The following is a 288,358-nucleotide window of genomic DNA, read 5'->3' as shown; positions in this document are numbered from 1 at the left end:
CAGGACGCGTCTTTTTCAAGATGCCCTTCCGCCCCGGTGTCGTTCCTGGATGCGGTAGAAGCCTCTCTGCTTCAGACGGCCACAGGCGCTGTCTCGTGTGTTTGGGCCGCGATCACACCGAGGCGGCGTTTGTGGATGGTTCATGTTCTCACTGCGAGAACATGACCATGAACATGTTGCGGTCGAGGCTTGCTTTCAACAGAAGGCAAGCCACCCCAGCCGCACCCCGCATTGCTCCTTCTTCCCACGGGATTGAGGACGATGCGGTTGGCGCTGGGGGCGATTAGGGGGCGGCAGCGGGTGCGGTTTCGCCGGGTAGCCCCCCGCGAACCTCCCGTTCCCCGACACGCTCGCTGGTCCCCGTCCAAGCTCGCGGCGATAGCGGCTCGCCTCACGGCCTGGCCATCTATCCTCCTGAGTCCGAAGCAGATGAGCTCGCCGCTGCATCGGAGAGTGCGGTGTCTGATGCCGAGGACTCCCCTGGACTGCCGCCTTCGGGCCAGCAGGCCCAGGCTGAGGCCGACACTCAGATGTCCGACATGCTTTCCCGGGCCGCCGCGAGCGTGGGGTTGGACTGGAACCCTCCATTCTCCCCACAGCCTTCGCGGTTGGATGATTGGTTCCTGGGGACAGCGCCGTTCGCGGCCTCGCATCCCCCCGGTCCCGTTTTTCCCGGAGGTGCATGATGAGCTGACGTCTACATGGAGAGCCCCGCTCTCCGCTCGTCTAGGTGCCACCCGCTCCACTCTCTCCACCCTCGACGGCGGAGAGCGCCACGGATACGGCGCGATTCCCCAGGTCGATAGGGCAGTTGCGTACCATCTATGCCCCGGTAGCCCTACCTCCTGGCGTGGTCGCCCCGTACTCCCATCCAAGCCCTGTAGGACAACATCCTCGCTCAACACGAAGGCCTACAGTGCGGCTGGACGCGCTGCCTCCGCCCTGCATGCGATGGCCCTCCTGCAAGTCCACCAGGCCAAAGCTCTCAGAAACATGCACGGGGGTGGACCTGATCCTGATGTGCTGCAGGAACTGCGCTCAGCGACCGACCTCGCCCTGAGAGCGACGAAGGCCACTGCGCAGGCACTCGGACAGACGATGGCCACCCTAGTGGTCCAGGAACGCCATCTTTGGCTCAACCTGGTCGAGATGCGTGAGGCTGATAAGAACCGCTTCCTGGACGCACCTGTCTCCCAGATTGGCCTTTTCGGCGACACCGTCGAGGACTTCGCCCAACAGTTCTCCGCGGTGAAGAAGCAGACGGAGGCCATCAGTCACATCATGCCCCGCCGCAGACCTGCTGCTACGGGCCCCGCCCCGTCTGCCCGCCGAGGGCGTCCCCCTGTGAAGAAACCAGCTCCTGCTCCGCCTCAACCCGGGCCCAGCTCTCAGCCCCAGCGTCGAGCACCCCGCAGGCGGCGCACGCCCCCTGTCTCACGAATCCCCTCTAGGACCCGGAAGGCTCCCAAGCATTCCTGAGACAGCCGACCCAGAGCCGAAGACGTTAGCTCCGGAGGTGATAAGACCGCTCTGTCCCCCGGTGGAGGGCCGGGAGGAGAATCCTTCTTTTTTCATTACCCACATTCTCAATAAAAGAGCTATTTCCTTTGCCTCTGGGTCACCTGGCCCGCAAATGCCGTTCTCACGGCAATCTGCTTTCAGATTACGACAGTCCCGGTACACCGGACGCGACGATCCCGCCTTCCGCCTGCCCACGACTGTCCCCCGGCCGGCCGGTTCAGACGAGTCCAGAGGACGCCAGCATCAGACCTCCTCCTCAGTCACGAACCCGCCCCCTGCCAGGTGTGCGGAGCAAGGTAAGTGCTTTGAGTCTATTCTCAGCATCTCAGCCTCAGGCCGCAACGAAGCCGCCCGACGCTGCACTACCTGTTCCCCCCGCTGCGAAGCCCCGCCGGGTACGTCCAAAATACTCGTCCCTTTGGTGCCCCTAGCGCAGAGCTGGGAAGCGTGGCTTTCGCTTCCCAACGCATCACGCTGGCTGCACCGGACCATTCGACTCGGTTACGCAATTCAGTTTGCCCGGCTCCCGCCCCCCCTTCAGGGGCGTCCGCTTTTCCGCAGTACACGGCGAGCATGCCAGTTCCCTGCGCACGGAAATCGCGACCCTCTTAGCCAAGGGCGCGGTGGAGCCCGTCCCTCCAACCGAAATGAGGAAGGGTTTCTACAGCCCTTACTTCATTGTACCCAAGAAAGGCGGTGGCTTACGACCAATCCTGGACCTGCGAGTTTTCAATCGGGCCTTGTTAAAACTCCCGTTCAAAATGCTCACGCAGAGAAATATTCTGGCTGGCGTTCAGCATCTACATTGTTTCGCAGCGGTAGACCTGAAGGATGCGTACTTACACGTCTCAATTCTGCCACGACACCGACCCTTCTTACGGTTCGCGTTTGACGGCCAGGCGTTTCAGTACAAAGTCCTCCCCTTCGGCCTGTCTCTGTCCCCTCGCGTCTTCACGAAGGTCGCAGAGGTGGCCCTTGCCCCGCTACGAGTAGCCGGCATCCGCATTCTCAACTACCTCGACGACTGGCTCATCCTAGCACACTCTCGAGAGTTACTATGCACACACAGAGACCAGGTGCTCTAGCACCTCAGCCGCTTGGGGCTTCAGGTCAACTGGGAAAAGAGCAAGCTCACTCTGGTTCAGAGCATCTCTTTTCTCGAGTTGGAGTTAGACTCAGTCTCAATGACAGCACGTCTCACGAGCGAGCGTGCTCAGTCGGTGCTGGACTGCCTCGCTTCCTTCAAGCCAGGCACAGTGGTCCCTCTAAAACTTTTCCAGAGGCTCCTGGGGCATATGGCATCCTCCGCGGCGGTCGCGCCGCTGGGGTTGATGCATATGAGACCACTCCAGCACTGGCTCCAGACTCGAGTCCCGAGACAAGCATGGCACCACGGCACGCATCGGGTAAGGATCACCCCCGCCTGACTCAAAACACTCCGACCCTGGACAGACCTCTGTTTTTTACGGGCAGGAGTGCCCCTGCAGCAGGTGTCCCGACGCGTTCTGGTCACAACCGACGCCTCCCGGTCCGGGTGGGGTGCCGTGTGCAGCGGGAAGAGCTAGCCGGCTTACCGGCGACCATTGTGAATACAATCAACCAAGCCAGAGCCCCCTCTACCAGGCACCTTTACGCCCTAAAGTGCCGCTTGTTCGCAGATTGGTGTTCTTCCCGAACGGAAGACCCGCAGAGATGCACGATCAAGTCAGTGCTCCTGTTCCTACAGGAGAGGCTGGACAGGAGGCTGTCCCCGTCCATCCTCAAGGTGTATGTTGCCGCCATTGCCGCCCACCACGATCCTGTAGACGGCAAGTCTTTGGGTAAGCACGACCTGATCCTCAGGTTCCTGAGAGGCACCCGGAGGTTGAATCCCTCCCGGCCAGGCCTAGTTCCCTCCTGGGATCTCTCGGTAGTCTTGGCAGGACTCCAGAGACCTCCCTTCGAGCCGCTTGAATCAATTGGACTCAGGGCCCTCTCTCTTAAGAGGCGCTCGCATCAGGGTACACTGCGGGTACCCTGATGGCTACCCTGTACTGGTATAGGTGCTCCACAGGTAAGGCCTCCTGCACGGACTCCCCCGTGTGTAATTCCACGGTTCTGTCCCCTTACGAGCGGACCCCCGTGTCTCCCTTAGGCAGTTACAGCTACCCCGGGCGCCGTGCTGTAGCAACTCCCCCCTTTCGAGGCTGGATCTACCACCGCACCATACTTTCCACACGAGCCCTAAGACGGCCGTGTGACGTGTCTACCACTTTTCCTCCCCGAGAATAAGGGCAGGTGTGGTCTCCGCAGGGTCTGGGTAAGACCCCCTTCCCTATATGCGTGTAAGGGCCCCGGCCGTGATTGCTCTATGCGAGAAACATAGAGAGAAAAGAGGCCCAGCCAGGCTGGCCCGTTCCCATGTTGGCAAACATTGCCTTGTTCCCCCCCTAGGGTAACTAGAAGGATTCCGATGTTCTTATGGGGCATTGGGGAAGGGAACATGCAGCCAGGTACAGACGATGCACGGCACTGGATGAAATCCCTGCCCGCCTCTGTATCGGCGGTTCACGTACACGGTTCAGTGCATGGCAAGATTGGAATGGGCCCCTAGTGTCGCTTCTCCGACACAACGTGGAGAGAGCGACAGAAGGGGAACGTTTGGTTACGTATGTAACCTCCATTCCCCGAGGGAGGGAACGACACGTTGTGTCTTTCCTCCGCCATGTCGCTGAACCGAGCCACTGTTGTGGCCGGACCATTTCCGGCTCCTCAGAAAAATCCTGACTAAACTTCCGTATTTGCCCCGCTTAAATACCCGTATGCGGGGGCGGGGTATGCAAATACTGACTGCCAACTCTCATTGGTCCTTTTCAATAGGTCAGAGGTGAATATCGGTGCTCAGGAGAGACCCCTAGTGTCGCTTCTCCGACACAACGTGTCGTTCCCTCCCTCGGGGAACGGAGGATACATACGTAACCAAACGTTTTAAGGCATTAAGCTTAGATATGAAAATGAAATGGAAATCATACTTACATTTAAATAAAAATGGGTTGATAAATTATTTTCAAAGACTCGCTATTCTTTGTAGTAAGTACAATGAACACAGTAAGGTGGGATACTTAAGTTTATGTATTTCATATTTATTTCTGGAGATCTTTAGCTATCAAAAGTGGTACTGTGAAGTAAATGAGAAATCAGTAGAAAGTGTTCCACTTTGCCGGTATGCACAATTCTGTGTTGTTATGTTGTTCCTAGTGGTATGGATCTGATCTGCTTGGCACTTGTTTAGGACATTTTAAATTTTTTTACTCTTTGCCTCCTAAACAGCTCTTCTATACTTGTTGACCTTTCACCTAAGGACAACTGGGACTTTGGCAGCTATGTTCAGAGAATAAGAAAACACGATCCAAGAAAAACAATGAGAATGGGGATAACACAACACAGACTGTAAACTGAAGGTTAAATGTTAGGTTGAGAGGGGGGCTCACTATCTAAAGCCTTATATAACTGTGAAATTGATTCAAGCCATCCAACTAAGGACACAATTGTCAGGATTATTTGCTTTAAAATGCAGGAACAATATATGTATAACCAGTGTAAGGCCCACTCTAGTGTAGTACAGCTGCCTGCTTTAGACTAGACTACCACAACACATCCCATATGGAGAGAGTTAGGTATATATTGTCTGTCATGCCCAGTCTTTCCTCTGTGTGTCATTCTGTCCATCACCCCCTTCAGCTTAAAAACACGCGCTCACGCATGCACACGCTTACACACGCGTGCACACGCTTACACAAGCTCTCCCTCTCACACACACACACACACACACACACACACACAAATTCTCCATTCTGCAGTGGGCATTACATCAGCTGTTAGGAGTCTGTTGAGTCAGCTTTAACTCAAACCCAAGTCAGTGAGAGTAAGAGAGAGTTGTTTGTTGTACTCCGTTCCCATTTAGGCTACTTTACCCATACAGACTATTCTATTCTATTCTATTCATTGCTGTATCCTATCATTTCTTGTATCATATTTATTTTCCGTTAGTTTCTATTGTATTCCATTCTATGCAGTTTTCCATCTTTTCTTGACCATATTTTATTTTAGAAGTGTACCGATACCAATTTTTGAAGGCTGATACAAATACAAAGTATGTAGATATTGGTATTGGCCGATACCGAGCAACGATATGAGTAGTATTGTGTTTGTAAACCGAGAGGACAGTGCAGCTTTACTATTGATTGACTGTTCTCTGATTATTGCATTGAGCCTGACTTGACGTCTGTTAGATTTCTTTATACAGTGTTGTTATTGGGCTGAAGTAAAGTGACAGACAGAAACTCCACTTCGTGTTAACACATAACATATAATTTTTGGAGGTGCAGTGTTTTTGACAACAATGACCAACTGGCGTGAGCAGCGACCCTCTGAAAGGTGAGCCTACAAGGTTAGCTGGTGAGGAGACAAGAGGCCGTTCTTTGTATGTGATTCTAAATGAGAACGCCCCAATAGTTGTTGACCGGGGGATTGCCGCCACAAGATGCCGCCATGGGCGACTGCCCATGTCGCCCATGCCTGAATCCGCCACTGAGCAAGTCAGTCCACTGTTGGCCATCTTTGGAACGCTCTCGGGAGGCTATTTCCAGTCATGCCAGTGCAGCTCCTATCTGCTTGAATGGAGAAACATCAAAATTTTAAAAATGGTTGGTCAAGATTACGATCAAAGAACATGTTTCAAATCAGCAATCAAATCTGACAATACTGGTATCATAAAATTGTGATTCTTTACCTCATAATACGTTAAAAAACCTGAAATATTCCCGTTTTTTATAGCTAATGCGCATACGTATTCTAGATGTGATTGACAGGTGATGTCTGTATCTAAAAGTTGATTGGCTCTTTTAACTGTAAGGTGGGACTTCCTTTCTACATCTGTTGAGCGCTCGGAGCTCAGTGGTTGAGCATTCCAATTTCTCCCATTCATTTTAATAGAAGTTTCCCATCTCTGCTAAATAGTCTCTGCCATTACTAGTTGTTGCGCTCTATTCTATTATAAAACTGCAATGGTTGTTATCTCTGTAATAGAATATCGTTAGTTTTAAACAATTTCTTAACTTTCTTTCTGTCTTTTATCTATCAAAATGACATTTGGAATTATCCATTAAAATAATCCTGGATAACTGGCAAGTGCTTGGGAATGCAAGCTCACACGCCACACATGGGAGGGAGAGAGAGAGAGAAGGTGTGTGCACGTTAGAGAATCCACATATATCAGGTAAATATGGATTAAAATGTTTCTCATGTTTTCAAACTGCTCTTAGAAGCACTATGCGTATATGAAATTATTCGTACTTGGAAATATGAAATGATGACACTGATACCGGATACAAGTATATACCCCCCAGTATCGTCTCAATACAAGTACTACCAAGTAGTATCGGTGCGCCTCTATTTTATTTCCTCTAGTTTCTATTCTATTCTATTCCTTGCTGTATCCCATCCTTTCTTGTAACATATTTAGTTCCCTTCAGTTACTTTTCTATTCTATTCTAGTCTTTGATGTATCCAATCTTTTCTTGTACCATATATTGTTTACTTTCTATTCTATTCCATTCTATTCTTTGCTGTATCCAATCTTTTCTAATTCCATATCTAGTTTCCTCTAGTTTCTCTTCTATTCTTTTCTGTATTCCATTTTTTTCTTGTACCATATCTTGTTTACTTCAGTTTCTGTTCTATTTTATTCTATTCTATACTTTTCTGTATCCAATTTTTTCTTATACCATATCTAGTTTCCTTTAGTTTCTATTCTATTCTATTCCTTGCTTTATCCCATCTTTAGTTGTACCATATTTAGATCCCTTTATTTTCTATTCCAATCAATTTTTTGCATACAAGTTAATCAGATGGTGTAAACAACATCTGGCAGAGATGGATGAAAAATAAATGGAGGAAGACAGAGAAGGGTATACGTTTAAATGTGTTATATTTTTTTGCATCAGGATTTAACTTCTGTCAGGCATTTAGGATATGAGAGACTCCTGCAAGCCAGAGGAAACACCCACAACCCCACCTACTGCCCCGCCCAGCCCTCTGTGGCAGCAGTCTTACAGGAAGCAGCATTCTGGGCTAAATTCCCTCTGTAGCCACGTCTCGCTTGGCTGCAGCCCAAGCTTACAGACTGCGGACAATAGCAGGTTTCAACCACAAAGCGTTACCGTTTACAGTTCCTTTTCCTCCTCTGTAACAGGACCTGGAATTCTGATTCTCCAAATCTCAGTAGGTACTTCACCTAGAATAGGACTGTACAGTCCTGTAGCATACATAATTATAGGTAGTTTCTTTCTATGAGTGCATCAACCGCTTTCTTAAATATTTTTCTCTCCCTCTATTTTCAAAGCACATCTGTTTGTGCTTAGTGCTTCGTTGCCAAGGCGATCCTCCAGTGCTGAAGAATGAAATAAATCTCATCCTTTTTGTGCCGCCACATGTGAGAGCAAGGCAGAAGGCATGATGGAAGAGGGCTATCAGATGTTTAGTGTATTTACTGTGTGGGGGAAAATTAAGAGGGAAAAGGAAGCGATGGGTGGGATTTGCAAGGGAGGGTCACAGTTCATACCCTTGAAGGTCAACATGGGCAGCTGCTATAGTGGCCTGGGTGGCTTCTTGGCCTTAAAATGTGCAGAGACACCATCCCATAATATACAAGTGAATTTTACCTTGGAGGAAAGATTAAATGTATTCAAACATTATTTCATAAATTAATGGTGCATTATAGTGATACTGGTTTCCATAATTCTAACTTGCTTATCTTTTATAACTCTGGTCCAGAATTAGTCTTAACTTTAACTACCCTTCTGAAAAGACCAGCAAGGTCCAGCGTCAATTTCCTCACTTGTCCAGCCTGGTTTTTGCCAGTTTGTGCTATTGTGATGCTGGTCTAGCCGGTCAGCAGGCTGATGAAGCTGATCGACCAGTATGGTCTTTCTCGTGATGCTGGTTGTATAAGGAAGTCTTAACTGAAATTTATTAAAAACTTATTTGGAAAAAATTACGTTATAAATCCATGACTCTAAAACCAACTAAAATAACATAAAATTGACCACAAATTAAAATAAAATTTTCAAGTTTTTGATGCACAGTTTATTCTTAAAAGGGTCATGAAATGCCCCTTTTTTATTTTTTTTTAATTTTTTTTATAGTTTTATTATCTTCCCTTAGGTCCACTGATAATGTTAGTAATGTTTTTTATTTTGCATTAAAACATCATAATTCCAACATAAGTCATAATTTAGTAATATATGATCATTTTGTCTCTGGCCCTCTGTCTGAAATGCTTGGTTTTGGCATAATGCCTCCTTCAAACTTCATTGTAAATGTCAACTGTTATGATTGGCTAACATCATGCAGCCCCTCAAATACAGCCATTTTTTAAACTCAATCGGAAAATAAAATAAGCACCAAAACATTATAAAACTAAATTTAAGGGTTTACACATAACGCACATTCAACTGTTTATCTCAAGCACAACCGTTAACACTCACTGTCTGCTCCGGACGAGAGAGTTGCGTCAAAAGCAATAGAACCCATTATAATCAACCATGGAAGTGTCCGTTGCATCGTGTCATGTTGCGCCAACAGTAAACAGATGATCCGTTCCATTTTGTGCATTTTCCGCTACTACTGCCAACAACACAAGTCAATGGTTTAGAAATTCTGTGTCGATGCGCCTGGTGTAAAAAATCTCAAGACGTTGCGTCACGTTGTGTCACGTTGTGTCATGTCAACGGACACGCCTGACGTAAACAGGGTGTCAGCACCATAAACTATCAAACAGTCATGGCATATGAAATAATCATTAATTAAATGGTGATTGGGTTTTTAACTGCCCCATTCTTACAGATAGAACAGTTCCTTTGCAAAGCTTAAATTGTATTATAACTGGTATGTTATGAGCCGAACATACAATCAGCTATCAAATAAAAACAGCATGAGATATGTATCAAGCAATCAAAGATGTCTGTCTAGTGCAGGGGTATTCAATTAAAGTTCCAAGAGGTCCAGTCTTTAGATTTCCTTTCCAGCAAAGGTCGGGACAATAACTTACACAGTGTTAGTAGTCAGTATAGCTATGAAATGACGTAATGAATGCTAATTTTTTAATAGTAGGCCTAATTGTAAATGTACAAATTGCCAGTAATAGTACTTTGTAAAAGAAGAAAAAAACATCAAAATCAAAACAGTCTCTTTAAAACTGGGAAAAAGCCGAAGTAGTGGGGTTTGGGGGATCTTCTATCAAAGATTAAAATATTTCAGTGAGTTCATTGAGAGCACTTTGTTATAAATATTAAAAGGTAAAATCAACTGTTCTTTTTGAAGCTGAATGATAGCAGTCCAGTATTTGTGTTTAAATATTTTTAGATATTCAAGGGGCATAGGAAGCCTTGTGACTATTAAGGAAATATATTGTTTGAGGGTTCAGGGGTGTCCCCTAGGAGACAATCTACCAACATAAATGTACAGCATTATAGTGATTAATAAAAATACTGTTAGCTAATTAGGCCCATTAATGGTCAGACTATCAAATAATTGAAACGTTCTCATGAGAACTCCACTATGCTACAAGTAAAATCACATTTTTGGTTTTCCTTGCCATTTATGTGCGATGATCTTTGATTAATTTTCACCAAAAATCATTTTTTTATAGTCTCAAAACATTCCGATTAATAAAGCTAATTGGAAAAGTGTTATAGTTCAAAGGCACTCTGGAAGCACATTGTCCTGTAACAAACCTGGTTTAGCTGAGATGTGGCAGCAAATGTCAAGATGTCTTATAGTCCGGATGGAACCTAGCCGAGGTCCGGACCTGGACCGCTAATTGATATAAACCAAAAATACAATCCATGCTAAAATACGCTTAAGACACATCCACATCCATTTTCCAGTATCATTCCATCATGTTTTCATACACCAACCACTAAAAATAGTGCAGATCGGTGAAAGAATGCATCCACAACGTGTTTGTGCCAAAAAAACAAAACAAACGGCAGCAGCTAAATGCAAGAGAATTGCTTCTCACGTTCAGAGTTGTAACTTAACACTGCACCTTTTAAAAGTGGCATTAGATATGTATCAAGCGGTCTAAGATGTCTGTCTAGTACATTAATATATTAAAAAATAATCAAAAATAATCCAGATGGGTCCGCTTTGGTGTTATGTTTGGAAAAGTTAGACACAAGGCCTGCACTCTTGACTTGAACGGCGTGCCAGTGGGTGGGGCCCCAGGGTGCGATGACGCATGTTGAAGAATGTCTAAAAATAAATTAGCAGTGTTTCGTGACATCAAGAACACACAGATTTCAAAACGAGACATTTCGGCAACTATAAATGCTCTTTTTAGACTGGGGAGGAAGTTTTGAGTTCTGAAATTTACAGTATGTTTTTATAGTACAGTTACCTCTTATATGTCTAAATATCAAGCAAAATGTGATTCATGAAATGGAGAGTTCGTAACCTTTACAACCCACCTTAATTGTACATGAAAATGCCACAAGACAATGATAACATTAGAAGCTACAAGCTATTCAACATTAAACTACATCAGTTAAAGCATTAACTTTGGCAGCCCAAAAATACTGAAATATAATACTAAATTGAAAAACCTAAACTTTAAATCAATGAGTGAAAACTAATGTAAAAGAAACAACTGACATAAAATAAATAAAAATTAAAAACTATAATGACCCTGTAATTGAGTAAAAGTGAGGGAAACCAGATCGAAGGTCAGTGTCTCACTCTGGAGGAGCATTCTACCCCTGAGGGCTGTGAAATTCAGACTGTGATGCAGATGTTTTCTTCATAAGAGTAAAGCTCCTCCTTTCATGGGACATGACCCTACACATGGCATACATGCAATCAAGGTTTTAACACTAACATACCAGAGCTTACACTGGCAAAATGGCACAAAGTGGTCACTCTTGAATGCAACACCATAAGACTTGCTTTTATTCTTTATATGCCCTGATTAAAGACCAAGCATTTTTGGTCTACGCCCTTAAAATTAGTTTTAGCTGAAACTAGTGTGCTAATTATATACTAAGGCAATCTAAGTGAAAGCTGAACAAAATTGTTTTTTTTATGTTTGGAAAATGTATTTTGTGCACTAATTTTTATATATCACTCTACCATTTAAAGGTTTGGATACACTTGACTGAATTTATGGTTTTAATGATTTAACCTTATGATCTAAAAGTTTTTTTTTTGTGTGTGACAAATATACATTTGTGCCTAGGTATGAATGTCATTGACATTTTTATGTAAATGTAATTATTTTTGTAGCAAGGGAAAAGAAACCAACAAGTGGATAAAATACATGGGAACTCCTTTAATACTATTTTTTAAAGCATATCACCTGTGGGTGGCACCTTATGAAGTTAGTCCAAAAAGGCCAAGAGTTTGCAAGGCTGTAATCTAGGTAAAGGGTGGGTACTTTAAAAAGGCAAAAATATTTGACCTGAATACAAGATCTAATATGATAAAAAAATTGGTCTCTACACAATTCCCTACATAAAATGTATTCTAAATAATTTAGAAAAACATTTCCAAATGCAATCTTAATTTTGTCACTGTAACAACTCTAGAAAGAATTGCTGCAATACTTTACAAGCATGAAATATATTGATGTGCTAAATACATAATGTGCATGTAGACAGATGACTGTTTGGAGCTTGATGGAGTTTTGAAAATATTTCCAAACCTATTCCAAGGTCCTGGTATTGTGTGGCCAAAAGTGCAGTGATTTGGGTAATGGAAGATATTACCACTTGCTCTGGGTCACGTGTTGGCTGCATTATGGAACTCTGTAGTTCAACTGTGGTTTCTGCTTTTTGCAGCCCTGACCGGCAATCATGAATAAACAGTCTCGGCCCATTACACACCAAACTGAGAGTGGGAGCCATGAGATAAAAAGAAAAAAGTGAGTTTTCATAAAAAAGAAAAAGAATAATTTATGCAAAAAAAGGTTCCACTTCAGTTTTTAACATTACATCTTAAGTGGGGGGACCTTCAACTCAAGCATACCACAAATATGTATGGAATGCCTTGTTCCTTTAGAATTGTCATTCTCCCTGCCACCACTTTTTCTCTCCCTGTTACTTTTTCCAATGCCAAATGCGACTTATACTACCAGTCAAAATTTTGGACACACCTACTCATACTTTGTAATTACGCTTTTTCACATTTGAGAATAATAATAAAGTCTGCACTCTCTGTTCATTCTCCCAAACTCATGAGGTGCCAACTGGGATGCTTTTTAAAAAGTATTGAAGAAGTTCCCATGTACTGTATGCTGGACATTTGTTGGTTTCTTTTCCTTCACTATCTGGTCCTGTTCATCCATTTGACATTTTCGTGTTTCCCGTCCTCCGCCCTGTCACATTCCTCCCTTGTTCTCTCAGGCCGGGGAGCCCCCGGCATGACGTATACCCCCCTCCCCCCCTTTTCCCTGGGGAGGGTGTGCCCTAAGCCCCGTCTGCCGGCATGTCATCCCCGCCTTCCTGAATCTGGGAGGGGACAGGGGGAGGGAAACAAAAATAATTAAAATATGGTGTGGGGGGGTACTTCCTGTAACAGTGTAGTACCCCCAAAAAAACACTGTAAAGAGAGGAGAGAGAAATGAAAAAAACACTTACTCGCCGGTTTTCCGATACGCCGTAGCTTGGTCCTCGGCCACTCCTCCACCCTCTAGTGGATGACAGCCGCGCCTCGCCGGGCGGATCGGAGGCAGTCCTCCAGCCCTTGGCAGACGGAACGTCCCGCCGTGTTCTTGGGGAACAGAAGGAGTCTCCCCCGCCCCTTCCAGCAGTTCTCCCGCTCCAGGCGGTCGGCAGTGAGCCCCTCCCCTCTCACGGTTGGCGGTCTCAGACTCCAGGCGGTAGGCTAGGAGCCCCTTCTCCCCTTGCAGTCGGCAAACAATTCCTCCACTTCCAGGCGGCCGAACTCCTCCGACCCCCGAAGACGGCCGCGATTGCTCCGTTGGGGTGGATGGTAGCAGCGAGAACTCCACTACGGTGTATCCCTCCTCCTTCCTGGATTTTTGGCACCAGTGTAAAGGGATTCAATGGAAAGGAGGAAGTGAGAACTGGCTTGACAATAAAATAATATTTTCATGTAAAACTGAAACCAAAAGACACAAACATAAACACACGACAGTCAGCTGCCCGTAAACTATCTCTCTCTCTCGCACCACCATCGGCAGTCGGCCCTTATCCCTCTCAAAGGCTTAATTAGCCTGATAAGGGACTGGGTGTGTAAAATCACGACCCGGCCCCGCCCTCCGCCCTGTCACACACACCTTCTTTCAAAGTAATTCAAATTTAGTTAGAAAACGCTTTGATTTCACTACGTTTATGCCTCAAATGAAAGTGGATTCACTGTAAATAATAATTGTTCAGTCAACTTAAGCTAGTTGTCTTTTTGCTTTGACTCATTCAAGTTACATTAACAAAAAATATCAAATTCTTTCTTTTTGTCTTTTAGGTTTGTCGAGAAAACAAAATAATCCATTGACAAAACTGTTTATTTTTAGTAATCTGGATTTAACAGGTTTTATTCTAATAACTTTAATATTATGAAACAAAAGGCTGCCCAGGACGCACTACAGCACCTAAAGTCTTAGTTGTTTCGTGTTCTGATAAAAGAACTTTAGGCCATTTAGTTTAAACCGGAGTCACAGAGTTTTCAATACAAAGCTCAGTAATGGTGACACTCAACAAACAACATTAAATAAAATATAAGCTCTTAACATCACCACACAACTATTAATTAACAATAATGACAAAAGCAGCACAAATAAAGTCTGTATTAAAAATTAAGTTTTAAAAAATCCTACATAACCTCATTATTTATTTATGCTGCTTTGCATGCTCAGAGCTAGGAAATCTTTGCTTTTTCAGTCAACTTTGTTAAGTGTGTTGAAATGGCAAAAACGATTGTTAATCCAATTTAAGTACAAATTGATAAAACCAAATTTTAACTCAAAAAAGCTTATTGATACAACTTAACCTCAAAATCTGATTTTTACCTTGGTGTGGATGTGTAATTCATCAAATAATGATCAAATGATGGAGAACAGTGTTATAACCTGACATATATTCAGATGCTCACTCAAGACAAGTGCACTTTCATTTGCATGTAAAAGAGATCATTCAGGAGTCTGGATCACAGTAGTGGAGTGATGCTGTATTTACACTGTATACAGGTGCTGGTCATATAATTAGAATATCATCAAAAAGTTGATTTATTTCAGGAATTCCATTCAAAAAGTGAAACTTGGATATTATATTCATTCATTACACACAGACTGATATATTTCAAAAGTTTATTTCATTTAATTGTGATGATTAAAACTGACAACTAATGAAAATCCCAAATTCAGTATCTCCGAAAATTAGAATATTACTTAAGACCAATACACAATTTTTTTTTTTTAGAAATGTTGGCCAACTGAAAAGTATGAACATGAAAAGTATGAGCATGTACAGCACTCAATACTTAGTTGGGGCTCCTTCTGCCTGAATTACTGCAGCAATGCGGCGTGGCATGGAGTCGATCAGTCTGTGGCACTGCTCGGGTTTTATGAGAGCCCAGGTTGCTCTGATAGTGGCCTTCAGCTCTTCTGCATTGTTAGGTCTGGCGTATCGCATCTTCCTCTTCACAATACCCCATAGATTTTCTATAGGGTTAAGGTCAGGCGAGTTTGCTGGCAATTAAGAACAGGGATACCATGGTCCTTAAACCAGGTACTGGTAGCTTTGGCACTGTGTGCAGGTGCCAAGTCCTGTTGGAAAATAAAATCTGCCTCTCCATAAAGTTGGTCAGCAGCAGGAAGCATGAAATGCTCTAAAACTTCCTGGTAGACGGCTGTGTTGACCTTGGACCTCAGAAAACACAGTGGACCAACACCAGCAGATGACATGGCACCCCAAACCATCACTGACTGTGGAAACTTTACACTGGACTTCAAGCAACGTGGATTATGTGCCTCTCCTTTCTTCCTCCAGACTCTGGGACCTTGATTTCCAAAGGAAATGCAAAATTTACTTTCATCAGAGAACATAACTTTGGACCACTCTGCAGCAGTCCAGTCCTTTTTGTCTTTAGCCCAGGCGAGACGCTTCTGACGCTGTGTCTTGTTCAAGAGTGGCTTGACACAAGGAATGCGACAGCTGAAACCCATTTCTTGCATACGTCTGCGTGGTGGTTCTTGAAGCACTGACTCCAGCTGCAGTCCACTCTTTGTGAATCTCCCCCACATTTTTGAATGGGTTTTGATTCACAATCCTCTCCAGGGTGCGGTTATCTCTATTGCTTGTACACTTTTTTTCTACCACATCTTTTCCTTCCCTTCGTCTCTCTATTAATGTGCTTGGACACAGAGCTCTGTGAACAGCCAGCCTCTTTAGCAATGACCTTTTGTGTCTTGCCCTTCTTGTGCAATGTGCCAATGGTCGTCTTTTGGACAGCTGTCAAGTCAGCAGTCTTCCCCATGATTGTGTAGCCTACAGAACTAGACTGAGAGACCATTTAAAGGCCTTTGCAGGTGTTTTGAGTTAATTAGCTGATTAGAGTGTGGCACCCGGTGTCTTCAATACTGAACCTTTTCACAATATTCTAATTTTCTGAGATACTGATTTTGGGGTTTTTCATTAGTTGTCAGTTATAATCATCAACATGAAAAGGAATGAACACTTGAAATATTTCAGTCTGTGTGGAATGAATGTATACATTATCCAAGTTTCACTTTTTGAATGGAATTACTGAAATAAATCAACTTTCTGATGATATTCTAATTATATGACCAGCACCTGTATATACATTTTATTCAGCATAGATTTTGAAGGATGTGTTTGCACCATCGCCTGATCTGCACAATTCCTGAAGTAAATCTGTGAATAAATGCTGCTTTTACTGGGGACAATGAATTCTAAGTGAATTCCCCCCATATATTTTAAATAAATTCATATACAGGCACAATTTATAGTTATCTAAAGAACTAAAGTCAAGCATTTATGCATAAGCCTATAAATCAAAATGTTATTAAAATAATAACAAATGTAAATTCAAGTGTCACGAATTCAAAGTCAGGACAAAAATAAAAACGTAGTGTATTAAGTTAAACAAAGATAAATGGAACTTATGCAAATACACTCAATGCACTTTATTCAGAACACCATAGTCCTAATAAAGTGCCTGATATGGTCTTCTGCTGTTTTAGACCATCTGCCTCAAGGTTTGACATGTTGTGCATTCTGAGATGCTATTCTGATCACTACAATTGTACAGAGGGGTTACCTGAGCTACCATAGCCTTTCTATCAGCTCGAACCAGTCTAGCATTTCTGTCTGCAGAACTGCTGCCCACTGGACGTATTTTAGTTTTTGGAACCATTTGATGCAACCTTTAGAGACTCTTGTGCATGAAAATCCCAGGAGATCAGTGGTTACAGAAATACTCAAACCAGCACGCCTGGCACCAACAATCATGCTACGGTCTAAATCACTGACCCGTATCTGCATGATTGTATGCACTGCACTGCTGCCAAACGATTGGCTGATTAGATAATCACATGAATAAGTAGGTGTACAGGTGTTCCTAATAAAGCGCTCAGTACGTGTATATGGCCAAAGGATGTGGTGTTTAGTCTATTAACCTATTATTAGTGAAGAAAATACTGAGAGTATGGGGTGAAATGAGCATTGGCTCTGAGCTCTACAGGCCATGATTCCTCCAAATGGTAAGAATTTGATCAGACCAACATTTCATGGCCATATTCAGTTTGTTTTCCCAAGAGCAGATTCTGAGCAATGGAAGCAATTCAGAAACAAAGGAACAACGTCAGAAAACAGAAATCGACTTTGTGATAACGTGGCAGTGTTACATATGGAGACTTGAGGAAAATCCACACTGTTAAAGATAAAAATATAGACAATGTTAGAGAGTGATAGAGAGAGAGAGAGAGAGAGAGAGAGAGAGAGAGAGAGAGAGACATGAAGACAAAAACAGCAACCGTTATACAAAGCAAAGTAAAAATTGTATTTCATCTTCTCCAGTATAAGAGTGAAAAAGAGAGATGAAGGAAAAGTTCAGTGTCACTTTAGACACATATTGCTTGAATTAAACTGTAGAAAAAGGGAGGGGGAAGAGACTCAAAATTCTTTTCCGTTGAGATCAGCTCTTTACTGCCTCTCTGACCAGTCTGAGAAAGAAATCTTTTCTGTCAGGCAGCTCCCATCCAGAAACAGTGCTGCAGAAGAATTCAAGTAAAAAGGATCGTCTTGAGTCAATCCACTGATGCGAGAAAAGCGTCGCTCATTGAGAAGTCTCAGAGGGTTTCGAGACATGTCAAATCCTTTTCTTGATTCACTAATTAAATCAATTAGTGATTTGTTGTATGTCAGCTCTGAAACTCCAACTTCTGTATTGTGATTTGAATCTCGCTAAAGCTATTAAATATGTTATCACGGTTTCAGTTTTTTGGTACAGAACTGATTTTCTCCTTACAGCAATTATTTCTATGTGACTGTATTGAGTCATTTGTAACAATGCAAAAGCTGAATCATGAGTGTCTCAGTGGTCTGTTTCATGAGTCATCATGGGCCACAACACTCTTTTTAAACTGAGGAGGTAAATTCACTAAAACATATTTTTCAGCCCAAAAAACTTGCATTTTCTTTGTGCTAACCATCCACAATACAGTTTTACCAGGTGCCAAATACAATGAAATAGCGCTGTGTTATATCCCGCACTCCAGTGGCACATACCATTGTACTATTATAATCAGAGGGAGAGGGGGAATCATTTACACACAATTTATTCCAGGGGTTTTTTCAGCATTCTGAAACATCATATAAATGAGGACGCTGATTTCCTTACACCACTTAAAGGATTAAGGGAAAGTGGTTTAACACACCTAGGTTCCTCCTGGAGAATGGCACTTATGTGATCATGTAAACGCATAAGTGGTGTTCTGATGGGTATTTGAAGAGTACGCATGTGCATGAACAGACAAGATAACAAGCCCAACAACAAGTCAACACAGAGGAAAGAATTCAACATTTCTGGGAGTATAGTTGCAAAGCACATACACTTTAAACTATACCCATTTATACACACCAGTGTAAAATATCGACAGTCCCACATGTTCGCATATGTGCGCTCATATATTGGGTGAATCCCAGAGTTTTACGTAAGAGGGAAAACCCACTATTGCAGCGCAATTCCGCTGCAGGTCGCGATGCAAAGTAAAAAAAACAAAACAGTTCCTCGGATGCCATGTTTGTTATTTACATATCCGTTGTGGGGAAATTGATCGAACTGCCTGTATAATGGGAGTAAATAGTACACCGTTTATACAGTGCATGTGGGAACACTGGTTTCTCTAAATAACCCACTTTCTCACAATAAGCCACTTTCTGGTGTAAATATTTAAAATAAAATAAATATTTATTGTATATCCCCGCAACCCTGTACACAGGATAAGCGGTTGACGATGGATGGATTTATTGTATATGCCTTTTGTTTACTATTCAAATCGATAAATGGTCTAAGTTTATCCTCTAATATCTACATTTCCAGTAGTTTCTGCTGGTAGTTCAAAGCTGTGTGATGATTACATAGCTCTTAATTCCTTGTTGAGAGAACAGTGAATAACTAAAGAACTAAATTGGCCCATGATAACCAGCTGAACAGCTGAAGCCCATTAGTGCAGATTTCAGAACAGTTTATAATGTGCTCTGGGGGCAATACATTTAATGAATATTATAACATACTGTACTGAATGTAAAATTTGTCATTCATCAAGTATATTCAGTAATTTTATTCTTCATCCAAGGGCATTTGTTTTTAGCTTTATTGGGCTTGCCAATCAAATCTAGTTCCTCTTTAAATGCTTCAGAGATCTTGAGTAGAGGACTAAGAGTGATCTGTAAGCATATATAAAATAAAAATACGAGACCAATGACATCACAAAGCATTCAGCTGATGAAACAGTGGCTCTTGACAAAAACTAGTGAGCTGACTTGGTTTACACAGACAGCAACCTTACTTACATGGAATCACATAGGTGGCTTATCTTAACTTAAAGACCGAATGAAATGGCTTGACAAGTGCAGTTTGCTGTCCTGTGTTGACACAATATTTCATACTGAATCAGACATAAGAGGTGGGACATATAGACAGCCTGATCTCATAAAAATGTTGTGACTATGGTGACATATTTGCAAAATTATATTATGTGGTTCATTACAAGTATCGCAGCAGTTCCGAGGTGAAATGTCCACTGTGTGGTGCTAAAAGCGAGTTTAATATTCACCCTAACAGATGAGGTTTTTAAGGTTTTAAAATCAACAAAACCAACCTCCCTTTCCTAAACCTTAAACCTTAACCTAACCACATAATGATGTGGTGCTTCTATGACACTTTTGGCTCAGGTGATTTTCAGGACTCGACGTTCCTTGACGTTGCAAGGGAAATGCTCTATCAGTTGAGTTACCATGCAACTTGATCGCACCCGAATAAGCTTGTAAATGTAGTGGGTTATGTAACAAAAACATTAAAATCTATCGCCTTACAATTTGCTCAACCTCATGCCATCCTAGTTGTGTATGAAGACAAATTAAGATTTTTAGAAGAATTTCTCAGCTCTGTTGGTCCTTACAATGCAAGTGAATGAGTACCAAAACTTTTAATGTACAAAAGTGTATAAAAGCAGCATAAAAGTAATTCTATAGTCTCCAGTGGTTAAATCAATATCTACAGAAGTGATATGAGAAGTGTGGGCTAGAAACAGATCAATGTTTCAATATAAAGTTCAATCTCCACTTTCACATTTATATTCTTCTTTATTTCTTAAGGATTCATTTATTCTGTGTTTATGTGCTTTTTGGAGCATCAATGGTTTGGTCACCAATCAGTTGCATTGTATGGACCTAGAGGTCTGAGATATTCTTCTAAAATCTTCACTTGAATTCAGCTGTAGAAAAAAAGTCATACACATCTGGGATGTCTTGAGAGTTAATGATGAGAGAATTTTCATTTTTGGGTGAACTATTGCTTTAAACCATGAGTAAAATTATTACATTTTTAAACATGGTTTTAGATATCATTTTTGGAACAATTTTGGATTTTACCTGGTTTTGTTTTAAGCAGTGAATAAATGGTGAAAAGGCCTTGCTGATGTGGTGATGTATGTCATGGATATTCATGTGGTTGAAGGGTGGACTTTGATAATGGAGGACTGCAGTTTTAGTTGTTTGGACTTGCTATTTTGGGGATCAGGAACTTGAGCTGAAATCCCAGCGCTCTACTTTTCTGTGTCTCAGACTAGCACCTCAATCCTTATGTAAACACAGGCAGACGTCTGGGAATATTCACACAAACACAAACCACACCCCACCTCTTTAAATCCTTGACATCACTACGACTCCCCCTACAACCCCACGACACTCTTTCTCAAGCTCATACAAACATACATTCACACTTTTTTCCATAATACCCCCCACCACACACACATTTGTCTCTCCCTTCAGTTTTGACCAATACCATACCATACACCACACACACACACTCTCTTCCTCTATCTTTCATTTCCCACCTACACACACTGTCCAGCTCTCGGAATCTTGCTCTATCTGTTCCTTTCCAGATGTTAATTTCTCTGTCTATCCTTTGTGTAGTCAGTATGAAGCACTCTTCTCTGCAGTCTGCATTAGATCGCTTGTCCTGTTTACAATGACTAAAGCAGTGGTATACTTTCAGTTCCAAATGGACTGTGTGAATCCAAACAGTACAATGTTAGGGGCATGCTCTTTGAAAACTGTTATTTTTCAGTAAAATGCTACTGTCTTGTATTTGTGTCTGACTGGTCGAGGGAGCAGTCTCAACACTGTTTTGGTTATTGAACTAAATTATAACTCTGGAAAATCTGCAGACAAACTGAATGACTTTTAACGTGGTGTTCTTTTCTTTCTTTTTTTTTTTTTTTAAGTATTAAAGAAGTTCTGTTTTTGGTACGTGATTTGCTGTGGTGCAGCAATTCCATGAATCATCAGCCAAAATTCAGACTCACTGGAGACCAAAGATAGCTTGAGAACTATCAAGTTTCAACCAGGAATTTTTAAAAAATAGGAGGCTGCAGAGATATTAAAACTATTTCCTCTCTGTTTTGTATCTCCCTTTATACAGCATTAGAATTCAACAGCTCTGCTCTTTGTCACTAAAAGTGTCTAAAATGTGTTCTTATATTTCCCAAAGATATTAATTTCTTCTTTATACTTCATTTTTACACAATTCTCCCAACCAACAACACACAACATACACATATACACTCACATCCTTATCTCTGTTTATTTGTCAGGGTGTGCAAGGGAAAGGGCATTGAGTGTAGATCTTGTTTACATGAGGAAGTGATGAAGTATTGCTTTCTGGCCTTCCTTAGACACCAATTAAACACACTAAAGGCTTTTAGATTATCTGGACGAATGGATTAGCTCTAAAAAGAACTAAACCAAGATGGTTATAGACTAAAACTTCACTGTAAATCCTGTTGTTTTTACAAAAAAAAAAAAGACAAACTACAGTAAAAATGTAAACAACTTTACAGAACAACCTGTACAGAGCCCCTGTTTCAGAGGCTCCTGGGTCATATGGCATCCTCAGCGGTGGGAACACCACTTGAGTTGATGCATATGAGGACCGCTTCAGCACTGGCTCCAGACTCGAGTCCCAAGATGGGCACAGCGCCACAGGACACATCGCGTGGCTATCATGACGGTCGCATTTCTACGGGCAGGTATTCCTCTAGAACAGGTCTCCAGGTGTGTCGTGGTTACGACCGACGCCTCCAAGACGGGCTCCTCGTGTCAGCCCCCCCCCCCCTGTCAATTTCCCCTGAGGAAGGACCTTCTTTCTCAGGAATGGGGCACCATCTGGCACCCGTGACCAGATCTCTGGAATCTCCACGTCTGGCCCCTGGACAGGATGTGGAAGACCTAAGTGGCCAACCACCATGGTAGACATGAACACTCAGGCTAGGGCTCCCGCTATGAGGCGCCTGTATGCCTTGAAGTGGCGTCTGTTCGCTAAGTGCTGTTCTTCCCAACGCAAAGACCCCCAGTGATGCGCAGTTGGATCGGTGCTTTCCTTCCTGCAGGAGAGGTTGGAGGGACGACTGTCCCCCTCCACCTTGAAGGTTTATGTTGCCGCTATAGCAGCACACCACGACACAGTGGACGTTAAGTCCTTAGGGCAGCACAACCTGATCATCAGGTTCCTGAGAGGCGTCAGGAGGTTGAATCCCTCCAAACCACGCCTCGTTCCCTCATGGGACCTCTCTGTAGGCACCCCTACGGGAGCCCCCTTTGAGCCCATAGAGTCAGCTGAGCTTAAGGCACTCTCTTTAAAGACTTCCCTCCTGACAGCGCTCACCTCCATCAAGAGGGTAGGTGACCTGCAAGCATTCTCTGTCAGCGAAAGTAGCCTGGAGTTCGGTCCAGGCTACTCTCATGTGATTCTGAGAAGTCTCTGAGCAGCTGTTTGTCTGCTTTGGTAGACAGCGGAAAGGATGCACTGTCTCAAAGCAGAGGATCGCCCACTGGATCATTGACGCCATAGCTATGTCATACCACACCCTGCACGTGCCGCCTCCCGCATGGCTACGAGCCCATACTACCAGGAGTGTGGCAGCCTCCTGGGCCCTGACCAGTAGTGCCTCTCTTGCAGACATTTGCAGAACGGTGGGCTGGGTAACACCCAACACCTTTGGGAGGTTCTACAATCTCTGGGAACGAACAGGTAGGTCCAGGACAGTTGGCCGGGTGTATCGCTTGCGCATAGCGCCTTTCACCTCCACTGAGCTGAAGACATGCGCTGTTGACTCCCAGTAGTGTTCACAAGATGTGTTCACTGGATGACTTCCTCCTAGCCCTGTGGCAGACGAGTTTGCGGTGAAACAAACAAACTAAGCCCTGTATTGGGGTAGGTGCTCCACATGTGCTGGTTCCCTGTAGGTAACCCCATGCGATGTATATCTTCCTCTAAATAATATCCCTGTTGGTAAACTGCGTCTTCCTTGGGCATAGGCCCCTCAGCCAAAGCTACCATGTTTGTAGAAACTCCTCCCCCGTTGGGTAGGAACTACCATGGGACTTTCATTTCCACTCAAAATACCCCCTCTCTCAAAACCTGAATGAGCGGTTCGCATGGCAGCTCCTTTATACCCGTATGCCTGTGAGAGTGGCATGCATATACCACTCGCCAATTCTCATTGGCCTTTTATCAAAGATCAGAGGCATCTCAGGCTCCCAAGAGTGACCCCTAGTGTCACTTCATCGACACAACTCATTCCCTCCATAAGCGAACAGAGGTTACGGAAGTAACCAGGACGTTTTTACTTTACGTATTTTATAGCATCTCGTGACCAAACATCATGTTACAAGTACCAATGATGTTTGATGTTATCGATGTAGCCACCATATTGGATTTTAGCTCTATTTGTGGACTTTATTAATGATTGGATTTGATTTGAGAGTGAGTAAAAAATTTAATTACGGTATGTTCATCATATATAGTGTTGTATGCATTCAGAAGTCTTGGTATATGACTGTGGCAGGGCGGAGGGTGGGGCCGGGTCGTGATCCTACACACCCGGTCCCATATTAAGCTAATTAAGCCTCCGTAAGGGATAAAGGTCAACTGCAGAGGATTGTGCGGGAGAGAGAGATCGTTAACGGACATGTCCGTCGTGTGTGTTTATGTTGTCTTTTAAGTTTATCATTAAAATTATTATTTATATTGTCAAGCCGGTTCTCGCCTCCTCCTTTCCATTGATCTCTTTATAATGACGCTTAAGTCATATGGACTTATTTTAATGGCACTTTTGGGTGCTTTATTAGGCGTTAAAATTAGTCACTATACTGTATACTACCATTGTATTGAATTCAGCCAAATGGACATTCATTAAATTATTTCCATTTGTGTTCTTCAGAAGAAAGACATCAGGCGTTCCAAGGTTTGGAACGACACGAGGATGAGTAAATGACAGAATATCATTTTTTTGTGAACTTATCCTTAAACTATGTGACAAATATTTGTGTGCAAATACACTGTGCACATTCCATATCACTGATGCAAATCTAAATAGACATGGTCATTTACAGTAGTTCCATTCAAATTTTACAGTATGTTAGAATCTCATAGATATTATGGAAGGCAATTTTCCATTTGAAAAGAACCGTAAAGCAATTTCTACTGTTGTTAAACAACTTGGAAACAGTCACGTCTGGTTTTTAGACAAAATGTGACATTTAAGGCATTCAAACATTTTATAAGCAAACACCTATATTGGAACCCTGTCATTTCCCTGAAGAGCAGACGGTCTCTGATAATTACAGCTTTAGGAAAGAGGGAAGAGATGCTTGTACAGATGGAGATCACTGTGGATTCAGATGTTATGAGACAGTATATCACTCTTACAAGTTCAAGTAATATGGAAACACAAAGTCAAACTTGACTACAAGCATTATACAACATATTTCACGTTTTAAGACCTTATCCATGTGATCTAGTCATTAGAATTTTAGGGACGTTTGTGGAAACCCTGGTATAAGTGGAATAATTGATGAAAAATAATGAACACCCGGGGTGTAATGGTATATTTTTAATATATATCATTTTGTATTCATTTTGTATTCATTGTTGTTAATAATTACAGTGAATAACAAGTCTAAAAGAATGTTTTTCTGCCAAATTGTTCCAGCACAATTATTACAGTATATAATAGTAGTATTTTTGTTATCCAGTTTACACATTTACAGACATTTAACCTTTAATCAGATTAATCATATACATGTATATACAATCTCTGAGTACTTTATTAGGTACACTTGTACACCTACTTATTAATGCGATTTTCTAATCAGCCAATCATGTGGCAGCAGTGCAATGGATAAAATCATGCAGATATGGGTCAGGAGCTTCAGTTCACATCAATCATTAGAATTAAAAAAAATGTGGTCTAGTCTTTTTGGCATGATTGTTGGTGCCAAACAGGCTGGTTTGCACAGTACGCTCACTGGGAAACACATATTTGCGCAGTCCAGGGGGCCAGATGTGTGCAAGTGCGTCTACACCGAGTGATGCCTCAGTCAGGCTCCTGGGATTTTCACACAACAGTCTCTAGAGCATGGTTCCCCAATTAGTTTTCACCAATGGTCAAATTCTGTCAACAATACAAAGTCAAGGGCCACGGCCATCGATGTAATGAAAACTATTATTATTATTGTAAATAATAAACATCCTCACTATGCAACATATTTCACAAGTGACTAAAACTTTTGCACAATACTGTATATATATATATAGTAAAAAAGAAACAGCAATAAAAGCCATCCTAAAAATACTACATCAAGGGTTTGAAGGAATTATCTTCGAATTCCAGAACACTTTTCTTTCTTTCCTGTTAAAACAAGGAAGTGGAAATCTCAAATAGTGAAAATGTGAACTAGGCAGATCTAACTTCTGTGTGCTTTGGATGAATGAACTCTTGATTTTTGCACAAAAAAAAAACTAAACTGTATGCCTCGTAGCCAGCGCACCAGGCCGACACGTAACCTTCCCCGGTGCTGTTATGAGCGTCGAACGGCCCTTCGGGGACAAGTCCACTGCCCAAAGAAAGAATAGGGCCAGGCTAGCCCAGTCATGCCTTTTCCCTCTTTTTTTGTTTTTCTCCTTTTCACAATACAACACTATCCAAATTTCACTGTTTGAAGATTGCCATTTTGAACAGCCTCTGTAACAGTTGTAATTGTGTTGTTTGCTTACACATCTCTGTACATGTAATTCAGTTAGTGACATTCATTTTTATTTCCTGTTCTATATTGACATCCAATCAGCAAAAAGGTTATTGCTGTAAAAGCTCTATGGATCCTGTCACTCTGAAAAGTTACCTGGTGTTGATGCTGCTGAAATGCATTCAGAACATTCCTTTCTTAAATGAGGGTTGGGGTTTGAGATGAGGATCTCTCCAATTCTTTACAACCGCACACCTGGACCGTGACCCAAAGGTGGTGATTACAGCCCTCTAAACATCTCTACCTGGGTATCAGGTGTACACCAGAGGCCTTACTGTTTTGATGGCTCCATAACTCTCTACAGATATCCCTCCATTATGGCATACTTTAATACAAGGATCGCTCAGTCGATAGCATTTGAGGAATAACGTTGATTACCACAAAACAATTATTTCGTGCCTCTTTTTATTTAAAAAAAGCAAAAATGGAAGTTACATTGAAGCATTTACAATGGAAGCGAATGGGGCCAATTTTTGGAGAGTATAAAGGCAGAAATATGAAGCTTATAATTTTATTCTGTTAAAACTCATGTATTATTTGTGCTGTAAGGTTGTTTAAAATCATAATTTGTACTGTCGGTTTGGGTTTTAGTGTTTACGGCATTAAGTCGTCATGGCAATGAAGTAGTAAACTTGGCTATAACTTTACACAGAAAAGGTTAGTAAGCAACTTTATCACACTAAAACCATGTTAAAATGCATATTGTCTATGTTTTGTGGCTATAACTTTGAAAAAGTTAGTATTTTAACATTTATGGATTGGACCCATTCACCTCCATTGCAAGTGCCTCACTCACTAGATTTTTGCTTTAAGAGAAGTTTAAATACATTTTTGTGGTAATCAACATATGCTACAAATGCTTTCAATTGAGCTTAACTTATATCAAATCTTGCATACTCCTTAAAGGTTGTACTCAAGTCAAGCCAGGAACTCTTCAATACCCTTAAGGACTAATACAGATTCTGCTTCTGACAAAAGTATGCTGTAATTTAAGCAAAAGCACCTAAATCAGCCAAGGGTTTTTGGAGATTTATGGTTATGAATTTCACACGCAAAACGTTATATTTGTGGTGGAAAAGTATGAATGTTACATATACTGCACTCTAAAAACTTGGTTATGCCATTTTGGAATTTAAATTACTGAGGTGTTATTGTCATTGTGCTGTATAGTTCAAAGGGATGTGTGTACTTATGACACCAAACGCAACGGAAAAAATTATGACTGCTTTCAGTCAGGTTTCCCAAACAGTCCTCCTTCCATTGGTCAGATAAACAAATATGCTGTGTCCACACTCACTTACAGTCAGAGAACTTACTACATTTGATTAACGATGCACTTCTTGGCTGTATGTTTTGATGTTATGCACTTGAGGTATGCTGGCGAGTAGTATGAATAGATTCCAGACAGACTTTATCCTGGAACATGGGCATTGTTCCGTGACCCAAATATATGACATAATAACAACAACCGCGAAAATAAGCACAAGGAACAACTTTCATTGTATACTGTTTACAGCACTGTGGAGACGAGGGCATGGTCGAGCGTTCATCTGGGAAAGGAAGAAAGTGGTAAGGGTTCTCACCTGAGATGAATTGCTGGTAATTGCTTGTTTCTGTGTTTGCAGTAAGTGATAGGGAAAATAAAAAGTGTGTTGGCCACTGACATCTGTTTGTTGAGTGAAATTGAAGCTTCACCGTTACGCTTGATGCAAATGTATTTTATTTTGTGTTGAATAAAAAGTGACATTCTTGAGTTGGTATTGCCAACTCCCACTTCCTCATTTCATTGAACCTGTTACAAGCACTTTCAGTTGAAAAGAGCCATCCAACTCGCAGTTTTCCGCCTATTTTTTAATCCAACATTTTGAACGTGATGTCTCCTCAGCTCCCATGGGTCTATGGGATAGTAAATTGTCTAGACAATGCGCACTTCAGAATCTCAACGGAAAAAGTAGGTAATCCGGTATTTCTTACTTACTGTTTTATGACTACTGAAGATTCTGAAACAACTCTCCTTTGGCATATTGTTTTTAGTATAGTGTATAGTAGGGAATGATGCATATTCGTAAGCAGCGATAGTCCTGTCCTAAACTCATGCCATTGGTTGAGCCAATGTTTCAAACAGTGTTTCAAACAAACAGTGTTTGCACTATCACTATCAAACAAAGGTCAACCTAACAATAGCCACGTTTTCACTATCAGGCCAGTGCAAGCCATGGTTATCAACTGGTCAGCCATGGCAAATAACCGTGGACATCTAGGCACAAGAACAAAATCGGTCTGCATTCCCACTATAGGGCCAATAGCCCTAATGCCCGCCCTTAATACACCACCCTGGTACCAACGTCACATGCCCCATTGTGCCCATTTTACAAGCAAGAGGGAAGCTCATGCTGAGGTATCTGAATCTGGAGACTAGCTAGCCCTCTAAATGAACATGGTGGAGAATGAAGCTGCCTTTTTTTACTGTTTGTTTGCTTATTTTGTTATTTGTTTTTTGGAAAGCGAGACCTAACTCAGCCTTAAGATTTAAGATTTGGTTCAGATAAAAAAAAATCAGATATGTTTAGTATTATACACATAATCAGTATTATGTTTAGTAATATATTTATTAGTGACTGAATTTATTTGAGTTGTCTGGAACACACTGAAAAGCTGTTTAGCTTTAGACACCATTTTGTATGTGCTTGTCCCCTAAATTTAGATTACAAATCAAAAATCTAAAACACATTAATCTCTTACTGTATGAAAATAGAGCTTTTGATGTTGACTGACTCAAGTAGCCAACTGCCAAATGTCCTGGGATGGAAATGAGCACATAGTAATTGTTGAGTGCTTGTCTTTGCCTTGGTAGAGGGAAACTCTGTCCAATAAAGGCACGAAAATAAACCATAAATGAAAGGCTGCACAGACGTGGCTGGACCTTGTAGCCCAATGCAGATTAGAGCCTACAGACAGCCCTGAACAACCAGACTACTAGAGTCCGCTGTGCACTCTCATTTAACTCTCTCAGTCTCTTAAGCTGATTTTCTCATTTTTGCTCTCTTACAGTTTCTCTCCTTCAGTCTCCACTAGTATTTCTCTTTCTGATGATTATTATTTTTTTGCCAGGTAATAAACATGAACCTGGATATGTGAGTTTAGAAAGCCAGAGAGGGTTAAGGAAATCAAAGAGATGATGGTAAAGCCCCATTCACACTGCCAGCGCCTTTGTCTCTTGGTGTCACTAGACTCTGCGATTTGTGTAGCAAGTAGGCGTTTCCACTGTTTGTCGCTGTAATGTTATTGGATGACTGTGCAGAGGCCATCGTTTTTGAAAATTTTAACACGGATGAGACCTAACACTGGTGAAATTAAGATAACATTACAATTTGACAAGGAATCAGTTCTCTTGTCTCTAAAACTGTTAATTTTGCAGTGTAGAGTGTTTTATAAAACGTGCAGCAGTATTCAGCGCATTAAATCATTAACAAGATGCTCAATCTATCAATATAAATCATTAACAAGACAATCAATCAATCTATCATGAATGAATGAATCAAACTCACTAGGAATGCAGACAGTTTCTGATACGCTTTTCCACGCATCGTTATTTTATTATATCCATGCTTGTTAAGTAAAAATACCTCACAAAGCTGAAACTTCTCCTCTGTCTTGCCTGTGCTTGTCTCCATTCTGCCAGGAGACATATGACGTGTCTTCACTCACATTGGTAGTCGCTCGTGAATGTCGCTCATCGTTTGCATAAAGTTGAAATTTTATCGACATATCGCTCTCCACAGCGATCTCGGTCACAACAGGCAACGACAGTTCGTACGGTTGTGCTCTCAGTTAAAATGAATGGGATGGTGTTGCTGTCTCGCACGATGTTGCTGGCGGTGTGAACTGGGCTTGAGGGAAACATGCTTGTTGACAATTCACAGGGGACAGGTAAAAACGTAACTTAAACAGGAGTGCAAATAGTAATATTATAACATGATATTGTACAGTATACTTACCATCCTTCTATAAAGACCAACTTAAACCAAAATGAATTTCCATGCTGGTCACAAACAGATACCCTTTGACTTACCGACTGAAAAGACTGCCAACACCCTCATCCAATCTCCCAATATCCATCTGTTCTACAATAGGTAGGCCTCTTTAGCATAAATGCGAGCTGAAAATCTGAACACCCTGCAAATCCCTCAAACCTAACAACAACAGACACTCCAGCTTCACAAATCTTGCAGAGTGTAAAGACAGATCTCATATGTCTGCAATGCCAGGTAGACCTGCAACATGTCACCTCAAGTTAAAAAGAGTAAGTTGTCACCAGTCCTGGGCTAGCTGTCTGTTGGAGCAGTTGTAGTGAAAGTGTAAAATATAAATCTTCAAAAAGCACAATAGTATGAATTTTCAACTTCACTTTAGGAGGACTCCAGAAATGTTGGAACCTTTGAAAGGTAGAGGCAGAGAAATATGCCTCCATCATCCAAATACGGCATGTTTTGCATCCTGATGGAAAATGTCTTCTAAGAGTAATTGCTTTTGGATAATGAAACTAAAAGATATTTTAGTGTCTGATGCAACCATATATATATATATATAAAATGCATTTCTAAATGTAGCAAAGAGTTGTACCACACATATTTTTGACAACAACAACAAAGTATTTTTTATTATTAAACTTGTGTTGCGTTTGCAATTGTTTGATATCCATTAGAGGATAGATGTTTTTGTGAATATTTTGAATGAAAGATCAAAAGGATAAACAATAAATACATATTTTTTTACAGCCTTGTTTTCTCTTATTTACCAAGGGTAAATATGCTAGCTGCTTGTCTTATTTTAAGCTCTGTAAAACATTCAAGCTTTTTTTTTTTAGGCCAGGCTTTGTCAAGTCAATATCAATGTCTGGCCATATCCAATCTGAGACCCTGTCTATACTGGACGTGAGTGTCACAATGCATCACATCAAAAGCAAATCGCTCCCATTATAACCACAGATGCTGTCTACACTGTATGCGTCTGTCACATCGCACCTCATCCACACTAGAAAACACTTTCTTTCACCAAAAACGGAGAATTTAGTAAACCATTACCCCATCATGTGATATTAGGAAACTAAAAATTTATACGTTTCGATGTGGCATTTGTCTCGATAAACTTTGCCCATCTAGTTCTAATTACTGAATATGCCCACTGATATAACTCACTCAAAACTCTTGGGTGATTGTCCAGTAGGTTGTGTGCCCAATGCAATTCTAAGAAATCTTCATCAACAGAAAATTATTTGTTGCTAAACACTTTACCATTCTTGCTTGTGGGATAGTTGGACATCATGGAGAAAGAGAAAGATCAAAGTCAAGGTTAAATGTAAAAGTTAATGAGTTTCTTGTCTCATGATGCATCACACATACTTATAGGCACATGGATTGGAGCCACAGGTGAGGTCTCTGTGTGATGGATGCTTATTCAGGAAGCAGCAGGATATTTGGACCAAACCTGCTGAATTTTATGACAAACAGCCCTTTCTACAAACCTGAGGATCAAGGCCATATGGGACGAGGTGTGCTTGGTCCCCTGGTGTGTTAATGGTGGATTGGGGTCTTGGGTCTGGTTTGATGAGGTTCCAGGCAGCAGCAGGGGGCTTTACTGTAAAATGGGTTGGGGGACTTTGAGAGCCCTAGGGAAGAGGTGATATGAGCCCATCATGGGGAACAAAATCCCTAGACGATGTGGAAAAGATGGTACAGAGTATGATTTCTGGTAAAGTTAGAAATTCTGACCTTCTTGGCTACTTGTGCCAATGAAAATGGGGCCAGCTTGTGTTGAATTTCCATGCAAACAGTTGCGCTCTTTATTTAAATACTTAATTGATTATCATGCAATAGGCTACAATTAAGGAATGTTTGTAAGGTGACCTACAGTTTGAGTAAATCTAGATTTCTTTGGATGTCTAACAATAAACTCTGTTTAAAAAACAGCATAGCTGGTCATTAGCATAAGCTGTGTATTGGTTGCTGGTCTCCAGCATGGGACACTAGTGTGCTGGTGTACAGGGCTTCTTAACTATCTTAACCAGCAAGACATCCTTGGTCAACCTGCTCTCCAAAAAGGCAATGCTGCAATAACATTTTCTTCTGAACATCATAGCTATCCTTGCCCACCAAGACCAGCACCAAACCAGCACTAACAAGAATAAACCAGCCTGGACAATCATGTTAGACTGAGCTTGTCTTTTCAGCAGGGAACATACTCAATAGATCACAAAGTTACAGACAGCAAACTTTATAAAGGGCCCTAAAAGTTTGAGACAATCTAGTTTTTCATGGATATTCCACTATAAGATTTAAACAGTACGTGACAACTCAGCTAGTTCCAGTATGCACTAAACTTGCATGGTATACCTCTAACATCACATAAATCAGCACTTCCAGCTACATCATTCCCTCTTCTGATCCAGTATGTCCACATTAACCAGTAACTAGCACCCTCTTCTCAAGCTAAGTAGCATTGGGCACATCAGAGGCTGCCAATGCCTTCTAGGCTGGCAGGAAATTGTTTGACCTCCAGCCGTGGTACCCTCTTTGCATTTTAAACTGAAGCTTTCATTAACTCACCAAAGAGAAGGCCCTCATTAGGACCAGGGAGCACGGTGATATCCTTTGCCAAAGGCCCTTTGCAGGCAGCTGGAGACTTCAAAGATCCCTATGGACCCCTCTGTGTCTCCAGAGCCTGGCTCCCTGTAAACCCCCTCACTAAAGCCTGGTGTGATAATAGGCAGCAGAAGGCAGGTAAAATGATAAAGATGGTGCAGCAGCTTTATGTTTTATGGCTTTCAAAGCTGGTTGCTTTAAAGGTTTGGGATTGCACCACCAACAGGGTGGAAACACAAAGGGGGCTCCCTGTTAAAAAACCCATAAAGAACCAGCAACTCCTATCTGATGACCCAGCCAACGTGGCACACGAGAGCTGCTACCACAACCTGCCCTAATGAGGGTAATTGTGCACAATGGAGGATTAGGATTAGGCATTCACATAGACTATTGATGTCACCAACATCAGAACATTGAAACAAGTTGAACTTTCTCTTTGGAACACAAAAGGAGAGAATGTTAGCCTCCATCACCATTCACTATCACTGTACAAATATATATATAAAGATTGTAAAGATTATATAAAAAGATTATTTAAAAAGATTGCAATTTTTTTATTTGGTATTTGAAATCATTGGATGTCTAACAGGCTGTTGAGGACGCACTTTCAAACACATAACAGGCACTTCTAAAGTATGAAAAATCTTCCATTTACAATAAAAAAATAACCACAGCTGACATGTAATATGCATCTTTACTGCTTAAATACACATTATTCTATAATGTGAAAAAAAAAAAAAAAAAGGAACCCTAAACTTTTGAACGGTGGTGCATCTGCTGGTTTGGATTACACTAATTACTTAATATATTCAAAATAAATTTGATGTATTTAATCTATAAAGCAGGATTATTAATTAAACATCCATTCTAAAAAGATGAGACTCACTGCAACGGTTGTGAGACTGGATCTGGTTCATCCTGTTCACCAATTGATAATTAATGATCTTGCATGTGGCCTAGTTGCGCTTTAAACCATAAAATCTGCAGTTTGCGACATCAGTGTGATGCCTTAGTGAGATGCAAATCCACTATCACAATGGATGGCAATAAAGTTTTATTAGAGAACAAGATTGTTTGTTTGTAAACAGCTATTTCAGCTATAGGAAATACATTTTGAACTTGATATTAAATGTAATAATAACCTATCAGTGGTGTAACTGTTTTTATTCAGTCAGTTTGCAGATTGCTGGAAAAATGCGGAACACAGTTCAAGTTGTTTTGGAAGAATATCTCAGCCCTGTGGGTCCAGACAATGGAAAAATGGATGAAAAAAACAAGGTAATCCATTTGACTCCAGTGGTTTAATCCATGTTTTCTAAAGCGACCTAAAAGATTTTGGGTGAAAACAGACCAAAATGTACCCTTCTCACTGTACATCTTGCCATTGCAGTCTCTAGGCACAATCATGATTTCAAGCTTGATTACAATGCCTATGGCTTAACGCCTAGATGTTGCTAGGAAGTGTAATCAAGCTTGGAATCATGATTGCCATGGAGACTGCAGATGTCAAGATTTATAGTGAAAAACAAGTTATATTTGTATCTATTTTCACCCAAAAATTATTGGAAATCTTCAGAACACATGGATTTAGCTACTTGAGTCGTATGGATTACCTTTATGTTGCCTTTAAGTGCTTTTTAGAGGTACAAAGGTTTGGTCACCATTCACTTGCATTGTATAGACCTACAGAGCTGAGATCTTCATCTAAAAATCTTTGTTTGTGTTCAGCAAACGAAAGGCATGAGGGTGAGTAAATGATGAGAGAATTTTCATTTTTGGATAAACTACCCTTTAAGGGGTTGAATGCACTTTGGTCTTACAGGAAGGAGTTTAGGACTTACTCTTTGTTACTCTGGAACAACGCCTCCTAGGTGTGTGCAAGCAATAATGTATCTGTAGACCAGTTTATGCCAGTATGCACGTGCAGAGTGTGTTTCTTTAGAGAGAAGTTGGAAAGAATGCAACGGCCTTACTTATAATGCAGTTTAATGACCATAATTGTCTGATACATTTATTTTTTTACCTGTGCATGAACTAAAAACTTCCTTAATGGATGATGCTAGGTATTTTTAAAGGTATGTGCCTCCCAAAATAGATTTCAGAGTCTGTCAGAGTGTTTGTCCACTCTCCCATGGACCAATTAAATAGGTAACTATCTGTCTCCCCTTCTACTTGTTGTGTTTGTTTATCTATATTTTGACCGATTTTTGCACATAAGGGATTTTTCAACTGAAAACTGGCCTTTTTTGTTTTTCACCCTCCCCCTAACCTACTCTCAGTCGGTCTCTCACTCTCTGTCTCTTTTTTTCCATGACTCATGAAACTACTTTGACGAATTACAGAGGTCTCAACAGATGGAAAATCTGCTGTTACGACTGACCACAAAAGCTGACCTGAAATCAGCTGTAGGATCGTTTTACACGTGATGTAGTCACCTCAAGCTGATCTAAAATCAGAAATACATGCTCTGTTTCTTCCCCAATGTAGTTTTGTCTGGAGCTTGAGTAAGAAAGTGGACGTGGAAAGGAGGAGGAGAGTACATCAGAGTGAATTGTTACTGGGGAGGAGGGATAGAGCGTATATCCCAGATTTGTCCCCCTGGTGGTGTTGATGCACACAACAATACCTCAAACTGTACCTTTTAAAACAACAACAAAACAATGCAAATAAATAAAAAAAGATAAATAAAGATAAGTACAGAGAATGCAAGATGAAGAAAAAAATATGCAACAGTAAGACAATGCAAACCTCCATTTAAGGGAATGTGTTTGGGGATACCACCTTTAGACAGACATACTTCAGGGATGGGTGGGGCAGTATCTATAATGCAGCTTTCTTATTGGTCACTATTTGACACCTACTACTGCTTCCTCTGTAATGTGTCTTTTGCCCCCCCCCCCCCTCCCTTTATATATAATACTTTATAAAAAGTCTGTGTACATTAACACAATAGTTCACTAACAATAAATAATACTTTACAGCATTTGTTAATCTTGGTTAATGTTCATTTCTACATATCCTAATAGATTTTCAACATTAGTTAACACGTTATGAATCTATATGAACAATTGAAAATAGTATATTTACAAATGAACATTAACCAAAAAAAAATGATGTAAAAATGGTTGTTTCTTGTTAGTAAATGATACCTAACGCATTTACTGATGTCAACATATAGAACAGTATTGAAAATTGTGGCTAGAATTTATTTCGGAAAATTATTTAGGGGTTTTATGAAACTTTAAAAAGGCTTTAAATGTCTCTTTTTAAAAAGAGCTCTTTAGATGGCACTTAGCAGTTTTGTTTATTACTGAGGAAGAAGCAAACATTTATTACAACTAGAGATGATTATAACAACTTCTTTACCTTATGTCTACATTGCAGTGTTTGTAGAATCTGATGTATATTTCTATCTCTCTACCCTTTATCCCTCTCTCTCTCTCTCTCTCTCTCTCTCTCTCTCTCTGTGTGTGTGTGTGTGTGTGTGTGTGTGTGGCTTCATCTCTTCTTCTTTCACTGTTGCTAAACTTCTGCCACATCAACACAAGCAGCTTGCCGGAGTATGAGGGAAGACAGTAACGAAGGAAAAAAAGAAAACTGTCCTGAAGTCAAACTCAGAGGCGGAGTGAAGAGTTGACGTGGAGTTCGCTCCAGATAGAAGTCAGAAAAACAAGGACAGAGTTAGAGCAAAGAGAAGAAAGGAAGGAATTAAGAGGGCATACAGTATTTTAAAGCAAATAAGCATTGGTGCAATTACAAATGTCCACCTGTTCTTACCGCCACAGATAATATCCATGAAAATCGTGTTTTTTTCTGATGGCATTCAGGGCTCAAACTGCTCTTTGTTCTCCGAGCAAAATATGTATATGAATAAATACACTGAATTCACTGAATATTTTTCTAATATATATTAGAGAAATATTCAGTGAGTTCAGTGTTCAGGGAGAAATGTGTTAGTAATAATAAAGCATAAATTCTTAAGCAACAATAGCCCATGACAAAATATGATTAAAACATATAGTATTTTCATTTAAAGCATTACAGACAATGGTAAAGTAATTTTGCCTATGTATATTGACTTGTACATATCTTCTATGTAAAATCATGTTTACTTGCACCTACATTTTAAACTGTTTTTTCCAAATGATCAGATAAAATGAATATTCTGGCAGCTATTATCTTTGTACTTTGATGCTGGCAAAACTGACTATAATACACAAGATACGTTTAAGGAATAAAATAAGGAATAAATCAAATTGGAGGAGTTTTATTTTTACTTTGTTAATGTATTGCAACAATGTTCTTTCAGGTGCGTTAAAGACAACTACTCAAACTCAGACTGGGGTTCTTACAGATGTGCCATTTTGTGAGCCCCTGAAAAAGGACAATCTCAGAAACAATCAGGAGAGGGGGATAGAGATTAACACCACAGACAGACATCACGTAAACAATTCCACACAAGCCAAAGAGAGCAGGAAGAAAAAAAGAGAGGAAGAGATAGTAAGGAAAAGAGAAAGTAGACAGGAATGAATGAGGCACCTATAAATATTAGGATTTAGAAAAATGGAAAACAAATAAAAATGTAAATGAAAAAGAAATATTTAAATTCCTGCACTACTTCTAGACTACTATTGTGACACTGGCATGAACAGAAGGTCTAAATTACTTGCCTCCATTAAAGTACACACATGCTATATGGATCATGCATCAGCAAAATTTTCACTAATTTGTGGAGTCAAGTACACGCAATCATTGAAGGATTGGTTTGTGACAATAGATTTGTGGGATATGGGATTGCAACTTTAAAAGTTCCCTTTCACTGCACTTATGTCTCTGTCTTTCTCTCTAATCCTGCTTACGTGCCTCTGCATGCAGCATAACTTAAGTTCCTACATTTCTCTCTCTGTTGAACACATGCACTAAAGACCCTGTGTTGAGTTTACAGCATGCTTACCCCAAATTACTTCCAATCAATTCTGGAGATTAGTTCATTATCAATTTATTCCATCAAGATGTATTTCTTCAAGGATCTATTCAAGAATAAGGCACGTTTTGTGTTTTGACATTTTTAGACAATTTAAACTCAACATTTGCATTATGAATGGTTACAAATGGCAAAAAAAAAAAAAAGAAAAAAAGAAGAATGGATGGATGGATGACAAACCAAAAGTATCATTGATCTCTATTATCAACACTGTAAATCTGGTTAAAATATCTATGTAAAGGTATATGGAAAGGAGGAGGCGAGAACCGGCTTTTCAATATAAATAATATTTTAATGAGAAACTTAAAAGACAACATAAACACACACGACGGACATGTCTGCTAACGATCTCTCTCTCCCGCACGACACCCTGCAGTCGACCTTTATACCTCGGAGGCTTGATTAGCCTAATACGGGACCGGGTGCGTAGGATCACGACTCGGCCCCGCCCTCCGCCCTGCCACAATCTACCACAGCAAATTAATCTAGATAGAATGATTGATGTTGATTAGTGGATTCCACTCAAAATACTTTTTTAACAGAAACAAAAGACTTCAGAAATCATTTTATGTATTTATTGTTGTAATTTTTTATGCTTATATAAAAAGTCTCTCTCTAAAAAGGGCTCTAAGAACAATTCTAACTAAATAAAGGTTTAATTACTAATAACTAAAAAAATACTGTGAGGAGTGGGTGAGGATAAAACACATTTCTAAAGAATATTTAATAGAGAAAATGCCACAAAGGCACTATAATGGTCTTAGTTACTGTCGTAACCTCCGTTCCCTGATGGAGGGAATGAGACATTGCCACAACGCTGTACTACATGCAGAAATGTCCGGGACCTTGTCTCGGCTCCTCAGCACACAACCTGACTGAATGATGCATTCCAGCTCCTTTTATACCCGTATGTCCGAGGGAGTGGCATGTAAATTCCACTCGCCAATTCTCATTGACCTATCCTCAAAGATCTGAGGTGTTTTGGGGCTCCCAAAAGCGACCCCTAGTGTCACTACATCGACAAAACATCTCGTTCCCTCCATCATGGAACGAGATGTTCCCCTCCTGTCACTCACTCGACGTTGTGTCAATGTAGTGACACTAGGGGTCCCTATAGAAAAACACCACAACAGCTGAACCGTGTTACGTGAACTGCCGATGCAGATGCGAGCATGCTTTTGCATGCGTAACAGCAGGTGCACGAGTCTGCATGTGGCCTCCCCCAACGCCCCACAAGACATCATCCTGATGGGGGGAAGCAACGCAACTAGCATGGGATTTGGGAGCTAGCATGGCAGTATTAGATTCGGCTGCGGCCATCTAACGCTATTATACACACAGGGGAATGTGTTCTTTTTTCTTTCCTATTCTTTCAGGGGGAAAATACCCCATGGAGGCTACATCCTGCCTGAAGGGGAGGAACATGTGGCAATACGTCACGTAGGCTCACCAGCTGCAGAAGGAAGAGGTAAGGTGGTAGTTCCTGCCTCGAAGGCGTGGAGCTCTACAAAAGAAGCGACAAGGGAGACGCGGGTCTGCCGACAGGAGACCATACCATGGAAAATACATCACAGGGGATTGCTGGAGTAACCGGCACCTGTGGAGCACCTATCCCAGTACAGGGCATATTAGCAGCCATGGTGGGTGTGGCTGCGAATTCCTCTGCGAAATTCGCGAGACACAGGGATAGGGAGGAAGAACATCCAGGGTTCACATGTTTGTGAACTCGCATGGAAGAAGCAGCGCACGTCTTTGCCTCATGGAGGGAAAGGCACTGTATGCAAGCGGTATACCCGGCCAGCTGTCCCGTAACCTTACCTGTTCATACCTGAAAATGCACGGGACGAAACCGGCTCAACCCGGAGATCATAAAGTCTCGACGGGATCGGGTGTTGCCCAGCGGGCTGCTCTGCAGATGTCTGCTAGAGAGATTGGCCAGTGCCCACAAGGATGCCAGACTCCTCGTAGAGTGTGCTCATATTCCCGAAGCGGCGGGCACAGCTTGGGCCTGGTATGCCAGCACGATGGCATTTATTATCCAGAGGGCAAGCCTCTGTTTGGAGACTGTGTTTCCTTTCCGCTGTCCACAAAAGCAGGCAAAGAGCTGCTCAAATGATCTAGAGCTCTGCATGCGAGCCAAATAGATGCGCAAAGCACGCACCGGACACAACAACAATAAGTCCCGGGGCAGCATCTCTTGCAGGCTCACCACCTAAATGGGTCTTGGAAACCTTGGGCACATAGCCTGGTCAGGATCTCAGGATCATGAAAGAGTTTACCGGACCGACCCCACCCTCTTGATGGAGGTGAGTGCAATCAGGAGGGCCATTTTCAAGGAGAGGGCTTTCAGTTCGACTGACTCTAACGGCTAAAACGGGGCTCTCCGAAGGCCCAGGAAGATCATGAAGAGATCTCATGAGGAGATGGTGGATGAGTTGTGGCATGTGACTTGGACGCAAGCCACCTTGGTGGTCTTATATACACCTCTGTCACAGTATTTCCAGTTGGACCAACACACGCTTGCCCTGGATCACTGACAAAATCCTCCGCAGGGCGAGAAGTACCATCAACAACAGGAGGCTGTTGATACGCTAGCCGTGGAACCAGTGGCTGCGTGCCCATTTCACAAGACACCCAAGCCTAGCTTGGAGGCATCTGTCGTGCCTGGATGCATGCTGTAAGGGAACCCCTGCCCATAGAATGCAAGGTCTGTCCAAGGGCTAAAGAAGTGGCGGCAGATCGGCATGATGGACAAGCAATGTGTGCCACCCATCTTGTTACTCGAGTCTGAAGCCGGTGCTGGAGCGGTCTCATATGCATCAACCTGAGTAGCGCGGCCGTCGCTGAGGTTGTCATATGCCCCTGGAGCCTCTGAAACCCTTTCAGTGGGAACGCCGTACTCCGCCTGAGCAAGAATCAGCTGTTGTCGTTTGCCCACTACCCTTAACGGGGGCAAGAGCTGCCTCTGCGACCTTCGTGAGGACGCAAGGGAAGGACCTTGTACTGATACACCCGGCTGTCAAAAGCAAAGCATAGGAAGGGTCTGTGTTGAGGTAAAGCCGAGACATGAAAGTACGCATCCTTCAGGTCTACCACAGCGAACAAATCTTGATGCTGGACACACGCCAAAATGCTTTTCTGCATCAGCATCTTGAACGGGTGTATGCCAGTTCAGAACTCGCAGGTCCAAGATTGGCCACAATCTACTGCCTTTCTTTGGCACCATGAAGTAAGGGCTCTTTAAAACCCTTAGCTCATTTCGGCTGGAGGGACAGGCTCTATCGCGCCCTTGCGCAGAAGGGTCATGATCTCCGTACGCAGGGTGGTGGCATTCTCACCCTGCACCGAGGTGAAGCGGACGCTGCTGAATCGGGGTGGGCGCCTGACGAACTGAATTGCGTAGCCGAGTCGGATGGTCCTTGCCAGCCACTGTGACAGGTTGGAAAGTGTTAACCAAATGTCCAAGCTCCAGACAAGGGGCACTAAGGTGACAATCGCGTCTGACATACTTAGGGGTGGGGCCTCACGGCGATGGGAGCAGAAAACACCAAATCGAGGAGCCTTGCTTCATCCTGAGGTGGCTGCGCTGAGGGAAACCTCAAAGCACTTACCTCCCTCCATATACCCGGCATTGACGGTGTTAGTGTGGTGTGGCCAGGCGCACCAAGGTGGGGGGCCCTTGTTCGTGGTGTCAAGGATGATGATCTTCCCACCATCCAGAAAGAAAGAAAGAAAGAAAGAAAGAAAAAAGAAAAAAAGATAATACACAGACAGAAAAAAGAAAGTAAAAAGAAAGAAGAGAAAGAAAATAGACAGAAAAAGACAGACAGAAAGACAAAAACATTTAGAGAAAAGAGACAGACAGACAGAAAGAAAGAAAGAAGGAAAGAAAGAAGAAAGGAAAAAGAGAAAAAGAGAGACAGACAGAAAGAAAGAAAGAAAGAAAGAAAGAAAGTGTTGGGTCTGGTGTCTGGAGACAAGGAAAGAACAAACAGATGGAATCTCACTTATATGGAAAGTGAGTGTCATAGAGGAAGAGAGAGCCACATGAGGCTGGTGTTAGCTCAACAATAGCCTTCATTTTACCAGAATCCCACATTATACTTTTGCAGTACAATTTCTTTTTAAATAAAATAATAATAAAAATTAAAAATGTTTAATACATAATCAAAAGAGGCAGAATTGCTGATATATGTGGCATTTACTGTTCACAGGTCTGGTTCAATATAACAGCTGCTGCTACTGTCAATCAGATCAGTGTATCAAATTAAATGGATCCCACACACCCTCAGCCACACCCATCCATCTCATACATTCACACATACAGTATTTACGCCCTGCAGGCATCACATGTGCTGGCGGAGTGGATAAAGACTTGTGGTAAGGTGAATGAGTCAAAATACAAAGTGTGTTAGTGTATGTAATTGTAACAAACTTTCCGAAAGCTGATTTATTTAGCAATTTTAAGTTTATTCATGGAATGATTTCCACTCTGAGGCTCACACATACAAAAGGTTTAAAGAGATGGTTTACCTAAAAATAAAGCACACTCTTCCAAACCCATATACCATTCACATTCACCAACAAACACAGGACACAACCTCCTATTGAGACAACCAACACAATTTTAAATAATTTTTCTCAATGGGAGTAAATGTCCACTCATACTGTATATATCTGGAATTCTGGATGAGCGGCCACTCAGACAAATACAATCTTGCCATAAAAACATTAGATGCAGGTGTCTCGAGATGCATTTTTTAAAAATGTATTGTTCTTTTTAACTTGACATGGCATCTAAAAAAACTTCTATGTTTTGCGCTTCTATATAAAACGCTAAAAATAAAATAAAAAAACAGCGAGATGCAGTACAGTGGTAAAAGACATCAGTCTAGCCAGAAAGATCTCACAGTGAAATCAGAAACAGTAGGTTGACTTTTCTTTAGCTAAAATCAGTCTGTGCTTACCGAAATACAAATCACTGCCCCCAGTGGCCAAAACGTTAAGTTTCTTTGAGCATATGGGCATGATAAAGCTCCATTATCCAATCAGGGGACCAAATGTGAGTTACGAAGCTAATTGTTTTCAGTTGTACAGGATGTAATATAGTACAGTAAAGTGGAATGCATATTTTAGTGGAATGCAATTAGTTGGTCACGTTCATAAATTAGAAAGAATACATCAATATACTCTGAATATTTTATCTCTGTGTACAATGCTCAGCATCGTCCAGCAAGCATCACCCACCCACAGGGCACCGCGTGTGTCATGCTAGTCTGACATATCCGGTGCAGACTGCAGGATGAAGAACTCTGTGTTTCTCAAGATTTTCTAGAAATAACAAACCAACCCTTCCCCCCTCACAGCTTCTCTGGTTTCCATTGCTGCTTTGGACACTTTCTGTGTGTTTCAAAGACACTAGACCTACTTGAAGATTTGTATTAAAAGATGAACAAATATTTAAAAGGTAATAGCTATACTGTTTGAAATGTTTTTACTTGATCTTTAAAACTAAAATACTTGCCATACCGTTCACGATTCTCAGCAATATTATGAGTATGAAAATAGTCGTTTACAGCGTTTCTAATAGCAGAAAAAGCAGAAGACTTTTATGGAGACTTACACTTGACTAGCAATCCAGATCTGAGTAACTTACATAGTATTACCATGATAATAGCCATGCTTTATCTCCTTTTTAAAGAGAGTGTAGATTTGAATGGGGACAGTTTGAGAAGATCCTGCCAGACCATAGGAAACGTCACAGGCCTGTATTTCTCTCCTTCTGTGTCCTGATAAACATTTGCCCTAATTTATAGGTCTAGACCTCTTTGCTCAGGAGGGAGAATTGCTCTCAGCTGAGATTTGTTGATACTTGCTTCTACACTCTCAAAGATAAGACACGCATGCATGCATTAATGCACATATACACTCACCGGCCATTTTATTAGGTACATCTGTACACCTACTTATTCATGCATATCAGCCAATTTTGTAGCAGCAGTGTAATGTATAAAATCATGCATATATGTCAGGAGATTCAGTTAATGTTCACATCTACCATCAGAATAAGGGAAAAATAATTGTTGGTGCCTGACGGGTTGGTTTGAGTATTTCTGTAACTGCTAATCTCCTGATTTTCACACACAATAGTCTCTTGAGGGTAAAGAGAATGGTGCGAAAAACAAAACAGAATAAAAAAAAAATTAAGATATGAATAATCAAAATATTTAAGTGAATCGAATGAACCAATTCAGAGAATGAAAAATAAAGAAAATAATATAGGCCTAAAGGCTCAAGTGCACACACATTCATTCTGACTGTCTGTTCAGACTAACAGCCTCACCTGTTGTTTCTGTCAATCAGACACACAGTGTCAACCAATGAACCAAAGATGCACCAGGGAAGGCGGAGCCAACTTATTATTTTGTATTCTTTAGAATTGTTACATTTATATGCATTTTGTTTATATACATTAAAAAAGTTATGCCCATGTGTAACAGCATCTTCTTTTTGCAAATTGTTATTTATTTTTCTTTGATATAGTGCAATATTCTATTATGCTATTCAGATTGTATTCATTTTGAATGGTTAGATTTATATGCACTTTGTTTCAATACAATAAAAAGTTAAACTTTAAATGCAAATGTTTAATAGCATTCTTTTTCATAACAAACCCATGCATTTTTAAATACATTGTGGTTAAGGTGGATTATGATTTAATTTAATAATTTACTTAGAATTGTTTTAACACCAATTATAGTCAAAATAATCGCAAACTGTTTGACTTGAAAAAATACAAAACATATATTTTTTTAAAGAGCCGTTTGGGAGCCAAAAGAGCCGGCTCACTGAAAAGAGCCGGAATGCCCGTCACTAATCAGCAGACCCTGACATCTACAGAAAAATAGTTTGATCAATAAATAAGTACCTAAGACACTCTAATAAATTGCTTAGTGGTATCAGTGAAGTCCTAGTATTCTTTAGTTACCTATCCCCACTGTAGCAGCACACAGATTGGAAACAGCTGTGGCCCTTCCTGGCTGCCATACAGCTGGAAGTCTTGTCAGAGTGCTGAAACAGCCAATAAGAAGGGCCACGGGAGATCCACATCTGGAGAAGGGAGAATGAGTGGAAAAGGATCCCAGACACATGCTAGTTCACACACACACACACACACACACACACACACACACACACACACACACACACACACACACACACACACACACACACACACACACACACTCATTGGGTGAAAGGGAGGAAAATTCCATTTCTGTTACAGAAATCATGCCTGAAAATTGCATTGTGGGAGCTGAGCTTTCACACGTGGTCCCTCCTCTACTTTCTCACATTACATTTGCTGATGTTTTTGTTAAATTATTCAGCAGTCCTCTGTAGGTCTCTAAATAAAAGGGAGGACTATTATTCATCATCTCCTTAATCTTCAACAACATGACTCGAGGCACCAAAACTACTGGATCAGAGCGAGCCACACATGGCTGTTATTACAAAAGCCTTCCAACAATAAGATGTTCCCTTTTCACCAGTTCTGCTTGGATTGTTTCATTTAAATAGCCTACAAAGAGAGAGAGGAAAAAAGGATGCTTGTTGTCAGTGTATCCTTACACCATAATTATATAACATCTTATAATATAATCTTCTTAAAGATATTGTTCACCCCAAAATGATAATTCTCACATCATTTACTCACCTTTATGTTACCTCAAACTCGTATGACTATCTTTCTTCCGTGGAACACAAAAAAAAAATATTTTCATGGAGATATGAAACCTGTTTGTCCCATACAATGCATGTGTGACCAAATTTTCAAGCACCAAAAAGGACATAAATGTATAAGACTCCAGTGGTTAAATCCATGTCTTCTGAAGCGATCTAATCACTTTTGGGTGAGAACAGATCCAAATAAAACTCCTTTTTCACAATAAATCTCTTTGGCAAAAATGATCTCATACTCGAATGCACTTCCTAGCACCATCTAGAGCTCTGCGCACGCGTCATGCGCTAGGAAGTGTAATCAAGCTTGAAATCATGATCGTGTCTAGAGACTGCAATGGCAAGATATACAATGAAAAAGGAGTTATATTTTGGCCTGTTCTTACCCAAAACGATTGGATTGAAATTAAATTATGAGAGAATTATTACTTTTGGGTGAACTATTTCTTTAAGACTTGGTAACTGTTGGATTATATATGCAGAAGAATTTAAATGACATGATTTGATTCTAGGATTTACCCAATCTTAATCCTGGAATTCCACAACGTCATAAATTAGACGGCCCAGGCATCAACATTGCTCAGAAAGGCCCCTCAGCACGACCTCCTGAACTGAGATAAAGCAGACTTCTCTTTGAAAGGTTTCCAAAAACCATCAGATTTGCATGACTCAAACACACATTTCATCTTAATAAAGGAACATTCTACACAAAGTCACAGTACTTTACCGATTTAACCTTCTAAAATGTACAGAATGCATTTAAATCCATGATTTATACAATACCTAGGCTTGCTAGGAAAATTCAGAAAATTGCTTTGAACTGTGGTAACTTGTGTAACTTACAAATTAATGATTATAGCCTGATGTACCTCTTTAAAATGTGTAATATTTTATCCATGTTGTATAACCAAGGAATTAACCAGTATGATTTGTAACCAGGGATTTTCATGTTTTGTTACCTACACGTACAAATATTAATGAAAGAAGGTCATATTTGGTAAGCAAACGCTCACTTAGTTACATGGAGGAAGCTGATGACAATGAATATCATGTTACCATTCTCAAGATATAAATGTTCATGATTAAATATGCACTATTTATGAGCGGGAGATTTGTATGAATTTGAAGCCCAGTTGACCATGTGATTCTAAAAAGTCACTGCTGGTGCTGGTGTATTTGCTAAATACATTGGGTAATCCGATAGCAAATCAATATAGACTTAAAGAAGGGTAAATGTTTCTTAAGGCATTGTCAACAGACTCCATAAAGTTCATTTTCAAAGTATTGATCATTTATTTCACATTCTGTCACTCTTCTCACCAACCTGTCTTATGTATATATGTGTTAGATTAGATTTAAGTTTAGAATAGTAATAAAGTTTGTCTGTATTCAAAGATGAATGACTGTGGTATATTTTGATAAATAATCTCATCCCAGTTTTGAAAAGATTTAGCTAAAAAGCTAAATACATGCGTGTAAAGGGATCAATGGAAAGGAGGCGGCGAGAACTGGCTTGACGGTGTAAATAATATTTTAATGAGAAACTTAAAAGACACAAACACACACACATGACGGACATGTCCGTAAACGATCTCTCTCTCCCGCACGATCCTCTGCAGTCGACCTTTATCCCTCTCAGAAACTTAATTAGCCTAATACGGGACCGGGTGTGTAGGATCATGACCCCGGCCCCGCCCTCCGCCCTGCCACAGTGGGATATTATTTTCAATAAGCCATGAGAATAACATCACTCCAATGATTGAATTAATCATAATTCACTTATTAAAGCTAATTCCTTACAGTAGAATTGTGAGCGGATACAAGAAGATGTTGTATTACGATTTGAATGGTGGAGAATTTATTCAAACAAATAATCTAGTTATTTGTAATTTATCTAATTTATAATGGTTATCGAACACGACTAAATTTCATTACCTAATAATGTACAATAAGGACAGTTTAATTTAGTTCATAGCTCACATATTTCGAGACCCTAAATTCCCTTCCAAATTTAGCATACCAAATTCCCTTACATATATTGGTGTTAGAAGATGGGCACGTTAATGGTTCACGTCTAAATTAATCTGTACAAAATTCCCTTACACATAATGGTGTGAGAATATGGGCACGTTAACAGTTCCCATATAAATTCACCCCCTAAATACTTTACAGTAACTATTCAGCACTGCTAAGAACAATGGGTGGCCTAGAATTCTTTTAGAACTTAAAGGTAAATACATTTTCTGCACTATTAGCACCAACCAGTCAAACTGCAAAAATAATGACTGATCAAGCAGGACTCCTAAACACTCCCTACATTTTCCATTGTAAGCTGGAATAGGAGTATTTTAACATTGAAAAAATTACTCCCATCACATGTAATACTATTAATACAGATGTTGCTGCATCTACAATGCTCTACAACAATGTTTCTAAACAAGTGTGTCGCAACCTAAAAATGGGTTTCAGGTCTGTTAGGGTCAAGGATAGCACAGAAAAAAAAAACAATTCTAAGTGTAAATAATAAAATACAACTTACCATAAATTTGTGCACAGTTACTGTATGATAAAATAGATGCAAAATAAATAGGCTTATTAACTTATCAATGTATTTAAGGGGAGGGACAAAAACTTTCCAAAGGTTGTGCCTCCTATCAAATTCTACTGTATCTTGCTGCAAATATATCTGTCACTAGGTACACTCAAAAAAGGGATTTTTGCAGGTTGTTCAGTTCACTTAATTAAAATGAACAAAAGCAACACAATTCAATAACTTCATTCCATTCTATCCCATTAAATTTGTGAAATTTAAGTTTACTTAATCCATTTTTGTTTGAACTATGTGGATACTTTGGATACTAAATTTTACTTTGAAAAAACTCTCAAATTCAATTAAGTTATGGTAAAACCACAACGTGTTTTGTGGGGTAAATAATTGGCTCCCTTGAGCATGAAACCATCAAGAATTTCATTTTGTATGATAAAAAATTCTTGTACTATGTTGGGTCGCCACTTGTTCCTGAGGCAAAACCAGATGAGAACCACTGCTCTCAAACATGCTTTATCTATGAAGTCTTTTGAAAACTCAAAGTGCTTCACTATTTCTTAACTGAAAACACTCTCAGAAAGATTCCCTCCCTCTGAATCAGTATTTTTACTACGAGAGCATGAATTATAGCAAGCCACGGCAGGCTATAAATATCCTGTCAGTGCTTCACAAAGACTGGCTAATTATGTATTGCGTTGGGTTTGACAAGACAATCCAGAGAAACCTCCCAAACGCCAAACTGCTCACCACCAACCGCGCTCTATTTCTGAGCATGCTCAGTAAGTTTGCCTCAAAACAGCAAGTCTGGACCAATAGTTGGTTAGTCACACAGAAGTTCAAATACTCAATATTATAATAGGAAATGCAAAATGGAGTGGCAAATAAGAAAATGAGTCAAATTCATCTGATTGCATTCATTTAGTGTTGGGAAATGTTCAAGAAGCAGTTTATAGTTCAGTTGCAAATACATTTTCCTTGACTTTGATATTCCCTTAGAATAGTGAGGTGGTGCGGAGCATTTAAGTTGCATTCCCATTGTACAATTAGAAAGGATAATGAATTTGAATATCTAAGCAAAGATCTAAAGCAGCAGGAACACTTTTAAACCACTAAGAGTCAAGCACTCTGAGGGCCAAGCACACTCAAGACAATTTTAGACAGCTTAAATACATCCTCTAACCCTCATAGTGTTTTCCCCATTCTCTTTCTATTTCAAACATCTACTGAGCTCCTGAGGTCACAGTATTTTTGGGGCCAATTTTTCAACCATGAGAAGCCTTCTGCCTTCTGATAGTTAAAGGTATAGTTCACCCCAAAAATGAAATTTCTGATGTAATTTACTCACTCTAATGTTGTTCCAAAACCATACAACTTTCTTTATTCCATGGAACACAAAAGATGTTATGCCTTTTGAGTCAGCGACTGGTCTGGTATTTCTTTCCTTTACAAACTAGCGCAAATACGCATAAAAAGGGGAGCGAGCCGATCCTTTGTGTTTATTGAAAGAGGAGACCAAGGTGCTTGGTAGCATGAGACAATTTTTAAATTAAATAAAATCTCACTCACATCTCTCTACTTGCTGTTTTTATTATTATCAGCTGTTTTTATTATTTTGTTCCTTTGCAAATGGTGCCAATAAGTGCAAAAACGGCCAAGAGCTGTTCTTCCGTGTTTTTTGACATGCTATCAAGAATAAACTGTGCAATTTTGCTAATGAATTTCATTATCTTAATTTTACGATGCATTTTTGGTGATCCGTTTGAAACAGGATGACACTAAGGTCAGCTGAAATGGCTGGTTTTTCACCAGTTCTGTTTGGATTTAAAACGAAATAAGCACATGCACAACAGGGAAACAGAAATGAGCAGCACACACACACTAGACACTCAGTTACTGGTACTGCACTAAAATAACTCAGAATTCAGTAAAACACAGACATAATGATTGATGTATGCCCTCATGAAATCAGAGACTCTCTCCTCGAAATCCGAACACAAGTGGTCAGAAGAGACGGCCAGGTATAACAATGATGTTTCTCGCTTGTACATTTGTGATCAGATCACCCAAAATTCATCTTAATACCAAGTGTACACATGGTCTCAGTCGGGGAGTTATTCTCAGTGTACCTTCACTTTGTGTACCACTGACAAAAGAAAGTCCTATGGGGTTGGAACAATATGAGCATGAACCTGAACATTTATCCCTTTAGTGTTTATTTACCTTATACTGGTCCTAAAACACACATGCAATAAATAAACATACAGCACATAAACACATAGATATGTTTGAAAGCTGTATGCTACTGTAGGTGTAGTAGGAGTCGAAAACTATTATATTAGAATATAATAGAGTGAGAGAGTCATGGAGAGAGGGGAGAGGATTGGAGCTCTGTCTCTCACAAAGGTTTCATTCATCTCATCTCAGGCAAATATTATACACGTTTCCCAAGGAAATGTTCACTTAGTCCTCGAGAGTAAAGGCTCACCACCAAACATTTGCTTTCAGGCCTTGTCCAAATACCCACCGGAAGATTTAAAAGGATAACACAATCGCAGTGAGTGTAAGTGGCAGGTCCTGTGGGGCCCAGGTAAATAAACTTACAAGCCAAAGACAAATTGGTTTTCAAAAGGTTTCAGAGACCTCAATTGCTGTTTTCTCTCCAAACTGATACATATTTCTAGCCAAAACATTTCCCCCCTCATGTTCTTAATAAATGTGACCAGTAAAAATCGTTTTTACGTTTTAACACATTTTACTTACACATTAGATCTTACACATTTTGTTGACGCTGTACAGGCCTGCCTTAGATGTCCATTAGAACTGAATTTGTCTACTTAGACTGCAGATGGCGCTGTAGAGCTATTATCCAACCACGTTGTGAGTGTTGCCAGTAATCCAAAGCTTGCTTTCTTGATTTTCTTTTTAAATTGATTATACAAAAAAATTTGAAGCCCAGGAACTGGTTTTCTTATCTAGGAAATTATGCTCACTGAGATATTAACACCGCCCCAGGAGTGTGTCTCTTTTACATTAATTATTAATAATTTGCATAGCTTGTAATAATGTACTTATGATGCCAATAACAAAAACTACATGGTTTATTAAATGCCATATGATTATGTTAATTATTTGCATTTCATCTATATTTTGTTTCAGGAGTGGATTATGACTAGCAAGGGCCCTGGGGACAATTATCATTTCATATCAAAAAGATGAATGCACCACAATGTGAAGGTAGCCATTTTGGAAAATCTATTACTAGGCCTTCTACTTCCTGAAGAGCATTGAAACTTTCACCAAGAGGCAGTAAACATCAAGTACACAGCATACAACAATTTTTAATCACATTGATGATGTAGAGGCTCTACAAAGTCATGTATAAAATATGATACAAGTGGCATTATTGTGTTAAAGAGTGGCTAAAATGTTTTATAAGAAACAGGCAGGCAAAAGGGTTCTATAAGAGGACTGAAGGCCCTCAGAGTCACATGGGTCTATTGAGGGGTTCTTGTATAAGCGGTGAGGCCCACATATTCAAGCATTTTCAATATTTGTTTTCAAAGTAGATGGGTCACGAGACCTTGCCGCCCAGGGCCCTCCCGGAACCCCGGTAGTCAAGGGCCCCTGGCCCCAATTTACCAATGTTTTGTTTACATTTGAAAGTGTCTCTTCACCTGCCGCATTCACCACAAACAGGCTGATTACGCAAGAAAGTGATACGGAAGGCCAATTGGTTTTAAATGTTTACTCTGATTTACTATTAATATGGAAGGAGGCAGATTTAATTTGTCTTCTGTTTGGCCTTTTTCAGCTATATTTTGGTTTGATTGGTCTGTTTAATAAATAAAGAGATTTTATGCTTTCAGCTTCCTCTGGTGTTGTTAATGCAATTATTTAAACATGCGAGGGCCACCACAAGAAACAACAACAAGAACAAACAAAATATATTTTTATGTATCTGAGTTAGTAGGGTTTTTTTTTTTTTTTACATAAATTATCCTCCCTGTCCAGTAGGTGACAATTTGCACAAAGAATGCTAGTCACCAAAAACAAAAGAAGAAGAATGTGAATGTAAAAGTGGAGATTGATAGTAAAAAATGACTTACTGTAAAAATGTATCTGTTTCTCACACATGTCATTTCACTTCTGAAGATATGGATTTAACTACTGGAGTGATATGGATAACTTTTATGCAGTCTTTATATGCTTTTGTAGTTTCAAAATGTTGGTATTGCATTGTATAGACCAAAAGAGCAGATAAATGCTTCTAAAAATCTTTTTTTGTGTTCAGCAGAAGATAGATAGTCCTACACATCTGGAAAGTTATGAGGGTGATTAAATGTTGGAGCATTTGACTGTGTTGTGTTATGTTTCAATGGTTTTCAGCATCTCTGGCCTTAAAAGCTTGATTGTAAGGACACTGTGTTGAGTTAAATGAAATTTGAAACTTTTAAAACATGTTGTCTATGAACTTTTCTCTGTCCAGCTGCCTGTTGCATGTCTAGCTGGCGCTGCCCTTTAATGACTAAGACTCGCAAAAAACATGGAAGCGGACCTTCAAGCATGAATTGTTCTGCTGGAAGGAAAATTCCTTATTGGTGTGATAATGCATGGGTGTTTTGCTAAACATTATTACATACTCAGGTCTTTAGATATCCAACACATGCATCTATCACAAACAAATCTACAAAATCCCCAGATAGTGTAAAATAAAAAATACAAAATTCAAGACAATTAGAAAATAATAGAATAGAAAATATTCTGATCACTTATGTGCACAGACCGGGGACTACAGGAGCACAAGACCCTACCCCTTTCGTTCAAAAATCTAAAGGTGCCCTTTTAAGCAGAGGCCCTTTCATGTATTAAACCATGCGTTCAGACCAGAGGCGTCGAGAGCGTCAAATCGACCAGAAGTCATTCATTTTCGATGACAGCCAGCGTCTCTCGGCTGCGAGAAGCGGTGCGCCGAGTCTTGGGCGGTGTGGGCGTCAGAGGAAAGTTCAAGGGGATATAAATAAAATAAAAAAACGATGAGTGGACAAAGGTGTCTGAAATTGTTAGTGTACCAGGTGAGTTGATGAAGTGGATATTATGGTTTATATAATATTATATAATAATATATTAAAATATTTCATGAGGATATATGCTACTTGTGATATGTCGTAAAAAAGATACCGGTCGACATGTCTGGATGTTTTGTGGCCCCTTTAAATATAGTTCACAAAACCAAGCATTCTCAACGAACGTTGCCACCTATTTAAAATAAGTCAGAGCGTCCACGAATCTTCGATAGCGTTGTTGGCAGGGCAACCAGAGCTAAATTTGTTGCTCTCGCCGCCTCTGGTCTGAACGCATGGAAAGAGATGATGCAACAAATCTACAACTGGATTAATTTCTTCCACACTGAAATTTCATATTGTTCATATTGAGCTTCACATAACACAATCTACACATAAACTACACATATGTATTTCCTCAGACACTTTTTTTATTTTGTTGCAGTTGTTATACTTTACTTCCACTCTGCTTCCAATGTCCAGTGATGGAGGTGAGGACATTGGTTCAGAACCCCGATGCACCACAGTTCACCCCTGATCAAGCTGGGATGTGCCGCTTACCTGTGAGTATTAAGGGGCGTACATACCAGGCCTTGGTGGATTCGGGTTGCACCCAAACCTCCATCCATCAATACCTTGTTCAAAACAAGGCTTTGCTAGTCACAAGGTGAAGGTAAGGTGTGAGCTTGGGAATATCCACGACTATCCTCTAGTGACTGTTACGATTCAGTTTTGAGTTGAGGCTGCGGTTAGTTCCTGCCTCACCCATCCGCTAATTTTGGGCATAAATTGGCCGGCGCTTTCCACTTCATTAAGGGAAGTTTGTGCGGATGGGTCCTGTAACAGAGTGTCTTGGTGTGGGATTTGTGATGCGCTGGCTGGTGAGGCAGAGCCGGGGCCGTCTACGTCAGCTCAGCATCAGGATGATACTGAAGAGTTGTCTGAAAATTTACAATTCATATAAGGGCTTTCAAGCATTTTAAATAAGAGATCAACCCCTTAATTTGATCTGTTTTTACTCTTATTTAATATGCTTGAAAGCCCTTTTAAGGGTACTAAGAGTTTGTTCTCAAAGTGTTTCAGACTTGGTTTTGCTTGCAATAATTTTTTACTTCAAAAGTCTTTTAGTACTTAATGCACTTGAGATAATTCTTAAAGAAATGATGGGCAAGTTTTCTCTGTCCCTCAGTTTCTTCCTGAGTCCTGTATTTATCATATTCGTCATGTGCTTGATGTGTCTGGTGGCCAATGGAGAGGTTTTTACAGGTGGCAACCATCAGCTGTCCGAGCCCATCAATGAAGAACTCTAAAGACCAAAAGAGGAGGAGGGTAAGAAATCAAAGGAGGCACATGGAAATGAGGGATGGAGAAGATGAGAAGAATGGTTAGAAAAAGGGTGCAAATTTTAGTTTGAAAAACATACTTCAGTAATTTTTATGAATTCTGGACATTTTAGATAGTACCGACCCAAACCCTTTCCATTGGCCAATGTTCCTGTGTCTGGCTGATCAGAATGCTCATATAACTGAACTATGTTTTGATTATGCCACAGAACCACAGTGTTTAATCAGAATCACCCTATGAATTTGTAGTGAAGGTGCAGTGGTTGAGGCTCTGGGTTACTGACCAGAAGGTCTGGGGTTCAACCCTCTCTGAAATAAGTTATGGATCTATCAAGAAACCAGAACCACTCTTTGGGATTTCACTGTAACAATATTTGGTAAACTCACCGGTGTGGCCGACTCTTTTCAGAAAAGGGTCGAAGCCAACTCTTCTCACTGCATCAGTCCTAGCCAAGAAATAATTAGTGACTCCATCTACGATAAAGCATCCATCAAAGCGTGAAAGAGGCTGATGATAGCTTCCTATAAAGCGTCTTAGACATCCACCTTCCTCATCGTCTTCGACATACTCAAATTTGAAATAGAATTGTTCACCTGACACCTCACCTCCAAGCTGTTGACGGCAAAAGAGAAAAAGAGAGATATTATTCTTGGACCATTTTCTAAAGCATTTAAAATATCTGTTTTGTTTCCTAAAATGCATATGCTATGGAAATCAATAAGACATTTCTATATCTCCACCCTTCCCCCAGTCCCATGCAATTGGAATGCCTTTACTCACAGAATACTGTATATACCACTACAAGAAACATTAAAAACCCCACATTATTTTAACGGGCTCCAACATTTCTCCCTCCCAAGATGACCGCCTTTTAAAACTTACTACATCAAGTTCTGGAATCGCTTCCATAATCTCCACAAAGCTCTCGATCCGTGTTTTGTTCAAAAAGACAAAGTCATCATCTACCCACAGAAAGTATTTGGTGGTGACTTGTGATACAAGTAGGTTTCTTCCTGCGAACCAGCCCTGAGAAACAAAATAATCATCAGCAAATCCGTGATTAGTCACGAGAGCTCCTGGACAAATTTCTTGACAATTCCTCTGGAAAAAAATATTTGGTGTATCATTGACAAAAATGCCAATGAAATTCAAAACTGCTCTTACATAATGAGTTCCTGTTTTTTTATTATGCAGGTGCATGGTGTCACACAAACATGTCGGCACCTGGTCAGATACAGTCAGGTCCATAAATATTGGGACATCGACACAATTCTAATCTTTTTGGCTCTATACACCACCACAATGGATTTTAAATGAAACAAACAAGATGTGCTTTAACTGCAGACTTTCAGCTTTAATTTGAGGATATTTACATCCAAATCAGGTGAACAGTGTAGGAATTACAACAGTTTGTATATGTGCCTCCCACTTTTTAAGGGACCAAAAGTAATGGGACAGATTAACAATCATAAATCAAACTTTCACTTTTTAATACTTGGTTGCAAATCCTTTGCAGTCAATTACAGCCTGAAGTCTGGAACGCATAGACATCATCAGACGCTGGGTTTCATCCCTGGTGATGCTCTGCCAGGCCTCTACTGCAACTGTCTTCAGTTCCTGCATGTTCTTGGGGCATTTTCCCTTCAGTTTTGTCTTTAGCAAGTGAAATGCATGCTCAGTCGGATTCAGGTCAGGTGATTGACTTCCACTTCTTTCCCTTAAAAAACTCTTTGGTTGCTTTCGCAGTATGCTTCGGGTCATTGTCCATCTGTACTGTGAAGCGCCGTCCAATGAGTTCTGAAGCATTTGGCTGAATATGAGCAGATAATATTGCCCGAAACACTTCAGAATTCATCCTGCTGCTTTTGTCAGCAGTCACATCATCAATAAATACAAGAGAACCAGTTCCATTGGCAGCCGTACATGCCCACGCCATGACACTACCACCACCATGCTTCACTGATGAGGTGGTATGCTTTGGATCATGAGCAGTTCCTTTCCTTCTCCATACTCTTCTCTTCCCATCACTCTGGTACAAGTTGATCTTTGTCTCATCTGTCCATAGGATGTTGTTCCAGAACTGTGAAGGCTTTTTTAGATGTTGTTTGGCAAACTCTAATCTGGCCTTCCTGTTTTTGAGGCTCACCAATGGTTTACATCTTGTGGTGAACCCTCTGTATTCACTCTGGTGAAGTCTTCTCTTGATTGTTGACTTTGACACACATACACCTACCTCCTGGAGAGTGTTCTTGATCTGGCCAACTGTTGTGAAGGGTGTTTTCCTCACCAGGGAAAGAATTCTTCGGTCATTCACCACAGTTGTTTTCCGTGGTCTTCCGGGTCTTTTGGTGTTTCTGAGCTCTCCGGTGTGTTCTTTCTTTTGAAGAATGTTCCAAACAGTTGATTTGGCCACACCTAATGTTTTTGCCATCTCTCTGATGGGTTTGTTTTGATTTTTCAGCCTAATGATGGCTTGCTTCACTGATAGTGACAGCTCTTTGGATCTCATATTGAGAGTTGACAGCAACAGATTCCAAATGCAAATAGCACACTTGAAATGAACTCTGGACCTTTTATCTGCTCCTTGTAAATGGGATAATGAGGGAATAACACACACCTGGCCATGGAACAGCTGAGCAGCCAATTGTCCCATTAATTTTGGTCCCTTAAAAAGTGGGAGGCACATATACAAACTGTTGTAATTCCTACACCGTTCACCTGATTTGGATGTAAATACCCTCAAATTAAAGCTGAAAGTCTGCAGTTCATTTCAATTGTGTTCAGTTCATTGTGGTGGTGTATAGAGCCAAAGAGATTAGAATTGTGTCGATGTCCCAATATTTATGGACCTGACTGTATGCAAAGTAAGTGATAAACATTCACTTTTATTAAATAATATCAATAAATCAGTCAAGGTGCCTACATTGCATGATATTAAAGCTTGTTTATTGAAACGTTTGCAGAGACAGGTTTTCAAAACATGGTCAATTATACTCTCTTTTGATTATCGAACACTTGTAGCACAAATGCTAGCTTTGCTGCATTGTTTATCAATTGGGTTGCTAGGAGATGCCTGTGGTGAAAGTGGAAGGCCAATGGGAGTGTTACAGTTTTGTTTTCATCTTCCGAGCATCTGGCAATGGAATGCATTTATTAAGTTAAGCTCAATCAACTTCATTTGTGTCGTAATGTTGATTACAAAGGAAAATAATTTCAAATTGTCTCTTGTTTATTAAAAAAAATACAAATAAATTGCAGTTACAGTAATGCACATTGGAAACGAATGTGGCCAGTCCATAAATCTTAAAATGCACACTGTTTCAAAACAGTGTTAACATAATTTTAGTGTGATATATTACATCATTTGAATCAATGCATTCTTGATTAAAATGCCTTCTTGTAAATTCAAACCCAGAATGTTTCGAAGTGGCACACAAAGTACAAGCAGAAAGCCGTTGATGAAAAAATTTGTACCTTTGCAGGGGGCATGATGTAGTGCTCTATGTTGTTCCCTGAAACACTTTCTGGCTGAACACTGTCATCTGCAATAATGATTTTGATGTTGGGGTACAACTTTCGGATGCTCTTGATGAGTACTTTTAACTCCTTATATCTTAGAAAGGTCTTGGTTGCAATGGTTACACGCGAGTTGATATCTAAATTATGAGAGAGAGAGAGAGAGAGAGAGAGAGAGAGAGAGATGCATTTATACATGATTGACAGACATTTATGACAACAAGCTAATTTGGTTACAATTATATATTTTTATATAATTGTAAAATAATTCTCTTATTTTCTTTGTCTATTTTAAAATTATCTTTTAGTCGTCTTTTAGACACAGAACACAATGGTGTTTGTGCCATTGTTGTATAAATTTTAACAAGGGGACCTCTTAGCGGCCAAGAACATCAAGAATGGCCTGTCCTCTTGTAGGCTTCAATACAAATATTGTTCAGATTCGCTCATATTTAACTGATTTCTTCCATAACACTTTCTGTAGGTTAAATCATTACATCAGTAGGTGGCAATCATTGTGTGTCTACAGTATTATTTGATCATTAATAGTCATTGTATCATTCACTCGTTTACAACTGAAACAAGTTATTATGGACATGTTATATCCTTATTAAAATGTGCATGTCTACAAGGGACTGGTGTTTTAGTGTTTTCTTTTTCACAAATGACAACAAAGTGGCCAATATCAATTTTCCCCCTCCATTTTGTGAACATATGGGCTTGACGTTTATCAAAATATAGAAAGAAGTAAAGCCTAAATAAATGAATTATACGTTTCAGTAACTTAAACAGTGTTGGGAAAGCTATTTGAATTGGCTAATGTATTGCACTGTACACCAAAGAACTACAACAGTATGCTACATATAATTCAATATAATTTTCTATTTTTGAGAAATGGTCTGTAATGCGAGAAAGTGAGAAACCATTGAAAATGTAATAGCATTTAATCTAAGCTCAAGCATGACGTTTATAGTAGAATGCTTAGCTATTTAAGTGCAGTAACCTTCCTGTGCTAATGTGTAAACAGGGCCTGAAGTGAAAATCTCACTGCTGGAGCCATGTCATGCTGTAAGTGGTGGCATTAGAAGAATATCCATGTCTTTATGCTTTTGTGCATTTTATTAGACCATTTGTGGTACTGTCACGATCCCTTGTTGTCTGCCCCGTGTTTTCTGTTTTACTTATCACATTCCATGTCACGTTTTCCTTGTTGTCCGCCCCGTGTTTTCACTAGTCCTTGTCAAAGAAACTACACTTCCCATGTTTCCCGGCCCTCATCACTACCTGCACTGTGTATTGTCCACACCTGTTTGTTATTTTGTCACCATCGTGTCTGTCTATTTAAACCCTGTTGTTCCTCCTCTCATTTGTCGATCGTTGACGTTTCATGTCGTTGTTCATGTCAGTGTATACTCTCATTGTTCATGTGCACTGCTGTTAGTTCGTTCGAGTATTACCCAGCCCTTTGTGGATGTTTGCTGCCTGTACACTCTTGTATATTATCTCGTGTTTTAGATCTTTCTTTTGTTCCTGTGTTTGTGTTATTTTTGACTGCTTGTTAATAAAGAACCGCACTTAGATCCAAACCTCCCGTCTGCCTTCTCCTGCATTCCATACAATCATAACAGGTACCCTGCAATGCCAGCTTGTCCTGACCATTGTAAAGAACAATTTGGCTGCTATTTTCATTTAGGAAGACATGACTCAACAGCCAATTCTTTCTGCCCTTATGTATAATTGATAAGTCTTCTATGGTTTCCCAAATTTGGGGTCCAGTGTGGTCTGTGTCTCACACTTTTCCTTCAGAAAAACTAGGTAACCGTTATGTTGTGGTCTTACCGTTTCCTGGGTCAAACAGAACAGGAATTGAGGGTCTTCTTATCATGATGGGAAACATCACCTTATATTCCTCAAAAGAGAATTGAACTATGGAGAAAAGACATTTAATTGCACATGTCATAGTAATTATATCTTAAACAATTAACTAATTTATTAAACCATTAAATAAGTTTCCCTATAATCAAGGCACTAGTTTGATTGCTGTTGCATGTAATCTTTAAAAAGTAATTTAGGAGAAAACATACAGATATACCCTTAGAAAGCCCTTACCCAGTTCTGATGTTCTTATGTGGTAGATGGTGCTGGTATACATCACTCTTCCCAGAAGATCATTTAGAAGTGAAAGGTTGGAAGATGAGATGCTTAATTCAGTCTGATCCTGTCCATCCACCTGCTCTCCATCTAAAACATCATCCACTGAGAGCACTCCATTCTTCACACTCAGGGACACCTGTGGACGTCATGGTGTTTAATGTAGCTTATATGAACCAAGTTCTGTTGTGTATATTTTAAATACTGACCCAAGTCCATCCATCCATCCATCTTCAACCGCTTATCCGAAGTCGGGTCGCGGGGGCAGCTGCTCCAGCAGGGGGCCCCAAACTTCCCTATCCTGAGCCACATTAACCAACTCTGACTGGGGGACCCCGAGGCGTTCCCAGGCCAGTGTGGAGATGTAATCTCTCCACCTAGTCCTGGGTCTTCCCCAAGGCCTCCTCCCAGCTGGACGTGCCTGAAACACCTCCCTGGTTTGGGCATCCTTACCAGATGCCCAAACCACCTCAACTGACTCCTTTCAACGCAAAGGAGCAGCGGCTCTACTCCGAGCTCCTCACGGATGACTGAGCTCCTCACCCTATCTCTAAGGGAGAAACCCGCCACCCTTCTGAGGAAGCCCATTTCGGCCGCTTGTACTCGCAACCTAGTTCTTTCGGTCATGACCAAACCTTCATGACCATAGGTGAGTGTAGGAACAAAAATTGACCGGTAGATCGAGAGCTTTGCCTTTCGGCTCAGCTCTCTTTTCGTGACAACTGACCCAAGTATAATTTAAATTCCCTAAACTAACTAACTAACGTTGGTCTCCTAGTTTCCCAGCCTGTTACGACACAGGAGTCCACTGTTGGCAGCTTCCTGCCATGCAGTCGATACTCACACAAAACAGAGAACCTTGTATCCTGCTATAACACACTACCTATTTCACCATAATACTCATCTCACAGATATCTAGAGACTTATGCTGCAGATCTCTTTTCAGTAGAGCATCTACCAAACAAAAGAATTAAGAAGCTTTTAAACATTATTGCATACGTAACTCCTTAATACTTAAGCCTATTTCAAAAGTAGAAAATCGCTGTCTAAGTAGATAAAGTAAACAGTTCCTGTCTTTGTTAGTCAAATGTCAATGTATAAAAACAGCTACAAATCCAGTCATATTGCCAGACATACAGCTTTTCTTTTTCTGCTTTCATATTGTAACAGACTCAAGCCTGTATTCAGGCGTTAATACTATTTCACACCGCTAGGGGTGCTAGAGTGCCATAAAGTTTGTATAAAGCTAGGTGTGGCGTAGATTAAGTTAGCATGGCTAGAATTGTAGAAGCATGTTTCACCCAGAGCCATATAGAGAGAGAGTTGTGACAACGGAAGTTCTAAATGCTTGATCGTCACGTGATTCACGTAGACTTCAGATAGTTCCAGGAAGTGCTTTGTCGGGCATTTCAAACTGTTAGAGCAGAGTGACAGAACTGCGATTTCTGGTAATTAGTAGTCAATAAATGCATTTATTTTATATATTTATGTAACACACCGACATATGTATGTAGCATGAGTATGTTGTTACAGCGATGTTGTTTTTTTAAAGATCAAATCAGCTAATATTTGAGGATTAGTGTTCGCTTACCGTTATTTGCCTCAACTTATTTCAGGCTAGGGTTTCTGTTGCCTTTTTATGTTACCTCATGTTCATTGTTTTCACTAATCTCATGGTAACTAATGTCATATTTATGACTTTTCAGATAGTACAGAGACAGGCTGGTGACAGGTGATTTCCAGCTCGCACCGCACAATTGGTCAATGAACTATTAACAGCAGCAGTTACGTAAATGTACAATTTTGTGAAATGAAGTGAAATGTACAGTAAAACAAAATACACATGTTAAAAATACATTCTCTGAAAAACTAAAACTAAATATATTATGCAGTGTTGTTTCTAAAACAAGATAAATCAAATTAATCTTGTTTTAAGGATTATTAGAAATTTTTACAGGAAAACTATACAAAAATGATCAAGAATACAACTTTGTCCTATTATCAAAGGTCTTACGAGAAAAAAAGAAATTGTGATCCAAAGTGAATTTTCTTGATAAACAAATATATGTGTCTGGTAACGTGCATGAAAAATGGCTAGAAATAGTATTTTAGCTTTGTGTAAAGCTGACATTTACACAAGGTTTATTTCTATTTCTTCTGCTCCAAACTTACTTCAAACTTACTTCTCTGTCTGCTTGTATGAATGTAACGCATGATAAAAAAGTGTTTCACCACTGTTCAGATGCACTTTGGATTGCATCATTGATATGTATAAATGTTTTCCATCTGAAAGGACTAAATATTAAATGAAACAAATTACAATAAAATGCAGTAGCTGTAGTGGAATAGTTACTTATATTTAGTATTTTAAATACGTATACCCATTACATGTATTCTGTTACTCCCCAAACCTGTTGCTGGATCTGCTAATCACAGATAAGATACTCGCCAAATTTTCACCTTCTTGCCCTCTTCCAAACAAGGTAGAACTTTGTTTGAAAAGACTGATTGGTTCACCTCGGCAATTCGATTGCATCTTAACTCCTATGTTATTCAAGTTTTCTGTGTTTGCCATAGATGAATGTTAAGTTTTGTGTTAGAATTTTAGTTTATATAAAATCATAGAAAGTATTTGTTGCTGCATTGGTTCTTAATTGGTTTTAAACATATGTTGATGGTAGTTACTCTCCCTAAATACAGGTAGCTGGTGTGTAGTCAAAAGCATACTTGAAACACACAAACCTATTACAGTTCAGATTCAGAACTGAAATCTAAAACCATTTGTATGATCCATTTTTCATAATAACTGTTGCCACCACAACCGCTTGCCAAGACTTTCAAAGATAAAAGATGAGTATAAATAAAACCCTTGAATTAAAGTAAACAAAAAATCTAGCAAAACATGAATTTAAAGGATATAAAATTTTAAAGAATATTCTGTGTGACAGTATTTGTGGCACAATGTTGAATGTCATTTTGTCTCGTCCCTCATTTAAAAAAAATAAAAAATTGAGATTACAGTATCTGCATTAATATTGGGCCAAATGAGGGTGTGCTAGTGAGTACCAGGGCCAGTTGCATTCCCACTGTCACTTTTGGGGTTTCATTGTGCCTCCTTCAGGCTTTCTCGGGGCCAGTGGCATTTGGCCCACCGATGACCCTTGAGCCAAACAAGGCCAACTGTGGTTTGAGGCGTAGTCAATATCAAAAGTGGAGTTTTGACGAACAGGTTCTGTATCCAGTGCACCATAGTACAGATTCAGGAAACATTATAAAATTGTGGGTACATTACATACCATTAAAGGGCACATTGGACAAAGCAATGACCAAAGTAATAACTTTCCATGGTTCAAGATCATGAATAGTGTGCTGGTACATCTAGTGTAGAGACCACTCGGGACACCATATTAATTAGTCAACAATGAGTTGTCAACACTAACTTATCTTGCCATCTAATGTTTACAAATGATATAAACTTGATATGCTAGATAACATGATACCAAAGATTGAGCTTCCCTCTTGCTTATGAACCAGAGCGGGGTGTTAAAGGTGGTTTATAGAGCAATGCTACGGGGCTATTGGCCTGATGGTGGGGACAGAATGATTTTGGTCTCACGGCTCGTGATCTGAGGCTTTTGGTCCCGGCTGGCCAGTTGATAGCCCTGGCTCACACTAGCCCTATAGTGGAAAAGCGGCTAGTGAGGCACTTACAATGGAAGTGAATGGGGGCACTTTCTGGAAGGTTTAAAGGCAGGAATGTGAAGCTCATAAGCACTTACATTCATTCTTCTGTTAAAAATCATCATTTTTGCTGTATTTTTATGGGTTGTGGACATTGTCGTCATGGTAAAATCATCTATAACTTTACACAGAAAAGGCTATTTATTTTTTATTTTTATCATGCTAAAATAATGTTAACATGCATATAGGCTATAATTTTGAAACGGTAGGTAATTTATCTTTATGCCTTGTAAAGTCCATTGTAAGTGCCTCACTGTAACCAGACTTCTTTTTAAAGAAAAGGAGGGACAAGTCAAAATAATGCTTTCAGGTAGTCAGTATTATGCCACAAATGTTGTCCATTGAGCTTAACTTGTATTGAATCTGGAATATTCCTTTTAAAACTTTACAATAAACAATTTAATGGTGAAAATGGTATTGTAAAGTAAATGCATAGCCTATATATAGTGCATAAATTTTTTTTTTTGTAAAAGCAAAGGGTTGTGTTTGCTGTAAACCAACCTTGTACAACTTCCTCTTTTGTGTTTGAAGTGCAAGACCTGAAACAATGATATTTAAAAAATATTATTTTCATAATCAATGGGGGGGGGAAAAAATCTAAAACCGAGTTTTTAAAGTGGTAAATGAAGGAACTGTTCAGAAGTGGTACATGAAGTATCTGTTCAGAACCACATATGGTGAAGCTACAGTCAGTAAAACAACACTTTTAAACAGGATTTACAGAAAGATACAGCATGCTTACCTGGTATCACACTTTTTTTCATAGGAGCTACCGTGAAACCTCTGAATGGGTATTGGAGAGGACAGTTGGGTAGTGCAAGTAGAATATCAGAGTTTGTCCTTGTCCTGTTAAAGATTCATAAATAAATTACCATAATGTTGGAAAAAACTATTTCTGATCAAAAAGGCACATATGGCCCCCTAAAGTAATATGTAATCAAATAATTATTGTTCCTGCACCCCTGGGTACAGTGTGATGTGGTAAGTCTGTCCTCTACCATAGAGCAACTTCATGCTGAAGCATGGCCTAAAAATGTAATGAATGCATTTAAATCATTTTTATAAATGGAACACCATGATGCTGTGCTTCAGAACTGTGAGAAATCAAGTAAAACCTCAGTTTGTGTTGCCTGTACTCCTTTGCTCTGCGTTTGAGGATGTCATCCAGTTTTTCTTGTGGTACAAATTCCCTGGTGCTTGTAGCTTCCTCACAGGAACATGTTGGAAGATTCAAACTGTGTAATGGTACAATGATGAATATTTGAATCAAAGCATAAAAGAAACATGAGAAGATCAGAGGTCTTACATTTATGCATTTGGCAGACACTTTTATCCAAAGCAACTTACAGTGCAATTATTACAGGGACGAGCAACTTGGAGTTAAGTGCCTTGCTCAAGAACACAATGGTGGTGGCTGTGGGGTTCAAACCAGCGACCTTGCTGATTAACCTTGCTGATTAACAGACCTGTGCTTTAGCCACTACGCCACCACCACTATTGTCTTGCAAAGAGATGCTCCGAATATAATCATGGTTTTAATCAAGGAAATTTTATGCAGGCTCAAACTAACATTTAACAAACTGGTTTATTCGCAATTCCTTACCTTGTTTTGTGGAAGACTCTGTCCTGTTTAGGACTGGCACTGCAGAAAAAGTTAAAGTTTTATTATCAATTACTCAATCCCATGTCAGTCCAACCATACACGGATCAGCCACAACTTTAAAACCACCTGCCTAATATTGTGTAGGTTCCCCTTGTGCTCCAAAACAGTGCCAACCTGCATCTCAGTATAGCATTCTGATAATATATTATTCTCACCACAATTGTACAGAGCGGTTATCTGAGTTACTGTAGACTTTGTCCATTTGAAACAGTCTGGCCATTCTTTGACCTCTCATCAACAAGGCATTTCTGCCCCTCACTGGATTTTTTTTGTTTTTTTGTTTTTGGCACCATTCAGAGAAAATTCTAGAAGTGTGTGTGTGTGTGTGAGAGAGAGAGAAAATTCCAGGAGATCAGCAGTTACAGAAATACTCAAACCAGCCTGTCTGGCACCCACAATCATCCATGCAATTATCAATCAGCCAAACGTGTGCCTGCAGTGCATAAAATCATGCATATACGGGTCAGGAGCTTCGGTTAATGTTCACATCAACCATCAGAATGGGGGAAATTGTGATCTCAGTGATTTGGAGCATGACATACAGTTTATAGTGCTGATCTTCTGGGATTTTCACACACACCAGTCTCTAGAAGTTACACTGAATGGTGCCTGAAGCAATGAACATCCAGTGAGCGGCATTTCTGAATGCCTTGTTGATGAGAGAGTGTTCAACAGAGAATGACCAGACATGTTCGTACTGACAGAGTCTTCAGTAATTCATAACCACTCTGTAAAATAGCATATTCTAAGATGCGGGTTGGTGCTGTTTTGGCGGTGTGTGTGTGTGTGTGTGTGTGTGTGACAGAAAATTAGTTACGCAGTATATCCAAGGTCGTTTTCCATACAACGAAAGTTGATGTAGTATGATCTTAGTGTGACAACAGACAGAAATTTAAGTCATTCCCTGATAATCTTCTCTGAAGCTCTCAAATCCCATTTGAAGTCACATTTTTAAATGTGTTGAGATCAGTCAATTGGCACACAAGAATCAATGGCGTTTGCTGTCAGTGATGTCCAAACTGGTGTACTAAAAAGCAGCATTTTGTAACTGAACAGCACAAATTTATTAATTTTTGTCTGTTCCCCACACTGGTTTATGCTGGCTAGTGCTGGTTTGGTGCTCTCTAGCTGGTGGACAAAAATAACCATGTAGCTCAACAGCAAAACTCACCTGGTATGGCTGGTTGACAAGTTATTTTCTGGTATCTGATTAACCTAGGACACTTTGCTGGTTAAAATTGTCAAAAAGCCTTGTTGGAACACCAGCATCCCATGTTGTGGACCAGCATTCAAAACACAACATGTAAGCCAAGTCTATTGAATGGTTTAAGAAAACATTTTTGTGGGTGCTGGGTAGTTCAGCTAGTAAAGATGCTGACTGCCACCCCTGGAGTCACAAGTTTGAATCCAGGGCATGATGAGTGACTCCAGCTAGGTCTCCTAAGTAACCAAATTGGCCTGGTTGCTAGGGAGGGTAGAGTCACACGGGGTAACCTCCTCGTGGTTGCTATAATATGGTTCTCTCTCTCAATGGGGCACGTGGTGAGTTGTGCATGGATGAGGTGAGTCACTTCACCACCACAAGGACTTGGAGTGCATTGGGAATTTTTTGACATATCGAACATAGACCACTTTTTTGGAGCTTGGCAGTAAAGAGCAGCTCAAAAATTCTGCCTATTTGAAACACCAGACTAATCTCTTATACTGCATCCGATTATCCATACTTCCTTACTATATAGTATGTCAAAAACATTATGCCAATGGAGTAGGATGTCTGAATCCAATATATTCATGAAGCAGTGAGAGAGAAATAACCAGATAACCTACTATATCCTGCAAGATTTTGAAGAGCAGATTGTCCGAATTTCGATCCCATAATCCCTTGGGAGCTGAGGCGATGTCATGTTCAAAACCCCTATGCTGTATAAAATGTTACTTTCATGCCATTAAAACTCTTGGTGTAAGACACACACAACCAGTAAAACAGTGTAAATCTGATATTTATACTCAAGTGGCTGTGGACAGCTTGGCGGTTTTGGGGTAAGAAGTGCATGCGTTTTTCACTCAGTATAAACCATATGTCTGCATGAACACAGCATCTGATATGCTGCTTATGTTTTTGTAATTTTTGTAGATATATATCATGCAGATATAGGTCAGTAGCTTCAGTTAATGTTCACATCAAACATCAGAATAGGGGAAAATGTGATCTCAGTGTTTTCGACCGTGGAATGATTGTTAGAGCATTTCTTTAACTGCTGTTCTCCTGGGATTTTCATGATTAACAGACTCTAGAGTTTCCTCAGAATGGTGCTAAAAACAAAAAACATCCAGCGAGCCGGAGTTCTGTGGACAGAAATGTCTTGTTGATGAGAGAGGTCAAGGGAGAATAGCCAGACTGGTTTGAGCAGGGAGAAAGGCTATGGTAACTCAGGTCAACAGAATATACAACACGTCGAATCTTGTGGCGGATGGGCTACCACAGCGGAAGAACACATCAGGCACTTTATTAGGACTGTAATGTTCATAATAAAGTGCTTAATGAGTGTATATATACCAAGATAATTGTTGTTTGGGCTTAAATTGTGAACAAAACCAGAGCATTTCTTTCTTGCATCATATATTCAGGCTAAAAGACAATGCCCATATCCCTGGATAAAGTAGGTCCAAAATCTATTCATAATACTTGCATGCATACCTAAAAGTTTTGCTGGCATAATAAGTGTGGTCTTCATCAAATACAGTACATACTGTGGCAGTATGTGGTTTTGGATACAGATAGTGTGAATTCAACAACAACAAGTCAAAAACTCTTCAGTTGAAATTAGTCTCTGCGTACCTTAAGTCAAATCACTGCCCTCAGTGTCTGAAACTGGAAGTTTTTTTACATTTATGGGCATGTGTGAGCTCCAGTTTCTGGGTGAAATGTCCACAGGGTGAAAGTCAAAAGTCGGTTTTTGCTTGAAATGATGTAATACGCTCAACATGAATGCATATTTTATTAATCATAGGTCCTAACCCAAACCCTAAACCTAACCATCAGTAGCGTAATATGTAATCTTGGAAGGAAAATGCAACCTCCAAATCTCAAGAAGAAACCATCTTTCAAAGGCTGCTCACGAAATGCCCTTAGCGCCACAGGAAAATACGTTGGAATTGATGCAAAGATGTCAGATAACATCCCAGGAGCATACCGGGCGGAGCCCGCCCCCACCTCGGCTACTCAGACCACATCTCTGTTATGTTAATTCCAGCATACAGACCGCTCGTCAGACGCACAAAACCGCTTCAGAAGCAGGTGAAAACCTGGCCAGCAGGAGCCATCTCTGCTCTTCAGGACTGTTTTGAGTGTACTGACTGGCACAGGTTCAGGGACGCTGCAACATATGGCGATTCTACCAACTTGGAGGAATACACAGCATCAGTGACCAGCTACATCAGCAAGTGAATTGATGATGTCACTTTCTCCAAGACCATCACCACACGCTCCAACCAGAAGCCGTGGATGACTGCGGAGGTGCGCACGCTGCTGAGGTCCCGAGACTCCGCCTTCAGAGCAGGCGATAAGGCAGCCCTAAGAACAGCTAGGGCCAAACTGTCACGGGCAATCAGAGAGGCAAAGCGCGCACACAGGGCATCCAAGCGCGCAGGGCATCCAGGCCATCACCAACTACAGGACAACATCAGTTGCCTGTGACAAAGATGCCTCCCTTCCAGATGCGCTGAACGACTTCTACGCTCGGTTTGAAGTGCAGAATGACGTGGTGGCGAGGAAGACCACCCCTCCTCCCAACGACCAGGTGCTCTGTCTTACCACGGCAGATGTGAGGAAAACTCTATGTAGAGTCAACCCACGGAAGGCTGCTGGACCAGACAACATTCCTGGCAGAGTGCTCAGAGGATGTGCAGACCAGCTAGCAGATGTTCTTACCGACATCTTCAACATCTCTCTGAGCAGCGCCGTCGTTCCAACGTGCTTCAAGGCCACCACCATCATCCCCATGCCAAAGAAGTCTTCAGTGTCCTGCCTCAACGACTACCGTCCCGTCGCACTTACACCCATCATCATGAAGTGCTTCGAGAGGCTCGTCATGAGGCACATTAAGACCCAGCTGCCCCCCTCACTAGACCCACTACAGTTTGTGTATCGTCCAAACCGTTCAACGGACGATGCCATCGCCACAACCCTCCATCTGGCCCTCACCCACCTAGACAATAAGGACTCATACGTTCGAATGCTGTTCATAGATTTCAGCTCAGCATTCAACAGAATCATTCCCCAGCACCTGATTGGAAAGCTGAACCTGCTGGGCCTGGACACCTCCCTCTGCAACTGGATCCTGGACTTCCTGACTGGAAGACCTCAGTCAGTCCGGATCGGGAACAGCATCTCCACCACCACCACACTGAGCACTGGGGCCCCCCAGGGCTGTGTGCTCAGTGCACTGCTGTTCACTCTGCTGACTCACGACTGTGCAGCAATGCACAGCTCGAACCACATCGTCAAGTTTGCAGATGACACGACCGTGGTGGGTCTCATCAGCAAGAATGACGAGTCAGCATACAGAGAGGAGGTGCAGCGGCTGACGAACTGGTGTAGAGCCAACAACCTGTCCCTGAATGTCGACAAAACAAAAGAGATGGTTGTTGACTTTAGGAGAGCAAAAGGTGAACACACTCCGCTGAACATCGACGGCTCCTCTGTGGAGATCGTCAAGAGCACCAAATTCCTTGGTGTTCACCTGGCGGAGAACCTCACCTGGTCCCTCAACACCGGCTCTATCACCAAGAAAGCCCAGCAGCGTCTCTACTTTCTTCGAAGGCTGAGGAAAGCACATCTCCCACGCCCCATCTTCACTACATTCTATAGAGGGACTATTGAGAGCATCCTGAGCAGCTGCATCACAGCCTGGTTTGGGACTTGCACCGTTTCGGACCGCAAAGCCCTGCAGAGGATAGTGAGGACAGCTGAGAAGATCATTGGGGTCTCTCTTCCCTCCATCAAAGACATTTACAAAAAACACTGTATCCGCAAAGCAGCCAGCATTGTGGACGACCCCTCACACAAACTCTTTACCCTCCTGCCGTCTGGCAAGAGGTACCGAAGCATTCGGGCCCTCACGGCCAGACTGTGTAACAGCTTCTTCCCCCAAGCCATCAGACTCCTCAATACTCAGAGACTGGTTTGACACACACACACACGTGTCCTGAGTTGCACTTTAATTACTGTCACTTTATAACTGTCTGCTACCTCAATAACTGCTATGTGCATAGAACACTATCTCATAGTATGTTATGTTTACATTTTTAGAAACTGTCATCTTTTTGCACTACTGAGTACTGGTCGGCGCTGCACTGTGTCTATTGTCCTGTTCATTGTCAGTAATTTGTTGTACTGTCCATGTACTTTGCACATGTTTGCACGTGCACTTTATATAGGTATATATAGGTATTTTATATAGGTATTTTATTTCGTTGTGTTGTCTCATGTGGTCCTGTGTTGGTCCTTTGTTGTTTTTATGTAGCACCATGGTCCTGGAGGAACGTTGTCTCGTTTTGCTGTGTACTGTACTAACTGTATATGGTTGAAACGACAATAAAAATCACTTGACTTGACTTGACTTGACTTGACTTGATGGGAGATGACACTTGTCAGTAAATGGGCAGAATAGGGTCAATATCAGTATACCAGAACATTTGGTAGTAACATGTTGAGTTTTCAAATGATCATGTTGGAAACACCATTTTGTTAAACATTTGTTGACTTAAGGTTGAGTAAATAACACTGAATGTGTCTTGTAAATGTCCAGAATTCAAGACAGACTGAGAGAGAAAAAGTGAAAGAGTGACCTAATGCCCTTACCAAAATGTTACTTTGTTCATGACATTCCAGACTCCACGTGGCATTACATAAATCCCCAGTGCAGTCATAGCAAACAAAATCAGGAAATATTTAAGGAAGTGGTGGGTGCTCATCATTATGTTAGATGATCTGAAAGGACAAAGAGTTACACATGTAAGCTCCAGGTTCTTTAATCAGTTTTACAAGCATACGTGTTTTACTGAATCAGTCTTCACCTTCAACATAACAGCATTTACAATAAGTGAACAATGCATAAAGGAAAGTAGGACGACACACACAGCCTAATCAATTTACTCCCCTCAGGCTGTAGAGACAGATCACTTACCTAATCTTACCTTACCTGAATTTGATTTTCTTTTTAATCTTTTATTAACTTTCATTCTATGTTGATATTGTATTGACACTTGTTTTATGTTTGTATGCACTGACAACTTTTACACATGATGTTCCCAACGGAAGAATAAAGTTCCCCTTCTGTCACTCACTCGATGTTGTGTCGATGTAGTGACACTAGGGGTCACTCTTGAGAGCCAGAACCTGTACAAGGTCAGGGAGAATGAGGAACCAGTCACCCTCGTGGCCCCATATTTGCCCACCCAGACTTGGTTCTTAGACCTCACACTCCTCACAACAGCACCTACCTGGCAGATTCCCCTGAGAAAGGACCTTTTTTCTCAGGGTCGGGGCACCATCTGGCATCTGTGCCCAAACCCTGGAACCTTCATGCAGAAGATCTAAGTGTACCACCAGCAGTCATAGACATGATCACTCAAGCCAGAGCTCTCTCTACCAGGCAGCTTTATGCCCTGAAGTGGCGTTTGTTTGTGAATTGGTGTTCTTCCCGAGCCGAAGACCCCCAGAGATGCGCAGTCAGGTCAGTGCTTTTCTTTCTGCTGGAGAGGCTGGAGGGGATCGCTTTATACAGTCTGAGCAGCTCTTTGTCTGCTTTGGTGGACAGCGGAAAGGGAACGATGTCTCCAAACAGAGGCTGGATCGTGGATGCCATTGCTCTGGCATACCAGGCTCAGGCTGTACACGGCCCTTTGAGAATTCTAGCACACTACTAGGAGTGTGGCATCCTAGCTGACATTTAAAGAGAAGTGGGCTGGGCTACACCCAACACCTTTGCAAGATTTTACAATCTCCGGGTTGAGCTGGTTTCATCCCATGTTTTGTGAGGTACAAACAGGTAAAGTTTGGTAATATGGAACAGCTGGCTGGGTATATCACTTGCGTATAGTGCCTTTCCTCTCCCCTGAGGTGAAAACGTGCACTTTTACCCCAGTTGAGTTCACAAAGTCATGGAACATGAATATCCTTCCTCCCTAGCCCTGTGGCTCGCGAATTCGGTAGAGGAGTTCACAACCAGGCACACTACAGGTACTAATATGCCCTGTACTGGGATAGGTGCTCCACAGGTGCTGATTACTACGGTAACCCCCTGTGATGTATTTTCCATGGTACAGTCTCCCTGTCAGCAGACCCGTGTCTCCCTTGGGCAGAGCTCTCAGCTCTCTCGCTGTGTTTGTATAGCCCCCCTTTCGTGGTGGGACCCACCACCGCACCTCTTCCATGTGCAACTCTTGAGCTCACATGACGTATCGCCACATGTTAACCTCCCCTCTGGGCAGGGTGTGACCTCTGTGGGGTCTTTTCCCCTTGAAAGAATAGGAAAGGATAAGAACACCTTCCCCGGCACATACAATAGCATTATCTGGAATAGCTGGACATTGACCAACGTCAAGTGAGTGACAGAAGGGAAACGTCATGATTACTGTCGTAACCTCCATTCCCTGATAGAGGAAACGAGACATCGTGTCCCTCTTGCCACAACACTGTACTAGCCTCTGAAATGGCCGGACCGTGTCTCAGCCCTCAGCACAAAACTTGAATGGAGTGGGCATTCCTCCTTTTATACCCGTATGTCTAGGGGAGTGGCATGCAAATTCCACTCGCAAATTCTCATTTGCCTTTTTTTCAAAGAATGGGAGGTGTTCGGGTCTCTCAAAAGTGACCCCTAGTGTCACTACATCGACACAATGTCTAGTTCCCTCCATCAGGGAATGGAGGCTATGACAGTAACCATGATGTTCTTGAAACTTGAAATTTAAATTAATGGCAGTAACACAGGACCTCTGACAAATACACCAAATAGAAAGTTTGGAACTTCAGCTAAATTCAAAATGTATGTCCTCACTGTGGACTGTAGGCAATTAATTGGCTTCTGTTCAATGATATGGAAATAAACCAAGCCACGAATGAATTCTAAAGCCACTTTTTGTATTGTCTAATCTATGCTTTATTGAATTAGCTGATATTATTATTATTATTATTAAAAATTAATAATTATATGTAATTATTTGCAATTCATTTTATTGGTAACACTTTACAGTACGGTTCCATTATTTTAAAATTAGTTATCAATATTAGTTAAAATGAAATAACAATCAACAATAATTTTACTGCATTTAATAATTTTGGCTTTTTTTTTATTATATAAATATAGTAATACATTTTAAACTAACAATGGACAATTGTATTTGACTAACATAAGCAAAGATTAATAAATGCAGTTAAAATATGCCTAATGCATAAACTAATGTTAACAAATGGAACCTTATTGTAAAGTGTAACCATTTTATTAATTGGCATATCATGTAATAAATTTGATTTAAAACATTTTATTAGTTGTAAGAACTAAAGGTTCATGCAATTTATTTTGAATTTTTAAACAATACTTTAAATTAGGCCTGGTTCCAGATCAAAATCACTAAAGGTGCTTCTGAAAACATTGGTGGTGCTTTGCATACAACAAAGTGGTAGCTCATTCAAATCATCACTTGATCACATGATCTGCTTCAAACGGTAGCTGCTCTTTAATTTCTTTCATAGGTTCAATGCCATAAACTTTGCAAATCAAATGTTTTAAACTAGTTTTTCTGAGGTGCTCATTGTAGCAGCCTAGTAACCTTTAAACAAAACTTTGTTACTGGTGAACAGATAAAAATCTGCACACCTGTCTCACAAGAGTTGCCTAAAGTACGTCAACCAGTCCGAATTGATTTTCTTGCCAGTTGTGCTGCAATATGTATCAATGAGCATTCTATGTGCATGCTGTATAAGACTAATTTAACCCTGAGCATTGAGAAAATGTAAATCTCCTTGAAACTTCCTTGTCTTAATTTTAAAGTATAAAGTTTTACAAATATAGCAATTACAACATACAGGAGAGCAAAATAAATGATCAAACACCTTTAAATTAAACCCATATCCATGACAATTTATCTTTTTTTCATTGATATTTCATTTTTAATCACATTTACATGTACAACATTGCTTACATCTTATATTCCCACCACAACCCTCCCCACCACCCTTTATGCCACAATACCTAAATAAATAAATACATCCTATTACAGAAATCTAAGAAATACGTAATTAAATCCTTACAAACACACATACATAAATTATGAAAACACAAATGCCCAAATGTTTAGCAGTATTATTCCTTGAAATAGCAAACATTGTAATTACTTCCTCACATATCAATAGGAAGACATTTAAGACCATCAATATACAAAATGACATGGCTCAATTTGGCCCAAAACAGATAAAAAAAAGATCTTATAATTGAATATTTATTTTTTCCAAGCTCAAAAAAAAACATAAGTTCACTATACCATGAGGATATTCTTTAGGTGGATTAAGAGGTAACTTGGGATCACTATGAGGAATAACCCAAAAAATGTCAGTTAATGCATTAGGAGGTAGAGTTATACTGAATGCTTTAGACAATATACAAATTATGGTCCAATAATGTTTTAATACAGTACATGACCAAAACATGTCATGTACTCACAAAGTTAAGGTTAGCAGGAGTTCTGTGACATCTGTCACGTGTATTATTCACTTTAGAATACATTTGGGAAAGTCTTGCTTTGTATATACGGACACGGTGCAGCACTTTAAGCTGCACCACTCCCAAACGGGCGTAAGACGAACTACTATTTACACGATCCAAAGCATCCTGCCATAACTCACCTTTTATACTCCCTCCCAGCTCTCTTTCCCAATCTGCCTTTATTTTGGTTAATGACACATCTTTGAATGTTCTTATGGTTTCCATAATCCTAGATAAGACCTTTTAGTACAGGCACTACATCTAGAATAATATCTACTCCAGAACGCCATTGCATATTGGGAAAATGTGAACTTTATTATGAATTAATTGGCGACATTGAAAATAAAAAAAAATAAGGTAGAGCCAATTATGCTTGTGTTCAGTATCCTAATTATGGCCTGTATTTCTGTCAATGTTTAAGTTGAGAGGCTTAATTGCAAGGGCATTTGATTGGATTGATCCAAGATGGCGGCGCGGTAGCACGCAGCGGCCACTCCGGATCCACAATGGTGCTATTTTTGTTAAAAAAGCCCGACTTTTGCAACACATGGACATCGGAGCAACCGGTGTTCGTGTCTACAATCGCCAGACACTACTGAAATATAAGACTCATGCAAAAACCAAGCTGCATGATGACCTGCAGGAGGCGCTACGCGTACTCGGCTTGCTGCGGAGACCAGGCCTCCAGCCCCCGGCGTCGCCTGATGCCGGTGGAGAGGACGTCGTAAGCGGTGTGCGAGAAAGCGGAAGCGCGGAAAGAGGGCGGGGGGTCCATGCTAGGCTAAAAACAAACCCTAGCCGGCCGGCTCTCCCGTCTATCCTGCTCTCAAATGTTTGCTCCCTGGACAATAAACTGGACTATATCCGACTCCAGCAGGCTATGCAGCGTGAGTTTAGAGACTGCTGCGTCTTTGTTTTCACGGAGACGTGGCTCAGCGACAGAGTTCCAGATGCCGCCATTCAGCTAGACAGGCTCGCCTCGTTTCGTGCCGACAGAAATACAGCTCTCTGCGGTAAGACTTGCGGTGGTGGCTTGTGTGTTTACATCAACACGGAATGGTGCAAGAACTCTATGCTAGTCTCTAGTTACTGTTCATCGCTGTTGGAGCTTGTGACTGTTAGATGCAGACCTTTTTATCTACCACGGGAATTCAACACTGTTTGCATAACCGAGTTTACATTCCCCAGCGCTAACGCTAAGGAAGCGCTCTGTGAACTGTATGGGGCTATGAGCGAACTGCAGAACGCTCACCCCGACGGACTGTTTATTGTCGCCGGAGATTTCAAACATGCAAATCTCAAGACAGTGCTCCCTAAATTCCATCAGTATGTGGACTTTGCAACGAGAGGGGCGAACGCGTTTGATCTTGTTTACACAAACATCCCAGGTGCATACCGGGTGGAGCCCCGCCCCCACCTCGGCTACTCAGACCACATCTCTGTTATGTTAATTCCAGCATACAGACCGCTCGTCAGATGCACAAAACCGCTTCAGAAGCAGGTGAAAACCTGGCCAGCAGGAGCCATCTCTGCTCTTCAGGACTGTTTTGAGTGTACTGACTGGCACATGTTCAGGGAGGCTGCAACATATGGCGATTCTACCAACTTGGAGGAATACACAGCATCAGTGACCAGCTACATCAGCAAGTGCATTGATGATGTCACTTTCTCAAGACCATCACCACACGCTCCAACCAGAAGCCGTGGATGACTGCGGAGGTGCGCACGCTGCTGAGGTCCCGAGACTCCGCCTTCAGAGCAGGCGATAAGGCAGCCCTAAGAACAGCTAGGGGCAAACTGTCACGGGCAATCAGAGAGGCAAAGCGTGCACACGCCCAGAGAATCCACAGTCACTTCCAGGACAGCGGTGACACGCGGCGCATGTGGCAGGGCATCCAGGCCATCGCCAACTACAGGACAACATCAGTTGCCTGTGACAAAGATGCCTCCCTTCCAGATGCGCTGAACGACTTCTACGCTCGGTTTGAAGTGCAGAACGACGTGATGGCGAGGAAGTCCACCCCTCCTCCCAACGACCAGGTGCTCTGTCTTACCACGGCAGATGTGAGGAAAACTCTACGTAGAGTCAACCCACGGAAGGCTGCTGGACCAGACAACATTCCTGGCAGAGTGCTCAGAGGATGTGCAGACCAGCTAGCAGATGTTCTTACCGACATCTTCAACATCTCTCGACATCTTGTTCCAACGTGCTTCAAGGCCACCACCATCATCCCCATGCCAAAGAAGTCTTCAGTGTCCTGCCTCAACGACTACCGTCCCGTCGCACTTACACCCATCATCATGAAGTGCTTCGAGAGGCTCGTCATGAGGCAGATTAAGACCCAGCTGCCCCCCTCACTAGACCCACTGCAGTTTGCGTATCGTTCAAACCGTTCAACGGACGATGCCATCACCACAACCCTCCATCTGGCCCTCACCCACCTAGACAATAAGGACTCATACGTTCGAATGCTGTTCATAGATTTCAGCTCAGCATTCAACACAATCATTCCCCAGCACCTGATTGGAAAGCTGAACCTGCTGGGCCTGGACACCTCCCTCTGCAACTGGATCCTGGACTTCCTGACTGGGAGACCTCAGTCAGTCCGGATCGGGAACAGCATCTCCACCACCACCACACTGAGCACTGGGGCCCCCCAGGGCTGTATGCTCAGTCCACTGCTGTTCACTCTGCTGACTCACGACTGTGCAGCAATGCACAGCTTGAATCACATCAACAAGTTCGCCGATGACACGACCGTGGTGGGTCTCATCAGCAAGAACAATGAGTCAGCATACAGAGAGGAGGTGCAGCGGCTGACAAACTGGTGTAGAGCCAACAACCTGTCCCTGAATGTCGACTAAAACAAAAGAGATGGTTGTTGACTTTAGGAGAGCACAAGGTGAACACACTCTGCTGAACATCGACGGCTCCTCTGTGGAGATCGTCAAAAGCACCAAATTCCTTGGCGTTCACTTGGCGGAGAACCTCACCTGGTCCCTCAACACCGGCTCTATCACCAAGAAAGCCCAGCAGCGTCTCTACTTTCTTCGAAGGCTGAGGAAAGCACATCTCCCAACCCCCATCCTCACTACATTCTATAGAGGGACTATTGAGAGCATCCTGAGCAGCTGCATCACTGCCTGGTTTGGGACTTGCACCGTTTCGGACCGCAAAGCCCTGCAGAGGATAGTGAGGACAGCTGAGAAGATCATTGGGGTCTCTCTTCCCTCCATCAAAGACATTTACAAAAAACACTGTATCCGCAAAGCAACCAGCATTGTGGTCGACCCCACACACCCCTCACACAAACTCTTTACCCTCCTCCCGTCTGGCAAGAGGTACCGAAGCATTCGGGCCCTCACGGCCAGACTGTGTAACAGCTTCTTCCCCAAGCCATCAGACTCCTCAATACTCAGAGACTGGTTTGACACACACGTGTCCTGAGTTGCACTTTAATTACTGTCACTTTATAACTGTCTGCTACCTCAATAACTGCTATGTGCATAGAACATTATCTCATAGTATGTTATGTTTACATTTTTAGAAACTGTCATCTTTTTGCACTACTGAGTACTGGTCGGCGCTGCACTGTCTATTGTCCTGTTCATTGTCAGTAATTTGTTGTACTGTCCTGTACTTTTTGCACATGTTTGCACGTGCACTTTATATAGGTAGTTTATACAGGTATTTTATTTCGTTGTGTAGTCTCATGTGGTCCTATGTTGGTCCTTTGTTGTTTTTATGTAGCACCATGGTCCTGGAGGAACGTTGTCTCGTTTTGCTGTGTACTGTACTAACTGTATATGGTTGAAACGACAATAAAAACCACTTGACTTGACTTGACTTAGCATCTATGCATTTGAATAGTTTTGCTGATTGGATTAGGATTGGTAACACTCTAGAGTCTAGGGCGGGTTCCTAACCTCTATACTTCATTTGCATGCTTTGTTTAAGGTCGTCACCTAGGTGATTTGTTTCCATTTCTAAGCACTGACCTCTAAATGTATATAAACTACAACGTAAAGTTCCCTTGGTCAGAATTGATGACTGCAGCTACCGACAGCTGGTGTTCTCAATAAAGAATCCTGCTGAAGATACAACCAGGTCTCCTGGTCTTCGCTGCTGTTTCCAACAGTAGCCTCTGTGAGGTATCTAGGTTATGTTCCGAGATCTAGTGATTCTTTGTACTTGATTCTTCATGGAGAATTGGAGCTAGTTTGGATGATTTTTTTTTTTATTAAACTCAATTGGGTAACCATCAGGTCCGGGGGCTTTGCCATATTACATTGACATAATTGATCAGATAATCTCTTCTAACTGCAAGGGGTTATCAGACTGCTCTCTATGGTGTTCCGTAAATTTTGGTAAGTGAAGAATTCTATAGAAATAAAACATGGGTGCCAAGTTTTTAGGTAACTCTGATTAATGCAATTCTGAATAGCAGTACTTTTAAATGTCAATTTCCATGGTGTCAGTTGTAAAATCCTGGGAACTATTTTTAACTGAATACATGTAACGGGATTACGTTTTAAAATACTAAATATAAGTAACTGTATTCCACTACAGATACAATTTAAATAATTGGTAATTAGAAAACAGTTACATTCAAAAAGTATTTTTATTACTGAAGAGATTACTTTTCATTTTATTATACAGAGAATTGTGAAATACGATTTCTTACATATAAGATTTTTGGTCTTATGTTAAATTAATGTTCCTATGCAAGTAATGTCAACTTGTTATATTAAACTTAATAGTACATTTCTAGTAAACTTAATTTTTGTTTGTTAATTTACTATAAATTAATTAGTAACCTTACTCTGTCAATTAACTTAAAATTAATACAATTCGTTCATTTTACATCTGAAATACCACTAATCTCAACATGAGTTTACTGTATCACCACTTAAAAATACTACGTGCAATCGGTTTCCACATCTGAAATACCACTAATCTCAACATGAGTTTACTGTATCACCACTTAAAAATACTACGTGCAATCGGTTTCCACATTCTTTAAGTAAACTGAACATAATTTTTCTAGTTCAAATAACTTAACAAGTTTGAAATTCTCAACTGTTTATTTGTGTAATAAACAGCTGAAACTCTAAGAACAACACAATAAAAAAATAAAAAAATGCCTATAAAACAATCTGTTCTCAAGACTTAGACCTCTTGCAGCACTCTGCTGCATGACAACATAATATCTGGACCTAAAACAAGGTATAGAGCATTTGCAGATCAGGCACTGTGCAAACTCCAAAAAAGTATTTATTTAAAATTTGGAAAAACCTGCATGTGTCATTGGAAAGACTCTTAAACTGAACTGCAATTACAGCAAAATATGCCAGAAACAAGTTCATCTTAAAAGACAATTTTTAAGAGTTTGGAGTTTGGGTTCGAGATTCTTTCCTCCCAAAGACAGAAATACCCGCTGAATAAAATCAAATGTGTTTCTTGTTGTCTTTGGATGGTCTAAATTTAGAGCATAGATCAAAGCAAAGTGGAGACATGCAGAATGTGGCAAATTTGAGACATCATCCATGACAATTCTTCCTTCCATTGCATCCATCTTGAGGGCATGTGGATATTTGGCAGGCTTGCCTTCAGGTAAAACTGTGAGCAGTCCAACATCCAATTCACTGAAGCCTGCATTTACATCTGAATACTATAAGAGAATGAAAAATAGGAAGTGTGAATTTCTGTTCTGTGCTGGATATATTCTAGTGACCAGGGGATGCTCATTAACCAAAAAAAATATTTTTGATAACCACAGCAGGTGTACAGTGATCAATGCAAACATCAAGCACAAGGAAATGTAATCAAGCTTTAAATCATTAGAGAGATGACAAGATTTACAGAGTTACAAAACAGAACATATTGTTTTAGAAGACATGGATTAAATCACTCAGCCTAATGGTGAATTATAATATTTGGGTGAACTATTCCTTTAAACTTCGTTTTCTAGTTTACTGTATCATATTGCATGTCTTCAGAAGACTTGGAAAATCACAAGTTCAATGGAATACTTTATTGTACTTTTACATTATTCTGAATTATTAAAGGGTTAGTTAACCCAAAAATTAATATTATTCCATAATTTATTCACCCTCAAGCCATCCTACGTGTATATGACTTTCTTCTTTCAGCCAAACACAATCGGAGTTATATTAAAAAATATCCTGGGTCTTCCAAGCGTTATAATGGGAGTGAATGGTAACTTAGATTTTGAAGCCCAAAAAAGCGCATCCATCCAGGGCCTAGAAGGCCTTTATTAACCCCCTGGAGCCGTATGGATGACTTTTTTGATGGATGGATGTGGTTTTTTGGGCTTCAAAATCAAAGGTACCATTCACTCCCATTATAAAGCTTGGAAGAGATGGTGTTTGTGTTTGGCTGAAAGAAGAAAGTCATATACACCTAGGATGGCTTGAGGTGGAGTAAATTATGGGATAATTTTCCTTTTTGGATGAACTTACCCCTTAAGAACACAGAACTGAATTTACAGTATATTTTATTGCATCAACTTAAGGAATTTAAAATCACCAATGTATTTTTTCACAAGAGACAAATACAGTATCGACTGTAAAAGTACACCCAGAACTTTTTCATAACCTAATCTATAATATCATGTAATAAAACAAATTGACAATTTAAAAAAGTATAAACAGCGATAAAAAATACTTACGAAGCTCATCCTGAAAAATTCCTCCGAGTCACCCCCCCAGTAGGATTGGAAGACCTTGAAGTACTGCATTGTGAACATAAGTTACATCAGATGACTACCAAAAAGTAGATACAGGTAGACGTGAGGGTAACAATCATAGCCAAACCATGATTTAAAGATGACAATAATCATAAAGGAATACCTTGAGTCAACATGATAAATAATTTAATCAAGTGTTCTTCCTTGAATGCCTCGAAAAGTTTCATTCAAACGTGCAGAATGCGTGTCCAATGCTGCATCGAACGCAGATCTCAGATTTTCCCCAGATATGCGATTGAATTCTGCAAAAACCTAAGCAAAAATATGGAGTTGGTTAACATTAAAATAAACAATTCATAGAAAAAAGTAACTGGGATTTGAGGGAAAAAACCTGGCTTTCTGTGAAAAGTGCTGGCCACTTCTTCAAGATTTCACAGACATGTCAATGTCATGCAAAATAACGTGGAGTGTCATCGCCATGGCAAACTAAAATTACAAAACAAAGAAAAAAGGATATTATAAGCTGCCAAAGGGAAGGGGGTCATTTATTAGAGAAGGCTGAACAACTTGCAGTGAATGTAACCTGACAACTCATAAAAGAGCAAATGCTCAAACATGCAGTCTGTGGTTTGCAGAGGAACATTGTCAGTGTTGATTGCCAAGATTTTCTCAATCCTCATGAACTTGGGCACACCTTAACAACATCCAACTGAAACCACCTTGTCTGGGCAGTACTTAATACCATCAATGTAAACACTGGATGAAACGAGTGTGGTACTACAAGTAGGACTCCACAGCTGTAGATATTCCTGAACATTGTCAGGAAAGGCTGTGGCAAGTGAACTACACACTCTGTCCTTTGTACATCTGAAAAGAGGGCACAACTTCTTAAGCACTAACACATATTCTCGAATTGTTTCAATACCATGTCTCCATTCCGAGAGTCCACGTCATTGATGCTTATTGGCCAGCATTAGGGGGACATTTTTGAAATTTTGTGCATCACGGATCGCTTTCTTGAAGAACTTAAGAGTTTCCCCTCAAATCAAATTGTCCATAGATTTTTCAACGCCCCATACATTCCTCAAGTTTTGGTTGGAAATTGATTTTTTATAAATGTACTTTTAATACATAGAATGACATGGACACTCGGAATGGAGTCATGGTATTGAAACAATTCGAGAATATGTGATAGTGCTTAAGAAGCTGTGCCCTCTTTTCAGATGTATAAGTACAGAACTTACATTTCCACTGCATAGTCGGTCATCATCTGGTACTCTACAAATAATAATAATAATAATAATAGTTAATCCATCACTCAAAAGTAAAAGAAACAAAATCAGATGCATATGTTTCTTCAAATTGTGGGCCACTTACAATGCTGGACAATGACTAAAATGGAAACAGGTATTAAAACCAAAGCCTTTTGAAGTTTCTGTGCTTATTTATATTTAAATAAGATACACATAGCCTAATACTAATAATGATAATAATACTCTACTTGAAGAGGTGGCGGTAATGGTGTCTGCTAAAGACTCGCTGATAAACTCAATTGAAAAGTACCTCAGAATAATCCTCTTTTTTTTTTTTTTTTTTTTTTTGGTGCCTGCGTACATATTTTTGCATGTTTTGTCCAACATACCTGCAGACTACCGTAATAATCATAATAAGCAATCATATTATTTTCGCCGCAACCGGCTTGACTGGAGTTCACCACACATCGCATAGAAACGTCGCGAATCAAATTAAAAAGAGTTACTTTAATTAAAAGAACCAGGCTCAAGATGTCGAGGTCTGTGACATCCAGTATGATTACATCATGTCAGTCTGCGCTGCCTCATTCTAATGACCAGTCTTCAGTTCAAACTACTCCAGTAGTCGTGCCCATCAAAAACATACATTTCAAAATTATTTAATATGCGACCATTCAGCTAATTTTACAGATACGAAGCGGGCAAAGACTAGTTTTAACAGAAATGCCTTCAAATAACGCGTAGTGAATTAACGTGTTTTTTGTTCAAGTTCTTAACATGAGCTACTACGTCACACAAAACAGCATGAAAACAACAAAGTACAAAAAACTAGAATCAAAATATATTACCTTGCATTTCCAGAAGAAGAATGTCGAATCCTCGGTCCATGTGCTTCTGTGCTGTGTGTGGGAGGGCAAATTGCCGTCCGGTGCGCATGCCTAACAGCACTCTTGAACATTTTGAGTTGTTAGTTAGTTATGGGAGCCGTGTTCGAAAATGTCAGCAACAATTAAAATAGTCAAAAACTCAACATTTTGGTTAAATTCAAGTAAACATACAAATATTTTTAAGTAAGTTATACTATTACATTTTACAGTGTACTGAAGGCTGAATTTCTTGGGGGACTTTTTTAACCAATGCTGCACTTGTTTTCAAGACCATTACGATAAATAACATATAGGCTACAAACTTCAATAATAAAGAGTGTTTATTTAAATCTCACATGGTTTTATAATTGTAAAACATAAAACATAACAAAATGTATCAACTGTAGCTCCTTCCAATGACAGACATGACGCACGAAGTCATGGTTAAAAGCCCTCATAGGCTGCCTGTCTCTTATGAGGGGCTAAATCTTCCTTTATTTTTCTCTTCGTCTTCTTTCTTCTAGGTTTGTCTGCTTGCATGTTTATTACTTAGTGTAACTGTCGCTAATTTATTTTAAAAAAGAACGCTGAAAGAAAGAAAGAAACAAAATAATATACATTTTTGGAACAGCGGCCATACACGAACTACGCATTGTTATTTTTTCTTGCTGAAATGCTCATTGTTACACATGCGCCTGATGGCCACTCGCATAAAATATATTTTTAAAAAATTAACAGAATTTTCACTTCAAGTATATTTATCTAAAATATATTTTTAGATAATATACTATAGTACAATTATTTTAAAGTGTGTTAAATTGGTGAAAGCATGATGCTAATATACTTTAAATATATTTAAAGATAGTACAATTTTGGTTAGTCTATTTGCAATATACAATTGAAAAAAATAATATATTTAAAATACCATAAAGTATACTTTTTTCACTAGGGTTTTCTTGAAAATGTGAATTCAAAATTGGATGAAGTATTGTACTTCATAATCGTGAATATTTAATTAACAATTTGATTGACAGCATTGGTTCTGGAGGAAAAGTTGTTCAGTATGAGGAGTTCTAACAAATTATATGAATTATAGCAGCATCCCAGTTCAGAGGCTGTATCCTTCAAGGGTCTCATTCGAAGGCCGTTTGCGTCACTGCTATGCGACAAAGACTGTCCCAATTCAAAGGCTCATTCAAATGAAACGTTACATGACAAGAACAGTCCTCCGTAGGCTAGACAGTCCCAATTAACAATGCTCAGTATGACCTTCGTAGCCTTTGAAGGTGTGGCATTTGAAGTCTAAGTCCTTCGAAGGATGCAGCCTTTGAATTGGGACACAGCCATTGTGTGTATGTGTGTATGTGTGAAACACCACGTGATTACAGAGGTGTAAAACACATTAGCGCCATCTATTGGCTGATTTCTTTCAAATTTCTCACAGAACTCTAGGGCCAGGAGTCGAACAGGCCCACCGAATTTTGTGCTGAGCGGCCTCCGTTAACCTTGTCTAAGTGCTCAAAATTCATTGGCCGATGGCAGCCATGTTTTTTGAGATACGCCATTGTCTTCATAGACAGCCATGGCACCTTGGACAAAGACACTGCATACCGATTTTTAACTCAGTCAGACTAAGGGTTGCATTTTTCCTGTTATAGCACCAACAAGTGGCCAAACTTTTTTATTGTGACCTCAGATTGAGCTCATACTCATGTGTATTTTAGTAAAAATGGCCTGCCCTTTTCGAACTTTTTGGAATCCTTCGACCGTGAGTCGAAATTTCAACTTATTTTTTATAATTATTGATAATCAGACTGCACAGTATATTTCTGCACTGGTTTGTTTCCGATTGGGTGACAAACCTAGGACTAGTTTGCAAAAGTAGGTTTTCAACAATATCTGAAATATTTACCGAACGGTTTGACGGACACCAATGCTTCTTGATGCAAAGTTGTTTAAATGAGAAGAGCTGTCAGGTGATATATATTACTTGTGCTTTTTCACAGCACTGCATTATATACAACCAATAACACCTAAAAAAATAACGATAACACCACCTTGTGGACGATTTTTAAAAACTTTCCACAACCCTCTCAGACCAAGAGTCAAATAGGTCCACCAAGTTTCATTATAATTGGTCATTGTTAACCTTTTGTAATAGATAATGAAATTTGATTGGCCGATGGTGGCCATGTTTTTCTATATGAATGTCCATATAGAAAATTATGGCAGCTAAGAAAAGACAATGTATTCACATTTTGAAGTCAATACGATTAACGGTTTCATAGTTACAGCCAATTTCATGTTTTTTTGGTATTATAGCACCACCATGTGGTAAAACCATGCCAACTTTTCTGGGCGACCAAAGATTGACCTCTTACATAAGCATGCCAAGTTTGGTGAAGATATATCATTTCCTTCAAGATTTATAGCCATTTACGTAAAATTGGCCACTCCTACTTCCGATGTTTCGCATACCATACGCTAGCTCGAGTCGAAAGTAAAAAAAAATTATATTGAGGCTCCATAGAATCGTTTTTCACTGGTTTGGTCCCGATCGGGCGAAAAACCTAGGACTAGTTCGCAAAAGAATGTTTTATGAAAAATCCAAGATGGCGGAAAATTTTCAATGACTGAAATGAAATCGGAGATATAAGTTTTGTTTGGACTGAGTCAAGGATTCCAATGTTATAAAGTTGATTCTACGACAAACGGTCTAGGAGTTAAGAGCAGTTTTGCATTTTTGATCGCTGTAGTGTCCCCTATTAACCGATTTGGCCAAGTCCGTGTTTCTGATTGTCGAGCAGTACTACTACCATCTGACCAAGTTTCAAGTCTCAAGTCTCCAGTACCTTACGGTACACTCTGCTCGATCAGTTTTATGGTGGAATAATTATAAATATCGCTGCAAGCAGCAACTAATGGGGTTCAAGCAGTTTAAGGCCTTTAATCACATGCATAAAAAGGTATTATGTTATCAGTTTTATGGCAGAATAATAATAATAATAATCTTAACAATTACAATAGGGTTTAAGCACCAAGCGCTTGAACCCCTAGTAATACTAATAAACATCTTAACAATTACAATAAGGTTTCAAAGGTTATAAGGTTAAATTAGCACTTAACACCTAATAATACAAATCCTAACAAAAATAATTGGTTTCTAGCCCTTTGGGCATGAACCCCTAAAAATCCTAACAAAAACAATAGGTTTCTAGCCCTTTGGGCTTGAACCCCTAAAAATCCTAACAAAAACAATATGTTTCTAGCCCTTCGGGCTTGAACCCCTAATAATAATAATAATAATAACAATCTTAACAATTACAATAGGGTTTCAGCACTAGGGGTTGAACCCCTGAAAATTATAACAAAAACAATAGGTTTCTAGCCCTTTGGGCTTGAACCCCTAAAAATCCTAATAAAAACTATATGTTTCTAGTCCTTCAGGCTTGAACCCTTAATAATAAAAATCATAACAAAAACAATAGGTTTCTAGCCCTTTGGGCTTGAACCCCTAAAAATCCTAACAAAAACTATATGTTTCTAGTCCTTCAGGCTTGAACCCTTAATAATAAAAATCCTAACAAAAACTATAGGTTTCTAGCCCTTTGGGCTTGAACCCCCTAATAATAATACAAATCCTAACAAAAACAATAGGTTTCTAGCCCTTCGAGCTTGAACCCCTATTAATAATAATAATAATAATCGTAACAATTACAATAGGGTTTCAGTGCTAAGAGCTTGAACTCCTAATAATAATAATAATCCTAACAAAAACAATAGGTTTCTAGCCCTTCAGCCTAGAACCCATCCAAAACCAAATATAACACCTAAGTTCTTCGCTGTTTAACATGATGTAACAGTTCATTCTTTGAGAGTCAAATTATATTTTAGCGGCTTGTTTTTAGAGGTTTTTGGTCCAATAATTAGTACCACTGTTTTGTCGGAATTTAGTAGAAGGAAATTTCTGTCCATCCAATCTTTTATTTAATTGATACACTGCTAATTTCATCAGGTTTTGAAGAAATATTAAGTTGTTTATCATCAGCATAACAGTGGAAACTTATTCCATGATTCCTGATAAAACCTCCCAGAGGAAGCATATACAAGGAGAAAAGCACAGGCCCTTAATCTGATCCCTGTGCACTCCATACTTTTGTTTGGTTTGACAATTCCTCATTTCAAGGTGGTAGTGGTCTGATAAATAGGACCTAAACCATGCTAATGCAAGTACACAAATGCCAACATAATTCTCTAGCCTATTCAAGAGAATGTCGTGATCTATCGTGTTGAATGCAGCACTAAGATCTAAAAGCACTAGAAGTGAAATGCAGCTGTGATCAGATGATATGAGCAAGTCATTCGTAACTCTGATAAGTGCAGCCTCTGTACTGTGATGGGGCATAAATCCTGACTTAAATTGTGCACATATACTATTTATCTATAGAAATGAATATAGTTGGGAGTATACTACCTTTACTAGTATTTTTGACATAAATGAGAGATTTGAAAATAGTCTATAATTAGCCAGTTCTCCAGGATCAAGTTGTGGCTTCTTAATAAACAGTTTGATAACTGCCATTTTAAAGTTTCTTGGGACATGTCCTAAGGATAGCAAGAAGTTAATAATATTAAGAAGAGGCTCTGAGATTACAGGGAATATGCTCTTCATGACCTATGACAGCGAAGGTTTGAAGGTGCACATGAGGAACATTATGAGACACTGTTTTCTGATGTACGGTGACAGATGATTGCATTATTCCAATTTTATTTCTGATTATTTCAATTTTATCTGTAAAGAAATTCATGAAGTTATTACTCTTGTGTTGCAACAGAATATCTGGTTCAGTTGAGGGTTTGTTCCTAACCAATTTAGCCACATTGTTGTGGTTATTTTCTATGAGTTTGCTAAAATACGTTGACCAGGCAGCTTTTAGTGCCTGTCTGTAGCTACAGACACTATCCTTTCATTCACAGCAAAATACCTCTAATTTTGTATTCTTCCACTTGTGTGCCATTTTCCGAGCTGCTTTCTTAAGAGCATGAGTGTGATCATTGTACCATGGTGCAGGGCTTTTTCTCTAATTTTCTTTAAGTGAAGGGGGTGACATTATCAAGAGTGCTAGAGAAGACTGTATTTATATTTCATCAAGTTCTTCTAGGCTTTGGGCCTTACTGAGTGTATGAGATAGCTTCACTAATAATCTTCCAAATCTATCTTTACTGGTCGAAAGAATAGTTCTACCTGAACAATGGCATGGTGTAGATTGAGTAACATTTAGCTGACTGCAGCAAACAAGAGACAAGGTAATGATCTGACTAGGGTTGCAACAGTATGAGATTTTCACAGTATGATAACCGTATCAGAAAAGATCACGGTATACAGTATTACACAATCAGTATTATCAGTGAAAACAGAAGGGTTGTTTATTTATTTTGAGCAAACACTTTATTATAGTTGAAACCATTTATTTTATTGAAGTGTGTAAAGAATAAGAAAACTAACATAATTATAATAATAAACCCAATTATAAACATGATAACAAATAGCATGTAACTATTTGTTGTGCACCTACAGTATATGTTAACAGGACATTTCTTAAAAAGCTCACATAGCTGATGTTATTATTAATTTAACATGCTCACATGCTTTAGTTATATAACTGTAACGATGTGTAGGACCCAAGTGCAGATTTATACCCAAAACGATGATGATGATACAAGAAACCCTATCTATACACGTGAACATGAACTAAAGTAGACAAACTTGAAACAGGAACTTGAAACTAGACTATTAACGGGACATGACAAGAGCTGTGTTACACAAACTAATATCAATACTAGACAAGAAACAATGGCAAACATGAGGGCTTAAATACATGGATAATATTTTTTGTTAGGATATATGGGGAAACATAGGCCAATGAACAAACAGAACTCTAAACAAGATAAAAGCAATGAACTAAAACTAATGACAAACTAGAACTGTAATCAACAATGAACCAATGTAAACAAGACACATGAACACGGAGGGAAAACAGGACATCACATGACTGGGAAACAGGAACTTAACAAGAATTTCAACATAAAAGTACACAAAAGACAACAGGGAATGTGACAGGAGCGCGCCCCCCCCAATAAAAAAATAAAGGCAAATTGTCCATGTAGCGTAGGGTAAAAGATGTGGATCAGGGGGGCACAAGTGGCAAACAGGCAGTTCAAGGGGTAACAAGAAGAGCAGAGGAACCAGGCAAGATCAGGGAGACCAGAGCAGATCAGGCGGGTGGCCAGGAGACCAGGCGGACAGTTAGGAGGCCAGAACAGATCAGGTGAGCAGCCAGGAGACCAAGGGAACCAGAGCAGACCAGATGGGCAGCCAGAAGACCAAGGGAACCAGAGCCGATCAGGCGGGAAGCCAGGAGACCAAGGGAACCAGAGCAGACCAGATGGGTAGCCAGGAGACCAAGGGGATGACCTCAAGGTGGGGACAGAGTCGGGAGGCGGCAGTAGAACAGGGTCTGGGTCAGGAGGCCAGGGAGGTGGCCGCAGGACAGTCTGTAGGGGAGCGGGCGGAGTCGCGTGAGGAATGGTCTCTTGGGGAGCGGGTGGAGCCACGTGAAGAATGTTCTCTGGGGGACCGGGCGGAGTCGCATGAGGAATGGTCTCTGGGGGAGGAGCCGTGGAAGGTGGAGCCATGGAAGACGGAGCCGTGGAGGACTTCCGGGGGCGGAGCAGGGAAGGCTCCGGAGACAGGGTCATGGAAAGCTCAGGAGACAGGGCCATGGAAGGCTCAGGAGACAGGGCCATGGAAGGCTCAGGAGACGTGGAAGGCGGAGCCATGAGGACTCCGGGGGTGGAGCCATGGAAGGCGGATCCATGGAGGACTTCCGGGGCAGAGCCGGGGAAGGCTCCGGAAACATGGCCATGGAAGGCTCTGGAAACAGGGCCATGGAAGGCGGAGCTGTGGAAGGCTCAGGAGAAGGCGGAGCCGTGGAAGGCTCAGGAGAAGGCGGAGCCGTGGAAGGCTCTGGGGATGGAACCTGGGGAGCAGAATCCTTTTTCTTATCCTCCTCTGGACGGATGAGGCTGGCAACGCTGGCTCTGGGATGGACGAGACTTCCAGCTCGTTGGCTGTGGCAGGCGTGGGCGTTGGCTCATTGGCTGTGGCAGCTACCATTGACTGTGGCAATGAATCGACCACCAGAACAGGTTGAGGCCCCCCAAAAAAAAGCTATTTAGGGGAGTTGAACCGCGTGGAGTTACCTTGGAGCCGGGGGCCATGACGTGGAACTCTGGTTTAGCAGCGGCTATGTCGTTGAACTCTGGTTTGGTGGCGGCTATGTCATGGAACCCTGGCTCTGTATCCGCCTTCCCCACAGTGAAGGTGGAACCAGAGATCTTTAGGGCGAGGTCGATATATTGAGCCAGGCTGAGGTGACTGCGACTGTTAGGCATCAAGGAAGAGGTTGACTCAATTAGTCCATAACAAAAAGTGTCTTGAGGGCAACCTCATTGAAGTTCACCTGGCATACCAGAGCACAAAAATCCTCCACATAATCTTCCAGGGGTTGATTGTCCTGACGAAGATGCAAGAGCCGAACCACTGGGTCCATAATGGGTGGTCTAGTATTCTGTAACAATGTGTAGGACCCAAGTGCAGATTTATTAGTAAAACGACGATGATGATGATACAAGAAATCCCATTTATGCACGAGAACATGAACTAAACTAGACATAAACTTGAAACAGGAACTTGAAACTAGACTATTACCAGGACATGACTAGAGCTATGTTACACAAACTAACATCAATACTAGACAAGAAACAATGGCAAATATGAGGGCTTAAATACATGGACATGGGGAAACATAAGCCAATGAACAAACAGAACTCTAAACAAGATAACAAGGCAATTAACTAAAACCAATGACAAACTAGAACTGATAACAAAGTAATCAAACAATGAACCAATGAAAGCAAGACACATAACACGGAGGGAAAACAGGACATCACATGACTGGGAAACAGGAACTTAACAAGAATTTCAACATAAAATTACACAAACAAAAGACAACAGGGTATGTGAAAATAACATGTTATTGTTACATGCTATTTGTTGTCATGTTTACAATTCGGTTTATTATAATAATTATGTTAGCTTTCTTATTTATTCTATTTATTTTATTTTCAAAAGGGAGACCTTTTTTACACATACTTTACACATAAATAAATGGTTTCAAGTTTCAATTATAAAGTGTTTGCTCAAAAATAAATAAATAAACAACCCTTCTGTTTTCACTGATAATACTAATTGTGTAATACTGTATACTGTGAAACCATGATATTTTCTGATACGGTTATCATACCGTGAAAATCTCATACCGTTGCAACCCTAGTCAGGGCTGCTACTGTTGAGAGGTTGGAATTTACAATCTCCGTAACACTTTAAACTAGAAGTCTCACTAGAATTGAAATTGGGCACATTAGTTTTGATGTCTGCGCTCCGCACTATCGAGGGAAGCCAGTTGTTGCACTCACGCGCCAGAGAGAAGAGCAGATCATTAGCGTGAGCTCGTTACACTCGCAGATGAGAAGTCTTTAGCTGTTTGCGAGATTATCATTAAATCTGCCTCGGCAGTCCTAAATAGTCAATCACTTTGGGGGCAGCTGAAATATTTTCAATGGGAGAACCTTATAATTGTTCTTTCCCTGCTGTCTGCGACCCAGTCCGAATAAACCAGTTGAGAAACACTGCTTTAACTCACACACACACTCACTTATGTCAGACCCTTTCGCCTTGCTTCTCTCTGACATTTTCTCTGCTGCATGTTTGTGTGTGTGATGCAAGTTGATGAGTCTGACAGACAGTCAAGAAGGAAAGGAGATGTGCACGCGCATGTGAGATTCTCCATCCGGTTGCATTTTTTTCTCATTACCGTAGATAAGCAAATGTACATGGTATGATTACCGTCAATTTTCAAACCGTGGTATACCGTGAAACTGGTATACCGCTGCAACCCTAGATCTGAGATGTCATCGCTCTGCAGTAGAATTTCTATAACATCAAATCCATATGACAATTTGATTATGGTGATGAGTTGGTCCTGTCAGATTTTGTTTGTTTCACATATTCCCTGTTGTCTTTTGTTTTTGTGCTTTTATGTTGGGGTTCTTGTTTAGTTCCTGTTTCCTGTTAGGTTTTTGTAGTTCTTTGTAGTTTCATTTTATGATTGGTTTTCCCCTGATTGTTACTCATTCCCTGATTGTTGCCCCAGGTGTTCCATGTTTTCCCTTGTGTATTTAAGCCCTTGTTTCCCCCAGTTTATTTGTCAGTTCTTGCATGTTTTGTTATGCTCTGTGCTAGGTTTCCTGTGTTTTTCTTTACTCTGAGTTTTCTCGTTAATTTAAATAAAGCTGCACTTAGATCATCATTCTTTGCCTGCCTCATCACAGTTTGATTCCAAGAGAGTTGAGAATATTGGTAAATGCTAATCCCAATGTGTCATGTGAATGTTGAAGTCACCAACTATTAAATCTCTATCTACAGTAACTACAATATCTGAAAAAAATCTGCAAATTCACCAAGGAAATCAGAATAAGGCCTGGGATTTTTTATTTATATCATACGGTGTCACATTAAGCATTATTAGTTCAAAAGACTTAAACTTATATCCTGTCCTCTGAGTAACACCAAAAACTTCACTGTAAATTGTAGCAACACCTCCTCCTCGACCCTGTAGACAAGGCTCATTTTTATAACAATAACCTGGGGGAGTAGATTCATTTAAACTAATATATTCATCTGGTTTAAGCTAGGTTTCTGTCTAACAGAGCACATCCAAACTATGAACTGTAATAATTTAATTTACAATTAATGCTTTGGTAGACAGAGATCTGATGTTTAGTAGCCCTACCTTCATATGATGTTTTTTGTTTTGTTCAAGTTTGACCTTAATAAAAAAAATTCTAAATTATTTAGTGAGAGTTTTGTGATTTGGTAGTTTGGGGAACAGACACAGTCTCTATATGATATCTAGATGATACTGTCTCTTGTGTTGTAGTGTTGTAGTTTATGTGACTTGTGTGGCGTCTCAAGGCAGCTAGCAGACATTCGGATTAACCAGTTTGTCTGCTTCCTGGCCTGGGCCCCAGTTAGTCAAATACTGTCATTATTAAGAATAAGAGACAAATTACTAGAGAGGAGAGTGGCACCTTCCCTGGAGGGATGGAGTACGTCTCTCTTTAGCAGGTCAGGTCTAACCCAAAAACTCCAATTCTCTATAAATTCTATGCTATTCTTCAGACACCACTCAGACATCCAGACATTCAGTGACACTAATGTACTATAAACCTCATCACCACGATGAGCAGGGAGGGGGCCAGAGCATATTACAGTGTCTGACATTGTTTTTGCAATTTCACACATCTCTTTAACATTATCTCTAATGATTTCCGATTGGCAAAACCGGACATCATTAGTCTCGACATGAATACAAATATTTGAAAATCTACACTTGGCATTAGTCAGCACCTGTAAATTTTATCTGACGTCAGACACTCTGGCACCCGAAATGCATATAACAATAGTGGCTGGAGTCAATATTTCCACATTGCTTACAATAGAATCAACAATTAATAGGGCTCTTTCAACATGATACCCGATGCATCACTGAGTGGGGAGAATCGATTGGAAATCCTAACAGGACCGGGAGAGTGGTGTTAATTTGCTGAGCGAGTTTGCCGCAAAGATGTCACACAAATGCCCTGCTGCTGGGGCTCTAGAGCCAGAACCAAAGTATGTGTGTTGCTCGCTGTTCTACGCACATTCAAAAAAGTATCTACCAGCTTCTCTCTCTCTAACTGACCTCCACTAGCGTTCTCTAACTCATTAACCTTCTCCGTCAGCCTGACTAATTCCTTACATTTATCATATGTGAATCCCTCACTGCTAACAAAAGCTAATGTAAACGTGTGACATGCAGTGTAGGAAGAAATAACGAGCAGATGCCATGACTTATCACAATTGATTGTTGTTGTTGTTGTTGTTGTTGGTTGTTCCTGAGCTGTGAGAGTTTGAGATCGATGTGAATCCCTCACGCAATTGTTTGATGTTTTGTTTGTTCTTGATAAGCTGTGCTTTGAGATCGATGCAGTAATCTATGTAACACAGAGAAGAAAAACGGCTGTGCGCTGTAAAATGCATGCAATTTAATCGCGATAAAAATAGAAAACGGATGCACCTGGAAAATGCACACAGTTGAATAATGCGGGGGGGTGGGTTTGGGAACTTGATGCAGGCTGAAAAATGGCAGATGTTAAGTATTAAAAGCTGAAAACAGATAGATAAGGGATGCTAAAAAAAAGCTGTCAGGCTACAAACACTAGGCCCTATGCTAGGTGCCAGCATCATCAGGTAAAATACACACAGATGAAACTGTAAAAAAGCAGAAAAACCCGAAACGTGCTGTAAAATGACAAAGAATAAAACAATGAATATATGCGAATAAGAAAAAGCAATGCTAAGCAGGCTAGCAGGCTACACAACACTCATGCAGCATGCCGTTAGGAACGGGAAGTCCAGTGTCTCGAGACATGTTAAATAAAGCGGCTTCTAAAAATGCAGCGCTTTCGTGGGAGATCCTAAAAACTCAGTGAAACATGACGCAGTTGTCAAAAGACAAGTTTACATGTCTAGTGAATGTTTACATGAAAATTATTGAAAAACAGCGTGAGCTTTTACCTCTCAAATAGACAGCCTTTTGCCTCAGTTGATTGTATGTCATTTTCCACTGTATTCAGTGCTATTTGTTCTCTGTTTGTAAATATCCTAATGCTGTTTTACTGTGCGAGAAACCGCTCCAAATGATTCCGTGAGCGAGCGATCCGAATGAATTGTGCTGACTCACAAATTGATCCAGACAGTTTTATAAGCCCGTTTTGCCAGTTCACTGAAAAGATCCGACTCAAAAGAATTATTAATTCGCAAATTGGTCATTGCTAGTTCTTTTAAACTGCCACGGGACACACTTCATGACTGATTAAATATTCTGTGAGTAAATATTTCTCAGGTCAGTCAGAACGCTCATGGTCCGCACAGTGTGTATGGCCGGACAGCTGTAGGCACCACTGAATCACTCTGCAATCATGTTCACGCCAAACCTACGCCCTTGCTAAACATCATCAAATAAACATATTTCTGTGTTCACCAATGATCATCTGCTTACATACTATCTGTAAATTGCAAACACTTAGTTAGTGTCCAATTTTAAAATACTTTAAACCAAGACCAGGAAAGGCTTATTTATTTCAATGAAAAATAAGGGAAAAGGAAAACAGTTAAACATGTTAAACTATAATATTAATGTTAGTGAACACACATTATACATATTAGACTTCAAACGATGAAATGGTTGGGTCTTTTGAAAGAAAGTATTGAAGAGCCCTGTTCTAAAAGATAGCTTTCAGATAAGCTTAACACATTATTCTGAGGTTGATATGTAATCTGCAATAGCTACATTTTTAAATAGTATGCTCATCATGGAGAGTGTTTATGTGTAATCTAAAAATATACCAGAACTGCAGCAATTATCATTATAGGAAAGGGAAAAAATGATATAACCAGTTCCTTATATAAACAATGCATAACATTTCAGGAGTTCAATAACAGTTCAAAATCTAAGCATGAAAGAACTTAGACAAATCATCCTACATAGGTGCACACAACGCTTGCAGTAATCAACACCCAACCACCAACAAAGAAAGATCTCCATTATCTTTCCTGTCCACACTGAGGCACAGCCTCTCTTGTCTTATCCACATGAGTTAACAAAAAAGTGAGATAAATGAAAATCTCAAAAAGTGAGATGCACCTACCAGTATGAAAAAACTATCCTTTCTTGCGTGTTTGTCCCTGCCAGGAAGAAGTCCACATGAATATGTCTGATGTAGCCATCCTTGTCTACTTCCTCCTTGTGCTGAAATGGAACTGATCAAATTGCATTGCATTAGCTATAGAGATAGAAAGTGAGTATCACATGTCTTTAACCTTGTAGTGTTCAAAATTAAGTTTAAGTTTAATGCATTCAGGAAGTAAAGGAGTGCGGACTATGGAGAGTAATGGAAAACGGTCAATGTTTATGAGCAGAAGAACTTGCAAGTGGCATCTTTGTCTTTTGCTTCAATCTGTGTATTGTTCTTGAAAATTATTCAAATTCTTCCTTTGAGAGGCATTTACAGTATTTCAATGTGCTTCATATACAGTGCATGCATTGTTATGAAGAATGCATGTAAATCCAACCAATGTGAGAGGAACATAATCATCTTATTTTTTGGAAGCCTGTGTAGCATGTACTGTATCAGGGTAGTTGATATGAAATCAGATAGTAACTCAATTGTCCTGCAGTGTGACATGCTAGACTCTAAAAGTGTATAACACTATTCTCAAACTAAACTGAACTGACAACCAGTTTACATAGCTGTACTATTTATCTCGTGCTTCATTCATTTAAATAATCTCTTTTACTTATTTATTTGGTAAGTAGCCGTGCAATAAGCAGGATAATATAATGTTGCAAAAGAAACCCATTAAGTGATACACGTCCTAATCACCCATTCAGGGTTTATTTTGGGATAATAAATGACTGACAGTAAAGTATCCCTAAAATATTAATTTAAGGACTACATGGCATATTTGTTCTTTTAAGTGAACTGCAAAAAAAGTTTATTAAAAATGTTGAGAAACCATGAATTCTCCTCCTTGCCTATAAAGTGGTAATATGCACAAAGAATGCAAATTAAAAAAAAGAAGAAGGTGAAAGTGGAGATCTATGGTAAAAAACAAAACAAAAAGAAAGTAAGTGCTTAAATATTGATCTGTTTTTCACTGTCACTTCATATTGCTTCTGAAGAAATGGATTTAACCACTGGAGTCATGTTGCACCCCACAAGTCCAACAACAGTATAGCTGTAGGCAGAGCTCCAAAAAGGGGCAGGAGCTCTAAACTGCCAGCAAAATAGGCAGCCCCTTTCCTAAACCTTACCATATGTGGAAGAGATGCCACCTTTTAAGTAACCCTGCCCCCTTATGGAGTAAGTTCCTAAAATTAAGAGATGCATACCTGACTTTTATATTAAGACATGGTGTTGTGTGTTTATAACACACAACACCATGGGGTTAATCTGGCTACAGAATTCTGCTGAGCCTCTTGCATATTCCCCTTAAAGAGGTCATGAATTGGAAAATAATAGAGTGAGAAAAAAAAATTAATAAAGAGTGGCTGATGTTTATTTTAATGAATATTTGCTACGATAATGATAAACGCGAGTCCGACCATCACATCTGGTGAGACAAATCCATGACTCGTCGGGGAAGAGCACTTTTTGCCAGTCCTGTCTGGTCCAGCGAAGGTGGTTTTGTGCCCATAGGCGATGTTGTTGCCGGTGATGTCTGGTAAGGACCTGCCTTACAACAGGCCTACAAGCCCTCAGTCCAGCCTCTCTCAGCCTATGTCTGAGCACTGATGGAGGAATTGTGTATTCCTGGTGTAACTCGGCAGTTGTTGTTGCCATCCTGTACCTGTCCTGCAGGTGTGATATTCGGATGTACGATCCTGTGCAGGTGTTGTTACAAATGGTCTGCTACTTCGAGGATGATCAGCTGTCCTTCCTGTCTCCCTGTAGCGCTGTCTTAGAAAGGAATGGTGGTGGCGTAGTGGCTAAAGCACAGGGCTGTTAATCAAAAGGTTGCTGGTTCAAACCCCATGGCCACCACCATTGTGCCCTTGAGCAAGGCACTTAACTCCAGGTTGCTCCGGGGGGATTGTTCCTGTAATAATTGCACTGCCAAAAATGCGTCTGCCAAATGCATAAATGTAAATGTAATGTCTCAGGCATCTCATAGTACAGACATTGCAATTTATTGCCCTGGCCACATCTGCAGTCCTCATGCAGCATGCCTAAGGCACGTTCACGTAGATGAGCAGGGACCCTGGGCATCTTTCTTTTGGTGTTTTAACTATCTGAGTCAGTAGAAAGGTCTCTTTAGTGTCCTAAGTTTTTGTGACTTTAATTGCCTACAGTCTGTAAGCTGTTAGTGTCTGAACCACCTGTCCACAGGTGCATGTTCATTACTTGTTTATGGTTAATTGAACAAGCATGGAAAACATATACCCTTCACAATAAAGATCTGTAAAGTTATTTGGATTTGTAAAAAAAAAAAAAAAGTGTCCTGAATAAGGGACCTTTCGTTTTTTGCTGAGTTTATATTGGACCTGACAACAAACAAGGCTGAGTATCCATGTTAATTGTTTTGCTTCGTATGTTACAGACTGTTAGATGTGTACTGAGTAATTGATTTGATCCTAGTGATTTTAGATGCTCGTGTATTAGTTTTAATGCACAGGGATCTCTAAGCAGGATATATTTTCTTGCTCTGTTGGCAAGATGGCACAAGATGTACATAAAGAGCATTGATATCAATATATTTAGACAATTTCTTTCCTTTTTTGAATGAAAACATGACTCATTGTAATGAACAATGTATGCCTTTGTCACTAAACTGAATATATGAGGAAAGATGATTATATGACAAACGGCAGTGCGACAAACACCTGTGAATGTATCCTGTATACGATTACATGTTGCACAATAAGTGTATCCTTTCACAGTTATAAATGTGATCACACCATGTATTTACACTTTATTTGGTACTGTCATGCTTTACTCAGCATTTGTAAAACACAGAAATTATTCACCATTGGAAAATGCTCCAACTATGTAACAAGATACACACCGTTGTGTCACGTCTTGGTTTAAACAAGAATAAAAGTAAAACATATTACACAAATATACAAGGAATAAACATAAATTAGAGTGATTACTTACCACGTTCTCACAGACTGCAGAATCCAGGGCGTTTGTGGAGGGGTTAATATTCTTCAAATTCAAAGTATGGATGAATTCCTCCTATTGTCATATTTTAACCATACAAAGTTTTCCACATACGTGCAATGGTGGGGACGTTTACACTTATCCACAAGCAAAGATGTTACCCGATCTCAGCAGTGAGCATTTACACTGATGTCTTAAAAAAACACACCCCAAAAAACAGAGCATTTGAATCGGAGGCACAAAAAGTGGATAGAAAATGACCAATTATTCCTAGATTATGAGTACTTTTAATAAAAAAACATTCACACTAACATTTAAAGTGGACCTCAATGAACATTATAAAATTAAATAAAAATCTAATTTCTGACACCTTTAAGTACCCAGACCAGAATAAACATAATTGGCAAATGGTAGACAATAGGAATATAGACTGTATAAAATTCAATGACTCAGGAGGTTTTAGGTCCTAAAAGTACATTGAAAACCCTTGGAAGACACAACCCAAAAACGGAGACATAATTTATCTAAATACAACATTTTTATTATAACTAAGTCGGCTGCTGTGGGAAGTGAGAACATCGCACCAATTACACTGAGACCTTTTAAATTATACCAAACATGTATAGTCAGATTTGTTGTGTAAATACAAAAAAGTGGTTTTCACAAGTAAGAATTAGGCGAGTTTGGGATGATTCTGAACTATAAAAGGAGAGGAGGGGGAGAAGGGGAGAGGGTAAGGAGAAACAGATGTGGAATAACAATGAGGCAATTCTCAGTCAGTGGTGTGTTCTTGAGGTAGAGATGTTGTTTTTGGAGAAAGTTTGTATGTCCATTTTCTCAGATATGAGAGAGATTATATGTTGGTTGTCCTAAGCGTTCTTTGTTTTCTAGGACCTAGGACCTCTATCAGTTTTTACATACACAAACTAGCAGAATATACTCTATTATTTAAACAACAGTAATGCAGACACAGTGACGCTGTTTGTTTTAACAGAGGTCAGAATGCACTTTCAAACCAACATCTCATTACTAATGGAACAGAAAAGACTTAATATTGACAGGCTGCTGATTGTATTTTCTTCCATACTTGCAGAAATATTTGCTGTGCCAACTTATTACTGAATAGAGCCTACACTAATGACTAATTCTGGATTCTTACTGTTTAATTCTTTATTATTATTATTCATGCTTGTGTGACATCAAAGAGAAAATATAGTTTGCAAGAAATCTTTTGTATAAAAAAGTAAAACTGCTGTAAAAACGGTACAGTACATATCAGCCCTCATCCTGGGCTTGGCTTGTGCAATGTCTTATAAGAAATATTCTTAACTACAAACTGTGAGGATGACTTTCACTAATCAGAATATTATTTTAGCAGTTAGGAATATAGCAGTTAGTAATATTCATTTAAAAATAAGGCTGGTAACCTCTACATTTTTTAAACAACATTTCCTAAGCATTTTGTAAATGAGAGTAGGAGATTGTTAAGAGTAGACAAAAGACTTTCAGTAGGACAGAAGACAAAGGAGGGGACAAAAGGCCTTCAGTACTTGATATATTTCAGATAGTTCTTGAAGAAATGATGATTAAGTTTATTCCTTCCATCAGATTTCTTCTGAGTCCTGTAGGAATAATATTTCCCCCGTGCCCGATGTTTCTGGTGGCCAATGGAGAGGCCTTGACAGGAGGCAACCATCAACTGTCCAAGTCCATCCATGAAGAACTCTGAAGATCAAGGCACAGGTAAGAATGCAGATGAGAGACATGAAAAGGAAAAAAAGATTATGTCATGAAACACTGAGAAGTATGTCGTCCATACATGTTCAGTGATTTTATGTGAAAATTGTTGTCTAGGGACTAAATAACTAAACAATTTAAGAATTTTTCTGGGCATGTCAGTGGAAACACAGAGGTTCTGAGAGAGTTTCACAGATGCCCTGGCTGAGAACTATGCTGGCCAGGGCCGTAGCAAGGAATTCTGGGCCCCCTGACTGTAAATTGCTCTGGGCCCCTTACCAATTAAAAAATACAGTTTCTAACTTGTTTTGGGTCCCCCTGTACCTTTGGGCCCCTAGAATCATTACCACCTTTCACCCCACCAGTTACAGCCCTAATGCCAGCACATGAAACCTGCACCATTATAGTTTTAAATGGGTATATACTATTTTCTGGGAAAACAGGCTTCTTTTAATTCGCCTAAAAAATATGTCTAAATGCACTAACATATTTGCTCTACTAAGGTGTTTGTTAGTACTGGGGTTTTCGAACTGGGGTTAAAGGGGGGGGGGGGTTATGCTAGATGGCAGTGGCAGGCTAAATACATGCAAATTGCGCCATTGTGATTTAATGTTGAGTAACGTCATTTTTCCCACCATGTCTGCTATTAAAATCAGTGCAACACTTTCCAAAGGGCGTGGGCATTGTCGATATGACTTCGAGATTTGAAATGAAATTCTTCCCTCCAGCTGTTGTTCAATTTATGTGTAGGCTATATTTAGTTTTTTCGCCGGAGCACCAGCCGACTCTTGTCCCATCTACCAGTGATGCTTGATTCAACTTCCCGCGTCTGGGTTGTAGGTTGCCATGTTAAGGTCACAAATGGGTTGAAATTTGTATGATGTGTCGATTGTGTGAGTAGGATGCGTTTCATACAAGATATGGCAACTGGACAACCTTGGAATAATATATTGATGTGATTATTTATATAACGGGGATTGGGCCGTACCAATTACGGGAGTTTCCCGGGATAAATAACAAAACGGGAGAGGGTCGGGGGATGGGTGTGAAATACGGGAGACTCCAGGGAAAAACGGGAGTGTTGACAGGTATGACAGTGATTATTTCTATTGACAGCCATAGTTTTAAATGGTAAGAAATAAAAACAAACCTGCGTAGAATTTAATATATTATGAAAAAATATTTCGGTACTTCATTAACCTCTTTTAAGCTGCTTTTCACAATATTTATTGTGAAAATGCCCATACAAATTAATACAATTTTAATTGAAAATGTTTCTCTCGGTTTAAACATCTTGCATTACTATGGTAGAATAAAGACACACTTATTGAAAAGTAAATGTCCTTATAAAATGGCACTAATAAAAGCCAATTATTTACTTTTGCAAACAACGTGTCTTTATAATATCAGGTTTAATGTTTTTCTCAAATAAGGAAAAGGGTCTGCTTGCGTCCAGCAAGACTAGTACAAGGCATGCCCACCACAAGTTACATCCCCACCACAAGTTACATCCCCTTTGACTAACCAGTGAACTGCTTTAAGGCTGATTCGAATCTACAGAGTTTGCTCCGCGTAGTGGCCATTGCGTTGGTTTGCATTTATAGTTCTGCGCTGGTGTTTGCGTTATTCTGCGATTACACAGCGAAAATGCTTGTTATACATTTATAAATAAACAAAAGCAATATGATTAATGGATTCTAAAATATGTATTAAAATATTGTTGCATTAAAAACAAGTTCTAAGTAAGTGAACATGTTGACATTTAGGCAACATATTATTTATCATACATTTTGCCTGTATTGCAGGGAGCAAATCAATGAGAAAAATAATTTATGCTTGCTCTTGAGTTGCAAAAATAATAATAAATACATATTTTGTCATACTATTTGAATTTCCATGCTGAAAAAAAAAATCAAATTAATTAATAATTACACCTCGCTTGGCGAACACTCAATGGGTGCCGTTTTAAAGACTTACAATGCATATAGGCAATATAACCAACTCTTACCAGGTGCGTATTTATTGGCTGGCAAATTAAGTGTTCCATTTCCATAACATAAGATATATGATTAGTCACTGTACTGTCAAACATATGTATGGTCAAATCTGCATGCAGATAGGAAAGTTCACGAGTAGAGTACAACACATATTATTTCACTCTCATGTGTAATTAATATGAAGTAAAAGCCATGAGGAAAAAAGTTGCGTCATTTTCCCATCGACTTGCTGGGTAAAGATGCTGATGTAACCACAGATAAGTCTGTGTAGCACATGATCATCGAGTGAGAACGTTCCGCTCTACCTGTCTTCAGTTTATTAATATGATGTGACAAAGCCTATAATTTAAATAATAATTAATACACAGTTAAGATACCATGAATGAAATAGCGATTGCAATAGTTATTTTATCCAATAGAATCGCTTTATTATCGGGGGTTGTCGTGAAGTGGGTGTTCCTTGTCGTCACACTGGACGCAGACAGATATACTTGCAAAGAGAGAGTCCCTCGCAAGGTGATCATTATATTTAGGGGTTCTTGGCAGCAACAAGTTTGAAAACCACTGAGTTAGTACACATTAGTAAAAAGTAGGTAGGCTTCTACGTTTCTAGAAATAAGACTCTACAGGTCCTCACTCTGAATTGAGCTACAAATTAAAGAGGAATACTTGAATGATCAACTCGTATGATTGTGTTGGGATAATGTTTTTACACTCACCAGAGTGAGCCACCCGTTTCAGGAAAGGGTCAAAGCCAACCCTTCTCACTGCATCCGTCCGAGCCAAGAAATAATTGACAACTCCATCAACCAAAAAGCAGCCATCAAAGCCTGCAAGTGGCTGATGATACCCATTCTTGATGCGCTTTAGGCAGCCGCCATCCTGTTCATCTCCCTCGTCATACTCAAATTTGAAATAATACTGATTACCTGATACCGCACCACCAACCTAAACAGAAAGAGGGGGGAAAAATATAATTAGCTCATTACCTGAAGCAGTTCAAATATATGGCTCATTAAAGCTGCACTATGCAAGATTCTTTGGGGAAGTTTTGGCTGTTCACTCATTCATTCAGGACAGCAGTGACAAGACATCAGTCTCCGGATGGCTGTTTATGTGTATGTTGCGAAGTTGTTTACTTACTAAAATTCTTGGAAATGTTTTCTGGTAGGTAGGCTTGTTTAACATTACTCATGTGTTTACCATTGGTGCTATGTTTGCCGGTGAAGTTACTGTGGCATGCTTACCAATTTTGGTGACTTGTTCTGAGTATTTTATAACATTGCTGCAGTTTTGAGACACCTGTTTGTGTGTCCCTATGTGTTTGTGTGTCACTGTTTTCTTATTTCTTTTACCCCAGTCGTAATGCACAAGTTGATGTGTCACTTTCCTTTTAACAGATAATGTTTAAACAGAGTAGACTATTTAAATTACATCTAAAAGCCACCATAGGTAGAAAGGTCATTCCCCATGAATGTATGCTCATCTCAAGTTATTTATAACGTGCCGAGTTCATAGCACAGTAATCTACATATTAATTTATTTAGCGTGTAAACAACTCTCTATTATATCTTTCAAAGAAACGATTAAAGAAAATTATTGGAATTGTTTTATTGCATATTTTTCCATATTAGTTTTATGTTTAAGTATATTTCATCCCCATTATTATAGAATTCTCGTTATGTGTTTTATATCACAGTCTTATTGTTTACAGCACATGGACACACTATTGTAGTATTACTGTCAGTGTTGGGAGGGTTACTTTTGTAATGCATTCCACTACAGATTACAGAATACATTCTGTAAAATTTCTCAAGGTCAGCAACTTATTCTAAATACTTTGGATTACTTCTTCAGCACTGGTAGATCGCATAATTTATATGTATAGATGTTTTCCATCTGATAGGACTAAATATTAAATGAAATAAATAACAATAAAAGCAAAGTAATCTCGTCAGTAATCAAAATACTGTTTTAATGTAACTGTATTCTAAATGCCAATTATATAAATTGTAAGTGTAATGGAATACAGTTACTTATATTTTGTACTTTAAATACATAATCATGTTATATGTATTTTGTTTCTCCCAACCCTGATTACGGTTCACTTGCATTGTCCATTGAGGCTGTAAACTGTCCACTGAGGCTGTAAATTGTAATTTAAAAATCAAGTTCTGTAGTAAAGCTTTAAAAGGAGATTTTTAAGATATGGAGCTTTAAGCAAGATTTTACTAAATATTATTTTGTAAATGCTTTAACTCACAATAGATCAAATTTACTAAAAACATGCAAATACATGAATAAATACAATTCTTAAAATGCTCCAATGCTTACAATATCAAGTTCTGGAATCGCTTCCATAATCTCCACAAAGCTCTCGATCCGTGTCTTATTCAGGAATAGAAAGTCATCGTCCACCCACAAGAAGTATTTGGTGCTGACTTGTGATACAGCCAGATTCCTGCCCGCAAACCAGCCCTGGGGACCCAAATAATCATCAGCAGAGCAGTGAATAGTCATCAACAGTCATGTATCAACTAACAGCATTGGACTGAATGTGGACCACTTTTACTATTTGATCCAGAGCCATACAGAAATACATTCTTAGTCATACAACAACTGCTTATAAATCAACTGCATATAATTTTTTTTTTTGAAAACATACTCTAAATCCAGAATACAGTATTTTGAAATGGTACATAAAGTAGAAAGCTGGTGGAGAAAAGTGTTTACCTGTGCAGGAGGCATTATGTATTGTTCTATGTTTTCACCAATCACACTTTTTGGCTTCAGGCTGTCGTCTGCAATGATGATCTTGATTTTTGGGTAAAACTTCCGAATGCTGTCAATGAGGACTTGCAACTCCACATACCTCAGAAAGGTCTTGGTTGTTATGGTAACTTTTGAGTTAACATCTGTATTGAAATAGTGAAAGAGATGGAAGTTTTATTTCTTTTGCGAGCTTTAAAAAATAATAATACAATTATCAAAACTGTTTTTCTCTGAATAATAATTTTTTTTTCATTGTACTTGCAAAAATACAGACATTTATACAACAGGATATTTGATTCCTTAATAGATGCTGATATGTAGCGTTTTTAAATGTCTTGATGTCTCTTACCTGTTCCTGGGTCGTACAGAACAGGGACTGTAGGTCTCCTAATCATGATAGGAAATGTGGCCTCATAGTTCTCAAAAGAGAAATGAACTAGGGAGAAAAGGCATTTAATACAACTTAGATGCACATCAGACTTTGATAAATATAGTAGGTAAATTATTGAACAATTCTAAACAGCATAATTTATTGCCATAATATTTACAGCCATTATGTACAGCATTAAATACAAAACAATCTATTTATCCCTACAATCACAGTACTTGAATTTCTGTACGGATAATACATATTTTTGCTCTAATGAAATCTTGCAAAAAGGGACAAAAATGTTCTTACACAAACACATGATTGCAATGCAGCATTTACTGTATTTTAATTGGTTAAAAAAATTCATTAGTCTTATTCTTGAATACATGCCATAAATGCTGTCGATTGAGCTTCACTTGTATTGAACCCAAAACATTCCATTAAGCAAATTGTAATGATAGGATCCTGCATAGATAAAAAGGCATAACAACAGAGCTGAAATTTTGCTATAAATAAAAGAGATTGAGGGATATTGTTTTTATTACCAATAACAATTGTTTTATTTTTAAGTGTCTGATAATCAAGATTTTGCATACTAATTTTTTAATAATGTTTCATTTATGCCTTTTTACCCAATAATACCTAAATAATCAATACAACAATCAATACAATATAATAAAAAAATAAAACCATAATACAGTATGAACATTTAAATAATAATAAAAACATATATATATATATATATATATATATATATATATATATTTTGTAAAAGAATACAATACATACAGTGTAATGTAACATCCCGTGTTTGTTTTGTTCATTGTTGCTGTTGTGCTTTGTTCTATGGGCTGAAATATGTGCCACCAGAAACTGAATTTGAACCATTTATATTTGAATTTGAATGGCTAAACTTGAATAATTGCATTGAAAATCTGAATTTGAATCACATCATTTGAAATTGTATTGTTTAATTAAAATTGAATTTATTCAAAAACTGAATCTGAATTGTATCATTTGAAATTGAATTTATTCGTTTGGAACTGAAGTCCAATAAAATTTGATCCTCACTGAAAATTAAACTCTCTATATATCTTCACATTCACTTCTCACTATTCAGATTCAGTTCTCAAATTCAATTTCAAGTTACTGAGACAGACATCCGGGTAGTTGGAGGATGAAGGAAGAGCAATCGAGCGCAGATCGATAGATAGCGTTCATTGGCGACAGGACTCCTCTTGGGCCAATCAGCACCAATGTTTTGGAGCACAGTACGTTACCCGCCATGAAACTATGGAATTACGATTGTGTCAATAATAATGAATGTAACTTTATAAAACTGAACGTAACTTTTTCAGAAACTATCAAAAATATTCCATTACAAAAGAAGAAAAACACAATTAAAATGAAAAAATGAACTCAGTCGCATCGAATTTAACAGGCTCTTCAAATATGCTTCATTTTTTGTTAATGTTTTTCAAAGATTCGTTTTCGCAAATTGTGGATTCTGAATACATTGCCACAGATTTCGCTTACGCTTCGCAGTTTTTCGTTTGCTGTTTTGAGACAAACCTCTCGTGGGGGTGGGCTTGACAGTGATCTACTCTGATTGGATAGTGAGCTTTTGATGGACAGGTGCTCTCTGACCCGGATGTACAGACGTCACTCAGTGGTGCGCATATTGGAAAGCTCTCGCGGTGATTTGTTGTATTACTTACTAACAATATGTAAATAATATTTGACCTATAATTATATAATTTTATATTATACGAGACCTTCGATCGTCTAATAATCGTCTTCGATCAGTCTGTAAAGATGAGCTCTCAGGAGAGACACGGAGCGGCATCATCTTCCTCCTCCTTTTGTCCTTCAAGGCAGCTTGAAGTAAGTTCGTGTTACTGAAGTAACCAATAACATCGATAAAAGTTTTATTCATGTAACGTTACAGTGTGCAACAGTTCTGGCTTTATTTTGCAAATTTATTGTTGTATTGTAAATGCATGCTAAATAAAATGTTGCTGTTTTGTCATTGTCATGACTGCAAAACTGAAACCTGGCCATATCTTGGTCCACTGTTTGACTCTGCCCCGACTGCTGAACGGACTGCTGCTGACCCTGCCTTGTGCTGGTATTCCCGAACGACTGGTTAAGAATTTCAAGGATGTTATGTACAGCTGCAGATGCAGCATCTGCACCAAGATTTCTGCCTTGCTGTAGAATGAAGACCAGTTTGATATCTGCACTGTCTACATTGACACGTCCTTGAATATAATAACTGTGCAAAAGAGCAAACAATCAAACTACATAACATCATAACATGACATCAGTGCATTGCAAACTTGTGAATGACAATAAAAAAATTATTAAAAATATGATATTTTATATGTGTTTATCAAAACATTGTGAATAAATATAATAAAATATATGCAATATTCCACCACTGTGTTGAAATTTAGAGTGTTTTCTGTAAAATTAGACAATTTCTGTCCATTTACTCCAATGTATGTGGGCAGGACGCTCTTTTAAATTCAGATATGCCTAATTCTCTAAAATATCCTGCAGAGCTGAAGTGGTTAAACAATAAATTTGCAAAATAAAGCCAGAACTGTTGCACACTGTAACGTTACATGAATAAAACTTTTATCGATGTTATTGGTTACTTCAGTAACACGAACTTACTTCAAGCTGCCTTGAGGACAAGAGGAGGAGGAGTGGAGCATTTGTTTAATAAGCAAGGTCTTTTATTCAGATATTCAGAATTTCTTTCTGAATACCAAATACCAGTAACCCCAAAAGAATTTGCTACAGTAATGGGTGCTATTCCCTCTGGTTTATGTATGCTTTTTGCATCCTTTCCTAAACCTTGTGATACTTCTGTTGGTCAAATCTGTTTTTCAGAGTCGAAAGCTAAAAACTATAAGATCTTTATTTTTTAAGGATTTGATTTCTGTTCCACCTGTTATTTCCTTTTGGAATAATTTGTTTGGTAACCTTAATTGGAAAAAAAATCTGGTCTTTACAGCAGAAATTCATTCTCACAAATAAAGTGAAAGAAATTTCCTTTAAGTTGATACACAGGTTCTATCATGTTAAGAAATGTATACAAAGATTTAAATCTGACATTGAGCTAACATGCTCTTTTTGTGTGAATTCTGATGAAACAGTGGTTCATTTATTTTGGTCGTGTCATTACACTCAGAAGCTCTGGAATGATATTGATGTTTTTATCAAGTGTAAGATTTTGCCAGGCTTCTCAATACATATGAGAAACATTATATTTGGGTATTTTGATTCAGACCCCACAAACGAAAATGTCTGTTTTGTTATTAATTTAATTATTTTCCTAAGCAAATTCTATATTCACAAATGCAAATTTTTAAACTGTAAACCTATCTTCTCTGTCTTCTTAAAAGAAATAGAAAATTATCTAAATTTGATTTCAGTATCTACTAATAAGAAAGCCATAAGGACTGTTAGAATCTGCACTGCATTTGATCTCTTCATGTGAACATTTTTGTGTGATGTAATGGCCCTACCTCTTCTTTTATTGTTATATACATTATTATTATTATCTTTTTTTTTTTAATTATTTTTTTTTTTTTCTATTTATTTTTGTCTTCTTTATTGTTTTGGTTGATATTATGTGATGTACGTATGCTTTCTCTTTTGTATGTTCCTGTTCTTTGCATTAAAAAAAAAAAAAAAAACAAGAGGAGGAGGAAGATGATGCCGCTCCGTGTCTCTCCTGAGAGCTCATCTTTACAGACTGATCGAAGACGATTATTAGACGATCGAAGGTCTCATATAATATAAAATTATATAATTATAGGTCAAATATTATTTACATATTGTTAGTAAGTAATACAACAAATCACCGCGAGAGCTTTCCAATATGCGCGCCACTGAGTGACGTCTGTACATCCGGGTCAGAGAGCACCTGTCCATCAAAAGTTCACTATCCAATCAGAGTAGATCACTGTTAAGCCCACCCCCACGAGAGGTTTGTCTCAAAACAGCAAACGATAAACTGCGAAGCGTAAGCAAAATCTGTGGCAATGTATTCAGAATCCACGATTTGCTAAAACGAATCTTTGAAAAACATTAACAAAAAATGAAGCATATTTGAAGAGCCTGTTAAATTCGTGCGACTGAGTTCATTTTTTTCATTTTAATTGTGTTTTTCTTCTTTTGTAATGGAATATTTTTGATAGTTTCTGAAAAAGTTACGTTCAGTTTTATAAAGTTACATTCATTATTATTGACACAATCGTAATTCCATAGTTTCATGGCGGGTCACGTACTGTGCTCCAAAACATTGGTGCTGATTGGCCCAAGAGGAGTCCTGTGCGCCAATGAACGCTATCTATCGATCTGCGCTCGATTGCTCTTCCTTCATCCTCCAACTACCCGGATGTCTGTCTCAGTAACTTGAAATTGAATTTGAGAACTGAATCTGAATAGTGAGAAGTGAATGTGAAGATATATAGAGAGTTTAATTTTCAGTGAGGATCAAATTTTATTAGACTTCAGTTCCAAACGAATAAATTCAATTTCAAATGATACAATTCAGATTCAGTTTTTGAATAAATTCAATTTTAATTAAACAATACAATTTCAAATTATGTGATTCAAATTCAGATTTTCAATGCAATTATTCAAGTTTAGCCATTCAAATTCAAATATAAATGGTTCAAATTCAGTTTCTGGTGGCACATATTTCAGCCCATATTGTTCTCTCTGTGTCTCTGTGTGTGAGTGTACTTGGTCTGTCTTTTCCAGCTGATTTGCCAATCATTTGCTCCACCTTTATGATGGTGGTTCACTGTTCCTGAGTGTGTGCTTATAAAATCTCTGTGCTATATGTTCAAACACCAGCTGTTTATTATTGGGAATGCAAAAAATGTTAAGAGTTGTATAAATGTAAGTGCATATACATAAAATTCCTTGACAATAGATACAAAATATGAAAAAGACACAAAAAAAGTTTTGAGAACTGTGATTTTGTTTGTTTGAATATGTTTTTTTTTTTTTTTTTGCAGTTAGGTTTGTAGGAATGACCTGACCTGTTTATTTGATAGTTTGTTCTGGTTTTGTTAGTGAAATTACGTTAGCTTACTTGTATTTTTTTTTTCCTTTTTCAGGTTGGTTAATTATTTTTATTATATTTTTTTTTTTTCTAGATTGGTTTATTTTGGGCCAGGTATTTATTACCAATAAAACAAATGATTGGATCCACGATTGTTATTTTCTTGGGTTTTTGGTCTGGCGGTGGTGCGGGGAGCATATCTCGCTTTACTTGTGTTGTGTCCTACCCCTAGGGGATGTAACAGTAAACCCTTATAAGTTAGCAGAACTCAAAAATTGAAGCAATCAGTTACATATTTTTGTATTGTTGTTGTTTTGTTAATAAACTCCCAAGTTTAAGTTAATAGAACTTTCAGATTTTAATTTTGTACTACACGTGCATGCTAATTACTCTTAAATATTGAGTAAGCTAAATTGTACATTTTATGGTACTTAACTTTTAACTGATCTATTTGGCTGACCTTAAAATTAACAGGTAATATCATCTTCAATACTTCAAGTAGAGGAAAACTAGCTAAAGGTACTTGCTAGAATTAGCTAGCACAATGAATGCTTGCATGCTGAACGATGCCAGATGGAAACACCATACTTTGATTATCATAGCACTAATTCAACATGTAAAGCAATATACTGTAGAACAATCTTAAACTGTACCTGTCCTCAACCTAAGCTCAAGCTCAACTGTTCACCATAATGGTAACCCCCAAAACTCCAACATAACAGAAACTCTTCTAAATAACACAAAAAATAAAAAAACTAACAAGTCTCCCCATTTACATTCATCTTGCACAAAGACCCCGTTTAAACCTGGTTTTGCAATGCATCTCAGGCGATCCAATCACATGTGGTCAGATGAGACACCAGTGTTTACACCTGGTCACTTTAATGCATCTCCTGTGACCACTTGTGTTCAGATGTTGAGGGGAGGGTCGGGTCTCTATTTCATGATGACATACATCAATCACTATGACTGTGTTACTGCATGATAATTAAGCGCAACAAAGTCAGAAAAGATGAAGCGTGAAAAAAGGGCAACAAATGCAAAATATCAAGCAGATTAATCCATTATTTTAGTGGACCACCTGTATTAAAGGAGCTTTAAGTGTTTGTGCTTGTCATCTGTGTTGATATCAGATGCACTAAAGAAGATCCGTGAAGCTCTTGTGATTGTGTATGTATCCGCTTTTTAAAATGTTCAGATCGGATGGTTATTTCCTTTTAAAGCCACTTAAAAGTTGAACCTTGTGTTTGAGCACTGCAGTTGATTGACAGGAGAGGGGAGGTGCTTCACTGATGCCGGGACGCATACAGGATGGATTAGCGTTTATATCTCAAATGCGTTGTGGTCACATGTGTTTTTGACAATATGGAGCACATGGAGGAAACACATGTGAACACGAGGAGAACATGCAAACGCAACACAGAAAGGCCTTGAGTTAGCCAGGACTTAAACCGGTGACATTCTAGCTGTTAGGCGACAGTGCTACCCACTGAGTCACTGTGCCGCCCACGTCAATCATGTGTCTTATGTAAACACTATTCGTGTTGGACTCCACTGCTAAGTGTTGCTGAATGATGATGACTAAATGCAGCCGGTGCCAGCCAAACATCCCTTCAGTCTATTATGATGGGCTTCAGAGGATTAACTGATGCCAACCTTAACCAAAAAACATGGGATACGTCATATGCCATTGTCTGAACCTTGGATTTAGGATGGACCACACCGAATCTCACCGAAATTACAGGTTGAACTGTGATCCACCTCACTGATCTCTGCCTACATCACCTTGGTCTATTGATGGACAACAATCTTGAAATGGAATACATAGACTAACAATTGCCAACAAAACCCTTCATCAGCCAATTAACAAGGACAATTGCATCTATGTGAACTTCTGCAGTTAATCCAGGATGAAATTACACAATGATGATTTATCGACATTATGGACATTACAGTTTTATCGTCTTTTAAAGCCTGATCTTTTGTAAAGCTGCTTTGAAACTATGTGTGTTGTGAAAGGCACTATACAAATAAAACTGACTTGACTTGACTATTTACAACTATACAATTTTGATACATTGGGCAATGACAAAGCTTTCTCTCACAGTTGCCCTTCCAGTCTATCTAGCTGTTCAACAGGTTACACCAGTTTTGTGAACTGAACTGTTATCCTGTTCAATCATTACTTTCCTGAATTTCCTTACCCAGGTCTGATGATCTGATGTGGTAAGTAGTGCCAGTGTAGGTCACTCTGCTCAGAAGATAATTGATGCGTGAGAGACTGGTGGCTGAGATATTCAATTCACTCTGACCCTGTCCTTCCACCTTGTCATCATCTAGATTGTTCTCCACGGAGAGCACTCCTCCATTCACATGCAGGAACACCTGTTGACATGATGGCATCTAATGTATATGAAGTGTATCCTGCATGAGAAACTCAATTTCAACAAGGGCTATTTTCGGTGCAATATTGCAAAAAACACCCACAAACACCAAGGCTTTAAAAGTTGAAGAGTAAAACCCTTTGAAGCGAAAGCAAAGGTAATTCAAGCAGACACAAGGTTATGCTAATAATCACCAGTTTAACACTATAGTTTTTGAAAGTAAATGAAGTGTGAATAGATGTCATACTAGTCCCTTCACCACAATTTAGCAGCACAGAAGAAACATTTTCCCCCCTCTTAACAAACCTGATACTCCTTCCTCTTTTGTGCATGAAGAGCAAGACCTTAAACAATGGTGGTTTAGAAATATTATAAATACTTCACTTATAATCATAACAAAGACCAACAATAATATTATTTACTTTTGTAACAGGCTTTATAATGCTACATAATGAGATTCTGGGATTTTAAGTAGATTACAGAGGAGCAAGTTACTGCTAACATGGGCCGCATCTCTTTATGATTGTAAATAACATTCCTAAACAGATGTTCACTAACAGATATACTGACCTGGTATCACAGATTTTGTGAGAGGAGATACAGTAAAACCTGTGGTTGGATATTGGAGAGGAGAGTTGGCTGGTGCAACAATAAGACTGTTAAAGGATGTTCTCGTCCTGAAAAAGACACATGAAGAATTGGGGAATAAATCTCCTAGAAAACCTTTAAAAATTTGGTCGTCAATCAGAGAGAGATATCGAAACAAGAAAGGTATGCTGATAAAGGTATGACCTAAATATTTCACACATGTAAGATAACCAGGTATATGATAAGACAAAGGAAAGGTAAAACTCAATAATGTAGTGGTGCATATACCTGAGCTGGTGTTGCCTGTACTCCTCTGCTCTTCTTTTAAGAATGCCATCCAGCTGACTTTGTGGTACATGTCTTTTAGTAGGTGCACCGTCTTTCCTTGGACACGATGAACGATTTGTACTGAGAAATGGTTTGATGCTGAAAAATGGAGTCAAACCATTAGCATTTAGCATGTAAATAGCATTTACATATGTAGATGCTCAGTTGCAGTAAGACTAATTGATGTTAGTTTCAATAAATTGTCTTTTTGGACTGGGGAGGGAAGTTCTGATAAGGTTTTAACTCAACAGTTTAAGGAAAATTGTATTTCTTATCATGCAATCCCATTAAGACCATTCACTGATGCTGCTATACAAATTAACTTACTTTGGTGTATGGAAAACTATGTCTGGGTCAGGGCTGAACCTGTTGAACAAATAACAAAGTCAATCATCAAAATAACAACAAAAAAATCAATCAGATTTAATTTGATTAATACTTTTTAATCATAAGAATAACAATGATGTTATATTTGAAAGAATATTCCAGATTCAATACAGGTTTAGCTCAATCTATAGCATTTGAGCCATAATACTGATTACCATAAATCATATTTTCCCCTCCCCACATCACCCATGCCTGAGGGCACCCACCCCGCCCCGCCCCGCCCCTGACTGACTAGAGAGTCAAAATGCCTCACCATCTACCCAATTAAAAAATAAACATCGCAATTGTCCTGCCATGTAGGCAGTAGGGATGTAACTGTTTCAAGGTTTCACTATATACATCGGTTTTAAAATGGATGGTTATTATACCGTTGAAATATTCTCATTCACGGTATTGCATAAAGATAAAGGCAGATTTTTTTCAGAACTTTTCTAAAATCCTAATCAGTTTAATTAAGACAGAATCTGCGACATTCACACATCATCATATAAACTTGGCTAGATAAAATAAATTTGACTGTCACTCAATTTTAAAGGCATCACGAGCACATCAGAAGTCCAGCACGAGCGCAACATATACAAACATCTCCGGGCGAGCCTGAACCTTTATTTCAGCTGTCTCTTATTACTTGGCTATGTAAAAGACCCACGAAGCACCATTAATGTTTGCTGCAAAAATTATCGGCTCAGGCGGGAAACACTTCAAACCTCAAGCACAATCTTCGTGAGCAACCCCACTGAATTTGCGGAGATGAATGTATGAAAATGTGTTATTTTGCAGTTATTAAGTGCAGCGCAACAGCAGGCCAATGTGTTTGATAATACTAATAATATGTTTTATTTGTAAGACAGTGTAGCCTACTAAATAGGGTTTACAAAATGGATGGCTTATTGACCATATGAATGCAAGAAAAAACTGTGAAACTGTGGCAGAATGCCAAAAAAATAAACTGCACATGAAGAATAGGCCTACATTTTCAGTATGTATTGTAGAATTGAACTAAATCACAAATGCAACAAATTACTGAATGCATGCAAATGCATATTTAAAGTGTTAACCTGTCATTAGATATGATTACAATTCAATTAAATAAATAATAAAAATCTGACTACTGTACATGCTTCTTTTTCTTTCTTTTTTAACCTTTTAACAGAGTGTCCTGATGTTCAAGATCAAAAGTTAAAGGATTAAAGTTGAAGAAATCCAAAATAAAGTTCAAGAATTGGTTATAACCGAAATATGTATCTGTGTGTTTATCAGAAATAGCCTATTTTATAATCAAATATCGAACTGCTTTTAATATTATTAATGCACCTAAATACAGGGAAACCGTAATATCGTGGTAATTTTTGTGACAGTTATCATACCATTATACCCCTATTAGGCAGCAATGATGGTGACTGGTCCACCTGCACTTGACCCATGTGTGCGCAGTTTGATTGACATCAAACACAGCCCCTTGATGACAGCCTTCCCTGCTTTCTTATTTTATTGACATTTTAGATTTGTTTCCAGTGAGATGTTGAGTTTATATAATGACTTTGCTGTTGTAAACATTGCTCTAGAAACAACATTTTAGCAATATATTTTCAGCAATTACTTAGTAAAATTTGTTTTAAAAAACATTAAGACGTTCTTTATTAGAATATTTGTTTTTTTGTATCCAGGTTGGCAATGAGCACATACAAGCATTCCGCACAGTTTAACGCCCAATTTGGAAAATGTTGTCCTCCTGTCCATACATCCTGATGGTGGTTACAAACAGAAGTACAGTCTTGGGCATAATGCACACCAATCTTTCTTAGGATTTTGTGTATGCCCGCCTAAATTAAGTAATGTTAGTGTGGCCGTCAGAACAATGAATCGGCTTTTGACTTGGAACTTTTAATCTACTAACCCGATGTGAATTGTGGGTTTGTTTGTTGTTTGAAAGTGTATACTGCCCTACAAAGGCAAAACGCCGTAACATCATGTTTGGTCAAAAATGAGTTAATGTCATTTTTGGGGTATTCAAGACCTCCTTTATCATGTGAATAAATATCGTGAGTCAATTTGATTGTTTTAACAAGAAATTAAAGGGCTATGACAACCGTAACATCCAAAACCATACGAGAAACCACAGCAGAACGCCGTAACAGTTGTTACGGCTCTTAGCCTTTGTTCCGGCACGCTTAAGTTGAGTTTAAGGTGTTCTGACTTTGTTTCAGCCTGGCATCAAGAGAGATGTTACGGTGCCGCTGTGATGTTACTGTACTCTGGCTTTGTCATACTGTCAAAGATTACCGCTCTTTATTGTCACCAAACCGCGTAACATACACACGACACATCTTTGAAATAAAGTGTAGACTGCTGACTGCTTGTTTGTATTATTACTCTGTGATAGCGATGTGATAGGGCGATGGTTCAGATCTGTCAATGTCAGTGACAGCCCGAGCTAGCTAAATTTAATCGGTGTCACGTAAATTAGCGCTAACGTTGACGCTGACACTCGCCTCACATCAGATGCTGAAAACCAAATATTAAATACAGAGGCATCCTACCTTTCCATGCAATCCGATATAATCCATAGAAGATATAATCCATAGCAATGCACGTCATCTGCTGTATCCACAACAATCCATACGTGTTTGAGCCATATTTCCTTCTTGCAGGTGTTCACGTCAGATTTTACAGTTGGTTACCGCTAACGTCCGTACAAAGTAGGCTAACCTAAATAGTAAAAGTAATTCCAACTTTTTTTCGGTATACTCTGTCTATATTATCTCAGAATTAAAAAGTAGTAATCCAAGTCAAGTTCGTTGACTGACCATCTTGAGCAGTTTGGACTTCAAAGTTTAACCCTTTAACTGTCACCCCTCCCCCGTTTTTCGCATAGACATGAAAATCACTATCCAAACTTAAATGGTTGTATTTCAAGAATGCTTTGTCATATATACCTATGGACAAGTTGTGTTCCAAATTTTAGGTTGATATCTCAAAAATTAGCTTTCAGTAAGATTTTATTTGGAGCAGTAAAAAACTTGGAATGAGCAGTCTCTAATCTCTAATGTATTGGTCCAATGTTTAATTAATTATTACTCTATATCTTGCATTTAAATACATATACCTTTGTATTCAATTATAATTAAATTATCTTTATTGTGAAAATATGTATTGTATTTATTCATACTGTACATACTGTACTGCAAAGTAACTTATCTGTTATACTGTTTAACTGTGTTAGTGTTGCCGCACTATCCTGATCATTATAGCACTAAATAGGAACAACCAAAGGTCTTCTATATAATTTAAAACAAATACCATGATGACTAGACCTTGGTTAGGTGTTCTTATAATGGATGTAAGTATAGTGAACAGCAAGTAAATATTGATTATATGTCAGTTACGGCCTTTTGCCTTTGCATGACTCCTGATTTTTGGCACATGATACAAAGGCAGAGTACATTAACTGCCAAACAAGGGTCAAAGGTCAATTGTGAGCTCAAGATTTTTTTCATACAAACATTTCTTCTGTATAGCAACTAGTTGTGAAATTTTGGGAGTCCTACCTATAATACTTTTGTCTGGACAAAACAGAAACTTTAAAGTCATTTTTCTCAGTTTCACACTCTAGTGAGTTAAGGTCTTTTGCTTTTGCAGGGCAGTATAGACTAGAGCTTTTCTCTAAATGCACACAGAGCCGAGGAAGCGCAACTGATTGCACTGAAAAAATACATGATTGGATATTTGCTAATCAATCATATTTTCCTTTTCAGTAAGGGTCTATTGCTGATGCACAAGCATCCCTGGAGTAACCATAATTTTTATTTTTATTGAATATAGCGCCTACTGAACCCAGAATATTCCATTAATAACTTCAAAAGTCAAAGGAATGAAAACTCAAAAATAAATAAAACCAAATAAACGGTTATAAGACTGTAAATCCCAATGAATTAAGGTGTCTACTAGACCTTTAGGATATATAATGAGAAAAAAAAAAAAAAAGAATTGACTGCACTCCCTTACCGTGATTCTAGTAAACTTTTCATGCTTTTCAACACTCCATTTTGCATAAAGCAAATGCTCAGTGCGGCAATACCAAGCAAAATCAGGAAAATATTAAGCAGGAGGTGGCGGGTGCAGACCATTGTAGGAGATTATCTGAAAAGAAACAATTTTTACACACATCAATGGCTGCAACACTTATCCTAAACACTGACAAATTGGCTAAAGCAAAGAACCAAAAGATCTGGACAAGCCTATAGGCTAAATTGAATCACGAGACACCATTTAGTTTTATGTGTCTTCATGTTTACACTTCACAGTTTAGGGTAGGCTACTCTTAAAAAAAAAAAAATATTTGTATTTTTTAATTAAAAGAAAAAAAAGAAAGAAAGACATAGCCTACTGGACCCTTTAAATTCTGCAATTCGCTCAATACTGTTATTTTAATTGACGGGTTTTACAGAGGGATACATTAGCCTATGCACAAATATAGCCTATTATATATTTATAAACAGAAAACCTACCTTTCGGTCATCAAAATGGGCTAATCAATTCCTCTTCGTTCTTTTCCGTATTTGTCTTCTCCTATGAAAAAAGGTCGTCCTGTTTCTCTATCTAATGTTGTATGTTTCGAGTACATTGAATGAAAACCCATAAAACACTCGTTTCATCGTTTAAAAAGAGTTGCATACAAACATTCCGAGAACAACCACACAAGAGCCGTTAATAAATATGTTGGGTAGAATATACCCTGACCCTATATGTAGCCTATTGTTCACACACACATATATATATATATATCATTGTTCAAGTACTGAGCAGAGATTCAGAAAGCGCGATATCCAGCCGTAACAGAGATGTCACCTGTTGCCCCAACACGAAACAAACGAAAGAAAATGCGTTTCAGGAGCGGGTGAAAAGATTGTATCGCAGACTCAAGCTTTTCACTTGAAATCCGTGAACCAAAAAAATCCTTTATGGAAAGAAACGCCTATCATTTTTGTGTGTAGAGGATGCGAGGGAGACAGTTTTACGCTGTATTTTGAAAATCACGTTTTTCCGGTTGGTTGAGTGAATATTTTCCTGTGAGGTAAAGGTTGCCGCGTAATTGATTTTAAAGACATTTTGGCCGTAAGAATAGTTAGTTAAGAGCAATTCCAAAAACATGTGAAGAATGGAAATGACACAGAGGTATTTTACGATGGAAATTTTTCTAAAGGATATAGTTAAATTGCCATGAAATGTGATTGGTGAGACAAAGCGGACCAACAGGATATTTCTAATGTAACACAATGCAAACACAATTATGTGCTTGTGTTTCTTGCCTGCTGTCTCATGTTGTCAAGCTAAACAATACATAGTCTGAAGTATATTTTTCCGCATAATATATTTCGTTTTTTCAGAGAATGTATTTTCAACATGTTTTTATTGTCAAAACAAGTACAAAATCTACCAGTGCTGAAGAAGTAATCCAAAGTATTTAGAATACATTACTGACCTTGAGTAATCTAACAGAGTGCATTACAAATGACATTTTACAGCATGTATTCTGTAATCTGTAGTGGAATGTGTTACAACAGTAACCTCATTTATATATTCATTGTCTAGTTATACCCACAAATAAAAATTCTCTCATCATTTACTCACCCTCATGCCATTCCCAAAACATGGCTTTCTTACTTTTGCAGAATGCAAATGAAGATTTTTAGAAGAATATTTTAGCTCTGTAGGTCCAAACAATGCAAGTGAATGTTGGCCAGAAACTTGACACTCCAAAAAGTAATCCAGTGGTTAAATCTATGTCTTAAGAAGGGATAAGATAGGTGTGGGTGAGAAATAGATTGATAATGATAGTGAAACTAAACAGGCATCTCATTTGATTTAAGATGTGAATGTGGAGATATAGAGGAAAAATTACTTATTTATTTCTCACTCGCACCTATAATGTTGCTTCTGAAGACATGAATTTAACCACTGGAGTCTTATTGACTACTTTTATTCTGCCTTTGTAATTTTTGTAGCTTCAAAGCTCTTACCAACATTTACTTATATACTGTAGACCAACAAAGAATTTGTATTTTCTACAAATATTTTCATTTGTGTTCAGCAGAAGAAAGAATGTCATACACATCTGAGATGTCATGAGGGTGATTAATGACAATGATTTCCTCTCAGATGTCAATATGACATTAAGCAGATGTCTTTCAGAAGTTTATGATTTAGAGTGTTAGTAAATCTGATCTTTTAAGATCTTTAGCAAATGTTAATTAGAATGTGATTTTATACAGATGTAGTGTAAGTTTTTACCTTAAGATTTGTATCGTGTTGCTTAACTTATATACACTCACCTAAAGGATTATTAGGAACACCATACTAATATTGTGTTTGACCCCCTTTCGCCTTCAGAACTGCCTTAATTCTACGTGGCATTGATTCAACAAGGTGCTGAAAGCATTCTTTAGAAATGTTGGCCCATATTGATAGGATAGCATCTTGCAGTTGATGGAGATTTGTGGGATGCACATCCAGGGCACGAAGCTCCCGTTCCACCACATCCCAAAGATGCTCTATTGGGTTGAGATCTGGTGACTGTGGGGGCCATTTTCGTACAGTGAACTCATTGTCATGTTCAGGAAACCAATTTGAAATGATTCAAGCTTTGTGACATGGTGCATTATCCTGCTGGAAGTAGCCATCAGAGGATGGGTACATGGTGGCCATAAAGGGATGGACATGGTCAGAAACAATGCTCAGGTAGGCCGTGGCATTTAAACGATGCCCAGTTGGCACTAAGGGGCCTAAAGTGTGCCAAGAAAACATCCCCCACACCATTACACCACCACCAGCAGCCTGCAAAGTGGTAACAAGGCATGATGGATCCATGTTCTCATTCTGTTTACGCCAAATTCTGACTCTACCATCTGAATGTCTCAACAGAAATCGAGACTCATCAGACCAGGCAACATTTTTCCAGTCTTCAACTGTCCAATTTTGGTGAGCTCTTGCAAATTGTAGCCTCTTTTTCCTATTTGTAGTGGAGATGAGTGGTACCCGGTGGGGTCTTCTGCTGTTGTAGCCCATCCGCCTCAAGGTTGTGCGTGTTGTGGCTTCACAAATGCTTTGCTGCATACCTCGGTTGTAACGAGTGGTTATTTCAGGCAAAGTTGCTCTTCTATCAGCTTGAATCAGTCGGCCCATTCTCCTCTGACCTCTAGCATCAACAAGGCATTTTCAGCCCACAGGACTGCCGCATACTGGATGTTTTTCCCTTTTCACACCATTCTTTGTAAACCCTAGAAATGGTTGTGTGTGAAAATCCCAGTAACTGAGCAGATTGTGAAATACTCAGACCGGACCGTCTGGCACCAACAACCATGCCACGCTCAAAATTGCTTAAATCACCTTTCTTTCCCATTCTGACATTCAGTTTGGAGTTCAGGAGATTGTCTTGACCAGGACCACACCCCTAAATGCATTGAAGCAACTGCCATGTGATTGGTTGATTAGATAATTGCATTAATGAGAAATTGAACAGGTGTTCCTAATTATCTTTTAGGTGAGTGTATATTATCAGAGATTAGGTTCTGTGACAACCGCCAAAGGAAGGGACGGAAACAGGTGTCAGCTTAAGGGGTAAGCTTTTTATTTCTCTTGTTCACTATACACAATATCGGTGTTGTGGGGTTTTTTCCTTGGACGGGTTGTCGGGCCCCCATGCTCCGTCACTGCTGCCCTTTTATGCCGCTCTCCTCATGTTACTGAAATTAGACACAGGTGTTAGTCATCATTTTAGCTCAGGTGTGAGCGCCCTTACCGCTTTTCTCTCCCGGACGGGCGCTTGACCACGCCCCCGCTGCCACAGGTTCCATGTATATGTGAGGTTTTTAGTTTGATCTGATCTTTGTTTGAACCCTATCTTCTTATCAGTGTCTCTGTAAGTCTTCTGGCACATTTTGCCCAAGAATAAATCCATCACAAGAACGATGAGCAATAAACAGTTGTACTGGGAAATGGCCAGATGCTGAGGTCTTGAGTCAATACACAAAGGCAATAAATAGGTGAATGTAACAGGTAAGATATCATATGATCTGAGAGTGAATTTATATAAAGATGCAGAAAATTGTATTCTTCGTTTGAGGTGTGATATATAGTTAAAAAATATTTAAAGAATGATAATGAAGGAGAATATGATTTTGTACAAGAAACAAAGAAACACAGAAATAATACCAGGGCCAATTTAATCAGAGACAGAGCACTTAAAATGAATGGGAGAAATTGGAACACTCAGTGTACCCTATTCACACTTCCGTATTCACAAAACAGAAGTCGTCATTGTTGGGTAAACTATGGCGGTGATAACCAATGCCACTACAGTGTTCCTACTGGCACAAATTCTAAAAGAAAATGTCTGGATTTGTGTTTCCATAAATTTCCAAATGATGCTGAACTTTGTACGATCTTGGTAGGTTCAGGCAATTAAACGCAATGAAGGTAACTTCCTTATTAATCAAGGAAGCACTTTCGTGGTTTCACTGGAATTATTACTCATCACAACTGACACAAGAGTGCGTGTTTGGGAGGGTTAGAATTTTGATGTAGTGATTCATGGATCTCTCCACTCCTTCACATCACGCACTGCCTCCCATCAGCTATTAGTTTCAACTCACAGATTTGTTAACTGAGCCCTCTTATTTGCACAGCCTGAAAAATTGTGGCCTAAGCTAAATGGTTAAGCACAATTTATGATTCCATTGTTGTTAGATTTTACTGCTTATTGGAAATATGTTCTTTGATAGTAGTCCAACCGTTTTGGAACCATTTAGGTCTTTCCCAATTTAAGTAGAGCTGTATTTTCACGTGTATTTTCATCCTTCGAAATTCTGGGGGCATTCCCAAAATGGCAGCTGTGAAGAATGAATTGCCTTGAAAGGGAATTTGATGATACTTTGATTACTATGGCAATGAAATGGCGATTGAAAATAATCAAAAAACCACTGAGCTTGTTTTGGGAAAGACCATTGCCTGGAGGCACTTTGTGCTATTGAAAAGAAAAAAGTAATCCCTGAAACATAAAGCTACACCACACAACGATGAAACGGCCCTTTGAAAATAGACAGGGCAATCCAAAACAATGGAATGAAAAGCCACTTTGAAAAAAGACAGGACAATCATATGCAGTGGAATACACATGAGAGAAAGGGGTAGAATATTATGGCTTTACCCTGATGTCAATAATCAATTTGGAACTTTTGTCACATTCAGCACTCCACTCTGCATAATATAAATGCCCACTACATAATTCCCAGAACACATTCCTAGTAAGAAACTCTTTAGGCAGGAATTTATTCAGGGGTGGTAGTCAGTGTCTTTACTCGCTGAGCTACCCAGGCCCCAGAAAATATGCATGTTAATATTGTAAATAGATAATAAAATTATAAATGAAATGAAGTGTTGAAAATAAATTGTGACGGGTAGGTGTAACGCTTGAGTAACGAGGCAGACGAGGAGATGCGGATCCAAACGCAGTTTAAACTTTATTTAATTAACAAACAGGTAAACACAAAGGAACAACCCACAATGGGGAAAACAAACAGAAAAAGCTGTTAACTAAACACGATGTAAACAAACAGAGGACTCGGGAAGGAAACACACACCAGGATAACATCAAACAACGATAGACAAGGACTGAACAAAGAAACAGGGTATAAATACATAAACATGGGAAAAAGGGCCAATGAACGAACAGAACTCAAACAAGATAACAAGGTGATTAACAGAAGCAAAAGGCAAACTAATGAGGACAGGTGAAAACAATGACAGAAAACACGAACGCTAACAAAGAGACTATGGAGTTACATAAGGGACTAAAGTGAAAACTAAGAAATGCAAAAGTGACAAAAATGGCAAACAAAAGGGCAACAGTGAAACAAGACAGGGTATACATAACAGTAGGCTTCCACATGGGAGAAATCTGCAACCAGTGAGCTAGAGCCATGTTAACACTAGTGTAGCTAGTAACTATTTATTCATTTATTTATCCAAATTGACCATCTTAATCAGAAAAGCATGAATAATGACTTAATGAGGGAAAAATCATACAATTACTTTGATAACAGGGTTGAATGAGTCAATTTTACAAATGCAGTATATTATACAATTTGTGTAAAATTTGAGAAAATAAAATAAGATTTAGTTGTCTTCCTGCCATACTGTTCATCAATAAATTGTTCTATTGGTAAGTTAAACAGTTTTATAACCAAATAACTTATGGTTCCAAAACATTTATTGTTTGTGGAGTGTGAAGTTACACACATGTCATTTATTTTATTTTATAAATATTTATAACACAGAAACGGTCTCCGGTTACACATGAAACCTCGGTTCCTGTGATGAAGGGAATGAGACTATGGGGAGTGTCCTTCACACGACCTTGTTGAAACCCTAAAACAATCACGGCGATCATTCTGATTTTCAATAGTGTCTGAGCCCCGCCCCTTTAGGTACACAGTCGGCATATACGCGGGCACTCAGTCACAATTTCTTAAAAATGTTCTTACTGAGCGACAAGAGTGAGTCACTCATATTATGAAACTCTGAAGTAGTAGTGCGGTCAGCTTTTGCAATGTCTCCTTCCCTTCATCTCAGGAAACCAAGGTTACATGTGTAACCAGAGACATTCCCTTTGGATTAATTTCACCTGACATTGCTTTAAGCACTATTATATCCCATCATGCCACACTTCATGACATTACACACCCAGAGTTATAATTCTAAATAGAGATATTCATAAGGAGTCACAGGACGATTACTTATAATTCATATTAAAGTCTATATGAATAGTCCCACATGGTGGATGCCACATGGAAATTAATGTAGTCTGGGATCTATATGAGCCATACAGATGTACATAGTATAGATTATTAACCCTCTCACAACAAGGTTGGGAAAGTAGGTTTTATTTCTTATGGGAGTTTTTTTGACTTCTAAAGAAGCAGCTCAACAGCATATAATTAGGAGGCTGTGTGATTATAGTCAGTAGCCCACCTGTAATAAGAGCTTGGCTCACCCACTTGAATGTAAGAAACGCTCTATACAGAAAGCACTTGTGAGGAGATGGATGCCACATGTTTATAAAATCTTGTGAACGTGTTTTGTGAGGATCATCCAGCTGACAAATATATGTCCTGTAAGGACACCGTTTGTCTAAGCCCATGAAGAAGCCATGCCTCTGGTCGAATGCGCTTTGACACCGAAAGAGCAATTCGCGCCCTGTGATCGAGCCTATGTTTGGAGACAGACTTTTGTCTTTTGTGCTTCCTCCTTAACAAATAAAGAGCTGATCCGAAAGCCTAAACTGATGGGTGCACTCAACATATGTATGCGATACCCTCACAGTGCAAAACATGCATAGATTGCTCTTCATCTGAATTAAATGGTGGGGGAAAGAAGGCTTGCAAACATATCACCTGAATTGATAAATCTTAGGCACGTACAAAAACAGGCCATTAAAGTGGATATAGGCATCTTGTGGATGGTGCTCTAGCCTGTAAAATGATGTTCATCACAGACTGAGCCAATTCTGGCTCATCCGATGTGCTCCGTTCATGAGCTACACATGTAGGTTCCACAGCTCTGGCTGGAAATGCCAAATCGTGCTATGTTTGATTGAGAGAGAAGGTCTCTCCTCAGCGGTATTTCCCATGGAGGGACGTCTAGTATTTCTCTAATTTCCTGAAACCAGGATTGATTGGATCATTTTGGCGCAATTAACAGAACTGTCCTCTTGGACTTTGCTGATGACAGAATGAAGGCGACACACTGGTGGAAAGCATACTTGCATTTCACTGGCCATTTATGAGCCAGTGCATCCACGGCCAGCAGGGCTTGGGACATGGAGTATCAAAGAGGACAGTAGGCATTCTACTCAGAGGCGAATAGGTCAACTTCTACATTGCAGAATATTTACGAAATCTTCATCACTGTCTGAGGATGATGTCCTCATTCCCCTGTTAATGCTCCCTGGCATGACAACAGATCCGCTCCAAAATTCAAACGACCCGGGATGTGTGTCGCATGCAATGAGAGGAGATGTGTCATGCTCTTTAATTGTGGCGATCGGATTCCACCCTGGCAATTTATGTACACCACTATTGTTGTGTTGTCATAATGTCAGAATTAAATGTTCTCAAAGCTAGAAAGCCAGTAGTTCTAGGTGGATAATGTGCCATGCCTGTTTTGCACCTTTCCAGGTGCCAAAAGGCAACATCCATCGCACACCACGCCTGTGTTGGATGCATCTGTGGTCACCACTTTTCTTCAGAAAATCTGAATCAGTATAACACAATGTTGGTAGAAGTCCCGTGCTGCCCATGGTGCTAGAGCAGCCAGACAATGGCGAGTCACCACGATGCGCATAAGCCCGAGGCGCCAGTTGTGATGTGAGACATGTCGCTTGAGCAAGTACAGGAGAGGTCTCATGTGTAACAGACCTTACGTTATGACGGCGGATGCTGCCACCATAAAACCTAGCATTCTCTGAAATGACTTCAGTGGCAATGTCTTCCCAGTTTGAAATGATAAAGACACCGAAGAATGGTCTGTACACGTTTGTTCATGAAGTGCGCACATATGCTCACTTAGTCAAGACGCACTCCTAAATAAGAGATTTGATGGTTGTGGAAAAGTGTGTTTTTCGCCCAGTTGACATTCAGACCCAGAGTTTTCAGATTGCAAAGTAACAAGTCTCTGTTGAAGGATTATCCATGAACAAAGCCATCAAATGAACACATCACCTCATTCCACAGATCAGAGAGATCCAGAGGGACAGGGAGGTGTCCAGACCCAGCAGGTTCAGCTTTACAATCAAGTGCTGAGGAATGTTTGTGTTTCATGCTGAGCTGAAGGCTATGAACAGCATTCAAATGTATGTGTCCTTTTTATCTATGTGGTGAGGGCCAGATGGAGGGTGGTGGCGATGATGTCGTCTGTTGAACAGTTGGGACGATATGCAAACTGTAGTGGGTCTAGCTGGGTCTTAATGTGCTTCATGACAAGCCTCTCGAAGCACTTCACGTTGATGGGTGTGATTGTGACGGGACGGTAGTCGTTGAGGCAGGACACTGAAGACTTCTCCGGCATGGGGACGATGGTGGTTGCCTTGGAGCACATTGGAACGACGGCGCTGCTCAGAGAGATGTTGAAGATGTCGGTAAGAACATCTGCCAGCTGGTTTGCACATCCTCCGAGTACTCTGCCAGGAATGTTGTCTGGTCCAGCAACCTTCCGTGGGTTGACTCTATTTATTTCTAGAGTCAATATTATAATTATATCTAGTTATAATCTAGTTATTTGTCATTTATCTAATTTATAACGGTTGTCGAATGCAATGAATTCATTATACATTTCCTTACATAATAATGTAGAATAAGGACAGTTTAATTTATTTCCTAGCTCACACATACTGTTCCTACATATAATGATGGAGGTACGTGGGCACTTTAACCCATCCCGTATACATTTATACTATCACATTTCCTACACTGTGTTTGCTCAGTATTGCCTCTGATTGGGCTAGTAATAACCGATCGTCAAGGTAATTCAAAACATGCACACTATTCATTTTCAATGGGGTGAGCACTGCATCGATACATTTCATGAATATGTGGGGAGATAGAGACTCAAAGTCTGTCTCTGGCTCCCACGAGACACAGATTGATATGCAAAACCACCTGTGGCATGGTGCAATTGGTACATGAAAGTACACGTCCTTCAGGACGATTGACAAAAACCAGTCCCGAGGACATATATGCGCTAAGATCTATTTCTGTGTTAACATTTTGAATGTGCGCTTCGCAAGCACTTGATTCAAGCATCTCAGATCTAGAATGGGCCAAAGCATGCTGTCTTTCTTCAGAATGAGAAAATAATGGCTTTAAACCCTGCTGTGTATGTTGCAGTCTAGGACAGTCTCTATCGCGTTTTTTGCAAGGAGACTGTGAATCTCTGCATGCAACACCAGCCTTTGGTGTGTGGCCCGTTGTCGGACCACAGATCGCAAGGTGGCAGGCTTACAAACTGAATTGCATAACCGTGTTTGATCATTTTGAACAACTAGTCTGACATGCCCGTTTGGGCTCGCCACATGTTTGCACATCAGAACAGCAGGTTTATTGATTCACTCACTAGAAGAAATAGAGTGCTGCTCGCCATAGGGAAGCGGTTGAGCATTATGTATCAGTGGCGGCTGCTGGTCTTTCAAAGAGGGGAAGCTCATTTTCGGCCTACATTATAAACTTATTTACCCTATTTTTTGCACTAAATCAATCTTAGGTGTTGATCTGCCCTGCTGTTTAATTCTATTTTTTTCCTCGTAAGGAAGACTTTCAAATGGCTTCGCCAAAATCAGGTCGACAATATTAGCACTGTCTGCCATCGTGCGCAGTTTCACCCGTACGACGCTAGCCTAGCCTACTGTATGAATGAATGAATGAACGAACGAACGAACGCTGTAAAACAAACTATATTAAACTTGGTAAAACTGAAACAAGGAATGTGGTGTATAATTGTGTGAAATGTATTATGCAAATTGACTAGCAATTTCGCCAAACAAATATAAAGAAATAGGTTGCAGCAGTTTGTCTTTCGACTACACTTGAGAAATCCGCGATGGGACTGAGCGCGAAATAGCTTCAGTGACTTCTTATAGTACAGATTCGCTGTCAATCAACAGGAGATGTAGTCTTTCGACAGATCCTCCAATCATCACGCGGAAGCCCGGAGTCCGGGCCAGCCCACTCCTCATTCACCCCCAGAGACGCTGAGTGTCCGTGGGCGGGACATAATCGCAGCATTTATCCAATGACCGCCTATTTTCGAGCACTGAAAAAACTGTTCATAGCAGCCCCATTGAAGTCAATGGACGCTCGGCTTCAACAGGGAAATGCACTGACGCTACGGGAATGTATGAGAAGTAAATCGAGTCAGCCGACCTGCTATATGTAATGTAGCTGATTCTGAACGAACTCGTCTTTGAGATGAACGTGTTCGAACGCATTTTTAGTCAATAAATTGTTTACACAATAGTACATATTTGACCATTATTTTTTTGACATTATAGGGGAAGCTGAGCTTCCCTTGCAGTCTTAAAGAAATCCCCACTGTTATGTATGGGGTGTATGGTATATGAAGAGGAAATGGCCCTTTTTCTGAAACTGTGTGAGCATCCCTTGTTTGTACAACATGTGCTTTTTATCTCTTTTTTGAAAACAAAATAATACACACAGAAGCAACCTTTTGAACAATGTCCCATTGATAAACAGTATTGGGGAAGAGGGGAGAAACACTGTGTGCCTCGAATCTAGCCTTCTTTTGCTCTGGGCCGTGAATAACATTTACATTTACATTTGGCAGATGCTTTTATCCAAAGCGACTTACAGTGCACTTATTACAGGGACAATCCCCCCGGAGCAACTTGGATTAAGTGTCTTGCTCAAGGACACAAAGGTGGTGGCTGTGGGGATCGAACCATGAGCAGTTCCTTTCCTTCTCCATACTCTTCTCTTCCCATCACTCTGGTACAAGTTGATCTTTGTCTCATCTGTCCATAGGATGTTGTTCCAGAACTGTGAAGACTTTTTTAGATGTTGTTTGGCAAACTCTAATCTGGCCTTCCTGTTTTTGAGGCTCACGAATGGTTTACATCTTGTGGTGAACCCTCTGTATTCACTTTGGTGAAGTCTTCTCTTGATTGTTGACTTTGACACACATACACCTACCTCCTGGAGAGTGTTCTTGATCTGGCCAACTGTTGTGAAGGGTGTTTTCTTCACCAGGGATATAATTCTTCGGTCATCCACCACAGTTGTTTTCCGTGGTTTTCCGGGTCTTTTGGTGTTGCTGAGCTCACCGGTGCATTCTTTCTTTTTAAGACTGTTCCAAACAGTTGATTTGGCCACACCTAATGTTTTTGCTCTCTCTCTGATGGTTTTTTTTTTATTTTTCAGCCCAATGATGGCTTGCTTCACTGATAGTGACAGCTCTTTGGACCTCATATTGAGAGTTGACAGCAACAGATTCCAAATGCAAATAGCACACTTGAAATGAACTCTGGACCTATTATCTGCTCCTTGTAAATGGGATAATGAGGGAATAACACACACCTGGCCATGGAACAGCTGAGCAGCCAATTGTCCCATTATTTTTGGTCCCTTAAAAAGTGGGAGGCACATATACAAACTGTTGTAATTCCTACACCGTTCAGCTGATTTGGATGTAAATACCCTCAAATTAAAGCTGAAAATCTTCAGTTAAAGCACATCTTGTTCGTTTAATTTCAAATCCATTGTGGTGGTGTATAGAGCCAAAAAGATTAGAATTGTGTCGATGTCCCAATATTTATATAATATTTATAAAGGATACAATAAATCCAGCCAGAGCATTGTGGGAAGCAGGTAGGAGTCTCTCTGAAGCACCATGTTAATCAACAACGAGCTTCTGAAGTGAAAAACCCATTCACAGAGAGCGTCTTTAATGGTGATGTGGAGAACTATTCACCAGAAAACACAGGGGAGCGGAAAGACCACTGGGAATTAGAAGGATTGGCGTGATTGTATAAGGGTTTCAACAAGGTCATGTGAAGTCTCTCCCCATAGAGCTCAAAGCAATGTCAAGTGAACTAAATAAAAAGGGAAAGAGATTTGTTAGCCTGTTTGAATATGTAAACGTGCAAATGAGTTTGAGTGGTACAAGAGAGAGAAAGACTTTCATTTTCTCCTTTTGTGTTCCATGAAAGAAGCAAAGTACATCTTTGAATGTCATTGTAATTCACAGAATAAAGCATGAGCAATAAAAAAGTAGAACAATATCAACAGGTGTTATGGGGACATAAAGCTTGTATTGGCTGGCATCTGTGCTGCTGTTCTTTCTTAGGTGCAATTAAATGAAATATCAAAGATAACGTTGAAGATCAAATACAGTATAACAATAGTTATAAAAGTTCAATTTTATTAAAAGAATATTGCTGTGTAAATACAGAGAGAAACCTTGTTACTATGCAAACTGTTCAGAATGCTGATGGCCTGTTGGAAGCATTCTTGTGTCCGGATGTTTTAGTGTGCAATTAACTGTAGCATCTGCCAATAGGAGAAATTGCAAATAAACTGATTTATTTTAACATTTTATTTAATTTAATTTTACTTAATTCAGTTGTGGACATTGGTTCCACACAATGTTTCTTTGACATGAAAATAAAATGTAGCCTCTACTCAAATACTTTATGTAGCAAAAACCTACATTTAATTTGATCTGTTCAAATAACTCTGTTGAACCTTGCAGCTTGTTGCTCTCTTGCAAAAACAAAGACATTAGCATATGATATATATATATATATAATATACACACACACACACACACACACACTCATCTGCCACTTTATTAGGTACACCTGTACATCTACTTATTCATGCGCTTATTGTCGTGGCTTCTGTGAAAATCACTGTCAAAGTCTTGTGGTTTTTATTCCAGAAGATAGACTTTATTATCAGATATAAGAAAGCTGAGTTGTCTGCAGAGCAACTGTAGCATCTGGGATTATACCCGCTTATATACATATGATCTACCAAGTTGTGGCTAATACATTCCTTACATGTCACTATTATTTTCATTTTGTTCTCTGACTCCAGTCTGTTTTTTAAGTAGTGGCCAGGAAACCTCTGTGGAGGGGCCTCACCATATATTTTCTCTAGTGTCAAAACAGGAGACTCAGTTTACATATGTGAGCACATTCCATTCCTACACAGACACTCACACAGTGCAATACATGCTTGAAAATCAGAAATAATAGAATAAAAAGGCTATATTTACATTGATTATACATGATTAATTTCTATTCAACTTTATAAAAATACTCTACAATATCTAATCAGCAAATCAAGTGGGAGCAACGTAATGTATAAAATCATGCCGATATAGGTCAGGAGCTTCAGTTAATGTTAATTTGTGATCTCAGTGATTTAGACGATGGCACGATTGTTGGTGCCGGATGGGCTGGTTTGAGTATTTTGTAACTGCTAATCTCATTCTCTTAACACTCTAGAGTGTTAAGAGAATGGTGCAAAAAAACTAAAACATTCAACAAGCAGTATTTCTGTGGGTGAAAATGGCTTGTTAATGACAGAGGTCAGAGAAAAATGGCCAGACAGCTCCAAGCTGACAGGGAGGTGACAGATAAACACACATTACAACAGTGCTATACAGAAAAGCATTTCTGAACATACAACATGTTGAACATTGAGGCGTATGGGTTACAGAAGCAGAGGACCCCTCCGGGTACCACTACTGTCAGTTTAGAATGGGAAATAGAGGCTGGTGTGGGCACAGGCTCACCAAAATTGGCCAGTAGATTGGAAAAACATCACCTTATCTGACAAATCTGGATTTCTACTGAGGTACACAAATGGTATGCCAACTGTAGCCTCAGTTTTCTGTTCTTGGCTGACAGAATTGGAATCCAACGTGGTCTTCTGCTGTTGTGGCTCATCCCCCTTAAGGTTCGACACATTGTGCATCGTGAGATGCTATTCTGCTCACTACAATTGTACAGAGGGATTATCTGAGTTACCGCAGCCTTTCTGTCAGATACAACCAGTCTGGCCATTTTCCATTGACCTCTCTCATCAACAAGGTATTTACAACATAATTACAGTTTTATTTAATACACAGTACAATTCACAGTAATATTTAAAAACAATATTTTAATATTAGTGACCCCTAGAGTGTGATAAATATGACAACATTACTTAACTTTACTTAAACTGAAGTTTGTTTTGTTTTTTGATGGTAGACTCCATTGACTGAGTAGTCACAGAAAGAAAGGTAAATGTCACACCATTTCACCTAGCCCACAAAACATTTATATAATTAACATTGCCATTATATTCATGATGTTAGCCAGAGGGGAACTGGCCCCCACAGTGAGTCTGGTTTCTCCCAGGGTTATTTTTCTACCATTTACCAACATCTTATGGAGTTTTGTGTTCCTTGCCACAGTCGCCTTCAGCTTGCTCACTGGGGTTATAAATACAATTATTATTTAATTACTTATAATTAAACACAATTCACAATTGTATTTTAACTAATTACACAATAATGACTCATAGACATTATAGACATTACAGTTTTATCTTCTGTTTATGCTGATCTTCTGTAAAGCTGCTTTGAAACTATGTGTGTTGTGAAAGGCGCTATACAAATAAAAATGACTTGACAAAACTACTCTTTTCTTTATCAAAACATTTTTAACAATCATGTGTAGTTGATTTCTGTGATGTATTATCTTTAAACTTACATTTACATACTTTCATTATAAGTAAAAACATTAAATAAAATAAATTATGTTTAAGCAGCACTTGGTATCTGACAGGAGATTGATCACTTCTCTCCTCAAAAGTCCATCAGTACTTTATGCATTTCAAATAATTCTTGAAGTAATGATGAGTCAGTTTGTTTTTTTGATCCCTTTGTCCCGGAAACCTAAATCTTCTGTAATTGTTTTGGTTGCGTTGCTTTTGGTGGCCGATTGTAAGTCCTTCACAAGAGGCAATCATCAAATCTCCGAGACCATCAAGAAAAAACTCTGTGAGTGCAGATATGAGAAAGAGACTTTTTTCACTTTTCACCCAGTTCTAAGCAGTTAAATGGGATTTATATGGGGACAACAGAGAGGGCCATAGCATTCATTTTGTGACATCTTATTAAGAAAAAAATTATTACAATGTAATTATTTTATATGACATTTTAAATCATTCTAACATTCTAATTAGCAGTGCATAGTGAATGTCAAAGGTTCTGTACACACTCTTCAAACCACCATATCTGCTCAATCCTTAATCAAATAGTACATGATTCACGTTAGCTTTTATTTTGTGTACCTACCAGTGTGAGCCACCCTTTTCAGGAATGGATCAAAACCGACCCTTCTCACCGCATCTGTCCGTGCCAGGAAGAAATTGACGACCCCATCTACAAAGAAGCAGCCATTTAAGCCTGGCAGAGATTGAAGCTTCTCTCCTTGCAGACGTTGGAGACAGCCACCCTCCTCATCCTCCCCCTCCTCATACACAATGCGGAAAAAGAACTGATTGTTTCCTACTGCTCCACCAAGCTAGAGACAAAGCCAGAGTGAGGTACTGTTCCAATAGCTTGCTGCCAAGTTGGGCCAAACTCATGGTTGGACAAGCACGTCATGTTGGTTCCACTAGCTGAAAGGTTTTACTTTGACTTATGAGTACTTAAATTTTAACAAAACAGGGATGCATTAGTTAGAAAGAGTCACTATCATCTTTCACCCATTCTGTCAGAATTAATAATTATACAGGTAAGAAATTAAAGAGTGGAGAACATTTTGAAAAAACTAAACATAATTTAAATTATTTCCTAAAAAGCATCTCTTTACTGACCACATCCAGTTCTGGAACATTTTCCACGATCTCGACAAAGTCTTCTATCCGCGTATTGTTCCAGAATACGAAGTCATCATCCACCCACAGGAAGTATTTAGTAGCCACCTGTGATACAGCAAGATTCCGTCCAGCAAACCAGCCCTGAGGAAAAACAAGTTAATACTTAAAGGTGCTGTAAGTGATTTTTTTTATAAAAAAGATATGCAGAAAATACCTATATATTTTATGACCTGTTAGAAATCACTGAAATAGGTGTCATGACTCACACCTGTCTCTGTAACAGCCCTAGGCTGGTTAAACTGCGGGGGAAAAGATGTCTACGGGCCACAGTCAGAAAATTCGTTTGGCCAATCAGAAGACTTTCTGTCTGTCAATCATTGTGCACGTTCAAAGGGAAGCCAATATATGTTCGTATAAGTTCCGGTATAGTGTCCTGCTCTCACAAAATACTCAGGGTTGGCTGGTAAAATGCTAAGGGATCCTATTCATTTATTCTATAGAAAATAATTTTTAACAATAACTTATCATTTTAAGACGGACATACTGTGAGCTCTGAGGTTCTTCATCGATAATATATGATTTTGTTGAAGCTATCAGTCTACATTATTCCAGCTTAATTTTTTAGAAATCACATTTAATAGTGGAAATCCTGTTGAAGAACTAGACTACCATGATCCTGAAACGAAACACTCCAAGAATCAGACAATTGTGGATAACAAAGCACAACAGTGACATATTGTGAATAACTGAATCGAGTTGGTCTTCCTACACTCTCAAACTAATAAATATCAAAATATTTTGCCATACATTTTTTATATATTATTTCTATACTTATAATCAACTGATGCTTTTTTGTAGTTTAGGCCCTCATGAAAGATGATAAGTCTTGTTCCTTTGTCTTTTTGTCAGATTTTCAAAACATTTTTTGGCTTCATATCAAAGTTTGTAATGTTGTGATCCACCTCAGAACTGGATGGTTTGGTTCATGGCTTAAAACTCTTTTATGAAGAATTTTATGAAAACCCTATGGAAGAAATGAATGGGGAAAATCCTTCTGGAACCCAAATGGCAAAAAAATTGGACAGGCACTGGTGCAATCTATTGCACACAGATTTGCTAATTAAATCATAGATATGACCCTGAATGTGACCAATATGATATAATACATCCAACTTAACTTATATAATAGTAAAAGTGATGCTTGACTGCCAACATATCAGTTGGCATGTTGACATAGCAGTCAAGCATAAGTGATGCTTGACTGCCAGTTACACTCTGAACTTAAAATTGTGATATTCGATCCTAGCATTTCACAGTGATAGATGACCTATGTAAATTGTCAGTGTGCCTACAATGATACACATTTTGTAGATTAGTGTTCGACTGCATCTTGAGATTTCTCTGAAAACAGAAAAGTGTCAAAAGTATCTTGGCATATCATGTGTAGATAAAGTGTAGAAATGTTTACCTGTGCAGGTGGCATGATGTATTGCTCTATGTTGCTGCCGTTCACCTTTTCTGGAATTAGGCTATCATCTACAACAATGATTTTGATTTCTGGGTAAAACTGTCGGATACTGTTGATGAGGACATTCAACTCCTCATACCTCAGAAAGGTCTTGGTTGTTATGGTTACCTGTGAGTTAATATCTAAGTTCAGAAAAAGAGAGATGGTCACTGATCAGTGAATCAAGTTTAAACACCTGATTTCCTTTCACTTCAATGTATTTTTAATATAGTTGGTCTCATTAAGTATATTTGAAAAAACTTTTGAATGGTGTATCCAGTAGAATACACAATCATGTTGCATTATTGGTCATAACTTGCTATAAATCAAATGATTATTCTTGTTTGTGTTGTTCTGATGGCAAACAATACACTTATAATATACTTAATAAACAAGGTATAAGTAATCGATGCTGTGGTTAGACAGCTGGTAATTAACAAAAATAAACCCTAAGTTTATCAGTTTTGTATCAGTTTTTGGGTTTATTTTGCCTAATGGTCAGCTGACTGTATATTATCCCATATAAAATTGGTTCATTTAACCATAGAATTGTCTGTGACTGACCAATCATAATCAAGTACTCCAAACAGCAGTGCAATGTAATACCTTATAATCATAAAAAAGTGCAGACTGAGCAACAAAAATATGCTATATTGTGTATATTAGATATTAATATTTCTAATTTGAGCTTTGTGGTCTTACCTTTCCCTGGGTCATACAGAACAGGGACAGAAGCTCTCTTGATCATGATGGGAAATATGGCCTTATAGTCCTCAAAAGACAAATAAACTAAGAAGAGAAGAAAATTAATATTGTTGGAATGGACTTCAAACATCAAAAGTGAATTTTTTCAAGACCCTATAAAAAGTAAACTAGAATGTAGAAAAACAAGCTCTCTTGCAAAGCAAAGAGCATAGTTGCATAGTTTATATCCTTCTCTGAAGTAATTAAATGGAATAAGTAAGAATAGGACAGTATTTTCATTACCCAGATCTTTAGTCTTTACATGGTAGAAGGTGCTAGTGTAGGTCATTCTGCTCAACAGGTTGTTGAGTTGTATGAGACTGATGGATAAAATGGTCAGTTCACTCTGACTCTGTCCATCCACCTGCTCTCCATCTACAAGATCCTCCACAGAGAACACTCCACTCTTTACACTCAGGGACGCCTGGCAGAAATAAAAGATCAACCAGGATCAATGGAACTTTTACGGACATAACTGGCAACAAATCTTTCAATACTGTCTAATCAAAACTAGACAATGATGTAAATCAAACGTCTTGGTTACTATCGTAACCTCCGTTCCCTGACGGAGGGAACGAGACATTGTGTCGATGTAGCGACACTAGGGGTCGCTCTTGAGAGCCCCCGAAATCCTCCCATTCTTTGAGAAAAGCCAATAACAATTGGCGAGTGGAATTTGCATGCCACTCCTCCGGACATATGGGTATAAAAGGAGCTGGAATGCCCACTCCATTCAGGTTTTTGTGCTCCATTCCATTTCAGTGGCTAGTACAGCGTTGTGGCAAGAGGGACACAACGTCCATCAGGGAACGAAGGTTACGACAGTAAACGAGACGTTCCCCTTCTGTCACTCACTCAACATTGTGTCGATGTAGTGATCCTATGGAAAAATGCCACAACAGCTGAACTGTGTTACGTGAACTGCCGATTCAGGTGCTGCGTGCGTATTAGCAGGTGCACCAGACTGCACATAACCTCCACCAATGCCCCAAAAGACATCATGTAGTTCCCCCACCCCTGAGGAGGGGAAGCGACGTAACTAGCATGGGAGCAGGCCACGCCAGTTGCGGCCTTTTCTCTCTATGTTTTTCTCTCCACAGAGTATTAGATTCGGCTGGGCCATCTAACGCTATCATGCGCTTCGGGGAAGGTGTTCTTTTCCTTTCCTAATCTTTCAGGGGGAAAAGACCCCACAGAGACCACATCCTACCAAAAAGTAGAGCTCAATATGTGGCAATACGGCACATGGGTTCCAGTGCCCACGAGAACGCCGCACTCCTGCAAGGGCCGGGTATGGCCTGGATCTGGTAGGCCAATGCAATGCTGTCCACGATCCAGTGGGCAAGCCTCTGTTTAGAGACAGCATTCCCTTTCCGCTGTCCACCAAAAAGCAGACAAAGAGCTGCTCAGAGCGTCTAAAGCTCTGCGTGCGATTCAAGTAGGTGAGCAAATCATGCACCGGACACAGCAACGACAGGGCTGAGTCTGCCTCTCCCCGGGGCAGCGCTTGCAGGTAAATTTTAGAAATGCCCGGAGGCTGAATCCTCCCAGGCCATGCCTCTTCCCCTCATGGGATCTCTCCGTGGTCCTCTTGGGCCTTCGGAGAGCCCCATTTGAACAGCAAAAGTCAGTCGAGCTGAAAGCCCTCTCCTTAAATGTGGCCCTCCTGATTGCGCTCACCTCCATCAAGAGGGTGGGGGATCTGCAAGCGTTCTTTGTCAGCGACTCTTGCCTGGAGTTCGGTCTGGACTACTGTAATGCTCTGTTGACTGGCCTCCCAGCATGATTAAACCACTGCAGATGGTCCAAAATGTAGCAGCATGTCTGGCCTTCGACCAGCCAAAGAGGGCTCACATCACCCCGCTCTTGATTTCACTCCACTGGTTACCTGTACTGTGTGTATCAAATTTAATGCTTTGACTCTGGCCTTCAGGACAGCCAATGGAACAGCAGCCTCTTACTTCAATTCATGTCCCAACTTGCTCTCTGCGGTGAATGAATGAGCGCCGTTTCACATTCATTCACTTTATCTATTCCTTTGTGGTGGAAGGAGCTTCCAACCTCCACACGATCTGCTGAAACCATCTCAACATTCAAGAACCAGCTAAAAACACATCTATTCCACAAGCACTTAACCAATCCACACAAATTGCACGTACTATTTGATCATTAAAAGATGTTCCTTTCTTCTGCACTAGCTTCAGCCACTCAGACAAACTGAATGTGTGATACTGCACACATTGTTTACTTTTGTATGACAGATTGTTTTGCTACGTTCCTCATTTGTAGTTAAGCTAAAAGTCCCACATCAGGTCAGCACAAAATTAGATAAAGGAAGATTTAATGAAAGTTTTTTTTTTTTTTTTTTTTACGTTTTAAATTTGTAAAATGACATTATCATGGAACCTTGAATGTCCTTGTCTATTTTTCATCTCATGAAAAGTAATCAGTATTATGTCTGGAGTCCACATTTCAAAAACAGAATGTGAAAAGAATGATATTTATATATAACATTAATTTGGCCAATTTTCGCTGATTTTGGCCTGTGTGCCCCAGCAAAAAGCTGAATTGAAAAGACCCTCCACCTACAGAAACAAGAGCAAACCAAAGAATCCCACATGACCACTATAATGTCACCCACTACAAAACGAACCTTATATAGTCTTCTTTTTTGTGTGTGCAATGCCAAACCTGTGAGAATGTGCAGTTTTGATATTTAATTTTACGATTTATTCCTTTTAAAGTCTAAACAGTCTGGGGTAATTAACCTCTAACATCTACTTGAGATTGAAGACAGTGAAGAGGAAATATATGTATATGCTTTTATTGTTGTGTAAATTATATCTCACATCTAACGCCACTTAATGGATCACTTAACAGTGAGAACTAAGCAATAAAATAAAACTATACATCTGAGAAAGGGAACATGAGTTATATGAAAGAAAAGAGATTTACCTGGTATCACACATTTTGTAAGAGGTTCCACTATGACACCCTGGATGGGATACTGGAGGGGGGAGTTGGACGGGGCAAGAATAAGTGTATCCAAGTTTGTCTTCATCCTGAAAGTAACGCATTGAGAAACATGTTTTTATGTAATAACTTTTAGCATTCATTAATGCCTTTTCAAACAGCAATAGTCTTTAAAATGTTCTCCATTTATTCTTTACTTTACGATGCTTCCAAAAATGTTAATCTTGTTTCAACTCTTTAATGATCAGAGATGTAATGAGGCTAAATGAATGGGAAGGATCTGAAATTCTCAGGATTCCTGTTTAACCTAAGATTGTATTGTCTGTGCTCTTCTGATCGGCGTCTCTGAAGATCTTCTAGTTCAGCCGCTGGCACATTGAGCCCAGTGATACTAAATCCCTCACAGGAACAAGATGATCGGTTTTTACTGGGAAATGGTCCAATGCTGAGGTCATGAGTGAACACACAAAGGCAATAAATAGGTAAAGATAACAGACAAGAGATCATATGATGTGAGAAAGATTTATCTAAAGACGCTAAATAACCAACCACTTACCTTGGTTTAATAAAAAAAATATTTTGGAGATGCCTTGTGCTGTTGAAAAGAAAAGGGTCATTCATAAATCATAAAGTCTTTACAACACTACAAGATAAAACAAAAAGCTACATGTGACAAAATAAGATGGATAAGATAAGATAGAGGGATAACAATGTAGGCTCATACCCTGTTGGCCACAATAGGTTTGTGAGTCCTGTAACATTCAGCATTCCATTTTGTATAATATAAATACCAAATGTACAAATACCAAGCACAGTCATGAATAATTTAAGCAGGCAATCTTGGTTGCAGTTCATTATTGAAGATAATCTGAAAGGATAAAGTGTTACACACATTAATAGCAGTAAAGGGCTACTATTGGAGCTCTAATATATAAAAGTACAAAATGAAATGTTCTGCTCCCTTTAAACCAACATAATTCCTTATATACGGTCTCGACAATACAAAATAATTAAAAATAGTCTGCTGAGAGCTTTCCAACTTTTCAAATTCCGAATTAATCAGACCAAGAAAATCATCATTTGAAATCCACAAATGATTGTAAAATGTTTTTTATTTTAACAGGAATCCTTACTGCCCACGTACAAATCTGGCTCAGGGTACAAAAGACCTGTTTTTTGACACTTCCCCTAAGTATCAGTTTGTTTGATTTCTTTTACAATTTATATCTAAATCTGTGTTTTTTTTCCATCTCTAACAAGGATATTTGTCAGCTGATATTTGTTTTTGTTTCTATTCTGAGTAGTGTTTTTTTAATAAATCAAAATCACAGGCTAAGTAAAAACATTTTTTTGAAGATAAGATCTTTAATAGTCACTTTACTTGCATCACATTTACTGCTGAAAGACAAATTACATAGGACTGTATTTTACTTACTAATGGAAACTAATAGGACTGGGTATCGATACAGATTTCCCAATTCGATTACGATTCACAAGCTCTTGAAGCAATATCAAGTCATATTATTCAGTTATAATGTCCCTTTTGTGTACATATGAAATACAGCTAATGCTGTGAATTATACAGGGGGCCTTCTTACTAGGTACATTGTGAAAATATACATTTGACTAATTATATTTTATTAGTTTTTCACAATTTTAGCCATTTAAAAATGAACAAATCAATGTATTTAGAGGATTATAAATATATAAATATGATATAATATTTCATTTATTATATTTTGTTACATTTTTATTGTTTAATTGCATAATCTTTACTATTTAAGGGTAAGTACGTTGATTTGTTGAACACCTACTAAACACCGGTACTGTCTCTTTAAGGAAATCCGGCATTTCTGTAAACAGCCTTTTAAAATTAGCAGTTTAACAAGAGAGACTCCAATGTTTTTATCTCACCTGTGCTATGCTTGATCACAAATACATTTGTATTTTGTGTTAAGAGCGACAATATTCAATGACAAATAGGTTGCGTGGATCTTGTCTTTAGAACACTGTTGGGTAATGTGATTACAAACTAATTAGTTACTGTGATATAATTACATTTACAGCAAAAAGTAGTGTAATGCATTAAATTTAATTTCTTGTAATCAGATTACAGTTACTGACTTTTAATTAATCGAATTACTTTTAAGTACATTAATAGCGTTACACATGTTTTTTTAAAATGATATTTATGTATAATTATTTTAAAGCATGAATTATAGACCTGTAATGAGTGAGGTCTATAATATGAGTAATGTGAGGAAGAAATGTGAGGTGCAGAGTGTATGACTTATGTACAACAATGAGAGAGGAAAAAGAGACATTATTTTGAATTTGGTGAGAGGAAAGGTGTTTTAGAAAGTAACTTAAAATGAAAGTAATTAGTAATGTGATTACTTGTCCAATTAAGTAATTATTATTACTTATGATAAATTATTAAAGTAAACTTATTATAATTTTAGAGAATTAATTAGTCATTTTTTGTGGATTACAATTTTTTTTTCAGGCAGTGAAAGGCTCTGGCTGCTGAATACTCCACCAGTATACTATGCAATTACAGGTGAGTGAACTCGTCTCGGTTACTGATGTAACCTCCGTTACCTGATGGAGGGAACAAGACATTGTGTCAATGAGTTGACACTAGGGGTCGCTCCTGCTGTGCCCAGACATCTCTGATCTTGAGAAAAGGCCAATGGAAATTGGCGTGCGGAATTTGCATGCCACACCCCCCGGACATACGCGTATAAAAGGAGTGACGCTGCAAACACACATCAGGTATCACACTGACAACCAGCACATGTGGAGCATGTGGCTAGGGAGGAAGAGCGTCCAGGGCGCATACTTCTTGCAAATGCAACTGGGGAAAGAGCGCACGTCTTCGCCTCAAGGGAGGGGAAAGGCGCCATGCACAAGCGATGCACCCGGCCAGCTGAACCGAACTTACCTGTTTGTGTCACCTGATAACACACGGGATGGAACTGGCTCAACCCTGAGGTTATAGAACCTTGCAAAGGTGTTAGGGGTTGCCCAGCCCACAGCTCTACATATATCTGCTAGAGAGGCGCCGTGGGACAACGCCCAAGAAACCGCAACACCCCTGGTAGAATGGGCTCGTAGGCCAGCAGAGGGCGGCATGTGCTGGGCGTGGTATAGTGATGGCATCAACGACCCAGTGGGCGATCCTCTGTTAGGAGACAGCACTTCCCTTCCGCTGTCCACCGAAGCAGACAAAGAGCTGCTCGGAGCTTCTAAAGCTCTGCGTGCGATCCGAGTAGATGCGAAGAGCGCGCACCGGACAAAGCAACGCCAAGTCTGGGTCTGCCTCCTCCTGGGGCAGCGCTTGCAGGTTCAACACCTGATCCCTAAATGGGGTCGTGGGAACCTTGGGCACGTAGCCCGGTCGGGGTCTCAGGATGAAGTGAGAGTAACTCTTGGCACAGTTTGTTGACAGAGAATGCCTGCAGGTCCCCTACCCTCTTGATGGAGGTGAGCGCCGTCAGGAGGGCGTTCTTCAGAGAGAGCGCCTTCAGCTCTGCTGACTCAAGGGGCTCAAAGGGAGATCCCTGAAGACCCCAAAGGATGACGGAGAGGTCCCACGAGGGAACATGGCACGACCTGGGGGGGGGGGGGTTTCACCTCCTCGCGCCAATCAGGAACCTGATGATCAAATCGTGCTTCCCTAAATACTTACCATAGTAGGGACGATGTCAGGGACGTAGCCATGGTCGCAATGTAGCCATGGTCATGTCCTCGCAGTGAGGACATGAACCATCCAAGAACATTGACCCCATATGTGTGGCACCCAGACACGAAAGGCAGCGATCGTGGCCAACAGACGGGGAGAGACATCGACCGCAACCAGGAAATAAACACAAACAAAAAGGCATCTTGAAAAAGACGCTTTCCGTTTGCACCACTCTTTTAGAGAAAATACAACTCTTTTTGTGTATTTTTATATATACACTCACCTAAAGGATTATTAGGAACACCATACTAATACTGTGTTTGACCCCCTTTCGCCTTCAGAACTGCCTTAATTTTACGTGGCATTGATTCAACAAGGTGCTGAAAGCATTCTTTAGAAATGTTGGCCCATATTGATAGGATAGCATCTTGCAGTTGATGGAGATTTGTGGGATGCACATCCAGGGCACGAAGCTCCCGTTCCACCACATCCCAAAGATGCTCTATTGGGTTGAGATCTGGTGACTGTGGGGGCCATTTTAGTACAGTGAACTCATTGTCATGTTCAAGAAACCAATTTGAAATGATTTGAGCTTTGTGACATGGTGCATTATCCTGCTGGAAGTAGCCATCAGAGGATGGGTACATGGTGGCCATAAAGGGATGGACATGGTCAGAAACAATGCTCAGGTAGGCTGTGGCATTTAAACGATGGCCAATGGGCACTAAGGGGCCTAAAGTGTGCCAAGAAAACATCCCCCACACCATTACACCACCACCAGCAGCCTGCACAGTGGTAACAAGGCATGATGGATCCATGTTCTCATTCTGTTTACGCCAAATTCTGACTCTACCATCTGAATGTCTCAACAGAAATCGAGACTCATCAGACCAGGCAACATTTTTCCAGGCTTCAACTGTCCAATTTTGGTGAGCTCTTGCAAATTGTAGCCTCTTTTTCCTATTTGTAGTGGAGATGAGTGGTACCCGGTGGGGTCTTCTGCTGTTGCTGCATACCTCGGTTGTAATGAGTGGTTATTTCAGGCAAAGTTTCTCTTCTATCAGCTTGAATCCGTCGGCCCATTCTCCTCTGACCTCTAGCATCAACAAGGCATTTTCGCCCACAGGACTGCCGCATACTGGATGTTTTTCCCTTTTCACACCATTCTTTGTAAACCCTAGAAATGGTTGTGCGTGAAAATCCCAGTAACTGAGCAGATTGTGAAATACTCAGACCGGCCGTCTGGCACCAACAACCATGCCATGCTCAAAATTGCTTAAATCACCTTTCTTTCCCATTCTGACATTCAGTTTGGAGTTCAGGAGATTGTCTTGACCAGGACCACACCCCTAAATGCATTGAAGCAACTGCCATGTGAATGGTTGATTAGATAATTGCATTAATGAGAAATTGAACAGGTGTTCCTAATAATCCTTTAGGTGAGTGTATATATATATATATATATATATATATATATATATATATATATATATATATATATATATATATATATATATATAGACAGGTATATATAAATACATATCAGGGGTGGTGTGTTCATTAGGGCGATATGGGCGACGTACTGCCAAATGGAAAAAGGAAGGGATTTTTTTTCTAACCAGTTCTATCATGGCAACAGTCGCTATCAGTGTTCTAATCTGATCTGCCACTAAATGTCCAATCAGGCTAAAGTCGTGCTTAAAATGGCCCCGCCCCTTTTGGGGCGATTTCAGTCAGGTTGAAAATCGCCCCAGAAGTCTCTCATAGACTCTCATGTAAAATATATTTTTTTCAAATATAAGAGCTTTCAATACAATCTCTATGGGTTCTGGGAGGGCTTGCACATGAACGTAACTAAGAAAAGAGCAGGTAGCAGCGTCAATCAATTCACGTACTACTGTCAAGATGGCTTGCATTCAGTGCAACTCGATTGTCTCTTTGAAAGAAGTTCCTTTTAGTCAGCGAACGAATCAAGATAAATTGTTAACGAAACAATTAGGACCTCCCAGACAAAATTGAATCATTCAACAGGTTTCTACTAAAGGGGGAAAGTCCTACACCCGAGGATTTTCCAAAAATTGGTACAAACGAAAAACCTGGCTAGCAGGCTGCGATGTAGCCAATGCAGTCTTCTGCTACCCCTGTGTAACCCTGGTTAAATAATTGTTTTACAGATATTATTTATTTTTATGTAGCTTGAATGGAATGTTATGATTATTCATACATGTGAAATTCTAAAAGAAAATATATTTATAAATATATATCTGAATTGAGTTAAGAGATGAGTATCCACCAATCGGAGAGTTTGGTTGCTGGCTCCGCGCCCTTGCTTGCGAATAGCATTGTGCAGATTAGACGAGAGATGCAGAGCGACAGAGATATCTGATCTGGCGACGAGAGTGTGTTAAAATTGAACAAATATAGTTCTTAAACTGTTCAAAGTTCACAAAAACTGAATAAATCAGAGGGTAACTACAAGATAGTGGATGATCCAGTGTGATTGTGTCAATCGGGCACTTCAGAGTTTACATTTTGACTCGGTGAGTTTACCAATGTTATAAATAGTCTTAAAAGCGAATGACAACACATTGTATGTAATAGCTGTTTATTTGTTTTATGCATATGAGACAAAATTGTGTTATATTCTGATGTTGTATGGGTTGGATTGTTCATTTGCAGTGTGGTTGTGTCAGACCGCATGGTGTATTAAGTGTTCACTGCTGACGCCATTTTGGTTGCTGCGTGCCTGTGGAAGAATAAAAAAGAGGAAAAAGTGAATAGACAGGTAATTGAGTACAATGTCATTTGTTAGGATGATGGTATGCATATATATGTATTTTATTTGTTTCCTGTGTTATATATTTAATTGTAAATCATTATTGATATACAATATTGAATGCATATTCTGGTCTGTGATCAGGCCAGGTTTTTTTTCTTGTGTGTGAATGTTCTTTCAAGATGGATTTCCCTAATTGATGGCGAGCCTCCCACTTCGATTCTGAAGGATCACGAACTTAGAGGAAAGGACAATTTTTCGTTTCGTTATTTCTACTCAGATAAGAGAACATTTTCAGAGACTGATATATTTTTTTTCCTTGGGACTGAAGCATCTCAAGAGTGCAATTGGGAAAGTTTAACACTGATCAATATTCCAATTGATATTCCATCTGAACTTGAAGAAATTATTTCAGTGGGTTATATGTAATACCACTGGTGATTTTGTTTTGTTTTGTCTTTCATTTGTGTTCACTTGAATACATTGGATGTGATTGTGATTATTGATATACGAAAAGTTATTTAGAGGGTGCACCCAGGAGATATATAGCTTATTGTATTTTTTTTTTTCCTGTCATTGTGTTTTGTTATTTTGTGATTGAGGTAAAAAGAAAAATACTAAAGAGGAAAAAAACACTAAGTACTCAAAGTAAAGCTATCTTTTATGGTTCAACTTACCTTTTGTCTCTGACTGTTTCTCAGCATCACCACCACCTCCGTTACGTATCGTGCAGTCTTCTGATTTTATTTTCCTGGTCCATTAGTGAGTTAATACCCGCTACAACTGTGGCGAGCCAGCCAGGATGTGGCGCTGTTTCTGAGTATTAACAGCTGTGATTTAAACGATTAAATTAGCATCTTTTGACCCTTAACAAACAAAAATGGATATAGTTGAGGCCGAGGGTATTAAAGTTCCGAACTCTGTGATTGTTAGTGGCTTGACGAAAACCGAAAGTGATGATGAGTTAATTGACATCCTGAAAAGGTATGGTTCTTTTGCCAAAACCATTTTCATTAGTGACAAAGAATCAGAGTTTTACCAGAGCACAATAATTGAATATAACAGTGGTCAAGCCTTGGAAATGTTAGAACCCCAGCTGCCTTATACTCACCAGCTGTCCAGTGATATAGATATCACTTATCACGTGAGGGCATTATCTAGTGTCTTTACACACCAATTGGGCAGTACTGTCACTAAATCTTACCTTGAAGAACTGAAAGAAATAGCAAAACTGAGTGGAACCAATTTTGAGGCTGTGTTGAGTCAGATGCTATCTCAAATGAGCGCAGAGCTCACACCAGCATCCACTGAACTTGAGGCTGGAGATGGAAACCCTAATGGGCAAAAACTCCCTGGCGAGTGTGTTGAAGCAGCACCTGTTAAGCCAAGTCAGGTAGAGGAACCACAGTCACAGCACAGAACTGTTAAATCGAATGGTCCACCTCTCTTTCCCTCTCAACAAATACTCAGTCCACCTGAAGTTCAGAAGCTCATTGTCGAACATGTTGTGAGGAGTGGTGAAGTGGCTGCCCAAGGGCCAGTACAGTCAAGGCTCAGGGTGTTCTCCGGTAAAGGTCCTAGACCTGGAAATGAGGTTGATTATGATACTTGGCGCTCCAGTGTTGAGCTTGTTCTGAAAGACCCTGGTTTATCTGATCTGCATGTGTCCAGGAAGATAGTGGACAGTCTTTTGCCACCTGCAGCTGATATCATAAAACATCTAAGCCCTGAAGCTCCATCCTCAGCTTACCTTCAGTTGCTAGATTCTGCTTTTGGCATTGTTGAAGATGGGGATGAACTCCTAGCAAGATTTATGAATACCCTCCAGGACGCCGGTGAGAAACCATCCGCTTACCTGTATAGATTGCAGACAGCCTTGAGGGTGACTATCAAAAGAGGTGGTATTACTCCTGATGAGGCAGACCGGCACCTTCTCAAGCAGTTTTGTAGAGGCTGCTGGGATAATGATTTGATTACTGATCTGCAGCTAGAGCAAAAGCGTAACCGTCCCCTCCTTTTGCGCAGTTTCTGCTCATGCTACGCACAGAAGAGGACAAGCATACAGCAAAGGTCACTCGTATGAAGCAGCATCTTGGGTCTTCTAAACAGAGAGCTCTGATGCATTCCCAACGAACGTGGGTCTCTGCAGAACCTGAGCAAAGAGAAGTTCCAGGAGTGATTTCACTTGCCACTGAAACACAAGAGCTCAAGAAACAGATTGCTAAGCTACAAAGTCAGTTAACCAATCTTATGACCAAACCAAAAACCCAGAAGAAATTCCCACTGCAAGAAGCAGTAGACAAACAGTACAAAACGAAGGTAGGAACTGCCGGTAATGTGAGTGCGAATCCAGTCAATAAGAAACCAACAGGCAGGCCGAGGCCATGGTACTGTTTTACATGTGGCGAGGATGGCCACGTTGCATCTTCTTGTACTTCTGAACCTAACCCTGCACTTGTCATTACCAAACGCAAGCTCCTAAAAGAGAAGCAGCTTCAGTGGGACGCTCAGAACCCCACCCCCAACCTTGATTTAAACTAAAGCCAGCCCTTGTTGTGGGACAGACAGGGGCTGAATTTAAAGCAAACTGTCCCACTGCTAAACATGTTTCAAACAAATGTCAATCTTCTAGTAAGCAAAGCGCTAGCCTGCCAAAGGGTTTAGTCGGTGCTAGGTGCATTGCAGAGGTCAGCATAGCCGGTGAAAAGTGTCATTGTCTATTGGACACTGGATCGCAAGTCACAACAGTCCCCAAGTCCTTTTATGAGCAGCATCTCTCAGAGTACTCCATTAACTCCATCAATGACATCTTGGAAGTAGAAGGCGCCAATGGTCTATTTGTCCCATATGAAGGCTATATAGAAGTAGACATTACCTTTCCTGAGGAGTTCCTGGGTGTGAGTGTTGAGGTTCCTACCATAGCCTTAGTAGTACCTGATGTGAAATCTCACAATCAACCATTGGTTTTAATAGGCACAAACACCTTGGATGTTCTCTATGAGCAACATTTGAAAGCAAACTCCCCAACGTACCAACCGTCTTCATTTGGTTACATAGTGGTTTTGAGCACACTTGAAACAAGACGGAAACAAAACTCAAATGGTGTTCTTGGTCATGTGTGGTTGAAAAGTAAAGTACCTGAGGTCATGGCTACAGGTCAGACAGTAGTTGTGGAAGGTTCCGTTGCAGTATCCTGTGGGGTTGATAAGTGTGTTGTGGTGGAGCATCCATCTAACTCATCTTTGCCTGGTGGGGTATTTGTGAAACGCTGCCTACTTACCCTTTCTAAGACTCAGCCTTACCATTTACCAGTGGTGCTCACAAATGAAACCGAACATGATATAGCTATCCCACCAAGGTGTATAGTAGCAGAACTTCATGCGATCAAATCAGTACTTCCTCCTCCAAACACCTCTTTGACAGATAAGCACCCACCAGCCCAGGAGCTCAATTTCACCTTAAATTTTGGTGAGTCCCCATTATCACAGGAATGGAAGGACCATATCACTAACAAGCTCAGAGAAATGCCAGAAGTTTTCAGTCAGCATGATTTGGACTTTGGGCACACCCAGAAGGTGAAACATCGCATAAACCTGAACAATGAAACTCCTTTTAAACACAGAGCACGACCAATCCACCCACAAGATATTGAGGCAGTCCGCAAGCATCTGCGTGACCTGCTAGCAAGTGGAGTCATACAAGAGTCCGAGTCACCCTTTTCCTCACCCATAGTGGTGGTGAGAAAGAAAAACGGAGATATACGGCTGTGTATTGATTATAGGAAGTTAAACTTCCAGACAGTGAAGTATGCGTATGCACTACCCAATCTTGAGGAAACTTTTTCTGCTCTGACAGGTTCCAGATGGTTCTCCGTACTAGATTTGAAATCGGGATATTATCAGATAGAAGTTGAGGAGTCTGACAAACCCAAAACCGCCTTTGTCTGTCCATTGGGGTTTTGGGAATTCAGTCGTATGCCCCAAGGTGTCACCAACGCACCAAGTACTTTCCAAAGATTGATGGAGAAGTGTATGGGGGACATTAATCTAAAGGAAGTATTGGTCTTTTTGGACGATCTGATAATATTCTCTGACACTCCAGAGGAGCATGAGAGACGGCTATTAAATGTTCTATCTCGCCTCAAGGAGTACTGGACTAAAACTTTCTCTGGAGAAATGTAAATTTTTCCAAACCTCCGTTCGCTATCTAGGACATATTGTGTCGGAGCAGGGAGTAAAAACAGATCCTGAAAAGATACAAGCCTTAAAAACCTGTCCGAGTCCCATGAATCTAAAAGAACTGAGATCATTTTTGGGTTTTTCCGGCTACTATCGCCGGTTCATTAGGGATTATTCAAGGATCGTGAAACCACTCAATGATCTTACTTCAGGGTATCCACCGTTAAGGAAAAGTGGTAAAAAGAGTGACAAAAAGGGTCAGTACTACAATCCTAAGGAGCCCTTTGGGAGTTGTTGGACGCCTCTTTGTGAGGAAGCTTTTCAGTCCACTATTGGGAAGCTAACTAGCGCACCTGTTCTGGGTTATGCTGACCCCAAACTCCCCTACTTTCTTCATACAGATGCCAGCACCAAGGGTTTAGGAGCTGCACTGTATCAGGAACAAGGTGGGCAGATGCGTGCAATTGCATTCGCGAGCAGAGGGCTGTCGCACAGTGAGTCAAGGTATCCTGCTCACAAACTTGAATTCCTTGCTCTTAAATGGGCAGTAACTGAAAAGTTTTGTGATTACCTTTATGGCAGCCAATTCACTGTCATTACTGATAGCAGCCCTCTCACGCATGTTCTTACCACTGCAAGATTAGATGCTACTAGTTATCGGTGGCTTGCAGCTCTTTCCACTTTCTCCTTCAAGTTGCAGTACAGGGTGGGCAAGCTGAACATTGATGCCGATAGCCTTTCAAGGCGACCTCAGGAGCCTTTTCCAGAAAACCCCTTGTCACAAAAGGAGCATGAAAGGATCCAACAGTTCATACAGCATCAGCTTACCGCCACAGAAGATTCTGTCAGCGCCACGAATGATGTAGTCAAGGCCATCTGTGAGAAGCACCTTGTTAGGCAATCAGCTGATGTCGGGCCAGGCATTGCTCTCGTAAACTCCCTTGCACTACGTTCCGATGCTGTACCCGACTGTTATGAACAAGAAGATAGTTCTGATTGTTTTCCTGTTATACCTCACCTTTCAAAAGACCTTGGTGATAAACAAAGAGCCGATCCAGTTCTTCAAGAGGTGATTTTGCACTTGGAGTTGGGAGAGAGACCTTCACCAACGGTAAGGAAGGAACTTCCTGGTCTTTCCTATTTCCTAAAAGAATGGAACCGCCTTGAGGTAAAGGACGGAACACTTTACAGGAGACGGATAGATAAGGATTCCGTCACTTACCAGCTAGTGCTTCCTGAAGAGCTAAGATCTACTGTGATGAGCAGTTTACATGATAGTATGGGTCACATGGGGATGGAGAGAACCTTGGATCTGGTCAGATCCCGGTTCTACTGGCCAAAAATGGCTGCTGAGGTAGAACAGAAGGTCAGGACATGTGGTCGTTGTGTGCGAAGGAAGTCCTTACCTCAAAAAGCTGCACCCTTGGTCAACATCCAGGCCACCAGACCATTACAATTAGTTTGTATGGACTTCCTCTCATTGGAACCAGACAGAAGCAACACAAGAGATATCTTAGTGATCACAGATTTTTTCACTAAGTATGCTGTGGCAATCCCTACCCCAAATCAAAAGGCGAGAACAGTAGCAAAGTGTCTTTGGGAGAATTTTATTGTGCACTATGGGTTCCCTGAACGCCTTCATAGTGACCAGGGCCCAGATTTCGAGTCACGCACAATCAAAGAACTTTGTGAGATATCAGACATTAAGAAAATTCGAACAACGCCTTACCATCCTAGGGAAATCCTGTGGAACGCTTCAACAGGACTCTGCTGAATATGCTTGGCACATTAGAAGAGAAAGACAAAACTCATTGGAGGGATTTTGTCAAACCATTAGTCCATGCATATAATTGCACGAAGCACGAAGTTACAGGGTTTACCCCCTATGAATTGATGTTTGGGCGCCAACCTCGTTTGCCTGTTGACCTTGTCTTTGGGTTGCCATATCAAGACAGTCCACAGAAATCCCATTCCGAATATGTCAAGCATCTAAGGTCTCATCTGGAAGAAAGCTATTTGCTTGCCTCCCGTAGAGCATTAAAGAGTGCAGTGCGGAACAAAACCAGGTTCGACAAAGGTGTGACAAATTCCTCCTTGGAAGTCAATGATCGAGTGTTGGTGAGAAATGTTCGGCTGCGTGGTAAGCACAAGTTAGCAGACAAGTGGGAGTCCGAGGTGTATGTAGTAGTAAAGCGAGCAGCTGACTTGCCAGTCTACACAGTTCGTCCTGAGAGCAAGGATGGTCCTCTCCGTACACTTCACAGAGACCTTCTGCTCCCTTGTGGGTTCTTACCAACACCAGAAGTTTCAAGCCCTACCTTGCCCAAACCTACTTCTAAACACAGAACACGCCAGAACCCTGGTGTTCCACCATCGGATGATGACTCATTCGCTGACCCAGAGGAGGAAGATCTTAATGGAAGGTATAATGCTTTACCAGTTGTGGAAACAGTACGGTTCTCTACAGTCCATGACATCTATAGATCAAAGGAAACTGTGGATGTTCCTTTTGATGCTGACTCAACTAGACAAGAACCTTCTGATGTTAATAATCCAGTGGAACACTCACCTGTTGATGCCCCAGATGAATACTTACCTGTTGATATTCCAGTTGACGATTCACCTGTTGATGCTCCAAGGGTTCCTGAAACAAGTAATATACTTGACGAGGACCAAACTGAAACAGAAAAGAACCTTCCTGTCCAAAGTGAAGATGAAGTTGAAGTGACAAACTATGCTGAAATATCAGATGTTCCTGTTGAAGGGAGAGAACAACAGCCAGAAATTGAGGGGGGGCATAATTCGGATATTCCGCTCAGATGCTCTAGTAGGCAGAGAGGGGAACCTGAGAGACTTACCTACTTTCAACTTGGACACCCCCTGTCGTTTGTTGTTCAGTCTTTGTTTCAGGGTTTAAGCACTGCCCTTGTTAGCTCCCTCAATGGTGTTGAAAATCCAGGTGCCCTTTCCATTTTACCTGATGTTTCACCAAATGTAGTGACTAATCAGCCACTCAGAGCATGCAAAGGGGCTTGCATGATTTCAGGGGGGGAAAGTGTAACCCTGGTTAAATAATTGTTTTACAGATATTATTTATTTTTATGTAGCTTGAATGGAATGTTATGATTATTCATACATGTGAAATTCTAAAAGAAAATATATTTATAAATATATATCTGAATTGAGTTAAGAGATGAGTATCCACCAATCGGAGAGTTTGGTTGCTGGCTCCGCGCCCTTGCTTGCGAATAGCATTGTGCAGATTAGACGAGAGATGCAGAGCGACAGAGATATCTGATCTGGCGACGAGAGTGTGTTAAAATTGAACAAATATAGTTCTTAAACTGTTCAAAGTTCACAAAAACTGAATAAATCAGAGGGTAACTACAAGATAGTGGATGATCCAGTGTGATTGTGTCAATCGGGCACTTCAGAGTTTACATTTTGACTCGGTGAGTTTACCAATGTTATAAATAGTCTTAAAAGCAAATGACAACACATTGTATGTAATAGCTGTTTATTTGTTTTATGCATATGAGACAAAATTGTGTTATATTCTGATGTTGTATGGGTTGGATTGTTCATTTGCAGTGTGGTTGTGTCAGACCGCATGGTGTATTAAGTGTTCACTGCTGACGCCATTTTGGTTGCGCGTGCCTGTGGAAGAATAAAAAAAGAGGAAAAAGTGAATAGACAGGTAATTGAGTACAATGTCATTTGTTAGGATGATGGTATGCATATATATGTATTTTATTTGTTTCCTGTGTTATATATTTAATTGTAAATCATTATTGATATACAATATTGAATGCATATTCTGGTCTGTGATCAGGCCAGGTTTTTTTTCTTGTGTGTGAATGTTCTTTCAAGATGGATTTCCCTAATTGATGGCGAGCCTCCCACTTCGATTCTGAAGGATCACGAACTTAGAGGAAAGGACAATTTTTCGTTTCGTTATTTCTACTCAGATAAGTAAGAGAACATTTTCAGAGACTGATATATTTTTTTCCCTTGGGACTGAAGCATCTCAAGAGTGCAATTGGGAAAGTTTAACACTGATCAATATTCCAATTGATATTCCATCTGAACTTGAAGAAATTATTTCAGTGGGTTATATGTAATACCACTGGTGATTTTGTTTTGTTTTGTCTTTCATTTGTGTTCACTTGAATACATTGGATGTGATTGTGATTATTGATATACTGAAAAGTTATTTAGAGGGTGCACCCAGGAGATATATAGCTTATTGTATTTTTTTTTTTCCTGTCATTGTGTTTTGTTATTTTGTGATTGAGGTAAAAAGAAAAATACTAAAGAGGAAAAAAACACTAAGTACTCAAAGTAAAGCTATCTTTTATGGTTCAACTTACCTTTTGTCTCTGACTGTTTCTCAGCATCACCACCACCTCCGTTACGTATCGTGCAGTCTTCTGATTTTATTTTCCTGGTCCATTAGTGAGTTAATACCCGCTACAACTGCCTACTCTTTCACCCTGAAGGCGGCACGGCAGACAGCACTGCTCTGACAGCGACTGGTGTAACAGACATGCACCATCTTTCAGAAAAGATAAAGAAACATGAGCTGTCAAAGACCCACATGGATAGCTGTTTGAGATTGTCTGCTTTGGGGAGAGTGAACATTGCCACTCAACTTGATGAGCGATACAGGCTAGCTGTCTGTCGCTACAACGATGAGGTTAGCAAGAACTGCCACATCCTCAACTGGTTAATCCAGTGTGTGAAGTTTTGCGGTCTTCCCATCTCGGAATCAATCTCAATTGCCAGTGTGCTTTTGGAGAGACTGAACGGTCTTTTTGCCGATGACGAGAAAGTCAAACTCATTGCGAAAGCTTAAGATGGAGCCAGTGTGATGAGGGGAGAGAAGGCTGGTGTGCAGCAAAAGGTGCGGGAGCATTTCAAGAATGCCCATTATGTGCATTGCTTTGCGCATCAGCTGAATTTGATCATGCAGCAAGCTACTTCTCGCATCAAAAAAGTGAATATTTTCTTTTCCAATCTGAGTGGGATTTTTTTTCCCGGTCACCCAAACGGACCAGCATTCTTGACCAGACTGTTGCACAAAAACTGCCCAGAGCTTCATCCACATGGTGGAACTTCAACAGCAGAGTCGTGAACACTATCTACGAGAATCGAGACGACCTCATACAATGTTTTGAAGCCATCAGGACGGGTTCATTGGGTTCATTTGACCAGCCCACCGTGAGAGAGGCATTTGGCTACATGAGGATACTACATAATGAAGATTTCATTTTTTTCCTGTGGCTTTTTCACAAAATCATGCCCCACATCGATACTCTGTACCTCCAGAAGAAGGACATCGATGCTGTCTTCATCAAACGTGCCCTCGACAGCTTCACAAGCAGTGTGCAGGCCATAAAGTAAGATTAAACAATATAACTGGATCATTCTCAAAGCAGAGCTTTGTCATTTGAAAATGTATGCATGAAAGGAGACTGCATTTGTGTTAGAAATTACATTATTCTCATTATATATGTCCAGTGGTGTAATCTAGCTTACTTTATATACTGTGTATACTGTATACTGTATACTGTGCTGAACATCCAGGCTAGGTGAGACACAAAGTCTAACTTAAACACTAAAGACTTTATGCATCCCTGCCCATTTTAAGTGGAACTGAAATCTTTGTACAATACGTGGATAAATTGCATATACCTGTGCATCACATAGACTACAGTACTGTACATAGCCTAACAAACACATTGGTCTGTTTGCCTTCAGGGACTCCTCTCAACAGCTGCTGCAAGTAGCAACAGGACCCAAAAGACCCAGAACGGCTTTGAGAGAAGAGGAGAAGCAGAGGCTGTCTGAAAAGGTCTGCGACACCATCCTGGATCACACCAAAGCAAGGTTCTCTTTCACTAGCCACCTTGTGAGTGCTACCTTACTGCAAGCAGATATGTTTGAAAGGTACTGCCATTAATTTCCTGATGAGGCTCTGAATGCCACTGTGAACGCATACCCCATGCTGAACAAGGCAAAGCTCAAGACAGAACTCTCTCTGATCTATGAGAATCCCGAATTCAAGGGCTGCTGTGGTGCACTGGCACTGTACCAGGTTCTCATGAGCTACAACCTCCAGGGGACATTCTCTGAGATTGTGACTCTGTTGAACATCCTCATAACTACTCCTATGACAACAGCTGAAGCTGAGAGATGTTTCTCAACTTTGACACGAGTTAAGACATTCCTGCAAAATTCAATGGGCCAAGAACGTCTGAATGCAGTGGCCATGCTTTCCATGGAGAGGGAACAAGTCCTCAACATGCCTGATTTCAATGAGAAAGTCATTGACAGCTTTGCTGCATTGAAAGAGAGAAGAGCACAGTTTCAGCACAAGTAATGTAGCACCTCTCTCTCTCTCTCTGTCTGTCTCTTTAACACACACACACACACACACACCAAATCAGTTCACAGCTGATGTTGTTTTAAATAGTTATTTTTCATTCATTCAAAAAAAAAGTAAAAAAACAAAATCTGTTCATATTCATTTTTACAATTCTATACAAATGACCAGAATATGGTTATTCATTTTTACAAAGCCATACAAATAGCTGTGTTTACCTTTCTAGAAATTATTTTCAAATGCTGTTTTCAGGCAAAATGTCTATCACTGTTCATGTTCATTTTCACAAATCTATACAAGAGGGCAGAATACGGAAGTCTATACAAATTGCTTATTACCAATAACTTGCATCAATGTTTCAGTAGCCTAAATGTGTCCTGTTTAGCTATTTTACATCACACAACATTGGATTAATGTAAGTAATGAATAAGTGGAATAATGAATTGCGGAGCCATGTCATTTTTGCTTATGAAGGCTCCTGGATGCTAATTTCTTACATAGCTTTCCACCTGTAACTTATGTAGCTAGAGGGGAAATCTATACCCATTGAATGGGTAGGTGATTAAGGTGTAATTGCCTGGGAGAAAACAGAAAAATTGGCCACCCTGAGAATGTTTTCAGGAGCCGCCACTGATATACGCTATATATAAACTAAGTTATTCACTCCGTGAACTTCTTGTTTTTTCTGCAGCTGAAGCGCAAGGGGTGTTTGCTCAGCACAACATTGTGTGCGAGGGGGAAGACCGCTGTAGATCCAACAGCGTGTAGAGATGGAACTACACACTTACCAGCCAGTTGGCAAATATATACAGTTTTATTCGTATATAATGCGAAATATGGTTAAAAATGCGAGTGATTTCCTCTGATTGTAATGGAGGGTTGTACATATTATAAAAGACTGATCCATGGCTTTTGAGAGTCGATATCGAATCGACCAAGTAAAAAAATGAAAATAAATCTAAAATTTGTATTTATAAATTTTTTTTTTGTCCAGCCCTAGAAACTAATACGCTAGGAGTTTTCAAACTGCATGGTCTGGGACCCCCATATGCCGCAACAGGTGATTGGGGGGTCTGTGGAAAATGTAACAGACAATATAAAAAAAAGTAGTTGCCCCTGAAACGCCCATTAAGATGACGTTTTAAACAACTTTACAGCTCAAATAATAATTGATATATTGATAATAACATCAATCAGTCAGAATAGGTCAAACACCTTTAGTGACAATGACAAATCGCTCAGAGAATAAAACTCACCTCTAATCCGCAGAGAGAGAGTCGGAAACTGACGTGACTTAACAAAGGAGGGTGTCAGGAGGCCTGTTTGATCAGCCTCGTTGTGTTTGTGTCTGTGTCGTTGTTCGTCCGTAGCGCTGGCTGTCTTGTTTGTCCGCCCGCGTGCTTCGGCGTGTGGTGTGTGTTCGTTCACCATGTGTATCTGCACATGTTTTCTATGGGCTCAACTATCGCCCCTCCCTCTTGTTACCTTGTTAGTTCAACATTACACTCAGCTGTTACTCCTCATTAGCCTCTCTTTATATTCCCCTTGTGTTTTTTGTCCCTTGCCTGATCGTGTTTTTGCGTGTTGTTATTCACGCCTTGCTAGTCTTGCTTTTTCTTGCTGTTTGTGGTAGTCTAGTTATCTAGTCAAGTTTTATTTTTCTTCAATTTTGATTTGCTTTGGATTCCTAGGTTTTTCCTATTTTTATTTTCTTTTGCAGGTGTCTTGATCCCAGCTTGTTCAGCCCTGATTTGATTTATTATTTTTATCTTTATTGATTATTTCTATTTATTTTTCCTATACATTAACTTTGCATGGTTTATAGGTTTTTGCGTTATTTTTCCACATCCCCTTTGGCTTGCATTCCGAGCAGTTTAGTCTTTTCCCGTTTTTTTCTCTCTCTCTAGTCTTCCAGGCTGCTGGACGGAGCTTATTCTCCCGTCATCTCCCTTCCCTTTTTCCACGCCTCACCTGCCAACACTGCCTGTTGCTTCCCCCATCTCATTCGCCACATCCTTGACCTCTTGTGCGGACTGCTCTTGGCTGGGAGTTACCGTTCTATGGACCTAGCCTACGCTTTCTGAGGCCGTTATTGTCTGTGGACCTTATCCTGTCCGGCTCGTGCTTGTTTATTTCCCAATAAACCGTGGTGTACCCTGCAATTGAGTCCTCTTCTTTCTGAACCCTGACAGAACGATCTGGCCAGATATGGATTCAGCAGGGTCAGATGTAGTCCGGACCGCCGTCGCCCAGCAGGGGATTCTGCTACGACAACATACCTCACAGATTACTACCACTACCTGTGATGTAGAGCTAATGGCCAACCAGATGGCAGACCTCACTGCACAGCTTAAAGAATTGCAGAGGGACCAGGATTCCATCAGAGCGGTTGCTGCTGCCTCATCCCCCGTACCTGCTCATGCCAGTCTAGAACCCCGAGAGCCCACACCTACCCCCTATGATGGCAACCCCAAGTCCTGTCATTCATTCCTGACTCGGTGTTCCATCATCTTTGCCTTGCAACCTACCACCTATGTTTCTGAGATCACCAAGGTGGCCTTTGTCATCACTCTGCTCACCGGTAAGGCTCGTGACTGGGGAAACTGTGTGGGCAGCCAAGGCACCATTCTGCACCACCTTCGAGCTGTTCGAGAAGGCGATGTTAAAGGTATTTGATCGATCATTGGCAGGTAAGGAGGCTGCTAGCCAGCTCGCCAGGTTGAGACAGGAGGACCACTCTGTGACCGATTACTCAATCCGCTTCTGTACCCTTGCTGCCTTAACTGGATGGAATGAGGAGGCTTGCTGGGACCACTTCCAGGAGGGCTGTAACAATGAACTCCTAGATGAAATTTCCATTCATGACTTCCAATCCTCATTCGACAGCCTGGTGGATTTGGTCCTCAGAGTGGATACTCGTCTGGAGATGCGACGTCAAAGACGATCTGCTCGAGTTTAATGGAGAGGAACCATATCTCCACAGGCAGTAACCAGCCATGGTCTTGAGCCTCACCCGGAGCCAGAACCCATGCAGGTGGGGCAAATGCGTCCGGCAGCAGAGGAGAGACTGCATAGCCCAGGGTCTCTGTCTCTACTGTGGCAAACCAGGACATTTTGCAGCCCAGTGCCTGTTAAAAGGCAGGGCTCACCAGTAATTGGGGAAGTACTGGTGAGCATAACTCCCTTGTCTTGTTCCCGCACCCTCCTTTCTGCCACTGTTGGGTGGGGCCGCTACTCAAGATGTTGCTCAGTCTTAGTTGATTCTGGTGCGGAAGGTGGCTTTATTGATGTTGATTTGGTAGCTCGTTTGAGAATTCCTACCTCCCCCCAGAAACCTATCACAGTGAGGGGACTTAACGGCTCCATCTTGGCCCAAATAACCCATGTCACTGACCCTGTAAGCCTAGTCATCTCTGGTAACCACCGTGAGGAAATTGTGTTCTACCTCCTTAAGTCTCCTAACACTGCCATTGTATTGGGACAACCGTGGCTGGTTAAGCACAATCCCTATGTGAGTTGGTTAGAAAATTCTGTGTTAGCATGGAGCTCTTTTTGTCACAAGTTTTGTCTGGGTGCTTCTTCATATTCTGGCTCTGTCTTCTGTTACTGGAGGAGGTGGTGGATCTAACCAGTGTTCCCGTGGAGTACCTTGGTCTGCGACGCGTGTTCAGCAAGTCCCAGGCTTCATCCCTTCCTCCACATCGGCCGTATGACTGTGCCATTGACCATCTTCCAGGAACCTCTCCGCCCAAGGGCTGCCTATACGCCATCTCTGGACCAGAGAGGGGGGTACTGGATAAGTATATCCTTGAATCATTGTCGGCTGGCCTCATCCGACACTCCTCTTCTCCCGCAGGGGCAGGGTTCTTCTTCGTGGGGAAAAAGGATGGTTCACTTCGTCCCTGCATCGATTATCGTGGGCTGAATGACATCACCATAAAGAATCGGTACCCCCTGCCATTGATGTCTACTGCTCATGAGCTGTTGCAGGGAGCCCAGGTCTTCACTAAGTTGGATCTGCACAACGCTTACCACCTGGTTCAGATCAGGGAGGGTGATGAGTGGAAGACTGCATTCAACACCCCCTCTGGGCACTTTGAATATAGGGTGATGCCCTTTGGGCTTACTAATGCCCCGGCTATCTTCCAGGACCTGGTCAATGATGTGTTGAGAGACATGATCAATAGATTTATCTTTGTGTACCTTGATGATATCTTATTTTTTTCCCCTTCGTTACAGGTACACATTCAGCATGTAAGCCAGGTGCTGCAACGTCTTCTGGAGAACCAGTTGTACGTCAAGGCAGAGAAATGTATGTTCCACGCTGACTCCGTTCTTGGGGCAAATAATCTCGGCGGAGGGGATCAAGGTAGATCCGGTGAAGGTAAGGGCTGTCTCCGAATGTCCAGTCCCTGACTTCCGCAAGGCGTTGCAGCGATTCCTCATTTTTGCTAACTTCTATAGGCGGTTTATCCACAGCTTCAGTCAAACCCCTGCACCTTTGACAGCTCTAACCTCCAGGCGTGTTCCTTTCAGGTGGTCAGATGAGGCTCAGGAGGCTTTCCAGAGACTTAAGAAATGTTTCACCTATGCACCTATCCTGTCTGTTCCTGACCCTGATCTGCAATTTATTGTGGAGATAGATCCTTCTGATGTTGGGGTTGGAGCAGTTCTCTCCAAGCGATCCCCTCATGATGGAAAAGTACACCATTGTGCATTCTTCTTGCACCACCTGAGCCCGGCTGAACAGAACTATGATGTCGGTAACCGGGAGCTGCTCGCGGTGAGGCTGGCCCTGGGTGAGTGGCGTCACTGGCTGGAGGGCGTGGCGGAGCCCTTCTTGTTCTCAACAGATCATAAAAACCTTGAGTATATCCATTCGGCCAGGAGGTTAAACCCTCGATAGGCCAGATGGGCACTCTTTTTCGGCTGGTTCCGTTTCACCCTCTCGTACCATCCAGGATCGAAGAATGTTAAGCCTGACACGGTGTCCCGTCTTTTTGACTGCCCTAGGGGTAAGTTGTTTCCCGACACTATAGTGCCTGATGTTGTGGTGGCTGCCGTGTCCTGGGGGGTCGAGAGACCAGTCAGGGAGGACCTACAAGGGGTGGCTGTTCCGATGGGTTGCACTGATGGTCTGTTGTTTGTCCCTGAGCCGTTGTGTTGAAGTGGAGCCACTCATCGAGGCTGGCCTGTCACCCAGGATTGCAGAGAACACTGGCTTCTGCTCATCAACGCTTCTGGTGGCCCACCATGGACCAAGACGCCAGACAGTCCGGGAGGGGAGGTACTGTCAGGTTTGATCAGCCTTGTTGTGTCTGTTTTTTGTTTTTCCTTCTCTCAAGTCTCCCCGTCTTCCAGGCTGCTGGACGGAGCTTATTCCTCCGGCCTACCAGCAGTCATCTCCCTTCCCCTTTGCTGCGCCTCACCTGCCAACACTGCCCGTTGCTTCCCCTGTCTCATTCACCACCATCCTTGACCTCTTGTGCAGACTGCTCTTGGCTGGGAGTTACTGTTCTATGGGCCTAGCCTACGCTTTCTGAGGCCGTTATTGTCTGTGGAACTTATCCTGTCCGGCTTGTGCATGTTTATTTTCCAATAAACCGTGGTGTACCCTGCAATTGTGTCTTCTTCTTTCTGAACCCTGACAGAGGGAATGTGACGAGATCTGTCAACTGGATAAACTTGTTAGTGTGTATCAAATAAATTAATTTAGGAGAAAATAATTAGTCAAATACTAAGAATGTTCACGGTTTCAAAGTGTTTCTTTTAATTAAATGTATTTGGTGAATGCATGCAAATTAATATTTACAGTACACCCAGTTACTTTTATTTACACCACCACATATTTTAGAAAACATTTTTCATCCTAGCCTGAGAAGTACTCATGTCCACCCACACAGTTAATGTGGCAGGGTGCAAATGTCTTTCCATTGTGACCCAAACTTAAGAAAAATGCTGACTTTAGCGCGAGTGTGACAATCTATTTATCTTTCTTAAAAAGGAATGTGAATACTTTTGCCTCACCCTTTTTTGAAGATGGTAAACCTCCCCTGCATTATGTAAATGCCACTATGGATTCTTTTAATTATAATAATCTGATTAATTGTACTGTTCTGGTCCACTGAAACTGAATACAACGTATTACATTGCAGCATAGCCGTGTGATGGATTGTGTGCCACGATGTCAGAATTGTGATTTTTACACCTAAAGAATTGGAAATGGGAGAGGCCTGCTTTTGCAATGTCAGTTACCGCTAAACCAGTCTTGGTGATTTGATCAAAACATAATTATGACATTTGATGTCAAAGACATACTACCTTGGAACATAGAAAACAAGTCATATGAACTACCTTTTAGTTTTTATGATCTTTTCAGAGCAAAGTTCATCACTGTGTACTGTCATTGTATGGAAAAGAGCTGTATAAAAATTATTAAAAAAAATTATAAATTAAAAAATAATAATAGAACTAGGAGTGTAGGTTTGGTTTGAATATTACTAGAGACATATTACAAGGAGAATAATAGTCAAAATGTTGGTTCTAAGAAAATTTGAGAACATTAGTCTAGTAATATAGGCAAAATCAGTACCGCCACTCCCTATAAGCAGACTACGCAGCCTGCATAGGGCACTGACTCCCTAGGGGGGCACCAGAAAGTCCACCGGCTGCACTTACTCGCACACTATACGTTAAGGACCCGAAAGCAGTTGCGGATCACAGATGATCGCTTCACGCTCATATCATGCAATAGAGAGTGTTGTGTGTGAAAATCCCAGGAGATCAGCAGTTACAGAAATACTCAAACCAGCCCATCTGACACCAACAATCATGCCACGGTCAAAATCAATAGATCACATTTCCCCATTCTGATGGTTGTTGTGAAAATTAACTGAATCTCCTGACCCATATATGCATGATTTAAAATATTGCACTGCTGCCACATGATTGGCTGATTAGATAATCACATGAATAAGTAGGTGTACAGGTGTTCCTAATAAAGTGCTCAGTGAGTATCTATGGTTTGATTATTTTTGTAACTGTTGATCTCCTGGGATTTTCACACACAACAGTATCTAGAATTTACACAGAATGGTGCAACAGTTTTGCAGACAGGAATGCTTTGTTGCTGAGAGAGGTCAACAGGGATGGCCAGACTGGTTCTATGGTAACTCAGATAACCACTCTGCACAATTGTGGTGAGAAGAATAGCATCTCAGAATGCTATTCAGAGATGTGGGTGGTGCAGATTTGGTGGCATGTTTGGTGTTGTACAAAATAAAAATCTGAACGTTCTATTGACTTAAATTCTGTTGAGTTTTTTAGTTCTGCTAACTTATCAGGGATAAGAGTGAGGATTAGAACTGAACACTAGGACTGCAAGATATGGAGGAAAAAATGTATGTGGAAAACTTGCTGGACTATTTGACAACGTTATGCAATGCGAAGATGAATGTGTCAAAATGCAATTAAACTGTTTTCTAGTAGACCTACAGTACACTGAGAAAACAATGATATCCAAGGGACATTAAATGGCATTTTGTCAAATGTATTATACAGCATCAAAAAAATGGAAATCTAAACAAAGTTTGCACCAAATTAACAAGATACTTAAAAATAAATCCTTCACTGGGCCGCATGCAAAACTCAGGAATGTTTTTTCTTAGTCAGAAAACAGTTATGCAAGAAAAGAATGCTTGTTTATATCTATTATTTTTAAGGATTGGACCTAATATAAAAATGGAAATCCACCATGTAATCTCTAGAATGTTTTTAATCTGTAATCAAAAACGACTGTAGTTGATGCATCCTGAACAGCGCTTAGAAGAGTAACAGGTGCTACATGACAACACAATTGCTGCGCTGCTCTAGAAGATGTGGGACAATAATTTTAACATGAATTATGATACTAAGAAACTTTAATAGTCATTCAAATGAAAAAGAAATACAGTGTAAAGTTAACATTTTCTGATTTTCTAGAAATTGGTAGGGACATGTCTGTACCAACCCTACCTAAATCTATTCCTATGAGTTTGAAACCACGTGAGGGGGAGTAAATAATCACAGGATTTTTTTAGTTGGGTAAACTATTCTGTTAAGCTACCCAACCATCCTGATAAGTTCACACCAAAGCACTGTGTGTGAAATGGGTTTGATTTTATGTTCCTGGGGGTGACCTAAGGGATATTGTTTCTGTTGTGGCGTGAAAGCAGAAGGAGTCGGGAAGGTGCTTGGCGTACTCCACCAGCTCATAAGACTCACGGATATCTGTAAGGCCAAACCAGAATACAATCCAGTGACCATTGACGAAGCTGCCATCACAGTGCTTGAAGTACCTGAGGATTAAAATTAAGAGAATTATAGAATTAGTAGAAGAATAGATTGGAAATCACAACAATAATACATAGAGAAATGACAAAATTATGATTGATGAATGATGACAAAACCTTCATTTTGAGTGAACTATTCATTTCATTTGTTTGCCCTAGTCTGTACTGAGTTGTGTCCAGTGGTTAGGTGTTGTATGTGGAGGACTGACCCACCAGGAGTTGATGTGGTTAGTGGCACGGGATCTCCAGAAGAGCTTGGCCAGGTCCTGACGAATACACTCCCACAAGATCTGGCCAGTGCCCTGCCCTTGTTTACTGCTGCTGACCACAAATTTGTCCAGGTATGGAGTGCCGCTGTTCACAGGCTCTGTGGTGATTATTGCTGCTGCACTGTACCTGCACAAAACAGAATTGCCAGCTTAAGACGCTCATATTCTGGGATCAGAATATTTCAGAACTATGAGCATTATTAATTACATGATAAGTTGGATCAAGTCAGGGTCAGAAATTTAGGGTGGGTTGGGGCAAAAATGCCCCCGAAATTAAGAATGTGGGGGAAAAATATGCCATTGTAATGAAGTATTTTTATTTGTTAAATCTGATATAATGTATAGTTATATCCTACTTGGTAAATACTAATAGTTATCTCAAATTGTAAATTTTTTTACTCAACTTAAGCAAATTTTTGACTATTCTTACCAGTTAAAATATAGTTACCGTTACTCTCTAAACCCTAAAGCTGTCATTAATAGAAATATTGAAATGGTCATAATGAAACAATACTTGAACATTTGTTACAAGTTTTAATTATTTTGGAAGTTTCTTTCAACTTTGAGTGCAACTAACTAAAAATGATCAAGTACAAAATTGCAGCTGCGTGGAATACCTATAACCCATAAAAAATAATAATGGACGTTTATTTAATTCTTAGGGTAAGAGGTAGTTAATAAAGTATTTGAGATAAATAAATAGTTGTGTTTTGTTTGAGGTCACCATTATGGTGATTAGTGTTACCTTGATCTGGCACCTTGGACTTTCTCTATCCTTATAAAATGTTCTTTTGGCCAGTGTAATTGTTTTTTTAGTAAACACAATTGGTCGCACAGTGTTTACTTGGAATACAAAAAGCAAAACTTAAGATCAGACTAACTTGAAAATGCAAATATATGTGCCAATAGTGTATGTCATCATGCAGTACATACAGTACATAAGTGTCATACATTTGAAAAATGTGGTTACTCATTAGATATTTATTTATATATCAACCCAAATGACTAACAGGCATTAGAAAAAAAGTTCCCATTTCTAAAATGTTCTAATTTATATGATTTTCCCAGGCCTGAAAATTACTATTTTAAAATTCCCTGATATTTCCTGGTTTTCCATGACATGGCAACCCTGACATTTGCACTCACTGAGCACTTTCTTAGGAACACTATGGTCCTTATAAAGTGCTTGACGTGGTCTTCTGCTGTTTTATTCCATCCACCTCAAGGTTTGACATGTTGTGCATTCTGAGATACTATTCTGCTCAATACAATTGTACAGAGTGGTTATCTGAGTTACAGTAGCCTTTCTGATAGCTCGAAACAGTTTGGCCACTCTCCATTGACCTCTCTCATCAACAAAATGTATCTGTCCGCAGAACTGCAGCTCACTCCTTCATTCTGAGTAAACTCTAGAGATTGTTCTGCATGAAAATCCCAGGAGATCAGCAGGTACAGAAATACTCAAACCAGCCCGTCTGGGACCAACAATCATGCCACACTCAAAATCAGTGAGTCTTGACATTTTCCTCATTCTGATGGTTGATGTGGAAATTAACTGTAGCTCCTGACCCGTATCTGCATGATTTTATGCATTGCACAGATGCCACACAATTGGCTGATTAGATAATCGCATAAATAAGGTGTACTGGTGTTCCTAATAAAGTGCTCATTAAGTGTATATCTGAGTTGCATGAATTATGCAATGAGATCAAATGAGTCAAAGACACCTCCCTTGTCAGAAATCAAGTTACTACATAATTAATGTAAACCCAGATCTATAGGTTTATAGAAAAAACATGTTCTTACCCCTCAGATAGGTAAATAGAATGCAGTCTACCCTTGAGCGCTGCTACGTAATCCTCTTTCAGGTTTTTCTCAAAAGATTTGTTAATTAGTGCCAAGAGGCGACCCACATCAATGTCATCAAGGCTGCTGTATCTGTGAGGAAGGAAAACATGAACACCATAAAAGCAGTGCATATGACTCATTCATCATTTTCCAAGTCTTCTAATGCCATATAATAACATTGTTTGAGGAACTGTCAAAAATGTAAGTTTATTCTCTGATGATATTCCCCACTGCCAAAGCTCTAACATCTCATTCGTGGTAATATTTAGATTCTCATTACAACAGTTTTAATGTACTGATGACAAAATGCTAGTGGTTTTTGCATGTGTCATGACCAAATTTGATGCACAAAAGTGAATATGGAGAATGAGATATGAGACTTACTGCAGAGGGAAAGGATTTTCTGTGTATAATGGCCCAAATTTTGGTCTGTTCCTCTAAAAAGCCATTGCAAGTCTTCTAAAAACTATAAATCAGATCACAGACATGGAGCAACAACACCTGGACTCTCTTATTATTATTATATATTTTAACAAGGCAAATCTCACATGCAAACTGCCAAATACAGACAGCACATTACATGTCCCAGAGACAGAAATACACTGGATCACTGCTACACAACAATAAAGGATGCATATCTCTCTGTCCCTCGAGCAGCTTTGGAACTCTCCGATCACTGCCTGGTTCATCTTCTTCCAAACTACAGGCAGAAACTAAAATCAGCTAAACCTGTAGTAAGGACTGTAAAGAGATAGACCAATGAAGTAGAGCTGGAACTAGAAGCCAATTTTGACTGCACTGATTTGAGTGTTTTTGAGGCTGCAGCCACCAATCTGGAGGGGCTCACATATACAGTGACTTCATACATCAGTCTCTGTGAGGATATGTGCATTCCCAACTCTTAAGGGAATCAGCAACTGGCTGCTGATCTTCAACAGATCACTGGAGCATTGTGAAGTTCCCTGCTCCTTCAAACACTCTACCATCATCCCCATCCCAAAGAAACACAAATTCACAGGACTTAATGACTAAAGACCCATTGCTCTGACATCTGTGGTCATTTCTGGATCCCCTGCAATTTGCGTATTGAGCAACCCCCCCAAACTCTTCTCCATCTACACAAATGCCTGCACTGCCAAGGACCCCTCTGTTAAGTTCCTGAAGCTCTATGATTACAATACAGTCATCTGCCTCATCCAAGATTATGAGGAGTCTGCATACAGAAGGGAGGTTAAACAGCTGGCCATCTGGTGCAGTCAAAACAAACTGGAGCTGAACACGCTTAACAGTGGGCAAGAGCAGGATCTAAATGCAGCTTAACTTTAATAAAACATAAATAAAATGCAAAACAGGGTGAATACTGAAACAAGGCATGACTCGGAACTAGGAAACGAAATGAAACAAAACACAATGTCAACCGGTACAGGAACTGGAGAAAACACATAACAACTGACAAAGACTGAGCAGACATCAGGGCATTAAATACACAGGGGTTAGTGAGTGAATGAAAGGTGATAACAATAGGGAACAGCTGGCAGTGATGAGGGCAAGGAATTATGGGAAGTGTGGTCCGGGGGGAACAGACGACAGGGGCAAAACACAAGGCAAAACAACAGTGAATCATGACACTTAGGAACTGACAGCCTAAGTCACCATTTTTATTTCAGTGTATGAAAATAGATGCATTGAAAGTGGATGGTGACTGAGGCTGTCAGTGATTTGGAACAACCAGATCAAACTGGGATAACATGGATCATCAGGTTTTGAACCAAATTGTGGTATCCATGTCAGCTCAGGTGCATGCTGTCTTTAAAGCTAAATTAATTTAAAGTTTCAATCAAATAGTTTATGCTAATTTATTTGTAATTACATTTTCAATTAAATTATTTGTAATGAAATGAAAAATGCAAAATAGCAGTATATCCACTAGTGTTCCACTAGTCTTTTGTACCTTACTATTTATAATATATGATAGTGCTTGCTCCCTATGAATGATAAAAATAACAAAAATATGGATAATTTTAGACTCTGTTCGAGACTATTGGAGAAAAACAGTTGTATCGCAGTGGCTTGCTGCTGATTAGCAAGCATCTTAACCCTTGTGCGCTGTTCGTAACGGGTGCATTCTCGTTGTCTCTGGGGTCAAATATGACCACAAACTATACCCGTGTAATTTTGGACCGTAATCATGGAGTTTTTTTAAACAAATGTAATAACATTAACTTCACCCATTTAAAAGTGTAATTCTGTGTTTTTTGTTTTACCTTATTCAACTCTAAATTACTAAACTTCAAGCATTAGTGGCAGTTTGCTGCCATCTGCATGATTAATTTATTTGTATTATTAAAATGATCTGAAATTACAACTATAACCAGATGGCTGCAGAGGTCCACTCATTTGCTTGGTTGTAGCAAACATAAATGCACAAGAGTGAACAGTGAAGGTGCAGCTCTCGCCACTAAATGTAAACGTTCTCACAGTGGAAAAGGGTGTGTTTGTGTGTGTGTGTGTGCATGCGTGTGTGTGTGTGTGTGTGTGTGTGTGTGTGCGTGCTTGGTTTGTGCTAATTATTGTCTCATCCTTTCACTTCTGAGTGTGTGTGTGTGTGTGTGTGTGTGTGTGTGTGTGTGTGTGCGTGTGTGTGTGTGCATGTGTGCGTGTGTGCATACGCATGTAAGTTCTGGATTGTGGATGTGTTATAGTATCACCCCTTCATTTATCCGTTTTATCATCTCCCACATTAATTTCCTATGTGGGGTCAAATTTGACCCAGAACAACATGAGTGAGTTTTTTGTCACACCATAACACCAGAACTTTTGACCCCAAAGCTACATAAGGGTTAAAAAGGAATACAAAATCACAAACCTGTGGATAGGATCTCCATTTTTAAACAGGGTGCCTGAACCTGAAAGATGAATAAAAGCAGTTTAGGTTAAAGACATGTTTTCTTGATGATGTCATAATGTGGGTTTAACATACATAGGTGTCATTTACGGATGGGACCGGTGGGACTGGGACATGTCCTTATCGCTTTTAACTTTTGTCAATTTGGTCACCATAACTTTTTGTAATCGATTTTGTCAGATAAGTGTCTTATGCAGAAGAAAAATCTCCAGTTCTTCAGCAGGAGTTTCCATTTTCATGTGTATTACAATAAAACCAACCAGTCATCCTTCTAAACATTACTGATCCATGTATATATCCACTGACTTACAAAATACCAGTATTGTCAGTGTTAGATGTACAAATCAAATTATCAAAAGATTTATGTGAAATATTTTTTGGAGCAATTGAATTGTAATCTACAATGACTATTTATAAAACAGTAAAATATTATTTGACATTATCTTGACAAAACCTTATTAGTATTCATGAGTTTTGGCACTCAGTGATGTCACTCCCTACCAATTTTTAAAGCAAAGTGATGCCCTTGGGGTTTAAGAAGATATTAATTGCTATCTCTAATCATCCCATTAACAATTACAAGAGGACGCGTGAAACTTGTTTTAGAAACGTGCTTGACATCAACACCCTTGTACAACATTCACAATATTGAGTAATTCCAATGAGCCATGGCAGCACGATATGTTAACAATAGACACTCCTTTCAAGATCATTTGTGAGCTATCTCTGAATCCCTCAACATAAATGCTCTTTTGACTTACTTCTCAGGTTTCATGAGATACTCAATGCAGGAGTCACATGTATTGTGTGAGAGATTTGGCTAGTTATATGCGCAGTTGCTCAAATATGAATTAACTAACTGTGATAAAATATCTGTAATTATTAGGTGCTGTTTGAATGCCACACATAAAACGACTGACAGATATCACTGAAACAGTTTTCCCATGGAGCCAGGGTAGTGACCCTGACTTTTTTAGCCAATCTAAAACGCTCTCTATCTGAGTTCATTACATGGCCAGCCCATGGCATAGGCAACATAGGTGGTTGCAGCCTAGGGTGCAAAACAGTGGCGAATTCTCAGGTCCAGAAAAGCCTTCTCTGCTGGCCTAACATGCCAAATAAATAAATATTTTTCCTCCTATCGTTCTCAATTACCTTTATGCCTATGTATTTTGAATCGCTTTCCACTCTTAATTAATCTACAAACAAATAGAGAAAAACAAAAAGTTTATCCAGAAGTCAGAATTTATTCCTTGATTCCTTGAATTTATTCCTTATTGCTTACAAGCAACTGTTTCACAAATGACATGCCTAGCAGTGTGTGAGTCTGAGCTCCACCTCCTCAGGCCTTCAGAATTTCTACAGAATCCCTCAACAATGCAATGGCATGGGCAACTTAATTCATATTGTCAGATTCATCAGCCAATCAGATTGATTTATTTGTTCTTGGTGGGTGTGATCTTTAGGATATGTCCCAGTGGAGGCCTTCTAGCTGGCCTTGAGTGACGCAATCATGCTTTAAAATATGTGTGTAATATAAAGTGAAAGAAAGAAATCCTTATGGATTTAAAAGCATGATATGTTCTGCATCACCCTGTGATTGCTTAATTTATTAAACAGGAAAGGAGGACTGATTTTGGAAAAATACTGCCTGCGGGTCGATTTATCATGAATGTATTTTATTAGATGATTTTGGTAGTTTGCCTTCGAAATTTTTTTTATAAAATGATAAGCGCTCAATAGTGCAATATAATGCTAAAAGTGTGATGCAGCCACTCCGTGCCCATTTGTGAGGCTGCGTGTGCTGTTTAGTGCCAGGTCTGCAAGCAAACATTTTCAGTAATGAACTTTAGTAAAATCCCAATAGATCTTTGCATCACATGGAGGGGACACGCTAGCAAAACCACGTGAGAGAAGAAAATGTTTGTTCTTTGTGTTATTTGTAAAATGCTGAAGTCCCTCACACCTGTATGTGAATGTTACTCTGGCAGTAATCATTTATCAGTATCATGCAGCCTGTTTTACTCAGTTGTGTGCTGAATGGGATGCCAAACAAACCATTGAGGAGACCCACATCATGATCCATGAGCCTGTAAACAGGCTGATAATGTTTTCAGAATAAAAGTAAATGGGTCCACTTTGCGGAAACATTAAAAAAGCTTGTAGAATCTATAATTTCAGAATATTTTATTTTACTATTAAACCAGACTCCTGATGTTGAGTGTTAAATTAAATACTAACTTACCACTGCATTGAAATATGGTAAAATAAACAATTCATTATTTTATTCAGCCTTTATTCAGTTTTACTAACACAAGATAAAAAAGTAGGAGAAAAACTTCAAGCAATCACAGAATGATCCTATATGTCTGTTTACAATTCAGAAAATAGTACATCATTCATTAAGTGCATGAGTGCTCTACTACTTCTGGGCTTAAAGGATACAACTATGCAGAACATGTATCTTTTCAGGATCTACTTAAGAGCGGATGCGGCCCCAATACCATAGGCTAATAATTGCGCACCCCTGCTCAGTTGAATAATTAAGACAAAACTCTTGAGGGGTGACGTTGTTCTGGACACGCGCGAAAACTCTGTTGTCATCACTCTTAGAGCGGTTCATGTAGAAGCCGACAGGTGAGTTTTTTTAAGTAGCTTATAGTATATAGGGTGACCATATTTTGATTACCAAAAACCAGGACACTCGGCCCGGCAATGAGATACTCAAATGATACTCGAATTTTACTCAAAGATGCCTTGTTAATTTCAATACATAGTGGGCTATGCCTCTGTATGGATAGAAAATTGTTATTACAAAATACTATCTATCAAAGACACAAAAAAGACGGCCAGGACAGGACGTGAAAACAGGACATGTCCTGGTAAAACAGGACGGTTCGGGTTTGTAATTTATGAAAAAATATATTGGCCGTCCGAACTTGTTTCGCGCAGGCGCTCTCACTCACAGATACGCGCGAACGGCTCATTAGGGGCCGTTCACACCGAACGTGTTTTTGCCTGCGTCTGCTCTATTCTTCCATTGTTTTCCTGTTTAAACGCGCTGGGCGAACGTCCATACAAGCTGCACCCCATGTCGCTGTTTCTTCAGTGTCTCACGAAGGACTGGCACATTTTTAGACTCTTGTGTCAAGAGAAAGAAGAGCTTGAGGCTTCAAAAATCATCCCGAGACACCTGCGTTCTGTTTCAGTCGTTGCACTGTGTCTAGATTGTTTTTTTTAGGGCAGGTGTCACAAAGATTTAAAGTTCTGAATGTTGTCTAAAATGCTTACAAAAATACACCTTCGACGTCAGAATATAAGATCCAGGTGAATGTAAATAAGACAGGAATATATTGTATACAACAAATCCTCAAAGTAATAATAAAACTGTATCATATTATAATGACAAACTGGACAACAATAAATCATTGTTGGGTTATAATATTAACAGATATCAACTGAATTCCAAAATGTTGGAATTAGTAGGTTTTTCATACCCTGTTCACACAAAAACATACTGTCTGCAGGCACAGTATTTTGCTGTCATTTTCAGTGACAGATCATGTGAGGGGGAAAAAGGAAGCAACACATGTTTTGTACATGAAAAACTGTTCTTTACGTTGTTTTAGAAGCATTTAAATATTATTTAAGCTATAATTTTTTTTATTATTATTACGATACGATACATCTCCACTTTATAAAGAGCACCCCCACTATTTTCAGAAGCACCCTCAGTGATTTTGATCTGGGGGCGCCAATAGAATATCTCGCCTAGGGCACCAACGGAACCTGGCCCGGCCCTGTCAATTATTTTGCACATTCGGATTTAATGACATTGGGTTTGTTGACATTTTTTGAAGAGCTGGGATTTGGAGAGGGGTTGAGTTGATAAAGTTAGCAAAACCGCTGAAATGGCTTACAGCACATTTACATTTGAATCTAAAACCACTAAGTGTAGCTAGTGAAGTGTTTATGAAACTGTAATGATATAAAAGTCATAACAGTGTTTACATAATAATATCATTTAATATTATAATTATTTAAATAATATTAATCTGTGATCAATTTTTTTGTTTATCACACTCATAACTATGGGTCTATGGGTTAGTGTATGGGTGCGTTATTTACACCTTTATGGCTGAAGAGCTCAGTTAAAAGTGTATTAGCGGAGGTGACTACGGCAGAGCTCTCGAATGGCAGCTGGTTGAGCAGTTCGGCAATAGTACAGACCCTTCTGCGTTCCACATCACTCAGCCATTCCGCAGAACTCAGGCCTGGCAAATCTCCTGGCAATGATATAAGACCCAATACCTAAAACATAAACAATGAATTTTACAATGAACAATTTGAAAACGTGAATGTGTTTTTATAGAAGAGTGTGTGCGCGCTGTGTGTGTGTGTGTGTGTGTGTGAGAACAATACAATTTTACTACACAACTCTTAAAAAAAAGTGCTAAACCTTTATTCACTTTGCAGCATCTATTGCACTCTGCACAGTGCTGTTAAAATAAAAACTGTACTGCCACCTTGTGGTAAGTTAAAGCTACTTAAATCTTGTGCTCTTGATTATTTAATAGGTGCAGGACTTTATATGTTGTTTATTTGGTTCTGACAGGAAAGCAACATTTTTATTAAAGTAATTATCTCGCAATTCATTACTATGTGTTTGTTTAATGTAGTTACATTGAAAGCTTATTATCATAAACATTTTATTTTTGAAATCACGATAATGATTTCCGGTTTTCATAATCATGTCTTACCCCTACAGAAAAAAAGAAGCATTACCCTTAACTGAATTTGAGAAAGTTTTTACAAGGAATTTATTTCCATTTATTCAGATAAAGTAATTTTCACTGAGACAACATAATTTAGTTAAATTAGGCCAAATCAATGTTCTACAGTAGTTTTAACTCAACTTAATTAGGTTATGCACACTCAGTTGATTACATGTAATTTAATACATTTTCTTACATTGGTCCAACTTAATTTATTTTATTAATCAAGAACAGCAGAACTGTTGCATTGTCAATTTGAGAGTAACTGCTTATGGAGCAAAGCAGCACTAAAATCAAACATCACTTGTACATAAAAGTTCATCCTCAATTTAAGCACAAGCGCCAATCTTCACCACAATGGTAACCCCCCCAAAACTCAAGCCTAGACACTCTTTTTAAATACCAATATAACAGAACATTAAACATTAACAAATCTCCTCCTATTCTCATCTTGTTAAATAAATGCATAAAATAACACTTCATTTTAACATTAATTCACCCCATCCAGTCCCACACTAAGCATGCTGGGAAATGGAAATCTCCTGCCCAGTTTCATCAATGTTACAAAAACTATTTATGTACTCCCAACTCAATGGATTAAGTCAACTTACATTTTAAAAAGTAATTGGATAGAATGCGCTTAAATCAAGTTGTGACAAAATGTTCTAGAATTGTGTTGCTTTTGTAATTAAGTAAACTGAAAAAATACAAAAAATATTTTTGGTGTGATACAGTACCTTGTGGTTTTGGTTGCGCAGACCCCCTGAGCTGTTCAAGAATATGACTTTCAGAGGCTGCAGAGCCTGCGAGATGGATGCCATCACCTGGATCGAGCTGAGAATGACAGAACGACCTATGGAGTCGCGGCCTACCGGACAGACCAGCGGAATGGCTCTGCAGTCCAGACTCCACTGCAGCAGAGCTGAGTCCACAAGAACCAAACGACCATCACTGATATACAGTATGCAGAGAGAGCACAGAAAGAGACAGTAAGACAGAGAGACTCAGAAGTCTCTGAATACAAATTGTTGATGTGGCCTAAAAGAAGTCCAAGAAGTCCAACTGGTTTTACTTCACGATCCATTTTCATTGGACATCAAGTGGCAAACAATACTGTATATTTTACAAAAGTAAACAAAAATGTCTTTAAAATTAAACACTATGATTATTTAAAAATTGTCATGCATATAGGCCCAAAACCAAACATTAACATGACATTGGCTAAAAAGAAAATTGGCAATTTAGTAAATGCATAAACAGCAGCAGAAGTGTGATTAACCAGACTAACACATGAAGCAAACTAAATAACAAACCTGGGATAAATATAGCTGCAAGCAGCAATACCGGGCCAAGTACACCAATACCAAGCATTTACAGTTGAAGTCAGAAGTTTTCATACACTTAGGTTGAAGTCATTAAAACTATTTTTTTAACCACTCCACAGATTTCATATTATCAAACTTTAGTTTTGGCAAGTCGTTTAGGACATCTACTTTGTGCATGACATGAGTAATTTTTCCAACAATTGTTTACAGACAGATTGTTTCACTTTTAATTGACTATATCACAATTCCAGTGGGTCAGAAGTTTACATACACTAAGTTAACTGTGCCTTTAAGCAGCTTGGAAAATTCCAGAAAGTGATGTCAAGCCTAATTTAGCTTCTGATACCACGTTCATCTGTACAAACAATAGTATGCAAGTATAAACACCATGGGACCACACAGCCATCATACCACTCAAGAAGAAGACTCATTCTGTCTCCTAGAGATAAACATAGTTTGGAGCGAAAAGTGCAAATCAATCCCAGAACAACAGCAAAGGACCTTGTGAAGCAGCTGGAGGAAACAGGTATACAAGTATCTATGTCCACAGTAAAATTAGACCTATATCAACATAATCTGAAAGGTAAGGAAGAAGCTACTGCTCCAAAACTGCCATAAAAAAAAAAGACTACAGTTTGCAAGTGCTAATGGGGACAAAGATATTACTTTTTGGAGAAATGTTTTCTGGTCTGATGAAACAAAAATTTAACTGTTTGGCCATAATGACCATTGGCGAAAAAAGGGTGAGGCTTGCAAGCCGAAGAACAACATCACAACCATGAAGCATGGGGGTGGCAGCATCAAGTTGTGGGTGTGCTTTGCTGCAGGAGGGACTGGTACACTTCACAAAATATATGGCATCATGAGGAAGGAAAATTATGTGGATATATTGAAGCAACATCTCAAGACATCAGCCAGGAAGTTAAATCTCAGCCGCAAATGGGCCACAAGCATACCACCAAAGTTGTGGCAAAATGGCTTTAGGACAACAAAGTCAAAGTATTGGAGTGGCAATCACAAAGCCCTGACCTCAATCTGAGAGAAAATGTGTGGACAAAACTGAAAAAGTATGTGCAGGCAAGGAGGCCTACAAACCTGACTCAGCTGCACCAGTTCTGTCTGGAGGAATGGGCCAGCAACTTATTGTGAGAAGCTTGTGGAAGGCTACCCAAAATGTTTGCCCCAAGTTTAAAGTAAACTTAAAATAATACATAAAATAAAAACTATTTAAAGGCAATGATACCAAATAGTATGCAAACCTCTGACCCACTGTAAATGTGATGAAAGGAATAAAAGCTGAAAAAAATAATTCTCTCTACTATTATTCTGACATTTCACATTCTTAAAATAAAGTAGTGATCCTAACTGACCCAAGACAGGCAATGTTTTCTATGATTAAATGTCAGGAATTGTGAAAAACTGAGTTTAAATGTATTTGGCTAATGCGTATGTAAACTTCTGACTTCAACTGTAGATTGAAAATAGAATTCCAGTGATGGTTTAAGCGGAGTGGTGAAAAAAGACTTATGGTCCTTTTATTACTTCTAGTTATAACTTGTCATTTTTGACCAATAGGAGGCACTGTCACCAAATGTATATGTTATTGCAAGGGCTTAGTCACAATGCCATATCTGAAGTTTCATGTCAATACACCAAAAGTGTTCAAGAAATACAGCCTCAGATCCTTATTGACATCTTGCTGTTAAATTCGTTGATGCGTTCAGTAGCACGGTTTGGCCAATAAAAAAGCTTTTCATAACTTTTTGTCATGAGTATCTCTAGATTAAACACTTTTGTGCAAATCTTACTTACAACCTGACCATGACCCAAGGAAGCTAGTGTCATGACAAGGCTAAATTAATAAAAAGTTATAAGCATTTCTTTTACTAAATGCCCATTATTCACCTGCTGTCTATGACCCTACAGAACAGACAGGCAGTCCATTTTTTGGTCAAGACCCACAAGTTGGGAACCACTGCATTGCATAGGCAGAAGTAAAATGGCCTGGCTGGCTGCTAACCTGCTCCCAGTCTGAGGATCCTGCAGTTGTAAGAGGGCCTCTGAACTAAAGAAGGGCATCACATTGGCTGAGTTGTGCTGGAGTGCCTCTGTTAGAACCTGACATTGCTTCACAACCAATGTCCTGGAGAGGGATGATGTAGTCCCAGTTTTAGTGCTGTTCTCTTCCTCCATCTCAGGTGACAGCCCCATCACCACCACAAGCTTCATATCCATCCGCTGCAGGAAGGAGAGCCCAAAGGCCAGACTGTGAACCATCTCACGACTTTCAAACACTGAAGTGTCAACCTGGAAAGGTAGAGCAGCCAAAACACAAATCAACTTTAGGTGTCTATTACTTGACAACATCACTGTTCACAGTGACATATGTTATATTTAATGGCCAATTCTTTGTAGATGTCTATTCATACTGTAAACCAAACAAATTCAAGACCACAGCAGTTCTTTCTAATAATGGTGTGGAATATGAGACTACTCACACAATTTTGAGCATTACAAAGAGATTTTTTTCACCTAGTCTTGTTTACATAAGTTCACTATGGAAATCTTAAAATGAGCTCAAATTTAGCACTTATTGTCACCTCTTGTCACTTATGAACCCAGTCCTTGTATGAATATCTCTAGTATTTTGTATTCAACTTTCTGAAATGACAACCCAAAAGAAAAGGTTCTATCAAAATCTAAACTTAAAATACAAAGTGCTTGCAAATTAACTACAATTACGTCAAGCATAACTGTGATTTATCATAGACTATACATTTGGAAAGAGTGTGCTTCTTTAAGGCTATAAAGAATTCAGATGTCTGCAATAAAGCTTGCCTAGTTTAATTCTGTTTCCCCAGTGGTCCTGGAAAAAAGGCTTCAATTGTCTGCAGAGTCAACAAACCCAATGAGACAAGAGAAAAGATCTGCACACTCATGCACAATTTAGGCAGCAGCCCGGTTGAATAGTTGAGTCCTCTCTCATGAAAGCTTCAATCTGATAAAGTCTGGTTGCAAGCTTTGTCGCTTTAAAAATATATCAAACGGTTATAGCTAAAAAATTTTTTTAAATATGATTAAATATTATTATTTTATAGCCTATTTTGAAAATAATATATATAGTATTTTTTTAAATAAATATTAATGAAATACATATTATAAATCATAATTAATCATTAAACATTAATAACTAAATATTGGTAACTCTTTACAATAAGGTTCCATTTGTTAACATTAACATTAAATAATATTTTTTACAGCATTTATTAATCTTGGTGAATAATTTAAACATATAGTAATGCATTTTTTAAATCAAAAGTTGTATATTTTAACAGTAGTTAATGCACTATGAAATAAAATGAACTAACAATGAACAATTGTATTTTTATAAACTAACATTAAAAAAATAAAATATAAGTAAATATTAAGTAAAAATACACTCACCTAAAGGATTATTAGGAACACCATACTAATACTGTGTTTGACCCCCTTTCGCCTTCAGAACTGCCTTAATTCTACGTGGCATTGATTCAACAAGGTGCTGAAAGCATTCTTTAGAAATGTTGGCCCATATTGATAGGATAGCATCTTGCAGTTGATGGAGATTTGTGGGATGCACATCCAGGGCACGAAGCTCCCGTTCCACCACATCCCAAAGATGCTCTATTGGGTTGAGATCTGGTGACTGTGGGGGCCATTTTAGTACAGTGAACTCATTGTCATGTTCAAGAAACCAATTTGAAATGATTCGAGCTTTGTGACATGGTGCATTATCCTGCTGGAAGTAGCCATCAGAGGATGGGTACATGGTGGCCATAAAGGGATGGACATGGTCAGAAACAATGCTCAGGTAGGCCGTGGCATTTAAACGATGCCCAATTGGCACTAAGGGGCCTAAAGTGTGCCAAGAAAACATCCCCCACACCATTACACCACCACCAGCCTGCACAGTGGTAACAAGGCATGATGGATCCATGTTCTCATTCTGTTTACGCCAAATTCTGACTCTACCATCTGAATGTCTCAACAGAAATCGAGACTCATCAGACCAGGCAACATTTTTCCAGTCTTCAACTGTCCAATTTTGGTGAGCTCTTGCAAATTGTAGCCTCTTTTTCCTATTTGTAGTGGAGATGAGTAGTACCCGGTGGGGTCTTCTGCTGTTGTAGCCCATCCGCCTCAAGGTTGTGCGTGTTGTGGCTTCACAAATGCTTTGCTGCATACCTCGGTTGTAACGAGTGGTTATTTCAGGCAAAGTTGCTCTTCTATCAGCTTGAATCAGTCGGCCCATTCTCCTCTGACCTCTAGCATCAACAAGGCATTTTCGCCCACAGGACTGCCGCATACTGGATGTTTTTCCCTTTTCACACCATTCTTTGTAAACCCTAGAAATGGATGTGCGTGAAAATCCCAGTAACTGAGCAGATTGTGAAATACTCAGACCGGCCCGTCTGGCACCAACAACCATGCCACGCTCAAAATTGCTTAAATCACCTTTCTTTCCCATTCTGACATTCAGTTTGGAGTTCAGGAGATTGTCTTGACCAGGACCACACCCCTAAATGCATTGAAGCAACTGCCATGTGATTGGTTGATTAGATAATTGCATTAATGAGAAATTGAACAGGTGTTCCTAATAATCCTTTAGGTGAGTGTTTATTGATCATTATTAGTTCATGATACCTCCCAACCCTGATATGTACACTACCGGTCAAAAGTTTATTATAATTGTTTTTCACATTTTAGAATAATAGTAAACTCATAAAACTATGGAATAACATAAATCGAATTATGGGAATTATGTTGAGACTAAACAAAATCCAAAATAAATCAAAACTGTGTAATATTTTAGCATATATTTTTAGCATAGATTTTGCAGAAATGTATTCTTGACATTTTTTCAACCAACTCCTTGTTGTATCACCCTGCATGGGAGGATTTTTAAACAGTTTAAAACATAGTTCCAGTCACTATATTGGGCACTTATTGGTTTCTTTTCTTTATTATTTGGTCCAAGTCATCAATTAAAAAAAAATTTTATATATATTTTTGTCTACAAATTTTTTTTTTTGTACCTCCAGGACCGCAAACGCTGGAAACAAACCGGCCCGCTGAAAGTGCGTTAACCAGTACCGAGCTTCCCGGGGATCACCTCCAATTTCTTTGAGAAAAGCTTTAACATCTCTGTAGATCAGGGTACGGTTGGACCAGGCGTGGCGGTCGATCGGTGAGGCGTAGTTAGGGACCTCTTGCTGGGTCCATGCCGGGGTCTTGCTCCCATGCCCCGCGCTGCTGGCTGACCTCATGCGCTGGTTCAGTGCGGTCAGTCTCCGCTGATGATGGCCGCTTTTCTGCTGGCGAAGCGCTGAGGGTTTCGTCCAAAATTGGCTAGCCATGACCATGGCCCTGCAACTGGACGAACCGCTGTTCACTTGGGCCATGGATGGTGGAGATTAATCTTATGGCTCGGAAACATGGTCCATGCAGGGCAACTTTGCTGAATCAGCTGTCATGAGCGGAGCACGTTGCCATGGTCACAGGTGGGCGCTACCATGTGTCCCTGGAAGCTGCTGAATGGAGAACTAGCGGCACGCTGTGCACAAGGGACAAATGTATTCCATAACTGTAATCATCACTGATGGACTTAAAGGGTTATTTCATCCAAAAATGAAAATTATCTTATCACTAATGCCATCCCTGATGTATATGACTTTCTTTCTTCTGCTGAAATATTTATTTTTAGAAGAATATCTCAGGTCAGTAATTCCATACAACAAGGGCGAGTCTAGCGCACTGATTCTAGCCCCATTTTAGGCACCCCTAAATCTTGGAGTAAGACATTTTTTGAAATGTTGTTATTCTAAAATTTCTGTTCGTCTTTGACAAGGTTAAATTATGTCCAAAACATACTCCGTAGTTTGTGGTTTAAAATTTATTTGTTAAGGGTGAAAATGAAAACACCCCCGCTTAGCAAATGGTGTCATCCTCTTCTCTTCTTCTACTTCTCCTCTGTACCTGCACCGCTCAGCACGACCGTCATCCAGCGCGAAACACACGCAGAGGGAGAACCACTGATCTATATATATATAGCAGTGGGGAGAACCCGTTATGTAGTGTTGTGAATCAACTAAGTTGCTCCAAAGCTGTGTCTCACACTTCTTTCCTTTTACCTAGAGTTGTTCCGATTCCGAAACCATATCGGTGAGTACTGGAGTCAGTATCCTGAATCACCATGGTACGCCAATAATAAGTGTTTATTTTCGGACTATTTTAGTCCAGCGGGTCGCCGCCGCTGTGGAGTAGCACAGGACCTGAGTGACTCTTCCATATTCATAAACGGAGAGAAGTAGCGCCGGTTACAATGTTCTTCCGCAAGACGCATGCAGTTCTGTTTATTAACTGCTAGAGCGTGAAACAAAAACAGCAGCGCGACAAATAAACTGCGTACCTGTGTAGTGCGTACGTGTGTCTTTGTTGGTAAAGTTTATCGTTAATTTGATACTCATTTTAACAATCGGGAGTCATGTAAACATGACATCACGTGCGTCTTTTCTGGTCAGTCGTCATGGAAACATGAAGCCCTGCAGGAAGAACCAGGTGAGGAAACGACAACAATAAATTGACATATAGTGAATAGTGGCAAGCAAAACAGTAACTCATACTCCTATACTAACTTATTGGCATTAAGTAGCCTATATTACATTTACTTTTTGTAACATTATTTTACACCACATTTTTTCATAATAAAGGAGGAGGAAAACAACAGGGAGAGTCCATAAGGGATGAGAGGGAATTGACTAGTGAAAGAAATGAAGAGACAGAGGGAGTGCAACATAGAGACCACCAAGCCAAAGCAGCAGAGACAGAAGAGAGCTGTTCAGACTTAGGGGATAAGGACACTGGTCCTAAAGAGTTAAAGCTGTCTCAATACCCTCATACTCAGTTTGGCACACAAAAAGAGCCTTTCAAGAACCATTTTTTGTAAATAATTTACAGAAGATGAATTACATTTTGTTGTCCAAGTACCTGTTACTTTGTTCAGTGACAATAAAGTTGAATCTAATCTAACCAATCTGATGACTGTTGATACAAAAGGAGGCACATGGAGTCAGGAAAAGCAGCTGAGTGAAGAAGGTTTTGTGTTTGTTACAGGGGGGCTGTCTGTGTGAACTCTCACAATTAAGCTGGTGCTCTGAAAAGGTCTAAAAAAAAAAACAAAATCTGGATTTTGGAGTTAGTTGAACCAATGTTAAAATGATAAAGTTATTTTTCAATAGACATATTTTTTTTGTGTGAAAGAGGGTGGGTGGTGGCAGTGGGGCTCATTGGGTGCTCAGCACCCCTAAAGCTCTGACCCTAGAATCGCCCCTGCCATACAATGTAAGTGAATGATGACCAGAACTTTGGAGCTCCAAAAACACAAATGCAGCATAAAAGTAATCCACAAGACTCAAGTGGTTTAATCAATGTCTTCTGAAGCGATCCAATTGGTTTTAGGTTAGAACAGACCAAAATGTTGCTCCTTTTCACTGTACATCTTAACAGCAGTCTCTTTGGCAATCATAATTTCAAGCTCGATTACACTTCCTATAGCGCCATCTAGCACGCCGCTGATGCGTCAAGCACTAGGAAGTGTAATCGAGTGTGAAATCATGATTGTGCCAGAGAATGCAATGTTGAGATGTACAGTGAAAAAGGAGTTACATGTTGGTCTTTTCTCACCCCAGATTAACTGGATTGCTTTAGAAGACATGGATTAAACCACCAGAGTTTTATGGATTACCTTCATGCTTCCTTTATGTGATTTTGCATTTTCACAGTTCTGGTCACAAAATTTGGTATCAACTGGTCACCATCTGGTCACCAACTTGCATTGTATACCTACAGAGCTGATATATTCTTCTAAAAATCTATGTGTTCAGTAGAAGAAAGAAAGTCATACTCATTCATTGTCAGCTTTTGATACAACAGGGTTACATTGGTTGACGTCTTTTAGTAGATGTGTTCTATCCAAAGTGATCGATCATTTTACTCTAGGGCACAAAGCTGGTAATGTGATCTTCTATTTCAGGGGTGTCAAACTCATCTCCTGGAGGCCTGCAGTCCTGCAGAGTTTAGTTCCAACCCTGCTCTAACACACCTGTCATATAGTTTTCTAGTAATCCTGAAGGCCTTGATTAGCTGATTCACGAGTGTTTAATCATCTAATTTTCAGAGTGGTTGAGTTAATTAGGAACTGCATTTGACACCCCAGGTCTAGTTTGTGTATTTTGTTTAAATACAAACAAATTACAAGGATTAAAGTCCATATTCACTATGTATACTTGTGGTTCAGTCAGACAGAAAAGATCAAAAAGGGTCTAATCGGCCATATGAATTCAACTTGGTATTTCCCTCCAAGGGGTATATGCCTGTCCCTTTTTTAAGTACCGGGGTAATCTGATGATGCCACTGTCAGTGAAAGCACCATATGTCACCAAACACTGTGACCAGGATATCTTCACTTTCCTTGCCCAAATAAAACTCTACACACATCTGCTAAAATCCAGTGGTTTAACCCAACTCTGTTCAGTGAGTACAATGTTGCCTGCAGATAAAATATTGATATTTGTTGGGCACGGAATCATTTTTGATCTTGCCTTATTTGTATGATTACATTTCTTCAATGAAGTTTGCCAAAAATATTTTGTGCTCTCAGATAAAGATGATGTAATTATGCAGCAGGCTTCCCTATTTTATGCATTAGAGCTCACAATAAATCTGTATCATTAAACTGATTTGAAAGTTTAATCAGAGTGCTTGAGGAGTCATGCACATTAATTGACGTGTAATCATTTGACTACAGCTGCAGAGATTGAGTGCCTCTGGGGGTTTAGATAGACAACAGTAGGGAAATGAATTTGATATCCTTTTTGACCATAGAAGTTTTAAACATCACAAGATTAAAGCAGTAGGGGAAAGGCATTTCTTATTACAAGAAGAGAGATATACAAATCAAATGTGAAATCTTGTGAATGCATTTACACAGTTATATGCAAGGTACTTACTTTTAGTTTTGTTTTCATGCCTACTTTATTTATTTATTTATACATACTACGACCAAAGCCTCCAAAGGAAATATGTGCTTAACTATATTTATGATTGCTGTATGTGAAAAAACCAATTCCAAAAACATGCAACAATCCTTATCCTCGATCAAATCAGCATGAGTTATAGTTTATTTTGTACTGCTGCATTGTTCGATGTGTGAAACTGGCTGTAGTATTTGAGCAAAAAATGTGAATGCATGTCACGATTCACTGTTGTCTGCCCTGTGTTTCTCCCCTGTCATCTGTTCCCGGACTACACGTCCCATAATTCCCTGCTCTTATCACTGCCAGCTGTCCCTCATTGTTCCTCACCTGTGTTTAATGTTCTCATTAGTTTTTGTGTATTTAATGCCCTGATTTCTGTTCAGTATGGTCAGTTGTTCTGTGACATTCAACAGCTGACAATACTGAAGGGCATTCAATTTTGAAAACTCAAATATGCTTTGCAGCTGGTTGCCTTTTTATGTTGACTCAAATTCTTTGTTTTTTTTTTTTAGTTAAGTTTTCACAGAATAGGTTTCAAAAAACACTTTCAAATATGGACAGATCATTTTTAGAAACAGGTAGTAATAAATATTAAATAAAGAACATTATAATAACAGTTAAATTGCACATAAAATATAAATAACAATTAAACAACAACAACAGGTTCGTCTTTTTTATTTCTTCATTACTATTTAAAAATTCAAAATAAAATACTGCAAAAGAAACCTATAGGTGAACAGCAACCCCGTTAACACAAAGCAATATAAATTGGTACGTCAACGTGGATGCCAGTCACAGCTTAGCGCCACTGCTAGAGCCTCCATCAGGCTACGAGGCTGGGATGGGGAGGATTTCGGCTTTGAGCCACTGCCGCCCATGTCCCAGTCTCTTAACATGGCAAGATATCACTTTAACGTTTCCTTTTTCCAAAAAAGGTGATTACAAAGATTCCCATTCAGAAAAGAGACCAGTCCCGTTGTGAGAGACGAGCAAGATATGAGTCACATCTAAATAAAAATCACCATTGTTGGAGTATGAAGGAATGCGTGGAAGTCAAAGAGAGGTGCAAGTCTCTTATCCGTCACTGCATTTGGATGCATTTAAAAAAAAAAATTACAATAAATCTACAAACATTGCATCTTAGAAAATGGTCCCAATATGGAAGAGGTATTTAAAATGGCAAGTACAGGACCAATATGGAAGAAAATGACAACATCATATACTGCCAATTGTATTTCCCTAGTGTTGGCTTTCCATTATTGTCAACTGCCCCTGGAGATGAATGTAAAGATGTTGTTCTACTTATAAACTGGAAGCATGAATACAGTACTCAAGAGTGTATCTCCTTCAGCTGTCAGTAAAAATAAGATTGTGTTGTAGACTTGAAAAGTAAATGTTGGGTAGATAAGTGCAATTCAATTGCCCACACAGCTTCTTCAGCCCTTACCTACATAAGCAACAATGCTCACATTGTATCAGTCACAGCTAAAAAAAAAAAAAAAAAAAATGTACGTGCTGCCATGGAAATAAAAAGTTATACAGTTTTACTTATTTACTTATATATATAGATATATATATACAAAAAATATTTGAAGTGGAAAAATATTTTGTTTGGTGGTTAATCAAATTGAAATGAATAAGTAGCCAAGTTGAAAAAGGGAGAGAAAAAAAAAATACATTGAGGTTTAGCGAGTCATTTTGTTGAATGAGAACTTTTCTAAATATAATAATATTTAATGAAAGCACACAGCACTCTTTTCCTCTTTCTTTTATCAGAGTGAGCAGATTTTCTTTTTTGATGTCTAGAACCATAATTCCTTCTCAAAATTGCTGAGTATCAGCTATGTGTCTGGCAATTGGTAAAAAACAAAACATCAGAAAATATTAATGAAATAAAAAATAAAAAAAACACTTAGTCAGCATAGTGTTTCCTCTCAAAGAGCCCATGCTCACGACAATAAAGCACAGTCCTTCTGTGTTTGTTGTGCTTGCTGTGAATGCTGCACTGATTTTTGGCTCTCCACATCTCGAAAATGTTTTTCCACCTGTCGATGGAGAGTAGAGGGTCAGCAAGGCAGAAAAATCACACCTGTTAGAACTCTTATTTGGATTTGATGAACTATTATCTTATAATTCAATGCTAAAACAAGAAATTGGAGTGGGATATATCGAAAGGCTTGTTCTTTTTTATATAGACAACGTTTAGTTTATGCCCACAGCTATTTATAGGGAAGTAGTTAGGTCTCGTTATAGAAGGCATTTGATTTGGTTGGACGAAAATGTGGATATGCCCCTGCGCACATGAGTCAAAAATTGTTTAAATACAAATAACTGCTGAAAGATAATGGTGTAAAATTTAAGTGGTACCTTAGCATATACATTGCTAACAGAAAATCATCATACCCCTTCAGCATTGTCACTTTTTGACTTACAGCCTAAAATCAAAACCCATTAAAAAAAAGAAATATATATATATATATATATATATTATTGTCAGCTATATTTACAAATTGTGCCTTACAACATTCTAGTAACAGAAAAAAAAAAAAGGGCAACTGTTCTATAAATTTATTAGAATAACAGGGTTTGAAAAATTATCATACCCCTGGATTTAATACTTCATAGAGCCACCATATTCTTTAATGACAGCCATCAGTCTGTTTGGATATGTCGACTAGTATCACCCACCTAGATTGGGGAATATTTGCCCATTATTCCTTGCAGAATTGTTTGAGTTCAGTCAAATTGCAGGTTGAGCGGCCATTGCTCTCTTCAAATCCATCCACTGTTTTTCGATTGAATTTAGGTCAGGGCTCTTAATTGGCCATTCAAGGACTTTGACTTTCCTATTCTTAAGCCACTGCATTGTGATTTTCCTCAATAATTTGGATGCACATGGCAGCATCTATTTTTCCTTCAATCCTGACAAATTGCCCATTCAACTGAAGAGAAACAACCGCCATACAGGCCAGCTTTGTGTAAAGCTTGGGAGATTGTTATCACATGCATAGACCAATCAATCTCAGCCATAAGGGCTTGTAAATCCTTCAAAGTTGCCTTTGGGCTCTTGATAGCTTCCCTGATAAATATCCTCCTGGCATGGTCATATAATTTGGATGGACAGCCTGATCTATACATGGTTTTGGTGGTGCAATGCACTTTTCACTTCTTAATAATGCCCTGAACAGTACTCGGGGGTAGTTAAAGCATTTTAAATCTTTTTTTTTTTTTTTACCCTTATCCTAACACAAATTTATCCCGGAGTCCTTTTGAAAGCATCTTTCCAACAATGGAGAATTCTTGAATTCATTGCCAAGCACTACTAGTAATGGAATCCTCATGGAAAAGCCAGTTTTATTATGAAGTAATTAAAACCACAACAATTGATGTTAGATGGGTGCCAATTAGTCAGGTATGTAATCTGTAAGGTGATTGGTGACCTGAAAAGGTGACCTGAGCAAGTTTGTAACGGCTACTAATAGGGGGCTGATCACTTATCCAAACCAGGTATTTTAGTAATTAATTTTTAATAATTGTTGGAGTGCAGTGTTACAACTTACTATTTTCCGCACATGGCTCAAAGCGCTGCCCTCTTTGCCTTTACAGTTGTCCACTTGGTATGGAGGACTGATGACCACATCTTCCATCACTATGATATTTTTCTCCTGCCATTTGCAGTCTTTGATGCTGCAGGTTCAGACAAAAGGGATAAAAATGGATTGGAAATATTGTTTTATCTAAGATGCTGTGGACTAAACCACCATCTAAACCAACATATGCTACTCAACATAACTTAGTTTCAATTAGTGTGATAGGATCATTGGGTGAGAGGTCCAAAGAATATACAAGGTTATTCAAGCCAAATAAAGTCAGCCCATCAATCTCAGTTAACATCACTCCAATTTGAGTCCTACTTACGTTTTATGAATGGTCTGGAACAGCTGTTGGCCCTCCACAGAGACACCAGCACTAATCGCATAAGCTTGTGACAACTTGTCTTCCTTTTCCGACCGTGCTCTATTCACAAGCTACACAGAGGCAGAAATGGCAAAAGCAAAATAAAAAGAGAAATATAACATATGGAGTCATTATTATGGAGTTCTGATGACCAAATGTGGATCATATTTTGAGCTTACCTTGTTAAAATTGAGAGTTGCTAAAGGTGGAGGTGTTTCAGCACGGTCATTGATTAGGTCCACTTCTGACACGTAGGCCAAGTTAACCAGAACCACATCGCAAACATTGGGTTTACCACTGGAAGGGGTACATTCTGATGATGGCAGTCAAGGCACCATACAGCTGTTTGGTGTAATTATCAAAACAGTATACAGAAAGTAACAAAAAACAGCAATGACATAGGCAGACATATGCCCCTAGGCAGGAAGCATTCTGGGGTATTATGTGGGATCAATGCTGTATGTCAGCCATTACCCACAATTTACGTGCACTGATGTCCACTCCAGTGTTGTTGTTTGCCTCTCATGTTAACAGACATAATAAAAATACATGCTTGTCTGTCACTAAGGAGATGAGTGTCAAGGCTTCCAGGTGAAGGCAGCTTACAGAGTGACAGCGCAAATAGATATGGCCTATATTCAACTCTACTTGACATCAAACCCAATCATAATTATTTCAGAATTTAGAATCATGAGAATATTCTACTCTTCGAAAACGTCCCCTTAGCAAGTGAAATGAGTAACCACACTTTTGGACGCTCGCATGCATTTGATTCTTCATGAAATGCCCTGTCTTCAAACCCACATAAAAGCACACAAAACAGAGAGGGGAGATGGCAAATAGTGAATTGTAAAACAAGCAGATTTGGGTAGGCTGATGTTTTCGAAGTTGCATTACAGTATATAAAAGGTTTTTCCTAATGCTTAAACCAGAAAGCAGAAAATCAAAACAGCAAGCTAGCGATGTCAGCCAATTCGTCATTCCTTAAGCCTACTGACTCCAGGCACGTGGCGGATGTTTAAAGCACTGAGAATGATGACAACATTCAGCAACACAAAAGGCAGACCATTAACTAAAAAACCTCATTATTAAACAACACTTAAATCTCATGTAGAGCAAATCATTATACACAAGTTGTGAATTTAATTCATGCAAAAAAACAAAATATCGCCAAAACAACGTGTATTAAGCAGTGCTTCCAATTCCATGTGTCCAAAAGGACAAAATAGTCACTTCTGGAGAAATTGTAGCCACTGTGACTCTTATTAATAAAATACTCACAGCACACAGACAAAACACTGTAGAGATCTTTGTCTCTTGGAAGCGAAAGCACTTCACATTTCGACCTCTATTTTCTAGACACAGTTATTTCAGGATGACCAGAGCAACATTTCAGATGCAATAATGTTTTGATGCGCATCTGGTTTTCCTAATACATTCAGTAGAGTTTATTTGGTAAATGGGTTTCCATTATGTGCATTTCTTCTTATCAAAAAATCTTTGATCCAAGCTGGCGGCACGGTAGCACGCAGCGGCCACTCCGGATCCAAATTGCGGCACATGGACATCGGAGCAACCGGTGTTAGTGTTTAACATCACCAGACACTACTGAAATATAAGACTCATGCAAAAACCAAGATGCATGATGACCTGCAGGAGGCGCTACACGTCCTCTGCTTGCTGCGGAGACCAGGCCTCCAGTCCTCGGCGTCGCTTGATGTCGGTGTCCGGGGGAGAGGACGTCGTAAGCGGTGTGTTTTAGCATGCTAGGCTAAAAACAAACCCTAGCCGGCCGGCTCTCCAGTCTATCCTGCTCTCAAATGTTTGCTCCGTGGACAATAAACTGGACTATATCCGACTCCAGCAGGCTACACAGCGTGAGTTTAGAGACTGCTGCATCTTTGTTTTCACGGAGACGTGTCTCAGCAACAGAGTTCCGGATGCCGCCATTCAGCTAGACGGGCTCGCCTCGTTTCGTGCCGACAGAAATACAGCTCTCTGCGGTAAGACTCGCGGTGGTGGCTTGTATGTTCACATCAACACGGAATGGTGCAAGAACTCCATGCTAGTCTCTAGTTACTGTTCATCGCTGTTGGAGCTTGTGACTGTTAGATGCAGACCTTTTTATTTACCACGGGAATTCACCACTGTTTGCATAACCAGAGTTTACATTCCTCCCAGCGCTAACGCCAAGGAAGCGCTCTGTGAACTGTATGGGGCTATGAGTGAACTGCAGAACGCTCACCCTGACGGACTGTTTATTGTCGCCGGAGATTTCAACCATGCGAATCTCAAGACAGTGCTCCCTAAATTCCATCAGTATGTGGACTTTGCAACGAGAGAGGCGAACGTACTTGATCTTGTTTACACAAACACGGCTACTTAGACCACATCTCTGTTATGTTAATTCCAGCATACAGACCGCTCGTCAGATGCACAAAACTGCTTCAGAAGCAGGTGAAAACCTGGCCAGTAGGAGCCATCTCTGCTCTTCAGGACTGTTTTGAGTATAGTGACTGGCACATGTTCAGGGAGGCTGCAACATATGGCGATTCTACCAACTTGGAGGAATACACAGCATCAGTGACCAGCTACATCAGCAAGTGCATTGATGATGTCACTTTCTCCAAGACCATCATCACACGCTCCAACCAGAAGCCGTGGATGACTGCGGAGGTGCACACGCTGCTGAGGACCAGAGACTCCGCCTTCAGAGCAGGCGATAAGGCATTCCAAGAACAGCTAGGGCCAAACTGTCCCGGGCAATCAGAGAGGCAAAGCGCACACACGCCCAGAGAATCCAGTCACTTCCACGACAGCTGTGACACGCGGCGCATGTGGCAGGGCATCCAGGCCATCACCAGCTACAGGACAACATCAGTTGCCTGTGACAAAGATGCCTCTCTTCCAGATGCGCTGAACGACTTCTACGCTCGGTTTGAAGTGCAGAATGACGTGGTGGCGAGGAAGACCACCCCTCCCCCAACGACCAGGTGCTCTGTCTTACCACGGCTGATGTAAGGAAAACTCTACTTAGTCAACACACGGAAGGCTGCTGGACCAGACAACATTCCTGGCAGAGTGCTCATAGGATGTGCAAACCAGCTAGCAGATGTTCTTACCAACATCATCAACATCTCTCTGAGCAGCGCCATCGTTCCAATGTGCTTCAAGGCCACCACCATCATCCCCATGCCAAAAACGTCTTGAGTGTCCTGCCTCAACGACTACCGTCCCGTCGCACTCACACCAATCATCATGAAGTGCTTTGAGGGGCTCGTCATGAAGCACATTAAGACCCAGCTGGCCCCCTCATTAGACCCACTGCAGTTTGCGTATTGTCCAAACGAGTTTACGCCATCGCCACAACCCTCCATCTGGCCCTCACCCACCTAGACAAAAAGGACTCTTAGGTCCGAATGCTGTTCATAGATTTCAGCTCAGCATTCAACACGATAATTCCACAGCACCTGATTGGAAAGCTGAACCTGCTGGGCCTGGACACCTCCCTCTGCAACTGAATCCTGGACTTCCTGACTGGGAGACCTCAGTCAGTCCGGATCGGGAACAGCAGCTCCACCACCACCACACTGAGCACTGGGGCCCCCCAGGGCTGTGTGCTCAGTCCACTGCTGTTCACTCTGCTGACTCACAACTGTGCAGCAATGCACAGCTCAAACCACATTGTCAAGTTCGCAGATGACACGACCGTGGTGGGTCTCATCAGCAAGAATGACGAGTCAGCATACAGAGAGGAGATGCAGCGGCTAACGGACCGGTGTAGAGCAAACAACCTGTCCCTGAATGTCGACAAAACAAAAGAGATGGTTGTTAACTTTAGGAGAGCACAAGGTGAACACTCTCCGCTGAACATCGACGGCTCCTCTGTGGAGATCGTCAAGAGCACCAAATTCTTTGGTGTTCACCTGGCGGAGAACCTCACCTGGTCCCTCAACACCAGCTCTATCACCAAGAAAGCCCAGCAGCATCTCTACTTTCTTCGAAGGCTGAGGAAAGCACATCTCCCACCCCCCATCCTCACTACATTCTATAGAGGGACTATTGAGAGCATCCTGAGCAGCTGCATCACTGCCTGGTTTGGGACTTGCACCGTTTCGGACTGCAAAGCCCTGCAGAGGATAGTGAGGACAGCTGAGAAGATCATCGGGGTCTCTATTCCCTCCATCAAAGACATTTACAAAAAACATTGTATCCGCAAAGCAACCAGCATGGTGGAAGACCACACACACCCCTCACACAAACTCTTTACCCTCCTGCCGTCTGTGTGCATAGAACACTACCTCATAGTATGTTATGTTTTTAGAAACTGTAATCTTTTTGCACTACTGTGTACTGTGCACAGTCTCTCACTGTGCCTATTGTCCTGTTCATTGTCAGAAATTTCTTGTACTGTCCCGTACTTTTTGCACACGTTTGCACATGCACTTTATATAGGTATTTTATTTAGTTGTGTAGTCTCATGTGGTTCTGTGTTTGTCCTATGTAGCACCATGGTCCTGGAGGAACGTTGTCTCGTTTCGCTGTGTACTGTACTAACTGTATATGGTTGAAACGTCAATAAAAACCACTTCACTTGAAAAAAATTAAAAATAAATACCCACCTCAAGTGAGCGTTTCAGTTTTTTATGCACAATGGAGATTTATTTCACATCTTGGTGTCATGTTTTATTGTGTTACCACATTAATAGACCAGTGTGCAGCACAATCTCACTTAAAAGGTCCCACATACCCTTAACTGTTAACTTTCTTGTTTAATGATTAAAAAGGCAAATATCAATAAAAATATATGTTGTCTGTACATTTTTGGATATCTCATTTAAACAGATTTGATTCACAAACCTCAGGAAACTTATGCAAATCTGTTTTCTTCCTGTGGAGCACTCATATATATTCCTCGTAAGCGTGTTTATAATAGCCTGGATCAAATCTATGTCCCTCTGACTCACAAACGTTGCCCAACAGTCAGTCCATGAAACTCCAACTCGCTGTCCTTTTCTGCATATCGCAGCTCCCTTCGGCATATCACGGTGCCGTTTTGTGGCCCATTCTGCATATCGCGGCGGCTCATTTCAGCTTAGTCCCAGTTCTCCCGATGGCCAGTCCACCCCTGATCGGCCCCAAAGTGCGTCGGCCCACCGGGAAAATGCCCAGTACCCCAGATTACCATCAGGACCCGCACCAGCAGACTTCATGACAGCTTCTCCCCCAATCAATCAGACTCTTGATCTCTCACAATCAATATACATCAGCACTGCACTTTATTAATCTTACACTGGACTGTCATAACTTATTTTCTCTCTTAACAACACACTGGCAACACACTATCAACTGACAACCTGAATGTAAATACAGCACAATACAACCTACTGTATATTTTATATATATATATATATATATATATATATATATATATATATATATATATATAATGTATGTGTATTCTATACTGTACATACATGTTCAGCGGAGTGTAAATGGTTGTGTGACAATAAAGATATTTGATTTATGTCATTACATTTGATGTAATGTAATTAAGACAAGTACACTTTCTGGTTGTCAGTCTTAGTTGAACATGTTCATAGTTAAGGTGATGAACTACATGTGTGGTTTATTCCTCAAGGACAACTGTGTGAACTTGACAGGAATTGACTTCATACATCCACAAAATATTCATACATCAACTAAAAATGATGATAAAAGTTGATCAATGCAATGTTGATACAACGCAAGCAAAATAGATCATTGGCACAATTAATTAATACTAATTAACATTCTAAAACAAGGGACTGCAATGGTTTTAAATTTGGTAATGTTTAAAATGACCATCCAGGCAAAGGTAAACTGGTGCAATAATTGGCTAAGCTAACATCTAGAAAAGGTTTGACAAAATCCTAGTCTTCATTAATTACACTATAGCAAGGGTTTTCTGCTAAGATATTTTGATAGTGACTATTATTTGAACGTTGCACAGCAAAGGCAGCACAGCAGGTTAGCAAGAAATCCACAGGGAGCTCTTGATGACCCAAACTTAATTGCGAGTAGACACCAAAAATGGGGCATTGGCTTGGGTAAATTTTATCTGAGCACATGACAAACCAAATCGAAATGCCTGACACTGTATGCAGGCAAAGAACCTGGGATGTTAGCTTAGAGGCTAGCTGACGCCCCTGAACACGCATGCGCAGATCTGGTAAGGCAGAGCAGAAATGCTGCAGTTGACAGTCCGTCCACTCTCATTCACTCCCAATGTGATTTAATGATTTTCAACTCTGTATCAACTTCATATGACTCTGATATACTCTATGACCTGGCTAAAAAAACGTCATCGTTCAAAGCGTTAAAATGAGGGTTCCCACACTTTTTGATGAATTAACATTAAATATGCACAACCTTTCCTGTCTTTGTGTTCGTTATTCGTCGTCTAATAAAAAAAATGGATTACATTCCATCTGACTACAAAATGCGGGTTTTCACAGATTATATTTATTTTCAGTTGCAGCGAAGCGTCTTGACTTTGTAAGGGAACTACTGTAAAACCTAGTAACCAATCGACGGTTCCAAACAGCACCACCTGACATAAAAAGCACTAAACACGGAAGCAAACGCACAGTGGACACTTTTCCGCGTGTGAAAATGTCTTTGGCATACCCGCGGCTCAGGCCTCTTACAGTTGTGGATACACACGATTCAGAATCAAGCAGCGGCGACAAAAGGATACTCATAGTCAACATCTTGGACGGGTAGTCAAAGGCGACGACCTCTCCTTGCAAGCGCTGCCCCAGACAGGTGAGGCAGGAGACATGGCTACCGACGCTGAAATACTCCCCGGGTCCAGGAGCCGCCATCTTCTCCGCCAGGAAACGGGAGTAGCAGTCGCCTCACGTAAACACGCGCAGCCGCGTCAGCATGAGTGGGAGCGCGGGTGGGCGTTCCGCAGGATGAATGAAGTGACGCAATAATAGCTGCTGCATATTAAACCACGCCCCCGTTTTACTATAGCGTAGTAGTAGATCATGAATATCTTACTACAGTGTTACATACCTTTCATCTTCATGATTTATACATAAGATCATTTTGAGCCCTAAAAGACGCAAGTTTAGAACTCAAATTAACATATTTTACTTTCTTTGTGTTCTTAACATGCACATTACATCACAATGTTATATTTTGTCGCTTTTGCTAGGACAGACTGTTTTATTTTTATTGTTATTCATATATAGCTGTAAAATGAGCTACTCATTTAAATTTACTCAATTTAAAAACCATAAAATCCATTGCCTTAACTTATTTTTTGTGGTAATCAATATTATGCCACAAATGCTGTCGATTGAGCTTTAGCCTACTTTTATTGAAACCGGAATATTCCTTTTGAATCTAACGAATCCTTCAAAATATTGCAAAAAAAAAAACAACTTACAGCTTCAATCTGTATGTGCTTTGCTTTAAAATTAAACTACTGTATGTCTTGTTAAACATCCATGCATTGATTTTATAACCAATTTACAACAAAGATCATATATTGGTAGACATCACTGCAAGAAAATAAAAGGGTAAGACTGAGTAGCCTAATAGTACTCCAAAAAACGTTGGGTTATTTATTTTACCCAATAGCTGGGTTAAACATATTGGGTCGTTCTGTTGGGTTATTCCTAACGTTTATTGGGTTGTCTCTATAATAACGCACCCAGTTGGGTTAAAATTGGTCTCGCGAGGATATTTTAAATTTCAACGGTCGACAGTGCCACTGCCAACAGAAGATACAGAGGTAAGTTAATAAATCATGTTATATGAACGCTTTTCGTTTTCTTTATCAACATACAATAATAGCTGATTCATTAAATAATTTCCCCTTAATTTTGGGTCTGCTGTATTGCTGCTCACTTGGCTACCGACACCATCACATGCTATAAAGCTAGCCTTTAAACTGTGGCGTAGAAACTATTAATTGGGATGCTCCCCTCACTGTCTGTGTTCCTCCCGACACTTTTTTTGTGTGGGAATTATACATAATATTTCATATATTTGGTAGACGCGTGAAGACAGCCGAAATTCAGTCTACTCCATGCCATGTCTCTGCCATGCTCCAGAATGCTCCATGCCATGTCTCTGCCATGCTCCAGAATGCTCCATGCCATGTCACAGCCAAGCTTCAGTTTGCTCCACACCATGTTTCAGTAGAACCCCAGACTGCTCCATGCCATGTCACAAGCAAACCTCTGCTCACCGGTCCAGGCCCGCCTCTGCTCACCGGTCCAGGCCCGCCTCTGCTCACCGGTCCAGGCCCACCTCTGCTCACCGGTCCAGGCCCACCTCCATCCCTATGACTCCACCGTGGCTCCGCTCCTCGAGCCTCTCATCCCATGTTTATTCTGTTGGTTCCTGTTTTTCTTGTCTTTTATTTTTTGTTTGTGTCGAGTCTAGTTTCATCATGTTCATGTTAATGTTTCTAGTTAGGGTTTTTGAATCTCACTTTTGTTTAATAAACTGCACTCTGGTTCATCACTCCATCATCTTCGTCCTTGCCAGCAACGTTACCATTGCCTACTTATTTATTTGTGGTGGTTCTTGTAAATTGAAACATGATTTTAAGTAACTTAATGATAGGAAGTAAATTGATAACACAATTGCAACCATTTACTTAATTAATTAATTGCAATTTTTTGTTTAATGGAAATAAAGCATTTTCAAAATATTTGTAACTTGTGCATTATAATTTATTTACACAGCAATAATAATAATAATAATGTCAACATTAATAGTATCAATAATACTAGGATGGTTAAAGCAACATTTTGGCCCCCCCAAAAAATAAAACCCAACAAATTAGTTATTTTATAACCCAATTTATTGGGTAAAAGTTGCTAGCCAATGCATTGGGTTAAAATAACCCAGCAATGGGTCGGTGCTATATCAACCCACCATTGGGCTATGTGTTGGGTCATTTTGAACCCAACTGATTTTAGTGAGTACTATGTTTATCCCTTTAACCAGTGTTTGAACTCTTTCCCAATTATTCATTTTCTAATCGAGTTTAAAAAAACAAAACAGGAGAATTCAAAGGGACAGCAATTTTTAATGATTAATAGTCACAGTAATAGATTGCTCAAATAGCGTGTATTGCACATGTGTACATATATATGCACCCTATATACATGTGTGTAGCAGTTAGTATACACACCTTTGTATTGTCGCAACATGAAAGCATTGAAAGAACACAACAAATCAGGGAATGTGCTTTGCTAATTTCAGAGCTTCTGCATATCAATATGACCAGAACATAGACAAGAAAGAGAGAAAATAAGATCAAGGTTAAAAGACCTCACAAATCGAAACTCCCAATCACAATGAGTGATGTCAAACAGCAAAGAAATGAAGGGACAGTGAAGGAGACACAACCTCTCTTTCATAAAGTCAAAAAATATACAAGCACTCTTTGAACCTTGACGATCATAGGTCACTACATATACACAACATATGAATTATCAATAAATATACAAATGCACTGAATAGCAAAATATGTGGCAGCGACAGTAAAGCTATTTTCCAAGGTGAACATCCATGTCTTTTACACATACAGAGGTTTCCTGTGTCCATGATCATAAGGCCCTGTTCACGTTGTTGACATTTTTGCTTTCTTTATGTAAAGATCATTGCGAAAGAGACTGTGTTGGAAATACACCCAGCTTCACAAATGCCTTGTTCAATAAAGCCAAGCATCATACTGTATTACATCTTGTCGATTATTTCCCCTATCTATGTATTGCTCAAACCAACACACCTAAAGAGAAGGTCTAGGTCTCAAAAAGGGCCATCAGGGACCAACATGTCTGCTGATTGATCCAGAAAATTAAAAGAAGAAAAAACAAAAACGGAGAAAAAGCTTTCAACACCAACTGCACGTTCAATATACTGTTTAACACCATGTAGGTTGAAGATACAAAACTGCACAAATGGTTGGTGATCCACATCCAAAAATCACAGTAGTTCCTGTTGCAGACAGCACACCTCATTGTCACATAGAAGAGGGAAATTCTCTTAGTGTATATTACAGTATCTAAGTACAAAGGCTAGTTAGCCTAATTTTTTCACAAAGTGTTTAGTTTCCTGTCCGACAAGACAATCTCTTTAATCTCAATTCAGTTTTTGCCAAGCAAAAGGTGGAGGTTTGTCCTAACCAAAGCCCACCGATAGAAGTCAATAAAACCGTTTTATCTGATGATAAACGACAACTAACAAAGAGACCGTTTGAGACCAAATGAACAGCTGATGTTAGTGTTTTAACAGACAGCAAAACATATTTATAAATCCTTTATCAGATAACGTAGTTAACATGGCTCTTCATAGATGACTGTTTGTTGTGAAAAATGGTGGTTTTATTTTTTTTTTAGATAACTTCTGTGATGCACAATATTTAAAAATGTAAGTTATTGCCCAGAGGCTGTCTAAGAGAACAGATAATATGCAGATACCTCATTTTTCATCAATTTACAATGAGACCATTATTGATCCAAAACCAATGTAACATTCAAATTCATATATGACTCCAAATAAATAAATCAATTGAGAGCGGAGTCAAGAAATTTCAACATCAACATCAGATCATCAATGAAAATACACAAAGAAATTGTTGCGAGCGCAAAACGTTGACGAGAGAGTTCACATTTAATTGAAACATATTTGCGGAGACAATTCACTCTGCTTTGCGTTTAATGCCTCTGAAATTTTAATCTGAGAAACTGAAAATATGTGGTTGGTTTGGACCTACAGTATAGAAATAGTGCAAAATGGGGGGGGGGGGCTTGTTACATCTGAGACCAAGTTATTCTTCTTCTTTAAAGTTGTTAAACTGAAGGATGTCTAGGAAGAGGTTGGCATTACATAATTAAATACACTGGTTTTCTTTGCTGTCTAAAGGATGCAGTGGATCAAATCCATGCAGTGGAATATAGCCCCCCAAAAAGCTGTTATTACACAGTGAAAATTGTATTGTATATTACACTATTATCTTAGGGTAATAAAAAAGCAATTTCAACCACAAGTGCAGAAGTGATTAACCAGCATATGGCTATTAAACGACAAACTGTCAACAGTTATGAATGATTACCATTAGTGTGGTGCAAAATAGCCATATACATAGCATAAAAGCTATATCAAAAGATGATGAAAATATAACCAGTATTTTCGCAGAATATATTAGTGTTAAACAAAAAAGTGGTAGTCAATCTTATTGCCAGAAAAAGAAAACAAAATAATGTTTGTCCTTCTTTTTAAATTCTGAAAAAAGACAAATCCTGAAAAACAGCAATGCAAAATGCACTGCACAGTGACATAACTCAACATCATCGGTAAAATAAGGAGCATCTGTACCACACTGTACATTCTTTATAAGAGAATACTTAAAATCAAATGACAAAATTAACACTGATACAGAACTCTTTTTGTTTTCTTTTACATTTTTTGTACAAAAATGGAAATGTTTTTCAATAAAAACAAGTCACCGCTAACACTCTCTCGCCAATGGAAATAAAGCAGTTGACGAGAAGGGGAAACAAACAAATAAAATACAAATGAAGGTGGCATAAAAAAATAAAAATAAAAGAAATAAAAAGTTGGTCACGACATTGTCAGTGTTTTCAAATAATCGCATCATGTGCTAGTCTACGGCACAAGATGGATAAATAAGACAATCTCTGAATTTCTTTAGTTCATTCTTTCATAAACAGTAAAAAAAAAAAAAGGTAACCAAACCTTTTACCAAGATCGCAACATGTACATCCCAAGAAATAAACAACGAGAGAAAGAAAAACAATGCAAAAGTAAAAACAAAAAGAAAAGGGGGCAGACGTATGATTTTTGTGCTCTCCGTCGTCATGTCTAAAATTAGCATTCTTTGAAAAATTAAGGCAATTTGAAAACCAAACAAATCAATGAAATTTAAGTCTGAGGATTTGCGATTTAAGTATTGGTGTTTTAAATATTTTCCTTAGTATAAAAGGCACCAAGTTCTTGAAAAAAGTATTTCTTGAGACATTACCATTATGTGTCTATCTCAAAGATAGACACTTTGAAAATCTGTTCTTTGTATTTTACACCTTTTCTCGTAAAATGGATAGCTCAGCATTATTTATGCTTTGTGTTTATGTGTGAACATGTCATAGCAAAGCCAAATGTTCCAAAAAAGTACTGTTTTCTCTGAGAGAATAAAGTGTGAAGATACTTTTGAGAAAAAAAGGCAAACCATCATCTTCCATTTCCACGAAAGACTGCAGGCTTATATGTACAACCACAGCTGATAACAAATGTTCGGTAAAGGGGATATAAAGTATTTATATATTTTTTGTATGTTCAAATGTGTTTACAGTGCACACAAAACTACATATATATGCTTATATATATATATATATATCTCGTATGTTTGTGTGCTTTTCATCACAGGATATAATACACATCATCAAGTATACCAAATAATCAACACAGTACAGTGTAAACGAGTAAACCTGTCTGCAAAAACGGTGTATCAACACAATCGGAACATTGGGTTCCTCTTTTCAAGAACAGTGTTCTTGTGAATAAGTGTATATGCATGTTTTGTGCTGAAATATTTTTGCTGCTTGTTGGCTTTTTTGGAACTTTATACATTTCTTATACTTTGTACAGAAAACAAAGCTTTATTTCCACCCCCTCAGAATGACAACATCACGTGCTGTAATTTGTCCTTCCTCCTCTTCTTTTTTTGCACTTTCATCTTTACATCCCATGTCCAAACAAATGAGAGAAAATAAAAACAAAGGCCTCTCTCCAAAGTGTTTTCCATTATTCGGTCTATCCAGCGGTTAGCTGCCTGACCCTCACTGGAGTGGTCCTGTATATACCCATCATGATTTTGTTGTCCTCTTTTGGCTGCAATCTGCTATGCTTTAACCTCAGGAAAGCGAAAGTGGGCAGGCTGTGAACGTGTCAGTCAAGCACCTGAAAATGAGTGAAGGACCGAGGGAGCCAATCAAAGAGCTGGGAGGTGTAACATGAGTCGTGACGTCAGGGTGACCAGAGCTGAGCAGGTGTGGACAAGAAGGTTGGAGCAGTGACCTACTACTTTCTCTTCTACAACACAGGCTCTTCCTCCATTGGCTCCTCTGCTGATCTAGGGGAGAAATGATTGATTAATGGTTACCGATTGGTTACATTTATCATTTGGATGGACTGCATACAAAACAGACCAAAATTTCTCGTTCTTTTGTCTTGAGGAGACAAAGCATACCTCTTTATTTCACAGATGAGGTTAGGTATGAGATGAACATTGTATCACCCCACTGAGAAAAAAAAACAGCCCAAGAAGATTTGCTAGTCATAGCTAGATAAAGATGGTTTAGCTGGTCTCCAGATTTGGCCATGCTGGTGTTCAGATATTTTAGCTGGTCAGCCAGCTGCTCTCCAAGCTTAAAACCCCACTAAAACCAACAATCCAGACCAGCCTGACTATTGGAAACCAGCTTGGTGGCCATCTAAGTCCAGCAAAGCACCTTAAGATGGTGTTCAGCAATTTTAGCAGGTAAGCTAGCTGGTTTCACAGTCAAAAACCTTTCTAAAATTACCAATCCAGACCAGCCTGACCAGTTGAAATTAGCTTGGTGGCCAGCTAAGACCAAAAAAACTGGTGTTGAGCTATTTAAACAGGTTGTCCAGCTGGTCTCCATGTCTCAAACCCCACTAAAACTGACAATTCAGAACAGTCTAACCAGTGGAAACCAGTTTGGTGGCCAGCAAAGACCAGAAAAGCACTTTAAGCTGATGTTCATCTATTGATGCTGGTCAACCAACTTGTTTCCAAGTCCAAAACCCCTTCTTAAAACACAGCGCTAGACTAACCTGACCATTGGAAACCAGCTTAGTGGCCTGCAGCTAAAGAAAGGCCAGCAAAGCACCTTAAGTTGGTGTTCAGCTAGTTTAGCTGTTTGGCCAGCTAGTCTCCAAGTCCAAAATCCCTCTAAAATCACCAATCCAGAACAGTCTGACCAGCGAAAACTAGCTTGGTGGTAAGCTAAGACCAGCAAACACCTAAAGAGATGGTGTTTGTCTATTTAAACTGGTCAGCCAGCTGGTCTCCAACCCCAAACCCCACTAAAACCACCAATCTAGACCAGCCTGACCAGTGGAAACCAGCTTGGTGGCCCAGCTAAGACCAGCAAAGCACCATAAGCTGATGCTCAGTTATTAAGGCTGGTCAATCAGCTTTTTTCCAAGTCCAAAACTCCTTCTTAAACCATTACGCTAGACCAGTCTGACCAGTGAAAACAAGATAGAAACCAGCTTGGTGGGCAGCTAAGACCAGCAAATACTTTAAGCTGGTTTCATATGTATTCCCTTTAGCAGGGCTATTGTCTCACTCATGTTACAGTACCTGCTGGTTTCTGTGGAGGTCATTGTCTGATCATTGTCCACAGTGAGAGAGGCCATGGCGGTCAAAGTGTCTGCCTCATCCTTCTCCCGTCTCTGAGCGTCCAATAGAGACTGACCAACTGTAGGAGCCAACCTCTGCAGAGACGCCCAGTGCTTACCTAAACATTTAAAGAGAGAGAGAGAGTTTGGAACTGGTATAATTGCTTTCAATTGTTCTTATTTACTTCCTTACTACTTACTTCCTTTTCTCACTTACTCTGAATCTCAATGACTCTCTCTAAAGAGGCTGCTGCCTTTGGACATGGTTTCTGTTGAAGGACAGTCAGTGGTAAAGGATCCAACTGTAAAAGACACAAAAATAACACTCATAACACAACTGATCACATATTATCATCAATTATCATCACATTACTGAAATGATCTTCCAGCTACTTTTCAAACTAAGTAATGTTTATTTCAGCCATATGAAAATCATTTAATAAAAGTTTAATTTACATGTTCTGTTGCAACTGATTTATGGTTTCATGTTTGGACACCACTATAATGTATGTTTAAAACAATAATAGTAATTTAAAAATGAATCTCTTATTTTTCTTCTTCTAATTGTTTCAATAAGTTTAATTGACATAATCAAAAACCCTTTATTACTGAAAAAATATTCAGTAATATTACTGAAGCTTTAGCCATTTGTTTTACCACATAGAAGGCATGCATTTTTCAGAAATGTAACTGCTCTATCAATTCTAGCAACATATGAACCCAACAAAAACACACTGGGGAAAAATGCAATAAAATAAATCTGATAGAAGTTTACTGCTATATGCAAAATGTAAACACCTGTCAGATGATCTTAGCATGTGAAAATGTATTGCATCTCTTAATGTCTAATATCTGGGTTCTCTGAGATGGCAAACATATGTAATTGCTGTTTTTGACATTTATAGCATGTTGTCAAGCTAAATATTTTATAAAACATATATGTATCCATCATATTTGTTTGCATGTATGTGAATGCTTGATGGGCACCTCTTCTCCAAGCAATGCAGCCACACAGGACTCCGATGCGTCACAAATGGCAGTGAGGTCATGACCTCCCTCCAGTGCCAAAACCACACGGCCACCAGCCAACTTCATCAGCTGCTTAGTGAGATGGCCAAAACCTACACAAAGAGCACAAATGCTGTGTAATTCATCAACAACAAACAAACTGACGGCCTGATTATTTGACCCTGTAACCCAGGTACCTCAAAAGACTTCAATAACCCTAAATCTATTGGTTCTGTACATACTTTATGATAGCAATAATGCAAATCCAGGTATTAATACATTTTTAGATAAATATAAAGTCGCTTATGTGTAAAATGCAAACATTTGTGCAAAAAATCACAGTAAAACAACTTACATTTGGCGGTGACATTGTATCCACCCAGGGGTGACTGGTGGCCCTCCACAGCATCAAAGCCCGCGGACACAAGCACCACATCTGGGGAGAACTCATTGGCTATGGGCATCACCACCGTTCTACAAACACAACAAGATTTGTTTGATTTATAAATACACTGCAAAGACTTCCAAGAATCACAAATGCAGATCTGGCCCTAGTAAAAATCAAAGTTCATATGGGGTCATTATTGTTTAGGATACATCCTTTTAACTTTGACAAGGATTTATATGTTGTTGTTAATTAGTGGGGTCTTTTTTGTAATTCTTTGTGATCTAAAATAAAAGCATTTTAATTCTAAAAGTGCAGTTATTATTTATGTTTTGCATGAGCTCTCTAATTATCAATTTGTCTTTCATCCCTGAAGAAAACCTTTAAAATCACAGTTTGATCATAGAAGGCAGGAAAGGGTACAGGAAGTGCATATCTGACCTGAAGGCTGTGAGATACTCAACATCACCCATAGGTGGCTCTACTCCACCAGTCCAGGCAACGTTGACGTTAAAGCCCTCTCCTGGACCAACACCCACCTAAAGATGGTCCAAAAAGAAAATCGGTTAGAAAAAAGACACAATCTTGTCATGTGTCAAGCCATCAGAGCCAAAACTGTTACCTCCTCAGGAGCGCCGCTGCCTGGGAAAAAATTGCCATCATCATAGCGATGCAGGGAAATGTACAGCACATTGGGATCGTTGTAGAAGGCTTGCTGGGTCCCGTTTCCATGGTGAATATCCTATTCAACAGAGTGAAAAAGTTTTGAAACATGCTTGGAAATAGTATTGTATGACAAATATCAAACAAAATCACAGTGTTTAGTGTGTCATGAAATAATATATAAATTTGATTTAGAGAAGCTTTCCATTTTTACATCCATCAAAACAAGCTTTTATCCCCATAAAATGAATCAGTACAATCATGTACAAATCATGCAGAACTCACCCAGTCTAGGACCAGGATCTTGCCCACTCCGAGTTTCTGCTGCAGGAGTTTGGCAGTGATGGCCACAGAGTTGAAGAAGCAGAAACCCCTGCCGAGAGACACACAGAACAGAGTGGATTTATAACTCTGTGAAACCCCATACATTTTTTACCCATCTATATAACAAACCTCTTGGCAACCAAAACTCCCCATATGGTGAACACTGTAACATTTATCAAATGTGTTTTTTGACAGACAATTTCTTACTTAAAGGTGCTGTAAGCGACTTTAGCGTTCTGAAGCTTTCACGTGACTGAGTCTTTGAATTAGCCACGCCCCTTCATTCCAAAACCTCTGTTCAAAGATAAACAGAGACCAAAATCGACCAGAAGCGCAGCACTGTTTGTTCTGTGGCTGTCAAATTCATCAGTGGCACAATAGCGCCCTCAGCTGACAAATATGATGAATCACAGCCTTAATGATCCGTGTCAAACACAACACTATGAAAACGACAGGTGAAAAGCGTCAATGTCCGCGGACACATTTGTGTTTGCTGCTTACAAAGTCTGCTGTCACAGAGACCAGTAAAATATCTCAGGACAATTATTTCATGAATTTCTTAAAGGGAGTAGGACATTTTTTTGCTTTTAGCACCTTTAAGATATTTAAAGTTTAAGTATGTAATTACATGTTTATATTTCACCCACTCTTACGCATCTTTCCTAGCAACCGGTACTACAATGGTCTTTGACTTTACACTGACACCTATTGGTGTGGGTGCATGAAGTCTTTGCTTAAAAAATAAAAATAAAAACTAAACATGGCAGCCAAAATAAGGGACCACCTGTCTTATGTAGAATAAAACATGTTTTACACATAATTATCAAAATAATATTCATTTATTTAGGTGTAAACCTTTTTAAGCAGACTTAGTGCACCCTTAACAGAACATCATAAAGATATATATATATATATATATATATATATATATATATATATATATATATATATATATATATATTATTATTATTTTATATATTGTAACACAGATAGGCGATTCAAAACAACAATGCTCCAACTCACATGGCGGTGGATTCTTCAGCATGGTGACCAGGAGGACGGACCACAGCAAAACCGTTCTATACATCAAACAAAGATAGAGAGGATAGAAGTTGAAGTCAGCATTTGAAAATGTGATAAAATATAGAAAGTTAATATTTATGGAAGGTCATGATGGCATGACATAAGAAGCAAATTTGAACCTTCAGTTCCCCAGCGGCAACTTTAAATGCCAGCTCAATGACGCAGCCCACTGCCATACGCACAGCACCTGACGAGTGCATCTCATTCCACACTGTGTCGCTGTCCACCTACAAGGCATATTATCATGATGTCATGTATCAGTATAAATAAGTATATCATTCCAGCAGTGTTATATTGACCTTCTGGAATAAATTTATGAAACTGAAAAATGACTGAATGTCTTTCTTTACTGTAACGGCACAGACATTAAGCTGCAAGGGTCCAAAATGAGCAAAATCCCAGATGTGTGTTTGATGTGCAACAAAATTCACCAAAATTTAGATTTTGTGCATAATGCGGGACTTTTAATTATTATACAAGCCTGAAATACACTGGGGACATTTGAAATGTCTGTGCTTACAGCTCACACAAACACACAAGGGAAACAAAACAAGCACTCTTACAATCATTTACTATGCCTTTCAACAGAATTAATATGAAGTAAACATTTCCATAAGGGCTAATAAATAATGTATGACCAGTAATTAATCAACAGTGGATCATCATTCCTTAATAGTAGATCATCAGCAATTGCTTGACAGTTGACATGTGTCTTTTTTAGGCTATAACATTTCAAATGAATAATTGTAAATTAGCCCATAAACAGTGATGGTGTCATAGTCTTGGCTCTTTTCCAATGCTCTATATGCAAATATTGATTAAATTAAGCTTTTTGTAGCCTATTTGTTCTCTAGATTAATGGTTTTGGCCACAGAGAAGAAAAAAAAAAAACTATTGGCAACTAAAAACGTCAATCTTTTACTGATAACCAAAAGTTCCAAAAAAGCTACTATCGGTATCCATTAATTGGATTAAAAGCAGATATATTGGTTGACATCTACATATTTACTTTCTTATTAAATGTCCTCAAATTGTACACAATTTGATATTAACCAATAATAAATCACTCTGAAATATGGCATATTAATAAATAAGTAGCAGTGCACATTATTCTTAGCCTTATTGCAATTATTGTTGTTATTAAAATATTAATAAAAATACAAAAATTCAATAGTTGGAAGTAAAATGTCTCTGAAACGACTTTTTTGTTTTCTGCTAGTGTAACCAAGGCCATATTAGCAGGGGGAAATTATATTAAACAATAACATCATATTCCACCTTTCATGATCCAATCAAATCTCAAAATGCCATGAAATACACCATATAACATAAGTGCCATTCATTATGAATGCTGATTGATTCTTTTCTTTAAGGAAAAGGGCATTACTCACCCCAATGCCTCCACACGGAAGTACAGCGTACATTTTCTGATTGATTGGACCTAGTGTAGAAAAAAAAAGGAAAGAAAATGAAAAGTCAATCTGTGGGTGTTACTTTGCCATACTGTTATGTTTAGGCCCACATCTGTTGTTCACACATAATCTATTTGGGTAATTACATAATTGGCTATGCTAATTCAGTTTGGAGGATACTCAATGCATGACAATGACGCAACTATCTAGCACTTCTTTCTTGCTGTTCAACAAAGAGCACTCAAGGTCAAAACATCCTGCACTTCTTCAAAGCATGTCTCATATAAAAGTGGAGGTGGTGGAGTGATGGCAAATAACAACTGTCCGCAGCTGAACTTTCTCACACCCAACACACACACACACACACACACACACACACACACGCACACACACGCACACACACACACATTCCGCTGGTGACTCAGAAGCGGGGGTGGGCAAATGTCTAGAACCTATAAAAAGCCCAGGCGTCTGTCAAAGGAGGTTTGCTTAAGCAACGCATCAGACTGGAAGTGAGTGAGGAAAGCTTCTGTGGATGGAGTACTCGGAGGAGAACCATGTTGTGGCATAGCAAATCAAGACAGCATCTACACATGCAAGCAGTTTTGGGAAAGCTACTTTCAAACTGAAGCTTATAAAGCTACAAGTTACTCCAAATTGAAGGTAATTACTCTGTTTGAAAATGGCTTAACTACTGTCACTCTACTGAAAAATGTAGTTAAGTTGGTAGCGTTGCTACATAAAGTTTGTTTCTCCCCAACTGCACACAAGATCCTTACACATACCACTAAAACAAACACACATACATTGAGCTTTTTCAGCAACAGAAACCCGATAAAACCCACCAAGAAGTTTCTTGCTGTCCAGTTTCTGTCTGTTCAAGGGACTGGTGCCGTACAGCAGTGTGTGGTACTCTGAGTGCACAGTTTGGATTTCATCTAGTGTTGCCTTCCTTCCTCTGATCCTCTGCAAACAAACAAGCAAACAACATAGCAAGAACATTTCACTATCTTTATTTCATTCATTTTATTCAGGCTGGATTTTCTTCCACCTGTCAGAAGGTGGCGCACTCACCTCACAGCGACCGAGCAGCCCTGTTTCCTGTAGCCTCGACCAAACACTCTGAATGCGACCAGCATGTTCGGGATGAATGTTTGTGTTGCCACACATGCACTGATGCTTTAGCATGAAGGTGTCGTATACCAGCCCTGAGAGAGAGTAACATTTATTTATACACTAAAAGGCTGTTGAGCCATAATCAATATTAACATATTTATGATACATTTATTTGAGGAAATATCTTAATCCAGTTTCTGCTGAAATCACTCGTAGAGTCTGTCATATTTGATTAATTGACAGTTTTCTGGTATACCTGTCGTGAAAAGATGTTTGATGGGTATCTCTGTCAAGGGCATTCCTTTAAGACTAGAAGTGACGGGGGAGGACTGTGCCCTTCCTAGGGGTCTGTGGGGCATTCCTGTGATGGAAAGAGAGGCCTGGAACACATTCAGTTGCTGCGCATGCTGTTGGTCCAAATACTGCAGAAAAAACACAGAAACATCATGATTAATTTCAGTTTAATTTCAGATTCAATTAAGTTCAGAACGGTTTAATTTTGATCAGTTCAGATCAGTTTCATTTAGTTCAATTCAGAAGTTTAATTTCATTGAGATCAGTTTAAATCAGTTCAGTTCAGAAGAGTTTCATTTAGTTCAGAACAGTTTATTTGTTTAGATTAGAAGTTTACTTTAGTTCATTTCAGAACTGTTTAAGTTAGTTCAGTTAAGACCAGTTTAATTGAGTGCAGTTTAGAAGTTTAATGTAGTTAAATTCAGAACTGTTTAATTTAGTTAAATTCAGATCAGTTTAATTTAGTTCAATTCAGATCAGTTTAATTTAGTTCAATTTAGAACAGTTTAATTTTGTTCATATCAGATTAAATCCAGAAGAGCTCCATTTAGTTCAGAACATTTTAAATCAGTTAAGAACAGTTTAATGTAGTTCAGTTGATTAATTTAGTTCAGTTCAATTCATAACAGTTTAATGTAGTTCAGTTCAGAACAGTTCAAATTAGTTAATTTCAGAACTGTTTAATTCAGTTTGTTTCAGAACAGTTTAATTCAGTAGTTTTGAATCAGTTCAATTCAAAAGTTGAATTTAGTTGAGTTCAGAATGGTTACATTTGGTTCAGTCAAGAACAGTTTAATGTAGTTCAGTTTAGAGGTTTAATTTAGTTTATTTCAGAATAGTTGAACTCAAGTTCAGTTTAGAATGGTTTAATTAAAGTTCAGCTCAGAACAGTTTAATTTAGTTCAGTTCAGAACGGTTTAATAAAGTTCAGCCCAGAATACTTTTAGTTTGGAACCGTTTCATTCAGCTCAGTTTAAGTACATTTAAATTCAGTACAGTTCAGCTTAACAAAGTTCAGTTCAGAAAAGTAGTTTAATCAATCCCTTGAAGTAGTTCAAGTTCAGTTCAATTCAACAAAAATAATTTCATACATATTTTATGTAATTCAGTTCAATAAACCATAGCTTTCTTTTGAGTTAAAGCACTCCCAAAGTATTTGACAGCGGCTCCAGCTAAGATCAACCAAACAGGAATGCAGGCCACAGTCACACGCTTCAGCAGAGCATGAACATCACAGCAGAAAGAATATAAACCTATGTTATATGGGTATATTTAACAGTCGAGAGAGACCACTCTATCTAGTATAGGACACCATATAAGACCAGTGACAGAACATAATTGCACATGTGTGTGAAAATTAAGTTATGATAGTAAGAGACCAAACATCAGTCCAAGCACATGGTCTGGAGCATCTCACCGAAATCCAGCAAACACCTGCCAAAAATCTACTCAAAGAGTCCCCTCTAAATGGCCTCAGAGTTTGCTTTACTGTATATCAGATCAGCAGAACAGAGAAGGAGACTATGTGTGTGTGTGTGTGTGTGTGTGCAACCGCACACGGAGACAGTCAATGATGCAGTACAACGAGCAATAGAAACACATGCAACAAGAGTTTTCTTTAGCAGGGCAACAGATGCACAAGACGATGTTGTTTTCTTTGTACGAGAGCTTGAGGTTGAAGGTATGCCAACACACATGTTGGTTTCACTATATTAGTGAGGACATCTTATAGATCCAAAGCTTTTTTACAGAGATGATGTTATTTGCTAAACCCCAGCCCAATCCCTAAACCTCAGAGAAAACCTTTACTATCAGTAGACATTAAGCAAAACAGGATTATGAGCCTTTCAAATTGTGAAGATCAAATGTACTCAAGTTGTTATTCGAATTTTTTTAAAAGGGCCCTCATATGAAAACCTGTGCACACGTTTACTTGATTATCTAAATTGGGACATCCCATAGACATCTATTGTTTAGCTAATTGTGGATTGTGAGCAGATATTTGAAGCTCCAAAAATCACTTAAAGGCATCATAAAATAATCCATATGACTCCAGTGGTTTAATCCATGTCTTCTAAAGCGATACAATCACTTTGGGCGAGAAACAGATTTAGTGCAACAACAATGCAAACCAGCATGTACCCAACATATTTTCAAACATTGCGCTGAAATTTCAAACACATATTTTCAATATTAGCCAACATACAGGACTATGCAATTACACAAACACCATCAACACAAGTCGCACCAGCTTCTATCTAAATTAAAAATAATAAACGAATTCAAAGCTGAATACTGTGGCTGTTTAATTGCAAAAAACTTTGAATAATGTATCTATATAAACATTGTTTACAGCTTTGTTCAGCAATGTCACATATAGCCTATAAACAAATAAAGATTTGCAGCACAAACATTATTTATTTTTTTTTTTTTGCATTTGAAATTTGATGTGGTGAAAGATTAAATCTTTGCCAAAAATGAATGCATCAATGATACCAAACATGGCACAAACCAGAAGCACGCACAAACAATGAACAAAGGTGAGAGTGATTTAGCCTGCATGATTTCACGGCTCTCAAAAGTTATCTTGTTAAATACAAAGAAAGGAATCTGTTATGATGTTTCTTTTATCAGCACAAATCGAGCACAAACGCACAATACGGATCAAGCGATTTAGAGTAAGTCACTGCTCACAAAATGTTTCATGCTATTTCTAATGAAGATAAATAGTTTCAGTGTTTCTTTTAACGGCACAAATAGAGCACAAACGAACGAAACCGGTTCGGAGCAATTTGGAACACATGGGGTGGAGAATGACGTCACTGCTCCCGAATACAAGCTGGAAGGGAAATAGATACAACATAAAATATAATAGATACTGCTTCTTCTATAGACACAAACTGAGCACAAACAGATGGCACATGTTTGAAGCGATTTGGACGATATGGTTTGGAGAGTGACGTCACTGCTCCTGAAAAGTTTATTGCTATAGGCTAAGGAAGGGAAATAGATGCAGTGTTTCTTTTTAACAATACAAATCGAGCACAAACGAACGGCACCGATTTGGGCCACGTGGGGTGGAAAGTTACATCAGCCTAATATCTTGAACACGGAACCAGCACAAACATTATTTTTTGCGGAAGAAATCGGCACAAAAGAATGGTATAGATTTGGTGCTGATTTAATTATATCGGGTGCCAACTTCACGGAGGTTATGCCCCACTTTCAATGCTTGGACCCTAATTACTATAGAGTAGCCCACACATTTTAGCTTATAGCTTAAGATGTACACACACAAATACTCAAAATTCCCCTGTTCATGCAACTCTGTCTTTTCTATTCAATACATTAAAGCCATGCAGCATTTCTGTCTGTCTCTCAGTATGGCAGGTGAGGGGCTCAATTTGTATTCTAGACACCGAGGCAGACAAGCAGATGCATTCACACACACACACACACACACACACACACACACACACACACACACACACACACACACACACACACAGGTAGGTGTGTTTAAATGAGAAGAAAAGGGCAACTAGATCCGTGGCTAACCAAAGCAAAAAGAAATGTTTGGGATATTGCTGTCTCAATGGCGACTGCTTGTCACTTCTTAATACACACACTCAATGCATTGTGTCACGTCAGCCTGGTGGGCTGTGATTGGGTGTGAAGTGCAGGGCAGCGAAAGCAGGCAGGGTCCGGAGGAGGAAATGAATCACCAAGAAGAGATGAGTCAGAGCCGAGCCATTCACGGGGGTGTGTATGTGTAGATATATGTGTGTGTGTGTATATGTGTGTGCCCTTGTCTCTGTGTGTGTGTCTGCCGCTGCGCAAGGAGGATGCAGTCTGAATTCTAATGGCATGCCCTTTTGAGATGTTTTTCTCAATGATTGTAGGCAGAGAGAGGAGGAGGGTGTTGCTCTGTCTGTTTCATTCACTACTTCTCTCACTCATTCACTTGTTCCTTCCTTCCTCCCTCGCTCATAATACAAATGTTTGTTAGTGGGGTTTGTGTTAAGATCAAAATTAGCTGTTTTTGAGGACTGATTCTGCCTGGATGCAATAGAAATGAATGGGTCTGAATGCATAACTGCATGAATCATTGAGGTGGTGGTATCATTATATACAGTTGAAGTCAGAAGTTTACATACACTTAGGCTGAAATCATTAAAACACATTTTTTAACCACTCCACAGATTTCATATTAGCAAACTATAGTTTTGGCAAGGCGTTTAGGACATCTACTTTGTGCTTGAAGTAATTTTTCCAACAACTGTTTACAGACAGATTGTTTCACTTTTAATTGACTTCATCACAATTACAGTGAATCAGAAGTTTACATACACTAAGTTAACTGTGCCATTAAGCAGCTAGGACAATTCCAGAAAATGATGTCAAGCCTTTAGCCAATTAGCTTCTGATAGGAGGTGTACCTGTGGATGTATATTAAGGCATACCTTCTAACTCTAAATAAATCTGCCAAGAACTCAGAAAAATTCCACAAGTCTGGTTCATCCTTGGGAGCAATTTCCAAATGCCTGAAGGTACCACGTTCATCTGTACAAACAATAGTATGCTAGTATAAACACCATGGGACCACGCAGCCATCATACCGCTCAGGAAGGAGGCACATTCTGTGTCCTAGAGTTGAATGTAGTTTGGTGCAAAAAGTGAAAATCAATCCCAGAACAGTTAGACAAGTATCTATATCCACAGTAAAACTAGACCTATATCGACATAACCTGAAAGGCTGCTCAGCAAGGAAGAAGCCAATGCTCCAAAATCGCCATAGATAAGCCAGACTAGAGTATGAAAGTGAACATGGGGACAAAGAACTTACTTTTTTTTTTTTTAGAAATTTCCTCTGGTCTAATGAAACAAAAATGGAACTTTTTGGCCATACTGTCCATCGTTATGTTTGGAGGAAAAAGGGTGAGGTTTGCAAGCCGAAGAACACCATCCAAACCGTGAAGCATGGGGGTGGCAGCATAATATTGTGGGGGTGCTATGATGTGGGGGTGCTTTGCTGCAGGAGGGACTGGTGCAATTCACAAAATAGATTGCATCGTGAGGAAGGAAAATGATGTGGATATATTGAAGCAACATCTCAAGACATCAGCCAGGAAGTTAAATCTCAGCCGCAAATGTGTCTTCCAAATGGTCAATGACCTCAAGCATACCTCCAAAGTTGTGGCAAAATGGCTTAAGGACAACAAAATCAAGGTATTGGAGTGTCCATCACAAAGTCCTGACCTCAATCTGAGAGAAAATGTGTGGGCAGAACTGAAAAAGCATGTGCGTGCAAGGAGGCCTACAAACCTGACTCCAGTTTCACCAGGTCTGTCTGCAAGAATGGGCCAAAATTCCAGCAACTTATGGAAACTATGGAAAACTATAACCTCTTGCTTGTGAAATGGGAAGGGTGTGTGATTTTGGCACCAGGACGGCGTATTAAGGGCGGGTTTTTAGGGCAACGCTGCAGGGCTATTGGCCTTATGATGGGAAAGCAGATCGATTTTGGTTTCGTGGCTCGAGCTCCAATGCTCCAGTTGATAGCCCTGCCTTGCACTGGCCAGATGTTGGAAATGCTGCTAATGAAATTTAAGCAAGAAAATCTGATCACTTAGAAAAGCAATAGCACACCTGTTCTCAACTAGCCACATTATTTGAGGTATCATGTCCATAGCACAAATGGTGTGGAACAGCTTATGTGTCAAAGTTCAATACTTAGGGTAAGAGGTTTGTTTAAATCCCTAACACAATGTCTAAGCAACCGTAATGGTGATGCATACTAACTAAACTTCTGCTCTCTGAGGAACCTCCACCCTCATTCTCAAGCTGATTTCTTAATGAGTGAAATGTATACACTTCAAACAGATCGTTGTGTCTTCCTTTCTACAGTCATTTATCTCTCTCTTCCCCCTCATGCCTCCAGATGTGAGTCACTGGTGGGAGGAAGGGAAGAGAGCAATCTTCCTCTTTAATCCCTCCTTTTCGGAGGGGGCTGCAATTGCTCTTGTTGAGAGGGAAACCCTTAATCTCCAGTCAACAAGCCCCCACAAGTGCGTCTCAACACTCATCATGAAAGTGCTACACACTTAAGCTCTTGAAAAGTACAGCGGCAGAAGCTTCGCAATTTTGATGGCACTTAAAAGAAGCTGGACAACAATGCAAAGGCCACACAAATTTTAACAGTGTAGTTAACTATTTTACATCTTCTGAAAAAAATGTGAGAGGTGCTTGCAAGTAGAAAACTCATTGCTCATCTTTTTAATCAGTATTTTTCTGGTTTTCCACTGAAAATATATAAAATAGTGTTCTGCAGGCTGCCCAGAGGTGTTACGAACATGAGAGCCATTGCCTTAAATGTACTTTAAAACTATTTCCAAAATTCGGTTATAAAATAAATAAGTCGAATCCAAATGGAAAAAAGTTTAGATTTTCTTAGGAAAATTGTTTTTTGTTTTTTAACTGAAAAATTTGACAAAAATACAGATAAGACAATTATTGCAGTGTGGTTGCCAGGATATGAGCAATAATAAATAATAAAAAAAATCTGGTTTTATTATAAATGCTTATAGTGACTGATCTGTTGTTGTGCAAGCTCATAGCTCAGTAATTTATGTGCATAGGTTTTGCATGATGACTCATGCATGCACAGCACTGTTCTTTGTCATGACCGGAAAAATTATATCAGACTTACTCAACACCAAAGTCAAGAAATGTTTCTGACCAAGTGTTGATGGATTTGCATGCTATGCAAATATAATGTGGGTGGGAAAGATAAAGAGCAAAGGGATAAATATACACCACTGGCTGTACAGGTTATAAATGGAATGGTGCACAAAGGTTAACATGAGTCTCAAGGGGTGCTCACACGCGACCAGCAACAAAGCAACCAGACGTCATTAATTTTCAATGAGGATTGGCGATTTCTGGCAACATAAGCAACAGAGACTGCTGGTAATACGCAGGGCCAGGACAGAATCTGCAGACTTTTTTCACATTTTCTACACTAATTTTGGGGGGAATTCTGAATAATTATGTGGGAAAGATTTAAATATGTTAAAATAAAGTATAAAGTATACTTTGGCATTTAGAAGGTTAGTATTCATTAGCACTAGCTAAGTCACTTCAGGTGAATTGAGTTGACGTCTCTGTAGTTGATGCAATTTTATAAATTAAAAATATTTTTATATTCAAAATATTAAATGTATAAAACAATTCTGACCTGACCATAGGGGGCACCCTCTTCATCACATTCCCTCAGTTCAATGGCTTCATCTTCATCATCTTCTTCCTCCAAGTCACTTTCTGTGCTCTCTCCCTTTAATGGGACCTGACGTTCAGAAGGGGGCGTGGTCTCACCAGAGCTCTCTTTATGCAGCCCTTCCCTAACATGATCAACCCCCTCCCCTCGCTCCTCATGCATCTCTGCAGTTTCCGTAAGCTCTTCCTCTGTCTCCTCAGGGTGAGTCGGAGGCTGTCTTAGAAGCTCCGCCCCTTTGGAGAGGATCTGAAGAAAGATGGGTCTAATTAACAACTTTTACTAAACTGTATAAATAAATTGAATAAACAAAAGGACGTTTTTTAGCTTAAATAGTTGTTGGCGAAGCAATCAATTCCTTATTATTGCACCCTTTACCTTATTTAGCTGGTAGTGTTTCTGTTTCTCTAGGAAGTGCTGGTGCTGCTGTTGCATTACGAGGTGCTGCAGGGCCTGTGGTGTTTGCGGTAGGGGCGCTGACTGTGTGCGGCTCAGCGGCCGGTGCCAAGGCAACTTATTCACTGTGCGCATGTTGTTGGAAACCCGCTCACCTGTCACCAGCGGAGACTGCCCATACATAGGAACTGTAGGATAAACAGAGGAATACCAAATGTTTGGGGGCAACGCTAATGCTTTACTCCATAGAGCTCAATGTATTTGTCGACTCATGTGAAAGCCCCTTTACAATAAAGTTCAGCTACACATTTAATCAGTACAGGCATTGCATGGAAATCGAACCCAAAACATTGGTGTTACTAACAGCAAGATTACTATTCAGGAAATATGCCTTCGTAGGCAGGATTGGTACATTCATAATTTGCATACTGAACTATGCTATTACATCATTACATCAGTTCATTAATACTGATACCATAGTTATCTATGATCGTACAATGTTTTCTGTTTTCATAGCGACTTAGTACCAAATTACTGGTACTTTTGACATTCCTCATTAGTTCATAACCTTTCATCTTGTGCAGCCCACATAAATGCAAAAAATTACGATATTTTTAGCACTAAAAAGATTCAACAGATTAAGAGAACAAAAGCTTGACCATTAAGCACTGACATGTTATAGGTCAAATTTACATTCATGCATTTAGCAGATGCTTTGATCTAAAGCGACTTTGAATACTAGGTATACAGTTTGTCAGTATGTGTTCCTTGGGAATAAAATCCATGGCCTTTGTGTTGCCAGTTACCTGGTCTACCGAATGCAATGTGTAAGTGTAAAATATGCACTTATGTGTGTACCTGCGAGAAGTGCACTCTGTTGACGAGCCTGCTCCAACAGTAGTACATGCTGGAGCAGTGAGGAATGGCTACTGTGGCTGTTAGGAGCGGAAGGGGGCTCGGGGTCATGGGGTGCCCCTGTGGGAAGGCACGTCGGCAGGGACGATGTGCTGATAAACTTCCCCGTGAGTGCCCCACCTTGACGCAAATTCTGGATTGCCTGCCGCTCTGCATCCTGCTGGCCCCCGAGTTTCTGAGGGGCCTAGAGTAGACAATAATAGATTAGGGCCATAGACATGAGAGGATGTGTCTTCCCCAATATTAAGTGTAATTGAGAAATCTGAGATACCAGAGTCAACAGGAGTTCAGCCCAGAGGCAGACCGACATAACGTGTTTACCAATTAATCTGTGCCGATAGTTGCGATTAATTGGATATGCCTCAATGTATGACAGTCATAGTAAGGAAAGACTAAGAAATCTCAGATCATTCCATAAACTATCGGCCCAATAATCGTTTATAGGCCTTTTCACCACCTTAATTTTCGGTATAGGCAAAATCCACTATCGGTCGACCTCTAGTTCAGCCAACACCATTTACTAACTCCATTCAGGTCAAGGAATTTCAAAACACAGGAAACATCTGAATCTCAACTATCACAAAGCCACCAGTATGTAGCACATGGCACTCACCGTGATGTGTGCGTTGGCAGGCAGTCCCAGAGAGATGTTGGGCAGAGATGGAGAGGTGTAGAGGCTCAGGGGACTCAGTGTCCCGTCTCCGGTCATAGACTGATGCAGAGAACGTAACTGCTGCCGAAAGAGAAGAAAAGAAAGATGTGAGACCCACAGCACAATCAAAAGGCACAAACATTAAATAGCAACCTGAAGAAAGAAACCATTTAATCTAGGGAAGGTTTCCCAGACAAGGATTCGGTCTTGACTTGATCACTTTATTCAAAGACATTCTTCTTTGGAAATCCTTCTTTTGAGCTTTACTTGTGACAAGGAAAGCAGCATGTTGGAATTAATTGTCTATATTTGGAGTGACACTTCAAAACAACATTACATTTTCAGTGGCAATGCAGTCTGTTTGAACAGGACTGTTTGAACAGGAAATTTAATTATCTAGTGGTTCTCAAACTTTTCAGACCAAGTGCTCCTTTGATCAAAGCAGAACATCGAAATGCAACATATTCACCACAATGATCAATAATAATTGTTTCAGCATTGAGCAAAATAACTGTACAAGCTTCCCATTAGGGACTGAGTGACAATTCCATATTTAGATAAATCTACATTTTCCAGTTGTTTAGATAAATGCCTATAAAATATCTGTTTTTGTCTATTTTTAGAATATTGTGTACAAGGGCTGTCTGGGTACCTCTGGTGGTTATACATACCACAGTTTGCGATCTACTGGCCTAGTTACAAATAGCGTACAAATGTGCTTTGTATTATTTTCTAATTTCTAATGAGTAAAAGACCCAACGGAGAGCTCAGTGAGAAATGTGGAGGTGTTTTTAAGTGCTGGTAATGCCTTCATCTGACCCTAGTCTTGGAGCGCAGCCATTTCAACAGCCAAAAAACAAATATGAATGGATCTTGCGAAGCAAAATCTATTCATCCCCAAAGACCCAATTTAAGCCTTTCAATAAAAGCTGTTCACTGAGCTACATCACTCTCACTCTTACTCAAAGATTACACTAAAAAAAGACAAGGAAAAAAAAAAAGACACCGACATGGCACAGCACCCTACCTGCAACAGAGATGATGTCAGCATTCTATTCTCACTCTAATTTGTCCATCACTTCTCCCGAGGTTGTATTGCTAGGCTACCGGGGCTCTGAAATAATGATCTATAATATCCTTTGCGTGCTGGACAGAGCTAATGAGTTGATTTTTACATCATTTCCGCTGTTGACCATTCAATAGAAGAATGGAAGCGATCTAGAGTTTGCTGGCTGAAGAGTTTGACAGTTTTTCGTCACTTTTTATTGCCATTTTGACTTATTCCAGCACACACTGCCCCCATCATAATTTAAAGTATTAAAATACTGTATATTATGCAATGGGATGCTAACAAATATTTAACATCATGAGGAAAACAGAAAAGTGATAGTTTCTGACTCTGCTGTAACCAGCAATCAAGTAGTCATATCAAAAGACAATATCCCACCAGAAGCACTATTTTGTAAAAGCATAAACAGCTTGTGGGTCATATTTCAAGTATTCCGAACACATACGGTAGGTCCTGGTCTGAAACAACCCCAAAAGTCAGTAAAGAAATCACTGGCATGGATGCTCATAAGATAACTTTCCTTTAAAGAAAAAAATATAACAGTGGATTTTTTCTTGTGCTGCTGGAGCCAATAGGAATGCAAAAATAATATTTGCTGTGGCCTCCCATTCAAGACTATAGAAGTTTACTTCCGCATTCCAAACCAGAAAATATGAAAAAGGTTCATTTAAATACTCCTATAAGAAAGGTAATACATTTAATTATAGTTTTTTTATTTATTATTTGGAACTTAAAGAAATATTCAAGGTTCAATACAAGTTAAGTTCAATCGATAGCATTTGTGGCATAATGTTGATTATCACAAAAAATTATTTCGACTAATTTCTTTAAAAAAAAGAAAAAAAAAGAAGCCAAAATCGAGGTTACAGCGACGAGTTACAATGGAAGTGAATAAGGAAAATGTTTTGAGGGTTTAAAGGCAAAAATGTGAAGCTTATAATTTTATAAAAGCACTTACATTAAGTCTTCTGGTAAAACTCATGTATTATTTGAGCTGTTAAGTTGTTTATATCATCGTTTTTACAGTCGTTTTAGGGTTTGTTGATGAGTCGTCATTGCAATGAAGTTGTAAAATTGGCAATAACTAAAACAGTTAAGGTTAGTAAGCGACTTTATCACACTAAAAACATGGTAACACGCATTTTGTTTATGTCTTGTGGCTAAACTTTTCAAACATATAGTATTTTAACATTTACAGATTGGCCCCATTCACTTCAATTGCAAGTGCCTTACTGTAATCCTTACAGATTTTTCCTTTTTTTTTAAGAAAGGGATGGGCAAGCCAAAAGTGATTTTTGTGTTAATCTATATCATGCCACAAATGCTGTCAAGCTTAACTTGTGTTGAACCCAGAATATTCCTTGAATTGATGCAAACCAAAAGAAAAGGGTGAGTCTCTCACCTCAGCGTGGATGTTTGGGACGGAGCCGCTGGAGCCATTCTCAGCAATGGCACTGTTAGAGCTGTTCGGAGAACTGGGCCCTGAGCCAGGAGCACTGCTGCACATAGAGGACACTGAAACACACACAGAAACATTTCAACAAACACACTTCAGCTGCATCATTACAAAATATTGCTATTGATTTAAACAAAAAAAAAATGTAATTGGTTATAACACATTTCAATGTATAAACAACAGTGTTGGGTAGAATTAAATCTGTCATAGATTACAAATTACCTGACTAAAATTTTAATCAGTGACAATCTTTTAGATTTTACATTTTTTAGCCATTCTAATCTGATACTCTTTTTTTTTATTTTATTTAAGGGTACAATAAATTACAGTAACTGAACAAATTATAGCTATTGTTTGACAGGTAATGTAATCCAGGTAATGTAAAAAAAACAAACTGATTATGCACAATTTAAAATATCTATTAGAGTCTATTTACAAGTATTTCATTTTGTAATCTAATAATGCAATACAGATTACATGTAGTTTGTTACTACATAAAATCTGTATAATGATAAATTAGCTGATATTTGGCCATTTTGAGATGATCTGCATCGGACGATAACGGTGTTCATTGCCAAGTGTAAGTTCCAAAATGTGCCAACATCCTTGTTAACGGATAATGGAAATTTTTCGTTTTGAGATATTTCGCGAATTTAAGTAAATATTGTGTAAAATAAGTTTTAAAGGTGTTTTAAGTGATTTTTTGTCCATGGAAAGGTATGCAAAAAATTTTCCTACTCAATGAAAGATATTCATGAAATAAGTGTCATAAGATAACAACCATTTCTGCTCACAATAAAGCTCATTATGGTATCTTTGGAGTTCAGGGATTTGGAAAGAGGGGGCGTGGCTAATCCAACAGCTCAGTCTCATGGAAGTAGAATGAAATCACTTACAGCACCTTTAAAGACAGTAATTGTGTGTGTGTGTTTATATATATATATTATATATAAACTCAGCAAAAAAAGAAACATCCTTTTTTCAGGACACAAATCTATATTTAAATTAAAAAATAATAAAAAAAATCCATTGTATTGTAAAGGGTTTAAACAATGTTTTCCATGCTTGTTCAATGAACCATAAACAATTAATGAACATGCACCTGTGGAACGGTCATTAAGACACCAGTTATAAAACCTTGTAAAATACAAAGAGACCTGAAAAACACCAAAAGAAAGATGCCCAGTGTCCCTGCTCATCTACGTGAACGTGCCTTTGGCATGCTGCATGGAGGCATGAGGACTGCAGATGTGGCCAGGGCAATAAATTGCAATGTCTGTACTGGAAGTGGTATTAGGGAGGCCAGCAGGGGGTGCTCACCCTACGGTCTGTGTGGGTCCTAATGCCCCAATATAGTGACGGGAACACTATACTGTAAAAAGGCACCATTCTTCGGATGAGATGTTAAACCGAGGTCCTGACACTCTGTGGTCATTAAAAATCCCAGGACACTTCTCATAAAGAGTAAGGGTGTACCCCCGGTGTCCTGGCCAAATTCCCCCCATTGGCCCCTATCTATCATGGCCTCCTAATAATCTCCATCCCTGAATTGGCTACATCACTCGACAATTTGTTTTGCGAACCAACTTATGTGCTTATAAGACCTTTGCACAGTATTGTATATAGATACACATTATTTCTGACATTGGCCAGCCTGCTTTTTAGATATTGGTATCGGCATTGGCCATTAACAAAAGAAAAAAACCAAAACATAGGTCGACCACTGTGTATACTCCAAGACTTGTTCCCTTCCTCCAAACTAGGTTTATGCTAACAGCACAGTCTCACATGTTCATTATTTTTGTTGACAAGCATTCTCACTTAACATTTCACAGGTTCATTTTTGTGCACACCTCAGATACTGTTAAAACCTAAGGATTGCAGCTTCCAAATAAACTAGCTGTTTTGCAAAGCTAAAACCTAGATAGATACTTTTTCACCTCATATTCAGGGGTTACATTTTAAATGACATTTATATTTGGGCCTTACACAAATAACACTAAATAGGGTTCTACAAACAGTATTGCATTCTTACAAACTGTTTACCTGAGATCTCTATTGCTCTTTTCTTGAAGGTACTGATCACAGTACCATCTTTCCGTCTGAGCAGTGGGCTGCTCCTCCTCTCAGCCACCTTCTGTTTTAACCGCGAACGTACCTTCAGATTGGGCTCAGAGGCTAAGAGAGAGAGAAAGAGAGAACAAATTAACTAGATATTTATATTTTCTTAAAAACATTTGCGTGCTTCTTACCCAAATAAAACTTAACACTGCAATATAAGGGTGTTATGGATGGCCAGTGGGTTGCTATTGTTTTCTGAGTGGTTGCTAGGGCGTGGCTAGGTGGTTGCTTGTTCAGGGCACTGGCCAAACTCAAAAAAGCCCACAGAAAGTCTCCAGGGGATTGTATACCTTCTTCAATGAATTTCTGAGATTTTTTCACCGGTTTATTGTCCGCCAGGTAAAAATTATAAGGCTGAAAAGTAATAGCACACCTATCAACAAGCTGCATTATCTCAGGTCTCATTCATGTTGGTAGCAAAAAACAGTGCTAGAAAAATTAGCTACAGTTTAATACGTAGGGTTAGAGGCTTTTTCAAATCCCTATACAGTAATAGTGATACTTGTTTTAGCAAACACCACAAATTAAGCATTGGACCAGTCTCTCTTGTGCATCAGGACCATGGACAGCAATCTCTCTCTGTCACTTTCACCCATCTATACACTTTAGAGCTATATATAACAGCTATATTTACTGTGCGGCAATTTTATCTGTGTTGATTCCGGAGATGACGGGCCAAATTAAACGAATTGAAATAAAATGGGATTTGACTATTTTAAAAAACAAACAAAAAAAGAAAAAGGGACAATTATCTAAACACGGCGGGTGTAATGCGGCTTGACCAATCCCTGTGTTTTTTCTGGGTTGGTTTGTGCGTCACTGTCGCACTAGTCATATAGAGCAGAGAAGACTTTAGCCCTAATGCCATCAGTGGCTTTAGTATGGATTTAATTAGATTTAAAATAAAAGTGTGAGATGGGGGGAGGAGGGGTGATACCGCATAGAAAGACACACAAACGGAGGTCACATTATGTAAGGAGATTGCTGTCGAGTGTTGCCATAACACTGGTAATATGGAGTAAGCGTTATGCCCATGGTAACAGACCTGTCTGTAGTTACACACGCACACACACTATATGTATTTTAAAAATGGTAGATAGCAGTTTCTTTAGATTTCTGTTTAGTCATCACATTTTTGTCATTTATTTGCACATTAAGACATTGTTAGTATATTACGAAGAAGGAAATACAAGTACACACAGTAGTCCAGCAACCATGGATGACATGTCCACATTATCAATCACATCTACTAAAAAAATACGGAATCAAACCGATTGTACATACAGCACATAGTGAATAGGACATTTCCTTATTGCACAGGTGAAGTGCTTTTACTTTGGGCTGCATCCGAAAACATAGGCAGCTCACTTGCTACCGTTCTGCATAATCAGTTAATGGCTTAACTGACAGCTATTTTGAATGAATGGAACTCTTAAAGGTGCTATGTCATATTTTTAACTGTACTAAATCATAAAATGTCCATAATATGTCATATGTCAATACGTCAACTCTGCGTGCTGCAGCCATGGAAGCCAGCAAACGAACTGGATCAGAGATAACAGATTCCACCTGACCTAAAATGCCTCGCCATCAGTCTAAAACCACCATGACCAGAGATTTCGGGTTCAATCGCATTTATAGAATAATATTGATAACCATGAAAATTTATTTCAAAGCAAAAATCTGAGTTCCAGTGAGGCACTTACAATGGAAGTGAATGAGGCCAATCCGTAAACGTTAAAATACTAACTGTTTCAGAAGTATAACCACAAGACATAAATAACATGCGTGTTAACAGGATTTTAGTGTAAGAAAATCACTTACTAACCTTTTCTGTGTGAAGTTATAGCCAAATTAAAAAGAAAATGTGCCATGACAATGTAATTTCAACAAACCCTAAACCCTAAAACGGCTGTAAAATGTACAATATAAACAACTTTAAAGCTCAAATAATACATGAGCTGTTACACAAGAATTAATGTAAGTGCTTTTGTAAAATTATAAGCTTCACATTTCTGCTTTTAAACCCTCCAAAAACTTGCTGCATTCACTCCATTGAAAGTGCATTACTGTAACCCACTGTAACCTTTTATATTTTTTATATCTTTTTATAAGATATAAAAAATTACTTTTATATAAAAATATATAAAAAATTAAACCTTTTATATTTTTTATATCTTTTTATAAGCCGTTTTTTAAAAGAAAAGGAATCAAAAGTAATTTTTTGTGGTAATAATTATGCCACAAATGCTGTTGATTGAACTTGTATTGAACCCGAAATATTCCTTTAATCATTGAACCATTTTTAATTTGATTGATTTAAAAAAAAAGTTTAAACTGATTCATGGAAACTGAACTTCAGAGATGCTATTAAAACATCTCTTTCTGAGCACTCTGATACTTGTGAGTCATGAGCCAAGGAAGGATCATGAAAACTAGACAAATTACACACTCTTTATGAAACTTCATGACCAAATAAACAGCACACGAAAATCTTTGAGATATACATGATGCTGCTTTATTTCATATTGTAAATATTCAATCTATCACCAAGCCCTAGAACAAATACATCTGTGCGCTAAATTACTCGTTGCAAGCCAGAGGGTGTGTGTTTGTGTGTGCATGCCCCTATCAGCAGGATCACATACGGTATGTGTGTCAGTTCTGTTATAGAGAGCTTTATAAAAGCAGCGTAGGTGTGACAGTTTAAAAGATAGCTGTGTGTAAAAAGCAAATCGAAGATGTGTGTGTGTGTAGAAACACAGATTGATTGAATCTGTGTGGGTGTATTAGAGTATGGCTGATGGCTGTAAGGGTGAAGAGATGACCAGTGTGTGCGTGTGTGTGTGTGTGTGTGTGTGTATGTGTCTAAGTCCACTGCTCTGATGACTCATTATGACTCACACCTACAGACTCCTCATCGAAGAGCCTCAATTCCCACATGCACGCACGCGCACACTCACACACACACACGCACACACACGCACACACTGCTTTGTGTGATACTTCTGCATACCACTGCACTGTTAAACAGCTCAAAGTTCTAGAAGGCAAATAATGCTGTGACATTAAGATGCTCACAAACAAACAGACACACTTGTTTTTATTCAGTCTGTTAACGCCTTACAATACGGTCAACTTTTACTCATTAATACAATGAATCTAGTAAAACAACAACATTTGCATTTCATAAAAGAAAAAAGCATTGTTTGCTAAGTAGCAAAAGAATACAGTTAATAGTTTTTGGTCAAACTATTCCCTAAAGGTGAAGAAAGAAAGAGCATTGGCTTTCAGACAGAGAGCTGACCTAGCTGACATCAGCAGCTGAAGCAAGCAGGCCAATATGACATCATCAGGTATTACAAGACATTATGACATCATTTCTGGATGCCAAACATTCAATCAGTGAAGTCAATGGGAGCTTTTCTAAAGGTGTAATGCGTCATTTCAGACAACAAACAAAATAAAAATCAGGGTATCCAGGTGTACTCACCGGTTTTACGAAGAGGGAAGTCATCTTTGCCTTCGTAGGCCCCTCGCAGTGGAGGGAGCTTGTAGGAGGGAGGTGTTCCTGGTGTGTTGCTCTGCGGAGGGGAGCTCTGCTCCAGGGACGTATGATGACCTCCCCTAAAAACACACACACATACATAGATATACACACTCAATTAAAAACCTCAATCATCACAATTTCATAACTTGAGAGAAAATAAGACGCAGATACTTGTAGCCTAATGTGTGAAAATGTAATACTGGTTTGCTTATAACATGACATCATGCGGCAAAAGAATCCAGTACACTGTACCCACTTTCTTAGAAATACATTTAAACCTAGCTTTGAAAACAAAGCTCTCTGAATTCAGGTCTATCGACTCAAAATAAGACTGAGAATACAGCATGTTTGACATGGAATAGAAATGTGCATCTCACCAGCACTTCTGAGGGAAAGAATGGTTTAGTCCACCAGGGCTGGGTTCTTTTTTGCTCAACAGGAACTCTTGTAGCTTCAGTTTGACCTCAGTACTGGCTATGGCACCTAAGAACAGAGAACAGGAATAATTGGAGAATGAAAATTAGAACTAGAAATTTTGAGAACATTAGCCCCAATCACCATTCACTGCCATCTTTTTTCAGAATTGTAATAAAAATTATTTTTGGGTAAACTATTCATTAAAAGGAACATTTCGGGTTCAATACAAGTTCGAAGCATTTGCAGCATAATGTTGATTACCACAAAAAAATAATAAGTAAAAACAATAAAATAAGCCAAAACAAGGTCACAGTGGGGCACTTACAATGGAAGTGAATGGGGCCAATTTTTGGAGGGTTTAAAGGCAAAAATGTGAAGCTTATGGTTTTATAAAAGCACTAACATGTATTCCTCTGTTAAAAATTGTGTATTATTTGAACTGAAAAGTTGTTTAAATCATGCTTTTTACAGTAATTTAAGGATTTTGGGTTTATGGTATTACATCGTCCTAGCAACAAAGCTGTAAAATTGTATATATCTTTACACAGAAAAGTTTACTAAGCGATTTTATCCAAATAAAACCATGTTAACATGCATATTGTTTACGTCTTGTGGCTATATGAGTATTGGCCCCATTCACTACCATTGGAAGTGCCTCACTGTAACCCAGATTTGAAAAGAAAACTAGGGAAATGTCAAAATACATTTTTGTGGATATCAACATTATGCCACAAATGCTGTCGATTGAGCTTAACTTGTATTGAACCCAGAATATTCCTTGAAGTTTAAGAGTTTAGTACAAACGCATAACCATAATTATGAGTAACAGTGATGCTTGTCTTAGTAAGCACCACTAACTAACCAGTGATTTGCCCTCATGATAGGGGGTAGTGCTCTATCTTACAGAAACCCCCACTTGTAATTAGATTTAGTTATCTAATGCTGTCTGTCTATTCAAAATACCTCTGTTTTGCTGCATGTCGTGTGTAATGAGGTGTGCGTTTTAATGTAGTGACATTTTAAAACTGCAGCTGGCACAGTGTTGAAAGTGCCCTGTGGAAAGCAATGGGCAGTTTCGACATAGCCTGCTAAAAATAATAAGTTTTGTGGCTGAAACAAGTCTAGTACTGCATTGTGTTGTTTTTAATTGGTAAATAACAAAAGATAAGAAATAATAGAGCAATTTGTGCCTTCAGATATTCAAAGAATATTCATGGCAGCATATAATAATACAAACTTTACAAACAATAACATTATCTTTGTGGGGGGTTTTTTCTCTTTTTTTGCAGACTGTACAGAGCCCAATTCAGAAATATTCTATATAGAAGTAACAGCGTGTTCTATCGTGATGTGATGTGGTAAAGCGATAAAAGCTTCTCCATGCACAGTATTTTTTTTTTCTTCTCGGTTTTGTTCAAACCAGCCATAACTGTTCCGAGTGACAGGACATTTTGCCGATTTATTGGTTTATAATTCTACAGCATCGTACCAGGTAGCCTCTCCCTCAATGAAAAATCCCCTCAATAACTGTACATTTAACCATCAACTCTATTTTAATTGGATGTGACTGTAACACCTTGCATCACGTCTGTTTAGAACACAGGAAATGATGATCGGACAGTTAACTACACCATCAAAATGAGTTTACAGTAGATCCATTACATACACAATAAGAATTGGTGGACTAATGGAATGAGATGCATACTCTCTTTGCTTTTCTCTTTGTTCCGTAGCATGATGAGCTGTTGTTCCAGCCGCTGTTTCTCCATCTCTTCGAGACGCTGCTGTTCTAACTTCCTCTTCTGCTCCAGCTCCTGTTGATGCTTTGCTGCCAAGATTTCCTGCTGCTGCTGCTCGGGAAGAGGTCAGAGGTATGGTGTGTACAGACACGACAACAAACAAGACCTGCTCATCATAATGCATGCATTAAACACAACACTAGGGATGGGTCACAAATTTAGACTAGACATCCAACAACATAGTCAATAAAATAGGTCGACTAGTTTAGATTTTTCTTATAACTTTTGTCAGTGTTTATATATTTAGCAGGGGTGCTTTAAAAAGCATGCTGACAGCTCACTGTGCTTTAGCTGTTAGACAATCTGCATGGTAAAACCCTTGCAGAAAAGTTGCAACTTTAAATTCATCCCCTTTAAATCATTGCTGCTACAGCAATGATTTGCATTACATCTTGTACTGTTTTTGAGCGTTTTGCCACCAGCATTGTGTTTTTAAGATGTCAAGTTAAAAATAGTCATACTTGGAAAAAAAAAAAGCATCTCGAGACACCTGTATTCTGTTCCACGCTGTTGCGCTAGCTGTTTTTGCATGCAAGAATGTGTCTTATATAATGCCCACAACCAGCCAAGGCTTACAGTTCAGGCAACCCACTGACTACTCAAAGTTTTAAAATATGTAGTTTTGCATATCCCAACACACATATCAAGTCACTCATGGGTCATACCTTAAGATGTTCCTGTAGCTGCACTTCATGTTGGCGGGTCAAAACCTCGTGCTGTTTCTGGAACTCAGCGAACAGCAGCTGTTTCTGGAGCTCTTGTTGTTGTTTGAGTAATAGCAGCTCATGCTGAAGCTGTTTTTCTCTTAGTGTTGGATCCACCGCGCTCAGCGCACTCAGACGTGGGTCCGTTCGCAGGTCCACCGGCACTCCGCTACCCCTGCCCTGATCTCCTCCACCTCCTACTGGGCTCTGCATCCCAGAGGGTAGCAAGGTCTTCACATCCACAGCTGAAAAGAGAGATAGTTAAACTTTAGCCTAATTAAGCGAGACACCTTACTACTTTTGGAACCTGCTACACCTTCTTGGTGAAGTGTGTGATTTCTACACTAGCTAAATGAACCACACAGAATTGCAAAAATAATGGTTGTTTCCCAAACAGCTACCCAAAAAACTCCTTTCATCCCTTGTTTCCTGCCCCCCATCTTCCACTGTTGGGGAAAACAGATAGTCCCACCTAAAACTCATGCCACTGGTAAAAGCAGATCTTTATTAAAGCCACAATGTTTTTACACAGATTTACACATTAATAATGTCACATAAACTATAAAGCCCGGATCACAATTTTGCATGGAATTTCTAAATTCTGTACAATCTGTAACTCCATGCTACTTGTTTAGTTGACACTGGGTAGATACTTCTACTAAAAGTGACATTTAGTACACCAAATGCAGTGGAATTCTCCTTAAAGATACTTGGGATCAAGTGCCTGGTACAAGTACACAATGGTCATAGATTTCAATAACTCTCCACTGAACCCACTCTCTGGCTGGGTTCAAACCTGTTCTCTTTGTGGTGTCCAGCTCAACTCTTCACCCTCTATGCTTGTACCGAGACCAGTGCACAAGGGCTATTTCTACCAAGTGCATCCTTTTAAGTCATGAGGAATAAGCAAATAAATAAATAAAAAGCATGCTGTTATGTAGGCATGCTGTTATGTAACCTAGGGGAAGCCAAGGTGATTCCCTGAGGCTTAGGAATTGTCACAGCCCTAGTAAGCAGTCCAACCCCTCTCTTTTACTTTCTCTCCATATCTTAGAGATTTCCAGCTCTACCATTTGCCAGAGAAATGAGCCTCCTAAAGCTTCTCAGCGAAAGCCTTTGGCACAACTGATGTGCCAAAAAAGAACCAGCAATTCCAACATTCCTGTAATTGTTTTGTTGTACTTGTTTTCTTCCCCTTCAAACACTCTTTTCAGTTTTGCTGCAGTAATGAGTTGCCATGGGGATAGCAATGTGTTTCTTGCCTCAAGTGCTTATTGGGCTAAGTTCTCTCCACAGGCCTGCAGTCAGGAAAACTGAGTGCTCCCATTAAAGATAGCCTGGTCATAGCTGCTTCTGAATTGTAGTTTAAATCAAAGCAGTCTGAACTTGCTTCTCACTCGGAAACCAGTTTTGTGGTTTTGTTTGCCATATTAAGGGTTGGCTTATGAGTATGGGAAACTAGACAAGGGCAGCGTCTCAATTCGCAAACTGTACTCTGCATTATGTACTACACTGGTAATGGGAAAGCACATACTTCTATTGGGAGATATTCTCTGCATTTGCATGCATGCATTAGCACCTACCTTAATTCATTATGTTACCTTAAAATTCAGGCGATTTTGCCAAGCATGACATTTTCCTGGATCAACATATTTAGTTGGTTTCGGAATAACAATATTGTCAAAGAAACTCTAAACTTAGAGGAAATTATACATTGGTAGGTAGTGTGCACAAGACGCTAACCCCAAGACCCTAGCATTTATCCTAAATGCAAACCTAAAATCTGATTAGTTGATAGAAATGGACAAGGACATTGATCCAGGAATATCTGCCAATTGGCAAAATATACAACAGCTAGGTACTTTTAAAAACTCCTGTAGAAGATTTGCCATCATTTTGGTTGCCATTATTAAACAACTGAAAACATTAAAAGATAACTGCCTTTCACACAGGAATATATGAAAGCATGCAAAATAGAATACCATCTGGGCACACAAACCATTTTCAATTTACATTGATTTGAAACGCACCAATCTTAATCATGCATAATATTTAGTACAAATAGTAGGTGAATTAAGATGCTGCCCTGGACAAGCAGAGAAAGATTTTTCTGGACTTTTAAAAATGATCTTTTTATCTAATTATTGCTTAATTGCTTTAAATCCATGTGTTTAATACTGAAAATTGGCATACTGCTTAGTTGAAGTATGATAGAACTGGGTATTGTTTTTCTCTTCAAACACACCGAAGAGTCGACGTAGTGTCCTTGAGTCTGCACGGACCAGAAGTGTTTGGTTCGAGGCCAACACGCTGGGGTCCCTCACAACAGAGAACACATTAACCCACATGTCAATCAGCCTTTGCTGTCACCCAGCTTGCCCTCCCACAGTCGGGTAAAGTTTACAAACATGCTAATGATCTGGTTTCTTTGCAGAATGCCTGGCGGAAGCGATCAGCTTACATGAAAATCAGATTACAACTCCTTTATCAGTCAGGGGCTATATATAACATTCCTCGGGCCCTCGGACCGATTGACTGTTTCGAGCCTTTGACATCAGGGCTTGGCCAGCTGAGGTCGTCAGGGATAACGCTCCTGTTACTGACCAGATGAGCTTAGCAGAGATTTATCCATACATATGACTGTATGTGTGTATACCTTCCTTCAAACTCTGTAAATCATTTCAAAACTCTCAAAGAACTAAATCTCTTTTCATATTGAAATTTAGTAAAAGCCATTAAACGTTTTGTTATTATGCTTGTTCTTGGCCTACCGTGTACAAGGCAGCTCCACAGACCAGTTATCAGTCCAAACAATACATCTACGTGACAGACACCCAGATCCCAATGGAAAACTTCTTTTGAGCTGTTTATTAACAACCATAGGGATTATTAAAGAGAGCCTTCCTGCCCGTTACAGCTAATATCTTTCCTCTTTCAAACTTCTTGTCCTGTATCATCCTCCCCCATATTGGAAAGAAGCTTTTTTTTTAGATCGAAAGACGAAGATGGAGATGAAAAACACATGAAGACACAGAAAAGAAAAAGGAGGTGTTTTCGGACTGGAGTCTTCGAGGAAGTCCCTCAGTGAGGAGGTTGGGCAGACTAAGGGGGTTTCCAGGGAATTTCCCTAGGAAAGCTCAAAGTGGACTGACTTGACAAATTACTCTAGTGCCCACGCACACAAACACACACGCTACGCTCACTTGCAGACTGATATAAACAGAATCAAGCATGCAAACATGTTGTTTACTGTGTCATTATTTTCTCAATTCCTTTTGGTGATGCTAGTGGTGCAGAAATTACACATTTCACCTTTAAACAAGGACAAAGGTAATGGAAAAACAGTAAAAAAAAAACACATCTTTGCATCTCTGCAGAGGCACTTACCCATGTATTAAAAAAGAAGGTAAGAGCATTGTAACCTAACAGGATGAAAATAGAACCGAGAGAGGGAGAGAGAGAGAGAGAGAGAGAGAGAGAGAGAGAGAGAGAGAGAGAGAGAGAGAGAGGTACCTCCTCATTAAAAATAAAAGTGTTGTATAAGCCTTGGGTGAGGCTGGGCGAGAGAGACTAGAAGAATAGATGTGAGAAAGAAAGACAGAGTAAAAGTTGTTGATGTTATTTGGATAAATAAGCCAAGCAGGACTAATCAATGGAGTGTCTGGAAGAGGTCCAGAGAATGCTTGAGTAGCCAGATTTACCTTTCATCTGATTATACCGTACTCTGTGGATTATGCTTACCGCCTGCAGGAATGATTAGAAATAGCTTCCACATACTCATACTGGTTTTAGAGCATGGGGTTGGTGTGTGTGCATATATATATGTGTGTGTGTTTATCTATACTTGATCCACTTATGCAGCAGTTAGCTTAAGTTTGTTTATAAGCAGATGAGCAATTTTTTTTTTTTTTTATCCCCTTTTCTGCCAATTTGGTATGCCCAATTCCCACTACTTAGTAGGTCCTCGTGGTGGCACGGTTACTCACCTCAATCCAGGTGCTTCTGAGACAGTCAATCCGGCCATTTTATCACAATGCTCGTTGTGCATGACACCGCAGAGACCCCCAGCATGTGGAGGCTCATGCTACTCTCCGCAATCCATGCACAAATTACCATGTGCCCCATTGAGAGTGAGAATCACTAATCATGACCATGAGGAGGTTACCCCATGTGACTCTACCCTCCCTAGCAACTGGGCCAATTTGGTTGCTTAGGAGACCTGGCTGGAGTCTCTCAGCACACCCTGGATTCAAACTCACGACTCCAGGGGTGGTAGTCAGCATCAATACTTGCTGAGCAACCCAGGCCCCTGACCTCAGCTGTGTTAAATAATATACATCAAGAACTTCAGACTAAGGAAAAACAAGTTACTAGAATCACTAAACATTAAGTAATATTCAATGACCCTGTTTCCACCTGGTATTAAGGTGCGCTTTCTGTTTTCGGTGATCCGATCACAAGTGCTCAGCCAAGACGTATTGCTGTTTCCAGCTGGTATCATAACCATGCATCTCAAATGGATCTCCTGTGACCACTTGTGTTTGGATTTTGAGGGTCTTTGATTTTATGACAACATATACCAATAACTATGTCAGTGTGTTACTGCACAATAGCATACTGCCAAAAAAAAAAAAAAGCGTGAATTTTTTTTACTACCCCTTATGTGGTTTCAGTGGTATGATTAAAAAACATTTTGGACCCTGTTTCCACCTGTATTTAGCGCTGACCACTTGTATTCGGATCACAAAAAAAAAAATCTTAATACCAGGTGGAAACGGGGTAAAAAAGTAGTGCATTAAATAAAGTATAGATAGAAGACATAGTCATTCTGCTAGATGATTGACCAATTAGCATGCAGGAACATTCTGTTTAATAAATATCAGTTGCATCCCAAATCGCATGCTTCTACATTTTATAGTCAAGATCAGTTTGTTCACAAAAGAAGAGTGATACGAGTGTCCGGAATATGTACTACTTACCTATATATTAAAATAACGAAGAGTGGAATGTTGACCACTTAATGAATTCAGTGCATGACTGACTACCACCCCTGGAGTCGTGAGTTTGAATCCAGGGTGAGCTGAGTGACTCCAGCCAGGTCTCCTAAGCAACCAAATTGGCCTGGTTTTAGTGAGGTTAGAGTTACATGGGGTAACCTCCTTATGGTCTCCATAATGTGGTTTGCTCTTGGTGGGGTGCGTGGTGAGTTGTGCGAGGATGCCACGGAGAATAGCGTGAAGCCTCCACACGTGCTATGTCTCTGCGATAAAGTGCTCAACATGCCACGTGATAAGATGCATGGGTTGACAGTCTCAGACACGGAGGCAACTGAGATTCACTAAGCCACCAGTAGGACTTGGGAACATACTGGGAATTGGGCATTCCAAATTGGGAAGAAAAAGGGGAGACATTTTTAATATATATATATATATATATATATATATATATATATATATATAAGGATCTAGTTAAACCCTGAATGATGATGATGGCATTTTTTTATGCTTGTGCATGTTGGTCATTTGTTATGTGATGGGAGTATCTGTTTTGTTTCTAACACTGCAGTTCCTCTATATAATTAAGACATGCACATGAAAATCCAATCGCATTTCCAGGTTTCAGATGCCTAATTCCTCTAAACACTTTCATGTACCACTACACATGGTTCTGTAGTACCATAACCACACCAGAAAATCATCCAAGAGGCTTAACTAGAGACCCTATTTCTACTAAAGCAGGGGGTCTTTCCTGGTTTCGAATGCCTTCCCCTCATCTTCCTCCCCACCTTCACCCCCCGTCCTTCACTTCACTCCCAGAGGAGATTAAACACAAGCAACAACAGAACACAGTCTGCCTGCGAAAAGCACAGTTATAATTAGCCCTGGATTAATAATGCTCTAAGGGGAGAGGGGGAGGGAAAGAGGCACACTGCGCTTTTAAAAGTGAGCAAATCTATTTTAGGATTTGCTACATTTTCAGGCGGCTCTGTAGCTCTCGATGCATCTCCCTCCATTCGTTCATACTGCTCTGTATCTCCCATCTTGGATCAATTCTACAGACATCGGTGGTGACTGCAGTGTGGTGTGTTTTTGCAGAGATAACCTTTGACTGGAGGAGCCTGATGAAAGGCATGCTGACAGCATGTCAATAATACGTGATATAAGCCCCACCTTTTTGCCCGAAGGAATGTGAGCATGGACAGTACTTGGATGTTAGTTCGATGATGCATCTAACCTGATAATAACTCCATAATAGTACATTAAATCTTGCAGAATCACAGATATTAGAGTGAATAGGTAGTTCATATAAAATACTTATATGTAATCTGCATCTAAGACCAATTTAAATCGAATTTTGTGGATTCTTCTAAAATTATTGTGCATTTTATGAACTAATTTTAATTGTGACAATACATGGAATGTGTGTGGTTTTAAAAAATCAATTAATAACACTGGAGGATCATTTAAAATAAACTAAAGAAAGCAAAAGGTGATTAAAAAGGTAAAGTAGACAACAGTGACCAGTTATAGGCCATACATAAAGGACATACGATTTAGACTTTCCCTTATACATTAATATACATTTTACCCTAAAATCTTGATGATGATATAAAAAATGTCAATGCATCAACTACCCAAATGTCAGCAAGAGACAAAAAAGTCTGCTTCCCTGTCAACAACTGTTCAACTTGACATCTAGCTGGGATATCCTAAGGGACTCTGTCCCTCATGGCAGCAACAACCTGATGTTCTCCTCTCCTCTCTACTGAAGGGTTGTCCTTTTGCTTTCAAATCTAAGTTGAAAGAGAACCTTACAGCTGACACAATTTGCTGACACCGTTTCCTGCTTTCAATCCTGCCACAGGAGTTTTATTTTAGCAGTTAGTCCAAATGCTCTGTTGTACAGAGACAAAGTGAGACAAAGAGGAATAGACACACAGAAAGCTAAAGAGAGTAAAGGTCCTCAATATAGAAAGTTTGAACAATAAAATAGCTGATAAGCAAGCGATAATGTACAGTGAGCTGGTTTATTTTGTGATAATGACTGGCTGACTATACATTATTACGCTTAATACATGGATACTTACCAATTAAATAAATAAATGGTCATGAGATACTGATTTGCACTGAAATTATTTTATTTATAATAATAAAATAAATATATGTAATTTACCATAACTATTTTATAGATTTTTTTATGTACTTTTATTTTAATTGTATTATTTTACTAAAAAAAGAGACTACAAACTATTAAAAGAGACATGAAATTAGCACCATGTACTACATCGATTGCACGTGACAATGATAAATTTTCTTTTTAGAGGTCACTGTACAAAAATATCTAACCGCAGAATGTAGCAATTGACCCATCAGAATAAAGTATTCATTCTATACACGCCATAGACTGTGTAATGATAATTTTTTTATACATTTATGGCAGATAATCATAAGATTGCACAATAGTCTTCAGACATATTTTTCAACACAACTTTAATAAAGTGTGAGCAGCAGGGTAAATTAAAGGGGGTCACACACCAGACGCGTCTTGCGGAGGTCAAGGTGCGTTCTAAAATTAGAAACAACTATTTATTTTCTACAAAGGAAGGAAGACACTGCCAACGCTCAGCATCAACTTTCTGAAGCGCTATGGAGCGCAACTCGCATAGTGTTCCATTAAATTCAAATTTTCCATCATAAAAATCCAAATCTAGCCATCACTGGATAATCTATTGTATCTTTCATAGAGCCTCCTAGAGTATGTAGTTTTGTGGTTTGACAGCTTGAATGAAACCTCTTCAAGGCTACATACAGAGAAATTGCATACTAAACAGCACAATTTGTAATTTTTCAGTTTGCGCAGTTTCACCAATTTCATAAACTAACCAGCAAAATCAACTTTTTTAACCCTGGACTGCCATCTCCTGCCCCACTACAGCTCTTTGTGTGTGTGTGTGTCTCCCAACGCTATTACGCCAGACTGTTAAACAGAGGAAGCACTCAAATTGGGCTTCTAAATTAAATGTTGGCTAATTTTAATATATCGATGCCACAAAAATATATCGATAGAATAACGTGCCGATAAATAATCGATAATATATCGATATATTGAATAACATTCCTAATAACCAATATGATAACCAATATTATAAATCTTTATTTGTTTGTCTGTTGTTTAAAAAAATTGTTAACAATGAAACCTCTCATTTACAATTTGGTTCAAAGTGTTTCTATTAAAATAGGCGAAACCTTGCATTGGAAAAAAGGATACTGGCAAAATAAATTAATATTGGCAGATACCGATATAGTCACCAATATAGAGTTCATGCCTACAAGTGAGCGAGAAAAGTTAAGGGCGATGAGGTAGGGCCTCAAGGACAGTAATTAATAAATGTACCTGCGCTTGTCTCTGCTCTGCAGGAGCACCTTTTTTGCTAAGCTTTGGGACACAGCAGTGAATCACAGGAAGTGTTTCTCTTAGCAGAAACAAGATAGATTCTGAGAATGTGCAGGCCTGCGATACATTAAAACAGTGTCTGTAGAAATTAGGGATGTGCAAAAATACACATTTCCAAATTTGAGTGGTCAATAGGTTGCCTGAACGACTCAGGTCTTAATTGGTCTTAAGTAAGCCATGTAAAATTATGCGGATTTCATGTTCACCCCGATCGGACACATCTCCTATGCTGAAATAACATAACATGTGTTCTTGTGTTTAAAAACAGCTAGATGGAACACAACAGAGTGGAACAGAAAGCAGTGGTCTCACGATGCATTTTAAGTTGATTTTCATTTGACATACCATCTTAAAAAGGCAATGCTTGTAGTGGAACACTCAAAAAACAGCGTGACGACGCAACAGCCAAAGATGTCCATTTGAATGTCTAAGGCTGTAACAGCAGTGCTTTAATGCAGATGAATGTAAAGATGCAACCTTTCCATGAGGGTTTTACAATGCAAACTGTAACATGCATTAGCAGTGGGAAAAATTTGTGGTAGGTATAAAATGACTTTGTCTGAACAAAATGTAAAATCGCATTTAAAAAAACAAACTGCATTCAAAGCCCAAAATGGTTTGCCTTCCAATAAAAGCGGTCAGTGGAAACCACACTGCAATGAGGAAATAATCACTTTAAGAAAACGCTACATCAATCAAAAAGTTATACACAGCAGAAATTTGTACTTTTGAATGGGTGACGTTTTCAAGAATGGACAGAGTGATTCTTTTCCCCCCTCAATGCACTTAATTACTTTGAGGTTTAATATTGATTTTACAGCTTTTTGACTGAAACAGGCATCTGTATCCACAGTCTCCCATGAGGAACCATTCATTATTTGAGCTCTACAGGCGCGTTCTACCATCCCCCTTTTTTAAAGTCTATTTTGCAGAGAGCCTAGCTAACGTCATGGTTATTTTCTTTAGCAACGGTAAACCAGCTATGCTTCAGAGAAATGAGAGGGGCAAGATGGAAAGGGAGAGAGAGAGAGAAAAAAAGCATGAATATTGCTTTCCAGAAATAGCACATAGCAACGTGCAGTAGACTGCCCTCTCAAATCTGTTTTGCATTTTCTTCTTGTTAATGGCACATAGTTGAGTGAGAGCAAGAAAGAGTGAGAAAGAGAGCGAGAGAGACAGAGAGAGAGAGAGAGAGAGAGAGAGAGATAGATAGAGAGAAAGAGAGCGAGAGAGAGAAAGACAGAGAGAGTATCAGTTTGAGTTAGTCAGATCTAGGGATGTCAAAAGTGCTGTTACTTTGGTACCAAGTTCATACATACATAAATTAAAATAAATGTGAAAAAGACCACTCTTTCTACAGTATATGAGATATTACGAGAGAAAACTACTCATAGCTGGAAGACTTTTGTAGCTTTAAAAAGTATTTGTATTGTACCAAATAAACATGCAGTGAAGACTAAACATGACAATCGAGTGACCTGACATGCCTTAAAGGGACTTTGGAAATACATGTCATTTTAATTTAATTTGATTATCATTCTATTAATATTTGAAATAAAGGTGTTTTTTCTAATAAATCTGAAAAAAAAAAAAACTGTTTTCGCTTTGGTATCGAAATTGGTGCAAAAAATTATGAAATGTCACTGGTATTGGTATCGACTAATTACATTTTGGTATTATGACACTAGACATATCTATCAATCGGTTTGATGAAACAAGTTGAAATTGTGGAGAAAAGAGGTGCAGGATATTTACATTCTTTGTAAGAGCTTTTTGGCTGTTTAGACTTGAGGGTAGCACTTTATTTACCAACTTGGGTTTTGAAGCTGGTAAAAGGAGCGTTTGCAAATAACCAGTGTGATTTATGGGCCTCAGGAAACTCCAATGCCTTTGGCACGTCTTTAGGAAGGGTAGCTCCCCTCGCTCTGGGAAAACAAGAAACCAGCCGTTCTTTGGTGGAAGCCCCCCCCCAAAAAAACTTTGAAGAAGGGAAAGACATGGGGTGAGGAGTACTGCACTGCCATGGCTTGTGCACCACATGCCATTAAAGTTATACTGACTCTTGATCCAAAGAAAATTCAGATGATGATGACGTCAATAGAAGTGGTTAATGACACCGTGGTTTATCATCAATGATTCTCAGCTAATTCACTTCTATTCGTCCATGTCGTGCATGCTGAATGGTGTTATTTTATATTTTAGGAAGAAAACATGAAAACCCAAGGGTTAAATTTTTTATTTGGCCATTTAATTAAATATTGGACAGTTGAGTAAGGACAGGAAACAATGGGATATGACACGAAACATATTCAAACTCACCCACATGTAGAAATTAGTGTTGTAGTGCAACATGCCAACCACTAGGCTACAGCTCAATCTGCGGACACATTCGGCCGTGAGCATGCAAGACATTTTAGACACGGCAACAATAAAAACATACAGTTTTGAAATACAGTATGTAGCTATTTTCATGTATTGAGCCAAGAGGTCAATTGGTGACGTTTCGATCTTCTATTGGTGAAACGTTTTGTCATTATACAAATTTGCACACTTTAGTCTGCAGCTGAATGCAACATTTCTTTGCATAAGCTTGCGTTTCCGGTGTCCTGCATTTGAATGGGAGTGAATGGAGCGCAAAGTGTAGTGTGACCGCACCTTCAGACTGAGTTAGGTTACCCATCTTATTAGTAACATACAATTAAATTCTGCTGCATTTCTTGTTTGATTTACGTAAACGTGCTATACGAACATCTTTGACTATAATGATAAGTCTCATCGCTTTTTCAGCATCAAAATCATTCAAGTTACAAGAAGTTTGACTTTTAAAAACATATCGCAATATATTCTGATTCTCTGCGCTGTTTAGCTGTTATTGAATGCAAAAATATGTCATGTGTGAACGTCCCCTTACTTTTTCTACTCTTGTTTTCAGGGATGCACCGATACCACTTTTTTTCTTCCGATCCGATTCCGATATTGGAAATCTCAGTAACGGCTGATACAGATCACGGTACCAGTGTCGTTTTTTTGCATAATCAGTTTAGAAAATCTTTACATTATTGTGTGGAACTTATTGGGAGTACTCTTTAATATGTAAAGAAACACAAACCTCTAACTATACATTATTTCAATATAAATGTATAGCTTATTAAAAAACACTTTATTATTAACTAGTGTACTGGATAATGTAGCATCAAAATTAACAGTCATTCCAGTATAAGTCATCAGTAGAAAAGAAGCAGTTTTCTTTCTTTTTTTTACTTGTATTTGGACTAGGATTCAGATCTCTTTTTTTGTTCAATTTAGTTGTAAGATATCAGCTCACTATTCATTCACACAGTTATTTTCATTCAACTTAAATATTATTATAATTTGTAAACAAATAATAATATATTAGCAATATATCTCAATCGTGAACTTTAACTTTTAAACCCTCACGCTTTTATTTTGACATTCTGGACGCTCCAGGAAGTCCTATTGGTGTCTGTTTGTAGGCAAGTTCACAGTAGTTTAATTCGCTTCTTATTCAAATTCTGGTAAAATCCACCTCCAGTGCCATTCTAAATGCATATTATAAGTGAACCAAACTTTTGAGCATCTATATCTTAGATGTGGTTTGTTAGTAGTGCTCAAATATTGCACAACGTGTGAAGGCTAAAAATAGCCATAAGTGTGTGTGTGTGTGTGTGTGTGTGTGTGTGTGTGTGTGTGTGTGCGTGTCTGTGTGTGTGTAAACAGAGCAGCGCCATTCACTGACGCACTGGAGCTGTGCATGCATTTTATATATTTACTTATAAAACACAGCCTTTTGTAATTCATAGAGCTATCGCACGTCTTAAAGTGGCTTAGAATAAAATGACTCATATGAACTACTATAATTGTGTTTTTATGGATCTTATATGTAATTTTTTTAGCTTGACAGTAACGAACATGACACACAGTATCGGATTTGGATATGGCTCATTGAACCGATACCCAGGTATTGGATCGGTGCATCCCTACTTGTTTTGTATGTGAAAGGTTACACATAAACCCAAACTAAGCCCATCAACTATTCCGACTCCATTCGCAACATCTGACAGTGTTGTTCTTTGCAGGCAACACATGGCACTGAACTTGGGCCACAAACTCCATTTCCCATAACCCCCACCCCTCCTTCTCCATCGGTCCAAAACAGTGTCCCATTCAACAGCAAAACCCCTATCATATGGAGAGCTGCATATGCCTAACCGCCATTCCTTAGGGCCCTAGTTCAAATGGGACAACCTTTCATGAGCAGAAAAAAAAGCAAAGCAGAAGAAGCCGCACGAAAGCATAAACATTCAGACGATGAAATGTCATGGCTAAGCAGCAGGCTGAGTGCTAGCCACTGTTTACAGGTTCTATAAATGCAGCAGCATTGACGTCAAACGCTTGCATGAGAGGAATGTTGTTTTCTGGGTAAACTTCAATGTGTGGTGCGGAATTCATCTCAAGCCACTAAAAGCAGAGAGGGGGGTGGAAGGGTGTATTGCAGCAGAAAAAAAAATTCCTCAGAAAAAGACTGCAACAAGATTCAATAGATAAGGACTGAAAGATGACATTGATATTTGTAGCAGTATTTTTATTGCATCAATTCATAATGAGTTTTTCCACTCATTTAAGAGTGAATTTTTTGTTAGTGATAGAAAAACACTGCGGAATCTTCAGAAAGGATAATAATTTAATTATGGCCATTTATAATAAAAAGATTTAAATGGATATTAAAAAAAAAAATCACACCTCGTAAATACTAGGTAAACACAGCTGACAAGGCTGAAGTCTGACTGTGTGACCACAGTCAAAATGCCACCTTTACGAACTTGCCTAATATGGAGGTAATTTCATTGAAGTTGGACTGTCTTGTTGGAAGTCTGGCTACAAAAAAAAAAAAAACAACAACTAAAAAACGAAATTCACCCGTAACAGCCAAAATACCAAAGAGCCTTCAGTTCTTGTAAAAACCCTTTCACAATACATGAATTTGGGAAAAAGGCAAATGGGAAAGCCAGTGAGAGCTAGATATTTGCTTTGAATAAGAGCTGGAACTCTGCTGAGATCCTGAAGGGTTTGGATGGCATGTGCAAATGAAAGGTTATTACTTTTGTTATGAAACTATTTCCAGCAAAGGATATTAAAAGTATATCAGGAATTTAAAGCCATTGGTCATTTGGCACTAGGCAAGGAAAACAAAATATTTATTGGAAGCATCTTTTTTTCTTTCTTTTTTTAAGTAAATGTACAATCTGCTATTACTTATTAAAACGAGAAGTGAAATGAAAATAAGGTAAACGAAGAAGTGAAAACTCATTCCTCGTGAGCAGAATATCAAATAAAGCATGGCCAAGGCATGCAACAAAGTGGGTGGTGTTACATGTCACTTTGGCACACGACATAGATAAAATGCATGTCTAGAGACAGCTGCATGATGAAACCTTCCATGCAAAAGCTTACAAGCACAGTGATCCAGTGACGTTTTCCTGCTTATTATAAAGAACATGAAAGTTGAGAATCTAGACTTGTCAGATGCACCAATAAAGACTCTGGATATGGGATATCTATTATTGTCTGTCTACATAGAAGACTGTGGAGAGGAAATTCTTAAGGACCGTTCAGACCAAAATAATTTTTAGGTTAAAAAAGCGAGATGCAACGCAACACATTTAACAGAACGCAGGTGTCTTGAAATGTGTTTTTAAAAGTTAACCAAGTTCTTTTTTACCTGACACAACATCCAAAAAATGCAGCGCTAATGCATGAGACATTAATTAATTAATACACAAATCATGAAAGTTAATGGGGAGAGGTGTGGTTTTACTTCTCTTAGTGATCAGACTTACAAGGGACCCAAACCAAATCTAACCACTAGACAACCATAGAGACTGGGTTTATTTTTGACTTTTGAGTAAGTAACCACTCAGAAAACCCTAACAACCAAAAAAACAAAACCTAGCAATGAGGAGAAATCAAGGGCTGATTTGCTGTAAACAGTCTGACACAACTAAGAGACCTCAACCCTCCCCAGTTTACACATATTGTTGTCTACATTCTCTACAATAACATCTTGCCTCCAGAAATATCCCTCACCGCCATAATAGGACTATACTTTACACAGACCCAATAATAGACGATAGTAAAATGAGACTAGTCAGATATTATTAGCTCATGTGTAGGGTACAAACCAAACAGCTTGGAGTAAATACATAGTCTATTTCCACTTCACTACACAATGTCCTCAACCTGATCTGAATGTTCAAATATCTGCCAATATGTTCTTCTGACACTCATTCTGACATGGGAATATCATTTAAGCTTTGTGTTTTCCAAGCTAATTTGAATGCATGTTGCAACATGGACATAATTTTCCTTTAATGTCTGAACGTGATTCAGTTTGTAGTTCACCGTGGCTTGTAATTTTGAGTCATCCTGCCATTATTATTTACAAGGAAGTTGTGTAGTTTGTCAATTGAACACCTACACAAGTGTAACATCGATAACTGCTTAGAGAAAGAGAAACAGATAAACAACAGATTTTTTTAATCATCAACTGAATCAGCAATTGAATCACTGATCGACTGACTCATGTTTGTTTTAATCTTGTGTCACGAAAGCAAATGCAATGCAGTTTGAGAACAGACCTCAAAGAGGTGCTGCAAAGAAAGATAGTGGGCAGGGCTAATGCATTCCCATAGTGTCCTAACAGCACTGGTTGCCATTCAAGACATGGGGTGAGACCATGGGCCTGTAAACAGGCGTGGCACGCCTGGTGCTGATTATAGTACAGGGACATCGTTGGGAAGAAATAGTTGACTAGCCGTAGTGGGCTAAATTTAGAGGAGCTATTTTGGCGACTCCAAGAAGAAACAAACTTGGTATGCAAATGACAGTGTTACTATTACTTTTACTTGCACATATTGTTTTAGTGACTCTTGCGAGGGTTTATGACTGAAAAGTCTTTACTTACTGCAGCCATAGCGGTAAGTTTTTGTTATTCTTTGGTTGCCTTGATGTCAACATGAATTCAATATTGACCCCATTAAATTTTTTTATGTATGTTTCTGGTCATTGGTGCACATCATGTACTTTTTTAGACAAAAAGTCTTTGTAATCTTTTACCAACTGTAATAAATTCACTTCAGAAATGACTTTCTTTTTGGTTGACATCACAAGTTCCTTTTCTTCCTCTTACTTTAACCCTTCACTTAAACCAACTGACTCAACTCTGTATATAAAACCCACTATTCACATTCCAATGAATTCCCAATGGATACAATCAAGTCCCGCTCTACATTTCATTTTTTAGCTGAATACACCGTATGATAAGTCAGATTATGGAAGTAAAATTAGTTTTGAATGTGCTTAATGTTGGCCTTATTCACATGGCCACTCAATGGCAAAATATCCCCATGAAAATGTTTTGGCATAGAACTTATGTGGAACATGTACCCCCAATGGACTTTGCGCCACCTTCAACACAACTGACGTAACAATATTTGCATTCACATTGCCTACAAAAGATCTATTGACTTTGCTGCATTGGCATTTATGGAATTTGTCAGTGATATTAGAATGTGCTTTATGCCTGGAATATGAAATGATATCATGTCTAAAACATCTAGAACATTTAGGTGAGCCAGGGGGGTGGAGACTGCCAGCAGCTGGGCATGGCATCTTTTTGTCAAAGAGAAACTGACCTAAATGCCATGCCATTGATTTCTAAGTAAGCACACAATTCGATACATTTGTGCAATGTTTGCTATTAGAGTTGGCTTCACTGTTGACTGATTTGGTTGCTGATTTCAAGGATGATACTGAATTATTTGCTTTTGAAGTGATTGAAAACACAGACAGTTATGAAGGTCTAGGTTCTGAAACATAGGGCTGCCCCCGACCAAAGATTTTCGAAGTCGAACAACACACATTTAATTGCATTACATTTTTTTCAAGTTTCATTTGAATTATTAGGCTTAACCTTAACCCTGTTTAATAAAAATTACCCCATGGTACCACCTAGTGTCCAACCAGCGGTAATACCGGTGTTTGTCGGTTTCCTGTGGAGTTTTTTTTCTGCGACCAACCGGCCAATCAAAATTTGGTCGACCAAGACTCTTCTCATCGACTAACATTTGGTCAACAATTAGGCGGCAGCCCTATTGAAATGTATATTTATCATAAATCCCAGAACAAATAACAAGTTCAATTGCCTTTAAATTTCTTTTTACTTGCCATTTAAAGTGGTTTAACCTATGCAAGACCTTTCTTCATCACATAGACAATTGTTTAAAGTTCCATACAGAGATTTATAATCTAAGGGCTGTATTACACAGTCACACAATTGTAGTCAGATAAAAGCTTGGACTGGAAGCCACAAGCCAGCCATCAAATTTGCAATCCACCTAATCCATAATGATTCAGCATGATGTTGCAAGGATTTTTCCATTACATAACGCAGGTATGATTAATTAAAAAGCTCCGCAGGGAGTATCAACTTTTTGCTTGAGCAAAGATTAGTTTGGCCATAATCGGTTCAGCAATTTTTAGAAGATAAACTCAGCTTAACGAGTAAATACGTGTTCACAACTTGCAAAATTAGCAGAGAAATGCCTTGACACTGGTCAAGCAACACAATCGGCCTTAATCACTAAGTACTTCAGTATTGTTACTGTACCATAAAATGTCACTGTAGAATTCTCAAGTTGTGAATATTAAAAGGAATATTCAATACAAGTTTAGCTCAATTGACCACATTTGTGGTGTAATGTTGATTACCAAATAAAAAAACTTTTACATTTTATGTTTGTTTAAACTGCTATTGTCAAAGTTTATGGACCGGCCCCAATTACTTCTATTGTAAGTGCCTTTTTGTAACTGTGATTTTTTTAAATAAACAAGGAATGAGTCAATTTGTGTGTGTGTGTGTGTGTGTGTGTGTGTGTGTACGTTTATGTGATATAAAAATCATTATGTCTATGGAAAGTCCTCATAATGATAGGTAGACCAACGTGTGTGTGTAAATCAACATTTTATCACAAAAGCTGTGAACTTAACTTGTATTGAACCTGAAAAATTCATTTAATTTGCAAATACTAGATTAGAAATGTGCTGATTATAGACCATTGCCAATAATTTCGACTATGAATAATCAACTCTCATCTGATTAATTAGTCTGGCCCTTATATCGGTTTATCAGTATTCAATACAAGTTTTATTATCTTAGATAAAGATTAACAGACCAAATCTAGCAGCATGCTAATACAAACAAGGGTTCAACTCCTACAAGCCTGCTTTTGTGAAATCACACCAAAAATGTCAGACACCTCCTGGGTCACATATTTCATGGACTATTTTGCAGCTGCTTTCCATATAGCCAAAACAAAACAAATAACAAGTGCATACAGACTGATGTCTAGATGACTACAATAATTGTGCAAGCAAGCCCGATGCTACCTATAAACAAAATGCATGCTGTCCATGATTTGTTACAGCACATGTGGAGTGTAATGTAGCCTTTATGCCAATTAGAGACGTCAACACTCCACTATATACTAGCGTTGAAGAAGAGTAAATAACTATGGCACATGCAACAAGCATGTTTTGTGAAGGCATTTTGGTCTTGGAAAAAAGTTTCTGCCATTAAGTCTTTCAAGTCTAAATTGTTTTGCCCTAGTTCAGAAATGATAAAGGTATCCCATTAATTTCTGCAATATTTTGGAACAAAGTGTCCTAATGGGAATTGTATTATTCTTAAAACATAAACTCAGCAAAAAAATAAACGTCCTCTCGACTAACGGAAATAGAATAATGTGTCCCTGAACAAAGTGGGGGTCAAAATTAACAAAGTTAAAAGTAACAGTCAGTATCTGGTGTGGCCACCAGCTGAATTAAGTTCTGCAGTGCATCTCCTCCTCATGGACTACACCAGATTTGCCAGTTCTTGCTGTTAGATGTTACCACACTCTTCCACCAAGGCACTTGCCAGTTCCCAGACATTTCTGGGGGGAATGGCCCTAGCCATCACCCTCCGATCCAACATGTCCCAGACGTGCTCAATGGGATTGAGATCCGGGCTCTTCGTTGGCCATGGCAGAACACTGACATTCCTGTCTTAAAGGAAATCACACACAGAACGAGCAGTACGGCAGTTGGCATTGTCATGCTGGAGGGTCATGTCAGGATGAGCCTGCAGGAAGGGTACCACATGAGGATGTCTTCCCTGTAAAGCACAGCATTGAGATTGCCTGCAAAGACAACAAGCTCAGTCTGATGATGCTGTGACACACCGCTCCAGACCATGACGGACCACCTCCACCTCCAAATCAATCCTGCTCCAGATTACAGGCCTCGGTGTAATGCTCATTCCTTCGACAATAAACGTGAGTCTGACCATCACCCCTGGTGAGACAAAACCATGAATCATCAGTCAGTGTTTGCCAGTACTGTCTGGTCCAGCGAAGATGGGTTTGTGCCCATAGGTGACATTGTTGCCAGTTTTGTCTGGTAACTATCTGCCTTACAACAGGCCTACAAGCCCTCAGTCCAGCCTTTCTCAGCCTACTGCGGACAGTCTGAGCACTGATGGAGGGATTGTGCATTCCTGGTGCAACTATGGCAGTTGTTGTTGCCATCCTGTACCTGTCCCGCAGGTGTGACATTCGGATGTACCCATCCTATCTGCCACTGCGAGGATGATCAGCTGTCCTTCCTGTCTCCCTTTCTTGCTGTTTTAGGCATTTCAAAGTATGGACATTGCAATTTATTGCCCTGGCCACATCTGCAGTCCTCATGCCTCCATGCAGCATGCCTAAGGCATGTTCACGCGGATGAGCAGGGACCCTGGGCATCTTTCTTTTGGTGTTGTTCAGAGTCAGTAGAAAGGTCTCTTTAGTGTCCTAAGTTTTTATAACTGTGACCTTAATTGCCTACAGTCTGTAAGCTATTAGTGTTTTTACAAAATTATCTTTAAAATACAGTGTCCTGAAAAAGAGTTTAGTTCCTAATAAACTATTATTTATTTTAATAATGATTCAACTTGACTAGTAGCAAGACATTATTTAAATGCAATAGAACACGTAACATTTATGCTTATGAAATATTCAAAGTGACTTACAGTGCATTCAAGGTATATTTTTTGTTTTTCACAAGTACATGTTCCATAAGAATCAAACCAATGACCTTGGCATTGCTAACACCACCTTGAGTAAATTGTCAGCTTTACGCTGAGCTAAAATGCTATTTCTATCCATTGTACATATTACCAGACACAATCTTATTTTTTTATCAAGAAAATTCACATTGGATAATAATTTCTTTTTATCTAGTAATACCTTTGATATTAGGGCAAAAATCATGTTCTTGCTAATAATTTTTGTATTGTTTTCCTGTAAAATGATCTAAAAATCCTTAAAACAAGATCAATTTGATTGATCTTGTTTTAGAAACAACACTGCATAAGATATTTAAGTTTTTCAGAGAATGTATTTTTAACATACGTGTATCTTGTGTTACTGTAATGCAGAGTTTTTATAGTGAAAAAAAGTGAAAAGAAATCTACCAATGCTGACAAAGTAATCCAAAGTATTTAGAATACGTTACTGACCTTGTGTAATCTAACGGAATGTTACAAATTACATTTTATAGCATGTATTCTGCATTCTGTAGTGGAATTTTTACTCTAAATTAACTGACAAATTAGATAGAATTTTCGGTGACATTTTCATGAATTTTAAGATTTTATTCATTTCATTGTTATTCATAACATTGACATTTCCAGGTTTTCTATGATTGTGTGAACCACAAGTTATCTAGTTCAGTCCTTAGGCCTAAATCAACAGATGCCTCAACGAATTTAAGACAAGTACAAAGGGATTCATTCTACAAATAGACAGATACATGAGGCGAGGAAAAGGGATTTTATGGTGTATCTATCTATTTGAACAGGTGTCAGATAAACAGGCCCGGTGCGAGACAAAGGAAGCGGCCATACACCTACACACTGTTATATAGTCGTTCCTCTCTGTTGATTAAAGCGCAGGTGAGATGGCCAAAACTCACAGGGCTCTGACGGGAATGTTGATGTCACTTCTGACAAGGACGAAAGTTTACTCTGCTAACATGAAGCTGAGGACCTCTCTAACATAAAGAGTAAAGCAATTGCATTATTCTGTCATTTTACAATGTTAAAAAATGCCTCAAGCTGTTTTGAGTTGCAAACAAAGTTCGCACACCTTTTGATCAATTAATTCCTATAACTCCAAATTGTTTAGGATTACCCTAAAAGCATTTTCTTTTCTTTTTTTTTTTTTTAAAAAAAAGAGATTGAACTCTCAAAGACCAATTTCAAGCAAAGTACTCTTTCTTTAACTAGCATAAATAGTGAGCATACAAATATTCACCATAAAAAATTTTACCATTTTTATCCATCTCAATATCTTTTCCAGGCCTGGAAATCACAATATTAATATTCCCTGATATTTCAGGTTTTCCATGACTGTGGAAACCCTGTGCAACAGGGTTCATTTGCAACCCACACAACACAAATTTGCATTTATTAGGTTTAATACTCTCAAAAGCATTTGAAACCATATGGTTGAACACATTAACTTAACAACCTTAGCCTAATATTCTTAACAGATTAGCTAGCTACCTAAACAACCAAACACAATGAAAATGTTTAATTGAGTGAAGTTGATGCTACTACAGAAAGAAAAAGCAGCCACCTTTAAAACCTATTTCAGGTTTAACATCATGACCCTCTCAGTTTTGTCCAAACAGAGTTCAACCAGACAAAATAAAGTGCAGATCTAGTCACAGCACAACTGTTGTCCTATGAAACAAATATCAACAGCTCTTGACTTCAAAGATCTTTGGCACAAGCAATGCAAACACACTTTTACCTCCAACCCCCCTCTCACATTTTGTTTTCCAAAGCAATACACCTCTCAAGATGCATGCTTGCATTTTATATCTACTCCTCTATGTTTCCTGCGCTTTCTCTCTCTCTCTCATGAACTCACCGGTACTAGGCATGCTGGTGCTTCTAGACTGAGGTAGCAGCTCTATGGGAGGATCTCGGCTGGACGTGCTGTCTGAGGAGAAGCAGGATTCTGTCTCATAGATTGTCTGCAACATTGCGCACAGTCCCGGTACGGTTGGCTTCAAAAGCATGCCAGTCTCAAAATATGACCACACAATTCATGCAAAAAATTTCTACATGTAAAAAGAGCTCACTCTCCGTCATGTGCACTACTAAAAAAAACTACTGCAAACACATTTGAAGGAAAATAACTGTACGTCCTTTTTTAATGCAAGGTACAGGCATCAAGAAAATAAATGACAGTTTTGCACATTAGTTCCATGGTTCCAAATAAACAAATGCAAGCTAGACTCCGTGGAAGGAAATGCTGTAGACAAATCTTCAAAATGTTCACTCAAGCGATCAATAGTACGACTGCACAAACGACTCTATTCATAAAACCACATCACTGCCTTGTCTAATCGTCTATTACAGAAACAAACAGCTAATTCACGGCGACAAGTCCACGTGTGGATCGTATCCAATTCCCCCGTCCAAGCGTGCCTGTATCCTGTAAATCTCAGAAGTTATGCATGCAGTATTGCCGCACTCCAAAACAGCGACTTCCCCATGAGGAAATGCGATGAAGCATGGAAAGACAAGATCAAAGGCTGTATATAACGGCGAGATAGAGTGGAACGCAAAATAGAACACCGAGAGACTTCTATCAGCAAGCTGCCTGTCCCCCTCTTCCTTCCCCTCCTTTTACTCTCCTCTCGCCGTCCACTGAGTCGCGTAGTACAGCCAGCCAATCCTGGCAAAGCCCTCACAACAGCACCGCACAACTAGATCTCCAAATGAATGGGCTTAAAGTGAACCATCCACTGTTGTTTCGACTGGTGTAACTGAGGTTTGCCGTTTTGTTTTTCGTAATTGTTTAAAGCTGAATCTCTGTACCCTCCCCTGCAGTGTGTGGCGAACAGGAGATAAGTGGTATAGAGACGCAGAGTTTACAAACAGACTGGAGCTGCATCAGGCTGCTGGAAATAGCTGCCGAGCGACAGGGGAGGGGCAGGACTGTGCTAAAAATAGAGTCGAGAGCTGAGAGCTTGCTCAGAGAAAGAGAAAGAGAGAGAGAAGAGGGGGGTGGGATTGAGAGACAGAGAGCAGTAGTATGAAGACAGAGAGATGGAAGGGAGGGGATGGTGGATTGTCATGAAGTATCATGCAAATAAGGGAGCCAAAAACAATAACAGGAGCCAAAAAAGGAGCTAATCAGAAACCGTATTAGACCATGGCAGGACTGCAAGATTGTGACCAAAATAACAGTTTAACTTGACAATGCAAGCTGAAGGCAGGGTAGATAAAGCAATAAGCCGCATAAAGCTCTGCATCACAAGGTGTAAATATTTTGCCCTGACAACGATTCCATATGATTTGATTCTTTACTAAATGATACACTACATCAGGACATCTGACATTTGGCCATGAATCAGTTCAAACATTTTAAAATTCTATTTTTGAAAAATTAAAAAATTTGAAAACTGTAATTCTGTAAATTCTATAATTTTTTTAAATGTACATTTTCTTAAAAAAGTAAGAGTAATACAGTATATTGCATATTATTATAGCAATTATAAATGATTACTGAATTCCATATTTAATGCATTGAATTATTATTAGCTGGGTTTCCATCCACATATTTTTAATGTGAATTTTGGGATATTGCATAACAAATGCTGGATGGAAACATTAAGATGTGGATAAATTCTACAAAATGCACATAAGAGAATGTATATGCTTGTTTAAGGTATATATATATATATATATATATATATATATATATATATATATATATATATATTAGGGTTGTCGATTTAATGCGTTAATTCAGTGCGATTAATTTTACAAAAAATAACGTGTTAAAAAAGAATTACGCATTTAATCACAATGCGATTCAGTTAACCAACAACACCAATCCAGACTGATCACCATTACGAACATTTAAAAAAAAATATTCTTCTTCTTAACATTCATCAGTGCGCTGAGTCGAGCACGTACCGCCTGAAAATGTATATATGAAAATATAAGCCACAGGAAGTGGGGAAAGCATTAGTGAAGTTTAAAAAAACATGTATTGCATTAATTGCATGATAAACAGTCAACTATTAATCACAGAAATGAACGCATCCTAAATTACATTTCCCAGACATAATTTTTATACACATAGTAAAGGGTTTTCTTAAATTCCCGTAAAATCATTGAACGCATGGACTTCAGTGGCTTACTGCTTTTATAAAATGGTGATGACAGCAATATGATAAAGACACTAATGTTCAATAAACACTCCAAATTTGTATTGATTGAAATGGGAACAACCAATTATTCTGCCAAGTAATATAGTTCAATATCCTAACCGTAGGGTTTATATGTGTGACGAATGAGCAGCGAGGCAGACGAGGAGGTGCGGATCCAAATGCAGTAAACTTTTATTGAAAGATCAAATAAACAAATAAACACAAAAGAAAAACCCACAATGGGGAAACAGGAAACTTAAATACTGAGAACTCGGGCAGGGAAAACAAACAAGGCTAACAACACTCAACGATCGACAAGGACTGAACAAACAGACAGGGTTAAATACATGCACAAGGGGAAAAGGGACCAATAACCAAACAGAACTCAAACAAGGTAACCAGGTGATGAACAGAAACCAAAGGGCAAACTAATGAGACAGGTGAAAACAATGACCAGTGAACACGAGGGAAAACAAGACTGTGGAGCTACAAAAGGGACAAAAATGAAAACTAAGGAGTACAAAAGTGACAAAAATGGTAAACAAAAGGGCAACAGTGGAACAAGACAGGGTATACATAACAGAGCCCCCCCTCAAAGGATCGGCTTCCAGATGATCCTAAAAAACAAAGACAAAAGACAAAAACCCACAAAGAACAAAATGAAGGCACCGGGGCAGACAGGCAGACCAGGGGGGGCACAAGAGCAAGCAGGGTGTGTGCTGGGAACCAGGTCGGGTGGCCTGGGGAGCTTCCACCGGGTAGGGGCGGGTTTAGGTGGACTGGGAGATGGCCGCAGAGCAGGGGCCGGTTCAGGGGGCCTGGGAGGTGGCCACAGGACAGAGGTCGGTCCAGATGGCCCGGGAGCTGGCCAATTGGCAAGGACCAGGACTGGGTCAGGGGGCCTGGGAGGAGGCCACCGGACAGGGACCGGGTCAGGAGGCCTGGGAGGAGGCCACTGGACAGGGACTGGGTCAGGGAGCCTGGGAAGAGGCCATAGTACTGGGACCGGGTCAGGAGGCCCGGAAGGCGGCCACAGGACGGGAACAGGGTCAGGAGGCCTGGGAGGAGGCCACAGGACAGGGACTGGGTCAGGAGGCCCGGGAGGAGGCCACAGGACAGGGGCCGGGTCAGGAGGCCTGGGAGGAGGCCACAGGACAGGGACCGGGCCAGGGGGCCTGGGAGCTGGCCTCAGGGCAAGGACAGGTTCAGGAGGCTTGGGGCCTGGCCGCAGGGCAAGGACAGGTGCAGGAGGTCTGGGAGCTGACCTCAGGGCAAGGACGGGCTCAGGTGGCCTGGAAGCCGACCACAGGGCAAGGATAGGTTCAGGAGGCCTGGCCGGGAGAGGCGGAGCCGGGAAGGAACTAGGAGGCGTCGGAGGCGAGGCTGAGGGAGGCTTCGGAGGCGGAGCCGGGAGTGGCTCTTGCGGCGGGGCAGTGGGAGGCGGAGCCATAGGAGGCTCGGGAGGCGGAGCCGTAGGTGGCTCAGGAGGTGGAGCCGTAGGAGGCTCGGGTGGCGGAGCCGTAGGAGGCTCGGGAGGCGGAGCCGAGGTAGGCAGCGCCGTTGGAGGCTTTAGGAGCGGAGACCTGGAAGGCTCTGGAGTCTCTGGGGGCAGAGCCGTAGGGGGCTCTGGAGGTGGAGCCATAGGAGGCTCGGGAGGCAGAGCCGTAGAAGGCTCGGGAGGCAGAGCCGTGGGCGTTTCTGGAGGCGGAGCTGTAGGAGGCTTAAGAGGCTCTGGAGGTGGAGCCGTAGGAGGCTCTGGAGGCAGAGCCGAGGGAGGCACGAGGAGAAGAGCCGCAGGAGGCTGAGCTGAAGGAGGCTCGGGAGGCGGGGCCGAGGAAGGTGGCGCCGTAAGAGGCTGAGGTGGCGGAGACCTGGAATTCTCTGGAGGCGGGGCCGAAGGGGGTGGTGCCGTAGGAGGTTTCAGAGGCGGAGCCCTAGAATGCTCTGGGGTCTCTGGGAACAGAGCCGTGGGAGGCTCGGGAGGCAGAGCCCAGGAAGGCTCGAGAGGCGGAGCCCTGGGTGGCTCGAGAGACTGGAGGGGTGGAGCCCTAGAAGGCTTGCGAGGCTTGAGGGGCGGAGCCCTGGAAGGCTTGAGAGGCAGAGCCCTGGAAGGCTCGAGGCTTGAGGGGCGGAGCCCTGGAAGGCTCGAGAGGCTTGAGAGGCGGAGTCCTGGAAGGCTCTGGAGGCTTGAGAGGCGGAGCCCTGGAAGACTCAGGAGGAGGAGCCCTGGAAGACTCGAGAGACTTGAGAGACTTGGGAGGCGGAGCCCTAAAAGGCTCGAGAGGCTTGAGAGGCGGAGCCCTGGAAGGCTCGGGAGGAGGAGCCCTGGAAGGCTCGAGAGGAGGAGCCCTAGAAGCCTCGAGAGACTTGAGAGGAGGAGCCCTGGAAGGCCCGGGAGGAGGAGCCCTGGAAGGCTCGGGAGGAGGAGCCCTGGAAAGCTCGGGAGGAGGAGCCCTGGAAGGCTCAGGAGGAGGAGCCCTGGAAAGCTCGGAAGGCGGAGCTCTGGAAAGCTCTGAAGGCGGAGCACTGGAAAGCTCGGGAAACTCGGAAGGCGGAGCTCTGGAAAGCTCGGAAGGCGGAGCTCTGGAAAGCTCGGGAAACTCGGAAGGCGGAGCTCTGGAAAGCTCGGGAAACTCGGGAGGCGGAGCTCTGGAAAGCTCGGGAAACTCGGGAGGCGGAGCTCTGGAAAGCTCGGAAGGCTCGGAAAGCAGAGTACCAGGAAGCTCGGAAGGCGGAGCTCTGGAAAGCTCGGAAGGCAGAGTACTAGGAAGCTCGGAAGGCGCTGACTCTTGGACGGGCGCGACCACTGGCGCTGACCTTTGGACAGTCATGGCTACTGGCGCTGGCTCTTGGACGGTCATGGCTACTGGCGCTGGCTCTTGGACGGTCATGGCTTCTGGAGCTGGCTCTCGGACGGTCATGGCTACTGGCGCTGGCTCTCGGACGGTCATGGCTACTGGCGCTGGCTCGGGGACGGTCAAGGCTACAGGCGCTAGCTCAGGGACGGTCGAGGCTACAGACGCTGGCTCAAGGACGGTCGAGGCTACAGGCGCTGGCTCTGGGACGGTCGAGGCTACAGGCGCTGGCTCAGGGACGGTCGAGGCTACAGGCACTGGCTCAGGGACGGTCGAGGCTACAGGCACTGGCTCAGGGACTGTCGAGGCTACAGGCGCTGGCTCACTGACCTCTGAGGCGACAGGCACTGGCTCACTGACCTCTGAGGCGACAGGCACTGGCTCACTGACCTCTGAGGCGACAGGCTCTGGCTGGGTTACCGTGGTATGCGCCGGCTTGGGTTCGCTGGGCGCTGAGGGCAGAGCCAAGAGGGGTTTAGGAGAGCAGAGACCTTTCCCCTTCTCCTCTTCCTTCGGGCTGATGCGACTGGCGAAGCTGGGACGCTGTTCCTGGTCAGCGTGGCTTCAGGCTCGCTGGCCGTGGCTGGCAAGGGCTCAGGCTCGCTGACCGTGGCTGACGAGGGCTCAGGCTCGCTGACGGTAGAGGCCGTAGGCGCTGGCTCGCTCACAGTGACATGCGGGGGCGCTGGCTCTCTCACATTGACATGCGTGGGCGCTGGCTCGCTCACCGTGACAGGCGTGGGCGCTGGCTCGCTCACCGTGACATGCGTGGGCGCTGGCTCGCTCACAGTGACAGGCGTGGGTGCTGGCTCGCAGACCGGGGCAGGAGTGACAGGGAGCGATGAGCTGCACGCTAGTAGGGTCATCTCCAGATAGTCGCGGAGAGTGCAGCCGGGCGTTGCCTGTGGCACCCGCGCCCTCAGCGAGGGGTTTAAGCTGTTCTGAAAAAAACCACCAATGCTGAGTCCGGGAAGTCCGTAAAGCTCGCCAGGAGGAGAAAGTAGAGAGTGTGGTCTACTAAAGGACGGTTTTCTTGCTGCAAGTTGAGCAGCCGGCATTTGGCCCGTATAGCTGCTGGATCCATGTGTGGTCGATCGTTCTGTGACGAATGAGCAGCGAGGCAGACGAGGAGGTGCGGATCCAAATGCAGTAAACTTTTATTGAAAGATCAAATAAACAAATAAACACAAAAGAAAAACCCACAATGGGGAAACAGGAAACTTAAATACTGAGAACTCGGGCAGGGAAAACACACAAAGCTAACAACACTCAACGATCGACAAGGACTGAACAAACAGACAGGGTTAAATACATGCACAAGGGGAAAAAGGACCAATAACCAAACAGAACTCAAACAAGGTAACCAGGTGATGAACAGAAACCAAAGGGCAAACTAATGAGACAGGTGAAAACAATGACCAGTGAACACGAGGGAAAACAAGACTGTGGAGCTACAAAAGGGACAAAAGTGAAAACTAAGGAGTACAAAAGTGACAAAAATGGTAAACAAAAGGGCAACAGTGGAACAAGACAGGGTATACATAACAATATGGTGCAACTTGGCACATTAATATAGTCCCATTACAGGTTCTATTTAATGGCTTCAAACATGGCTCATCCAAATAGAATTTAAAGTCTAAACTGTCCATTTTATAAAAAGACACAGACCACAGGACCACAAATACGCATACAGTAAGCAAATAACGTTACATATTGTTTGTGTTGCCAATGCACTCGATAATGAATGGGACTAATTCATTTAGCTGAAACACAAGCATTTGGTCTAAGCTCAAAGTACCAAGCTTTGAGTACCAAGAAAAGCTTACTTCTTACACAAGGAGCACTATTGACACAGAGAACACAAGGGTCAGCATTTCACAAGCGCATGTGTGTCAGAAGACTTGGATGGTCCATGAAGAGTTCCCAAACCTGTGACATGCAAAGCTCTGTCAGTTCATCCTCATCCTCATCTCCGAATAAACAAAAGTGTCATAAATAGGCAATTAAATAGTGAATATTGATTACAATTCAGAGTAAAATGTATTGTTTGTTAATAATTATTTAAGTAATTAAACCAAAACACAGAGAAAAAAAAAGCAATTTTAAAATTGCAATAATAATTATTATTTCTTTTACTATTTACATTGTGATTTTTATAAAATAAACGTTTAAATACATTTCAATTTAACATTTTAAATAAAAACACATCTCTCTTTCTCTGGTTTTGGTTGAAATGTAAATTTTCCATTAGATATTTAAAACTGTTGGCATTTCAATACATCCACATTGATGCCTTGAGGTCAATCTAAATCAGATTCAGACAATGCAATTACAATGCACTTAATCTTTCTGGCAGAAGGTGTAAGAACATTATAATCCATCCAATGAATCCTTTGTGAATTGCACCATTGATTTCATGCCCTCCAGGCTGATGTATTACAAGGTTATCCTGCATCTTCATCTGCATTAGGGACTCACTGCCAAATGTATGCATCTTATTTATTATACAAGATGACAAAACTTACAACTGACGAAGAAACTGGAAGGAAGAAACTGACCTGTTGCACAAATCTCCAAGAAATGACATGCATTGTTACATGCAAGATGTTACTTTGACCCCACACACAAAAAGCAAATAAATGAGGAGAAACTAATCTGAGACCAGTTTCACAGTTTTCTTACAATGGCAAAACATCTGTCTCATGCAAGGAAAGTTGGTCACAGACCAATATTAAAGGGTAAGTTTTATCCAGAGTGACTAAATTAACCCTCTGACATGTTTTTCTTAGAGCAGCCTGTCACCATAGCCACTGGAGTGTTCGAGATTTAAAGTTGTTCCCAGCGTCTTTTATCATTCCCTGGCTGTAATGTGTGATTTACAGAGGGCAAATACAGGCTGTGTGTGCGTATACACATGCAAAATCAAAGCACAAGAATCTTTCAATGTTTTGGCTCCCATTGCAGGGCAAACACATAATTTGAACCGAGGCTGTAAATAGAATCAACTTCGGTGAGGCATGACCTACCCAAGAGCAATCGGCAGCGAGAGCGAGCAGAATGCTCAGTGTACATATGCAATGTATGCTTGCATGTCCATGCACTGCAGTACCAAAACACCTAGGGCAGAATTAAATTGAATTGCACCCGGTAGAAGCATGGTTTATTTACAAATGCTGTCTGTGCTGTTTTAGTGCCCAATGCAGCTTAGGCAATGGGACAAACAAACCCAATCTTGCGGGCCGGTTCGAAGCGCTATATTGAAGAGGATGCAGCAGACCACTGCATTCTGGCTCACTCTGCCGCAACAGACACCTGAATCATCTCTTTAACATGTTGAAAGTGGTCCTGACTACATCACGCATTTGGATATCTAAACAATAATAACGCTCTTCTCCATCATTTGATAATTATTTAATTAATGACTTCTAACATGATCAATAGTAAATGTACATAAGCGTCTATTTGAAATTAAATTTAGTTTACCACCTGCTTTCATTAGGCGATAATAGTGCAATGTTTATTGCACCGGGCAAATAGCACTGAGCTTCGTGAACAAAGCGCAATAAACAATTACCCTAATTTACATTAAAAAGTAGGCGTGTTTGCACTGTAATGAATGAAAATGACAAATGTTAAGATGCAGTGCTACATCAGTGCCAGATAGCAGGTGTTTAGTAAATAAGATTCAAGTTTTTTCTCTAAAACCAATGCGGAAATGTGCCGCAACTGTGTAGTGAACTAGCCCCTCAGTGTTATTATTGTTAATGAATACTAAAGGAAAATAATAAATTTTGCTAATTTATAATCAATTTTGTTTTAAAATAATCTACAAAATAAAAACCAAAACTAAATACAACTTGACTTTGCATTCATTTTAGTTCTAGATACAGCTACCATCTTGAAACTGCTTTGACTTCATGATTGTTGCTTTTTAGGTTGCGACCAGGTTCACCCTTCTAACATGGTACCTCTCCCACAGCTGCAAGTACGACCACATTTTACGTGGATCCTTCAACAACAGTCTTGTCTGTTGGTTTCCAGATACCAGATGATTTATAGGTGGATGTACCTTTTGGGCTTTTTGACATTAGCTGGGCTTATATTAAGCCATGGGAAGGTGGGAAAAGTGCACCACTTGTTTTTTAAGCCCTTTTACACAAGTGATAAAACTTATGTTGGTAATGTCAAGGACTTTGGCAGCAGACTTTGTTTGACAGCTAGTCTCTCGCTCGCTCTCTTTTACCTTTAGCCAGACCTGATCCAATTAAGGTGAACCCAAAGCGAGCCATAACCTTTTTCCACTGGAGGAATCTTGGATGGAGGAGAAGAATAGTAAATAATGTGGCCATTCCTCATGGTGGGCAGAAGGCTGCGGACAGTCAGGGCTAAATGTGTGTTGAAGATTTGGGGCTTGTGAACTCTCTCTCTCGCTCTCTACCTCCCTAAATAACATGGACTATATTAGTTCACACTTACAGGCCCACAAAAATAGCCTTGGTTTGGATGGGATTAATTAAAACAAAGCCAAGAAAAATAAAGTGGTTTCTCACACAGATAACTAACTCTGGTTTGTCCTGTGACCGCTGCCATCTTGGCAAAATGCATTTTAAGTACAGTAATAAGTGGTTCTGCTTGCTGCACTATTACAATTACTTATACTGATTAAATAAATTAATGATACCTCAAATAATGCAGCTTTATTGGGGAGTTGTGCTATTACTTTTTATATATAAAATGGTGACAAAATGCTACAGACTTGCACTGAAGAGGGATCCAATACATGTCAGATCAGAATTTCAAATCTCTTTTGACATGAAACCACCTAGCAACATCTTATTACTCAGTACAATTTTGCAACCATATAGCAATGTCCTGGCAAACATCCACTACATGGATGATGTATAGAAGGGAATCGTGAGGAATTTAACAATTCCGGTTCTGATTCCTCTTAATAATTCCAATTCCTTAATGGTTCCATTAACGATTCTTACATTGTGAAAGAAATATTAGGATATAAATATAGTTTGACAAGAACCGGCTCATTAGAGTCATTAATTCGGGAATCAGACTCTGCTGTGTTTTGCGCTATAGATTCAAAAGAACCGATTCGTAAGACTCAATCATTCAGAAACCGCATTACACTGGTCGTGCTGTGTTCCGTAAAAAAATAAATAAAACAATAATAATTTAACCATTTCTAAATATGAAGCGGATCTCTATTCCCAACCCTAAGCAAGTATCACTCACATTTTCTTCCAAAAATGAAAAATAGCTAAGTAATATTGAGGAAAAAGAGGGATCCACCACTCAAAGGAGTGTTTTTGTGCAAGGTATTTTTTTAATGGTGACAGATCTTCTTTGGGGAAAGAACTTCACCCAGGCCCAGATGCTCAAAAACCTCGGCTGGTGCTGTCGGATCATTTCCCTGCAAGCTGATCCAGCATGGCACAAACAAGTCCAGAGAATGTCGATAACAACCTGAATAACAACCACCCAATCAATGAGCAATTTGTTACCTGTCTTGATTATGAGCAAAGAGAATTTCTCAGGTTCACAATATCCATTTGGAAAGTGCTGTCAAGTCCAAAAACAAACCCAACAAAATGAGAGAATGGGAAATAGAATGAACTTTCAGTTCTTTTCTGCAACTGGCTTAAAAAGACCAGTGTGCACATGCACGCACGCACACATGCACATTTGTTTTTCTTATCATGTTTGGAACTTTTCACTGACTTCTATAGTTTTTAATTGAGCTAAGGATATATTATGTCCCCTCACCATACTCCTAAACCTAACCCCCACTTACATTTTCATTAAAGATATTTAGGATGTTTATTAAAAGGGATAATATACCCAAAATGAAAATTCTGTCAACATTAAAAACACATTTAGCTAAAAACACCTTTACACTCCTTATGAGCACATGTATGTGCAAATGTGGTCAAATAAATCGATAAACTGTCATGAAAGCCTGATAGGGTGAACATATACATTTACAGCAAGAAAAACAACCTTTTTAGAATCATCATTTGATGACTCATATCAAGGCATAGAAGAGATGCACTTACACCCAAAGTGAGGATTCACACACACACACACACACACACACACACACACACACACACACACACAGCACAGGGGACGCATACAGATTCTTTTCCCTCAAATAGAACATTGCGATGACTCATTCTCCACACAGCCCCAACTGCAATGCTCCTCCCTGCCACACACAGACTTGTGTCTATTTATTTCACTGATTCAAATATTAACACACGCAGATAATGACAAGATTCTGAGTGTTGAAGGAAGGCCTCCTGCGGAATTCCAGAGAAATTGACGTTTCAAACAGGTTGAATCATTTACACCTGAATTTATTGATTTTGTGAACTGAGCTTGAGGTGGAAACTTGTCTACCTCACTTTTTCATAAAAAAACTGGTTAGTACTGACATTTTTCAAAGCGATGGTGAAAAATTATGCCTTGAATATTCTAGAGAGTGCCCTGATAGAACTAATACTACATGCATCAGCAAACATCTATTTGATGTGTGCGATCAGGAAGACACAATTTTTATTGCTTTTTGAATATGTGCTATACATCTAACATTTTAAGTCAGATGTAAGAATGATGGTCAGTAGATATTTTCACTAGAGATAGGATAATCGGTTTGACAGGTTTTATATTAAATGTTTCTACTTAATCAGTTATTGCTCCTTTGATATCGGCTTTCCAATAAATTACAAAATTTTATAAGTTTCTATTTAATTGTCTCAAAAAACATAAAAACAATAAATAAAATAAAAAACTGTTCAGAAAAATCAGTTATCAGACACTTAATTTTTAACCGATGTATCTCTTTTCTACTTAATCACTTATTGCTGCCTTATATTGGGTTTCAAATAAATTTCACAATTTGATGGGTTTCTATTAAATTGTGCAAAAAATTTCATCTTTATATGCACACTAATATGTGGATTACTCCCAAAAAATCAGCTTATTTAAAAAGCCTGACAAAGCAAGAAAACCGTGTTTACGTGAGCTTTGAAATAATCAAGATATTCTCTGCTTTTGACGTCAAACTGTGAAGGTTTTCTTCGGATGAAATTATATTTTATTGGAGAAACAGAACTGTACAACATGTCCCCAAGAAAACAAAAGGGCCTGCTGCAGGGTTGAATTGATTGACACTTGTTTCTCCTTGATGGGTCAGGATACCCTGGATTCACATGGAGCTTCAGGCCCGCTAGACATCACAGACTAGCAAAGCATGGTCCTTCAGTACAAGACTACAAAAGCATTGTGACACATTTAACATGATGCTGGATATATATTTCAGCTTGGACACCTTTACTGGAATTTCAAGGAAAACACTTTGACGGTTTTTATAAGACTAAATTGTGGTGGCTACCACAATAGAAAGCTCTTTAAAGCAATAAGTCATAAGATGCATTAGAGTGCAGTGCTATAGGGCCTCTATTTCAATGTAAATCTGCCAGATGAAAGTCCAATTTTAACAATATTTACAGTTTTCCACTTACTTGGTGATAGGTTCTTTAATAGAACGCAACAGTCTGGTGGAAATGTTTTTTTAATGATAACTTATGAACCGTTAAATACAGACCTTCTGTGAGTTTTGAGGTTGTTAATCAATGGCATTTGCTACTGTTGAAGCCATCGGTCCACTTTATTTCAACGTAATTTTTTTTTTAAAGTGTGTTTAATAGTGGAATCTCTGGTGAACAACTTCCCTACCCATGATCCTGAATGGAAACAATCCACCACCAATCAGAGAATCGGGTTGAACAAAGCACACCAAACAAACTCAGCAGCAACAGCCCACTTCCATGACGTGCTGTGAATGAAGCAATCGAGTCAGACTCCAAACTACTGAAATATTCACAAATATCTTTTTTTCTATACTTATTACAACTTTAAATTAATCGTTTTATATTTTTCCATTTGTAATTTGATTACATCAATCGCAATGTTTAATGGAATTGTAGTTAGTTCGCTCATGAAAGACAGCAAGAGCACAGTCTTGTATCTGACTTTCAAATCATTTATTGCTTCCAATCATAGACTGTAAAAAAAGATGGACGCCCCTTCGCTCTATTCCATTGGTGAGAACTGAAGCCACCAGTGTCCCGATATGGCGCTGACATCTTGGAACTTGAGTCTGCGCAGTTGTGATTTCGGGACCAGACCTGCGCAGTAGTGAGCAGGAAGTAAAGCTGTGAAATTAAGGCCCCGCCCTCACTCTCGCTGAATCAATCGCAAGCACACGCCCCTTCACTTTTGACTTTTGACTTATGACGGTGTGAAATAATGAATTATAGAAATTTAGATATTCAATTTAAAGCTCCAATCTCCTCAGTCCTCCAAAGATCCCGAAAAAAAGTCAGTTGGTGCTTCAGTGACTACTTCGCTCAGAAAACCTGTCAATCACAGCTGGCAATCATGATGTCACAGCACCGTTTTTATAGCATCAAATAACTAACTAGAAACTTATTTTGAAAACAAACACTTGAAATTACATCATCGTGATAGAAACTACAGTAAATGACAGAAACTATCTTTGGAAAAAAGATATGTGAAGTGTAATTTAATTGTTTAGTTGGTCTTACATCCCGTTGAATAACATGGGGAGGCGGGGTTTATGACCTATACTAGGACCAGTTACCAGGGGGCGATCGAGACGTTTTGGTTTCACTTTTGAGGGCTTGTGAGGCACCCCTGCTTCCAATCTAAATTTTTTATGTTATCAATTACATTGGCGCTGGTTGGATTGGTTCTTGGCTTAAAACTCTTTTATGAAGTTTTTTATAAAAAACCTATGGAAGAAATAAATGGGAAAAATACTTCCAAAACTGACTGAAATGTCTTAAATAACAAAAGACCTATAATGTTAAGTTACAATAATTAAGTAAAGAGACTTGGAGAAGTGTACAATATTTTGCAAATATAATGGGTTAAATTATAATTTTTTTAAATGTGTTGTACTGTGCAATATTACTATTGTAAGGTTAGTGATTATTTAGTTATTATTGTGTCTAAAAGCAGAAATAAAAACCGATAAAAATTGGCTATGCATATTGGTTTTCAGACTCATGCAATTAATCAGTATCGTATTGGTCAAACAACCAATATCAGTCTATATCTAGTTCAGTGGTTCTCAAACTTTTTTGTCCAAAGGCACACCTTTGTAAATATTAAATTACCAAGGCAAATTTCTATTTTTTCCCACTCAAAATACAATGATGCGTACATCCTCATAAATGGGAAATCAACCCTATGCTGCCTCTGAAACAAAAATCAAATAATTTAAATGAACTTGAAACCTTGGTTTAGCAAAACAAGAACAGATTTTATTGTTAATTATATAATTTAAGTGATTTTAAATTATGAAATGAACAATACATCATGTTCCATTAACTTTCATTAAGAGCACTATCCCAAGGCCAACAAGTTAACCACACTCACACACATTTCAAAGCTGTGCTCATTTTAACTTGTTAGTGATGAACAAAATATTTAGAATGAAGTGCAAGAAAACATGTCCTCGGTGTTTCAGGATTGGGTTAGTGACCATGAGCATGTCTCTGTAAACAGAGTTTCTTGATACGCTCAGGAACAGCTGACAGTGCCACTCGCATGTCCTCCTCCACCTCCACTCTTCTTATGTTTTTTATGTACGTCATTGATGAAAAGGCCAGCTCGCACAGGTAGGTTGTCAGGAATGGTAACAGAATAGCAATGGCATGGTCTGAAAGATTTGGGTATTGCTGCACTTCCCGCAACCAGAATGTGTCATGGGGCAAATGGGCAATTTTAAGTGTGCAATCTTCCTTCAGTTCTGCAAATTCCTCTTGTCTCAGTGACTGTTTCTGTGCAGATGTGGAAGAGAGTGAATGGAATGGTGTGCGGGCCAAATCATCGGTCTTCCACATTTGCAGAAAGGAAGTAGGAACCTCTTTTCCAGTGTGTCCAGGAGTTTGCATATGAGATTGCGCAATGCCGTTTCACCCGCGATGTGTGGCGATGTTAAGAGGAAAATTTCAATAGGCCCACCGACCACCCTCTCTGACTGAAATCCTTGCAGTATCTGTTGCAGTCAGAATGGTCTCATTTTTCCTTGCATTTTATTGTTCAGCTCATTCAGGTGGCTAAATATATCAGCGAGATATGCCATCTTTGCCCACCACCAGTCATCTCCAATTAGATTCTTATGAGGCAGTTTGTGTTCCATTGCAAAAGCTTTCACCTCATCCCGCAGCTTGTATAAACGGGATAGGACTTTGCCCCATGAGAACCACCTCACCTCTGGGTGCAGTAACAAGGTCTGGTGCTCCACTCCCATCTCTGCACATAGAATGGAAAAGAGTCGGGTTTTCAGTGGACATGATTTAATGAAGTTCACAATCTTCACGCTCTGTTCCAGTACCTCAGTTAATTCAGGTAGCATTGTTTTGGCAAAAAGAGCATCGCAATGCAAGAGGCAGAGAATGGCTTTGATGGCAGGATTCTGTTCCTTCACCTTACTCACAAAGCCTTTGACTTTCCCCATCATCATAGATGCCCCGTCTGTGAATAGGCTATCACATATAAAAAAGCCCAAGGCGATGTCGCTGTCATGGTATTGTCTGTTGAATATTTTCAATATTTTTTCTTTTGGTTCACTATCGAGTGACGTTGAATAGGATACTTCGGGGTCTATTCTTTTTCCTGCTGTTAAACTTAAGTACCCATCCATGGTGCTTGAATTATTAGCAAAGCCTTGTTAGTCTACCGATATTGTTTTCTTGAAAACTGTGCGGTACGCAATGTCGCGTTACCATGGGAGCAAGGAGAGAGTGAGAGGGAGGAAGTTACAGCTTTTTCATTTTAGGCTATTTAAGTAGTTAGTAGATTAGTACTACTTAATTTTCTTTGCTTAATTTCTTTTAAAAATGACTGTGAAAAAAAAATTATAATGACGATATATCGTTTTCACAGTAACTGACTCACACACACTACAGGTCAAAAGTTTTGAAACAGTTTTTCATTCTTCATTATAATTGTTTTGTTTTGATGTTTTTTTTTACATTTTAGAATAATAGTACCGTAGACACTACTGGTCAAAAGTTCTGAAACACGTCTGAAATGTTTCTTATGATCTTAAAAATCTTTTGATCAGAAGTTGTATGCTTACATTTTTTTAATTAGTTTTGTAGACAAATATATAATAGTGCCACCATCATACCTGTCAACACTCCCATTTTTCCCGGGAGTCTCCCGTATTTCACACCCATCTCCCGCCCCCCTCCTGTTTTGTTATTTCTTCCAGGAAACTCCCGTAATCACATCAATATATAATTCCAAGGTTGTACAATTTCCAGATCCTGTATGAAACGCATCTTACTCACACAATCGACACATCATACAAATTTCAACCCATTTGTGACCTTAACGTGGCAACCTACAACCCATTTGCGCTGTTGATATTTGCGCAGGTAGTAGATGCGGGAAGTTGAATCAAGCCTCACTGGTAGATGGGAGGAGATGACTCTGCTGATCCTCTGGCGAAAAACACAATATATACATGTAAATTTAACAACAGCTGGACGGAAGAATTTAAATTAATATCTCGAAACCATATCGCCATTTGCAATGTGTGTCGCACTGCATGTTTAATATCAGACATGGTGGGAAAAATTACATTACTCAGCACTTTAAATCAAAACAGCACAATTTGTATGTATTTAGCCTGCCTCTGCAATCCAGCACCCCCCCACCCTGTGAGGTCTCCTGGATTGTGGTACCCAAATGTTGACAGGTATGGCCACCATGTTAATTTATTTCATTAAAAAACAAAAAAAAAAAATTTTTTTTTTTTTTTTAAATTGATAGACCAAATAATAAAGAAAACCAGACAATAAGTGCCCAACATAGATGGGAACTCCTTCAATACCAATTAAAAATCATCCCAGGGTGATTCCTCACGAAGTTGGTTGAGAAAATGTCAAGAATACATGTCTGCAAAATCTATGCAAAGGGTGACTACTTTGAAGATGATAAAATATAACACAGTTTCTATTTATTTTGGATTTTGTTTAGTCACAAAATAATTCCCACAGTTACATTTATGTTATTCCATAGTTTTAATGACTTCACTATTATTCTAAATTGGGAAAAAAAAAACTCCATGGCACACCATTTGAGAACCACTGCTCTAGTTCTCAAATCCTCAATCTCTAGGGGAGAAGATTGTGAAAATGTTGTACATTTATGAAGAACTCAAATACCAAAAACCTGACAAAACTGCTAATTAGATCAACTTTAGAAAGACAATCACACAACCTTGTACTATAAACATAAAACATCCAACTGTTGTTATATCATGAGCACCTTCAACTGGTTTCAGTGTAGCCTTTTATGTTCAATAAAAGTCAAACACATTCATATACACACACAACACACTTAAAACCATCAAAAAGCAACGAACCAATGAGCTTGCATCACAGCAAGCAAATGGGCCAATCATCAAAGAGCCCTCTGGGCTGTTTTGATGTGGAGTTGGGTGCAGCAAAGCAGGTTGCCACGGCATCCAGTGACATTCAAAGACGTCATGAGGGGGGCAGAGGGTTAATAGATGTTGTTACCGGTTCTAATTATAAACGGCGAGAGACAGAGAGAGGCAGGAGGAGGAGACGGGCGGAGAGGAGAGAGTGGGGGCGGGCGTAAGGCTGAAGGTATGAATTAAGAAGCATAAATGACAGAGAAGGGGCTGATGGGAAGATAAGGGGGCGAGGATTACAATAAATGCAGGAAGATGGACAAAATTCACTGGTTACTAAGAAACACATCTTTATTTGAGCCATGAAGTCATGAAACCGTTGCTGAGATGCATCTAAGACAAGACAATTATACGCAATTACGCACACAACCAAAACAACAGGTTACTCAGCTGCTGACAAATCCTTTAAAAACATGATCTATAATTACTTCAGCTGCAAGATTGTATTACTATATCAACAAATGGCTTCAAATTACACACTTATAGCTTGTTTTCAAATACTATGCTAATTGTTTCGATTAATGCTGTCACCAACAACAGTGCATATTTAAAATATTATTAAACTTTTGCGCATGTTAAAAAGGAAGAATTCTGTTTAACTAAGTGTCTTTGGATGCTGCAGACTAGAAGTAGACTGATATATCGGTTTTACCAATTAATCAGTGCTGATAGTTTTTTTTTATTCATCCCTGTTATACACTGTGGCCAGCGCTGGAGGATTCTACAAGTGAAATAGAAAAAAATCACTGACATCATTTTCAGTTTTCATCCATATATTAATCATGACTTCAATGCATATTTTGTTATTTTGATTAGATAATCAAGTATTTTATATTGAAGCATACAGAAACGTGCTCCATCAGCACATACATTGGGTCTCCAACTTAATTTATTTTCAAATAAAATAAACCTTTTCTCATTAAATATTCCCAATATATTTAAATAATTAAATATATAGAATTGTAATGGCGCCAATTCTCAGTCATTCCAAATAATAGTCCCTGGCTTTTTTATAGTTAAAAGTCCCATGTTTGGGGGCCTGGGTAGCTCAGCAAGTAAAGACGCTGACTACCACACCTGGAGTCGCAAGTTCAAATCCAGGGTGTGCTAAGTGACTCCAGTCAGGCTTCCTCAGCAACCAATTGGCCCGGTTGCTAGGGTAGATAGAGTCACATTGGGTTAACCTTGTCGTGGTCACTATAATGTGGTACTCGCTCTCGGTGGGGCTTATGGAGAGTTGTGCGTGCATGCCGCGGAGAATGGTGTGAGCCTCCACATGCACTAGGTCTCTCCGGTAATGTGCTCAACAAGCCACATGATAAAATGCATGGATTGACGGTCTCAGACGTGGAGGCAACTGAGATTCGTCCTCCGCCACCCGGACTGAGGCAAGTCACTATGCCACCACAAGGACTTAAGAGTGCATTGGGAATTGGGCATTACAAAATTTGGATTTTGTTTGAACAATAAACTGCACCGGGGATTTTATTCATTTTGGACTCTTGTAGCCTCTATGTCTGTGCCCGTCATCGTATAAATCGATTTTAAAAACTATCTACCGATTAATTGGTTTTCTGCCTTTTCCACCACCTTAGTTATCGGTATCGGTCGATGTCTACAGCAGACGGCTTAAAAATGCAACATGATGCAGATGGTTCAGTTGAAAACAGATCATATTTTAGAGAACTAAGGCCACATCCACTCTAATTTAATCAGGTTTTCAGTTACTTTAAAAATGCCTCTTCTCTAGGGCTGAGTATTGCCAACGACCTGATGATATGCTATATATCGTGTTACATATGAAACGATTCAATTTAAGAGATATCATAATTAAATCTGGAATAAAAACTGTGCTAAACGCATGAAAAACATTCAGCATGTCCAAGAGAGAAATTAGTTAATCTGCTGGTTGAGTTTCATCTATTTTGCTCCTAATAGAAGCAACAGAATTAAATTATTAAGACATAAATAATTTATTATAGATTATAGGGGAGAGACTATATGAAGCACTCCTGTTCAAAATAACAGTAACTGAAGCAAAAAAAAAAAAAAAAAAAAAACCTTCATAGTTGTTGCATTTCATGAAAACATAGAAAACAAAGACAAAAGCTGAAACCCAAAATCAAGTATTTGATGAAATTTTTTCCTAAAACTGCCCATCACATCACGTTACATTTAATAAATTAACTTCAAATGCTGGTGGGTAGATAGAACTTTGTGAATGATGGACAACCAATGCATTCAAAGATTTTGTGTAGGCCTGTTTTTTGTAATGATTCTCATTGTAAAGTGTGAGCAATACCAACTAGTTCAACTCTTACCTGGTATATTTGGTGAATTCATGGATGAGTCACTTCTCTGACTCTAAAATTCAGTAAGGATGCTGTGTGAGCTGGCAAAATGGTTTGGATAAACCTTTGCTTGTGAGTTTAGTTTTACTCAGTGAAGAAGGCAAGCAGCCGAAAGACGCAAAGCTCTAAAGGGGGTCCTCGCTGTCAGCCATGACCATAGACCTCGCGTGGAGGGCAGTGATGGCTGCTAGTGCCAGTAGCAGAAGACCCTCACTGAAACAAAAAGAAACACACTGGACTTAATGGAGCTGAGACCACCAACATCAAAAAGATAAAGTGATATGTGACAGAGGCTGCCAAACATCTTCTTTTGTGTTCCACGGAAGAAAGAGAGTCATATGGGTTTGCGACAACATGAGTAAATTATGATTATTTTTTTTTTTAAGTAAAATGTTCTACACCCTAGCGGCCAAAAGATTGGAATAATGTACAGATTTGGCTCTTATGGAAAGAAATTGGTTTATTCACAATAGTGGTATTCAACTGATCACAATGTATAGTCAGGACATTAATAATATGAAAAATTACTATTACAATTTGGAAAAAAATATTCAGAACTTCTTAAACTACTTCAAATTGTTCTCATCAAAATATCCTTGGCATTCTAGCTGTCAGTTTGTTCAGATACTCACATTTCACCCCAAGCTTCCTGTAACACTTGCCATAGATGTGGCTGTCTTGTTGGGCACTTCTCACGCACCTTACAGTCTAGCTGATCCCACAAAAGCTCAGTGGGGTCAAGATCCATAACACTCTTTTCCAATTATCTGTTGTCCAATGTCTGTGTTTCTTTGCCCACTCTAACCTTTTCTTTTGGTTTTTCTGTTTCAAAAGTGGCTTTTTCTTTGCCGTTTTCTCTTTACTGTTGTACATGAAACTGGTTCTCAGCAGGTTGAATTCAATGAAGCTGTCAGCTGAGGACATGTGAGGAGACTATTTCTCAAACTATAGATAAACTTCTCCTCTTGTTTAGTTGTACATCTGGCCTTCCACATCTCTTTCTGTAGACTGTCGTGTACACATTTGTATGAAATCGTAATGTTTTTGGCAATTTCAAGCATTGTATAGCATTCATTCCTCAAAACAATTATTGACTGGCATGTTTCTAGATAAAGTGGTTTCTTTTTTGCCATTTCTGACCTAATATTGACCTTAAGACATGCCAGTCTATTGCAAACTGTGGCAACTCATAAACAAACACAAAGACAAAGTTAAGCTTCATTTAAGGAATCAAATAGCTTTCAGCTGTGTTTGATATAATGACAAGTGATTTTCTAGTACCAAATTAGCAATTTAGCATGATTACACAAGGAGTTGAAGTTACAACAAATTACTGTTGGAGTGATGGCTGCTGGAAATGGGGCCTGTCTAGATTTGGTAGTGATGGTACTGTTTTTTACATCAGTTATGTCCTGACTATACTTTGTGATCAATTGAATGCCACTTTGGTGAATTAAAATAACAATTTCCTTACAAAATCTGTACATTATTCCAAATATATTTTTGCTGCCTATGTACATAAGACCAAAAATAGCTTAATTGTTTTTCAAAGAATGGATAAGGTCCTCTAGCAGGCCATTAAGAGGCTTTGTAACGAGTCATTAATGCCAGTGTCAGAAAGCTGAGAAATGATTTTAGGCTTGTAAGGGGGCAGTATGCTTGCCGCTTTCAAAACAGATCCAGAGGGCTGTTAATGGATGACTCACTCTGCCTCAGAGTCAGTGGAGATGCACTACAATACCCACGCTGCCTCGCAGCAACTGGATACACAGCAGGGTAACACATAACCCACGCTGCCTCATGATTCTACCATTAGCCCTGCCCCAAGCAAAGAACAGAGAAGCTCTGGACCATCTAGTTTTAGTGATTAAGACACTGGCCCACACTTAGTGTCTTGAGTCTTAGGTGTGTTTTATTTTACAATACATGTTTTTATGTAACGTATAGTGGTCGGAGCAGTTTTGGGGATTTCTATTTTTTTAAACATGCTACTTATGTAATGCTGTTTTAATTTACGGAATTCAACATTAAATATTAAGATGTGAGACTCTGTGTAAACAGTCTTATCTGCAAAAATATGCTGGCTTTTTTGTAATATACATATTAATGATTTAAAGCTATACAGTAAATAGGTATAACCTTAGTGTGTTCATAATAAATTGCCTTCATTAAACATTTAATAAAAAAAAATATCCAAACCTTCCCAGCTGCACCAATTCAGGGGATTATTCACCTTAATTTTGTGATTTTATATATATATATATATATATTATATATATAAAATCTCATCTTCATCTGCCAGACACTTCAAAGAAATATGCAAAGCCTTATTGCCATAGTTTTGCCAAGTTTCTTTTGAAGCTGTAGTAAATCATGGGTCAAATTGTCAGCTTCAGATTGGGGAAAGATAACAAGCCTCCAGTCCCCTCATGTACACTGGGACAGTATCCTCTGGCCTCACCTGCTGGTCAAAGCATACAAAAGCAGCAGGAAGTGTGTACAGAATGAAGTCTCGCCATCCAGCAGCAGTGTAATTTGTCTAATGACCGAATATTACCTTAGCACACTTCCTGGTATGGAATAGTTAACACAATCAAACACTTTTCTTGAATCATCGAGCAGACAACAGTATTCCAGGTACTACAGGTTCCCTAATTATAGATCTACAATAATCATTTTCTGTATGGACACAGACAAGCGTGTTATCTGTTCAAAACCAATAAACTGTAATAAGTAACTGATAAATGTTTTTAAATAGTCTTGGTGTTTTGCTTCAACGAACTTAGATAGTAGCTTGAACCTGAGCCAGAACTTTATGGTCGCTGGGTTTCTTGAGTAAAATTTTTCGACTGGCAATCTCAAACTGTTAATCTCAAACTGCAAATTCCAAAAATATTCTTGAAGAATGTGACTAAAAACAATTTCTCTCTACTGTACTGTTCCTTACACGTTTCTCTAGGTGCACAACCTTCATTGTAGCATAATGCCTGTTATTGAAACAAGAGGAATCATATCGTGAAAGATTGTGAATCAAGTGATAAAGAAACAGTGGACATCTCATGAAAACCAAAAATGGGTTACAATATCAAAGCTCTGCTTCTTAAAGAAATGCTCAGAGTTCAATGCAGCTTAAACTCAATCGTCAACATTTGTGGTAGAATTTATTTTAAAGACAATAAGGAAAAATGACGGTAACAGTAAAGCAATTAAAATGGAAGTGAATAGGGCCAGTCCATAAACACAAAAATATACACGGTTTCAAAAGTACAGCTAGAAGAAGTAAATATTATATGTGTTCACATTATTTACCACAAAAAAATTAATTACAATCGTCCCTCCTTTATTTAAAAAAAGCAAACATTGCGTTTACAGTAAGGCAGTAATAACAGAAGTGAATGGGGCCAGTCCATAAACACAAAAATACACACTTATTCAAAATTAACAAGTTGTGAATGTCAGACATGTTCACATTATTTACCACAAACAAAATAATTTTAAATCATCCCAGCTTTACATTACAAAAGGCATGGACGTTAATTGCGCCATTCAATAAACACTAACATACACACTGGGCGGCTGTGGCTCAGATGGTAGAGCGGGTCGGCCACTAATCGCAGGGTTGGTGGTTCGATTCCTGGCCCAAATGATTCCACATGCCGAAGTGTCCTTGGGCAAAAAACTGAACCCAAAGTTGCATGGCATCTCTGCCATCATTGGTGTGTGAATGGGGTTCCATTGAATGAGTCACAGTATAAAGCGCTTTGAAAACCGCTAAGGTTAAAAAGTGCTATATAAGTGCAGACCATTTATCACTGTGTTAACATTATTTCAGTTTGGTAAAATCGCTAACTAACTTTATCTGTTTAGTTCTATCCAATATTACTAATTTGTTGCAATGACAACATAACACCTGTAAATCTTGTAAGCAATTTTATCACATTAAAATCATGTTAACATGTATAATGTTTGCATCTTGTGGCTATACTTTTGAAACAGTATGTATTTTAACATTCAAATATTTTTTTGTGGTAATCTACATTGTGCTAAAAATGCAGTCAAACTTGTGACTGAACCGGGAACATTCCTTTAAGAAAATTAATAAATCAACATAACAGTTATGAAACAGTTATAGATTGGACATGTGGCTCCAAGATCTGACAGTGCAAATGCAACGTTAGTATTTTTTTGTTTGTGTTTAGTTTTTTTCATGTTATCCATAAGGCTTGTTTTTTTTCTCAGGTCACAGTCAGCTTGTACATGTCCCAAGGCCTTTTGAAAGTCCTTCCTGTCCAAATCTTTGTCACTCCTCACTATCTCCCTCTTCACACTCACACAAACGGCCAGGCTCCATGCCAGCGTGCTGATCAACATTTAATGCTCTTAAAAAGGATGGGACATTTGAGGAGAGTTTTAACACTGGCTCGTTTAGCTCACTTTCTTTGAGGCTGATAATATGAGCAATTATCTCAGATTCGCCTACTCTTCCAAATCCATTGCCATCACACTATGGAACTTTCTCAGGGTAGATGCCACAATTAATTTGATGCAAAAGAAAATGAGTTCATCCAACATAGAAAATACATCTTTCAAAACAATTCCAGTGGATAAAAAACTTTAAAAGATAATTAAGGCCAAAGTATACTTTGGTTTTTCATGTGTCAGTATGTCTTTCAGAAAAATGAAATATGCCCTAGCCTTTAGACGTGACCTACTGTATAACAAGACTCTTCAACCTGTAGAACGGACTGCAAATCTATCCATCACAACCTAATTTTCATTCATGTCAAATTAAACACGGCATCTATCCTGAATTAAGGCCCATTTTCAAAGTGACTCAAGAACTCACGTTAACATAAGGCCATAATTATCTGTATTGAGAAGCGGTCACAGGAATAATTGTATCTGGATATTTAAAACGATTAACCACATCTGGTTGTTGGCCCAGAGCACTTTATCCAAGTGACGTGTGAAGATAGTACAACAGATTGTTGCTCGGTGACCCAGGAAGTGTTCACCTAGGAGACCGCAGAGACAAAAGCCCTTGCATCATTTCCCTGAAATGCGATCAAGAGGCTTGTTTGACTTGATTGTGAATGAGGCCCTTCAGACTCGAAGCTTTGAACCTGAGTAAACACTCATTTAAACAAATACAGATAATCAGTGGGGTGTTTTAATGCAACAAAGACTATCCTTTCCATAATTTAATGATACCTTAAAGGGAAAGAGATAGATAATGGCAAAAATATAAAATTTCAAGAGCATTTTCTTACCGATTTATAGTCTAATTGGCCGATTTTGTTTAATTATAGACTCCCGTTTTACTTATATTCCAGACAAAGTCAAACTTTCCATAATATAGCAATATCTTTAAGGTATAGAGATAGATTAATTGCAAAAATTTAAAGACTTAAAGAGCATTTTTTTATACAGATTTATAATTGTATTATTGGACATTTATTGGTTATTACATGAAAATAATGACAGGCCTAGTGGGAATGAATTTCAATATCGGTGAATCCCTACAACTGATGGAAATGTTGCATCCTTCATCTCATCACAATAATCACGATCTATACTTTCTTTTGACGTGGCGCTGTGGATTCAGTGGTGCTGAAAACACGAGATCTATATTATTTCTTACTGCTTTAGTAACAGGTGCACTCAGCCACATAAGGATACAAAGTCCTTGCCGCTTAAGCGCCGTCAAACCGAAGGCTAAAACTGGTCATTAGCATGCAGCAGGAGCACGGCAGGCATGGCAGCCGCCCAAGAGGACAGAAAGCGGTGGTGTCCTCCAACAGACCTCTTCAGTCCCAGCCTGCTGTGCTCCAGGATCCTGCATGCCTCGCATCCACATAGAGGACAAAATGCTCTCCCTATTCCATTAACAATGGCTGCCTGGCATCCTGCATAAACCAAAGGCATTAAGAGATGCATATATAGCCATTTCAGAACCAGTCATAAGTTTGGACACATCTATTCATTCATATTTTCTACTATCAAGAAAAATTTTAATTATCAAAATTAAACATCATCAACCATTAAATGAAAGCTATAAGGGTATTATTATACAGTGACCAACATTTTTTAAACAGATCAAAACTATCTAATATTTTAGCTTCTTTAAAATAGCCACTCTTTGCCTTAAAAACCTATTTGCACACTCATTTTCTCAATCAACTTAAAAAGGTCTTGAAGGCGTTCCTATGTATACTAGTCACTTTTCAATTACAAAGAAAAGTCATAATAAGTTCATTCATATGCACAATTTATATTTGTCTAAAAAACTGACTGCAAGCACTTAAAGGAATATTCTGGGTTCAATACAAGTTAAGCTCAATCGACAGCATTTGTGGCATTATGTTGATTACCACAATAAATTATTTCAACTTGTCCTTCCTTTTCTTTATTTTTAGAGGATAGACTTTAAAGGCATAAATGTGAAGCTTATAATTTTCTAAAAACGCTAACATTCATTTCTCTGTTACAACTTAAAGTTGTTTAAATCGGCATTTTTAGTCATTTTAGGGTTTGTTATATTACATTGTCATGGCAATGAAATTGTAAAATTGGCTATAACTTGACACAAAAAAGGTTAGTATGCGATAACTAAAATCATGTTAACACATACTGTATATTGTTTAAGTTCTGTGGATATATTTTATATTTATTATTCCATTGTAAGTGCATCACTGGAATCCAGATTTTTGCTATTTTTTTTTTTTTTAAAAGAAAAAGGGGAACAGGGGGGCCTGGGTAGCTCAGCGAGTCTTGACACTGACTACCACCACTGGAGTCACGAGTTTGAATCCAGGGTGTGCTGAGTGACTTCAGCCAGGTCTCCTAAGCAACCAAATTGGCCCGGTTGCTAGGGAGGGTAGTCACATGGGGTAACCTCCTCGTGATCACGATTAATGTTTCTCGCTCTCAATGGGGCGCATGGTAAGTTGTGTGTGGATCGCTGAGAGTAGCATGAGCCTCCGCGGTGTCATCCAAAACGAGCCACGTGATAAGATGCGTGGATTGATGGTCTCAGAAACGGAGGCAACTGAGAATTGTCCTCCGCCACACTGATTGAGGTGAGTAACCGCACCACCACGAGGACCTACTAAGTAGTGGGAATTGGGCATTCCAAATTGGGACAAAGGGAGATAAGGGAGTAGTGAATAAATTCCACCTTTGCTCCACACCTGTCTTGTGTTCCAGTTAAGAGTGACAGGAGTATTTAAGGAGAGCAGACAGCGGCAGATGAGGAGAGATACGCACAAAGCCGAGTACGTGTGTTTATCAGCAGGCTGAAAAGTAATGCTGTTGTGCATGCGTGTTTAGTTATTGTGCTGAAAAGCATGTGTTTATTTATTGGGCTGAAAATCTGACCATGTTTGTAATGCTGAAAAGTGTGATTAAAAGTGACTTACGTCAGATTTACAACCTCAACCACCTAAAACTGTGGAGAGAGGTTGTCTTAGTGACATTGGATATGGTGGTTCCGGAGAGGGAGGAGCTCAGACCAGAGGTGAACTTAAGTCACCGATCGAGTCACCCCGGTCACTCTCACCATCCCAAATCACAGAGGTTGCCAGGTTGCAAGGAGAATTCTCAGCAGTGTTCTCGCCTCTTCCCGGTCGTATGAATCTCATTGAGCACCATATCGAAACGACCCCAGGAGTAGTGGTACGTAATTGTCCCAACTGATTACCCTGTAATGATGGTCATTATTCAATTATTCAATTTTGGGGAAAAAACATAGTGTCGAAGCTGCTGTCTCTCCCATCCACTAATCTTGAGTATGAATTGGCAGGCATTTACAACTTTATTAAGGGGAATGTGTGTGGATGGGACCTGCAACAAAATGTATTAATGTGCGGTATGTGCAAACCTCCATCACCTGGCCTCAAGAGGCACACTAGGGACTGACGTTAGAGGCTGTAGCCATTAGCCTCCTAGTTAGCGTGCCAGCTGACACCTGTTCGAATCCCGAATAGAGCGAGTACAACAGAACCGTTACAGTGGTGCCTAAACCCAGGATTTGGAGGAAGAAAACGCTGTCGTGGAGTCCTCCCTGCTGGCTAAAGATCGAGACGCTGAAGAAATATTAGATCTGGTGGCACTGGAGCAGATCACCAGCAGGCTACTGAAGCGGATGGCTGAGTGAGTCAAGTGCCATCGTCCGGAATCGCTGACGGAGGCAGTCCAGCTGGCTGAGGACCATTTGGCGGTGTATTCAGGGGCCGACGAACCCTCTCTCCTCTCTCTTTTTCTCTCTCCTCCCTCCCCCTCTACTACCCCTTCGTCCTGTTCCTAGTCCCATAAACATGGAATAATTACCCCAAAAGCCATCCTGCAGCCCGTCAGCCGAAATGGCAACACTTCCTCTCTAGAAATTGGGTGGGGTATTAAGTCACAGGCCAGATGGCTCTCTGGCCAGAGTTGGGCGATGGGGGCGTGGCCAAGCTGCCGGGGGAGATGAGTGGTGAATGAGAGCCACCTGTGCTCCACACCTGTCTCGCGTTCCAGTGAGAAGTGACGGGAGTATTTAAGGAGGGGACAGCGGCAGATGAGGGGAGAGACGCACAAAGCCGAGTGGATGTGTGTGTGTCTGTCAGCAGGTTGAAAAGCAATGCTGTTGTGTATGTGCATTCAGTTATTGGGCTGAAAATCCTTGTGATTTAAAGCGACTTACATTGGATTGATCAACCGGCTGCCGCTTCCTCCTTCCTAACCGTGCAAGAAAGTCAGAGATGCCCTAACTAATGCCTGTGGGCCAACTTTAACCTCTGATTTGGCCCACCTTGAAGTATATGACAAGAATATGTATATGAAAAAAAATCCTCTTGACGCAGCTTTTCATTGCATCAATTTAGCAGATAGCAGAGGAATTTTTTTTTTTGTATAATGAAATTAAAAAGAAGGGGAACCAGGGCAACTTTAATAATTTAATATAAAATATTGGCACGGGATTGCGGCTATTGCACACAATTTTAATAATTCCCGCAATTTCCATCATAATGCGGGAAATATCCGCACACTTTTATTCACATTATAGTGCAGCTGCAAATTAGTCTTCTTCATTTTAATTTTCAAAAACTATTTGTTTCATGCAGTCTGTTGTGCAGATGGTGTCGAGTCAGTGGCGGATGCTCGCGCCATAAACGTGCACAGACAGGCATTCCACTTCTCACGCTTTAAATCAGTTTGGTGTCATGCTCATGTGCTAAAATTATCAAATGTTACAATGTAGAATAATAAAATTAACAAAAATAAAATCTGGATGTGTTAAATAGCCTTGATGTTAAATAAAACTTTATTAATGGTACAATAATAATTTTACAGAACATTAACCACTTCATATGTCTAATGTTCACTGTTTTATTAAATTGGCTTATAAAATTAATAGCCAAAATATTTGGAAATATGGGAATGAGAAAATTAAATATTTTAGCCCCCTGAGTTTGTATCAGCATTGGCCGATAACCGTGATTGCTTGGTCTATCAACAGAAGTTTTAACATTCCCTTGTGGTACTGCAATGCATTACTCTGAATTACTTACACTAATTAAACTTTTGACTGTCAGTAAAAAGTCTGCTCCCCATTGCAACTTTTCTGGTCAAGCATCACCCATTTAGAGAGGAAGAGACAATCTGAGAGGCATGAGGGGCAGGCAAATCTCAAATCAGACATCATACACTGAGAGTAAAATCAAATGTCAGAAAAGCTGGTGAAAACTCTCACAGACAAATATACACAAAAGCAATACCACCACATAGAGGGTCCAAGTGGTGACTGAACAGTATATGGAAAACCCATCCATCTCAACAGCCTGACCACAACTTTTATGAATCGGTCATTGAGATATTACAAATCTGAATATAATAATGTCTATGCTAGTTATGGCTGTAAATTATATATTTCAAAGCCTAATCTGGTTAGTTCGCTGTAGATACACACCCATTGGATCTCCACTATCGAAAGGTTTGCTTTCAGGCAAAGGCAAATTACTATTCTTGTCAAGTTTTGATCCAAATGCAACGTCATCACAACTGCAATAACTTTTCATTAAATGCAGAGAGGGAGACAGAACTACATCACCGTCTGCCTTCTGCCCCTTTGATCATCACTATGTTCAAGACGCAAACTCTACCTGGAAGTGGAATGTACAATGTCTAAAACACACCTCAATTACATAGTTACTACATTACACATCGATTACATAGCACCACACTCAATTGTTTTTAAGACTGTAATGTTCAGAGCAATCCAAACAATGACCACTTGACTGCACAAACACATCATGTGGAAGATGCAGTGGAAAAACTGAATCTGGCTCTATGCCCTCCTAAATGTCCCACTAACAGTAATCCCAATTGCAGTAATGCTTAAAGGGATCATCATTTACTCACTCTCATCTTGTTACAAACCCATTTGACCCACAGAAGAAACAAAGCCACATGGGTTTGAAACAACATGAGGTTGAGTAAATGATGATAGAATTTTTTTGGGTGATTTATCCCTTTAAGCACTCCTGATGGGGAGTTAAAGGACACCTCAACTGAGCAGCCAGGATAGTAAAAGAGGGTACAGGTCATCTGTGTAACGTAGCCAAGGCAACATCTGTTTTCAAAATGCCTTTGGATTTCCACACTCCTACATTCCACACTCACCTCCTGGCCCAGAGGGGTTAGCGATGTATTGTTAAGCAGCTGAAGAAGCCTGGTGTGGCTCTGGGTGGTGCACAAGTTTGGATCTTCACTCCGTCATTCTATACCCAAACACTATTCATTATGAGGACTTCATAAAGAGTGCAAAAATAGACCTATATTCAGCATTCCATTCTAATGAACAACGTTGTAAAGACAAGGGTGTGAACGTGGACGTGTAGGTGAGAAACAAGCCAACAAAAGAAGTCATACAAGTATGTAAAATACGTATTGTATACGAACACGCACACACACAAAGAATATGTGTCCAAAGAATATAAATAAAGCCTGCAAAAACACTTTGTCACATTGTTTGTCACATTTTTATTTAACATTTTGGTTTTTAAAATAGAAATTACTGAGTATCTGCACTGCTATAAAATAGAATTACTTTGCATTCACAACAAGCATGTGTAACACTTCTTTAAAAGACTGGATCAAAGTCCAATCACCTGCCAGACCAGATTGAGCCAATCAAAACAAACCACGAACAGGGAGTTCAGAAACAGACAAAACTATAACCTCAATGTATAATATACAGTGAAGTAACAGCAAAACGCAATTGAATATTGGCAAAATTTCGCAGTTTTTCGAATTCTGCGTTGCAAATTGTTGTGCACTGTTGTTTTTCAGGGCATTTTAAATGCATCTTCGGTAAGCTATTGCATTTTTAAGAGTTGCCTTAGGTGCACTCAGTAACTTTTTTCTTTGTGTCATCTTGGACACTGACAGCTAGTGGCTTTGATTCAGCAGTATTTAAAAACAATCGTTTTTAGTTTCAAATGCCATTGTAGAAGTTTAATATTCACAGTCAGCCATGTTTACTTTAATCAGTGAGTGAAAGTGTCAAATAACAGGACGGTTACTGAGGTTAAGTGAGTAGTATTCAGCTGGTTGTGATTCTAACATGGCAACCCCCATGTGCGGAGACTGCAGATCCTCTACATGTAGAATAAAACAGCTTTTATACGGTTACTGATATGACTTGAATTTTCATTTTAATGTGAGGGGACATGATTTTATACATATATTACAGGATATTACAACGCCCAGTTTGACGCTTGTGTGCCCATTGTAGGCACTTTCGACAGTGGGCAGGGGTCATCATGAGCACTCTGACCGGTCTGCGGCCATGATGCCTCATAAGCAGCAGGGTACGATCCACTGTGTATTGTGACACATTCCTCCCGTAACCACCATTAAAATTTTCAGTAGACCTTCTGTCGGTTCGGACCAGACGGATTTGGCTTCGTTGCCCTCGCGCATCAATGAGCCTTGGATGCCCAACACCCTATCGCTGGTTTGTGGTTTGTCCATCCTTAGACCACTGTTGGTAAGTACTCACTACTGCTGTCTGAGAGCACCCCACAAGACTTTTCGTTTCAGAGATGCTCTGACCCAGTCGTTTAGCCATAACAATTTGGCCCTCGTCAAAGTCGCTCAGGTCTTTCCTCCTGCCTATTTCTCCCACATTCAACGCGTTGACTACGAGAACTTATTGTTGGCTTGCCATCTAATCTACCCATACCTTGACATGTGGCCTTGTTAGGAGATGATCAACATTATTTTCTTCACCTGTGAGGGGACTAATTGTTTTGGCTCATCAGTGTAAAATTCATATCTTTCGGAGTTAAACTTTTTTAATGAGGAAAATATTATTGAGTGCACCTTGCTACCATAAAGAAATACTATTTGCAGCTGTATAATTGGTGAACTGGCATAACTATCACTTTAAATCTAGGCTTGCATGCAGAACAAGGGGGCAAATTCCCAGGTTCCTGGCACCAAAACTTCTCACAATTTACACAGTAAGACACGTGAGTGTATCAATCGTCAGACTGATTCCTTCACATATGCTAAAATCGAATTTTTAAGCAGTACCTATTTTTTCTTAAACAACAGATGGTGGTGAGCCACACATCCATAAGCGAAGAGGACGTTGTTTCCTAGAAATCACTAATGGCTTCATCTCATTTGCAAACACGACTAAGACAGATTGTACAGATGAGAGGCTTGTGTCCTTGGCCACTGACACATCCACCATTTACTCAGCTGACCCCTCTCACATCCTAAAGAGCAAATACAGCTTTTTAAGCTTCTTTCATGGTTGGTTTAAACCATCCATTACTGTATGTTTATAATCGTCAAAATGCTTGTCAAAAAGTTACCCCACTTGAGATATCCAGTGTTCTTGCTGAAACGATGAAAATATTTATTGTTGCCATTCTAATATAACAGTTAATGTAACCCAATTAAACCTAACCTATCATTACTTAATGTCTTCATTGTTACACCTAATTCAGCTAACATAATAATTGAATAATAGCTTCACCTTTATTCACACAGATCATTACAAATGATCACACATATCCTCAGTTTTAGCTTGGAGGAAAATGTCAAATTTGGTGCATGAGTGATACACAAGCCTATTCTTGGGACTGTTTTAGTCGTGACTTAACTTGAATTAATCAGGAGGGGGGGGGGGGGGGAACAAACAAGAAATTATCTCAGAACAAAATCTATTCTGTCTTACCTATGGTCTATTTAATTGTAGAGACATCGAAATGATATAACTATATATAGAAATCAGACAGACAGATAGACAGACAGACTCAGAGGATTACCAAAATGGTACAGTAATTACAGTTAATAGTAACTCCAAAATGTAAACATCTTATTTGTTATGTATTTCTGATAATTCTGAGTTCAGCATGTACTAGAGTCGTTTATCACACAAAAAAACACTTGCAGGTATATACTTCAGGACGACAAATCCCTCTATAGGACATTTATTTCTTGACAGTGTAAAAAAACTTCACCATAACATTGCAGTATTCAAGTCCGTTGCGCGGTAATGTGACAAATGGCAAGTGTCACAATGAAACAAATGACAACCGCGCTCGAGCGACGTTCTATTTCATTGTTACGTAATAAAAGAACATCGCGATTTACTGAATAGCTCGTCTTTCAGGTGAACAGACTCAGTGCTGTACCGGGGTTCCAACTTTATCTGTCTGTACATACGTGCCAGACATGACAAGGGAGAGAACATAAAAACTCTTAAAAGCCACCCCGTCCGGCTATTCCCACGAGCTACGATCGACTTACTTCCCTAAGAAAATGCGATAGCACTAAAGCCAGCAACTCGGACTGAATCAGACAAACTCTTTATGTTTGCTTACGCCAAAGCTGCTGACCAGTGTGAGAACGGTCAATGTGCAAAATGTGTAAACCTGTCTAAATGCAGAATAAAATCCATCATGCGGTATCCTGAGGCTAAGACGTCATAATGTGCTATCCAGCGGGTAAGGTCTTTGCATGTCGCTGGGTGTCAAGATAATGAGAAATAAGAACATATACCATCATAATTAGTCGATTTGAATGTTTCTTTCTACTTTACCTGATACTTGTCCTTTCGCAAAGCGCGCGCCGTCACGCTCCGTTTTATTTCAACACCCGTCTTCCACTTTATCACTTTGCAGATGTATTTTTTTATCCTCCTTATCATGAAAAGTACACATTTTCCTTTCTCAACTCTCTTTCCTCCATATTTGCAGCTTATCCACCAACAACAACATTAATGACGTGCTCTCGAGGGTCACGTGACCGCGGCTGTTGGTTCTAAAAATAGCTGACGCGACTCAGCTCCCGACACGGCAGATTTACAACCCGGAGAGCTTGGCCTCCGGGTCTCAAAGATGCCGATGAGAAGACGGCTGTGAATTATCCTGATGTGTTCCGAGCGGCTGGGGTTGATAAATAGCTTGACTTTTGCTTGCCTTCAGTTTTCTATTTTTTATAGTTTAAGCAGGAACTAAACGGGTTTTAGGGAGAAGGGCGCCCCCCTTCGGTAGTTTGTAGAATAACGTGATGCGTGTGGAGAAGGTGGTAGGTGAAAGGATGTTTGTGCCTTTCATTTCTTCATTAAAGGT

General features: G+C 39.6%; 6 protein-coding genes across 11 annotated transcripts; all 6 read right to left on the bottom strand.

The window, feature by feature from the left end:
• Positions 1 to 51,684: 51,684 nt before the first annotated feature.
• LOC127653101 (beta-1,4 N-acetylgalactosaminyltransferase 2-like) lies at positions 51,685 to 100,404 on the bottom strand. 2 transcript variants are annotated; one of them, XM_052139622.1, is made up of 13 exons: positions 100,269 to 100,404; positions 97,260 to 97,371; positions 71,657 to 71,785; positions 65,734 to 65,772; positions 65,246 to 65,365; positions 64,873 to 64,976; positions 64,632 to 64,669; positions 60,348 to 60,528; positions 60,078 to 60,164; positions 58,197 to 58,378; positions 55,605 to 55,748; positions 55,109 to 55,334; positions 51,685 to 54,684 (listed from the first exon to the last, which is right to left on the bottom strand). In XM_052139622.1, the coding sequence occupies exons 3-13, from the start codon at positions 71,770 to 71,772 to the stop codon at positions 54,503 to 54,505; spliced, it is 1,419 nt and encodes a 472-aa protein (XP_051995582.1). In that variant the 5' UTR covers positions 71,773 to 71,785; positions 97,260 to 97,371; positions 100,269 to 100,404; the 3' UTR covers positions 51,685 to 54,502. The 2 variants fall into 2 exon arrangements, with proteins under 2 accessions (XP_051995582.1, XP_051995583.1); XM_052139623.1 differs by having other exon boundaries at positions 51,685 to 54,319.
• Positions 100,405 to 101,384: 980 nt separating this feature from the next.
• Positions 101,385 to 120,718, bottom strand: LOC127653356 (beta-1,4 N-acetylgalactosaminyltransferase 2-like). The gene is made up of 12 exons (XM_052140026.1): positions 120,431 to 120,718; positions 119,928 to 120,062; positions 115,863 to 115,901; positions 115,497 to 115,634; positions 115,191 to 115,297; positions 114,927 to 114,964; positions 114,441 to 114,621; positions 107,130 to 107,216; positions 106,742 to 106,923; positions 106,343 to 106,486; positions 104,728 to 104,956; positions 101,385 to 101,999 (listed from the first exon to the last, which is right to left on the bottom strand). Exons 2-12 carry the CDS (start codon positions 120,047 to 120,049, stop codon positions 101,818 to 101,820), a joined length of 1,449 nt encoding a protein of 482 aa, XP_051995986.1. The 5' UTR covers positions 120,050 to 120,062; positions 120,431 to 120,718; the 3' UTR covers positions 101,385 to 101,817.
• A 14,637-nt stretch (positions 120,719 to 135,355) lies between these two features.
• On the bottom strand, positions 135,356 to 145,310 carry LOC127652357 (beta-1,4 N-acetylgalactosaminyltransferase 1-like). Its single transcript, XM_052138467.1, has 10 exons — positions 145,279 to 145,310; positions 141,895 to 142,032; positions 141,570 to 141,676; positions 141,268 to 141,305; positions 138,858 to 139,038; positions 138,573 to 138,659; positions 137,832 to 138,013; positions 136,361 to 136,504; positions 135,837 to 136,065; positions 135,356 to 135,537 (listed from the first exon to the last, which is right to left on the bottom strand). Exons 1-10 carry the CDS (start codon positions 145,308 to 145,310, stop codon positions 135,356 to 135,358), a joined length of 1,320 nt encoding a protein of 439 aa, XP_051994427.1.
• A 20,937-nt stretch (positions 145,311 to 166,247) lies between these two features.
• On the bottom strand, positions 166,248 to 184,961 carry nags (N-acetylglutamate synthase). Its single transcript, XM_052139602.1, has 8 exons — positions 183,139 to 184,961; positions 180,084 to 180,370; positions 177,476 to 177,689; positions 176,094 to 176,274; positions 171,925 to 171,964; positions 169,017 to 169,148; positions 167,155 to 167,337; positions 166,248 to 166,947 (listed from the first exon to the last, which is right to left on the bottom strand). The coding sequence occupies exons 1-8, from the start codon at positions 183,502 to 183,504 to the stop codon at positions 166,770 to 166,772; spliced, it is 1,581 nt and encodes a 526-aa protein (XP_051995562.1). The 5' UTR covers positions 183,505 to 184,961; the 3' UTR covers positions 166,248 to 166,769.
• A 2,841-nt stretch (positions 184,962 to 187,802) lies between these two features.
• LOC127653171 (protein LSM12 homolog B) lies at positions 187,803 to 197,987 on the bottom strand. The gene is made up of 5 exons (XM_052139745.1): positions 197,834 to 197,987; positions 191,274 to 191,407; positions 191,056 to 191,165; positions 190,698 to 190,824; positions 187,803 to 189,182 (listed from the first exon to the last, which is right to left on the bottom strand). Exons 1-5 carry the CDS (start codon positions 197,958 to 197,960, stop codon positions 189,087 to 189,089), a joined length of 594 nt encoding a protein of 197 aa, XP_051995705.1. The 5' UTR covers positions 197,961 to 197,987; the 3' UTR covers positions 187,803 to 189,086.
• A 2,190-nt stretch (positions 197,988 to 200,177) lies between these two features.
• LOC127652708 (histone deacetylase 5-like) lies at positions 200,178 to 288,070 on the bottom strand. Of its 5 annotated transcripts, XM_052139028.1 has the most exons (26): positions 287,827 to 288,070; positions 273,699 to 273,941; positions 232,150 to 232,433; positions 231,391 to 231,535; positions 229,646 to 229,751; positions 229,212 to 229,345; positions 225,644 to 225,775; positions 223,544 to 223,656; positions 221,034 to 221,153; positions 220,364 to 220,604; positions 219,488 to 219,693; positions 219,074 to 219,358; positions 211,799 to 211,964; positions 211,501 to 211,634; positions 211,272 to 211,392; positions 210,406 to 210,455; positions 209,134 to 209,241; positions 208,955 to 209,010; positions 207,893 to 207,980; positions 207,567 to 207,686; positions 207,386 to 207,483; positions 206,915 to 207,033; positions 206,539 to 206,672; positions 205,769 to 205,853; positions 205,514 to 205,670; positions 200,178 to 204,256 (listed from the first exon to the last, which is right to left on the bottom strand). In XM_052139028.1, the coding sequence occupies exons 2-26, from the start codon at positions 273,718 to 273,720 to the stop codon at positions 204,217 to 204,219; spliced, it is 3,264 nt and encodes a 1,087-aa protein (XP_051994988.1). In that variant the 5' UTR covers positions 273,721 to 273,941; positions 287,827 to 288,070; the 3' UTR covers positions 200,178 to 204,216. The 5 variants fall into 5 exon arrangements, with proteins under 5 accessions (XP_051994988.1, XP_051994989.1, XP_051994985.1 ...); XM_052139029.1 differs by lacking the exon at positions 273,699 to 273,941; XM_052139025.1 differs by lacking the exons at positions 273,699 to 273,941; positions 287,827 to 288,070 and adding an exon at positions 253,674 to 254,643.
• Positions 288,071 to 288,358: the final 288 nt, after the last annotated feature.

The sequence above is a fragment of the Xyrauchen texanus genome, chromosome 12 (genome assembly GCF_025860055.1).
Source record: "Xyrauchen texanus isolate HMW12.3.18 chromosome 12, RBS_HiC_50CHRs, whole genome shotgun sequence".
NCBI lineage: Eukaryota > Metazoa > Chordata > Actinopteri > Cypriniformes > Catostomidae > Xyrauchen > Xyrauchen texanus.
The sequence above is the reverse complement of the archived record's forward strand: the minus strand, read 5'-3'. Positions and strand labels throughout refer to the sequence as shown.

Bases quoted from the DNA above. Each gene is read 5' to 3' on its own strand.
- LOC127652357 (XM_052138467.1), bottom strand. From the start codon at position 145,310: ATGGCTACGTCCCTGACATCGTCCCTACTATG. The intron at 138,660-138,857 runs GTAATGAAAATA...TTCTCTTCTTAG, and splicing joins TGTAAAGACTAAAGATCTGG to TTTATTTGTCTTTTGAGGAC. The intron at 135,538-135,836 runs GTAGGTACACAA...CTGCACTCACAG, and splicing joins GAAAAGGGTGGCTCACACTG to AGTTTTTTCTTGATGGTCTC.
- LOC127653356 (XM_052140026.1), bottom strand. From the start codon at position 120,049: ATGGTCTGCACCCGCCACCTCCTGCTTAATATTTTCCTGATTTTGCTT. The intron at 114,622-114,926 runs GTTTGTTAAGAG...TCATGTCAACAG, and splicing joins AAAAGAGGAAGGAGTATCAG to GTGTTCCTGCATGTGAATGG. The intron at 106,924-107,129 runs GTAAGAGACATC...ATTTCAATACAG, and splicing joins TCTGTACGACCCAGGAACAG to ATGTTAACTCAAAAGTTACC.
- LOC127653101 (XM_052139622.1), bottom strand. From the start codon at position 71,772: ATGATGAGCACCCACCACTTCCTTAAATATTTCCTGATTTTGTTTGCT. The intron at 65,773-71,656 runs GTAAGGGCATTA...CTTTTTCTGCAG, and splicing joins ATGAACAAAGTAACATTTTG to TGCCAGTCCTAAACAGGACA. The intron at 55,749-58,196 runs GTACAAATTTTT...TTTGTTTCTCAG, and splicing joins ACATCATGCCCCCTGCAAAG to GGCTGGTTCGCAGGAAGAAA.
- nags (XM_052139602.1), bottom strand. From the start codon at position 183,504: ATGGCCCAAGTGAACAGCGGTTCGTCCAGTTGCAGGGCCATGGTCATG. The intron at 180,371-183,138 runs GTACAAAAAAAA...CTACCTTTCCAG, and splicing joins CAGCGTTTGCGGTCCTGGAG to GTTGACACTTCAGTGTTTGA. The intron at 167,338-169,016 runs GTAAGAACATGT...TGTTTTGTGCAG, and splicing joins TCTATTTACCTATCTGAGGG to GTACAGTGCAGCAGCAATAA.
- LOC127653171 (XM_052139745.1), bottom strand. From the start codon at position 197,960: ATGGCGGCTCCTGGACCCGGGGAGTATTTCAGCGTCGGTAGCCATGTC. The intron at 191,408-197,833 runs GTATCCTTTTGT...TGCCATCATCAG, and splicing joins GTCCAAGATGTTGACTATGA to AATGTACCCCTTCCAGTGGT. The intron at 190,825-191,055 runs GTAAGTAGGACT...CTGAACCTGCAG, and splicing joins TTCCAGACCATTCATAAAAC to CATCAAAGACTGCAAATGGC.
- LOC127652708 (XM_052139025.1), bottom strand. From the start codon at position 253,824: ATGCTTTTGAAGCCAACCGTACCGGGACTGTGCGCAATGTTGCAGACA. The intron at 225,776-229,211 runs GTGAGTACACCT...TCTCTCTCTTAG, and splicing joins CTTCCCTCTTCGTAAAACCG to CCTCTGAGCCCAATCTGAAG. The intron at 205,671-205,768 runs GTAAGTGAGAAA...TTAAATGTTTAG, and splicing joins GAGAGTCATTGAGATTCAGA to GTAAGCACTGGGCGTCTCTG.